The 223218-nt window shown below is 41.4% G+C and overlaps 2 protein-coding genes and 3 long non-coding RNA genes across 10 annotated transcripts; 2 read left to right on the top strand and 3 right to left on the bottom strand.

Moving 5' to 3' along the window:
• The first annotated feature begins 9868 nt into the window (after positions 1 to 9868).
• Positions 9869 to 20706, top strand: CACNG1 (calcium voltage-gated channel auxiliary subunit gamma 1). The gene is made up of 4 exons (XM_045814462.2): positions 9869 to 10232; positions 18748 to 18822; positions 19773 to 19910; positions 20209 to 20706. Exons 1-4 carry the CDS (start codon positions 9998 to 10000, stop codon positions 20433 to 20435), a joined length of 675 nt encoding a protein of 224 aa, XP_045670418.1. The 5' UTR covers positions 9869 to 9997; the 3' UTR covers positions 20436 to 20706.
• Positions 20707 to 35983: 15277 nt separating this feature from the next.
• HELZ (helicase with zinc finger) lies at positions 35984 to 191672 on the bottom strand. 6 transcript variants are annotated; one of them, XM_045814236.2, is made up of 35 exons: positions 191602 to 191672; positions 190219 to 190274; positions 189185 to 189277; positions 185648 to 185704; positions 185380 to 185448; positions 164817 to 165044; positions 162234 to 162270; positions 151700 to 151824; positions 149194 to 149250; positions 144031 to 144082; positions 142586 to 142661; positions 140308 to 140506; positions 139756 to 139863; positions 138399 to 138696; positions 129437 to 129704; positions 118607 to 118940; positions 117614 to 117744; positions 112028 to 112207; positions 111403 to 111507; positions 105307 to 105485; positions 102394 to 102512; positions 101096 to 101241; positions 99674 to 99821; positions 96416 to 96599; positions 91498 to 91726; positions 84491 to 84695; positions 78096 to 78147; positions 77139 to 77329; positions 75207 to 75414; positions 69210 to 69289; positions 63718 to 64288; positions 63054 to 63294; positions 61290 to 61806; positions 44508 to 44760; positions 35984 to 39247 (listed from the first exon to the last, which is right to left on the bottom strand). In XM_045814236.2, exons 6-35 carry the CDS (start codon positions 165024 to 165026, stop codon positions 38913 to 38915), a joined length of 5838 nt encoding a protein of 1945 aa, XP_045670192.1. In that variant the 5' UTR covers positions 165027 to 165044; positions 185380 to 185448; positions 185648 to 185704; positions 189185 to 189277; positions 190219 to 190274; positions 191602 to 191672; the 3' UTR covers positions 35984 to 38912. The 6 variants fall into 6 exon arrangements, with proteins under 6 accessions (XP_045670192.1, XP_045670195.1, XP_045670191.1 ...); XM_045814239.2 differs by lacking the exon at positions 185380 to 185448 and having other exon boundaries at positions 111403 to 111504; XM_045814235.2 differs by lacking the exon at positions 185380 to 185448.
• Positions 191673 to 192033: 361 nt separating this feature from the next.
• Positions 192034 to 198164, top strand: LOC123803134 (uncharacterized). Its single transcript, XR_006782762.2, has 3 exons — positions 192034 to 192494; positions 195607 to 195793; positions 196942 to 198164. It is a non-coding gene; the product is annotated as an uncharacterized LOC123803134 (long non-coding RNA).
• On the bottom strand, positions 194522 to 209524 carry LOC148107930 (uncharacterized). The gene is made up of 3 exons (XR_015721259.1): positions 209419 to 209524; positions 206250 to 206542; positions 194522 to 195938 (listed from the first exon to the last, which is right to left on the bottom strand). It is a non-coding gene; the product is annotated as an uncharacterized LOC148107930 (long non-coding RNA).
• A 7770-nt stretch (positions 209525 to 217294) lies between these two features.
• On the bottom strand, positions 217295 to 221136 carry LOC123803054 (uncharacterized). Its single transcript, XR_006782737.2, has 5 exons — positions 220886 to 221136; positions 220494 to 220663; positions 218606 to 219093; positions 217541 to 217667; positions 217295 to 217444 (listed from the first exon to the last, which is right to left on the bottom strand). It is a non-coding gene; the product is annotated as an uncharacterized LOC123803054 (long non-coding RNA).
• Between the last annotated feature and the right edge of the window lie 2082 nt (positions 221137 to 223218).

Raw genomic sequence — 223218 nt, forward strand, 5'->3', positions numbered from 1 at the left:
ACCACTCCCAGCGCATCTGAACTTTCAACCCTGGCTTTTTGATGGGTTTTCCTCCTGCCTGAGATGGGTATGTGGGGAAACTGAGGTCCCGGACAGGCTGAGCCACCAGGTACCGGGGCCAGGGGAGTTCAGCCCCCTACCCCCACCAACTGAGCCCCTGCCAAGCTCCAGGCCGACGGCTCTGCCAGCCTGAGCCAATGCCGCCCAGCACGAGCCCCATGTGCCAAAACTTCCCTGCCTCCTACTTATTCTTAGCTCTCAGGAAACTCTGGCTCAGCACGAGCTTTGCAGTCGTTCTGGTGGAATCCCACGGCGGTCTCTGAACGCCGTAGCAGGGTAGGGCCAACAACGTGGGGCTCATGTGGTCACAAGTTCCTGCCAACTAAAAACTCTGCCACCCTAGTTTGCAGCATCAGAGCCAGAAACGTGGCCCCGCATTCTTCCCTTCGCTTGCAGCACTGAGAGCCGGCTACGAGTGTAACCAAACCCTCCACTCGTAGAATGGCTTCACGCACCAGAAACTGCCTTCTCACTCGCGTCAAGTCCAACCAACAGGGCGGGTGGGGCGTGCTGTGCTCCACACGGTCATTCAGAGGGAAAGGCTCCTTCATCTTCGACAGAGGCTTCCGATGTTGCCCTGGCATCAACATCCAGCAGCCAAAGGAGAAGACAGTGGGCAGGTGATCTTGGGAATAGGGGAGTCTTGTGGGGAAGTTTAATGGACCAGGAAGCTGTGACGTCCCCCCTGCGCAGGTGCCGTTGGCCAGAACTCAATAACAAAGTCACATCTCTAAGGGCCAGGGAAGATGGGAGATGTAGTCCAGCCCCCGGGGGAAAGGAAGCCGGGTAGGGGAACAGCTGGCCAGTCTCAGCTCCCTGGTCTGTGCCCTTCAGTACCTCCCTCTTTTGCCTCCCCCACCACCAATCTTTGGGGGAATGCCCCCTCGACACTGACACTTCCTCTGGGACTGCATCCACCTCCATGTGACCTGGGCCCTCCTTCAGCCCAGGTGGGATGTCCGGCCTCTTCTCTGCCCCGGATGCCCCATCTGTAAAATGGACTCAGGCTCCCTCCTCCCAAGGTTTGGAGGAATAGGCTTGCGCTTGGGCCTTGACCCAAACAAGAACCACAGTCACTGGACATCACGCCCGGCAGGAAAGGTAGGTACTTTAGGAATCATCTCATCTGATGTAGTCATCCGAGAAGAGGAAATAAGCCCAAAGAGGGAGGAGGGATCAAGGAAGAATAAAAAGAAGGAAGGAAATCCTTTTTGAGGATGTTCACAATGACCATGAAAGGGAGATGCCACTAGCCCAGTGGTTCTCAAGCAGGGGTGATTTTGTTCTCCGAGGGACACCTGCCAGTGCCTAGAGACATTCTTGGCTGTCACACCTAGGAAGGGGGGGGTGCTCCTGGCATCTAGTGCGTGGAGGCTGGGGGTGTTACTCAACATACTACGCCTACACCCCACCTACCAGGAATGATCTGGTCCAAAATGTCCATAATGCCAAAAACCGTGCACTGGCCTGATTCTACAGCGAGGGAGACTAAGGCACTAAGGGTGAGTGAGGGGGAGGTCCCTGGCGCAGGATCGCATGGTATTTGCATGGACGCTGTGGACATACTAGGAAAACTCATTTATTTCCAGGATTTCCTTTCCCTGTGACACTCTCTGATCTTTGCCTTTTTCCTCTTTGCTTCTGAGCCAGCAGTTCGGGTAACAGATAGGTTGTAGCAGAAGGAAATGGGGAAACGGCCACCTGTCCTGGGTGGGAGTGGGGGCGCCTGGGTTTGGGGGCAAAAGGCTGACTGAATCCAACCACAGAGACCACCAGAGAACAAGCCCAGAAACCCAGCCCAGCTCGAGGCTGGGACGGAACAGCTGCGGAGCCCTCCCCTGCCCACACCCACCAGACAGCTGCAGGGATGGGGCCCGGAGCCAGAAAGACCGACTCACCGGCAGGCAGCACTGGGCAGGGCCCCCAACATCTCAGGGCCCCCCCACCCCATTCCCTCCTCCTGGAGGTGGCCTTCCCTCCCGGGGTTATTGGGAGAATGAATAAAACTGAAACAAGGAAACATACCCCATAAATACCCCAGCTCAGCAATGAGCATTAAGAGTGAGCTTTCAGGGGTGTTTGTTGACTGACAACACACAAGGAGTTTCTCCAGATGGACTGTTCTAGAACAGCCCTAAGTGGTGGTACTCTGAAAGCCAGGCCCGTAGGGCGCCGTGCCCACGGCACTTTGGCTTGGGAGACACCCGTCAGCCAGCCGATCCAATACGGGGCAGCGCCCCCCACAGCTCCTGCCCAGCTGCTTCTCTGGCTGAAGCCCGTTCGTTTCTCCCCCAGTGCTCTCTGGGCCACCAAGTGGTAGTGGTCACAGCTGCCGCGGGACTCTGCCTCCGGCCCCCAAACCTTACCGGGGCCTTCCCAGTTCCTCCCAGGCCATGTAGGCTGCAAGAGCCCAGCCCTGACCACTGGGAGCCGGGCTGCACGAGAAGGTCTGGGGCCCTTGTGTGAGGCTGGCACAGAGGAGAGGCTTGGGTTGGGGGGAGGGGGAGGGGCAAGTGGGTGAGGGGAGGCCTCCCTGCAGGGAGCTCAGAGCCAGCACGTGACTTCAGCTCCCTGCACCGGTTCCTAATATAGCACCCTGGCTGCCCAGCCCTAGACAGGAGGGGTGGGGTGAGGGACTGAAGGTAGGAGAGGCGCTCAGGGACCTTAGAATCCAAAGAGGGAGATGGGGCCCATACACCTGATACAGATATTTTTAAACTTGCAGCTTCCAACAAAACCACTGGTACAACCTCAGGAACAGAAGTCTGCCGCGGAAGTCTTGCCGTGGTTACGAGTGCTTTTCCTTGTGCTTACAACTGCAGGACGGGGACCTTGGAAGGACCTGCTTCCTGACCTTTGTCCCCTGATAAGTTTTCTCCGTGATACATTAAACCCTGTGGGAGCTTCAGGATCCACAAATTAAATTGCAAAGAATTAGGTCCTTTTTAAAACAAATACTATGTTTTCCTAATCCTAAGACTATTCGCTTTTACCTTTAAAAATCTGAAAAATACAGAGAAATTGAAGAAAACAATTATCAGCCAAAATCCCACTACCCAAGACATAAACACAGGTATAACCTTTCAGTGCACCCCAGTGCATGTTGGGGTGTGGCTTAATACGCTGCCTCTGGTCACTGTTTTTCGTCAGGGGAATCTTCCCAGGTCTTTTTTTTTTTTTTTTAAGATTTGTTTATTTTAGAGAGAGCGAGAGCGAGCACGCATGTGTGCAAGTGGGGGGGAGGGGCAGAGGGAGAGAGAGAATCTCAAGCAGACGCCCCACTGAGCAAGGAACCTGACCAAGGCTCCACACAGGGCTCCATCTCACAACCCTGAGATCATGACTTGAGCCGAAATCAAGAGTCAGATGCTTAACCCACTGAGCCACTCAGGTGCCCCTTCCTGTGTCTTTAAATACTCCTTGAAACCACCATCTTTAATGGCTGCACAAAACAGAGATGTTGCTATTTATCTGACTCGTGTCCTATTGTTGGACATGGCTCATTTGCTCCCTAGATCTTAAATGGTGTCTGAATGGGACCAAAGTGCTGGGATTCTCAGGAGGCATTTGGTTAAGATCCGGTGACTTCTCACTATGAACTTCTGGCTTAGCTTTGTCCTAGAGGCTGATGAAAAGATCAGACTCCTCGTCCACCCCGAAATACACTCAGGATCTTGTCTACACACACACACCTGGGTGTCTGGGCTGGGGGGATAACAGCCTGCCCTCCCCAGTAGCTGGCATGCAGCTTCATGCCAAGTTTCTCTTGGAAGGCTGGGCTGCTTCGTTCCTCCAGGCCTCACATTCAGCCATCCTTGGCCAGGCCAACTGTAATTCCTTCCTCTCTTTCCGAGCGTATCAGTTAGTAGGGCCGTGTAACAAATTTCACCAGAACTTAGTGGCATTAAACAACCATTAAACATGGTCATGGATTCTTATCTCTGCTTGACAGAGAGTATCAGGATGGCTTATTTCTGCTCTGCCATGTCTGAGGCCTTGGCTGGAAGACTCGATGGTTGGGGGCTGGAAACATCTTGAAGCTTATTTGCTCATGTGTCTGGCACTTGACGCTGGCTATTGGCAAAGACTTTAGCTGCTGTTTTCAGCCTGAATGTCTACACATGGCTTCTCTTTGTGGCTGGAGGTCCCTCACAACATAGTGACTGGGTCCAAGGGCCAGTGTCCCCAGAGCGAGAGAGAAAGGTAGGAGTCTCAGAAGTCACTTCCACTGCACTTTAAGGGTGAAGACAGTCAAAAGTCTGCTTGAGTTGAAGGAGAGGAAATAGTCTATACTTTTGATGAGGAGTGACAAGGTTCTGGAAGAACATGTGGGCTCAGATATACTTCTGTGGTCATTTTTGGAAGATGCAATCTCCCCTCCCCTACCCCCGTCTCTCTAGTACCCTGCTGGCTCTAGGCTTCTTCTCCATGCACCAGTCCTCCCTTCCATTCTCTGCCTCCACTGTGCATTCTGGAACTCCCTGCAGCTCCACCTCCATGGACACATGAAACCATCCTCTCTCCTAAGAACATGACTCCCCCAACACACACCGTCCTCCTGGTGAAAGCTGTCCCTTCTTCTGCTGGGGTTCCCTGCCCACGTTCCCAACATGACGTTCCTGGCTGCTCAGCCCCATACTCAGTCCCGAGAGATGTGGGGCTGCAAAGGCAGAAAGGGAATCCAAGGGACCTCAGGGTCCAGAGGAAGATGGGCTCAGACACCTGATACAGATATTTTTAAACTTGCAGCTTCCAACAAAACTGCCAGTACAACCTCAGGAACAGAAGTCTGTGGTCAGAGAAGGCTATGAACTCATGTTCTTGGACTCGTAATAGCAAGAGAGGGAAGTGAGGGGGCCTTCTCTGAAGGCCTGGGGTAGACCACCCCGAGCCACTTCTCATCACTGTCATCTCTCAAACACCTTCCTGGCCACTCCTTCACATTCATCAGAGGTTTCACCTCTGCACCCCATGTCCTGCCACCATCAACATCCATGGGGCCAACCACCCCAACTCCCTGGTCTCACAGTTCTCCTTCTTTCTCACCTCCAATGACCTTTGTCTCCAACCTGGATCTTGGCAGCACGCCTTACTGTCCTCCTGCCCCCTGGAATCTTCTGGGATACTGTCCTCCTCTCTGACCACAGCTGCCAATGCTCCACTCCTCCTCTCCCTTACCACCACTCTACCTGTTCTCCAACCTCCCTTGCAGGGCCATCAAGAGACATCATTTAAACTCATCCTTGCCAGTGCCCTCCATTCCCTTGGCCCTTTTCCTTCTAGCTTTTCCCTCCTGGAAGACCCCAACCCTCCTAATCTCACCTTCCATCTTCTCCTGCACCCGAGCTGCAAGGTGATGCCAGAGAAAATCAAGCAAATTGTAAATCAACACGCGTGTAGGCAGATAGTGGCCTCCAAGGCCTCCAAGGATGTCCAAGTCCTAATCCCTGGAACCTGCAAGTATGTCAGTTTATGTGGCAAAAGGGACTTTGCAGATGTGACTAAAGTAAGGATCTTGAGAAGGGGAGCTGTTCCTGGGTTATCTGAGTGGGCCCAGTGTCATCATAACGTCCATCTAAGGGAAAGAGGGAGGCAGCCGAGTCAGAGGAGGAGACATGATGACAGTAGCAGAGGTCAGCGTGGCACCATCGTGAGCCTCAAAGATGGAAGAGTTCCTGATCCCCTGGGCTCGCAGGACGGAATTGGGGGCAGCAAGCCCGATGCAACAGAGGGTCTGAGTTGAACAGTGCAGGGGGCGGATGAAGTGGTGTAAAGAGGTTGGACCAACCGGGTGGCACCGTGCTTTTTTATGGTATCTTAAGATCAAACGCCCAAGGCCATGGCTCAGCCTAATTAAGGCTGAGCTCAAAATTAGATCAGCAGGTTGCCGAGGAAGACTTCCTCAGCCCCTCCCAGGTGTGCCCTGGTCCCAGCTCCGAACGAGGTCCACCCCTGGGAGATGTTTTCCTTCCTTCCCCTAGTTATGTCTGGTCCTTCTTGGGAAAAGAGCAGTCATTTGGGACAAATGAAAACTAGTTCATCTGGAGGAGTAAAATACAGACAATTCCTGCTTAGCCGAGTGTGGCATATCTAAAGATTGTAGAAAATGTTGGCTCTCAGGAGGCTGCTTCCTTTTGAACTTGACCACAGAGGTAACAATGATGCCCTCCTGGAGTGTCCCTCAGCACCTCGAGGCAAATTAGCCATTGGTCCAAGCCGTCCCAGATCTGCCCCAACTGCCATTTCTAATGTCCCTATGTCCTCAAACCACATAAAAAGGTCCTTAGGATCATCTGGTGGGGTAAATTATTTGAGTTTCTGTCCCCTTTTTTAATCCATCTGTCCACCCAGCCATCCATCAGTCATTCAACAAACATCTATGGAGATCCCACCCTGGGCACAGAACTGGGGGTGTTCTCAGAGGGCACCCAGAACGAGTATGTGATACAGACTCATTGTCTCTACCCTCCAGAAGCTTACCACCCATCAGAGAAAGCCGATCCATCTGTGGTCTGTAAGTAATAATAATATCACTAGCCATCCTGGGTATGACTGCCTGTTAGCTCAGATAACGAAATACCATAGACTGAAACAACAGAAATGTACTTTCTCATGGTTCTGGAGGCTGGAAGTCTTAGATCAGGGTGCCAGCGCCATTGGGTTCCGGTAAGAGCCCTCTTCCTGGGTTTCACCTCACTGAGTCCTCACGTGGCAGAGACAAAGAGAGAACAAGCTGTCCGGTATCTCTTCCTGTAAGGACACTAATCCCATCATGGGGTCCCATTCTCCTGACCTCGGCTAAACTAATCACCTCCCAAAGACCCCCTACCTCCAAATACCATCACATTGGGGTCTGGGCTTCAACGTCTGAATTGAGGGGGGACAGAATTCTGTCCACAACACCTACACGGGCTAAGCAGGTAACGAGCATTGTCCCTGATGCCCGCCAGCAGACCGGCCAGCGTCTCCGCCCTCATTTAAGATGCAGGAGGGCAGCTGAGAGAGGCTCCATGGCTGGCCGCTCCTTCCCTAGCAGGCTGGTTCCCCAGGACACCCTCCTTCCCCCTGCCCTGCAAAGGGGAGGCCCCGGCCGCAGGTGCACATATCTCCCAGCCCGGCTCCCGGCTCCCGGCAAACGCTGGCATCCACGGAGCCCCTTCCCCGGCCCCGCGAGGTTCTGGAGAGCTGCGCAGGAGGCCTGGCAGGGGCCCCCATGAGCAGAAAAGGTCTGTTTGGAGGAGTTTTAGGAAACGGGGCTGGGGCAGGGCTGGGGGTGGGAGATGACTCACCTGCAGCCCCTGGAGTTGCCCACATGGGGCAGATTTACGCAAAGACGACTTCAAAAGGAAGAGGCCATCCATCTTTAAGGCTCGGCTCCCTGGGGTGGAGGACTTAGGACCGCCCCCCCCCATGCTGCACAAGCCTGCCCCCCACTGAGGCAGGAGGTTTGGGGCAGGGAGAGAAGCAGAGCGGAGATGAGGAAGGTTGAGGGAGGAGCTCTCGGCAGATTTACCACCTGGATGGGGAGGCTGGTTTGCAACACGAAGGGTGAGCGGTAACTGGCCTCAGCTGGCCTGTGGCTGCAGACGAGAGGCCTCAGCTCAGCGCTGGTGCTTGGTCCCTGCACAGGCCTGGCTCGGCACATCCTCTCTCTAGGCTGCAGCTTCCTTTTCTTGGTCACGACAGGGTGCAGGGCACATTACTCCAAACTATGGCACCTTGGCATACTGAATAGTTTCGGTGGAAGGAGTTCGAGGAACGGCAGCTGCCAGGCCCCCTGCCCCGCCCGTCTGCCCTGAAGCAGGCCCCGAGACCCTCGGGTGGGAGGTTCCTCCCTGTACCAGAGGAAAGGAGCTCCTGCATCTGCAGGACCCCAAGAGGGATCTAAACCGACCTCGCTGTTTCCCCAGTTCATGCACTTAGTTCACGGCCTCTTGTTTTCCAATATTTTTCACCAACTTTCCATTCTTCATCCCACTATGCATCCCAGTGCATAAAAACACTCAGATTGAACCTTTCCTTTAGGTCTTCGTTTCCCGTGCCAAGGCTCTCATGTCATGGAAAACTTAGAGCGAATAAATGTGTATGCCTTTCTCTTGTGACGGGAGCCTGAGATGAGAACTTAGAAGGGTAGAGGAAAAGGATAGTTTTGCCCCCCTATGCAATAGATCCTGACCTCTCCTCCCAGCTCCAACCACTGCTTCAGAGTGTGGGCTCTGGGTTCTGAAACCTGGCTTCACCATTTCCCTGCTGTGTGACCTTGGACAAGTTGCTCGGTGTCTCTGAGCCTCTGTATCCTTATCTGTAAAAAGGATGTCATAGTCGCACTCACCTCATGGGTTGGTGTGAAGTTTCAGGGCAATGAAGTGGAAAGGCTTAGTACAGCAAATGATATATTACAGTAAACACTCAAGATGTTATCATTATTATGAACAGTCTGTGGTTCCAAGGCTGGACACCTGAGTGTGCTTCCGCACACAGGAAGAGTATTTCTGGAAGCTGTGGCAACCCGAGGCCAGGATCTTGAAGCTCAAAACCCTGCCCAGCTCGGGGGTCTATTCCTGGGGACACATCAGCCTCTTGGACAGATCCCCAAAAAGGCAACTGGTCAACTGATAAGGAAGAGATGCAAAGTGCGGGAGGGGTGCAGGGGCTCGAGCCCCGGGGCCCACAGGCAGGCAGGACTCTCTGGGGTCCGTCCCAAACGGTCTTCTCTCCTCTGCTGTGTCCACATACCATCAGCCTCTTCATAGTCCCCTGCAGATCAACCCACTTCCGTTCTTTTTTACTTAAATATATTTTGTAAATGAAAAGATAACTGGCAAATCTTGAACAGAAGTAAAACTGAAGCAGTAAAATGAAACCAGAACGACAGTCAGGTCCAGCTGGATTCCTTGTCCTCTCCAGGCTATTCTTTGATTTGCAAGCATTGGAAACGTTTCCAAGACTTACTAACCCCACACGGAGCTTTCCTTCCAGACCCTGTTGGAGGGATGGGGGGAGAATTGAAAAGGAAAAAGCAGGGGCGCCTGGGGGGCTCAGTGGGTTAAGTGTCTGCCTTCGGCTCAGGTCATGATCTCGGGGTCCTGGGATTGAGCCTGGGGCATTGTGGGGGGGGGTCCCTGCTCAGCAGGAAGTCTGCTTCTCCCTCTCGCTCTGCCTCTCCAAATCCCCCTTGAGCTCTCTCAAATAAATAAATAAAATTAAATTAAAAAAGAAAACAAGGAAGGAGGAAAAGAAAAATGCCTTCCCACACCAGGCACAGTGCTGGGTAATGCCAGGCCCAGGAACCACCGGAAATCTTCCTGCAGTTTGGGGACAGGCTAGGGCTGCAGAGGTTCTGGAAGGGGGAATCCCCAAGATATCCCTAGGCAGGATCCTGAGTCCCCCAAACCTCCGGGACAAGGACCCACTCACACCTGCCCCACTCGTGACTGGCCTATGGCACCTGTGTCCTCCAGGGTCCCCTGCCCCCACCCAGCAGTGCCCCTTTCTCCCGCAGCCCAGAGCAAGCAGATTCCCACACACCTAGAGTCCCTGGGGCCTACCCCTCGGTGCCTCCAACCACTGAGCTGCCACTCGTGGGGATCTCAAGCCACCATCTAGAGCCTTCTGTCCTGGCCCCTCCTTGAGGTATTTCAGGTCCCAAGAGGAAAAGAAAGCCCTGAAACCTGAGGAGAAGCTATCCTTGGTGACACGCCTGAGATGTGCATTAATAGAAGCCTCCCTCAGGCCCCTGACACGTCTGGGCAGCTGCTCAGCCCCGTCTGGTGTCCCTCAGCCCCGAGGCCAGCCCCCTCTGGCTCAGCTGGACACACTAAACTTAGCTTCCACCCCCAGCTCGATCACCGCCGCCACCTCCCCAGCCTGGCGGCCACCTGCCCCAGACACACTGCCACAGGACCGTGCCCAGGGCACCCACTCCTCCGCCACCGCCATGTCCCAGACCAAAGCGCCGAAGGTTCGCGTGACCCTCTTCTGCATCCTGGTGGGCGTCGTGCTGGCCCTGGTGGCCGTGGTGACCGACCACTGGGCCGTGCTGAGCCCCGAGCTGGACCACCACAACGCCACCTGCGAGGCGGCCCACTTCGGCCTCTGGCGGATTTGCACCAAGCGTATTGTCATGACTGACAGCAAGGACAAGACCTGCGGACCCATCACCCTGCCCGGGGGTAACGTACCCGCTCCTTGATCCCGTCCCCGCCTCCTGCCCGTCCTCATTCCCCCCGGAAAAGGGGCCCGTGGGAAAGAGGGCAGGTGTCCCTGCCTCAGAACAGAAATACCGCCCAGCCCTCTGTGCCCGGGGAAGAGGATCCGAATTGCAGGTGTCACACCGGAGGCTGGAGCCGCCTGGTAAACTGAGGGCGTTTGTCTCTCACTATTTCTGTCCTGCTGAGGCTTCCAGCTTTTCACCCCGAGCACAGGGCCGCACAGGTGGGACCAGAGGCTCGGGAAAGAATCCAAGGCTCTCCCAGACGAGAGGCTTCTGGCCCCCGCGGGCGCCACTCTTCCGCTCTCTCCCCGCACGGACGGGCTCGGCGGCCCCAAGTGCTCAGGCTGCAGGGACACGTGTGGCAGGCACGCTCCCTCCAGGGCCTCCCGGCTGGGCGTGAGACAGGATGGGCCCCCAAATTCATATGGCCTAGTGCAAAACGGAAACGCAGGGCTCCTTGTGATTTTTTACACGAGTTTCAAGGTGGCAACAGGGAAGCCCGGAGCCAAGCGTGGGGCCCTTCTGTGTGCGGGGGGCCTTGACAGCCGGCGGAGGCCACACACCTGGGAAGCAGGACCTGGTTGTAGTCGAGCCACCTGCTTTTTGTCAGACCATCACTCCTGTCCGAACTGTGGCCTCTTGGCTCAGACCCCTTCAGAGCTGGGAAGCATGTCCTCCTGCTCAGATTTAAGTGTGTGCCTCGATTCCGTCCCGTGGGACAGAAGCACACATCAAAGGTGAGCTCCTGTCGAGAACACCCGGTATGAGGGTGACCAGTTTATTCTGCAGATGGGGAGCCTTCCACATTTGTAGCAGACAGAGCCCACGCTGAGGAAAGAGCATGGAGAGTCATAGGTCTGGGCTCCGTCATGCGTTGCCCACGACCCCCGCCGTGACTCTGGGGTCCACAAAACCCACTGCAGCCTCTGCTTCCTCCGGTAAAACACAGTGCTTGGGCTCGGCAACACCGAGTCCCTTGCAGAGCTCACCAATGTCACTGTAAGTTGTCAGTGGACCAGGGTGAGTACAGTCACCTGCCTGATTTTCAGAATCACTCCCTCTGTGGTCAGACGGGGTGTTCCTTGAACCCTGCCTTTCAAGGAAGTCAGTGCTAAGTCCCCAGAGATCTTGCAGTCTGTGGGTGGCACAAGGGAGCCCAAACCCCATGCCTCCACTTCTCTTTTTCCTCCTCCTTTCCCTCCTGCTGGCTCTAGAAAACCCCTGCCTTGCTCATTGCCCTCTAGATACCCGGAAGACTCAGAAATACCCAGCTGTCTTAGAAACACTGAGTCCCGGGGCTGAGGGTTTTAACAGACGTGGACATGTGCTTTGGAAGGGTATCGCATAGCTCACATGCCCACGCTCCTCAGCCGCGGCCCAGCACACCCGTAAACAGACGCATCATCCAGCCAGTTCCCATGGGCAGGGCAGGGGCAGGGTAAGGCGGACTCCCTCCGGACCGCGCAGGGAATGCACTCTCATGCTCCCGTCCACCTGTCCTCAGAAGCACCTACCTTTTAAAGCCTGCTGAGTTTATAGAGCAGATGCACAGGGAGGCGAGGCAAGTCCATACAAGGAAGAGACAGACAAGCAGGACGTTAGCTGCAGACGACCAGCCGGCATGGGTTGGCCTTAAGCCTGACCAGAGTCTAGCTCTATGCCTTCTTGCACTGGTCCAGAGTGAATCCTCCCTCCCACACTTGTGAGCCCTGCCCTACTCCCGACAAGCTTCTGAAGTGCGTTCCTACCTTCTCCCCTCTCCTTTCTCTGCAGATGGACACCTTTTCCCTTCCCCACCCACCTTTCTTGTGCTCTGTGGGATTACCCTTTGCCGGAGGGGGGAAGAGAGTTCATATAGGCGCTCTCGTGTATTATTAATAGCAGTAATAACCACAACACAAATCTAGCACCATCTGCTGAATATTGTTTTCAGTGCCTTCCATATTTTAACTTCGAATGACATCAGAAGAAATGGCAGAGTAAGACTCTCCGTAAAAACAATGAGAACTCTGACAACAATGGTCAGAGTAAACTTTTTCAGGACGCTGGAAATTAACCAGTCTTGCAGCAGTCCAGCAGGGGCTTATTCAAGAAAAATAGGTGAATCTCAGTAAGAATGGTGAGTTTTGAGGTGTTTGAACTTGGTCTATTCCTGTTTCCCACTCCCCAACTCTGTCATAGCCTTGAAAACCAACAGCCTGAAAACAGTGAAAATTTAGCAGGCTGGCATCCCCAAAGGGGACAGATGGGGCCGGATCTCTTTCAAAGCCTCATTCCCAGAGAACTGTCATTATTTGATCGGTCCGGTGGTTCCCTGGAAGTCCCCCCTTGCAAGGCTGTCTTTATTTGACCTGACGTTCAGCTCACTCAGTGGAAACAGTCTTTTTCCCAGGGGGCATTTGTCAAAAACAATTAGAAACAATTGTTTAATAGCATAGCTTCCAGAGGCTGTAGGCAACAGTTAGGGCAAACCACAGGCTAACCAAAAAAGCTAGAGAATGAGATGTCCATAGGTGGCTTTGGAAAGCTCCAACACATTCTGGAGAATTTAGAAGGCCTTGTGCACACAGAGTGCTGTATGGCACACAGGAAAGCCCTGAAAAGGCCCTAAGCTCTCACCTTGGGCTGATCTTGAGGCTGTGGGCAAGCAGAAAGTGAAGGCTAAGGCAGAAATGTAGGCTGCTAGGTGGAGTGCTTAGCTCTCTGCTTAGCACAGAGCCCTCAGTAAAGACTGGGAGACGTATTCTTTCCAAGCATTTTACAAAATGTGATCTGATTACCAAACTGAGCAGAGACTGGTGGTCCCACATGACAAAGGAAACAAGACTTTCCAAAATTCATTAAGTCACTTGAGCAACAAGATCAAACCCTAGGGAAGGATGGGACTCTGATTTCCAGAGTTGCTCACTATATTGTTTAAATATTCCAACTTTAAATTTAAATTTTAAGTTAAAAAAATCAGAAGACATGCAAAGAAGTAAAACAGTATGGCCCACACATAAGGGGGATAAAACCAACCAATAGATCCTTAAGAAGGCCCAGCTATTGGACTTACAGACTTTAAATCAGCTATTTTAGATACATTCAAAGAACTAAAAAAAGTCTAAACAACTAAATATGAGAATGATGTCTCATGAAATACAGATTATCAACAAAGAGATAGAAATTTTTATAAAAGGACCTAATAGCGTGAGTTCAAGCCCCGTGTTGCGCTCTGCGCTGGCATGGAGCCACTTTAAAAAAACAACAACTTTGGGGTGCCTGGGTGGTGCAGCTGGTTAACTGTCCAACTCTTGGTTTTGGCTCAGGTCATGATCTCAGGTCATGAGATCAAGCCCCACGTCTGGCTCCACACTCAGCACAGAGTCTGCTGGAGATTCTCTCTCCATCTCCCTCTGCCCCTCCCACTCATGCTCTCTCTCTCTGTCTCTCTCTCTCAAATAAGTAAATAAATCTTTAAAAAGAACACACACACACACACACACACACACACACACAAGAAAATAAACAAAAGTACCTAACAGAAATTCTGGAATTGAGGACTACAATAATTGAAATGGAAAATTCACTAGAAGGGTTCAACAGCAGATCTGAGCAGGTGCAAAAAAGAATAAGTTAACTTGAAGACAGAACAATTGAGATTAGCTAGTGTGAGGAATAGACGGGAAAAAAAAAAAAGAAGAAAAATGAAGAGAGCCTCAGAGGCCTGTGGGATAGCATCAAATGTACAATATACACAGAATGGTGGTCCCAGAAGGACAGGAGAGAGAAAGGAGCAGGAAGCAGAAAAGCAGAAAAATAATGGCTGAAAAGTTTCCAAATTTGATGAAAAATATTAATCTACAAATCCATGGAGCTTGATGAACTCTAGTAGGATAAATCCACACCTAGATGCATCATGATCAAAACTGTTGAAAGATAAAGACACAGAATCTTGGAAGCAGCAGGAAATGACTCATCACATACAGGGGAATCTTACTAACATAAGATTTACAGCTGATATTTTTCCAGAAACCACAGAGGCCAGAAGGCTGTGGGATGACAAATAGAAATATATATACACTCATCTAATCCTCATAAAGTCCTCTATGAGGTCCACACTGGCATCATCATCCCATCTCACAGATAAACAAAATGAGGCACAGAGAGGTTGAGTAACTTGACCGTGGCGGAGCAGCGAGGTTTCATACCCCTAAAATTTACCGTCTTTGTCACTATGCTACACTCCTTTACAACCACCCAGTAAGGAGGCTCTCGTTCTTCAGGTGGTTCTCATTCTCCATGTGGGAAAACTGGGGCTCAGAGTGGCCTTCCGAAAGCTAACCTTCTCACAAGTGCAACACCCAAGTCTCAAATCCAGAGCCCCTTTTCTCTCCAGCCCACTCCCATACAATACCCCCCACTGTACGTACAAACACAACTCCTAAAAGCTGGTAAGAGGCCAACTTTTGACATGACATGGTTTTAGAAGAAGCTCGACCAGGAGCTGGTTCAATAGAGGAGACTTTTCAAGGTTCCACTCAGCCATAGAACGCTGGAGGCTCTAACTACATGAATTGTCTAATTTCGTTTTTCGCACTGACCCAAAGAGTTTTGGAAGATCAACATCTGAGGTCAATTCTAATGCCCTCCAAATAAGAGTAGGGTCTTCCCCCATTGTCAGGAAAGGCTGTCTGTCTGAAAGCCCAAGTGAATCACCCCAGAGGGGGCATCCCCTGCCCTTGGGTTGGGCGGAATGTTATTGCTCTCAGGCTCTGTCTCTCTAGGCTAAGGCAACAGACTGCCCCAGTAACCCACTTCCTGTATGGCCCATCCTCTCTTCCAGTACCTGGTGCAGGAACTGGAGCCATATGAAAGAACATCATGTTATGGACCCCAAGAATTTCAGGGTCTCCCTTTCCCATCCACATGAGCCCATGCTAGAGACCCATGCCATAACTAAACTGCCCCCCCCGCCCGCCCCATAGAACAGCAACTATCAGAGAAAACCTGCATTAACTCAAGTTCAGGTTGGACTTAAACATGCCTTCTGCTGTAGTTCTTTGAAACCGGCACAATTAGATATAGTTCTGTGCAGTCATTCCCTTAACCAGACTACTTGGTTAACCAGAATACTCCAACTCCAGTCAAGCTCAATGGCCGAGTCCCCCATATTATTTTTAAAGATTTATTTTTGTTTATTAGAGAGAGCAGAGGGGAGGGGCAGAGGGAGAGGGAGAGTCTTAAGCAGACTCCACGGTGAGTGCCGAGCCGGACGTGGGGCTCAGTCTCACGACCCCAAGATCATGACCTGAGCTGAAACGAGAGCTGGATGCTCAACTGACTGAGCCACCCAGATGCCCTGAGTTCACCATATTTTTAAAGAAATAATCCACTTAAGTTTTCAGACCACTGAGTCTTATGACTGCTTATGACAGACATTTCTGAAAAAAAAAAAAAAAAAAACAGAAAAACAAATATTAGACTCACCATGAGCCATTTGCAGAGACAAGGGAGGCTGGAGGAACTTCCAACTTCCTGATGATTGGTCCCCGGTCGGCACCCTGACGTTGGTATCTCCACTGACTTGATCCAAAGCACCTGCCTCTTCTGCCCTGTGAAGGGGCTATAATCCATCAAGACCAAGCTCTAAGCCCTGAGCTCTGTGCAGCTGTGATGGAAGCCAGGGAAAGGCATGGAAGGACATCAGAAAGGCAGAGGCAGGAAGGCTCAGAGTCTACACAGTTGTCACAGAGTTGTCACGGCCTCTCTCCTCCAAGCCCCTCACCTGCGATGATGTGGCCCACACCCGGCCCATCTCTGATGTCCTTCAAGTTGCTCTTGATGCTCAGTGTACCCAGAACCCCCCAGACAAAGGGGCAGAAGTGGGGTCTGCCCGCCTCAACAGGACCCTGGGCAATCTTGAGTGACACAGGCAGACGTCTGGCTTGATTTTTCCTGAATAAGCATCTTGTTGGTGCTGGACATGTCCGGAATGACGCCTGGGTCTGATGTGCCCCCACCCCTGCTGGGGTCATCAGGGACCACAAAGGGGCTTGTGGTCTTCCATGGGCAGCCATGGGGTCCTAGAGCAGATGTTACCCCCCAGGTTCAGGGCAAAAGACGCTGGCCTTGCTCATGTGCCAAGTTCAAAAGAGGGGACGGAGTTGGCCCATCTATTCTCAGGGCCCAGGTCCAGCCACATCAGAGAGAAGCTGAGGCTTCCAGATGCCCTGTGTGGGAAGCCCACCCACTGGGTGACCCCCATCCCACAGAAGGTGACATCATTTAATAGGGGAGGAGAGGGAGTAGGACAGTGTCCCTGCGTCACCGAAGGGGAAAATCTCCCCCAGAAAATCCACAGGCTGGCTTCCCCAGACAGGCAGCATCCCAGTACGGTCTGAGCTAAGACGGTTTTGATGCACGCGGCGGTCTGTCGGGATGGAGCCTGCCGCTGATCTGGTCGGGCTGACAACACAAACACAATCTGTGTGAGAGCCGCTCGGCTGCCGAATCGCTGTGCTCTGGCCAGGCTCTGCGGGGCCTTTATCTCAGGCCCTCTGCCCCGAAGGCTTTGAACTCACGGCTTGCGAGTCATCAGGGAGGCAGCTGACCGTGAATATACTTGAATCCGGTCAATTCTTTTCAGAGCGTTTTCATGACAACTGAAATTGGCCCTTAAAGAATGAAACAGAAATGTTCCTTTGTCCAGAGGGAGACACACACGGAGACTTACGACATAGCGTGAGCCATTCGGAAGCGGTGACTCAAGAGAATGTATAGCTAATAATCTAACAGAAGAGGGTTGCATGATGCTTTAAAATAGCACCGGAAGCCGGGAGAGAGAAAAGAGCAGCATTAATTCTGACATCACCGCCCGGCAGTCAGACACCCCAGGTAACTCTGCTCAGAAGGAAAGTAATTTAAATACAGAAGCTCAAAGAGAAGGCTGTTTACCTCGCAGAACATTCACTGCTGCTTAACCAGGCTCGGTTCCAGGGGTCCTTTCTGTCTCCATCATGCCAGCAGCAGCAACCCTGACGTGGGGGGAGGGGAAAAGAGTGGGAGGCCACAGGCTTAAGTGGCAATAAGAGGATTTAGGTCAGATAGAAGAAAGCTGGCAACCCAGTGAAAGCTAGGACTTGGGACACACCTCCGGTGCCTTTCCAAAGGAAGCCAGGCGTCCATAATCATGATAATGTAAATACAGCCTGCAAGCGAAGAAATGAACGCACGACCTAGATGCCAGCTAAACTAGGGGTGGGGGTGTCTTCTACTGAGGGTCATGGACTCACAGGAAGAAGAAAGCAATGGAGGGCCTCACCCAAATACAAAGCAACCCAATTTAATTTTTTTTAAAGAAACATAAAATAATATATATTTTTAAAAAACCATTCGCCTACTTCCTAAAAATGGAGTAAAGTACATTAAACTGTAGTCAATAAGCAGTAAGAACATCCTCCGATTTTAAAGTATGTCAAGTTACAAGAGAAATTAAAGGAGAAAACTGGAAGAGGAATTACGCCTGAAATTGTGTTTAAAATCAGCATGACTTTCTTTATTCTTAGTCCTTCCTCTGCGCCCCATCAAATCCAGATTTTTGGTCCTCCTGTTCCCAGACCTTCTGTGGCTTTTTTGACACCAGTCTGCTAGAACAAGCAGCAGGCCAGGGCAGGTTTTTCTGGCCACAGATGTCAAGGGTCTGATGAGATGAAGTGATGGTCACTCACATTTGGCCTTTGAATGGAAGTTCTCTACCCTGCACGCAAATCCAGGCATTTGGCCCACTCAGAAAAGCTCTCTGTGGGGGCATTTTAAGGGACCTGGAGCAGGACTTCCCAAACTGGGTGAATCATCTGAAAAGCTTTTGAAACACATCACTTGCTTCCCACTCACACCCAGTGCATCAGGATGGGCCCGGATACTGATAGGAAACACAGCCCTAGATTTTGGTGCAACCGGGCTTTCTCAACCTCAGCCCTATTGCTCTGCTGGGGCCGGATAATTCTATGTCGTGTGGGGCTGTCCTGTAGTTGTAGATGGTTAGCGGGAGTCCTGGCCTCTATCCACTAGACGTCAGTTACCCTGCCAAGTTGTGACACCAAACGTGTCTCCAGACCTTGCCCACCAAGCCCCAGGTGAGAGCCACCGTCTGGCCCTTTGTGGACGGTGTTCCCTGCACCCCCTGCCAAACGAGTTGCTGAGCCTCAGTTACCCCATCTGCCTAATGGGCTCAGTACCCTCAATACTCTGTGCCCTCTCGACTGAGTCAGCCTTTGCCTCCCGAAGACCTCCTAGCCTCTTAGGAAACCCCCTCATCCTACTGAAATTTTGGTCCTAGGGTCAGAGAAAGATGTTTGTTTTAGCCCAGATTCGGGGTTTAGAGAGAAGAGGGCCAGTCCAGGGGGCTGTCACACCCACCTTGTCTTGGTGGAGCCTCTGACGGGGCTGCAGGCCCTCTGGCTCAACTCACAGGCTGTCTCCCTCCTTTGCAGAGAAAAATTGTTCCTACTTCAGGCATTTTAACCCAGGCGAGACCTCGGAGATCTTCCATGTCACTACTCAGAAAGGTGAGCCGGTGGGGGAAAGCAGGGGAGGGTGAGGAAGAGTGCCTCCTGGCCAGGCTGCTGAGCCGGAAAATCACTTGGCACAAAAGCCCTGACTTGCCTGCTTGCGATGAAAAGCAGCTCCGGCGTCACACCCTGCGCTCTGAGGCCACAGCCCTGGGTGGCCAGCCGTCCTGAGAGTCCATCAGGGCTTGAGAGAGCCTGTAACGAGAAGTTTCCTGGCAGGCCCCGCAACTGCAGAGGGAATCCTCTTCTTCCCGAGCCCAAGGGAGGCCGGAGTGATGGGGAACCCTCCTCAAACCCCTGTGTGGTTTCCAGGGCTGCTGGGTCAGAGTGGACAGGGAACTGATTCCCTCCGTCGCCTATCAGTCACCCCAGCCCCGGGGGGCGGGGGGGGGGGCCAGGGGAGCCGCCCAGGGGTCTGCGAGCATCTGTGCCCCGGTGAGCCTTCCGGGAAGCACCTGGGCCGGGGTGGGGACCCTGTACAGGGTGTGGGCGCGCACGCGCACACGCCCGCTCGGAGAGCGCCTCATGTGCCAGTGCACACATGAGCACGCTCACTCTGGCAGTCGCTACACGTGTGGCGCATGGGCGCGCGCACACACGATCACGCGCGGGGCCCTGAAACAAACCACGGTTGTAGCGGCTGCTCGGCGTCCCAGGACAGACCACCCTCCGCCCCAGCCCGCCCTTGGCCCCCTGGCTCGCAGGAAGCTTTCTGTTCCAGAAAGGTGTGCAGCCACGTGGTGGCTCAGGGCTGCTGCCAGGCCTCTGCCCCCGGGAGTGGGGAGAGGGTCTTGTTGCCATCCTCCCCCCCCCCCCCCCGCTGTGTGACTGTGAGTGAGGGGCTTCATCTCGGACCCTCAGTGTGCTCCCCAGGGCCGTGGGCACAAGGACGCGCGGCACTGGCCCTGGGGCCGCCGCTGAGCCGCGCGCACCCTCCTGTCCCGCAGAGTACAGCATCTCGGCTGCCGCCATCGCCATCTTCAGCCTCGGCTTCATCATCATGGGGACCACCTGCGCGCTTCTGTCCTTCCCGAAGAAGCGGGACTACCTGCTGAGGCCCGCGTCCATGTTCTACGCCTTCGCAGGTGGCGCGGGGGGCTCCTGCCCGTGCGGCGGGGCTGGGGGGAGGGGGTACCGCGGCACCCCGCTCTGCCGCGACCTGGGGATGGGGGGCCGGCCGGGTCAGGTTCGCAGCCCCCCGGGGACGCGCGGCGGGGCAGAGCCGGGCAGGCTGTGCATTTCGCGCGGGGATCTGGGGGCGCAGGGAGCCGGGCTGGTCGCTCCCACCGAGAGGGAGGCAAGAGACCCGGCTAGCGCGCGGGGTGGGCGGCGGGCAGGGCCGGGGCTCTCGGAGAGGCCCTGAAGGTCCCGCTCGGCCCGCAGGCCTGTGCATCTTCGTGTCGGTGGAGGTGACGCGGCAGTCGGTGAAGCGCATGATCGACAGCGAGCACACCGTGTGGATCGAGTACAACTACTCCTGGTCCTTCGCCTGCGCCTGCGCCGCCTTCGTCCTCCTCTTCCTCGGCGGCCTGGCTCTCCTACTCTTCTCCCTGCCTCGAATGCCCCAGAACCCCTGGGAGTCCTGCATGGACGCCGAGCCCGAGCACTAGAACTCCCGGAGCCCCAGCCCCCCTCGGGGCTTTCCCCTCAGGAAGCCGAGCCTGGCCCAGAACGTTCTAGAGAGGAGGAGGGAGCTCTACCTGTCCCCGGTCCCACCTACCCCATGACAGCCGCTGCTGCTTCCCTCTCTGAGCCCTTCTCTGGGCTGTGACCGGCTTCCCTGGGAATCCAGCAAGTGGACACGATCCACAGCAGCCCAGGGTGGGAGGGAGACGGCAGGGCCAGCAGGTGCGCAGGCGTCTGGGGAGGACCGACCCTCCGCGGAGGACCGACCCTCCGCGGGAGCTCCAAGTGGTCCTCGCTGAGCCAGGTGTCCTCTGTGAGCCCTACAGGGACGGCCTGTGCTCCTTAACCAGTTCTGGGTGTTGCCTGTGTAAATAGCCAACCCCTCCCTCCTTCTCTGGGACAAGATACACCCTTTCCAGTGAACTGAACGGTCCCTCCTTGGTTTCCAAGACACCTGAGGAGCATTTTTTAACTGGGTAGAATCTGTGTTTGAAATAAAAGTTCTTTGAAAAACGTACTTTTTCCTTACACCTTGCACACAAATTGCTCGGATTCCTGACTTCGCCCTGCCCAGGGGCCCCATGACCCTGAAGGAGAAAGAAAACCATATCCTCCTGGCTTGTGTTGCGGACTTTGGGGGGGGTGGTGAGGGGGTAACGGGGTCTTGCTTACCAATAAGACTTAGAGGTTCTGAATTCCAGCTTGGATCGCCGGCCCTGGGATTTTCTTTGGGAGAAACCAGAGACGATCTGCCCAGGCAAGGGTGTTAAAAATAAGGAGGGGTTATTTCCAGAGCCCCACATGCTGGCCTCCAAGTGGTAACACAGCACTCAAGCAGCAGCGCCACACGGGTCTGATTTCAGATGCAGGATTTTTGTTGCAAGGAACACCAGGAAGCAGGGCTTAGCAGTCCGACACTTAGGGCCACCCGGAGTGTCGTGAGATACACCTTCTACCTTCTGAAACCCCATCCTATTCACCTAGCCCTCAGAAATGGTAAGTCAGACACAGGTGACAGAGGGGATCCCCATGCTCCTTGCCCGGAACACGGGCCACCAGTCCTGGGTAGCACCCATTCCTCTATAGCCCGGGTTGCAAACTACAGCCCGTAGGTCCAACCTGGCCCACCACCAGCTGTGATACAGTCCACAAGCTAAGAATGGCTTTTGCAATTTTAAATGGTTTTTAAAAATGGAAAGAAGAATATTTTATGATATTTGAAACGTATGTCCATTTCAGTGTCTGTAAATAAAGTTTTATTGGAGCTGTCAATGAAAAACAGTCACTCAAGGGGTAAGGGCAGATTGTAATCAGTAATATACTCTTGCCATAGGGAAAAATCCAGTATAAACTGTGACAGGCCGTCTGGCTCGCACTGCCTGGCCCTTAATGGAAAAAGCTTGCTGACCCCTGTTCTGGAGAAACCATACAGTCTTCAGTCCGCTAATTCACCCATCGCTGTTCCCATTGGTGACGGGAGAGAAAAGAGACGCATTCGTTCTGTTCAGAACAATTTAAAAGGAAGGAGCATGAGTCTGGGGGCATCTGGGTGGGGGTCGTGGTGGGGCTTGTCCGGATGTGATCTCAGGCGTTTGGCCTGGGTTTGCAGGGGTAGCTGAGGGGTGTGGGGGACAGAGAGCACAGCCCAGCCTGCTTTCCAGGCAGGGGTGGTGCAAATGGCTGGCACATGATTGTGAAAGCAGGAGGGTCCCAGAGAGCAGGGTGAGAGAAATGTCAGGAAGCCGAAGCCGGGAGCTGCAGGGAAGGGAGGGGGCAGGTGAGTCCTGGAGGAGGCTACACAGCCCCACGGGGTGCTACAGCCACCGGTGGGCCACTGTCCCAAAGAGACAGACACAGAACCCGAGAGCAAACGTTCTCCAGGTAAGAGAATGGGACAAGGAATATCTGGGCCAGCCAGGGTGCTGGGGCCACAGTTTAGGAATAGGAAGAAAGACAGATGACTTCATCCCACAATCTCCATTTTGGAAGCCACTGTCATCATTTTTATTATTATGACTAATTTACCAGAATTAGGCCAGTATGCATTATATATTCCTACACGGGTGCCCGTGTTTTCAGCACCCACGACCCCTTCTGAGTGGATTACCAGCCGAATAGAATACGTGTGGTTTCCCAGAACTTGAACTCTGTCGAGAGAGTCCCAGGTGCGCCCAAAACTGCTTTGCACACTAACGCATCTGAGGGTAGCTGCCAGGGAGCGACGCGTTTTCACATCTGCTCCAGCTTCTGCCATGGAAAAAAAATGCCACAATAAAGCAAAACAGAGCCTGATGCCAAAAAAGAAACAGATCTCCCAAACCAAGGAAGGAAAAGATGCTTTTCTCCCCAGCCCACTGACCTGTGCTTGTCGGGAAGGATGTCCAGAAGGGGCTGTTGGTCCATCTTGCTCCGGTTGGGTCTGGGTCAGGATGCAGGGTGTCCACTGGACCTCAGGGCAGGGTTCAGCCAGGCCTCGCTCTGAGGGCCCCAAAGCGAAGCAACCACGCACGGCTTCCAACCCCTCGCTCGGGTGTGTGTGAATTTCACGGCTATCAGATCAAGGTCTCACACACCTTCACTCCCTCAGCTCCTCAGAATTCACTGGATTCCATGAGGAGCTGGGACTAGCAATTCAGTTATCAAGATAAATATTTGAGTGTGAGATTTTTTTTTAATGTGGCAAAATATACATAGCCTAAAATGTACCATCTTAACCATTTTTTTTTTGAAGATTCTTTTATTTATTTGAGAGAGAGAGAGTAGTGGGGAGGCTTAGAAGGAGGGAGAGAATCTCAAGCAGACTCCATGCTGAGCGAGGAGCCTGACACAGGGCTCCATCTCACACCCCTGAGATCATGACCTGAGCTGAAGTCAAGAGTCAGACGCTCAACCAACTGAGCCACCCTGGTGTCCCCCCATCTTAACCATCTTTCAGTGTGCAGGTCAATAATGTTAAGTACATTCACATTGTCATGCAATGCACCTCCAGAACTCTTCCTCATCCCAAAGTGAAACTCTGCCCCCACTAAGCAACTCCCCACACCCCTGCCCAAGCCCTTGGCAACCACCGTTCTCCTTTCTGTCTCTATGAATTTGGCTACTCTAGGGACCTCATAGAAGTGGAATCATACAGTATTTATCTTTTTTGTGTGTGGTTCATCTCACTTAGCATAAATAATGTCCTCAAGGTTCATCCATGTGGTAGCCTGTGTCAAAATCTCCTTCCTCTTGAAGGCTGAGTAATATTCCATTGTATGACTGACTCTACCACCGGATTCATCCCTTGATGGACACTTGGGTGGCTGCCACCTTCTGGCTCTTGTGAATAATGCTGTTATGAACATGGGTGTTCAAGTATGTCTTTGTGACTCTGTTTGCAATTCTTTTGGATATCTACCAAGTGTGACATTTTTTAAATCAAAACAATTGCAAAAGATCCATGACGAACACGGTATCAAGACTTTACGTGAAGACAGGATCCAGATTATTGATTTTTCCTATTGTTATGCTCCTGTGGCTTGGCCTAGCTGTGGAACATAGCCACAACCGTCCCCATGGACACAGAAGAAAACTGAAGCAAGGCTGCTGCTTTTCCATTGTCTAACCAGCGCCCTTTACCAGTCAGTCCTCACCTGACCTCTGTCCAGTAACTGGAGGGTGGGGGGGTGGGGGGCCAAAGAGACATCTCACCCTCTCTTTGGCTAACACATAGAAAGTCCTGACCAAGCAGTTTGGTTCTTACTAATCCATCCTTGAGACTAAAACTTTCAAGGACCTGTGTGTACCTCTATATTTCCCAGCTGCCCAATAAAGATAGATTTTAATCACATCCTACAGCAATATTTCCCCTGCCAATGTGGCCTGTCCCATTTTGATCAAATATTTTATTTACAAAGTCATTTCTAATTTATACCCTGCCCACTTTCAGAAAAGATCTGAAGTAGAGACAGGGACTAATGAACCTGTGAGGCGGAACATATCTATTACACCAATGGCTGCTGTTCAAATTGGGATGCAGCTGCCCACAGCCCCCTCTCACCCACATTTCATGGTGTCAGTCGTTTGCAGCCACTGAGGCCATAAGTTCACCCCACACAAGGCATGGCTCCTGCACGGTGAAGAAAGTTAATTGAGGTCATTGCCATTACAAGGGGTGACGCTCTCTCCTTTGGCCGGAACATGAAAGACCTGACCTGTTGGAAATTGTTGATTTGGGTCTAGGCTTGCCTCTCTCGTCACTCACAGAGTGGTCCTGGTAAACCCATGAAGAAATGGAGGAGGGGGATTTGCAACCACTACCTGAGAGTTCTGGGCTCTGAGCTTAGGGAGCTCAGACACCAATTCCCAAGTCACTGCTTTACGTTGTGGACGCCCTTCCCAGCCCACTCCACCAGGATGATAAACGCTGCATTTCCCAGGACCTTTCGGGCCACCAAGCGCCTGTCTCAAAGCCCTGCTGAGGCTAATGAACACAAGAATGCGGTCTTCCTAGAAATGTCCAGGAGGTAGGGAGGTGGCGATGTGTACTCCTCTCTAATGGGGAGGAAAATGAGCGAGCAAAGGGAAACACAACCACCAAGGCCAGCCCCACCTCAGTGAGGGGCCACCGGGAACCATGATAAATGAGGCCGAAGGCGAGACAGGAGGAACAGCCGGCAGTTGTCACAAGAGATGGTAGCTGTGACAGAAGCTGAGAGGCTCATGTGCCAGCCCCCCCAAGTTCAGACAGCAAACTCTTAGCCGCCGAGAAATGGCTCCAGGAGCTCCAAAGAGCCACCATTGTGTGGGGTTCACAGAAGTGACATTTACCGCTGCAGGAGGGCGCATTAAGTCTGGCTGAAAGAAGCTTCTCCTCCTGCTCGCCTTCTTCAGAGAGACAGAGGCTCCCTGGAGACCAGGGCGTCTGGCCATGTCATGTGGGTTCAATCTTGCTGGGTGGTGGGTTTCTGGAGAGACCAGTCGTTCTCGAAGGTTCCTCATGAGCTGTCCAGAGATACTGGACTCCAGTTTTTCCAACTGGAACAGAAACCAACATGCAATGTTATGTGCATCATTTTAACTCCGAAGAGTTAAAATTAGGCTGTAACTTTCTCCTAGGGAGACCTTAAAACCGAGTTTCTTCAGATAGTTCTCTGCATACACTCCAATTCTTCTCTGCATTTCAGGGATTAGGATTTGTTCTGCCTCCATCTTCGTATAACTCAGGCCCGTGCAAGTCTGCTCACATCAAATGGTACAAGCACATAGACCACTGTCTATCTTCATAAATCACAATGGTTGCTCCTGTGGTCTGACTGAAAAATAGGGTTGTACTGAGATATCAGACTGTATCTTCCATAAAATCTATCAAATCCTTGTGTTTTTCAGAATGTCATAACGGGGCCATTATAAATTATATTCACTAAACGAATTTATAAAAGTAAAATGCCTATTTTACATATTATATATCCAGGCCTTATATATTTCAATTCTAGTAGTAGAGACTGTTACAGAAAAGGATTCTGTTGCTTAAAATGTTTGGAAACCTGGGGCTCCCGGGTGGCTCAGTTGGTTAGGCATCTGCCTTCAGCTCGGGTCATGATCTCAGGGTCCTGGCATCGAGCTCTGCATCGGACTCCCTGCTGAGCGGGGGAGTCTGCTTCTCCCTCTCCTTCCACCCCTCCCCTCACACATGCTCTCTCTCAAATAAATAGATAAAATCTTTTAAAAATTTAAATAAAATGTTTGGAACCCTTCATTAGATGATCTTTAAGATTCCTTCTAGCTACACTTGGTGAAGCAAATCCTGCATTTGGAACGAGGACAAGTTCAAGGAAGAAAGAGAGTTAGCATTGCTTTTCTTATGCATGGCCAAGGGAAGGATTTCGAGGAAGGAAGTGGTACGATGAAGGCAAACAGAGGTGCAGATTGGGGGCTGGGGGCAGAGACAGCGGGCGGGGAGAGCAGCCAGAAAGCGTTAGGACAGTAAGCGCCCCTCCTTCTGGATCTACCACCCCACCTTCTGCGTCCTATCAGCTTACACGTGTCCCAGAATAACTCTTCGCCACCCCTGACTTACTTTGCACCCCCTTCTGCAGCCACGCAGTCTGTCTTCGACCCTCTCTGCCACCAGAACCGCTCCCCTGGAGGCCACCAATGGCCTTGCCATTGCCAACCATATTCTAATAGACCTTTCAGTCGCATTTTGAACTTCGGGCCTCTGTTCCTTCTACAAATCCCTGCGTTTTCTCTTTGTCCTCTTTCTCTTTACAGGGTTCCCGTTTTTCCCACCTGCCCCTTAAGCTTGGCTGTTTCCAAGTCTCCCATCTTCGGCCTCCTCATCCCATGTCACTGTTGCTGAGAAATGTCCCTCTTTCCCAGGCTCTCCACTCCCTGGGAGCCCACCCCAGCCTGAGTCTCCACCCCCGTCCCCACCTGCACCCCAGATGCTTCAGAGCACCCCAGACACATACGTCCAGACCCAACCTCTGACGTCTTACCCAAACCTACCCTTCCTGTTTTGTTCCTCCAGGGATGGTACCTTCCCTACCCATTCGCCCAAGCCGCAAACTGCTGCCGTTCCTTGGACGGCCACCTGACTTGCTCACTAAGCCACGCTTCGCAGATGCTCCTTCTGAATAACTCCCAAATCCACACCCTTGCCTTGCTCCCCTGCACCGCCTGAGGCCAGGCTCTGCGACCCTGTGTCCTGAGCACTGGCCGCCAAGAGAGAGTTTTCCAGACACACCAAGCCCGTCCCCATCTCTCATACAAGGGATGTCCTTCACTTTAAACGACTGTGTGCTTACTGAGTATGTGTATTTCCTTTTGACGCTGTAGCAAATCACACGAACTCCGTGGCTAAAAATAACACAAATTTATTCTCTTACAGATCTGGGGGTCAGAAGTCTGAAATGATTCTTACACGGCTAAAATCGAGCTGCTGGCAGGGATGCCTCCTTCCGGTGGCTCCGGGTGGGAACTTCCAGCTCCTAGAGGCTGCCTACCTTCCCTGGTTTGCACGTCATTCTGACTCCTGCTTCTGCCATCACAGCTGCTCCTCTGACTTGGGCCCCTCTGCCTGCCTCTTGGTAGGACCTTCGTGATTGCCCTGGGCCCGTCCAGATAATCCAAGATAATCTCCCCATTTCAAGATCCTTAACTTAATCATATTGGTAAAGTCCCCTTTTTCTACAAAAAGTCACAGGTCCAGGGATCAGGAGGTGGGCATGGGTCACAGGTTGTGACGACTCGGGTGTGGACATCTTTGGGAGACCACAATCCCGTCTACACCACTGAATATCAACACTGCGTCCCAGGCACTGTGTTAAAGCAGGGCATAACGAGGGATCGGTTAGGGTCCTGTCCTTCAGGAGTGGACGGTTCTGTGTTGGAGGATTTAAAACTGAAGTGCCATGGGGTTTGGGCGGGTCTCGGCAGCACAGAGGGGCACGGGGCCTGCCCCTTTTCTGAACCTGCCAACGGCCTACTTATCCCGCAGGGCCCAGCTCAGACATCACAAGGTGACATGTTCTCCAACCCCTCATGCAAAATTCATGCTTCCCTCCTTCTTGTGCCCTTGACGCTGTGCTCACCATCCCACTACTTACCCCATTCTGAGCAATTTGTTGTGTCTGCATGCCTTGCCGGGTTAATAACTCTTGGAAGGGCAGGGCTGTATTTTCTTCAGAATGATCCCAGCAGCTAGAACCTTCCCCACACCAGTCCTTCTTCCAAACCCTCCGCGCAGCCCTCCGCAGATGGTGCCCTCAGGCCACGCTGGTGAACAGGAGTGTGAGCTGGAAGCCCGTGCAGGAAGACGGGCAGCGACGAATCAGGGAGTGCAGTAAGAAGGGCCCTCGAGGTGAGACAGGGGCTTGAAGGAGCTCTGGTTCCCTGGCCGTGGGGTCCGCAGCCAGAGCGGCCTGGCCCCGCGCTCCGCCCCGGTGGGGTTAATGAGACCCAGGCAGCTGGGCCGCCGCACCCCAGCGCAGGGCTGCGTGCATGTCGGGGCGAGAGCGCACCGGCCGACAGCCCGGGAGAACGGACAGGCTTCCAGAAGCGTTTTGCTGAAAGGCTCAAAACTACTTTTAATTAGGCTGGATCACACATTATTTTCAAAATAGTTTTCTCTTCCACCCTGTTGGCAGAAGTAGGAATGGTGTGGGTCCTCAGAGGCTCCAGGGTCATCCGGGGGAGGAGGTTTGATTCCTCGGATCAAGCCCGTTGGCTTACCCACCTTCCACCGGTTCCTTGTTCCTTTTGTCTTGGGTTATGTAACCGGCTTTCAGCCTGGGCAGGAAGCTGAAAGGATTGAATCCTCAAAACTTTCTCTTAGAAGAGCCTCAGCCGAGAGCACCCACTTCTGTGCAGCTTTGTAAAAACACGGACACGTCTGGATTCCAAACGGATGAAAGCGCTGACCAGCAGGTGGGTCAGAAGCGCAGGCACAGAGCCACCCACTCGCAGACGTCAGCCCCTCCCCCCGTGGCTCCCTTGTGTCTTTTGTCCACAAAGGGGCAAAACCCTCGAGACTAATTAGAACATTGCCGAGTTCCCCTTGCAAGGTCTCCAGACTGCCAGGCACTCCGCTCCTTTCTAGAGGGCTCGTCATCAGATGCCTCAGATCTACATTTCTGTTCAAGGAGTGAGCAGACCACGTCGCACCACCTTCTCCTCCGGTCTCCTTTGCGGGGGAGCCCAGGGCCCGCCAGCCACGCCCACCTTCCAGAGACCTTTGCTGGCTCCTCTGAGCACCTCACCAGAGCCACGTTCTTCTCGGGGATTAGCAGCTCGGGCTCCCGAAACAGGGGTCCAAACCAATGTGCAGAGCACCGTTTTAATGAGCTAAGAGTGGGATAACACCACGGACTTTGCAAGCTGCAGCTTCGCTTCAATTTAATTACCTCCCTCTGGGGCTTTACAGTCAACCAGAGCTGGCTTCCGACAAAAGGGCATGTCATCGCTTTCCCCAAACTCACATGGCAGGTATATGCCTGCAGACGGGGACATGCAAAAGTGGGCAGCATCGATCAAAGTCGACATAGCATGGTGAAGCTGTCAAACCGAGGGTTCCAACAGGGTAGCTGGTAAGACGCCACAGACTGGTGAATGCTAATGCTCTGTCACCGCTCCGGGAACTGTTTGGAGTGGGTGGGGACGTCAGTGCCCAAGACAGCTCACTCTTCCCAGGCCATCCCTCCGGCCCAGTGGTCACCTGGTCGTGCTGCATTGGCAAAGGACATCAGCAGGGAGGGGACAGGGTCTTGAAGTTCTTGAATCTAAGTCCGTGAGCCGGCCAGCTCAGTGAGCGTTCGAGGGCCTGCCGTGCAAAAGGCGTAGGGCCCATAGGCTGAGAGGTTATAGGGTACGATCTCTGCCCCCCACAAACTCACAAACCCCTGCCTGTGAAACACAAACTATGAGAGCAGAGGTAGAAGGCTCAATCGCATGCAGAGAGAAAAGGGGCTAATTCCAACTGCTGGAGTTTACAGAGCCTTGAACACCAAGTAGAGCTCCCCAAAGGGGTTGGAGGTAGGAGTGCTGAAGGCATCTCCAAAGTAAAGAGGCAGGAAAGTCAGGGGCTCATGGCTGGGGGCGGGGGGGGGCATGGCAAGTGGTCTGATTTAGTCTGCTACATGCGATGCTTGGGAACAAAACCTGGGGACGGGATGGGGGCGGGGGGGGTGCCTCCAAAGTCCAGTTAAGAAATTCAGGATGTGAAGGGAAACCGCCGGGGGTTTCTCAGAAAAAGAGGGGCACGGAGAGATCTGTTTCAGAAAAGTAACTCTGGCCGCGGTTGGCAGGATGCACTGGGGCCGTGCGGTCGGGACGGGTTCTTCAAGCCGCGAGGACTTCCTCCCACCAGGGAGTTGGTTTGTTTGGACAACAGTGTGTGAGGCGAGCAGCAAAGGCCATTTCAGACTGGGGGGGACCCTCGGCTGCTTAAAAGCACGCACGCGGGGGTTTGGATGCTGCAGTTCAACCAAGTTAAGTGCAAACGACTCTCCATTCCAGCACCGAGCCTCCACCAGCCCAACCTCGCTTCCATCTTTGTGCTTGACCTGCTCTCCGCGCGCCACGCTCCCACCTTGCCGTTCCGACGAAACTGTCTTTTCCCACTACCTTTCACACTAACATCATTCTCAGAAAAATGCTGCAAAGAGCACCGAAGTGACACGGGGATTAACACCTGAGCGTGTCTTTGCATTTTCCCACTGAAGATGGGGCCCGGCTTTCTTCATGTGGGCAGACAGCCACTCAGGGAGTCCTCCAGATCCATCCGATTTGTATGTAAAGAAGGGTTTCTCTTTCCCAAATCCAGAGATGATTTATGTCACATCACATCAGTTCAACTCAAAGAAAGCAAGAGACCTAGCTTAAAAACTGATTCGCTGCAATGAGTAAGGATTATAAATTGTCCTTAGGAAAGGCTGAGGGTCCTATCCACTTAGTTTACAAACTTCAAGCACAGTGTATTCAAGTTAGATTTATGGGGCCAAGCTAATTGGATGGTGAAAATAAAATAGCTACAGCACACAGAGCGTTCTGTGACCCACTAATGCTTCTCAAAACCGCATCATGGCAGATCCGAAGAATTATTCCCCCAACAAAAAGAAGACCCTGACTCAGTGATTTTCTGCACAGCCAGCATTTGGGGGTTTGGGGGATAGTTGAATTAACGCTTGTCACACCACTGTGTTGTGTCTTATTAATACCCCCATACGGTATATTGACATAAACTAGGTCTGCGGGTTCTGAAATTAATTCTGGGCGCACAAACGCAGCATTAAGTGGCTTTGGTGACTTTCCCCCATTCTTCAGGTCTGTGTGGAATGGCAACTTCTCTGAGATGGGTACATCTTCTCGCTGCCCACTTAAAGGTCCCAGCTTAAGCCTTCCTAAAGAAAGGCCTTTGCTACCGCTGAGGTTCAGAGATTTAAGTCGAGTCAGAAATTTCCAGAAACTAGTTAGAATTTTACAAATGAACACTGAGTTGCTCTGGGTAGTTTCACGGCTGGTATCATGAATAAAAGTCAAGGTGCGTGCCTAACTTCTGTCAGACCTTGGGTCATGAAAGTAAAAGGAAACAGAGAATTGTGGTTCACACATAATAAACCAATCTCCAAATTATTAAAAAGGCATTTTATTATAAATACATTTTAGTCGTAGCAGTAAAATACATTTTGTGTTACCATGAATCTCTTAAGACAAAAGAACTTCACTGAGACAATGATCACAACGTAAGAACTGCAGACCCTGCCCCCCGCCAATGGAAAAGTTGTTCGTAGGAACCAAAGCAGCTGAAGTAATTCCGAAACCTGGTTAAAAAAAGAAAGCGACCCCCAAAAAAGGAAGAAAATAAAGACCCTGGAGAGTGGCTTTGGGGTTATTTTATGGTACAAAGTCATTTTTATTTTGAGGGATAAACTCCTTAGGTATTAGAACCTCTCAGATGAGGTATCATTCACCGCAAAGAAAAAAGTAATTGTTATAATTTTGCCAGAAATTAAGATTCTTAGATGGCTGCGCAACTGGCCCAGAAGAGGTGGAGACAGACCATCTCAGTTTTATGAAGCCTCCCTTTGGAAGACTTGCCAAAATGAGATCCCGTATGGATTTGCTAAGTAACTGATTGTATGAAGTTAGCTGAACAAGTTTAGATAAGAACTGTATTTCTGAAGCATTAAAAAAAAAAAAAAACCACACACACACACACATACACACACACACACTCACAAAAACCTGTCACTAATAACAGGACCCATTCCAAAATGCAAAACCCATTACCTTTATAATTTAGAGGAGAGGTATTTTCATCACCGTGTTTACCTAGGATACAACCACTACATATAACCAGTACCTTCATGGGTTCCAAAGAGTCAGGTCAGATGGTGGGCACAGAAAAAGCGGATACAGTACAGTGTCATACACATGGATTGACGGGAAGCAGGCATGGTCTGGACGGGAGGGGGGACTGAGAAACATTCTCAGGTGGAATCCACACGTTGGGACATCGACCTGGACAACAGAGCCCCCTGACGCACTGAAAGACAGCAAGAGGTCTCTGTACACAAGGCATCGTGCAAAGCCAAATGTTAATCAACCGAAGCTCCCTGTGGGTTGGCCATGGACAGAGGAACCCGTGCTGAACTTGGAGACAATCCCCACAGAAGGGTAATCAAGCCTTTCAAGGAGGAAGTGCTGTGTTTGAAGAATTGCAAAGCTGTGCATTCTCTGATGCTTATCATGGGTACTTCTACACCTAAGTCATTCTAGAATCTATTGCCTGCAAAAGATTCTCTTTCTAATATCTCAGTAAATTCAAAGCCAAACTAAAAACCAGAGGCAGACCCCAATACCCCTCAAGCTGCAGTCTGGGGGAAACATTACCAACAACGACAGTAATATATAAATTTTAAAATATCCGAAGACTTTCTCAGTTTCCTTCTCAAAAATACCTTGCTCATACATGTGCACCTATGGTTTACGAATAACTCATGCTGCGTAGATGGTGGATTCCCCTAGACTGTTTCTGCAAACATATATAAAGTAGGAAAGTAATCAGAGACAATTACCCATTTTCTGCCATATACAACACCTCAGGCTCCCCTAACATTTGCCGGCATGGCAGAGAATCCAACGTAACTTTGTTAACCTGAGAAACGCACCATTTGAAAAGCAAATCCTCTGCCTTCATCCCCACCGCCCACCCCACCCCCCAAAAAAGCTGTAAAAACTACGAACACGTTATTTGGGGATTCCCTATTGTTTTCAAAGCTCCGTGTCACTGCCGTCTTAGGACCCGGCCTCCTGTACTTAATGCGAAGTGCATTCTCGTGACATTCCGATGGCTCCCTTTCCCAATTCTCATCACCACTTGTAGGGACCAAGACCAACTCTAAGCACACCGAACAAATGCACAGCTTCCAGAACAAAGCCCAGGCTGCAGCGTACACAAAACCGACCTCGTCCTAGAAATGAATGAGCTCCTGCACCCTAAGGTGGGAGAGTAGCACAGACCTTAACGGGGGTGGGCAATGGGGCTGGGCGGCAGCCAATCCGGAGGCTCTCGTCACTCCGTAGAGATCTTTCTCCATGAATGTTCCGTAACTGTTGGAAAGACCTTTGGACTTTCTCTAGACCAGCAGTTCTCGAAGTGTGGTTCCTGGACCAGCAGCATCAGCATCACCTGAGAACTTGTTGCAAAATGCAAATGGTCAAGCTTCAGCCTGGGATCAGAAACTTCAGGGCGGGGGTCCAGCGGTCTGTGTTTCAACAAGACCACCAGATAATTCCGATGCTGGCTAAAGTTTGAGAACCACTGCTCTAACCTGATGCTCAAACTTCTAAAATCTTAAAATAGGGCAGATTTTAAAACAGATACTACTGGGTGACTTCTGTGTTCAAGATATGTAAGTTGCTACCCCTCCCTTCCCCGTTACTTCTCAAACACCAAAAAAGTTAATATTAATGAAAAATTTTATTTGAAAAAACCAAATATTTTTAAAAGTAAAATTGATTTCCCCTCGTAGACATAGTTCTAAGGCAGGCAGTCACATGCTAGTATGCAAAATAAAATACAGAAGAGGCCCCCTATATGAGGTGTAGAAATAGCTAAAAAGACACCCCAAGAACATAATGAAAGTTTCATAATATCAATGAACTCATAGAATTATATAAAACTTACTATGCTTTATGCTTAATATTTGTATCAAAATAAAATTTCTCTGTTGAACAAATTGCAAATAAAGTCTGGTCTAATACTGATTACTGAAACAATATGTGTATGAATGTCTCTGGGTTTCCTTCACGCTCCAGTTCTAGAAGCTTTAGACAACTGTATCACTGGGTTTAGGACTTAACCACAGCTCACATTACGAAGTCTAGATTCTCCTATCAGGTACCTCCCTTCAAAAAAATTTAGAAACTCCTGTGACTGTTTCCTTAAAGTTTATTCCAAAGTAGATATTTTCCATCATTTCAAAAATTTCAAATGTTACATTAAAAATGTCTTATTTTTAATGTTTGATATTCTAGTTTAAAGTAGTAACAATACATTTTCTGAATGTGTCTTATAAGAAGGTTAAACGTTAGATAGATTCACTCCTTTTAACAATGGTCTTGCAATTGCTAATTAAACAGATGTATGAAAGTAGTAAGTGTGAATTTAGCGGCTTTACAGTAAAATCTCAGCAAATAAATATCCAACTTCAAGTAGAAGGGAAATGCGAGACGCCTAATAAAAGGAGAATTCTGAACACCAGCATGCCACTTACTCTTTCGTGACGGCATCTTTATGACGGACATCGGTACGTGATATTTTGAACAAGAAATCATAGAACATTATCCATTATTTCTAACTGCTGGGTAGTTTGTGGATCAGATGGCAAAGAGGGGAAAGCAAAATCAGATTGACACATTTACTTCCGAGATTTAGGAAGACACATAGGGTGGTGGTAGAAATTAAGGGTTTTTGTATGTTGGGGGGACAGCTCGCAAGCAATAATGTCTCGTAAATCATAAAGGACAAATTACCACCTTTGTGGAGCTAGAAGAAGAAAACAAAAATGGATGGTAGCCTAAATTACATTTTAAGGCAGCAATCTGTATCTTTCAATATATTTAAAGTTTTAATCTTGTATTTTTATACTTTTTCTGGGATTCCCTTTTTAGAGACAACTCCGATATGAAACAATGCTATCTAACAGGTGTCTCTTCTTAAATGACTAGTTCAGTCAATCTAATGTTCTTAATAACAATAGCTGAAACCTAAAATTTCACTTGAAATTGTTTCTTCACGCCCCTGGCTCTTAGGCAAGGGTGGCTCTCTCTAGCCAAGGTAGCTAGAGATACAGTCCTCTATGTGTAGAGTTTTGCTCTTGAGATGTATACACATGAAAAATATTAAACATGTCAGGTAACTACAACAGAGCAAGATAATACTATATATGAATGATCTCAAAGTGAGGAAATTCAGTTAGCTTTCTCAGCAATTTCAATGCCTCCATAAACAAGGAAACTATTTTCGCAAATAGGTCTTGGAGATTGCTATGTTTAATTAGGTAATGCTTATTCAGTGGGAATTCTGCTTGTTTTACTTATTCTGCAATTCTTTGAACTGAGAAGACCAATTGATGTTTACACTGAACCTGAACTTATTCTAGAATCTCTCATGAAAAAAAACCACACAAAGCAGCTTGTTATTTCAAATATACAAGATGACCTGGATAGAGAGCCTACCTGTCTGAGGAAAGGAAAATTAAGGTCATGTTAGTTTAAATGGTCAATAATTAACTACTGATTAATCAAAAACAAAGCTCTGCTATGACAATTTGGCAAAGTGTGTGCCAAAAGGGCAGCCAAAACCCCTTTTAAAAACACACCAGAAAATATTCCACGTTACACTGAATGAGGTTCTTCAAATCTTAACAAGAATTCATTTTTAGATCAGGAGAAAAACCTTAGCATAGATACTCTACAAATGTTATCACCCAGAAGAATTTAAGGTAAAAAAAGAAAATCTCAAGTAGCCCTGAAATGAAAAAGTGAGATGAATTAAAAAAAAAAAATCAAACAGTTCTGGCAAGAAAAAGGAAAAACCTCAGAGTGATACGAAGAACAAAGAAGTAGAAAGACATCATGTGAACAATTAACTTCACTTAAAAGAAATCTATTCTGGAAGAAAAGGAAGCTGGTAATACTTGGTATCATCCAAGAGCTAACATTAAGGTTTCTTTGAAAAAAAAAAAAAAAAAGGACAAAAAAAAAAAGTTCCGTCTCAACTCTAAGGTTGAACCCAGCATGTAAATTGTTTGCTAAGTCCGCTTTGTGGGTACTTGCTAATACTACCCGAGTAATACCCAGACAGCACGAACGTCCTCAGAAGCCATGTCCCATTTCAAGAGAAACGTACAGTGATTCCTGCTGTAAGACTCGCTCAGAACCATTATTTATGGTTGGAAAGACAGCATTAAGTAATGCTGAGGAAGAGTAAGTGTGTTAGAACACGCATTCAACGAAAACAATGTCCGAATCCTTGACCAGCTGCAGGAAGAGTAGGGAAATGAGGGACACGTGGGCGCAGCAGAGCAGGGGACTGGTAAGTAGCTATTATTTCTAGTTATTTGGAAATAACTGCTGAGAACACGGGTGTCACAACAACTTAGCAGCTTCCTTATCCAAAGCTTCCAGCATCGGTTATATTTATATAAAAAGTGGTGGGGTGTGCACTTGACCCCTAAAATATAAATACAAATAATTTCAAACTGTTTTTTTAAAGGTTCAAGTGCGGAAAACAGAAAATTAGGCAATCACTCCACGACAAGGGATTAACTGAAAGCCCTGACAGGCCAGGTCTGCCTTCCTGTTCTCAAATGCTCTTGAACATTTGTGTTGTGGGGGAGGAGAATCAACACTGGTGAAAAACTATTTTTCACAGACACCCTCACATCAGGGAGCTCTAACTTACATTTGGGCTCTGTCTTGAGTTTCGTCACAGAGTCAGAATACATAGCTATGTGGCAAAAAATTTTCTTCTTTTCTTGTGACTAAAGTTATGCCCAGCAAAATCTGACCTAGTTAAATGTGGTGGTCTGACATCATGCAGAGAAAACGTGGTGCTGGAACTTGCTGGCTCTGTCTTCCACCTGTGATTTATACTAACCATGAGCGCGTCTGCAGTCGACAGGTCTCCATCTGCGGCCTCACATGGAGACACGCGGCCCCTAACGGAAAGCCACAGGCAAACGACGGGCACCCACTCTGAGCAGAAAGACAGAACGGAAGAATAGAGGTGCTCTTTCTTTGTCCTGCAGGCTCGCTAACCTTGAACTAAAGGCATTCTCTTCTCCTAAGTTGTCTGAGGATGATGGGGGGGGCGGGGGTCGTAGCTGGCCAACAGCAACTAAACTCGGGTCACAGAAGAGCTGTAAGGAGCTTTCTTTAGCCCTGCTTCTTTTCAACCCCACTGTAAAAATGTACTGTGATACGGGATGGCCTATTCAAAAGCAGTCCTCTGAAAAACTATTTTTGAATGGATCATTAGGATCCATTGGCTCATCAGCCATGTTTTCCAACCTTATCTTATTAAAAAAAAAAAAAGTTATATTGTAAGCTTCAAGGTATCTCTGAAGTATAAAAGTAGTACTACCAAATCAGGAAAACAATAAGGACATGCATTGTTTCAAATGTGTTACAAGACCACAAGTTTTAAGAGGGTAAATGTTTTCCTTTGGATTTTACCAAAGTTCATTCAAAAACAATTTTTAGACTGTAGAATATTTTAAGATAGCTATTTAAATTTTATATTTTTATACAAGTTCAGTGGGGTTATTTTATAAGAATCAAAAGACATGAAAAACAAGGGTAGTTTTTTGCCCCAGGTTTTGATGAATTTTGATATATCTTGGACAAACATTTTTAATGATGTTCCTCAAACAAAACAGTTAGCAAAATATCTGAATTGCCATATATAATGTCACATTTTAATGTAAACATCAAATAAGGTACCAAAATTTTTACTGGAGGGGGGAAAAAAACAAACCTTAAAGCGGCACAATTCTTTATACCACTGGAGAGGGGGGGAAAGCCAGATTACAAACATTTACACATGCATAGTGAGAAAAAAAGGATTTTACTAAATTCACGCATTTTTAAAATAGTTATCAAGTCTACTAAGCACCAACAATCCTAAAAATTTTTCAGCTTCATGATTTGTTTAAAAAAAAACACACACACTATCAAATTAACGTTAAAAACAAGCTTGAAGTATAGCTTGTCCAAAAAATAACTAAATATGCCAATGTTTTTTCATGTTACAAAAAACAGTGGCATACAAAATACACCTGCAAAGAATGCCTTTAACTCTATCCTACAGTGGATGGAGATTACAACAGCACATCTTACATAGTCTAAAACTATAAAAGTTTTAGAATGCAGCATCTTGTCACAAAAAAAAAAAAAAAGCTGATAAAACTTAAAGTATTTAGAAGATGCTGCCCCTTTATTTTAAAAAATTTTAAATGAATTTAAGCAAAAATAACATACATTTGTACATCAACTGGCCATTTCTGGTACAGAAACCCAGCATATGGTAATATTATTGAATAAATGTAAATGCTACTTACAATTTTTTTTCTTTTTAAATACATTTTAGACAAAGTTTTTTTCTCTTTTTTTTTATAGTTGCACAATTAACCTCTTAGCTGCTAGCTTGATGCAAACATATGTAACAATACACAAATTTAAAAATATTTTTTATTCTACATAAAAGCTGTCAAAAGACTCACGTCAAAAATGCAAAATAATGGAATATACTTTTAAAAAATTAGTTGCAAGTCTAGCAGCAAAGCAATTAAGTGAGAACATATTTAATATTAAAACAAAGGGAACTGTGCATCTATAGATGAAGTCCGACTATCTTAATTCTACTGATACAAACAGAAATTAAAACATTCTCCCTTGAGGGGAAAAAAAAGTGATTATTTAAAATAGGAGTAAAAGCCATTGCTGCCTGATGAGCTCCCCAGGCTCAGTTCCTGGAACAGAGACAGAGGGTCGCTACTCTTCTTGGCCTGCTCAGGCTGGGGCCTGGGCTTGGGAGGGGCCCGCAAAGCGCTGGCATAGGACATGGCGGGCTTGCTGCCCCCAGAGCTCTGCTGGCTACTGCTGTTGGCTGACTCCACGATCTGCTTGTTGGGCATGAGAGGGGGGAACTGGCCGAGATGCTGCAGCACATTATAGTTGAAGGAACTGGACACCTCGAGGTTCTCAGACTTCAGTTGATCCTCAGGGGGTTTGACGGTCTTGGGTGGAACTAAAAAGCAGAGAACAGTAATACGGATTTAAGGGCACACCCAGCAATATCTATGCATCTCATCAGCTCACGGTGTCACAACTGGTTCTCATCTCCAGGAACTCAGGGACAGGAGAGCCACGAGGACGGACCACTTCTGCCACAGAATGTTGAAATCACAACACATCTAATCAAACATCTCAATCTCATTAATAACACTTGCAAAAGAATTAACTGTGTAATCTGAACAGCTAACATATAAAACCTAGGGGTCAAAGCCAAAGGTTTGCTTCAAAAAGCTAATTTTACATGTATACACTGCGGTATTTATTATATTAACTGCTCAACTTTGAAAATGGGAACCTACATGTTCTCTCTTAAATAGAAAGGAGCTTTATATGCGGACTTCTGGTCAGACAGCTCTTATGATTAACCTAAATAATAGTAACATTGGATTCCTTCTTAAAAATGCTCCTTTTGTAACATATAAGTAAACACAGAATGTGGTGGAGGAAAAACGGCTGTAAATTTTTCTTCACATTTCCTACATGTAATTTGCCTGATTCTTAACAACATCCTTTAAGATTCGACTCCACTCTTCCTAAAAATTTTATTGTCCACTAAACCATGACTTGTTTTCAAACACTGTTTTCAACCTTTTAAATGTTTAACTAAAGTGGGGGGAGGAAAAATAATTCTCCTTCTCCTCTTGTAGGTTCTTGGCTGAGACACTCCCTATAGTAAGACAAATTAATAGGAGAAAAACAAACAAAAGTTTAACAAACATGTATACCTTCTGTATACATGAGGGAGGAAACCTGGATAACTCCCCGAAATGGCCCAAGCCACCAACTAAAATAACATCTCCAGCTAAAGGCAAAAGAAGATGTTGGGGGTGAGGGCAGTTATGCAAGGTTACCAGGAAAAGCACAGTGAACAAGGGTAAGGTTGTCATGCAGGGTTAAGTTAACTTAAGGATAAATTGTTGTCTTCTCCACATATGGTTTCCAGAAATTTAGAATCATCCTCCTCTTGCTGGTACAGAGAGGGAGATACTCTTACAGAGATTTCCCTTGTAAATGTAAATCTCTCTTACAAAAGGGTAACTTTCACCCAGTTTTCAGAGCTTCTGTGTCTATAGTTTCTTAAAAATAATCAGCCTAAAATAATCTTTATGCAAAAAAGCCTATTTGACGGTGGCAAATTCTGCTCCCCTTCACTAACATTCTATTGGAATATAATCATAATATATATTCATTGAGAATAATTTGGAAATTACAGAAAAGGTCCAAGAGGAAAATAAGTCATTCACATTCTCATATACCAGAGATCAGCATTAACTTTTTGGTGGGCTTCTTCCTAAAGAAATCATATAACACGGATACTTCATAAGTTATTTAAATAACCTCTCATTTTTAGAAATTTGGATTATAATCAATTTTTCACCTTTAAATACTGTGATAAATGTTATTATAGACAAATATTTTTAAATATGCACGACTGCTTCCTTACAATAAACGCCTAGAAGTATAATGCCTGAGTCCTAAGGCAGATACACAATTAAAGCTTTCCGTAACTACAGCCAAACTTCCCTGCGGACAGATACTACCTACATACGCTCTGCCAAAACGCTTGCCCATTTCCCTACCCAATCACAACACTGGTGTTTCTCCCCTCCTCAGCCTTAGCCTATTTTATAAATAAATATCTTGTAGCTCTAATTTGCATGTCTTTGATTACTGGTGTTTATGGATTTTTTCCCCCATGTTTATTATCTATTTGTGCACTGGGATGTTAAAATGCAAATATTTCGTTTTTTAGTCTTTGCATTTCATTGATTCAATATGCTAACTTCATAATACTATTTTAAAACCTTAAAAATTCATAAAATTGTTCAGGGGTGCCTGTGTGGCTCAATTGGTTAAGCATCTGACTCTTGATTTCAGCTCAGGTCATGATCTGAGTGGTAGGATCGAGCCCCACATTGGGCTCTGTGCTCAGTTCGAGTCTGCTTTAGATTCTCTCTCTCCCTTTCCCTCTGCCCCTCCCCCTGCTCACGAGCTTGCTTGCTCTCTCTCTCTCTCTCTTTAAAAATAAATAAAAGCTTTTATTAAAAATTCATTAAATTGTTCAAAATTAGTTTAGTGGCACCTGGGTGGCTCAGTCAGTTAAGCGTCTGCCTTCGGCCCAGGTCATGATCTCAGGGTCCTGGGATTGAGCCCCACATCAGGCTCCCTGCTCAGCAGGGAAATCGGCTTCTCCCTCTCCTTCCACCGCTCATGCTCTCTCTCGCCCTCTCCCCACCAAATAAATAAATAACATCTTTTAAAAAATTAGTATAAACCACCTAACATATTTTTAGAACATTTCTCACTGTCCATCTAGATGTCACTGATTTTACAAAACAATTACTTTTAAAAGCATTAGTTTAACAAACATTTCATGACGAATCACTAAATTCTACTCCTGAAACGAGTATTAATTACACTGTATGTTAACTAATGAGAATTTAAATAAAAACCTGAAACATAAAAAAAAACCCAAACATTTCAATATGTAACAGTGGCCTGTACTACCCAATATAACACATAAACATTTTACTCGTTGTTCAAAAACTTACTGCTTTTATTTACTTTACTAAGATTTATTATTTAACCATGCTCTCATTTTCATGACAATATAATCAGAGTTTAAAATATTTTCAACTAAACAATCAATACTACAAACAACTCCAGAGGCAGTTTAACCTAATGCCTACATTCTTACTGAACCACAAATTCGAAATCTCTATTAATGTGACTTACCACATATTCTCCAGATAAGAGAAACTATCCTTTAAAACTATTACTAATTTGATACCCAGTGATCTTTTTCAAAGTGTGTATCTCTACCTAATCTTAAATTTTCATCCGTGCATTACTGGAGAGTGTCTGATGAAGTACATGTCGTCACCAGTGGTCATCACCAGGCTGAGCAGTGTGACTGGACTGCCCACCCGCCCCCTCACGCACGGGACCTATCTGCATTATCTTCTTACTCAGCAGTCATTCCCCAAGAGCTTGAAGTGTGATCAGTGACAACACAGGAAATTCAAAGTTCAAAAAGACACAATTCTCTGCTCTCAGGCTTTCAATTGTAGAGAAAATAGGACCACATCAGACGCAATGACCACTTTTAAATTCCAAACCAGTATGATACAAACAGTTTTCTTCAACTCAAGAAGCCTCAAACTTCAGAAAGAAGTTTCCCATGTGGTGACTATTTTCCTTCTGATTCCCACTGGCAATGGCTGCATTCCTCTATAACTAACTAACTAAATACATACATACTAATGGACAGGAAGTTGTGCTTCAGGATACTCGTGGCCTTGAGTTCATTTTTTTTTTAACACTTAACTGTTACTTTCAACTAAAGAATACTACAATTTGTCTGCTAGTAATGACAAAATAATAACTGTATTTGTGGAAAAGATACCATAAAATGACATGTGTTTTGGACAGTTATTTAGAAACTTTCTGCCTTATCAGCTCAAGTCAGGTTTTTACTGATTTGGGCCAAAAGTTATCCTAAAATTTAAGGTGGGGAAAAAAAAGAGAGAAAGGATGTTGTTTCTTTAAAATAAATTATAATAATTACTCAGCCATCAAAAAGATTGAAATCTTGCCATTTACAACGACATGGATAAAACTAGAGGGTATTATGGTAAGAGAAATAAGTCAGTCAGAGAAAGACAAATACCATATGATTTCACTCATATATGGAATTTAAGAAACAAAACAGATGATCATAGGGGAAGGGAAGGAAAAATAAGAGAAAAACAGAGAGGGAGGTAAACCCTAAGAGACTCTTACCTCTAGGAAACAAACTGAGGGTTGCTGGGGGCGGGGGGGATGGGTAACTGGGTGATGGGCATTAGGGAGGGCATGTGATGTAATGAGCACTGGGTGTTCTATGCCACTGATGAATCACTGAATTCTATCCCTGAAACTAATAATACAGTAGATGTTAACTAAATTGAATTTAAATTTAAAAAATTTTTAAATAAAAATAAATTTAAAAATAAAAGATGAATTGTAATTAAAAATAAAATAAATTATAATAAACAAAACAACTAAAAATTAACAAATCCTTATCACTGATTTGTAATTGAGATGTTTCTCAAGAAATTGAGGTATGACAATGTAAGTGTATGTATGTCAGACCTTTAAAATGACAAAGCAACCCCAGGAAAAATGCAGCAGATCATACACCGTAGGTATTAAGGAATGTTTAAAAATTAAAATGACAATGTCTCTTGCCAGGAAATAAAAGCAAAATATTTTTAATGCTTTTGTCCTACTATGTCTATTGTTCTAAAAATACGCTTACCTGGCACATATTCAAAAATGGGCCAGTTACAGAAACAATAGATTCACATTCTAAAGATGAACAAAATTAAATCCAAATACAAAGGTTGATGCCACCAGGGCAGAAATTCATCCAACAAAGATCACAGGCGTGTTGACAAAGATCAATGTCTACAGCCTACAAAGAGAAAGCTACAGGTTGGAGAACTCAAATAGTATCATTTGTTTCCTTACATTTAATATATATTAAAAAAAAAAAAAAAAGAGGGAACAGAGGCAAGATAAAAGTGCATTTTTTTGCACTGAACGCTAAAGATTTTAGACTTCCTTTAACAATACAGTATAGGGCCTTGTCCATTCGAATGCCTTCCTGTGCCTTTTTTTTTTTTTTTCCTCTTTAGCCTTAGATTTCTGAGCTCATTAGAATATAAGGAATAAACACAGGATTTTTAAATCTCAAAATGTTGGACTTTATTATTAGTTTCTCTCCTGGCCAAACTCTATTGTGTAGCCAACTGTCAACAACTTTATTGACAATAAATCCTTGAAAACCGATGCTGACCCAACCAATTCCTCCCACCCCTAATCCTGGGGAATCAAAAGCCAGAAAACAAACTTTTCCCAAGCAAAGGTGATTCTAATTAGAAATACACTTCAAATTCCCCTACTTCTCTCATTCATTCACAGGTCAAAATGATCAAATTGATGAGCTCCCAGAACAGACAGATCTACATCCCTTCCAGACCATAAATATGGACTCAATATAGTCCTAAATTAACACTGTATGCCTGAGACACACGTACGAGCTATGAGCATTAAATATTATTAGAAGACAATAATGTAAACGGGGGCCCGGGGAGTAGGAGAAAAACTTCAATATCCAGGAGCTGAGTCGTTAAAATTGCAATTTTAACAACCCACTGACTCTGTCTTACCTATCAACTCTCTGGGCTGAGCTGTCCTGCTGGATCCATTACACGGAATGTTCTGATAGGGGGTAGATGAGGTGGTGTTTACCCAGGACTCCGGGGATGCAAAGTTGAAAGAAGATTGGTTATTATGGTCCTGAAGCTCTTTACACTGAGCAAGACTGTCTTGAGGAGTGCTTACTTCTTCAGAACAAGGCTGGACTGAGCTAGATGAGATTCTTCTTTGGTACAAGGGCCGACCAGGTCCTCTGGGTTCATACTACACAAAGAAAAAGGACATCTCATCAATCAATGAAACTTACATCCCCCCCCTTTGGTACACAGCAATCTCATTGTATTAAACAGCAATTCTCAAAATACTCTCCTCTGTGACCATGACCCCTCCCCACCACCTGGCCCCAAAAAGCAGCCTGAGCTCTGGACACAGTGTTCAGCAGAGCTGGGTTCAAAACTCAGTTCTGGCCCTTAGCAGGCAGCCCTATGACAACACACATCTAATTTCTGATTCTGTTTTCTTGTCTGTAAGATATGGAGCTGAAAACTACCTGTCTTTGGTTCTAAAACTCTATTGCCATCTTAGGTAACATTAGATTAAGAATGAAGAAACGTATCCGCTCAAAATTAAATGGAGGAAATTACAGTCGCAGTCAATTGAACCACAGCCACCTTGAACAGTAACCCACTCTAGACTTCTCTCTTGTGCCGAATCTTCACAGCCTCCCTATTTATTATTCCTTAGACTTGATGGCAAGACATGACTTGCTCAGTGGGGAGTCTGCTTCTCCCTCTCCCTCTGCCCCTCTCCTCTGCTCATGTGTGCTCTCTCTCTCTCTCAAATGAATAAATATAATTTTTAAAAACAAATCATTTAGGGCGCCTGGGTGGCTCAGTCAGTTAAACATCTGACTCTTGGTTTCGGCTCAGGTCGTCATCTCAGGGTCGTGAGATCAAGCCCCGCACTGGGTGAGAGAATCTCTTTCTCTTGTCCCCCACTTGTGTTCTTATGCTCTCAAAAAAAAACCATCCTTTATACATTTGAAACCCAACTAATTTACTCCTTGTATTTTCTCCTCCCTAAACTACACACCCCAGATCCCTTTAACCCTCACAACAAGAGCCATCAACCAGCTATTTCAAGATTTTCTACTGCTCCCCACATACTCTCCATTTCTTCCCACCTGACCGCTGTGACCAATACTCAGTCTCCCTTTTGGTGGCAAGGCAGTACGCATAGCAGTTGGGTATGCAGCCTCAGTCTAGAGCCAGACTATCCAGGTTAGACTTCAGGCTGTCTTTACCAGCCAGCAGTGTCACCTGGGCAACTGGCCTAATAACCTCCTGGAAGCTTCATCTCTAAATGCAGCTTCATCACCCACAGGACCTGCCTCTTAGGACTGTGGCAAAAATTAAATGAGTTCAGCATGTACAACCTTCAGAACTCTTCCTGGCACAGAGGAAGGGTTTGTTGTCATACAAGTGTTATAATACAAAATACAAAGATAAGATTCCATGCAGATCTTACACGATGGAATGAGATGGACTTTTTATGGCACCCCTCCCCTCCCCCCCAATAGTAATACGTTGACTCTTCAGTTTGTGATCATTAGGATTCTGAGGAAGCTTTCTTTTGCCATCGCTGTTAGCAATAATTGGAAATCAAGAACTGGAGATCAGATTACAAAGAAGAGAGAGAGATGAATTAGCACAGTAATAGCAGGATGTTGGCTGGGAATATAAAACAGCACAAACCGATATTCTCAGGCCAATTGAACAGAAGAAACTGTGGATATAAGCACTGTGAGGATGAAGTCATCCCAGATGAACCACTAGGTTGTAAAGCAGGGGAGGGAATGGGTCTGGACTGCATGCCCTTGCACAGAAAGGCAGGAAAGGATAGGAGGCAAGCAATTTTCTCACTATTAAATAATGAGTGTCCCGGTCATTTCTTCATTTCCAAACTTTAGTTACTGGATGAAGAAGGCAAGTGATAATACTTCCATCTGGCTAGTTCTTTTTTTCATATATTTTTATTGCTCTTCTGTCTCTAAGTATAATATCGAAATTCACCTTTAATTTTGCTCTGCTTTAAAAGAATGTTTTCAGTGATCAAAATCATTCTGAATTTGATTCTGGTTTTCTAGAATATAACTGTCAACTGTGAATTTAATCAGCACGTTTGAAAATTCTTTGTCAAGGTCATTAAATTATGGTGTTCAGTAGAATAACCAACCCTCCTAAACTGCTTCATGTTCTCTAGGGCTAGGCAACCCCTGAATGACTGATGACAATAGCTTGTGCAGTGTGTCTTTTTTATCAAGGTTTGTTATGAAGATCATCAGCTCCCAGAATCAAAATGAAGTGTTTCTTTTTATTATCATGCCTGAGTGTTTAGTAATAAGCCCAGCCACAATCTGTGAGGGAATCACATTCTAAAGTCTTTACATGTGAATATGAAAATACAAAACCAACATCTGTTAAGGCCTCAGAAAGAACGGGTTATGATAAGCAAATCCCCTGGTGATACAGAACACTAAATATACTCATATAAATTTCAGGCGTTAGCTTTGTAAGCCTTTTTTCATTAAATACTAAGCATACGTACGCTGGTAGTATAAACAAATACCTTTTTACAATGAAGAGATATCTAAACCACAAAGTTTAAATGAGGGAAACTAAAAATCAGAAAGTGACGGAAAGCTGAGATGAAGGACACAATATTCAATTAAGCTTTTTAGAAAATGTGTATCATTTTTATCATTCATCTGAAATCCAAAAAAATCACACAGTTGACATGCATAGCAGGAACTGTGGAAGTATTGTGTAACATATTTATTATAACAGTTCCTAAGCAGCTATTGACAAACATGAATGTGCAGAGGAAATATGAAATTCAATTTCAAACCACATCATAAATATGATTGATCCTTTATGTCAGAAAAGGAACCAAAACTTGAAATTGTTTTTAAAAAGTCTATTTAATACAACATAGATGAAGGTAATCCATGAAAATATGATTTGCTACTTCGGAATCTGTCCTCAAAGGAATTTAAGTAAAGGCAGAGAAATCTTAATGACAGCTGAAAAAAATGGTTCATATTACCAAACAAACCACATTTTAGCAATTCTATAGTATCAGCAATTCTATAGCAATTCTGTTTCAGCATACAGATCTGTACAGTTTTTGCTCGATTTATACCTCTATTTCATTTTTCTTTGAGCTCTTGTAAATGGTATTGACTTGTACATTTGGTTTCCAATAATACATTGCTGGTATATAGAAATGAGATTGATCTGTAAGTGTTGACCTTACATCCTGAAACCTTGCTATATTCTTATTAGTCATAGGGGTTTTGTTGGTTTGTTTTCTGGATAGATTCTTTGGGCTTTCCTACATTGATAATCATGTCATCTTTGATTAGGAAGAGTTTTATGTCTTCCTTTCCAATCCCTACGCCTTCAATTTCTTTTTCTTGCCATACTGCTTTGGCTAAGATTGCGAGTACAATGTTGAAAAGGAGTGTTGAGAGTGGATATTTTACCTTGTTCCTAGTCTTAGAGAGAAAGCATTCAGTCTCTGCCATTAAATATGATGGTAGCTATGGGATTTTTATAGGTGCTCTTTAACAGGCTGAGGAATTTCCTTTTTATTTCTAGCTTGCTAGGAGCTTTTATACGTCACACATATTGTATTATAACAGATGTATGCGGCTTTGTGGGGTTTTTTGGGGGGGTATATCTCTTGATACAATCTTGTGATTTTTCTCTTTAGACAGTATGGTGGATTACAGTGTTTTAGTTTCAAATACCGAACCAGCTTTGCATTCTGTGGCCTCCACACTCCCTGACTGGTGACTGGTGTGCATGTTCAGTAGGTGCCACATGCCGACAGGCCCAGAGCTGGAGTAAGACCTGACATAGTCATAGTGTATTACTCTTTTCTATATATTGCTGAATTCAATTTGCTAAAGTTTTGTTGAGGATATTTACATTAATGTTCACAAATATCAGTCTACAGTTTTCCCCTTTCTGTACTGTCTTTGTCTAGTTTTGGTATCAAAGTAATGCTGGCCATATACAATAAGCTGAAAAGTGTTCCCCTCTCTTCCATTTTCTTGAAGAGATTGTGTAAATTGGTGGTATTTCTTTTTTAACATGTTTGGAGGAATTCAGTAGCGAACTACTTGGGCCTGAAGATTTCTTCTTGGGAAGGTTTTTAAACTACAAACTCAGTTTCTTTGACAGTCAATAAATATTTAACAAAAGAATTAAAATGTTGAAGGTTGGATACAATATTTTCTATTTAATTTTCTCAAGATTTTAAGAAGAAATTTGTGACTATAAAGCACTCTTGGTCTCTACTAACTTATTTCAATTTAGCTGCTCATAAGGTTATCGTATTGTGTTTTAAGCAATGTGCTGTAATTTCGTAGAGAGGAACAGAGTAACTGAGAGAGAAAGAAACTAGAAAGGAGGGAAGAGAGGAGTATCCCTGTTAGATTAAAAACAATCAATATTAGCAAGCTAGGCAAATGTGATGGATAAACTATAGTTTGCAACAATAATGTCTATGGGTTCATGTGATATAATCTACTGAAAAGTACTTGATAAATTATAAAACAGTATTTTTTTAAAAAGCATAATTCCCAGTTAGTGGTGGAGACTGGCCCAAGACTCCACTAAAATAATAATAAATAAATACAAAAGATCCACAACAATCAAGACCTATGACCAGCCATTAATAAAGGACACGTTCCTGGAATATACGGAGACTCAATGGAGGAATAGTGTCTGTGAAAGAAGTCTGACATTAGGGCCACAAACTAAGATGGGAACCAATCCACCCTGCAGAATTCCAAGAGGCTCAAGCCTCAGAAACACCATCTACCATGACAAGTGAAGGGATAAAACGGGGTGGGGGGGGGGCGTCAAATGAAAGTCTCCGCAGGGAACAGCTGGTCTCACTCTGCATTCTCCCCAACAACCAGAGGAATTCAAGCATTAAAAGATCCCCAGGGAAAAAGCCTCCTAGGCATAAGTCCTGAGACATATACAAAACTCCCAACTTTAGTGACATAAACAGTTAAAGGTTACTAGACATTTAAGGGGAGTTTCCAGCATAAAAGATGGTCATAGATAAACAGAAGAAAAGGGAGGCCCAGGAAAAAAAAGTGACAATGTTTTAAAAATATTTTTTAAATATTATTTTAGTTCTTACTAAAATTCTAAAACAAGACAACAACAAACGCTCAACTGGCTTCCTCGAAAAAGGCATTACATTTATAAAACAAAAATAAGATGTTATGAAAAAGGAAAAAATTGAGAATAAAGAACTCCTGGAAATTAAAACATCTGTGGGCTCGAATACAAAATGCAATAGAAGGGTTTGCAGATAAAATTTTTAAAAAACCTTTCAGAAAGTAGCAAAAAATACAAAGATATCAAAATATGACAGGACCAAAAAAGATATGGAGAATCCAGGAGGTCTAACAAAAGCTTTAGAAAGAGAGAGAAACAGAGAAAAGAGATGGTAGAACATTATCAAAAAAATAATGTAAGACAGTTTCAAAGAGCTGAAGGGGATGAATCTTTCTCTAGAGCAATGCTGTCTGAAAGAATTTTCTGTGATGACAGAGAAGTTCTGTAGCTTCGCTGTTCAATAAGGTGACCCCTAGCCACATGTGGCTACCGAACAATTGAAATGTGGCTAGTGGAAATAAGAAACGGATTATTTTATTTCATTTCATCTTAAATAATACCTAACCCATCAGGAACTCCTGTAGGTTTTAACTACAAATAGATCTTGACTTTATTTACGTCTCACCATGCCCACTGCTACATCATAGTCCAAGCCACCATTGTTCTCTTGTCCAGAAAACTATGACACTCTTCACTATTTCTTTTATACCATTTTAAAGGAATTATTTTAAAAATAAAATTCATTATCTTAGCAGAACTTTAAAAACAACTTTAATGTCAACATTAGGTTCATAAGATTCAATCATAACAACAGAAGCAAAATTTATCTTAATTTCTAAAACTGTGGTACATTTATCTCTGGGTTTTGTTACTGTTTTTCTTAAAAGAAAGGTATACTGAAATGAATATGACTTAGTAGCAAAGTGCATTAAAATCAATTTAGTCCTAAATAAAGAAAAATACCATCTGAAGCAGCTCACAGGCAAGGGTGCTTACAATTTGCAAATAGTGTCTTCCCACCAAGCAATATTATTTTCCTACATCCAAACACAAGGCAATGAGGAGCTATTAGAATGAATGCAATATTACACCTGAGAGAGAAATGTCAGATTCGCTGTTGTGACATTTTGAGCTACCTTAAATCTATCTGGCTCTTGTTTACTCTTCTTGAATATGAAACAGTCAAGTTATCCATTATAGACAACGACGCCTCTTACCATGAGAAAATGTCAGTTAGGGTAGGAAGTAAATATTACCCAGAAGTTTGCCTTCAACTCGTTAACTATTTGCATTTTCTCTGAAGAATCATAATTATCATAATTAAATAAATTTCCCAGCTTTAAAAAACAAGGCAATGCCAGAGAATTTTTGTTTTATATTTAAAGAACGTTGAGAAATGGGGACACATGGGTGGCTCAGTCAGTTAAGCATTCAACTCTGGATTTCAGCTCAGGTCGTGACCTCAGGGTCATGGGATCGAGCCCCATGTCAGGCTCTGCACTCAGCGCAAAGTCCCCTTGTCCCTCTCCCTCCTCCCGCGGCTCGCTCTCTCTCTCAAATAAATAAAGTCTAAAAATTCTCACTCTCTCTCTTTGCCCCTCCCCTCCCCATCTCTCCCGCTCTTTAAAAAAAAAAAAAAAAAAGAACATTGAGAAGTGAAGTACTTCCTTATAGTTAATTTTCTGGTATTTGAGATTTCTGAATTAATCATTTGAACAGTCAAACATTTAGCAGCTGGAACCAGACAGCTTTTAAGAATCAAGAATTCTTTAAAAGAAAAAAAATCAAGAATTCTAAAATGAACCATTCCTCCTCCCACCCTCCCAACCAAAAAGGAAAACTTTATACATCTGAAGATTTAATTCTTTGGTCCCAGGAACATAATTTGGTATCCCCCACCCCCACCCCCATATCTACTTCATGTAATTGTAGTCACTTCTTATTTTCCAGGCAGAAACCTTACTCATGGCATAAAAAGCTGAAGAACAGTGTGAAACAGAGTAGGACGGGGAGTCCAGAGTCTCAGATCCGCTTTAATTAGTGAAACTGCTTAAGCTGCAAGTCCCTGAACACCTTGGTGCCTCAGGCTCCTTTAAAAAGGAGGAGTGAGAATAAATGATCTTCGAGGCCTCAACTACTTGCCAAGTTCTGTTTTTTAAAAGAGTCTTTGATAAATCAGAGTCTTTCTCAATGAAAATATATTTAAAATTTTTTTAAGTAGGCTCCACACCCAGCACGAAGCCCAATGTGGGGCTTGAACTCACAACCCAGGCGCCCCTTAACTCTTTTTTTATTAAAATCTCCAAAGATAATCCATTAACAACTTTAACAATCATCAAAAATTTGCTCTACCTGCTAAAATAATTCAAATGTGATACCACATACAAGCCTATTTAAGTTATTTAAATTCAAAAACTATAAGTATGCTAATTTACTACAATAAATTGCATTCTGGGCAATGAGTTTAAAATTTCAATTTTTTCCCCACAAAGGGAAATTTCTAGGAAATTTACATTGAAAGACAAGGGCCCACAGCTATAAATTTCAGAGAAAGCTTCCTTGTCTTAAAAAAAAAAAAATTTCCGACAGAGAATGCCTTTTGTATTTCCCCCTCTACTTCAGCCCCATGGGCTAATTAAAAATATAAACCATACTTTTCTTCCCATTTTTGACCATGTTTTGTTTCCTGTTGTTCTGCACAGTTCTCAGTTTCTTTCATGAAGAGACTCTTCCTTCTACATCTATCTCCTGCCAATCAGAGTGTTCCTTTACTTTTAGACAGCAGCCCAATCAATGTCCAACACTCCAGTTTCATTTTAGAGTCCTCGGGTCTAAAATAATTTCATTATTTATTGCTTAAAGGCTCATTTTACTCCGTCAGAGATCCTTACTTCTAGGTTCAGGACCAACTCCATGTACGTCTGTGTTTATAAATATTCTTTATGCTAAGCTGTGAAACTGTTATGTTGCTAAACATATATATGATCCTCATTTTCTAATAAGGCTAGTGCTAATATAGATCTTTCTAAATATCAAAATATAATGCTAAAATCTCAAAAGTATGCGTATAATAAATAACTGGGGGAAAGGTCACAACTAAGTTAATTAGGGCTCTATTTATAATTACACTATCAAAGCTAATCACTAAGGAAGAGCTAAATGCTCTAGTGAAAATTCCAAGTGTCATTAACTATGGTGCCAGAAACGTTCATTAAAATAGAACATCTCATTTAAATGATTGGCTTTGATAATTTAAGCATGACTAGAGGTCTAATTTATTAATCTGTTGATCCCTGTCTCTGTTATGGGCATCAGATGGTTTATTAGATACCACACATTAATGATCCCTCTGAGAAGACTGCATTATTACCACCTGGTTACACAACGTAAGTCACAAGCTATCCTCGCCACTTCTAAAGTCAGAACAGGCAGGATATGTCAATCAGCCAAGAATATAATCTTCAAGCCACATTTGTACAAGGCTTTGCGCCACAGAAGGGAATGTGGGGGGATGTGGAGTAATCAGACAACACTAAAATCGAAACTACCAACTAACTTCAAAACCAGAGTTCTTTGAAGGAAAAAATGAAACTAATAGATGAGTCAGAGTGTCTTTGTTCAAAAACCAACACATAAGATGAGAGATTTCAAAGCAGATTCATCCCAGAGGCATACACGTCACCTCTAAGATGGCATCGGTGATTGTGACTGACTGAAAGCTGGTCAAGGTGAGTGACCTATAAGCATCCGTTCTCATCGGAAGGCCATCGCAACAATACCACCGCTGCAACACAAAAGTGTGCAGTTTCAAATGCTGAGACTCTTCCAGTGAAGCTTTTAAAAAAGAATTTGCCACACGTTACTCACAAGCACTTTTAATCAAACTATTTCATGGTGAAGCCCACCCTACCTGGCAACATTGGCCGGTTCGATGTTAAACGAAAGTTTTTAATGTGGTAAAACGATGCCCGCTTAGGAAGAATGAGGATTTGTCCCTCAAGATAAAGTAACTAGAAAGTATAATGGGGGGGGAAAGGCTCCATTCATAATAAAGAACAAGGAGCAATCAACATAAATTTAACCAGTAATGAAGCTGCTTCAGAATTTTACAGAGGAATATTCAGAAAATAAAAAAGAAAGGGAGGGAAAGAGGTGGTGTGTGTGGGGGGGGGGGGGGGAATTACAATACTGAAGATTATACCAATTCCTAAATGAGAGGCTTAAGAAATTTGGAAAAACAAAATTTCCCCTAATTTAAGCTACACATTTGATGTAATTAAAACAAAAAACTAAAAACAACCCAAGAAAGGTTTTTCTTTGTGTGTGGGGCGGGGGGAAGCTCTATGGGAGGAGGAAGAGTTCACAAAGGTATTCTATACTTATGGTAGAAAAGCCAACAGATAACTCTCTGCTATTCTGCACACCCTTGGGAGGAAAAAAAAACAGTGAGAGACTTTACACTATCATATTAGAATACTACAAAGCCTCAAAAATTAAAACAGTGCAATTCTGGTACAGAAACATAAATATAGCTAGATGAGAAAAAATCTCAAGTCTGGAAACAGATCTGAGTGTATACTGAAGAACAGTGTCTTACTCAGAAGTTAAATTATAAAGTTGTTATACAAAGTGGAAAATCTCGTACAGAAAAAATTACCCTTGAAAAATTGTGAATCATGCCCAAATTACTAGAAACTGAACCCTTGGAAGCTCCGAAGCCAAAAATTAACTTCTATTGTTTCTCTTTACATTTCATCTCTCCCCGCCGCCACAACGGTTACCTGAAATGCAAGTATGATACAGTGCTATTATAAAAGAATTAGCATTTGATAAGAAAGCTACTATTCTATTTAGTGAGAATGCAATAATTTAACAAGTATGAAGACAACTGGCTAAATATTTAGAGAAATATTAAATCATAATCCCAAGCTTACACTGACATTTGAAATCAAACTGGAGCAACTGATCACTCTATTTCTAATCAGTTATGGTCTATAACCTGGCCCAGGGTATGGGTGGCACCTTTGCCCTCTGCTCCCCTCCTTATCCCATCATCAGAAAGAACTAGAAGCGGGAGAGGGTGTTGGCACCAATGCCAGACCACAGTGTCCCGGCCTCATCCCAGCAGCCAAGGGCCAGGGCTTTGGCCGCATTTAAGCTAGGTAAGAAAACCCACGGACTGAAGTCTTGAACATCGAAATGAGAATACTCTAAAAATTTTAAATAGCAAAAAATGTTACCGAATAAGATCAGGATCCCATTTAGGCACCTCGACCTGGTGAAAGAAAGGCTTGGATGGGTTGATAAAACTGAGCACAGAAACTAAGGGGAAAAAAAGTTTCTTCAAGTCTTCCCAACAGCAAGTAATCAACCAAATGTTCACATATACGAATGCTATGAAATCACATGTTCATCTCTATGAATGCTATGAAAAGCCAAATGTTACAGTAGCTATCTTTGTGTAGTGAAATTAGAAGTAATATCTCAAGCTGCTACATTTTCCATGCTGACCACGTACTTCATTTGTCAAAAGAAAACTGAAATTATAAAAAAGAAAATACTAATGAAATAGAATATGAAAAACCACCTCCGTTCAAGTTAACTGTTAAGCTAACATCTAGGTGTTTTCATCCCATTAAGATTAATCTAAGGTTTCTAGCAATAAAAGAATTCACAGTACAGAAGGAAATGAGACATTTTTCTACACTGTTACTGTTAGAGAAATTATTTTAAAAGGCTGGAAATAAACACCAAACACATAAGCTATTCATTCTGTGAGATGATTCATGCAAAATCATTTTGTACCACACAACACACAAAAGTTATCCCAATGCACTTGAAAACGTCAAAATCCGCAATGTGGCAAAAATAATCTTTTCCTTGTCACGGTACTTTTTCAGTGTTGCAAGTTAGTCATCATTAGAGAATCTTGTGCATCAAAATAAAGGTGACCAAGTATTTCCACAAAAGTAATTTCACTCTAAGGACCCAGTGACAATTGAGGGTACATATTCACACACAGCTAAACAGTAATATCGAATGTTAAGAGCTTGAAGGTACAAAGAACTTAAATTCCAAAATTAAGAAATATTTAAATACATCAAAGATTAAAGTACATAAATCAGTACTGAATATTATTTAGTGAAGTACAATAAAGTACATTAATCAGTACTGAATATTATTTAGTGAAGTACAAATCTTTATAGGACCCTATAAAGCTTTTGGCACATTGTTTCCTCCACATATTATGAACTCATTTGGCAGGTTAAATAAAAAACATCACAAGAGGGGCGCCTGGTGGCTCAGTAGGTTAAGTGTCTGCCTTTGGCTTAGATCATGATCCCAGAGTCCTGGGATGGAGCCCTGTGTCTGTCCATCGGGGGGGGGGGGGGGGTCCCTGCTCAGTGGGAGGGCGGGGGGGTCTGCTTCTTCCTCTCCCTCTGCCCCTCCCCACTGCTTGTGTGTGTGTGTGTGTGCTCTCTCTCTCTCATAAATAAATAAAAATCTTTTTAAAAAAATCACAAGAGATATCAGTACATATGGTGGAGGTAAGTAACTAAAGTCCATCGCTCCATAAAAGCAATGAAAAAATTGGCAAAATTGTCACCATCAACCTTCTTGAAATTCGATAAATTAAAGCTTGCAGCAACCAAGGGAGCATTTCATCGAGAAAAACTGGGAAAATTCAATAAGAATAGTGAGCATCTAGTCCCAACCCCTGCTCTCCAGCTCAATGATGGCCTTGAATATAAGCAAGACCTTGCATTTCCAGCACCAGGACTGGAGGGAGCACAGCAGGCCTCATTCTCAAAGACCTGTAATTATTTGTTGTGACACCTGTCTGGTCATCCCTGGAAGACTGGCTCAAAAACAAACAAACAAAACACTTGCCCTATCTTGCCTAACTGAGAACTCAACCCGTGCTACTAGGGCCGTATCAAAAACATTTATAGGCAGACGTTTTAGTCACTGCTCCTGAGGCAATGGTTAACAGTTGGACCAAAGAGCAGACTAACCAAAAGCTTTGGAGGAAAGGCTGAGGAATGAGATGCTTTAGGGAATAAGGGCTTTGAAGAGCTCTGACGCATTTCCTGGGAATCTAAAAGACCGCACACATGCTGGGCACGTGCTCAGAAAAGACCTGAAAAGTTCCTACCTCTGGCTGATCTGGAGGCTCTACAGAAGCAGGAAGTTAGGGCTAAGGCAGAGACGTAAACTGCCTGGCTGAGTGTGGAAGGTGAGCCCAAAGGCACATTTGGATGCCTCTGCAAAAACTGGGCTATGTTCTCAGTTCTGGGCATTTAAGGAAATCTCTGTGCAATGATTAGTTGACCATTAAGCTAACAGCATAAAGACTTCAGAGATGACACATGACAACCACCGAATTTTAAAAAGTAGTTCACAATTTCTAATTAACTTAAAATTATTTTTAATTAGATCAGAAAAGTCACTAAACAAATGATAACAAAACCACAAAGCAAAAGAAAGAGAAAAGAGATCCCATGCAAACTGAAACAAAAAGAGAGCTGTGGTGGCTACACAAACGTCAGAAAAAAACATACTCAAGACAAAATTATTTTAAGAGAGAAAGGACATCATATAACGATAAAAATGTCAATCTATCGAGAAGATGTAACAATTATAAATATATATAAACCTAACCACAGAGCCCCAATATACATGAAGCATAAACTGACAGAACTGAAAGGGAGAAACAGAAGATTCAACATTAAAGGCTGAGAGATTTCAATACCTTCAGTATTCAGTAATAGATATAAAACCTTCAGTAATAGTATATAAAACCCAGACAGAGAGCCAAAAGAAACAGAAAATTTGAACAATATAAACCAAATAGGCCTAACGTAAGTACACAACACTCCAGCCAACAAGAACAAAATACCCATTCTTCTCCAGTGTACCTGAAACGTTCTCCAGGAAAGACCGTATGTTGGGCCACAAAACAGGTCACAATAAATTTTATACAAAGTATATTCTCTAACCACAATGGAATGAAATCAGAAATCAAAAACACAAGGAAATTTGAAAAAACTCACCCTGGATATACTTGCTTTTCTCTAATTTACCAAATATGTGCCTTAAACATTATACTACAGGTTCTGGCCAGGGAAATTAGGCAAGAAAAAGAAATAAAATGCAGCAAGATAAGAAAGGAAGAACAAAAATATATTTGCAGACCACATTTTCTTCTATATAAAACAAAAATCCCAAGGTATCCACAAAAAATCTATTAGAGCTAGTTAACAGTTCAGCAAATTTGCAGATACATAAAAATAAATATATAATTAATTGCATTTCTACACACTAGTAATGAACAATGCAAAAATGAAATTAAGAAAACAATTCTGTTTACAACAGTAGGAAAAAGAATAAAATACTTAAGGATAAATTTAACAAAAGTGTGAGACTTACACTTGGCAAATTACAAAATGCTGTTAAAGAAAAATTTCAAAGGATCTAAATAAATGTAAGGATATCCACGTTCAGGTACCAGAAGGCGTAATATTGTTAAGATGACAACAGTCCTCAACTTAATCTACAGATTTAAAGCAATCTCTTAAAATCCCAGCTGGTTTTTTTGTTTGTTTTTTGTGGAAATTGGCAAACTGATCCTAAATTTCATGTGGAAATTCAAGAGATCCAGAATAGCCAAAACAATCTTGAAAAAGAACAAGTACAAAACTCATACTTACAAATGTAAGACTCAGTACAAAGATATAGTATCCAAGACAGTGTGGTAGAGCAGAAGGACATAGACAATAATGAACAGAATTGAAAGCCTACAAGTAATCCCATGCATCTATGGTCAACTGATTTTTGACAAGGTTGCCAAGACCATTCAATGGACCTTTAAAGAAGTCTTTTCAACTGGTGCTGAGAAAACTGGATAACCAACAATGCAAAATAATGAATTTGACACCATCTCATATAATACACAAAAATTGACTCAAAATGGATCAAAGAACTCAATGTAAAAACAAAAACTATATTGGGGCGCCTGGGTGGCACAGCGGTTAAGCGTCTGCCTTCGGCTCAGGGCATGATCCCGGCGTTATGAGGATCGAGCCCCGCATCAGGCTCCTCCGCTATGAGCCTGCTTCTTCCTCTCCCACTCCCCCTGCTTGTGCTCCCTCTCTCGCTGGCTGTCTCTATCTCTGTCAAATAAATAAATAAAATCTTTAAAAAAAACAAAAAACAAAAACCAAAAACTATAAAACTGAGGAGGGCAGACATGCATCTCCATGACCTTGGATTAGGCAACAGTTTCTCAGGTATGACATCAAAAGCATAGTAACAAGAATAGCAACAATGACAAAGAACAGATAAATTGGACTTTTTCCAAGTTAAAAACTTTTGTGCATCAAAGGACACTATTAAGAAGGTGAAAAGACAACACACTGAAGGAGAAAATACGGCAAATCATTCATGTGTTAAGAATCTAGTACCCAGAATGTATTTAAAATCTCTTACTGCTCCACAACAAAAAGGCAACCAACCATTTTTTAAAATGGGCAAAGGATCTGAATGGACATTTCACCAAAGAAGATACACAAATGGCCAATAGCCACCTGAAGCGACGCACAGCATCATTGGTCATTAGAGAAATGCATATCGAAACCACAAAGAGATACCACTATACACCCACTATAATTTTTTTTTTAAAAAAGGAGACCTTGGAACTCTCATACATCACTACAGGAAAGGTAAAATGGTACAACTGTGGAAAGCACTGTGGAAAACAGCTTGGCAGCTCCTCAAAAAGTCAAACATAGAGTTACCAGATGACCCAGAAATTCCAGGTACATAATTCGACAAGAGCACAGAAAATATGCTTTCACATAAAAACCTGTTCAGCAGCATTACTCGTAATAGCAAAATAATGGAAACAACCCAAATATCCATCAATGGATGAAGAGAGAAACACACTGTGGTATCGCCATATGGTGGAATATTACTCACCTATAAAAAGGAAAGAAGTACTGACACATGCTACAAACTGCAGGAGCTTCAACAACACGCTAAAGGAAAGAAGCCAGACTTAAAAGGCCACAATTTGTATGACTCCAGTTATATGAAATGTCTCTACAGAGACAGAAAGTAGATTATTAGTTGCTAGGGACTGGAGGCAGGGAGGATGAGGGAGCAACTACTTAACGGTTATGGTTTCTCTCAGGGTGACAACAATGCTCTGGAATTAGAGAGCAGTGCTACACTATATATATATATATATATATATATATATATATATATATATATATATGTTAAAATCCACTAAATAGTACTTTAAAATGGTCGAAGTGGTGAAGTTTTTGTTATATGAATTTTATCAGAAATATATACATAGGTAAATACAGAAAACATCACTTAACTGAAAATTACATATAGCTGTTAGGCCCTTCCACTATAACTTGAAATAATGTCAGATATGTGTCAAATCTTTAAAAGTATGGTTCCAAATTTCTAGATCCCCATGATACATATATACAGATACCAATTCAACTTATGCTTATAATTTATATTAGGAGCCTAAGATGGCAATTAAGTTGTTTTCATGATGGTTATTATACGAGATGAGCCAAACAACGTCTACTGGAACAACTTGAACAAATTACCTCTAAAACTCTACAAACAAGATACAGAACCTATAAAACCTGACTTTTTAATCAGCATGTACAGCAGAAAATTTGCAAAACACGTGAATTATTTTTAAAGCCTTTAGAAATCAACGAGGAACTGCCAAAATGAAGCTAATGTCAAAAAGACATCTTTCACGTATCAAAATTTTAAATGTTTATCCTGTTTTAGTAAGAAGACATCTGCGACTGATAATGACCACAACCAGCTTTCCACATTCTCATCTTTAATCACCGCAAGCTTAAGGGGACCAGCTAGACAACATGTTTGTAGTCGACACCAACGGTACCATTTTGGAAGTCTGATAACCTGGAATTACTAAGATTTTCATATTAGTGAAGGTCCACAGAGATGCTCTTTAGAAATTAAATAAAAATCCAGTTTACCTTAAAATGTCTAGTTGAGCAGAGTCAATTCCATGTTAAATACACTGCCCATTCTGACGCTCAGTAGTCAGTATTGCTGCGTACCAACTGACCCAGGCTAAGAAAGCACCAGCATGAGTGCCAGGGAAAAGCACAGCACTAGGGATTCACCACTGGCTGAGAAAGCCAACATCTACGGAAAACTTCATTAACACATTTATAACTGACAAATGTAACTTAAGTAAAAAGACAAATCACTAGAAACCATTTGCCCGGATTAGACGGAAGAAAAAGTTACTTGAAGGAAGAGCCTCCTCAGATCAGTCAGATATTGTATGTTCTAAAACAGCAATAAAAGACTCTAAGGGGCATGTTTCAACAATAATGACCATTCTACAAAGCCTAAAATACCACAATAAGAGGGGAAATTAAAATAAATTCCAAGAAAAGATTATTTTCATAAGACTATTAAATTCAGTAAGATCTGTCCACTGTTCTCATCAAATCAATAAATACTAGTACTTTTCACAAAAATTTAATCCCAAAAGGAAACAAGGAAAAGAAAGACATTTACCTCTTCTAAGCTAGGGAGCGAAGAAGAAGATACTGTTCGAGATGACAATGGGTGAAATGGCTCTTGACCAATAGCATGTTGATGATTCTGTATTTGTACAAAAGGGTTTTGCGGTGGCCTGTGAGGCAATGGAGGTAGGCCATAGGGAAAACCCGGCCCCATCAGGTGATTCTGTTGTAAGTTAGCAAAAGTCCATGCTCCATCAGGTGCCAGGTATTTCAAGGGAGGAGGGGCAAGGTGTTCAGATGGCAACGAGAAAGGCGAGCTGAATATCTGGGGCGGTAGGCGCTGTGGAAATGCTGGGTTGTTGGCTACTTCAATGTCTCTGCTGTTGTCATTAAAGTTAGAAAAGTGGCTACTGTGGTCTGTGCTGGATGGGGGAGATGGGACTGCTGGTGGGCTCCTAGTCTGAATTTGTCTATATTGCAAAAGTCTTGATTGAGGTGGTGGCATTTCAGCTAGTTCCCGTGTTTCACTTTGATCACGATTAGATAGTTCTCTGATTAAGTCTTGAAACCTACATAAAGACGATGAAATATGAGGAAAAGAAAACAAAAGAAAAGCTCCGTCACATCAAGGAGAGCTTTAGTCAACTACATTCTTAATTTTTACAGACAAAATCAGAATACTTCATTAGAACTAACATTAATTCATCTCAAAAGTGAGCATTAAGGGGCACCTAGGTGGCTCATTTGGTTGGGCATCCAACCCTCGGTTTTGGCTCGGGATCTCAGGGTCGAGAGATTGAGCCCCACAGCCGACTCCGCACTCAGTGTGGAGTCTGCTTGTCCCTCTCCCTCTCCTTCTTCCCCTGCTTGTACGTGTGGGCTCTCTCTCTCTCTTTCAAATAAATAAATAAAATCTTCAAAAAACAGTGAGCATTAACACTCAATAGATGCTGAGTTGAAGACACTAAATATGCCCAAGTACCTGATTTCTTACTTTTCCCTTGACATTAAAAACTGTCCTTGTCTCTACATAGCTTTGATAACTGGTCGTTATAAAAAGTCACCATCATGGTGGGCCTTGTTCAGAGGGATTAGGAAACACTTCATTGCATTCACAATGACAATGGCCATAAAAACAAGTTTAGAATAAGGACTGAACACTCATAAACATTTGTAGTTAGAAGAAGATAGAATTCTGGGGTGCCTGGGGTGGCTCAGTCGTTAAGCGTCTGCCTTTGGCTCAGGGCGTGATTCCAGGGTCCTGGGATTGAGCCCCGTATCGGGCTCCCTACTTGTTGGGAGCCTGCTTCTTCCTCTCCCACTCCCCCTGCTTATGTTCCCTCTCTCGCTGTCTCTCTCTAATAAATAAATATTAAAAAAAAAAAAAAAAAAGGATAGAATTCTGTGCAGGTTGGGGAAAAAAACTGATGATAAATTTCAAATTTTTAACTTTCAATCACTAATTTACTTCTGTGTCCATTCATGTCTTGTATTACTACTGAGTATGAAAAAAAAATGCTCACAGTGATGGTACATTTCTTTTTCAGGAGAGCCACAAAGCAAGGGGCCACATTAACTTTCAGTCCACAACAGATTGTCCGTGCCCAGATTTGTACCAGTTACTTCTAAACGGATTCTCTATATTTTAGAGTCAATCAACAGAACTGTGTAACATGTGCCTAGAAGGCCAGCATCCCGTTTCTTTGGGACAATATTCCAACTTGAGGCTAAAAGGACGACATCCAAGAAAGAAAAGTGTGTGTGGGGAGGAGAAGGGGGTCATGTTTCAGAGGCTACTTTTACTCTGCAGAAATACCTCGAGTCTGTTGTTTCTGCTTCCTCTTCGGCACTGCTGGGGAGCTTCCAGTCCGCTCTCACTGGTGGCTGATGCAATCCGACGGGCGGCTGAGGAAGATGCTGGAGGTGAGGGTGAGGATGGTGATGGTGTGGGTATGGAATACTGCCCTGACTGAGATAGGCGTGATGCTCATTCCACTGCTGTAACCGAACTTGCTGCTGCCTTAGTGTTTCTAGAGCTACACTCCCGTGCATACGATCTGCAAAATATTTGGGAAGAGTTTAAATTTTCATGCATTTGGGGTTTCCGGTTAATTTGGGGTTTCAAGTGACTCAAGAGTTTTTGCAACCAGATTTTCTTCCCAGAGACAAAGAACTGCCTAGAATTTGGGTTTTGGAGAAAGCAGTATTTCTTAAATTTGCTAGTAACTAAAGTCATGGTGATGGTGATGGTGATTCTTCCTTACCTACGTCATAATCACGTAAAGTGGCATCTCCTGGATGCTTAATATTTTATAGCATTCGGAACAAGATTCTGACTGTCACACTAAGCAACTGATTTTTGCTGCCATTATTTGAAGAAATGGATCAATCCTGACCCAAATTAACACTGCACAGTACATTGTCAATTTAAGGAAATAATCTCTGAATTTGTCACATCCAGCAGTGGCAGGAGAACTTACCTAGAGCCTCCCCTATAGGCAATCCTGGGGGGTTCTCATCAGTGAAGTTATTCAGATGTGAAGGAAGGAGGGGGCCAGGCTGCGCGATGGCTCGCAGAGGACTGGGGCCTTCTTGCAGCATGGGAGGGGGCTGCTGCTCAGGAATCACCGCCTCTGCAGGAGGGGACTGTGGTCGGTGAGAAACTGCACTATTAAAGAAAGCGCTGTTGGGTCCTGCCTGATAGGCAGGAGAAAGTTGAGGAGGTGGCTGCTGAGTCAGCTGGTTCAACGGGTTCTGTGGCGGGACTACCTGATTTGGTTGGGGTGGCATCTGATTTGGTGGCTCAGGCAAATTACTCTGCTGCTGATTCAACAAGGCGTGCTGCTGCGGAATCGGAAACGGTGGTCTGGGTAGCTGGGGGAGGGGATGAAAATGACGACTGGGGATTGCATACTGTGCATGGGGAGCAGGGAGAGGAAGATTTATGTGTCTCGGATTGAGATTATCTTTGCGATGAAATTTGGTATTGGGATAAACAACACCAGGACGCGACTCAGGACTTCTGTTCTGTGGATTTGATTCCAAATCAATCTAGAAAAAAATAAGAAGTCTTTCTTAACTACGGAAGATCTCGGTCCTGTGGCTCTCCACCTTTTCCCACCCCTAGCACATCTACAGGGTAGGACAGATTCTTATCAGTCACAGCTGAGTGCTAGGTACCCAGGCAATCACTTTCTGACAGTCAAGTTAGAAAAGATAAAACAGAAAAAAAGCATATTAAATTTTAGTCATAAGAGGAGCTATTGCCATCTTATTAACATACCCACTTTAACTCCTTTAAAAACATTTTTAATTTCACACTTTCTTCCTTAGAAGGATAACCATTTATTTCCTTCTAATACAAATCATTAAAATGTGTCCTTTCCTTCCGATTTTGTTTGTATACATCTCTTTCTTCAAATATATCTATATTAATTTTAAAAACACTTGTCTCAATTTAAACAAGTGAGCAAATAAATAAGTAGTTGATCACCTCTGTATAACCAGTTTGGTTGTCAATTCTTGCCATTAGGTACTGACACTTACTCTTTCAACAAACTTTTACGGAGAATCTACCGAGGGCACTGCATCTTGCGCTGGCGCTTAAGAAGGCCTAAGAAGACTTAGTCGGTACCCTCAAGCGCTGAGAGTGAGGGTTGGTAAACGATGGTCCCCAGGCCATTTTCAGCCCGCCAAATTTTTGCAGCTAAATTTTTCCTGGAACACAGCCACCCCCATTCACTGCCACACTGTCTATGGCTGACTTCTCACCGCAGTGGCAGTGCTGAGTGACTGCCACAGGAACCATAAGGCCACAAAGCCTGAAGATGCACTATCCGGCCTCTTGCGGGAAAAGTTTGCAAAGCCCAGGCTTGGAGTCCAGTGAATACCAACGAGTAAACACAAAATTAGAGGTGTTAACAAAAGGATGTGATAGGAGATCCTAGACAGTGAGAGGACAGCCTGAGACAGTGAGAGGTGACTCCACAGAGGCTATGGCATTTGAACTGAATCTTGCACAACGAGCTGGCATTTACCAGTGAGGGAAGGACACTCTAGGTAAAGGTAACAGCTTAACCAAGGAGGGGGGAAAGGAGAAAAACCTGGCAGATTTGAGGAGCATGAGAAGCTTTGTGTACACAGAGCTACAACCTCACTTGTTTGGATGTTAGTTTTCCCCTTCCTGACATCAGATAAAACTGCGAGAGTCCAATTATTGAATGATTCAACACTGAGAATAAACATTTTTAATCCTGTATGTAAACTGTGGTAAGCTACCAACGATTTGTAAGCTAGGGAGTGCTATCATTCTTCCACAATCCAAGTTTGATCCTAAGTGGTGACAATGTGAAAACTGAAATATAAGGTGAAAAGAAGCAATTTTTCTTTCCCATCTCTGTCAAACCACTCAGTGAGCTGCTTTGGTATATCAATCTCCTTGTAAGTTTCAATGTGGAAAGAGTCACTGAGGACTACAGAGTACTTGCCTCACCAAAGGCTCTCAAGAGCTGAACACGGAACTGCCTGCTCTCGAGAACCCAGAACAAGCAGCTTGCTCCTGAATTGCAGCTGAGGTACTCCTGGCAACCAAGCCATCACAACAGTGGCTGCGATGTGCCAATCGTGCCTCCAGTGCATTTTCATCTCTCATCACTAGTTCACATGGAATGCCACGGAATTTGGCCAATAGGGCCTTAAGATTACTGGGTGTATATAAATTGTCCAGAAAATGAAATGAGAAGAATGACAACTTCACCCCAGTCGTCCCAAATAGCTGTAATGCCTGCTCTCTGAATGTCTCAGAGCCTATTACCCACAACGGCATTATAAGTAAAGAGCATCTCCAATAATGAGTTGTCACTAACCGTCTACAACGAGCCAAGATTTAAGCTTTATATATTAAATCATAAACTTAATCTGCAAAATTTTTTTTAAAGTTTCAGAACCTACTTAAGGTTCTTTATAAACAAACGTTGTCCCCCACAAATCTTCATCTTTTTGATGATTAATGCTACATTCAGCTGCAATACATATTTTTCCATAAGATACCGTTGAAAAGCATACTCAGATCACATGAGGGAGGCCGTGATTAGATGTGAAGGTTGTTTGTGGATAAGCTGCCTCCTTCACTTCTGACCTTGACATGGACAAGCAGCTAGGCCAGTCATAGAAACTTAGTCAAGACTGTGCTACTCGACGGGGTGCCTGGGTGGCTCAGTCGGTTAAGCAGCCAAATCTTGATTTCAGTTCAGGCCATGATCTCAGGGTCCTGGGATCCAGCCCCTCCTTAGGCTCCCCGCTCATCCAGGAGTCTGCTTGTCCCTCTCCCTTTGCCCCTCCCCCCACTTCTCTCTAAAATAAATAAATAAATTTTTAAAAACAAAAAAAAGACTGTGCTACTCAGGGCACCTGAGTCGCTCAATCAGATGGCTGGGCATCTGACTCTTGCTTTCGGCTCAGGTCATAATCTCAAGTCATGGGATCAAGCCCCACTCTGCTGAGCACAGAGCCCGCTTGTCCCTCTCCCTCTGCTCTTCCCCCTGTGTGCTCTCTCTCTCCCTCTCTCCCTCTAATGAACAAAATCTTTAATAAATAAATAAATACTCTGCTACTCTATGATACTACAATGGGCTAAGCAGCATAGAGGACTGTAATGTCTAAAGGTGCCTGAGAATTAGATTATTACCAGAATTAGATTATCCTCCATCACTTTCCTCTTAATACTGAGGCACTGAGTCAAGCAGAGCTAGGAACTGGCTTGCCCCGAGGCCCTAGGACAAAGCATCAGGGTGGAAAGAAAATGAAACATGTCTATCAGGTTGCCTAGTTCCTAAACAGGGAAAGATCATAAAAGAAATTTTAAAACAGGGACACGAGAGACACTTGGCTATCTCGGCTTCGGCTGCTCTCATAGCATCCAAGGCTCTTGTGGTAGGTTGTGCCCTACGCTGCCTCTGACTACAAGGGCTGCCACAGCATCCTCACTGCCGCCTGTTCTCTCCCCTCATCCCTTTCCACACACACAGAACCCCCACTTGCACGGCAGCTCCCTCTTGCCACTGGCTGCCTCACTTGTACTCCTCCAGTAGGTACTAAGTCCTCTCAGTGGTAGAAACTGTGAGTCAGAGCTGCTTATGGGACGTAAGTCACTGAATATAGAGAACAGTTGCTTAAAGCAAGCTGGAGTTGGAAATACAGATTTGGAAGTCATCATCATGCAGCAGAGATTTAAAACCATGGAACTGACCTAGTTTACAGTGAAAATCATAGAATGCAGAGAGGTGTAGGACAGTGACAGAACCCTGGGAAACCCCAACATAAGGACCAGGGACAGATGGGAAGGGGGTGGGCAGGAACTTATAAAAGAGACAGGTCATGTTAGAGTTGTGGAAAGTAGAAATGTATGTCAAAGAAACCAAAAGAAACAAGATGGTCAAGAAGAAGGAAGTAGAAAATAGTAACAAATACCAGAAAAAAGACAAATAGGACTACAACTGAAGTGGGTTCATAAGAGTTGGTTGCTTGAGGGGCCCCTGGGTGGCTCAGTCGGTTAAGCATCTCCTTCAGCTCAGGTCATGATCCCAGAGTCCTGGGATTGAAACCCACATCACGCTTCTCCCTCTGCCCCTCACCCAGCTCGTGATCTTTCTCTCTCACTCTCACTTTCTCTCAAATAAATAAAAATAAAATTTAAAAAAAAAAAGGGTCGGTCACATAAAGCTCAATAGTTTCAGTGAAATGTCAAAATCTAATACAAGACTGGTTAAGGGGCAAAGAAAAGATGAGGTAGAAAGGTGAACTTAGAGAGTAGCTATAAAGGAGATGAAGGTCATATAAAGTGGGGGTTTTGTTTGTTTGTCTTTAAAACGGTCTACCAATCAATTTACTTACCGGCTGAGGAGGAAGGACTAGTAGCTAGAAAGAATCTAAAGACAATTGAGGAACAAGGACAAAGTCTATGAGGTGATCAGAAGAAGAGAGACTAGTCTTAAACGAAACTGTCTGAGACTGAAACTCTTCTATCAGACTCTTACCTGGGTGTTCAAGGATATAGAAAAAGTGATTAAGTCTAAGGCCTTAAATTAACAGTGCGACATCCTGATGTGGTGACTCTAAGGCAAGGTCATCTCCTGATCATAAGGATAATAGAAGATGGAAGGTATCAGGCATGAGAAGAGCTGCTGAGAAATCGGGCAAAAGGAGCTAGGTCCACGTAAAAGAAATGCAGAGAAGCCCCTGAGGTTCCCTGAGATTAGAAAGTATTAATTTCTAGTGGCACTAATTCAACAATGATTTGATTTTCCCTAAATGGTTCATAAGCACAGAAGCAAGGAGAGTAGATGAATGGTAGATAAGGAGTTTAGGATTAGTGATGACATGAATAAGTCGTGGGGATAAAAGGTACAGCATACGGAATGCAATCAATGGTATTGTAATAGCGCTGTACAGTGACAGATGGTAATTACACTGTGGTGAGCAAGCATAACGTATAGACTCAGTGAATCACTATGTTGTACACCTGAAATTAATGTAACATTATGTGTCAACTATACTTCAATTTAAAAAGTTAAGGATTTATACAGTAGATGTAATGAGAGAACAAGGTAAGCTAAAGCAACTTAAGGAAGTTAAATCTTCCTTCTTCACTATACCACCTCTGCATTCTGAGATTATTCAATGACACATCTACAGCTGTGTCTTCACTTAGTACTTTATCACGGAAAGGCTCTAAATTCAAGTCTATCACTGAATAACACAAATTGAGAAAATATACGAATAAACCAGATAATGTAGCCACAAAGAAAAAGTGAAGGGAGAGAGGATAACACAACCCACCAGATCCTCATGAAACAATAAACATAAAAGACATACTTAAAAAGATAGAAAATTTTCTTTAAAACGTCAAGATTCCAAGATATCAATCAGACTAAATCCATCAGGACAATGCATTCACCAAATGTAAGCTGCATACCTGTTTTGATTCTGTAGGCTTTTTCTCTGGTGTTCGAATCTTATTAATTTCAGGTCCAGGATTATTTGTATCACTTTTACCTAAGAAAATATTTAAAAATTCTTATAAATTGTCTCCAATGGATATTACATTTCCAATGACTAACGATTACTGGGCAGAAGCAGAATATTTTGAACATTTTTCACCCTTTACATTAATTTATACTACTGGATTTGCTTTTTCTAAAGTTTCAGAGTTACAGTTTCCCTGCAAGAAAGAAAATTTATACTTAAACCTCATTGTCAAAACAAAAGCTTAATAAAGGAATAACCTTAAATCATGAAATAATTTCAAAGATAATTGCCCATTCTTCAGGAATTTGTAGCCTCGTTTTCTTAAACTAGATGCACAAAAGGCATTGGCATTCTTGCCTATTTATAAAGGCTCAATGCTTTGGCCATTCACAAATTCAATTAAGCAAAAATCCAAATAATACGCCAGACCAATTTAAAGAAGGAACCTAAACAGAATAGATATTCTGAAAGGAATGTAGTTATACTACTTAAAAGTAATAGATAGCAAACTAAATATAAGTGGATGATAAATAGCAAAGGAAGCAAAATTAAGATTTTTTTAAAATCACAATTAAAATAGAATTAAATAATGCTATTCCACACATGTGAAAGGATCTTATTCTTCTTTTTTTAAAATTTTATTTATTTACTTGAGACAGAGAGAGAGAGAGCCAGGGGGAGGGGCAGAGGGAGAGGATCTCAAGCAGACTCTGAGCTGAGCATGGAGCTTGACTCCGGGCTCAATCTCACAACCCTGAGATCATAACTTGAGCCAAAATCAAGAGTCGGATGCTTAACCAACAGCCACCCAGGCGCCCCACACATTTGAAAGGATTTTAATCTGTAAGAGTTAACTGCTAGATATTTTAAATTCCTTGAAAAAATCCCTGATTTGGGCTCTTGTTTAAAAAACACTCTCTTATGGGGCACCTGGGTGGCTCAGCCAGTTAAGCACCCAACTCTTGATATCAGTTCAGGTCTTGATCTCAGGGTCATGAGTTCAAGCCCTGCATTGGCCTCCACGCTGGGTATGGAGCCTATTTATAAATAAATAAATACATATATACATACATACATCCCTCTTTTAGGAAAGCTACTGGAAAATTGCAATATGAATTTTTATGCCAGAACATGCTTACCACTAAACTTCAAGAAATGAAAACTACAATGTCTGAGATGAAAAATACACTGGATAGTTATATGCAAGTAATGAATCATGGAACTTTACATCAAGAACTAGGGATGTACTGTATGGTGACTAACATAATAAAAAATTATTATAAAAAAAAAGAGAAGAAAAATACACTAGATAGAACTAGCAGATTAAACACTGTAGAATAAAAACTTAGTGAACTTGAGGCATAGCAACAGAAACTACACAAAATGAAACACAAAAAGAGAAAGAGAAAAAAAAAAGGAAAGTGCATCCATGAACTATGGGGAAACTTTAATCAGCCTAATATTTGGGTAGCTGGAATTCCTGAAGAAGCCAAGAGGAGGTGAGACAAAAATATCTTTAGAAATGAAGGTCAAAAGTTTCCAAACTTGATGAAAACTATAAATCCACAGATCCAAGAAGCTCAACAAAACCCCAAACACAAGAGGCATGAAGAAAACTACACCAAGGTATATCATAAGCAATCTCCCAAAACCAGTAGAAAAAGAAACTCTTAAAAGGAGTCAGAGAAAAAAAGCCACATTATATATAGAAAAACAAAGGTAGGATGACATCAGATTTCTCACTAGAAACAATTCAACACAAGAAAACAGCAGAGTAACATCATTAAAGTACTTAAAGATTGAAAACTGTCAACCAAGAATTCTATACCCTGCAAAAATATCTTTCAAAAATGAAAGTAAAACAAAAATATTTTCAGGCATACAGATACTGAAAGAATTCATCACCAGTAGAGTCACATTACAAAGAATGTTAAGAAAAGTCCTTCAGGCAAAAGGAAAACTCTATCAAATGAAAACATGAATAGAAAGAAAGAAAAGAAAAGAAAAGAAGAGAAAAAAAAGAAAAGAAAAGAAAAGAAAGACTGATTACCAGAAATGCTACCTACATGGATAGATACAAAAAATTATTGTTCTTATTTAAAACTCTTTAAAAAGATACTTGGCTGTTTAGACAAAAATAATGTAAAAGTAAAATGCATGACAGTAATATCATAAAAGCCAAGAGAGGAAAAATTGAAATTTTAGAAGGTTCTTTTACTGTACATGAAGTGGTAAAATATAAATTAGAAAGTAGACTGTGAGATGTTAAGATGTATACTATAAACTCTAAAGCAAATACTAAAATAATAAAGCATTATAGCTAATAACCAAAAAAAGGAGATAAAAAGGAATCATAAAAAATTTTCAACTAATCCAAAAGAAGGCAGGAAAAAAGTCAAGGAGAAACAAAAACAGACTGGACAAATTAAAGAGAGCAAGATGATAAAATCAAGCCTAACTATATAACCACATTAAGTATAAATGGTCTAAACACCCCAATTAAAAGGCAGAGATTGTCACATTGACAAAAACAAAAATCAAGAACCAACCATATGCCATCTAAAATACTTGCACTGTAGGGACACCTGGGTGGCTCAGTTGGTTGAGCACTCAACTCTTGGTTTTGGCTCAGGTCATTAACTCAGGATCTCAGGATCATGGGATTGAGCCACACACAGGGCTCCATGCTCAGCAGGGAGTCTGCTTAGGATTTTCACTCTCTTTCTATCTATCCCTGCCCATCCGCCAAACCTCTCTAAATAAATCTTTTAAAAAATAAATTCAATAAATGCACTTTAAAGATTTTATGCATTAGAGACAAAGAGCATACATGAGAGAAGAGGCAAATGGAGAAGGAGAAAGAGAATCTCAAACACAGCCCGAAGCAGGGCTCGATCCCATGATCCTGAGATCATGACCTGAGCCAAAATCGAGAGTCAGATGTTTAACTGACTGAGCCACCCAGCTGCCCCAAGAAATGCACTTTAAATATAAAGACACAAAGAGATTAAAAGTAATAGGTAAAAAAAAAAGAAAGAAAAGAGGAAAGGGTCAAAAAAGATACACCATGCCACCACTAGTCAAAAGAAAGCTAAAGCGATTACATTAGATATTAATGTAAGTGATTAGATTAGATATTAAGCAAAGTAGATCACAGAGCAAAGACTATTACCAGGGATAAAGGAAGTCACTCCAAAATCACAAGAATTAATTAATCAAGAGCACATAATCCTAAATGTTGATGCTCCTAATAACAGAACTTCAAAATTAATCAAGCAAAACTTAAAGGAAAAATAGACAAATGCCAATTGTACTTGGACATTTCAATATTGTCCTCGCAATACATTTTTTTTAAAAGTAGACAGAAAATCAGCAAGAATATAGTAGACCTAAGTAACATTTATAGAGCACTTCATTCTTCTCAAGTGAACATGGAACACTTGCAAAGATACACCATATTCTGGGCCATAAAATAAATCTCAATAAATTCAAAGGAGTTAGAGTCATACAAAACATGCTTTCTTACCACAATGGAATTAATGCAGAAATCAGTGACATAAAAATTCTTAGAAGACCCCTAATAACTGGAAACTAAAACTCCCCTTTCTAAATATTCTATCGACCTAATTTCAAGTGAAATTAGAACGTGTACTCAACTGAATGAAATGAAAATACAGCATCAGAATTTGTGGGATGCACTACTGAGGAGGAAAATAGTAACACTAAATATTTATATTAATTTAAGCTTTCACTCTAACAAAATATGTGTAAGAGTCATATACTGAAAACTTAAAAAAAAAAAAAAAAGGCCGAAAGAAGTTAAAGATCTTTAAAAAGAGAGAAACAGAGATATTCTGTTCATGTATCAGAAGACTCAATACTGTTAAGATGTCAATCCTCCCTAAATTGACCTACAGACCAACACAATCCCAATCAAAGCCCCAGGAGGGTTTTTTGTAGAAACCGAGAAGCTGGTTCTAAAATGTATGTGGAAATGCAAAGGACCTGGAATAGACACTTTTGAAAAAGAACAAAGTTGGAAAACTCAAAGTACCTGATGTCAAGACTTTATATAAAGCTACAGGAATCAAGACAGCACATTTGGCATACACATCAACATGTGCATCAAAGGAACAGAACGAAGACTTCATATATGTGGTCAACTGACCTTCAACAAAGGCACTACGTTTAATAGAGGAAGGACAGTGTTTTCAACAAATGGTACTAGAACAAATTAAAACAAAAAAACAAAAACAAAAACAAAACCCTCAATTCTTACCTCATACCACATATAAAACTCAACTCAAAATGGACCTAATGTAAGAGCTAAAACTATGAAACTTCTAGGGGAAAAAAAAAGATCTTTGTGATCTTGGGTCAGTCGAAAAACTTCATACACCACACCAAAAACATGACTCAGAGAAGAAAAAAAAAAAACTGGATAAACTGAATTTTATCAAAAGGAGAAACTTCTACTCTTTGAAAGATACTGTTAATGGAAAGGCAAGCCATATCCTGGGAGAAAATATTTTCAAAACATGTATCTACTTAAAGATTTGTATCCAGAATATATACAGAACTCTTATAACTTCATAAAACAAACTAATAAAAAAGTGGGCAAAAATACAAAGAGACACTTCATGAAAGATATACAGAGGGCAAATAAGCCCAATGAAAAAATATTCAACATTACTAGTCATTAGGAACATGCAAACTAATATTATGATCAGCTATTATCAGATACCCACTAGCAAGGGTAAAATTAAAAAGACTGACAACACTAAGTGCTGATGGGAATGTGGAACAGCTGGAAATCTCATACATTACTAGCTGAAATGAAAAGCGTATCAGCCACTGTTGGAAAACAGCATGGCAGTTTCTTATAAAGTCACCTATATATTTACAATATGCCTGTCAATCTTACTCCTGGGCATACACCCAAGAGAAATGAAAACATATGTTCACACATATGTTCATAGCAGCTTTATTCATAAGAGACAAAAATTAGAAATAACTAAGGTGCCCATCAATTGATGGGTAGATAAAAACATTGTGATGCATCCGTATAATAGAATACTAATCAACAGTAAAAGGAACAAACTACTGACACAGACAACATGAATGAATCTCAAAAGCATTAAGTTAAGTGCATGAAGCTGGACACACAAAACTATATACTCCCCAATTCCATTTACATGACACACTAAACACAAAAGAACAGAGACAAAAGTCTGATCGGTGGTTGCCCGAGGCTGGGGGTTGGAGACAAGGCAGACTACAAAGGGATATGAGGGAACATTTTGAGTTATGTAAATATCCTGTATCTTGATTCTGGTGGCAGTTAACAACTCTCCGTATTTGTCAAAACACATCAACTGTACATTTTAAAAGTGAATTTTACTGTCTATAAATTATACCTCAATAAACCTGACTTTAAAAAACAGACTGGGTAATTTTCCCTTATTTATAATTCAAGTAGACAGGAGATTGTGACTTACATAAGAACTACTTTAAATCAAGAGTAGCACTCATGTTTAGTACAGCACAAAAATAAATTTGGGTCAGTAAAAATGTTTTAACAGGAGAGGATTTTGTCTCAATTTTAAATAACTATCATTTAAAACACTCTAAATATTGGGCACCTGGGTGGCTCAGTCAGCTGAGCGTCCGACTCTTGGTTTCAGCTAAGGTTTGTGGTCTCAGTGCCGTGAGATCAAGCCCCATGTTGGGCTTCGTGCTCAGCGGGGAGTCTGCTTGAGATTCTCTCCCTCTCCCTTTGCCCCTCCCCATGCGCTCTCTCTCTCTCTCTCTCTCTCTCAATAAATACATAAATAAATAAATAAAATCTTTCAAAAAAATAATCATACTGTTAAAAGAACTTTACATGTTGATACGAACAGGCATATCACCAATTGAGGAACGTGAGAATCGTGAAGCAGCTCACCATTTCGACTTGGCTCATGTTGCTCCTTCTCCTGATGCTGGTTTTGTGGCTGCCCTATGCTGACAGGTGGGTGGTGCCCAAGGCCATACGGTATGGGAGACCCCCGTCCGTGTGTCTGTAAGAGGTTCATATTGTAGGCCATCGCTGCCTGGTGTGTAAGGATCCGAGGATCGACTGCAAATCTGCCCTGGTACCCTGTCCATGGTACCTAGGTTATTAGAAGGAATAAAATAACTGCATTAAGAACATTTCGAAAGGCAAGCTGCTATAGCGCTGCTGATTAGGAAAAAGCAAACACACACAGAGATGTTAATCTTATTAAAATGAATAACTACAAAGTCAAACAATTGGCAGAATTACTGCTACATCTTAGCTGGTCAAACACTGGCTTCCTTAAAAAAAAAAATTGGCTTCCTGAATCTTTAGTGTGTAGGGAAAATTGATCATTTTTCAGGTTTGGAAGAAAATGAAGACTTAAAATTGATAATTATCCCCTGACACATTAAATCATTTTATAATCTTGAATCATTTCCCCTCAATATGAATGTATACATGTCACAGATTACCAAGAAAATTAACTTTTAAATTATAACGGCATAGTTATGTAGTTTAATAGACCAAATGAGAGAACAGGGGGAAAATTAAGAAGGAATTTAGGCTAAGGAGTCTCGACACAAAATATACATAACCAACTTCACATGAATAACCCAATCATTTCATGTTCATTTACTGTAGGCAAAATTCAAACAGGCTATTAGTTTAATTAATGCTTTTGATTAATTCAACTCTTCCCTTAAACCACTGAAATAGAACATTTCTTTAGGTGTATCTAAACATATAATCTCTGCATACTAACATAAAAGGATAAATACAATGACATCTAAGCTACTGCCCCTTTCTTACTGTAATATAACCGTTAAATGCAGACTCCTAAAAAAAATCTTACATAATAAAAGCCTCTTTGACCTAGTAAAATGAAATATAAATCCTAAGGGACTTACTATTTAAAGCAAATGATGTATAATGTTGCCAGGCTGTATGGGAAGAAATAAGGGGTCAGCTAAAATTGAACATCTATGGGGAGTGGGCATGAATTACATATTTCTTACTGACACTTATTCTCATTGGCTGCTGTAATTATAAACAATTGTGATCAATATGGCTGAGAAAGGTTTATAGCTAGGCATTTTTCCATTTTGGTGGTGTGGGGTGCCAAAAATCCTCAGCAATAATCACATCTGCCTGAAATTACAATACTTGCCTTAAGTGAAAGATGTGTTTTCTAGACTAAAATTTCTGAATTTGGAAATATTATTATATCAGCAAATTAACAAAATTACCAAAATATTAAAGAATCTTAAAGGAATAAAAATGGGTTTTACACAAGATGGAAGCCCTCTAAATATCTATTGTCTTAGAAAGGATTTAATAATCTTTTTAAGTACCAGTAAGATTTCATAAGGAGTGAAATTTTTCAGATAAATACAGATCCAGAGAGCTAGACTAATCCAAGCTTCTTTGTCTCCTCCAAAAAACTATATTTCCTAGGAAGGGTTAGTGAATTATGAAGAATAAAAAAGTAAAAGATAAAATAAAACATCACTTTATAAAACAAGAGACCAATTTACCAGCTCTGTTAACTTTTGGCTCAATTTTCCCAGTAAAAATATTTTAAAAGAATACAAAGGCTTCTCAATCAAAACACCCAATTTACAGATTGCTTCATCGTCATTGACAATCTAGTAACAAATTGTAAGCAACAACTCATATTTCTTTGGTCATTTCGAAATTTGAAGGTTAAAGAAAGAGCTGCTTTAAAAGTTTATAGGCATTGAAAAAAAATTTTTTTAAAGGTAGAACACTATTTGGGATAGTTACTGATTTAGTGAAGCCTATTTTATTCAACAGAAAGTATCTCAAATGTCCACTTACAGGTAAAGGCACCGACATAACTACATTCCCTCCATAGACAGCAGGTACATAAAGAATACTTGTCCCAGTGTGAGGATCTATTCTTTGAACAGGGCTTGGAGATTTCCCCAAATTTGGGTGAGGTCCAAGAGGGGGTGGAGGAGTATATGCTCTAATAGGATTGCCAATAAGTACAGAAGGATTGGGCTGAACTGAAAAATAAACAGAGAGAAGATGCACTCAGTAGTTGTACACATTCCTCTAGACAAGAACAATTTAAATCACCAACAGCAAAATACATTTCCCAGGTTTGTCATAAGGTATCTTATAATCAAAGAAATACCAATGTGGAAGAGTAAAGCATATTAAAAAAAAAATAACCATTTTACAATGTTCCCTAAAATTAGCTTGACATATACAAAGTATTCCTTTTGTAAACCAGAATAATTGTAAATGTCTTCCAAGAAGCTAGAGGTGTGTCTTTCAAGAGAGAAAACCATACACACTCAGTAAACATTCTTCTAAGATTAGGAAAATATATACAATCCTTCACAATAAAGTTTTGGCTTGCACCTGTAATACAGCCACAAACAAAATGAAGGTTAAGCAATTATTATTTTAAAAGCACAATTCTGTAATACTTTAAATCGTTTAAGTACTCTTCATCTTGAAATTTCAATGACCCAACATTTGTAGGATGTAAGTATGTTCCAAAAACTTTTGTTGCATAGGCTTAAATGTTTTTCCTCAAAACTTCTAAATATAAATCACCTGTTTTCAGAACCAGCATAACAAAGAATTCACAAGACTGGATGTGTTAAGAAAAGAGTTAAGTGAGTTCCAAGGTGTATGTGTTTGTGTGTGTGTGCGTGTGTGTGTCCATCCCTCTCCCCATCCTCGTCTTTCCAGTGATGAAGTTTGGGGGTAAATCTCTTATATAATAAAAGCAAGCTATCACAGGACTAATTTTCCACTTACCAATTCCATCATTCTGGAAATGATCATTCTGGGTATGATGGAGGCTTTTCCCCTTTACAGAAAAAAACAGAAGTATAATAATTTAAACACATTTAATATTAGGAGAACAACAACTACTTTCCCAATCCTATGCAAATTAAATATATACATCAACAACTAAAATTCAAAGACTGCGAGTTTGTAATTAATAACCATTGGACGGCTTTGAGTCAACTTTTTAAATATTAAGTCGTTGTGGGTAGGTGCCTGGGTGGCGCAGTCACACATCTGCCTTCGGCTCAGGTCATGATCTCAGGATCCTGGGCTTGAGCTCCATGAAGGGCTCCCTGCTCAGTGGGGAGTCTGCTTCTCCCTCTCCCTCTGCCCCCCTTCCTGCTCATACTCTCACAAATAAATAAATAATACCTTTTAAAAAATGAATAAATAAATAAATATTAAGTCCTGTTGTTACGCCTCTAGTTTTCTCAGCTTCAAAGGGTATCTAAAATTCTTTGTTTAAATGATTTCTTAAATAAAAAGAAATAAGCAATCAATGTGATTGAAACCTAAATTCTATTCCTTTGCAGCTTCTCTACAAATTTTCTATTAATTAAGTGATGAAATGAAAAGTTGTTTTTTTAAGGTAAAAACATCAGTCTTCAACTTCTGAGGATGAAAACCTTTAAAACAACCATGTGAACATAAACATGGTTTGGGACTTTCGGTATTTCGAGCATGATTCATGGCATCTTAAAGTGTAAAATTTACTGAAGGAACAGGAAAAGACACTGACACAATCTGCTTAAGAGAATGTACAAATGTTCTAGAAAGCAATTTGGCAATATTACCAGAAGCACCAAAAATGTACACACACTTTAACCCAATAAGTGCACTCTGAGGAATTTATCCAAATGAAATAATACTGGATTTGGGCACAGATGTTCATCACAGCATTGTTTATATGTGTGTTAAATGTTAACAACCAAAATGTCCATCAACTGAAGATTTGTTAAACAAGCAACACTAGATTCATATACCACTAAAGGGGATGACTTTAGGCAGAAACAATATTTGAAGACACAATGGTTCTGAATTTCTGGACTTTAAAAAATGTCCTTCTCGTTCTATTAGCTAAATGTGACTTCAAAGCCATGATACAACCCAAGTAGCACATTATACAACTTACCCTTAGACACACACAAATCTGTTACTTGTACATAACATCTGAAAACTAAAGGCTCCCGGGGAGGGGGTGGGGGGCATGGGATAGATAACATCTACAGCAGGAAGAAAAATTTACTCCTGACCAAAGCAAAAGTACAGTGACGCTTCATTTATCTCCCTATCTGTCAGCAATGTTAATTATTCAGGTCAGCACTAAACATCAAAGGCGTGCGGTCAGGTAGGTTAGTTATGTGTGGACAAGGGCAACGAAGCTCCAACTCTTGGAGAGTCAAAAAGAAACACTCAAAAAAGAATCACAGTCAGTCCATAAATCTGGAGAATGTTCCCAGAGATTGGCACTAGCTATAAAAAAACAAACTTCTGAGGAATAGAGGAGCAGTAAGAAAAGCAGGGCAGAAGAAAGAAGAAACCATGAAAAGGTGAGCGTGGCAGGCAGCGGAGATGGTAGAGGTAGGCGGGAAGATCCGAAGCAGAAGCAATCAGAGGTGACATCAAGAGCAGTCGGGGCACATACACTGATGGAAGAAAGGGGATAAGACTGTTCCAAAAGGGTAGCAAACCAGTTAGATTTCTTAGCCTCTAATGAACCATCAAGCAGGGGTGATCGTGCAGCATGCAGAGAAAACAGTGATGTAGTCAGAATGTACGAACAGCCCCCCAGAGATGTCCACACCCTGATCCCCGGAATCCATGACCACACCATGTTAGGTGGCAAAAGGGACTCTGCAGATACAATTAAGTGGTGTATTTGAAGTAAGTAGATTATCCCAGATTATCTGGGTGGACCCACTCAATCACATGAGCCCTAAAAGCAGAAAAGTTTCCCCAGGTGGAGTCAGACAGATGTGGCAGAAGAGGAAGTCAGAGATTCCAAGGGAGAGAAGGATTTAACACACTGCTGGGGACTCTGAGACAACACAAGGGCGAAATGCAAGAATGGGAGGGAAGCCTCCAGAAGCTAAGAACGCTCCAGCAGGCAAGGAAACAAGGACCTGGGTCCTGCAACCACAAGCTCGTGCATTCTGCATGAACTCTGAAGCAGATTCTTCCCAGAGTCTCCGGATAAGAGGCCAGTCAGCCAACAGCTGGATCCTGCCGTTGTGAGACCCAACACCGAGAAACCAACCATGGCAACACGGACAGTGACCCAAAGAAATGTGAGATAACACATTTGTGTTGTTTTAAGTCACTAGGTTTGGGCTAATTTGTTGCAGCAACAATAGGAAACCAATACAAAGAATACCCACAGTCTAGATTAATCCTATCCTGTAAAGCTGGAAGCAGGCCAGACAATATACACCAACACTCTGGGTGGTGGGACACACTAAATTAAAAAGCAACTTGGGGCCTATCAGGTAAAATGACAGGCATCTCTACAAGTACAACTCAGCACTCTGTACGGTTCAGTGCAGGAAAAACTTTCCTTGGATTCTTCGACTTAGCATGCAGCTGTAGGGCAGTAAGTGTACTTGGTCCATAGAAGAACCAGATGGTGTTTGGTAGCTTATAAACAAAATAATAATGTAGCAGTAGCGTTAGCACTATGTGTAAAAGTCATTCCACAGTGATAATTCCAGAAGTTTGCTAATAAATCTCAGAAAGTATGTGTACCTTTAATAGAATGTCAGGATTTTTATAAGCGTATGTTGTACATGTCAACACAGTTTGTAAGGACTGTTTACTCCACCATTTGTTTATTCAAATAATATTTTTTCGCATTGTTTGCCATTTCCGCATTCAACAAATGTTAACGAGGCCCACCACATGTTCCCCCCGGCTGGGCACTGAAGCTACTGAAGTACACAGACTGACATGTCTTCTGATGTCTGGACAGTGAGACACAACCTAAGCAGCTAGAGACAGAGGATGAAAACAACTCACAACTAGAATCTATAAAATAATGCTATGGTCTTTTCAGAGAATCCATTTCTGAGTATTATCTATGCTCTGACCGGTTTTTAGAGTGTGTGCAAATGAATCTGTTTCATTTTAGCAAAGCTTCCAAATGCTGCTCCCAGCAAATGCCCGAGGAGTAAGTGGAATGAAAACAGGCAAATTGCTTTTCTCTGTGCTAATTCTGCGGGCACCCATGAAACACGCACTTGGTAATAAATGATGCCTGCAGAGAGGGAGCCAATAAAGGGCCAGCTCGGACAACCGGCTCCTAGGGCCCTAACATCCCATACCTTCGCTAACACCATCACAGACCAGACCTCTCAGCCTAAAGTGATGTGACTGCTGCCGAACACAGCGCTGGCGAGTAGATCCTGGCCAGGCTTCTGATGATGGCATTCACATGAAATCAGACTGGGATTTAAATCGTAGTCTAACATCAACAATACTAATTTTTAATATATCTTATGCACAGAACTATGTTAAAAGTTGAACATCAAGGAAACCTTAAGGGGAAATTGTATGGTTTAGTATCATGTTTTCAGAAATAGCATCCTTTTCTAGCAATGAAGTAAATCCTCATTCATCAAAAGACTCTAGCACGTGAAATAAAATATCTGGGATTTGTTTCAGAATTTTCCAGTGTGTAATTGGGGGGGGGGGTCTGTAGATGAGACAAGATTAAGTTGGTAATTAATAAACCTAAATGACAGGGGACCGCCCAGGTGGCTCAGTCAGTTAAGCGTCTGACTCTTGGTTTTGGCTCAGGTCATGACCTTAGGGTCCTGGGCCTGAGCCCCGAGTTGGTCTCCGTCCTTAGCGGGAAGTCTCCTTTTCCCGCTGCCCCTCCCCCCCATTAGTCTGACTCTTGGTTTTGGCTCAGGTCATGACCTTAGGGTCCTGGGCCTGAGCCCCGAGTTGGGCTCCGTCCTTAGCGGGAAGTCTCCTTTTCCCGCTGCCCCTCCCCCCCATTAGACTCTCGCATGTGCTAATAAATAAAATCATTTAAAAAAAAAAAAAACCTTAGATGACAGGGAATTCATTACACTATTCTACTTATGAATATGTCTGAAACTTCCTACAACAGAAAGTTAAATAAAACAAGACTCTAGTCCAAACTCAAACCTCAAAACAATTTAATGGAAGTAAAATAAAATACTGGGGAGAGAAAGGAGATAAAGTGACAAAAATAACCTCTTGCTCACTATACCTCAGTTATTTAAAAGAATTATTCTCATACATGCTATAAATAATAATTTTAAATAGCCAGGTGTATAAATAATTTGATGAACCACTGTGCAATAGACGTTATCTGTTGCATCAGTGAAGAGTATTTTCTAAAAGGAAAAAAGAATTCGGGGCAATGGCTACTTTGGCCTTTAACTACACAATCCTCTTATTAAAAGCGAAAAGCCACACCCAAAAGTAAAAAAGAGAGAGGGAGAGGGAGAGAAAAGGCACGCTACACTCTACTGGATGCATCATAACCATTGTTCACTTATCAAATATTTACCGAGCACCCACTACATGCAAAGAGCGGGGCGAGGCGCTAGGGGCCATAAAAAAGTATATAGAACAGGATTTTTGTCTTTTGGGAGTTTATGGTTTTAGAAAAGCAAGTGGATTGAACATCTATTTACTTCACCTTTAAAACGAAAACAAAAAGCAAACTGCAGGACCCTGCTTAGGGTCAGTCCACATTTGGTACCATGGCTGGAATCTAGCTGCAGCTGTAGCACATGAACTGATGCTTACGTTCTCAAGTCGGTAACAAGGGTTTCCTCTGTTGTAGTTAGGGACGTGCAACAGGTATATTGATTTTACATTTTAATTAAAAAAACAGTAAAATATAAAAATTTCTACCTGGATTCCCTACTCCCCCCACACCCTAAACTCCCTGCTGGTCCCTGCAGAGCCTATTCTCTCACACCTCTGGCCTTTTGTATACGCTCTTTCTTAAGCTTCATTCACTCATCTAAAAAATACTTTTAGGCACCTATGATGAGCCAAGTGTTGTTCCAGGCACAGAGCCTAGCGCAGTAAATAATACAGCCAAAAATCTCTGTCCTAATGGAGCTTTTATATTCTAGTTTCTGATATGTCTCCTCAGTCTAGCACTATCCCCATCCACTCCGTGGACTCCTAGACAAGAGCTCTGTGGTGGAAACTGCCTTGACTCCACCCACTCCCTGTGACCACCCTCCAACACGTGCCGTCAAGGACTCAGGGGGCCTACTTTGCTCATCTCTGCTTCTCTAGCACCTACCACAGCAGCTGGCACACAGAAGAAACTTAGCTGATAAGTTGATTATCAATTTATTAATAGTTTAAGCTTTAGAAATCTAGAAGATTCATTTATACAAGATACTTAATCCCCTGGAAATCCCAAATCACTAAAACATTACCACACATTCGGTCCATTTTTATTAAACTAATAATACACGACAGTATTATTAACATAGAAGTAGTTCTCTTCTCAGCATAATACCTATTTAGCTTAAAGATTTTCAAGATATTAAACCATTATTACTGTTTACACATCAGGTTTCACATTTTTAAAATGAAGACCCAAACTGACATGTTCTTTTACTTCATTCATGTCAATAGATTTAATACCATACTGATGACTCTGAACACACCAAAAAAACCAGAACAAATACTAAACATGCCATTCTCATAACTTTCTTTTCTAGATGCTAAGTGCAAACACATTTTTTTCAGGCACTGTAGCAAATACACCAGCTGTCCCTGCCCAAAATAACCATGGTTCAAAAGTAGACATGGCCCTGACTGACCCACCTCCACTCCTGATTGGACTACTTCTTCAACAACAAATATAGGCCAAATCAATTAAAGTAATCTTCAAGAAGTCAACCAAATTTTCCGTGTCAAATATTACTTGAAATGAATTGGTCATCAACACAGGATTAGAACGATCTATTTTCTACAAACACTATTATATAATTTTATTCCTCGTAATAATATGCTCTAAGGGCATGCTTTTAATGAGTGTTGATAGTCTTTTAAATTGCTTTGTTTTATTCACATCTTGCTAAATAAAAGCCTATCAGTAGAGAGGTCAGGGGGGTATTATACAAAGGACACCAGAAGCAATCAGGTACTTGAAAACTTTTTTGAGGATGATTATGACATTGAGCATGGCTACACACCACACTGTATTCTCACTTACAGGTCCGAACTAGACAAGCTCCTTGCAGAAACTGCTTGCCGTAACCTTCATTTCCAATACTTAAAGTAACTTGCAGCCCAATGAACCTTGGACCCTTCTGTGCTGTTCTCTCCCTCTACCCTTCTTCGATTGCATCAGCAGGCTTTACCTTGGGGGGTGACTGCTGCAGTTTGTTGGTATTTCCTGAATGCTGCAGTCTTAGAGCCCGGGGGATAAATTCAGGAGCCAGTGGATTCAACACATACGTCTTCTTGAGTTCTAAAGCCTCTAGCTGAGCTTTGATCTGTTCAAAAGTGATTCCGTGTAGGCTATTATTTTCATGACACAGGGCAATAAACCGTTCCCAAAATTTCCTACAGAAAAGATTTAGAAGATCAGTTTACAATTTCAGTGGATAAGATCACAGAAATGAACATAAGCAACTAAAGAGAGTTTTGAATTCCCTCTTCCCACCCCAAATCCTCAGATCCATCCTTCACCTGACTGTGATTCAGGTATAACTTTTCCACAAGAGCACAAGACTCCAGAAGTTTGATTCTGAAACTACTGTCATGTATAATATTGTGGAAAATACAAATTATGCTCTCAATTAATTTTGGCTGACCAATGCAAGTAATGTCGTCCATGCTCAATGAGTCACGCTAACCTAGAATGACAGTTTTATTATCCACATAATAAGTAAGGATTTCAGAACCGATGTTACCTCATTTTACAGATGATTTGTACTTCTAGACATACTCACATATACATTATATACACACACAAATGCAGACACATGTATAAATCAGACTAATTTGAATTATGGGGCCAAAGGAGCCTGGTGCTAGATGACTAAGAAAAGCCAGCTCAGGACATAAATCTGAGCCACAAAGTAGACAACGATCAGGGAAGATTCCTAAGAAATAACTAGCTATTCCTATATTTTTCTCTTACTTAACAGATGCTTCTCACAAACACAACTTATAACATTAATTGACTAAGTTAAGAGAGTTAAATTAATTATGAAAAATACAGGAAGCTGGAAAGCTAGTTTTAATGCTGATTATTCATTTCCTAATTAAATTAATAAATAGTAAAGGAAAAAATACATTCAAAAACTTGTTGCAGTTGGATAGCTGTTTTCCTACAGGTTTGAAAACTGATCTCCAAATATTAAAAATATTAAATACATATTATAAAAAACACAAAAATTTTTTAATGTTAGATGACTATTATAAATATGCATACCTATCTTTAATATGAGGTTCAAATAATGTTTTATTATACTATAAAAGACATATGATACGGTTTCTTCTCAAGTTGGTATCCTTGTGTCCAGGTGGACAAGAAGTAATCAAGATGGCTTTAAGAAGCATAAATGAAAAGGTTTATATTATAAAAATTAGTATATGAACGGGAATTGGGTTATTAATCTATTCATAAAACTTTGCAGGGTTTAATTCTGAACTATATTTCTCTTACATATGTCTACTTTTTTAAAGATAAGTTTAAGAAATGGGTCCAAAAGAAATGTCAGGCCTGTATGTCAACAATAGGAAAAGTACTACAAAATATTAAATATGCATTTCTGACAATAAGACATAAAGGCTACCAAGATAGTCATTCAGTTACAGGAAGTACATGTTGCTAAGAAATGCACACTAATACCCCTTATTTTTATTAAGAACCCTTCTGGAAGTGCCTGGGTGGCTCAGTTAGTTAAGCGTCTGACTCTTGGTTTCAGCTCAGGTCAAGATCTCAGGGTCATGATCTCAGGGTCATGAGATGGAGCCCCACGATAAGCTCCATGCTCAGTGCAGAGACTGTTTGTCTCTCTCCCTCCCCCTCCGCCCCTCCCTGCTCTCTCTCTCTCATAAATAAGTAAAATCTTAGGGGGAAAAAGAACCCTTCTGAAGGAATCAAGGCTTTTCTTCTCACAGTCTGATAGCTAAGGAAGAATTATTATTTTTTTAATTTTTTATTTATTTGAAAGAGGGTGTGTGAGAGAGAAAGCACAAGCAGGAGGAGCTGCAGAGGGAGATGGAGAAGCAGGCTCCCCACTGAGCAGGGAGATGGACGCGACCTCGATCCCCGGACCCTGGGATCACGACCTGAGCCGAAGGCAGACGCTTAACTGACTGAGCCACCCCGGCTCCCCAAATTATCTTTAATATAGCACTTAGGAGCTAAAATCCATAAACTTTCCTGCCCTTCTGATTTAAAAAGCCACAGTATTCAACTGTACGAATATTTATCAACATGATTCTACATGCTATATTCAGAAGAAGTATCTTTGGTCTAACTGATAAAGCATCAATTTCATAAAATGGCATTTCATATTTGGGTTGAAATTCAAGACACAGAAAAACAAGGAGAGAATGGATGGGCTTCTACTCAGTTTTAATACCAATTTTTTATCACATATTTTCATTTCCAGCACAGAACTTGTTCTATGCTCACAAACTCCTTTTTAAACCTCATACTCAGTTCCTATACCACCTTCGCTGACCTCAGCTACACTGAACAAGAGCTGAAGTAACGCGGAGTTAAGCAGAACCTTCAATTAACCCCACAGTTCAGGAGAAGCTAGTTACAGTCTTTGTCTACAACAGGCTTAGAGCTAAAGGACACAATTCCAGAACAGTAAACACTTACAATAACTTAATCAAGTTAAATGAGTTCTGAAAGTAACCTGAAATCTCCATTTTAAATCTCACTTATCCTTTGCCCCACTGGTACGGTGAAGTGGTCAAGCACATGGATTCCAGAACTACACTCTGGGGTTTTGGTCCTGGCTCTGTCATTCAGCTGTGTAACTTCAGGCAATTCAGTAACGTAATCTCTCTTTGTAGCTCAATTTCCTCATGTGTAAAATAAGGCACCAACAGTATTAATATTATACTTTCTCACTTTTAAACTTTATGTATTTTTTCCTTCAAAAATTCTTGAAGTTAATTTTTTTTCCTTTTCTCTCTTTGTGAAGGCTCTTTCAAAGACTACTCACACAGCCCTTGAACTCCCCAATACTTGAAATAAAATACTATGTATGGCATTATGAGGCAATTCTGAACACATAGTTGAGAACTCCAACTATACTCAGAATGAGAATTAGACTTCACCACTATGGTTATTTATAGCCTGCACTAATTCTCAGGCTCACCCCTAAAATTTTCACATATTATTATGATAACAATTTGGGCTAGAGAAACCAAGTATGTTTCTACATTGTAATATAATTACAACCATTTCAAAGAAGATAACCTTACTTTTAATCACCGCATGAACAAAGTTTGATTTTGTTTTTATGCTAACCTTGCTTCTAGGATCACTGATAAAACACTGAAAAATCACTTGGCATCCTTAAGTGATAGGGAGTGTGTATGTATACACGCATGTATACATACATCTCTACACACATATGAAATATGATTGTATCTCACTGAGTAAATGGAATTTGCTAACGAAGAAATTCATTTCAAAGGAAGACCTCCTCCAAACACACTGGTTTGGAGAAATGTATGACTCTTCTCTGGCTCTCCCCATTCAGTGTAGATTTATACAAGCGTATTCATCACTTCCTGGGAAAGGCAGGGTAACCAAGAGAGAAGAACTTGGGTTTTGAAGTCAATGTGACATCTGTTTGAGTGAACCATTTAATAGGTATATGACCTTGGGCAGTAACTTAAACTCTTTGAACCAGGCAGTCCATTTAAAATGCAAATAAAATTCCCACATTGCAGGGTTGTTGGGATGACTGAATAAGGCTAAGTGTGCAAAGCACTTAACCAAGCACCTGGCAAGAGAAAGCTGTCAGTAAACAGCAGCTACTATATTAATATAGTTGGTTTGGCGAGCTGGGGAGGGGGAAGTTCACTACATTCACTTCAGGTTAATAGATAAATTCTATTTAAAAATACAATAAAAAAGATTATATAATGGTTGCCTTCTAAAGTGTTATACTATACACAATAATTATTCCTTAAAAATTTAATATTTGGAAATATCATATTAGTTTTTCATAAATACTGAATGGGACACGGGGGTGGGAGGGATTAACTCAAACTACAAAGAATTCATTCCTCTGTTATTATAGTGCCTAAGAATCATAGATGTCAGGGCCCCTGGGTGGCTCAGTCGGTTGGGCGTCTGCCTTCGGCTTGGGTCATGATGCTGGAGTCCCGGGATGGAGCCCGGCGTTGGGCTCCCTGCTCAGCGGGAGGTCAGCTTCTCCCTCTGCCCTTCACCCCGCTCTCATGCTCTCTCACTCTCTCTCTCTTAAATAAATAAAATCTTTAAAAAAAATAAAGGCCATATACAACAAGTCCACAGTTAACATCATACTTAACGGCGAAAAGCTGAAAGCTTTAAAAAAAAAAAAATTATGTATGTCCCTCAAGTTTACTTGTCTTATGAGATTAAATTAATTTCTAATAAAATGAGAAAGATTAAACACAAATACCCATACACTTCAACTCTCAGCTCTTGAATTAAAGCCATGATTAAACTGTCCAAATAACACAGATAATCAGCATTCCAAATTAGCTATAAGTCACATGATTTTTTTCTCCCTACATAATACAGATAACCTCTCTGAAACTATTTTGCCAGCTTATAAATTAATTTGCAGTCCTTAATACACTCCAGCTGAGTAGTAAGAAATAAGCAACCAACAGACCTGGCTACAAGTTAAAAATTAGCCCTAGATAATTCTGACAGCATGGCCTCAGAAAGAATTATTCACCTATTTGCTCTGAGAAAATAACAATTTATGTCAGAGAAGGGGTGAAAAACGCTGATCTCATGGAATTCACAGCATAATACAACTCTACAGAAAGGGATAATGGTTTTTAAAAAAATAATATTTATATTGATAAATGTTTGATGTTATTTATAAAAAGAGTCCAAAACAAGTTTGGCTCAAGACTATTGTTATACCCACTTACTCCTGACAATTTCTAATTTGTCTTTTTTTTTCCCCTAGTTTTTTTCAGTAAATTGTCCTATTTTCTATGTGTCTTAACCCACTAAATTCTTTTTTTTTTTTTAAGATTTTATTTATTTATTTGACACAGAGACAGCCAGTGAGAGAGAGAGACAAGCAGGGGGAGTGGGAGAGGAAGAAGCAGGCTCCCAGCAGAGGAACCTGATGTGGGGCTTGATCCCAGAACGCTGGGCTCACGCCCTGAGCCGAAGGCAGACGCTTAACGACTGCGCCGCCCAGGCACCCCTAACCCACTAAATTCTAATCAAACTGTATGTATTCTCACATTTTTCAAATGATAAATATAAACAAAAATGGTAAAATATCACAGCAATATTCTAACCAAATATACTTTCAATGAATTATAAAGTAACTAAAGTAAAATTCTTAGGAGAAAAGCCAAATAATTATTCCTAGTTTTATTCATTTGTAACTTGGAATTAATATAGTCCCTTTCCCAACTTTCTGTCATTAGTGGCTAAAAATGAACAGAAATCTACCTTTTAAATATGAAATTAAAGATATTTTGGGGGACCTGGGTGGCTCAGTCAGCTAAGTGTCTGCCTTCGGCCCAGGTCATGATCTTGGGGTCCTGGGATCAGGGCCCGTGTCGGGCTCCCTGCTCAGTGGGGAGTCTGCTTCTCCCTCTGCCTCTCTCTCTCTCAAATAAATTATACAATTTAAAAAAAAAGATATTTTACAACAGGACTGTTTAGCTATGCATAAATAAGTCTTGGACCACTCAAGTTTTGTGGATTTTTTTTTTTAAGTAAAAGGTCACTTTTCATAACCTAACCATAAATTAAAACTACTTGATTCCTTTGTTAATGGCTTTCCCCTATAAAGTATATTAATTTCTTCTAGAGTCTTAAACTCTAATACATGCAGATTATTATTAAAGGTCCCAGCTGTCTCCCTTCCCATAGAATTCTTCTCCCTGCTGAAACAGAAAACAGACAATAAAATGCTGCCATATCTATATTGCAATAGAAAACCTGGTTTAGGCCACTTCCTAACAGCTCTGTCTACTTTAATTCTAACATATCGAAAAGAGGTAATTACCCAAGGCATGTTCGGGACTGTCTACATCACTTTCTACTATCTGAATTCACTTTGACAGGTCCTAGAATCCTTCCACAACTTTAAAGTCATTCCTAGTGTATTTCTTTTCCATAAAAGAATATAGATCATAAATTTCTGTTCAACTGTTTTTTGTTAATGGTAACATAATTTTCAACACTATAAAGACCAAGTCTTATATTATTGGCTTCAAACAGTTAAATTCCTATTACCTGGTATCAATCATAGGTGTATAGAGAGTAATTTTTTATTTTGATATTTTAACTATATTTTAGCAGAAATACTTCCTTATGACTACAATCTAAGGAATACCAGCAACACTATCCCAAGACAACTAATAACCACTCCTAACCTCCATTATTTTAAGACCCTTAGATTAACCAAACATGAAGAATCATTTACACTGAGAAGCCCTGAGAGAAAGTAAGTAGAGAAGGAAATTCATCAAAAACAAGCTGACACAATAATGAAGGGGAAAAAATGAAATAATATCAATATAAAATTCACTCTCCATCAAAGATACACATATACACAAAACCACCTCAGGACTCTCGCACAAGCTGTTCCCTCTTCCTGGAGCACTTTTACCCCAGATTTCGGCAGAGCTCACTCCCTCGCTTCAAAGTCAGCTTCTCAGTGAGGGATGCTCTGACCATACTCCATAAATCACAAACCAGACCACTGCACCCCCATCACTCCTAATTCCCCTTAATGTTGTATTTCTCTTCCATTGAACTTACCACGTACAAGACTACAGGGTATCTTATTTTGTTTATTCTCAGTCTTCCTCTCCTCCCCAATAAAATGTAAAGCCCACAAAGGCAGAGATTTTTATTCATTTTTGTTCACTGATATATTCTTAGTGGCTAGAATAGTGCTTAGGACATAGTAGGCACTCGGGAAATATCTGTTGAGTGATAACTAAATGAAAGAATCCATAATTATGAACATAATGAATAGACCCAAAGCAATATATTTTTGTGTTCCCACTGGATATCAGGTGACTGAACCTGACTTTAATTAGCCAAGAGGTCATATAAATAAGTATATACATAGGGATGCAAATTACTCTACATTTTCCCCCTTTACCATCTTAATCAGTAACACATAATTACCTGCATCTTCCAATAGAGCACAGAGCAATGGGATCACCCACCACAGCAACCAGGGACTGTGCTCTTGTGATGGCAGTATTGAGAAGTTTGTAGTTAGATAAAAAACCATAATCTAAATCCTCTGTGGAATCTTCCAGCAGTTGCTCTTTCTTTTTAATTGGTGTCTGTTTATGTTTACAAGTATGCCTTGTACGTACTGTGCTAAGAAACAAAACTCTGAACTGTTTTCCTATAAAAAAATAAATAAAAGACTTAAGATTGTTATTTTGAACCAGTGATATAATAAAAGCATTTCACTTTTTAAACGTTACTGCTAAATACCAAGTGTCAGTGAGGATGTGGAGAAACGAAAACTCCTGTGTCCTGCAGGTGGGAATGTCAAATGGTATGTAAAACACTCTGGAAAGTAGTGTGGCAGCTCCTAAAACAATTAAACATAAAACTAAAACACAGAATTAAAATTAAGCACAGAAAGAACACAGGATCCAGCAAATTCCACCTCTGGGCATTTACCCAAAAGAACTGAAAGTAGGATCTCAAACAGATATTTACATACCCATGTTCTTAACAGCATTAGTCACAGGGTTTGCAAAAGGTAGACACAAGCCCAGTGTCCACTGACAGATGAATGGATGAACAAAATGTGGTGTATACGTACCATGGAATATCACTCAGCCTTAAAAAGGAAGGGCATTCTGACACACACTATGACATGGATGAACTCTGAAGACGTTACGCTAAATAAAATAAGCCAGTCACAAAAGAACAAATACCACGGGACCACACTTATATAAAGTACCCAGAGTAGTCAAATTCACAGAGAGAAAGCAGAATGGTGGTTGCCAGGGACTGGGGGGAGGAGGGAAATAGAACAGGGAGTTACTGTTTAATGGGTACAGAGTTTCAGCTTCACAAGATGAAAAGAGTTCTGGAGCCAGAGGGTGGTGATGGTTGCACAACAATGTGAATGTCCTTAATGCCACTGAACTGTGGCGTTTTATGTATTATTGAACTGGAGAGACACTTTCAGAACGAACACATAAAAACGGTTAAAATGACAACTTTTATTAAAATTTTAAAAATATTATTGCTGGAACCAGCCTTAATGATTATCTCATCTAAGGTCCCACTCAATACAAGGACCATTCCTTGAAGCAGGGTCATCTAGCCTCTCACTAACCAAGACAGACACAGCTGACTCCAGAAGGAAGGCTTACTGAGACTCTAATTTGCACATTTTTTCTTATGCTCTTTCTTATAGCAACACATCAATTCCCTCATTCTGTGACAAATCTACAAATTTCTGAATATAGTTTTAATATCAATCTCCAGTCTTCTCTAGCCAAACAACCCAGGTTCTTTCAATCATTTCTGACTCCCGCCATGTGGCAGTTTTTAGACCATTACCTGTCCTAGGTCTCCTTTGGGTGCTTCCTACCTTACTGGTAATATTCCTTGTAAATGCATGCCCAAATGGCCACTCTCACCATTACTATTTAACATAGTACTAAAGTCTTAGCCTCAGTCAGTCAACAAAAAGAGGAAAAAGGGGGGGTATCCAAATCGGCAAGGACAAAGTCAAACTTTCACTACTTGCAGATAACATGATAGTCTATGTAGAAAACCTGAAAGACACCACCAAAAAATTGCTAGAACTAACACATAAATTCAGCAAAGTCACAGGACACAAAATCAAAGTGCAGAAATCTGTTGCATTTTTACATACCAAAAAAGCAGCAGCAGATAAGAATCAAAAATTGATCCCACTTGCAATCACAGCAAAAGCCATAAGATACCTGGGAAGATACCTAACTAAAGAGGTAAAAGATCTGTACTCTAAACACCACAGAATCCTTATGAAATACATTGAAGAGGACACGAAGAAATGGAAAAGCATTCCATGCTCATGGATTGGAAGAACAAACATTGTCAAAATGTCTATACTACCCAAAACATCTACACATTTAATGCAATCCCTATCAAAATGCTACCAACATTTTTCACAGACCTAGAACAAATAATCCTAAAATTTGTATGGAACCACAAAAGACCCCGAATAGCCAAAGCAATTCTGAAAAAGAAAAACAAAACTGGAGGCATCACAATTCTGGATTTCAAGCTACATTACAAAGCTGTAGTCATTAAGATAGTATGGTCCTGGCACAAAAACAGACACAAAGATCCATGGAACAGAAAAAACGGACCCAAAACTACATGGTCAACTAATCTTTGACAAAGCAGGAAAGAATATCCGATGGAAGAAAGACAGTCTCTTCAACAAATGGTGTTGGGAAATCTGGACAGCAACATGCAAAAGAATGAAACTGGAGACCACTTTCTTATACCATACACAAAAATAAATCCAAAATGGATGAAAGACCTAAATGTGAGACAAGAAACCATCAAAATTCTACAGGAGAACACAGGCAGCAACCTCTTTGACCTCCACTGTAGCAACTTCTTACTAGACACCCCACCCGAGGCAAGAGAAACAAAAGCAAAAATGAACTAGTGGGACTTCATCAAGATAAAAAGCTCTTGCACAATAAAGGAAACAATCAATAAAACTCAAAGGCAACCTATGGAATGGGAGAAGTTATTTCATACTGCATATCTGATAAAGGGTTAGTATGCACTATCTATAAAGAGCTCGTCAAACTCAACACCCAAAAAAACAAATAATCCAGCTAAGAAATGAGCAGAAGACATGAATAGACACTTTCCCAAAGAAGACATCCAGATGGCTAACAGACACATGAAAAGATGCTCATCATCACTCATCATCAAGGAAATACAAATCAAAAACCACAATGATGGGGCACCGGGGTGGCTCGGTCGGTTAAATGTCCTACTCTTGGTTTCAGCTCAGGTCATGACCTCAGGGTCATGGGACTGAGCCCCACACTGGGCTCTGTACTCAGCACAGAGTCTGTCTGAGATTCTCTGCCTTTCCCTCTCCTTCCCACTCTCTCTTTCCCACTCTTGTGTGTACGCTCTCTCTCTAAAATAGATAAATAAAATCTTTAAAAAAAAAAAGAAAAAAGATCAAAACCATTTACCTCACACCTGTCAGAATGACTAAAATTAACAACACAAGAAACAACAGGTATCGGCGAGGATGTGGAGAAAGGGGAACACTCCTGAACTGCTGGTTGGGAATGCAAACTGGGGCAGCCACCCTGGAGAACAGTACGGAGGTTCCTCAAAAAAATAAAATTGAATTACCTTACAACCCAGCAATTGCACTACTAGGTATTTACCCAAAGGATACAAAAATACAAAAAAGGATTCAAAGGGGTATATGCACCCCGATGTTTACAGTAGTATTATCAACAACAGCCAAACTACAGAGAGAGCCCAAAAGCCCATCAACTGATGAATGGATAAAGAAGATGTGGTGTATACACACACACACACACACACACACACACACACACACACACACACACCCCTACATGTGGAATATTACTCAGCCATCCAAGAGAATGAAATCTTGCCATTTGCAATGACGTGGATGGAACCAGAATGTATTATGCTAAGGGAAATAAGTCAATCACAGAAAGACAAATACCATATGATTTCACTCATATGTGGAATTTAAGAAACAAAACAGGTGAACATATGGGAAGGGCAGGAGAGGAGAAACAAACCATAAGAGACTCTTAACGACAGAGAACAACTGAGGGTTGGTGGAGGGAGGTGGGTGGGGGATGGGCTAGATAGGTGATGGGTATTAAGGAGGGCACTTGTTGTGAGAAGCATTGGGTGTAGTATATTAAGTGATGAATCACTGAATTTTACTCCTGAAACCAGCATTACACTATATGCTAACTAAAGTGTAAATAAATTTGGAAACAAATGCCCAAATTTTGAGGGATCTGCACAACACATGGTATAGTGAAATTATTTTGTCCCCATAATCTACAACTTCATTACTCTTACTATTGTATATTCCCAGGAAACCTAAAACTGAACTTTTCCAGCACTCACATGATAATGCTGCTTCATATATTTAAAGGCACAAACTCAGGGCGCCTGGGTGGCTCAGTCAGTTAAGCGTCTGAATTCAGCTCAGGTCATGATCTCAGATCCTGGGACTGAGACCCTCACTGGTCTCCACACTCAGCAGGGAGTCTGCTGTCCCTCTCCCTCTCCCTCCACCCCTGCCCACCCCTTCTAATAAACAGAATCTTTTTTAAAAATTATAAAAAATAAACATAAAAAAATAAAAGCACAAACTCTATAGCAACTAACTACATGAAGGCAACTTAAATGAGCTGCTGGTAACTATGCGCTTAGGAACGTCTAGACATAAAACACAAACTGTGCCTTGAAAAATGCATTTAAACACAATATGCTTGACAGTTACAAGTTTTTTAAAAATCCTTATGAACCAATCAGTCTTCAGATAGGGTATACCGACAGTAGGCGTTGTACAGTACTGTGGTTATAACTACTGCATACAGATGTAGTGTGTGGCTTTCACACCATCATGGTCACTGAAAAAATCCATTTGTTCCTACTTCTTTCATTTGGATATAAAAATTTAATAAACATGTAAATGAGCTTGACCTTTAACTGCCAAATTTCCATTAAAGAACTTGGTATAAGAATATATAAGAATAAATCATCGAGCCTTACATCGAAAACCGGGGATGTACTGTATGGTGACTAACATAATATAATAAAAAATCATTATTAATAAAAAAAAATAATAATAAAAATAAAAAAAATAAAAATAAAAATCTGTTTCCTCATTTGGTAAAAAAAAAAAAAAAAAAAAAAAAAAAGAATATATAAGAATAAGAATACATAATTGCTTGTCCAGAAAAAAGGCCTTGAGAATTAAAAATCAAACATGCACACCCTTTAAGATTTAACCATCTGAATAACTTAATTCATTTCAATTAATACTTACCTTGAACATTTAGCACCCTTTCTACATTAACATCAGATAATCTCTTTTTTCGAAGTTCAGCACGTATCCTAAACACTTGATCAGCATATGGAGTTACCACACCGATACTGCCATCATCCAACTTCCCCCACGCTACTGGCCACTTCCGTCTCAACTCTTCCACACGTTCCACCACTTCGAATACCTTTAAACAAACACACACATGCATATTAAAGATATGGTAACTGAAACAGATGTATAAAGGATGCCATTTTAGCAAACGTCATTTAAAAACTATCTCTAAATAGGAGTAATGCTTTGCTGATATGAACACAGGGAGAAAAATTTTATGTACATTTCAAACAGTAAAATTCTACCCAAGTAAAATGCACCCAGTGAAAACATGAATATCAGAGACAACATAATGGGCAACTGGCCCTCACCCTTCATCCAGCCTCCATTCTTAAATGAGGACAGGTTCAAATTCCCATGTAGGGAGGAGGACAGGGATAGGACCATGAAACTGGTAACCCCATCCAGGGAGTCAGGGAAGCAATTCCCCACCTTCCCAGGATTTCTCAGTCCACTCACTCCCTGTCAGGCCAGTGAAATGAACAGCCAACGGAAAGATTCCTAGAGTCAGTGTCACTATTAAGTCTCAGCAGTACAAGATCTAGCACTGTCACCTTCCCCCACTGATAGAACTGAGCAAAGCAGCCAACAGAGAACACCAAACCACAGCTGGGACTAAGACAAATCTGGACTGGAGAGACACTTCCACAATTCACGGTCTTGTAGTAGTACAAGTTTGCCCAAGCCATTTCATTAACCTTAAAATAAAGTAACACCATATTCTGCCCAACTGAATTTATTCAATCTATTTTAATACAATGAAATGATCGAAGTTTCAATGTTTGGCACAGTGGGGGACACAACGATCAATAAAACATGCTCCTTGTCTGCTGAGAGACTGCTGTATATTTAGAAAACAGACTCCACATATAGGTATATTCCATACATATGGAAACAGCAAGCTCAACAGAGGGTCAGGCAAGACACTAGGGGCATACAGAAGAAAGTTGTTTTGTTTTTTAAGATTTCATTTATTTACTTATTTGAGAGAGCGCGCGCATGCGCATGCAAGCAGGGGGAGAAGCAGACAGGAAGGGGAAGGAGGAGGAAAGGATTTCAAGCAGACGATGCGCAGAGTGCACAGCCCGATGTGGGGCTCAATCTCACAACCCTGAGATCAAGCCCTGAGTTGAAACCAAAAGTCAGAAGCTCAACAAACTGAGCCACCGAGGTGCCCTGAGAATGAAGTTTTTTAAATGTATTTTAAATAACATTATTTAGTATTTGTTAATAATACGTACTTATATTTACAATGTTAAATATACTTAATAAAATTTGACAGTATTTTTATTCCTTTCAAGAACTTGAGGATTATCAGGTAGGATTCTGTTCTCACTGCCAAATAGAAACTCAATGAATGACAGAGGTATAGACTACAGTCTCCCTATTGTTACGATGATTTAAGTGCTTCAGATATACAGACTGTCCAAGGGTTCTGAAGAGTGAACTGAACTGAAGACATGGCGCTCTCACTACAAGGAACAAGAAAGGTGGCCCTGAGTCTACTGCAATAACGAATAAGAAAAACCTATCTTCACCCATTTGGTTAAATATGGGGGTAGATGAAAGATGGGGAGAGACCTCTACTGCCCACCCCACCCAAACGCACACACACAGAGTTCCTACCACTAAGCAATACACAACCATTTCTCCACCTCATCCCTCTGTGAAGGGATGCCTAAAACTGAAGTCAAAATACACAGAGTTGGAATGGTGATATAAGGAGCTTGGGGAAACTTCTCTCCCAGACAGACATCTACTACACTGGTCAAAATTAGCAGACAATCATTCAAAGTCTCTGGAGATTGATCAAAGACTTTATAAGAAATTGAGAAGGATTTATTCAACAAAGTATACAGAAACTTAGTAAGAAGAGGGAGGCCAGGGCATTCAAGCTAGGGACTGCACCCATCCGCACACAGCTCTTACAGAAAGGCTATCTCAGCAGTTGAGAGACAGTTCCCATCTCCCCTAGCTCCCTGGGTTGAAAGAGTTACTCCAGGCAGTTTTGGCAGCTGGTGAGCATCGGATCCCATTTTCCACAGCTCCATGCTGCAGAAGACCTACATTGAACAGTTAACAGCAGTTGATTTTCTTTTACTGCCTTCTAACTATAGACCTCTGATCAATTTTTAAAAGGAAAGATGAATTACTGTTACATAATAAGACCCATTTCTTTGTAAATAAAACGAGTAACGCGTGGGACTCAAGAGAAGAAAGGGAAATGGAGATCACAGACCAAGACTCATTCCTCTAACGACCAACCAAGCATACCCCCTCCTCTGGGTTTCCTGAAGTCCAGAAATCCACTCCCTTGCGACAGCCAGAACGCAACCTCAGAGTCTCTGGCCTGCTGGCCCTTAAAGACTTCACCAGGTTTTTGTCTGCTGCCTGATGTGACCACATTACCCACATTCTCTCTAAACTTAAAAAGTCAGAAACTGTAAGAGAACCATACATGTTATAGCACATACTGCCCTAGCAACACTGTCATTCAGGCCTGTGTAATCTCTCTGGAGCACAGGATTCTGCAATTCAGGTCTTACTCATTTAAAATAAGTCATCTGGGTATGTACTATGAAATATAATCATAGTCTATTTTAGTTAGCTAACAATAATAATTATATGAAAATAATACTGGCTTTTCTTTTAAACAAAGTCATGTATTTTGTATTTTGTCGTAAGAAATGTAAATCAAGGGGCGCCTGGGTGTCTCAGTTGATTAAGCATCTGCCTTCAGCTAAGGCCATGATCCCAGGGTCCTGGGGTCGAGCCCCACGTCAGACTCTCTGCTAAGTGGGAAGCCTGCTTCTCCCTTTGCCTCTGCCTGCTGCTCTGCCTACTTGTATGCACGTGCACGCGCGCTCTCTCTCGCGTGCACACTCTCTGTCAAATAAATAAAGAAAGAAAATCTTTAAAAAAAAAAAAAAAAGAAATGTAAATCAAATGTAATCATAATGTCAATCAGTTGTTTCCCGTAGGAGATTCATCTTCACAAATCAATGTTATACAAAAAGAATACATTTTACATGCTATTTTCATGTAAATGAATACAATAGGATGTCAACCCAAAATCGTAAATAAACACTCAACAAGAACAGACCACGTGACTGTGAAAAATAACAATCTCCAAAAGAATTAAGGTACCTCTGCATTATTATAAAAAGCTGTGCTATTTTTTTCTTGTACATCTTCCCCTCGTGCTGTAAAAAAAGTTAGTGGGTAGAAATCCTTGTGTGCTGGTTGCTTTCCACTGGCCATCAGTTTGCCTTCATAGAAGAGCTCAGAGGTGTAACTGCCAAAAAAGACCAAAATAAATAAATAAATAGATAGATAGTAATTTATCATCAAAATTAACTTCACCCATAAGGAAAAAAAATTATCAGTCAATTCTAATAATGCTACTTTCTGTCCTTGATTAATTTTAATTCAAACATCCAACACCTATGAAGGCAAGATTTTCCCCAAAATTAACCACAGCAATAACAACAGAGTAGGCTCCTGGAATACCACTGCTAAATGAATTAATCTGGTCAGGTATGAAGCCAGAGTATAGAAAGAAAAGGAAAAAATGACAATAGTTCAATACCAGATGAGAATCTTGCTCTATGAGGAAACTGCTAGCTATTTTCTTGGTTAATACATATTTTGATTAATATGGATCATTTACTTACACATGCAAACACAAAGATATACAGACACTGAAACACACACAACTGAAGGACAAACAAGTCTTCAGCTACAAAAAAGAATACTTTTTACTGATGAAAATACTAAGTACTTGATCCATTATTGGCTGCAGCAAATGACTGGCAACTAATAAAGAGGATCACTTTTTAAGAGATGATAAAAGCCACAGTTAAATCTAAATTTATTTTTATATCTATCTTCCTGTTTTCAAAGAAACCTAAAAACGGTTTTCACTGACTAACATAATCAATATTATTAAATTTTACTAAACTTTCAAAAACTGTAAGTTTTTGGCAGGGTAGTGACTGGAAAGGGGCTTTCCAGAGTGCTGCTAATGTTCTGTTTCTTAATCTGGATGCAGGGTTACATAGATACATTCAATTTGTGACTGTTCACGGAGCTGTCATTTATGATATTTTTACTTTTAGAGATGCATACTATATTTAATAGAAATCTTTAAAAACTTCATGACTAAGTTTCATGGTTTTTCCTTCCTTGCTTGCTTCCTTTTTTCTTTCCTTACTTTTAAAACAGATTCCTTGTATAACACAGCCAGACATCTAAGAAACTGTGTGTTCTGTCAATATATCTGTTTATTACATCATGTAGTTTTACATATATATTATATATTTAGTCACAGAAAAACATCATAACTGGTAGAACCTAAAATTTTAGTTTCCAGGATTGCCCTATTTTGTGAAAAATTACAGCTGACCTTTGAGGTACTCTTTTTCAGAAATAAAATTTAACATAATTTACAATGCCAGGGACACCATATAATTGTGCAGGGAACAGCCTGTTCCTCTTACCACTGCCATACTGAGTTCCCTCCCACCAGACTGCAGAAAGTGGGATACAGAAGGGGCAGTTCACACCTACTTGATGATAGCTTCATGGGAGCGGTAGTTCTCACATAGGAGGATCCTACATGGAAATTCGGCAGGGTAATGCTCATAGAGTCGATCAAGTAATGAAACATGAAGGTTTCTCTCCCTGGCAAACTCGCTGTAAACAAAAGGACTGAGCTGTAACAGACAAACATACAGAGAAAATTTAACTAAATATGCAAGTAGTACTTTTTTAACCTGCTTATAAAAAACTCCACTATGCTGAAACCTCTGATGTACTAAATCTCAACATGCTGAATGCTGGAATAAGCAGAATCAAGAATACTTTCTCTGAACCACTTTGCCACTATAAAGAACTAGGCAAAAATTTCTAACTTTTCATTTCAGTATATCCACAGTAGCATAGAGTTTCTACACATAGGTTAACAAAGGGCTCCTCCAAGATAATAATAAATAGCTATTACTTCAGTAACTTCAGGGATGCAACCCATTGCATCGTTGGGGGAGCTAACCAGTTATTGCACTAAAACTGATCAACTATTTAAAAGGGTGAGCTGGAAGGATATATAGCCTATGATGAAAAAATTTGTTTTTAATAATCAGCAAAATAATGCTTTGTATCTCATAAAGTAGAAGGAGACATTCTTCATCATACCTCTGACCACTAAAGAACAAAATTAAACTACTTTTGGAAAAGAAACAAAAACAGAATTTCTTCCTCTACATTCAACTCTTTCCTGGATGTTGTCACAGCTATAATATTACATAGGTTCAATCTCGACTTCAGCAGAAGAGAAAGAACTTCAAACTGCAACTTTATAAAACAAAGATTAATAGAAAAATTCTATTTCTCTTTCCTTATGTAGGTACTGAAATACATAGAATCAGAAATGTTCTTTGAGATGTGGGCTATTAATCTGAATTAAGTGTACTCTGTTTCCTACGATGGCAAAAAAAATCAACCCTTCCTGAAAACAAATGTTAGGGACAAGAGTTGGGGAACTGTGGGAAGGATAACTTAAATTTATTTTCTAAAGAAAAGTAAAAATCAAATATTCACACTCCAGAAAGCTGATCTTCAAATTAAAAACATGAAAACTGTAACACTGACAGATTCATTCATTCCACTCTCTATCCAAAGGAAAAAAACACTAGGATAGTAATTTTCCTTCAGAAAAAGCAGTATTTTTCATTATTAGTGCAGATATATTTAAAGTACTTAAACTGTAATACATGCCAGAGTTTCATAGAACGTTTTAGAAAATCGAATATTAAACATCAAAATATAATTAGTAGTTCCTTGAATATGATGGCTCAGAGGGTGCATACCTGCATGTGGTCACCAGCCAAGACAATCCGAGTGTTCTTAGTTGCTAATGCTAGAGGCATAATGGTTTCACACTCCATGGCCTGGGCGGCTTCATCTAACAGAATGTGTGTAAAAAACCCTACAAAGTACAGTATAAACACAGTAAAGCATCTCACAGCAGCAATAAAGGTAGCAGTACTTCTTTCCTTTTCTGCTACGGAAAGAGTTCAGTGTCCTGATTTCCAAGCAATCCTCAATTTAGAAAATCATTAATTTAAATGATTATTTAAAGAACAGAGATGAAAAGAAATACCTATTTTACCCAATAATAGATTCGAAATCGCATCTGGTGCTAAGGGCCCCAAGACGAACAGCTGACTGACATATAAAAAAGATGTTTGAAGTACAAGATAGCAGCTTTTCACCAAAAAGAAGGGCTGGCAACTAAACACTGATAGTCCTTTCACTATTTATGTGGTGAAATAGCGAAAATAAAACGATGGTAGTTTACAAGTAACTTTAGCTTTATCATGCATATTAAACATTAAAGAAAATCATAGCTGAAATCTAATGTAAGGGAGAAAGTTATAATCAACCTTGACTGAAACAAAGGGGCTATCGATGAGCAGATTTACTAATTTGATTATTTAGGGGTTTGCGTGTGCGTGTGTGTACGTGCGTGTAAAATTATTTAGTCTAAGAGCCTACGCTGGCTGGAAAACAAAATCACCAGTGTGCAAAAAATGACAGACAGATGCCAACCATTTTTAGTAGGCGGCGTCCCACATCTTGAGTGCTACTGCCGCTCACACTGGGGCACAGAATGCTGTGTACAGAAGGGAGGAGAAAGCCCCTTCCCCTTAATGGGGGGGGAAGAGGCAAAAATCTCACGGTCTCCATGTGGAGAAGGAAAAAGATCTCCCCTACTGCCAACACACCGAGGTAGGAAGAAGGGGGCCTTCTTTTTACTAGCAGAGCAAAGGAACAAAACAGCTTCTCAACAGAATGACAAAGTTCTAAAACTCTCTGGATTAATTAGCCTCCTGTGAGGAGGGCCCAAGAACCAAATCTCTATTTCTATCCCTATTTCCATGACTATCAGAAAGTTCCAAACCATTTTTTATGCAACTTTCTAATGCAACTTGTTTTTAGGTTGGGAACCTTCTAAATCTTACTGACGGACAGTAATAACCACCATCAGCATCCATTCATACAAATGGTTATGGCTGATAGCATAAGTATCAATAACTGTTGTGTATTTCCCCAACAGTGGCCTAATCATGATAGAGGCTTGTGCATTCTTCTCCCTGTTAAGGAGACTTTGTGCTTTTTGTTTTACAAAACTAATTACTTGAAAACTACTGTTTTCATTAGATAACGTTTTAATTAAATAGAGCTAGGCTTCAATCAGGAACTGGATATATCATGTATATTTAAGCTACTGCTTAAGCTAGTAAAGGTACCTTGAATTAATCCAACTGATTTAGCCTGAGCCTTGGTTTTCGTATCTGTAAAAGAACCCTTCCTCCATAGGGCTGATATGAGAATTAAATGAAATCAAGTATAAACAACGCCCAGAACAAAGCACATGGGCAACTTCTAAGTATTCTTCTATATTCTTGCTCTTCAAAGCCATTCTTTACTTTCCCACAAAACTATACTGTTCAGGTTTGGGCATTTCATCTAAGTGGAAAATAGGTGGAGTATAACCATAAAGTAATGAGACTGATCGTTAAATAAACACACCAAAATTTACATTTCAAATAAGTGTTGTTCCGTTCAAAGAAGTCATTTGGGAGGAAACAGAACTCACTCCAATGATGCAGTCACTGTTCAAAACATTTTTGAAACTCTGCTTTTGTAACTGCCCTTACCAGCCAGCTATGAGCCGTACGCACAAGAAAATAAGTCTCATTACATGAGAGGCACGTCTGTCTCTTTTTTTTTTTTTTACCCCTAATGGTTTTGCTCAGTTTGATCACCTACCTTATTTACCAGACATGTCTCAGAAAGATTTTGAAGCTTTTCTAAAATTAAATCTACCCTCAAAAAAGAAAGTTTGGCCACCATTCATTCATTTAAGATAAACAGAAGTTTATCAAGGGCCTCCAGGTGTTTATACCCGGGCCAGGTGCCAGGAATTCAAGGTGAAGAGAACAGTATCTACCTTCCAGGGACGTGAATGTTCAAAAGAATCTGTCACTGGCTCTGAAAGCAATTCCAAAAGGAGAGAGCAAAAAAGTGTTGAGGAATGTGAACCATTATAATATGGCAGTAATAAATGAATATTCTTCCAAAGCAAATACCTTAAAGTGGTACCACTTTTTGATGGTTAAGATCTGCCATACTTACAGAATTACTTGTCACCTTATACTATACTTCGTATTAGTTTGGTTTTACAGATTCCTGTACTTAAATAATTTTAATAGTATGTCTAAAAAACCTATCATGATTGCTGTCTCTACATACTGTATAACACAAAAGCATTTTAAAACAAAAACTTGAGAAAATTGTAAAAACAAACAAACATCAACCCTATCCAGCTGGAATTTTTCACACGAACAATAGTAAGTATATACCATCTGACAAGAGAACAAACAGAAAAGTGGTTACTCAAATGTCTAAACTAGGGGTTGACTTTTTTTTTTTTTTTTTTGGTAAAGGGCCAAACAGTATATATTTTAGGTTTTGTTGGCCATACAATCTCTGTTGCATCTACTCAACTCAGCTACTGTGGCACAAAGGCACCCATACATAATAAATAGGTAAATAAATGGGCATGGCTGTGTTCCATCCAATAAAACTTTATTTACAAAAACAGACAACAGGCCAGATTTGGCCCAAAGGCTATAATCTGCCAACCCCTGGTCTAAACTGAATGCAGAAGCCCTATGCATTCAGAAACACCCTATCTGTGTCTTGAGTCAGCATACCAGGTTCAAGGTCCAACTGACAGAGGTACTGGGAAGTATTCAATGTAACAACCACCACTCGGTGTTTAAGAATATCTTCTTTCTGTGGCATCTGAAAGGTGGAATGTGCGCTTGAGATCAAACAGTACTGATGCACAACTGGGTGGACAGTCTTTACCCAGCGATTTCTGAAATATACCCTATAAAAGAAGATAACATTTCCTATTTATATTTATTAACATCTTAACAGCATAATCAAAAAATTAACATTATTACGTTAAGACTACCATATCTAGAAATTAACAAATAAATCTGATAACCATTAACACTCTACTGAATTAGAATTTACACACAACTGTGACTATGCCCTACCAAAAAAGGATTCAAACAGAAAGCATATGCACTATCATAAAATAAATATCTAATTATTTTTAAGTGTTCAGATTAATCTTACAACAGAATCGACACACAGTTTCATAAGCACCATAGTTTTTTAAGTTCAAAACATTCCCGTTTGGGAATTATATTTTTTCTAGAATATTCTTACAAAAATAAACTTAATTCATATTGTAGTTATCTATGCTAGTAAAAAACAATGAGTTGCACACCTACGACAGAAACATAAAAGTTATCTGCATTTCACTTCAGGATATATTCTTACACCCATGTTTAAATCTAAAGGAGGTTTATCTAAATTATCTACAGCAGATTTAAAACTAAATTCAAATTTTGGACAATCAGAAAAATCTTAAGAGCGAGCATCTCTTCCATTAATTTCAAAAGAAAAACATTAATAGGCCTCATGCACTAGACTACACAAATGGTACAGAAACAACTCCTCCATCCATCCACCCACCCACCCATCTCTCACCCACTCACATGTAACAACGATCTACTGGGTGTCTACTACGCTCCAGCACAGAGACAAATCACAGGGTTTCGAAGCTTTCATAAAGGCTTTGATTTACTCTGATTTTAATGGAAAGCCATCAGAGAGTTCGGACAGGGCAGTCACATGATCTGACTTATTTTGCTAAAGGACCACTCTGTTTCTCTGGACAGAATATATAGTTTGGGAAGGTGGACAGGGGGAGGGCTGGACAGTCGTGTGCTGGTAAATGTTAAACAACCAGTTTGGAGGGGAGGGGTGGAGCTGATCTGTAATGTTTGCTGACTTCTGTGGTATAAACTCCACTACCATGGCCAATTTCAAGCTACCAACATGATGTCACCAAACGCGAATTTGGGAAGACACGTACATGACTGGGTCTCACAAGCCACCACAAGCTAGCTGCACTATGCGCCTGACTGGAACAGAGGCAGGGGCAGAGGGGAGAGAGGCAGGGAGACCAGTTCGGAGGTTGTTATGAGGATCTAGACAAGAAAAAAATGACAGCTTGGACCAGGGTGGCAACAGTAAACACGTGAAAATGGTTGGATTCGCTACACATTTTGAGAGTAATGCTGACAGGATTTAGTGAACCAGATGTGCAATTTAAGAGAAAGGATGATTCTGCGTCTTTGAAACTAGATGAATGACAGCGGTATTTACAAAGATAGTGAAACCGAGGAACAGATTTGAATTGCGAACAGAATTCAGCTGTGGACAAATTCAGTAGCCGACATCCATGTGGGGATATTCAATAAGCAGGGGGATATATAAGTCTGAAGTTCAGGAGAATGTCTGGGACAAGAAATATACAATTGGGATAATATTTAAGCCTTGGGACTAGATGAGATCAGCTAGAGAGGAAGTGCAGATAAAAAAGAAACTAGCTGGGAGAATGATTGATGGTTACCCCAACATTTAGAGGCAGGGAAAAGAAGAGGGAAACAGTAAAGGAAACAGGCAAAAAGTAGTCAAAGAAGTAAAAAAGAACTCAAAAGAGAGCATGGGGTCCAACCAAGGGATACAGACGTCCATGTTACTGAATCTTTTGGAAATTCTCCAGGCCCATCGCAGGACTTGACTGTTAGCAGCATCCAGCTCTGTGGCTGGTCCCTCCCTGCAACACTCTCTGACCTCAGCCTCCATGACTCAACCTCTCCCTGCCTTCACTCTTCCTCTCTAGGTTAGGGTTCTCCCCGGCTTACTCAACACACACTCATCTTCTGTCCATCTCACCAGGCCCATGGCTTCCATCACCACCAGTACTCCAGTGACTCGTACATTTTTCTCTCTCCAGCCAAGACCTCATCTCCAGGATGCATATCAACTTTTTATTTAACATTTGTCTACTGTAGGATATCTCAAAGGCAGCTCAAATGTAATATGCACAAAACCTAATCTCACGATCTTTTAAAATGTGTTCTCACCTTTCATGAAACATTTAAAACTGGTTATTACTTTTTAAGCACAGGGAAAAAAAAGTATTTAATAAATATAAATTAGAAAAATAAAGAAATATATTTTTAAAACACTACTCTGATAGGAAGGGCAGTAACCTTGGTAAAAGCAACCAGTATCACTTCTAAAAGATGCAAAAATGGGTGCGCCTGGGTGGCTCAGTCAGTTAAGCGTCTGCCTTGGGCATGGGTCACAATCCCGGGGGCCTGATCCCAGGGGCCGCATCGGGCTCCCTACTCAGTGGAGAGCATGCTTCTTCCTCTCCCCCTACCACTCCCCCTGCTCGTACACTCTCTCTCTCAAATAAGCAAAATCTTTTAAATAAAGAAATAAATAATAAAAGATATAAAAATGTTAAACAACATGTTTTAGGTTTTAATAAAAAATGTTTAATCAGATCAGTGAAACGGAATTTACTTTTAAAAAAATGAAAAATCACATTTTACAAATTATCTGAAAAAATCATTTATACATTTTGATTCCATTAATATTAACTAAAATAATGTGCATTTAAACATAGAAATTAATAGGAACTAAACTCCAAAATGTTAAAAGTATTTATCTCTGTGTGTTGATTATACATAATTTTACTTTCTTTCTTGTTCTTCTCTATATTTTCCATACTTTCCTAAATGAACATTTCATTGTAAGACTGGAAAAATGGTTTTCCAATTGCTCATCAATACTGATGCCAAGCACCACTTATCCCTCTAAGGAAAAACAAAAATTGAAGTTCTAAGTCTCACTACTGACTTTTTTTGCAATTACCTTGGAAAGCCACCTCAAGCTGAAGCTAGTAAGAAGACAGTTTGATCGTTAAGTCTATATTTCCTTAAAGGTACAATATTCTATGCGGACTTAAAAAGATTTAAGTACTTTCTTGGTCTTTCATTTTGTGCAACATTTAAGGTGCACACTCTCTATAAGATTATTTAAAACACACCCAACATTTTTCAAAACTGGAGAACAATGACAAGTGACACCTTAAAGCTGATAGTATGAAATGTGACACCAATTAAGTAATTTATATATTTCTAGGAACAAACCATCCACAGATCCCACATGAATTATGATTGTTAAAGTAGGAGATTGTCTGGTAATACGTAGTTTTAATTCACTGAAATTTTATTTGTGTATTGAATTCATATACAATAAACAACCCCCCAAAATGTTATTACACAAGATACTACAGAATGAGAAAGACCTGATCCCAGAATAAAATCTATTACTCTGAAGATCTGTATAAAACAAATACCATCTATCTGCCCAGAAAGCAATAAATATACACTCTCTCCATAGATAACCTCCATCTACTAAGTAATAAGTCTGCCGGAACCAGATACCGATCTTCAGAACCATACACAGAAACTGTGTTTTCCTCTCTAGTCCATCTTAAGATCTACTAATGCTAATGAAGTAAGAAGCAAAAACCAAAATGAAATATAATCTAAAATGGTTTCTAAAACCTCCATCCCCAAATAGTTTAAGCTCAACTCCTGGCAAGTAATAGAATTTTATACATTTCAACCATAAGTGTGTATTATTTAAACATATGTACTGTACTAAACTATTTAATGTTTAGGATCATTTTCACACTTGATGGCATTTGCCACGGCCCATTCTAGACTACACGAAGCAGAAGGCAAACTCTTCAACCATCTTACACCACAGAGACAGCACATCTTCAAAGTCACACACAGACACTTAGTGCCCCCTTGTGTTCTTTCCCCTGTATCCTGGGACAGATAAAGTTAATCTCCCTAGAGTGCTCAGCCATGCTAATTTCCTCTATCCCATCTCCCATACCTCTCATGTTTGTTGTCCATCAGGATAATTACAAATTAATCTGAGTTAATGTAATAACAGATGTTACTAGTAAGTTTTAATAATTCAATGCACTATCCTCCTAGGTAACACATTCACAAGTTAACACCATTCCCAAAGAGAAAAACCATGGTGAAAATATAGGACCACAAAAAGAAAAGATTTAGGAAAAACCAAGCCTTTTCTTACTTTATTCCATTTACTAAATGAAATAACTCAAAAGTTATATTTAAATACTTTTCCAGCTTTTTGCCTGAACCACTCTTGAGACTTATGGAGAGGTGACATTTTCAGCTAAAGAGCAAGCTTCTGTATCTGTATCCAGCTTTTTGCCTGACCCACTCTTGGGACTTAACGGAAAAGTGAGATTTTCCGCTAAAGAGCAAGTTTCTGTATCTGGGCCCCTATAACTACACATATATTCAATTGAGACGTAACTTCTTATTCTACACTTTTCGATGCACAACCTATTGGATTATAACCTTCAATACATAATTTTCACGTGGGAAAAGTTAAACATAATGCTAGTCACATGGCAGACGTTAATGTTTACTAACAACTCTTCAGCCCCAACTATCAAATGACCTATCCTAGGTCAATCAAGATATGATGGGGCTTTACTCCATTGCTTCCAAGCCCAAGTACACCACGATAATTGAGGTTGTCACAGTTCCTACCTAACACATACATACACAAACATAAACACACACACCAACAATAAAAGCAAACGAAACACCTCCATTAAAGTAAGAACACTCATAGCAAAACTGCTACTAGCTACCAGCTACTGAGTTTTTACTTATGACTAAAAAAGATTAGAATCTGAAGCAAACTTACATACAAAGTTACTGATGAACTTATCCAGTGATAAATACCACATTTTCATTGACAGTGATTGTATATATGTGGTATTTTCTTATTAAATACAACTGGATTCTACTCAAAATAATTATTTCTGCTCTAATTTATCTTCCAGAGTGAAAACAAAGTACGGTATAAAAACCTGTGTTAGCAGGCCACACCACCTTTTCTCTTTTGTTCTTTTTTAATGCAATCGTAAAATCATTCAAATGGCTTTGGTTGTGGTTATTAAGAATTAAATAGCATAATGTCATTTTTCCACGCCTGGTCTCAACTAGAAATAAAAAGTTAGTGGATTATGATTCAAAAGTGTGGTTAGAAATTAATTTATAAGCAATAATTATATTCGAACAACACAGGGCATGACATATTAGTTTGTAAAATGGCAAAACTAAACATTAATTCATATAACAATGAAAGCAAATGGTGTATAAACAACCATTTAATGATTCTTTATTGTTTTCTGAAGAAAAGGATTTTATTCCCCCACAATCCATATTTAAGTACATTTCATATCTATATACATTCAAGACGACCTTTCTATATCAATGTAAACTTTTCTTTGACACTTTGTCTCTTAAATGATAGCAAAAAATTGTAAATACCAGTCAATTACACTTCATTGCAGAAATCATTTCAATATTTCATGCTTCTCTAAAATGTAGCTTCTACAATATTACCTGCATGATCACAGTCAAAATTTTGTATCTACTGCATGACTACTCTGCCATGCAAAATATGCTGGAATTTTAATTAAATTTGTTTTAAATAACTCATATTTATATTATTTCATCATGATAGCTTTTAGAGGTACACATCAAAATTTGCTCAGATTGTAACAACATTTTTACATACAAAGCTTAAAAAAGGATGTCTTTCTCTTTACTTAATGTTTAAGAAATGAATGGTGGAAGACTTTTAAATTTTTCCTTAATTTTAAATGACTGCTTCAAAAGGCATCACTTCCAAATGCCAATATACAGTTAAAAGATTTTGTGTTCTCCAAGTTACTAAAATCTTTACAGACACCTTTTCTTAAGAATAATAAAGTATGATACAGATACATAATAAGCCTTAAAAAATACCTGAGAGGTCTTGCCTGGGGATTGCCTGCTTCTACATATGGATGTAAATAATCCTTTATGTAGAGGTCAGCAGCACTATTAGAATGGGTGCAAATGAGGATCCTGCTGAAATAAATGGTGCAAATAAAAAGAATGATAAAACACAAAACTACTCAAGCAGTATAATACCAAACAAAAGCAGTGGCCATCTTAATAGCATACATTTCCCTCAACCTATTCAGCAATCTCCAACACATTATTCAATGATGTTTTCAGGAAACTATTATTCTTTAAGGTGAAAGGAAAACAAGTTCCACCAAATTATTTTTAAATCTATCACACAGAACTTTTATGCGCCCAACTCTTTCGGCTCTACCATGTATCATGATTCCTTAGCAGACTTGGGAGTTTTGATGGCTATTTGAAAGCTATCATTCTCTACGTTGCCCATTTTTAAAAACAGTATGTTTCAAAAGAATTCAAATTTTAGTCCTTTGGGGTTTTGGAGTGGGTCTTCTTTTTTTTTTTTTTTTTAATTTTTTCAAGCTGAATTAAAATGGTCTTGCTAGCCTTAGCTTTGTACTCACAGTAAGGACAGAGGCTGTGCCCTAATGATGAAATCAGAGCGCACATACCACCATCTCACCTCGTCTCCTGCTGCTGGAGTATGTGCTTGACGGCCTGAGCTAGAGTGAACGTTTTGCCTGTCCCATAGGGTCCAATGATGAGAACAGGAGGCAGCTGTATTGACAGGGGGGTTGTAATGGCCAGAACAGCCTCTTTCTGTTTTGCGTTCAGCCGAGGATCCAACTGCTCATCCCATTGTCTACAGAAAATAAGAGTTTATTTTAAACACACGCATCTTATAAATAAACAAAACGCAAGAGAATCCTAAATTTTACTGAACCGGTAAAAATACTGAAGAACCAGAGCATCTACAAAAACAAATGCTTATTCTAAAACTTTTTTTTTTTTTTTTAAAGATTTTATTTATTTATGTGACAGAGAGACAGTCAGCGAGAGAGGGAACACAGCAGGGGGAGTGGGAGAGGAAGAAGCAGGCTCCCAGCGGAGGAGCCTGATGTGGGACTCGATCCCGGAATGCCGGGATCACGCCCTGAGCCGAAGGCAGACGCTTTAACGACTGCGCTACCCAGGCGCCCCTATTCTAAAACTTCTTTTCAGAAAATTACCCAACAGAGTCAGTGCAGGGTACTTCACTACGTTGATCGAACTCACTTTAGTTACTTTGTCCTATTCCAAGTGCAAAAAGATTTTGATAACTAAAGAAATACACACACTTCTAGCCTAGCTGCTACCAAGTCTATAAATAGTAATGGCAATGTCTCAAAATTTTAATTTCCCTCTGTTACATAAAAGGATCAGAAAACTTTTTTTTCTGGAAATAAAGAAGTGTTAGTTTCTTTGCACAGCAAGTAAAATGCAAAAGGAAGACAAACCGAATTTCAAATTCTAGTCCACTGAAAGCTCTCTTTAGTGAAGTTTAAAACAAGAGGGAAAAAAAATGTGTATGTTCCTGGTTAAGAGATATTAAACATTTACAATGTTCTTAATTCAGAAAATAGCAGTTTTGTTTCTTTTTTAAAAGGTATCAAAGAGGGGTGGGTGCCTGCGTGGCTCAGTCGGATAAGCATCTGCCTTCAGCTCAGGTCCCGATCCCAGGGTCCTAGGATCGAGCCCCATGGAAGGTTTCCTGCTCAGTGGGGAGCCCGCTTCTCCCTCTCCTCCCCCTTCGTGCTCTATGTCTGTTGCTATCTCTGTCTCTCTCTCTCTCTCTCTCTCTCTCAAATCAATCTTTAAAAAAAAAAAGTATCAAAGGCCAAACAATATGAAATGTTTTCTAATATTTTCCCCCATACACATAATGTACATATGTCCTATTTTTCAGGGTAGAGAACACCTGTCACAGCAGCACAAATGGTCGCTGTAATGGGATCTATCTTACGAGTGTCCTTTCTATGACTTGGCTGGGTTTCCAAGATTTAAATGGACAGCAGATGCTAAAAGGGATCAAACCAAGTGGAGAATCAACGGCATTCTTTCCCACAACGACAATTAAAATACTAAATATTGCAACAACTATGGTAAAAATGATAGGGATGTGAACCAAAATAGGAAGGGTGTGTAAAGAGATGCTTAGAAAATTTACATTCAAAGTGCCTACAAAATAATCCTGCAAGACGAGAACGTGGTTTAGACGGGAAAATTCCTTCTCTCAGAGGCTGTACTCTACAGCAATCAGAAACTAGTTATTCATGGGAAATCTTAATACTTTCAGTTTTTAAAAATTGTAACTAATGCTATATTCGGACAGATAATTTCAAACAAACGAAAGTCTCAGGGGAAATGTAAAACTTTAGAAAATAAACTTCGACTATATAAACATGCCATTACTTATTTTTTTGAAACTCAAAATTTTTAAGTAAAAAACAAAAGAACTCTGACCAGTGGCACTAGATTTCCTGGAAACCATTCACTAAAGCTCAAGCTTTTTACTTCAAAGAATCTCTCATCATTAAACAGCTTATTTACTCATAATTCTGCCAGCACCCAGCAATGTTCCATTTTCTGTAAAAGAGGAAATTACTTTAGGTAATCACTAAATCCAGATCTAGTATCTGTGGAGAACTGTGGATCGGTTACCTCAAACCATTCATGGCATCTCCTCTGCTTTCCTCTACTACTGAGCCCAGAACGCTAAAACACTCCATTTCTCACCCTCCTCTGCCAGAGCTCCAACTCTGGTCAATGAGCTTAGAGGAAGAGGTCCCTCAGAAGGGCTTCTGCTACTCAATAAAAGACAAACAAAGCCTCACTAGGAGAAAGCCCTTCTTGCTCCTCTGCCTTCCTCTCTCACCTGGCTGGAATGGGATCCTGATAAACAAAACTACAGCCACCATCTTATAATCAAGAGGTAACAGACATCAAGGAAAACCAGCATGCTCTATGGTGGAGAGGAGGGGAGACCTCAGTTCTGCATGGTCCGGTGGAGCCCTTCCAAGTCCTAGACTGCCTGCCTCTGGGCTTCTATCTCTACTTGTTTAAGCCACAGTTAGTTCAGTAAACTGTTACTTGCATCCATACCTGACCCCAATGGCTCCTTTATCTATACATGGAGATAATGACATGTGCATCAGATGGGCATTCTAAGATCAAATGAGATAATACACACAAGCTGTTTAGAAAAATAATTGAGCATATAATAAGTGCTCGAATAACGTTAGTTTCTATTACTACGTTCAGTGAGGATTCAGAAAAATGACATATTACTTGACCAATACACGCTTCCAAAAACAAATAAATGAACGTTTTAAAAATACCCTAATTCTTCAAATTTGGTGACTTCAATGAACTTATAAATGAAACAAATTAGTAAGTTATATACAAAAGCATAAATCTAAGACATTCATGATGCATTTATAGGTATAGCTCTAAATTACACAATCTATTTATATAACCCACTCTACTTAGCAACTGCTTCACTGTAAATAAATGCTTCAGAGCAGATCAGAAACCATCAATGTTGGTCACCTCTGCAGTTTCTGGTCATGAATGAGGAAGGCCAATGAGCACAAGTTGTCTTTAGTGTCCCACCTGCTCAATAAAGGGAGGAGGACTTGCAATACACATGCCGGTAAGACCCATCTCGATTTTCAGTTTAAAATAATAAAGTCTCTACAAGCTCATTCTGAATAAAAATTATTTAAACCCTGAACCACATTAATTCAAAGTCCTTTTTTCCCCTGGTCTAATGCATTTTTATAATTAATTTACAGACCACATGCTCGAGAATAATTTCGCAACTTCATTTATCTATCTATATCCCCCTTATCCCAGAGAAGATTTTAAATGCCTAATGGTTTCTCAGTATACTCCTCCACTCAGACACCTTTTAGTTACTATTTAAATTACAGTGGTATGCAATCTCTTCCTGCTCAGAAGTTTCCTGATACTTGACATTTTCTTAGTTACTGTTGTAGTTAACACTTGCAGTCAGTGGTATTTGAATATACTGTTCTATATGAAATAATTTTCAGAAGTAAACATATCAAGTACATGCCTAAAAGCTTACTGGTGTGCTCTCACATCTGAAACCCTAATCTCCTTCTTTAAACCTGAAACTCTTAGTAACTTAAAAATGTCACACATCAATAATGTGTAAGGCCCTGTTGAGGATTTACAGATAAATGAGACGTGGTCCCTTCCTTCAAAGAGCTCAGAGTATAATGAAAACAGGAGAAATGTACACAAGTGACAAAAATTAATTTGAGAGAAATTGTGCCTAAAAGCACAAAACTGACTGAATCTAGCAAACAGCAGGTACTCGAGAAATTTTTGTTGCAATAATGAAAATGCAAGGGTCAGGTTCATCTCCTTGAAGGAGAAAGCACTTGAGCTGAACTAAATCTTAAAGGACAACAGATGGATCAATAGATCAATACATCAATATTGGGCAAAGATTATTTCAGGGAGAGAAAATCATTTACAGATAAATTGGTGGAGGGGGAAACTCTGAGTTTAATGGGTATAAAGTCTCAGTTTTGCAAGATGAGAAGGGTCAGGAGAGACTGACTGCATGACAATGTGAATATACTTAACACTACTAAACTATATACTTAAAAACAGTTTAGAGGGTAAGTTTTGTGTTATGTAAATTTTACCACAACTTTTTTTTAAAATTTGTAAGAAATTAAGTGTAGGGCCAACTAAAGAAACTTCACGATAATTCAATATGGCTAGAGCATGGGGATTTAGAGGGAAAGGGGGGGGGTGTCAAGTAGAAAAAAATAAAAAATCTGAATCTATTGTTGGAGCAACCTGTCAATGGAACCACATAATAAAAGGTTGGTGTTCAGCTGCTCAGACTATCCACGTATCAAGGACACACCTTCAGAGATTTGTAACCACTGAAATGAAATGATTGTTTTAGCAAACTAACTGTGGAAGAAATATGTGGACTGGACCAGAGAACAGAGACCAGACTGCAGGACAGAAGACTGACAAGAAGGCTACTTACATAGTCCAGCTCTAAATTACACACTGGCTGTAAGAACAGAAGGAGGGGGAAGGGTGCAAAGAAGGTAAATCAAATGGCAACTGAGAAGACTGGAGTTTTACAACTAGTAGATCACTGATTACGTTCAGAAGAGTGAAGAAGTGGAAAACAGAGATCACAGGATGAGTATAAAGAAGTGTGGAAGTACATAAACTACTCCTGCTCGAGAATTTTGGCAGTAAAAAGAAGAATGGGAAAAAAATAGTAAGGGTAAGCGAAACAAGGGAGAAATGATTTGGTTTTTCTGTTGTAAGGCGTCTTGTGCTTTGTTCTGTTTTTAGAACTGAAAGAAATGGAATGTGGGGAAGAGCTATATGCCACTTCTAGGCCTGGCCCATAAAAATTTCCTACGTGATCCCCTGTGCTCATTCTTGCCCTGCCTGCCAGCTGGATGTCAACATGCAGGGAGAAACCGTGGAAACCACTCACTGAAGATACCAGGGCCTCCATCAGTGGTGAAGCAGGGCCACCCAACCATGACTGGATTGACACGTGATAAATATAGAACCTTCCATTGTGTACAGCCACTGAGATTAAAAAAGAAAGGAAGAAAGAAAAGGTGGAATGAGCAGGGCAGCAGCAGGCGCCAAGAAGATAAAAACTCAGGGAAAAGGATGAGAAGAAAGATGCCATCTCACAGCTGTCACAGTCTGCAAACAAATCAGAAGTACCCTTACAAAGACACTTATGAAGATGTGCCAAAGTGAGTTTAAGCAGGAAAATATTTATACAACCATTAACCTGAGAGCAGTTTCTGAAATACTATCTTCTATCATACTTTTCTATTTTCTTAAATTATAAAAATGTCTTTTACATTCAAAAATCATTTTAAATTAACTGTTTGAACTACTTTAAAAGGTCCTAATTTCCCCATTCAACTTATACTCAGAAATATTCCTGAATTGCTTGGCATTCTATCAAATTAAGGCTGTTAAGAAAAGCAACAGAACTCTTAAACTGAGGAAAAGTAAAGAAAGTACATGATGAACTTCAAATGTTTCTTTTAAGGGCTCTTTCACTCTCCTTTCTCCACTAAAACACGGCTCCTGGAGAATATGGCAAATTTGCTTATAAAACTATATTGGCGTTATTTGATACAGAGATTCAATTCACAGTAACATAACTTCCTTTAGTGAGACATCTCCTTTACCGTACCTGTTGGGACTCCAAGGTATGGTTGGAGTCATAGTGGTGTCTGGAAACAAAACCCCATTGTCCTTGATTCTGTCTAGCGCATAATGCATTTCACAGAGGGGTAATCGATTTAATTGAAACTGAAGTTCAACCTGAAACACAAAATAAAATTTTTTTTTAAATGCATGCATGCAAACATCAGTGCTTTACAGCTTGCTAAAAATTTTTGTGATGATAACCTTTGAGGGAAGCCAAGTTTAGAGACTTTTTTTAAGTGCAATCCTATTTTAATAAGAATTATTATGGCTAATATTTACTTTGTTCATTTTACATAAATTATCTCATTTACTAGTACCAATGATGTATAGATCATTATTAACCTCATTTTATATCTAAAGAAAATGAAGTACTTGTGAATCACTTCATATCTAAATAAAGGTTATCTGGTTCCACCATATTTCTATGAATAATATACTTGATAAAATCAGTAGAACATTGTGAAATATCATCCTCTTGAGTGATAAAAACCAGGCCTAGGATACTGCATCAATTTACTATGAATAAATAATAATCACCAAATTTTATGTTTAAAAAGAAGAAAGAAAAATAAATAAAATTTTAAAGATTGGCTTTCCAGTTAAATATGGCAGAGTAAACACACAGTTCACTTAAGAAACCATAAAGAGAGGAGAACACAAGCAGATACAATCTCAGATGAGAAATGTCCCTGGATGTGGCTTAGTTTCCTTTAATCTGTTCTTCTATTGCTGATTTAAAATTCTAATCAGAAAGTTTGGCCTTGTATAAGACTGGAACATTGTAGATGTTATATAATTATTGAATTGGTTTCCTCTGAGAGTTACCAGAGATCTAATTCTCTATTCTCCTCTATAACACTTCCAAATCAACTGCACTTCTGGTTACAGCAGAAGATGGAAAACCAAACCGGAACTGTATCAGCTGACAAGGATACTACAGACAACCATAATTCAGTTGCCTCCCTTCAAAACACACCTGTGTGTCATAATCAGGCCGAAGATTAAGTTCTTCACAGCATTCCCTGGATATCCTTAAAAATATATATTCTTTTGTTTTTTCTTCAATAGTAGCTTCATAAACCTTCTCTTTGGTTCCCTGGGTCTGTACTAACTTCTCTTTAGGGACTGGTAATAAATAAACAGCATTGACTTTGGTCATCACCAGCCGTCCAGCCAAAGTATCTTCAGAAAGTGTTTCAGTAAGCTTAAAGCGACCAAATAGTTGTCCATTCTGAGCATACTTTGCGCCTCCAGAAACTCCAGTGAGCATGAAACTTGCTAGAATCTGCAACTGCACCTTAAGGTTGAACCTAAATCAGAAGCAGAAAAGGAGTCTGAATGTTTTACATCAAAAACAAAAAACTAGAAGAGCAGAATTAAATCAGTCAATTTAAACATACAAAAAATTAACACTTCATCATTAATTTCACTCCATTGAGCTACAAACCATATATTACCTTTCTGTCATGAATCCAAGCTGGAAACAACAAAACTTTTTAAGTCAATAAACTCTGACCTAAGTTACATAAAGACATATGCTTAGTTGAGTTGAAGAAGACGAGTATTTTTTTTTTACAGATTTTATTTATTCATTTGAGAGAGACTGAGCAAGAGCACGAGAGGGAGAAGGGTCAGAGGGAGAAGCAGACTCCCCACTGAGTAGGGAGCCCGACGCGGGACTCCATCCCAGGACTCCAGGATCACGACCTGAGCCAAAGGCAGTCGCTCAACCAACTGAGCTACCCAGGCACCCCGAACACGAACATTTTTAAAACCTGAACATTTAAGGGGCACCTGGGTGGCTCAGTCGGTTAAAGTGTCTACCTTCGGCCCGGGTCATGATCCCAGGGTCCTGGGATCGAGTCCTGCCTGGGGGCTCCCTGCTCAGTGAGGAGTCAAGCCTCTCCCCTCAGCTTGTGCTCTCTCTCTCTCTCTCGGTCACTCTCTCTCTCAAATAAATAAAAATCTTGAAAAAATAAAAACTGAACATTTAAAATAAAGCTAAGTATAGTATTTTAATAAAATGAAATATTACTACATGTTAAGTAATACAGAAGTCGGCTTGAACACACCCTGGGACCATTAAAACTTTAAAATCTCCTAAAGCCAGAAGGAAACGCAGTGTTGAAACTTCAACGGACCTTCATTAAACTGAGGCTTCTCAAGCAGATCTTACCAAAAGATTCAAACTGTGAAATTTTTCTTTCAATGCTGTTAACGAATAACAAATAACATCCAGAATAAACTTTTGTTCATGACTGCACTGAGTAGATCCCATTCAGGAATTACAAAGAGAAGAGCAGCCTGTCAACGGCGGGCACACTCACTCGCACTCCCATGCGTGCCCGTTAGTGGGAGAAAGGTGTGTGTCGAACAAGGACGGAGAATCAAGATCTACATGGTCAAGAAATAGGAGGTGGAAGAAAGATTTAAACTAATGGACATCCCTCTCCTTTGCCATTCTGAAACGGGGCTGTCAGAAGACAAAGCAGTAAAAGAGAAAAGGGAACATTTTCTACTTTTTCTCTGGAAGATTTAAAATTATGTGAATGAAAAAAATTAAGCTGTTTTAAAATCTAAATACTCATTTGTGGAAAGGGCTACTTTTTAGTGGTTCTACTAAACTGTCTTCAAATCTTCTTTTGTATACATGATGCTAAGAGTATCTTATAAATTCTTTTTAAAAACACTGTACATTTCCTTAATGGAAACATCTGCTTACAATATTAGGAAAACAAATCTAATTAAAACACCATATTAAAGGGTGCCTGGGTAGCTCAGTTGGTTAAGCGTCTGCCTTTGGTTCAGGTCATGATCTCAGGGTCCTGGGATAGAGTTCTGCATTGGCAATCCCTGCTCAGCAGGGAGTCTGCTTCTCCCTCTCCCTCTGCCTCTCCCCCCATCCTCATTCTCTAATGAATAAATAAAATCCTAAAAAAAACACACACACCATATTAAGATGCTGAAATGTCCATTTTATATACTTTTAGTTAGAAAAGTAAAAAATAAATAATAAAGTTAGAAAAGTATAAGGATAGAGAAATATCGTTACAGAAATCTTTAAGGAATATAACATCTGAATAGCTACTTACGCATGTAATAAATAAGTTGTTCACAAGTTCCATTAGTAACCTAAAAAAAGAACACTTAAACTCCAAAAACATGTATAAATACATACTAAAGTTAATAGTTAATGATCTGACTCAAATGAAGATTAAATGAATTCCAGCAGTATTAGCCATGTGTACGGAATTTTTAAAAATCACGTTATATTCTTCTCATTCTCTATGCATATTTTACTAGATCCAAAATGGAAAAGTAGGATTATAATTTAAAGAACTACAGTTTGTATGTTATCTAGTTACATTTGACTCTTTAAAGACTGAACGTGCAGTAAGATTCACATAAAAATCAGTCATGAAATGAAAATAAAAGTATACTACACTCCCCAGTTTACATATAATCTATGTTCACCTGGGTTTTTTTTCTTTTTTTGTAATAAAATACATGCTTTAAAAAAGAAGGAACCCATGGCTTATCTATGCTTTTTCAAATACAGTTAAATTTTTACTTTCCTTTACTCCACACATATGAGATTTAGGGTCATTAAAAGTTTTCTGAGAGAAAAGAAATTTCTTATAGTGCATTCTTCATTCAGAAATGGTCTCTTTGGGGGCGCCTGGGTGGCTTAGTTGGTTAAACATCTGCCTTTGATTCAGGTCATGATCCCAGGGTCCTGGGATGGAGCCCCGAGTCAAGCTCCCCACTTGGCGGGGAGTCTACTTCTCCCTCTCCCTCTGCCCCTCCCCCTGCTCGTTCGCGCTCTCCCTCTCTCTCAAGTGAATAAAATCTTAAAAAAAAAAAAAAAAGGTCCCTTTGTTGCTAAAGTTGATACGTGGTTTTCTGATTTTTTTTTTTAAACTTTGCAACCACTTTCCACTTTTTTGAAACTCCCTTTTCTACTGACTTCAAGAAAGTCATACTCTCCTAGTTTTCTTCTTACCTTTCTAGCAGCTCCTCCATTTTCCACCCAAGCACCGGCTACCTGCTAAAAGTTCACCCTGTCCTCTTCTCACTCTGTAGGTTCTCATCAAGTGAGGTCGCCCTCTCCTAGATCTCTCAGCTCCGGGCTGGAAACCCAACTGTCAAACAGACACCTTCGCTTCTACGCTCTCAAACTCAGTACAAGCAAAACACAATCACCAGCCGATGTCCCCTCCTGTCACCCCGAACCAATCTTTCCATGTATTATACATCTCAGGCAATAGCACTCTCACCAACCTAGGTGTCCAAGACAGAAACCAGGTTACCCCTGACCTTGTATCCGTCACCATCCTTCAATCCCCATCGTACATTCACCAAGCCCTGTTGGTTCCTCTTCCTCCTATTTCATCTGCATCTTAACATTCTGAACTTGGATAACTATAACAAACTCCTAATATGACTTCTTTTCTTTTTTTTTTTTTTTAAGATTTTATTTATTTATTCGACAGAGAGAGAGACAGCCAGAGAGAGAGGGAACACAAGCAGGGGGAGTGGGAGAGGAAGAAGCAGGCTACTAGTGGAGGAGCCTGTGTGGGGCTCGATCCCATAACGCTGGGATCACGCCCTAAGCCGAAGGCAGACGCTTAAACGACTGAGCCACCCAGGTGCCCCCTAACATGACTTCTTGTTTCAAATCTATACTCCAAACCACCACCAGAGAATCTTTACAAAATATAAGTCTGATGATAAGTAGCTTCCTCTGGCTCTAAAGGTAAGGTTTAAACAGCTTTCCCTCTCACTGCCCCACCCAACCCAATACGAGCCCTCCATTACAGCTATGATGACCAACTTGCAAATTTCTCCCAAAATTCTATGCTATTATTCTCATATCCTGTTCCAACTAAATACCTTTGTCCTATTTCTTCATCTGACAATTTTACCTGTTGCTTTTTTTTTAAATTCAGCTTCAAGAGGCACCTAGGTTGCTCAGTCGGTTAAAGGTCTGACTCTTGGTTTCGGCCCTGGTCATGAATTCATGGCTCATAGGGTAGAGCCCCACAGTGGGCTCTCTGCTCAGCAGGGAGTCTGCTTGACATTCTCTCCCTCTGCCCATCCCCCAATATGCACACACATATACACACTCTCTCTAAAGTAAATAAAATCTTTTTAAAAATTCAGTTTAAACACCATCTGATTCCCAAAAGCCGACGTGATTCCTTCCTTGACTTGACTATCCTCCTTCTCCCCACTAATGTGGGGTAGATGCTCTCCTGTGGAGCCCTTGTATGTTTCTCTATTGTGGTGCAAATTACACTGTATTATTACTCTATATTTAAAGGTCTGTCTCCCCTTTTTTCTAAGTTTTTATTTTAATTCCAGTTAATTAACATACAGTGTTATATTAGTTTCATGGATTACAAACTTTTGAGGAAGAAAGAAACTGTGTTTGCCTTAGAATCAGCAGTGGCTAGTCTACAACCTAACACTTTGAATACTCAATAAATTTTGTCCATTGAATTAATTTTACATTTTTGTAATAATCTGATTGTTTCCAGGCAACATATTTCCATTTCAACTACTTTATACTATTCCCCAACAAATTCTAGAAATTGTGTAGTATTTTCTCAACTAAGGCAATATATTAAAATTTTACTATTACATCTACTTTAGAACCTGCCATCCCAAAACACCTGATCACAATTTAGCAAGCATGAAAAATTCACCTCAGTCTTAAAACAATAAGAGAATCCTCTTACGACATTTAGTTATGCCTCACAACAAAACTCTTGAGGTAGAGACACTAGAAAATAAAAGTACTAAGAAATATAACTTCCCCCAGAAGATATGTCATATGTTCAAGATACAGACATAACAGACTTTCTGGTAGAAGTTACAACTCGTAATATTTAATTTTCTAAAAGATTAACAGCCTAGGGGCTCCTGGGTGGCTCAGTCGTTGAGCATCTGTCTTCAGCTCAGGGCGTGATCCCGACATTCTGGGATGGAGCCCCACGTCAGGCTCCTACGCTGGGAGCCTGCTTCTTCCTCTCCCACTCCCCCTGCTTGTGTTCCCTCTCTCACTGGCTGTCTCTCTCTCTCTGTCAAATAAATATTAAAAAAAAAAAAAAAGATTAACAGCCTAAAACTAAATTACATTAGTAAGATTTCAAGTATACAAAACAACATAGGTACTTTTAAGATTTAAGAACTCAGAAACACCTAGAATACAAAATATATCCTACAATTAGCAAAGCTATTTCTTAATAAAAAGAAAAACCATCTTTCTATTATTGCTTGCCACATTTCGAAATCCGCCTTAAAGCTTACATAATTCCTAACCTTTTGGGAAATAGCAGAATAGCAGCCAAGCAAATTTTGACCAATTTAATATCATACTTAGCTGGAAGAAATATGGCTCTATCAATCTTAGCAATAGCTATATCTCTTGAGTGTAACTTTAAAGGAATTTTAAAGCTGTATAGAGAATTTCACTTCATACAATTTCTGGCTAAATGAATGATAACAAAAACCAACCAAGGTGATGAGCCAATACGTGGGTTTACTGAGGCAGAGTAACAGAGGCCTCGCCTCGCCCATCGCAGTGATGAAATGTGCATCCACACACCAGGCCCGTCGTGCCAGCTGTCAGCACTGAGAAGCCCAACAACCTGATTAGGCATGCCACTACACAGTTTAATGGACACAATAGCTTCAGCCAAAGTCAATTTCTTTTGAAAATGTGCATCGAGGAATCAAATAGATTTCGCTTCAAGGTAGAGTCATAATTGAATGCATATCAACATGCAGCTGAAGACAAGAGAAATACTTTTTTAAAAGTCTTAAAAGAACTCAGAAGCATTTTCTAAAACTTAAATGAAATGCAGTATTATCTTTAACACCCCCACACACCTCATACTAAAACTTAACATAAAAAAGAAATCTTAATTTGTGGACCGCTTTCAAAAATCATCCCTTTCTTTAAAGTAAAGAAATAAAAAGATAAACTTGATTACTATATCCAAACTCACGCCAAAATATATCTTGTCTAATCTTGAGAGGCTTCATTCAATCCCATTTTCAAGGAAGGAATGCTAAGGTGACCATGTAAAAACAGAATCCAAACCTTACAATTAAGATGTAAGAACCTTGATGTTACTTCCATGATTAGCAATATTCTGCTTAAATTGTCAAAGTGCTAGGGCGCCTGGGTGGCTCAGTCACTTAAACGTCTGCCTTCGGCTCAGGTCACCATCCCAGGGTCCTGGGATCAAGCCCTGAGTTCGGCTCTCTGCTCAGCAAGGGAGCCTGTTTCTCCCTCTCTCTCTGCCTCTGCCCCTCTACCCCCACCCAGCTCATGCTCTCTCTGTCAAATCAATACAATCTTTTTTTCCCCCTAAATTGTCAAAGTTCACAAATGACCAATACATCTCTTGATCTTAGGAAATATTCTATTAATCATGGGTAAGTCTGACTACATCTCAAAAAGGCACATTCCAGTGCACACAGAATACATTATTACTGTCAATACACATCCAGGTCATTAGAGGGACGACTCTGTTTACCCAAACGTTCTTCACCATTCTAATGGTGACTTGGGTTTGCTTTGATGACTGGTACTGACTGAACAGACAAGTAAAATGATTCAATCAAACACACTAGAGCATGGCCCAAGGATCAAATCCAACCCTCAGCCGGTTTTGTATAGCTCTTAACTAAGAGTGGTTTTTACAAAAACAAAAAATAAAACAAGAAGACAAAACAAAGAAGCTATGCAACAAAGCCTGTATCAAGTCCACAGAGCCTTTAATATTTACTTGCTGGACCTTTACAGAAAAAGTTTGCTGATACCTACACTACAGCAGAGTTTAGTAGCTGCATACAGAGCCCCTCAACTCCATTTTTTAAATATATCTTTCATCTTATTTGTGTTTAAAGAATTAACAATCAAGTGTGAATTAAATTCAAGGCAACAATAAAATACATACAAATATTAAGTTTAAAAGGGAAAGAAAGAAAAAACAGAAAATACAATTTTTTTAAGTAGTATATAAAACTTTGTCAAAAATTTTTCAAAATCCTTCAGTTTGTCTGTTATTTGTCCCTTGTCCATCAGCTTACAGACACCCTCTGACAACTCCATCTAATAACTAAGAGGATTTGCTTCTTGGTATGTGCACAAACTCTATGCTGTACTTCCCAAAATTTTACAAGCCTGTCAAATCTGAAGTGTAATTTACCAGCCTGCACATCCAGGGGGTAACCTTTGGGTGAGAGAATCACTGAAAATTTTCAGAATTTGCTGACACAATAACTATCTACTTGTCACATCAGACATGTAGCAATAAATTCTCATTTCTGTCTTTAAGATCCTTCAAACTCCTGTGTACTTAGCATAAATAACACATAACAAGTGATCCTACAGACTTATATTCAATTTGTGAACATCCCTATTTGAGTCAATAACTATTCTAAAGATCTAATTTTAAAGATTAAAAAAAGAGAAAGCTCAGATGTTCCTACTATACAATCTTACTACAATCTTTCTTTTAATCTCTAAGGGCAATTTTACACCTGGATCATCAAGTGCTGCAACTGATAATGTCCTAACTTCCTTTCTATTTCTTTGTTTGCTTTTTCTTATTAAAAGAATAATATGTGGTCATTGTACAACATTTCAAAAATAGAGAAAACCACATTAGAACATAAAAAATCAGGAACGCCTGGGTGGCTCAGTCAGTTAAGCATCTGCCTTCGGCTCAGGGCATGATCCCAGGGTCCTGGAATCAAGTGCTGCATCAGGCTCCATGCTCCGCAGGGAGTCTACTTCTCCCTCTCCCTCTGCCCTTCCCCCCTGCTTGTGCGCTTGTGCGTGCTCTCTCACTCTCTCTCTGACAAATACATAAAATCTTTAAAAACATTTAAAAAATTACTCATAATTTCACCAACCAGAACACGTAATGCTTTAACCATTTCCAACATTTTTATACACAAATATATTCATGTATGTGGGTATACATACACACATACAAAATTAGAACTGCACTGGATATTTTCCCCTTTACATTATATCATCATCATCTTTACTGTTTTGAAAATTCTTCAAGAACATAATTTCAATATAGTAGTCCCCCCTTATCTGCATGGGATATAATCCAAGACCCCCAGCGACTGCACTGTGGATAATGCCAAACCCTATATATATTATATTTTTTCTTAAGCATACACACCTGTGATAACATTTTACACATTAGGCGCAGTAAGAGATTAACAAAAATAATAAAATAAAAATTATAACAATATGCTGTAAAAAACACTATGTGAAGGTGGGGTGTTTCTCTCAAAACATCTTACTTCCTGTACTGTACTCACACTTTTTCTTGTGATGATATAAGATAGTAAGATGCTTGGGTGATGAGATGAGTGAGGTAAATGACATTAGTTCAGTGACGTAGCATTAAGTTATCACTGCCCTTCTGATGACAGATCTCAAGAAGGATCATTTGCTTCTGGACCACAGTTGATCTCAGGTAATTGAAACCACAGAAAGTGAAACCCCAGATAAGGGGGCACAACTGTGGTTATATAACACGGGATTATATGGCTACATCATAATTTACTTAAGTCGTTCTTCACTACTCTTTGAAAGACATTTGTTTACAGGCATCTTTAACTTCACCTCTGGTTCTTTCTTCAGGATGATTCCTCGTATGTAGAATTACTACACCAAAAGGTCCAAACCTTCTAAAGACCTTTAATACAAACTGCCAAACAACCTACCTTCAGAAATATACCAACTTAGTCTGCCACCAGTGTTCATTTCATGTTGCAGGTATTTTCAAGCCCCTCTTATATGGGCTCTTTTTTTTTTTAAGATTTTATTTATTTGAGAGCGAGTGAGCGAGCAGGGTGAGGGGCAGAGGGAGAGGGAGGACTCAAGCAGTCTCCGCACTCAGCACAGAACTTGACGCAGGGCTCAACCCAACAACCCTGAGACCACCACCCAAGACGAAACCAAGAGTCAAGGCTCAACCGGACTGAGCCACCTAGGTGCCCCTTATATGGGCTTTAAAAAGCCCTTGCAAGGTGCTCTTGGAGTGAACTTTCACCCACTTAGTTTCTTGATCAGAATCTGACCTCCGCAATTTTGTAGGGTTCATTCTTTTATCTATTAAAATTTCTCTTTTTTTAAGAAAGGGAAAGAAAGAGTGAGAATCTCTAGGAGACTCCACGACACGGGGCTCAATCTCACCACCCTGAGATCATGACCTGAGCCAAAATCAAGAGTCCCAATGCTTAACCCAATGCTTAAGCCATCCAAACACCCCAAATTTCCATTTTTTAAAAATTATTTTTATTTTAATAATCCATAAGCTTATTGATCTTTAGTTATAAGTTCTGAGGCAATGTATATGGAATGATTTTTAAACCTGAACAAACAATATTTATTTGTTATATTTAAACAAATGTAAGTTAATATATAATTTTTTCTGAATTTCTATTATGGTACTCCAAAATAGTCTCTTAAGATTCTGGTAGGCTTTTAAACTATTTCATCTTAATATTTATGATTTATCAATGTTTTCTTTACTAAGAAAAAGGAACCTATGATCATGTAAATAACATATATGCATATTAATATCGTGAATATACATGATACAAGCCACTGTCCTTGTTATTTTTTTTTTCAAAGTTTACTGAGCGATACCAAAGTGATAGATAGTACAAAGATCCCAAGGAGGGAGGGGACCCGAGAGGGTTGCCTTGTCCTTGTTATTTAATAAGTGACTATTTCATTAGAACTGTATATGGACACGGTTAATAAAAGTCTTGTAAGAGACCATCAACAGCCATAATTTGAAGTCTTAAGAGTAATGAAAAATATATTCTAGCTAATTTTGTAAATTTTACAAGCACTTAATTTGAAATTAGATATGTTCCAAAAGCTACATCATATTTAATCCATAAATAGAGTAACACAAGGTATGTTTAAATTTTTACTTTTCTTTTTCTGAATATATCCCTTAATGACTGTTCAGTATCTATTAATAATATTAATGATAAGGTACCAATAAGGCACCTTAGGAAAAATATAGGTTGGTTAGGCTATGTTTAAAGGGAAAACTACTTATAAAAATGTATTTATGTCTCATAATTATGGTTCAGTATTTAAGGCTTCTGGATTTTATCTAAAAAGTAGAATGCTACTACCAAATATAACAATGATTTCATTAATATCTTCCTTCACTCAAACTTTCGTTTCTTCTTTTTAATCTTTTCTTATTTATTTGAGAGAGAGAGAGAGAAAGAGCATGCGTGCGCACAAGAGGCGGGGAGGGGCAGAGGGAAAGGATCTCAAGCAGACTCCACACCAAGTACAGAGCCCAATGAGGGCTTGATCTCACAACCCTGAGATCATAATCAGAGCCAAAATCAAGAGTCAGACACTTAACCAACTAAGCCACCCAGGCATCCCAAGTCATTTCATTCTTAAAATTATATTCCAAAATATGTGGTCTCTTTCAGTTTGTCTGCATTTATTCAACAAATATTTACTGAGCACTCACTCTAACTACCATTAACAGAAACCTCCTATACAGCAGGGACCACATGTTTACACACCTAGCACGTGGCAGTCTTATGGAAATGAATTATATACCATGCACCCAGGAGGCCGACATGAACAGAACACAGCACTGAACAACAGCTATTCAGTAACAACCTATATTACCTATCTTCACTTAGGCACACCTCCATTTTAAAAATAAAAAATACCATTGAAAGGGGAGTTTTTTTAAAACAAAGTGTTTCTAAAGTAACTTACTTGCTGACTTCTTTATACTGGGCTATCTCCTCAATATAAAGAAGGTCATGCAGCCGTGACTGATAGTTGGTCTTGGTCAATGATTTGTCTAAAACGGACTGGGTAAACAGCTGGTCAGCAGAGAGAGGAATTTGGTATCTGATAAGAAGGCTCTTCTCCAAATCAGTAGTTTCATTAGGTTCAAAATCTATAATAGTCTTAGAAGAAGAATCCCAACGCTTAGCTGTGGTTACTAGCTGTTGTTTTGCATGCATCAGGTATTCAAGATCTAAATGGAAACAAAAAACACATTTATAAAGGAATACAACATTAAAATTCTCAAATAATACATTACACATTTTGGTAGAAGCATTTCATATGCTAGAGCTAATAATTCTTAAAAACAAAACAGTACAAAAACCCATTTGACAGAGACTCTTCCCCATATCAGAAATCTTTTGTCTGGCTTAACAAAATAACATAAATAGGAACCCATGCAAAAAACACCTTTTTTTTAAACATCAGGATAGAACAGAAGTAGTTATTAACATATTGAAAATACAGATTAACATTTAGAATTTAACTCTCAGTCAAAAGAAATCTGAACTGCAGGATAAGTTCCTCATAGGTAAAATCTATCAGGTGATAATCACTTTTCTCCTACTACTACCAATATCTGCCCATTATAGAAACAGAAAATCAGAAAACTATGTTTTTTCTTGTGTAGTAAAGCACAGTGAAACTCTCTGAAAGTCAACTTACAACTAACCAAAATCTTTTAGAAAATACTCATGTAAAAACACTGCTAATTCTTCATTAAAATGTGATAAGATGTACCATTAAAATGCCATTCCAGAAAAATCCAGTTTAGCCTCAGCTAAATTATACTGTAAGTAGGGCACAATGTCAAAATGAATGACTGTTCAAGTTCTGACATCTCTGGGAAAAAAATGTAGCATAGGACCAGCACAAGGTGAAATATATCGTAACATAAATTCTGAGCACTGGGTGGGCTGTTTCCACAGTGCGTATTACTTTCCTTTTGGGCGGAGCATACATATACCTATAAATATGAAGCTTAACCAAAAGGGGGGGGGGGTCTTGCTTGACTGAGATCCAGTTTTAATGTAACGTAATTGAAAAGATGGCTTCACAACTCAGGTTACAATTTGGGAAGAAGTCTAAGAAGTTTAAATAGAGATCAGCTAGTCTTCAAAACACAAAAATAAGTTACCCTGTACTATATTTGCAATGAGAGAATAATGCCTAATTGCCATGTACTGCTTAGTGAGAGATTTTCCTACATTTAAATGTTATATATAAATTACAAACATATAAGTATAGTCATCCAAAAGATATTTCTCAATACTAGAAAACAGTTTACCCTAATACCTTACTAAAGATTCAAATGTAAAGGACCTAATTTCTTGCCTTTGCTCCTTGAAAAGGTATTTCTACATAACAGTTTTATTATTTCCCAAATGGTAAAATAAATACAACTATAATCATCAAGCCATAAGGATGGCCTGCATTCTTAGAATACTCTGGATGAAGCAAGGATGGTCTGTTTTTACAATAGCTTCAAAAGACGTCTCATAAAGTAAACTAATCACATTTTCTTCCTAAATCATCCTAAAATTGGGCCCTGCCCTTTCATTCCTTAAATCGTAACTACAAAAAATATTTAAATAACACAAATGCCAATATTCCTAGAAGAGAGTATACCACCACTAAAAATCAAATGATACTCATTATCAAAATAATAAAGATGTACATAAAAATTTTCCTTAATTCAGAAATCAAGAGAAACAGTAACAGTACAGTGACAAACCAAATAACCAGCTCTGTAAAAATAAAAACTAAACTCTACATACTATCAAAGAGTCACTGTCGTATGTAATAAAAGGATGTCTATTATTTGGAGTTAGGGCAATTATATTTCATAATTTTATTTTAAATAAGAAATTGAATCAGACTATGCCTAGATCAATATTATGTTCACATTCTTTAAAAAGTCATTAATTATTTCTAACTGATATTCAAGTAACTAGGATTAACAAGAAACCTAAAACAATAGAGCTTTCCTTTTAATAAGATTTTTGTATTACCTATTTAATATGCAAAGCAATTTATACAGACAGTCATTCTACTCTGGACTACAAGTATTCAGGCTTTCCAGGAAAAGTGGCATGAGAAACAGTTTTTGTTTTTCTCATCTTATCTAGACAGTGCCATGATTCCAACCCCTATTTTATGAAATTATTAAAATTAGTGTCTTCAGCAGGCCGCACGACTTCAAAACAATTTCCAAACAATGTTAAATTTTATTCTGTTTATTTTTTAAATGACTATAAACATACTACAGGAGAGGGGAGAGTTCAGGGAACAGTAAAAAGAATCTTGAAAAACATCCCTATGTGCCAACATCAAAAAAGTCTGCAAATTACTATCTCAGTCATTAACTCGGACATCAAAAAGGAATTGTGGCCAGTGACTACTAAGGACATATTTTGCCAAAGCTACTTCTTTTTCCCTACTTCATGTGAACTTGAGATAAGCTTCTGCCTCCAATCCTCTCATTTATAAGCAGCGGCTTACTAAGCCTATTCAAACACGTAACTTACAGTCCTCAAAGGTTGTTAGGTCTTAAGAGGCCCTGTTCAAAAGTTTTTTTCTTGCAGATTTATTTATTTTAGAGAGAGAGAGAGAAAGGGAAAAGAAAAGAGAGAGAGAATAGGGGAAGGAGCTGAGGGAGAACAAGAAACTCAAGCAGACTTCCCAGCTGAGTGCAGAGCCCAACGCGGGGCTCAATCACACAATCCTGAGATCCTGACCTGAGCTGAAAAAAAGAGCTGGATGCTCAACTGACTAAACCACCCAGGCGCCCCTTACGAGTCCCTTTTCAAATAGAGGAGGGAGAGGAGGTTCCCCATGGGGAACATGACTACTACAGGCCTCATTTCAGTCGCACCTCCAGCACGTGGTAGCAGCTGCTAACGTCTAAACCACACATACGTGCTACTCGGGGCAGCTGAGCCAGTTCATCCTTGGCAAGCACTTTTCTTCAACCTAGATTAGGCTAAAATGAAAATCACTCTGCCCAGATGAAAAGTGAACAGGTTAAGGATCAACACTCAAAAAAACCATATAGGGAGAACTTAACACTGACTTAGTAACCAACTCCTACAATAATAAATCGCAAAGCAAATCTGACAGGAATGATAAACCTGTAGGATCTATTACCCTGAGATGTGGTAGGCAGAAGCTATAAATATATTTTAAGAGAAATTCACAAGAAAAAGTTAATTAGCATATACCTAATTTTTTGAAGATAACATAAAGGAAGAGCTGCTATTGCCACAAAGAGAATTCAAGGTTGGAATGACCAGTGGACACAAGATATGCTTCCCAACTTCCCTGGGCCTGCTGACTGAGAACAGCAATGCCCTCCTTGTTCAGCCACATAGTTACTATTCTAACGAAGCAGCCAAAGGGTTGGTTTGTTTTATCCTGAAGAATATAATATAGCAGACTTGAAAATTATCCTTAACAGAACCTAGAGAGTAGATAAGAAAAAGTAAGGAGAAAAAAAAATTCGAGTGTTCTATGCGTCTAGCATAAGGGTGGACGTAGAAGAACCATGCAATAAATAAATGCATGCTAAACCCACAGCTCTTCTCATCTAGGACTTAAAGAGAATGAGAGTCTCAACTCCAAAATCAAAGGCAAACACTCTTCCTTAGGAAACATTATGGTTCTGCCTTTACAAGTCTAGACTGCCCAAAGTAACAATAAAATTACAAATCTGAAAGCACTCCCAAACCATCATTTCAGCTCTCCATTTCAATATCATTCCTTTCCCAAAAATTGCTACACAGAAACAAGATTAGCATCTCTTAGCTTACCCATATTGTCTGTCCCCATTTTTCATCTCTTAAAGAAACCAACAAAAAGTTAAAACAGCAAAATAACAGCATCAGAGTACCTCATTACTTTTTACATGCTTCTACTCAACAATATTTATCTTCTATTGACAAATATTTTTTAAATCATTTTTCTATGACTTTTCATACTATCAGTATCTATATCGATGTTGGTATAGATACATTTATATATAACCGGCCCTTAATTTACCAACAACTTTGGCATTTGGAGATAATTTTTTTTTTAAAGATTTTATTTATTTAACAGAGATAGAGACAGACAGTGAGAGAGGCAACACAAGCAGGGGAGTGGGAGAGGAAGAAGCAGGCTCATAGCAGAGAAGCTTGATGTGGGGCTCGAACCCAAAACGCCGGGATCACGCCCTGAGCCGAAGGCAGACGCTTAACCGCTGTGCCACCCAGGCGCCCTATTTGGAGATAATTTTTAAGTCATACTACATTTTAATGTAAATGTTAACATACACTGCTAGATTCAAAGTAAGAAATGTGTACTATCAAGTTTTCAAATTTAAATATCATAATTAATTTTCAACACGTCACTTCCAGATATTCAAAGCATAATTCCAAATCAGTTTGCCAAGCAAAAATGTTCCATTACTCAAAGTTGTGGGATAAAGTTGTATAATGCAGTTTGTTTTCTAAGCAAGGGGACAACCCACTTTCTTCTTTTGTAAATGGTATTTTGCCACACATTTTTGAGAGGCACATCTTTAATCCAAAACAATTTTTTCAGTGCATACAGTGTCTCTTGCTGAACCTAAATCTCACCAACAAGGGAAAAGCACTGAAAAAAGCCAAGTTAAAGTTATATCTATTGCCTGAACAGTCCGCAGAATTGCCATTTACAACTAGAAGAAAAAAAATTCACTCATGGCCTGCAAATAGAAAGGTTTGAATGCTTTAGATAGCATGAAAATAGGGGTGCCTGGCTGGCTCAGTCACTAGAGCGTGCGATATTAATCTCAGGATTGTGAGTTCAAGCCCCACCCACAGTGGGTGTGGAACCTACTTAAAAGTAAAGAAATAGATTACCATGAAAATAATATTTTAAAAAATGGGGCGCCTGGGTGGCTCAGTCAGTTAAGCATCCAACTCTTGGGTTTTGGCTCAGATCCTGATCTCAGGGTTGTGAGATGGAGCCCCCACTGGGCTCCACCTTTGCAGGGAGTCAGCTTGAGATTCCCTCTCCCTCCACCCCTCCCCCACTCATGCTTGTGCTCTAGATTGCACTCTCTCTAGCTAAAATAAATAAATGTTAAAAAAAAAAAAAAGAGCAGGGAAAATACCAAAAAACTACAAATTACCACAACAGGTCAGCTAATGTCAGTAATGGCCAAAAACAGTCAGCCAAATGTAACCTAGCTTGCCTAACCTAAATTTAAGTTTTTCTGTTTATAATTATTCAAAATATCCTATCAAAAAATACATTTTATACACTCTATATATTGCTCTATTGTAATACTTATTTTTCCTGGCCTTGAAAAACAAATTTCACTACGTGAAACTGTTTTGTTTTCAAATTCATTCAAGAAAACGCTTGGGGCGCCTGGGTGGCACAGCGGTTAAGCGTCTGTCTTCGGCTCAGGGCGTGATCCCGGCGTTATGGGATCGAGCCCCACATCAGGCTCCTCCGCTATGAGCCTGCTTCTTCCTCTCCCACTCCCCCTGCTTGTGTTCCCTCTCTCGCTGGCTGTCTCTATCTCTGTCAAATAAATAAATAAAATCTTTAAAAAAAAAGAAAAGAAAAGAAAAGAAAATGCTTAATTTGGGGGCGCCTGGGTGGCGCGGTCGTTAAGTGTCTGCCTTCGGCTCGGGGCGTGATCCCAGCGTTCTGGGATCGAGTCCCACATCAGGCTCCTCCACTAGGAGCCTGCTTCTTCCTCTCCCACTCCCCCTGCTTGTGTTCCCTCTCTCACTGGCTGTCTCTGTCAAATAAATAAATAAAATCTATTAAAAAAAAAAAGAAAATGCTTAATTTTTTTTCAATTATTTTCTACGACATAACTACTTAGAAGTAAAACCTTGTTTGAAGAAAAATAAGCAAAGATAACAAACTGCAAAGTGGTCAGTAAAAAAGGATATAAAGTATCACAAAAAGGGTGTAAGGCATCATATCAGTTCCAAATGGGAGGATATCCTTGACTATATTAATACCTTCCACCAAATTGAATGAAATATAAAATTCATTATATTTTCTTTTTTTTTTAATATTTTATTTATTTGAGAGAGAGAGCGCACGAGAGAGAGCAGAGAGCACAAGCAGGGAGGTAGGGAGAGGGGCAGAGAGAGGGACAGAAGCACACTCCCAGCTGAGCAGAGAGCCCGATGCAGGACTCAATCCCAGGTCCCCAGGATCATAACCCGTGCAGAAGGCAGATGCTTAACCGACTGAGCCACCCAGGCGCCCCAAATTCATCATATTTTCAAGCTGATATATTAGAAACCTAAGAAATGAAACTCTATTTTCCAGTCACCACACTCAAAACGTGGGTCATCTTGGACAACTTCTCTTCCACCAACTTCTCTTGCCTTCTCTTGCCAAGATCCACAGGTGCCATGGTTTTAATGGCTTGGGTCCTTAGGCTTCTCAGCCCCTCTCCTCTGCATGCACCCTAGTCCCAGGCCTCCCTTTTCTAAAAAATTCTCCTTCTCTCTTCCTACTTTCTTCGTTCTATCTGAAGCCAGGAATTATCCTAATCATGGCTCATGATAAAACCAACAGCTACCATTTACTGAATGCCTAACGGGTGCCAGATACCACACAAAGCTTATCTTCGGTCTCACAATGATCCTCTAAGATAGATAACTGTAGCCCCACTTTACAGAAATTTCCACATGAAGTTCAGGAATGTCAAGTACCCTGCCCAGGGTCCCACAGGTAACGAGAAAATCAAGATTCAAATCCAATTCTATTTGACTCTGGAGTCTGTTCAATGCTCTTTTTCTCCAACTAGAAAAGTACCACATACCTAAGGCAAAATACCCTTAATCTCTGAAGCCCATGGGGGTGCCCTGAAATCCTCATTATCACATCCTCCCCTCATCTGTCTTAGCAGTATCATTTTCTCTTAATTTTTAATGCAGACATGTAACATTTTCTATTATTAACTAAATAGGTTTTCATTAACAAGATACAGATTGTTAACAACACAAACTTCTATGAGAAAATGAATCATGAGTTTCAAATCACCAATCTAAAAGCGAACTTTTATCATATAACCCACATGTAAGCCAAGAACATCCTATGAGAATTACACGGGAAAAGCGAAAATACGTGTTGGTCTCTCTCCGTGATTTAAAAACGGTGCTTCCTGTCAAGTAAATAAATAAAATCTTTAAAAAATAAATAAACAAATAAATAAATAAAAATAAAAACGGTGCTTCCTAGTAGTTCTCAAGTTTAGTCTCTAAAAGCGACTTATTAACACAGGGGGAGGCAAACCACAGCATGCAAGGTAACTCCAGCCCACCCTCGTTTTGAAAATAAAGTTTTATTGGGGGGCGCCTGGGTAGCGCAGTGGTTAAAGCCTCTGCCTTCGGCTCAGGGCGTGATCCCGGCGTACCGGGATCGAGTCCCACATCGGGCTCCTCCGCTGTGAGCCTGCTTCTTCCTCTCCCACTCCCCCTGCTTGTGTTCCCTCTCTCGCTGGCTGTCTCTCTGTCACATAAATAAATAAAATCTTTAAAAAAAAAAAAAAAAAAAGAAAATAAAGTTTTATTGGAACACTGTCACGCCCATTTGCTTACATATTTTCTATAGGTGCTTTATCATTACAGTGCAGAGCAGAATAACTGCAACAGATACCATCTGCCAGGCAACATCTAAAAGACTATCTGGCTCTTTGCAGAAAAAAATTGCCAAAGAACTCCTATACTAACAAATATAAATTAAATATTCTTATTTTGTCAACTATATCTATTTGGCTATAGGAATTAACATATTCTGATTCCAAAGAGTACTGAGAATATGAAAAAACAGAATACAACAGAATAAAAACAGGGATAAGGTATCAAAGTAAGAAATAAGGTTTAAGTGAGGTTTCAATAAGTGTGGGTAATAGTAGCACACATACTAGAAGGTAAGGCCTAATTGTTCAATCTGGGCCCAAATGTTGCTTTAACTTTACCAGCAGCTGAGGTAAAGGGGACAGAACCAGTTCCGCCTGTTCATTGTGTCCAAAAAATAAAATCCTCACATTTGCTCATGAACAAAACTTCTAGGTTCTCATAAATGGGACACAGTGGTACCTAGTGAAAAATCCTCCACAACATGGTTATAATCAATCCAATAGCAAGTTCACATGAGTGTTTGTTAAATAAATATTTAGTGTTCTTTAAAAAGAATAAAGCACCTATAATCCAACCAAGAGCCAAAGAACAGGGAAATGTGTCCTTCCCTTGTCCTGCTGGATATTGGCATAAAACTGAGGAACAGGCAGTAATGTAACAAGGAACAAAGTAATTATCATCTTCTGCAGGTGCTTACACGGTAAAAGCAGGGACCTCTTCCCAGGAACACAGAGCACATCCTAGTAAAGGCACCATGGTCTCCTTCACTAGTGAATGTACAAAACCAACTTACGAAATCTTATATTCAGGGCTTTTCATTCAAAGAGAACGTACTAATGTCAGCAAAATTAACTGGAGACTCAGTCAGACATGGAAATAGACATTGGAGGTGTACTCACGATTACCACTGAAATGACAGTCTACCCAAATTAATACTGAAAGGTTTTACTGTGCTAAAATCACCTTCCTTTAAAAACAAAGCTAGTAGACCAAAACAGACCTCATCATCTACTCAGACAAGTTTGAGGAGGCTCAAAGCAAGTCTGCCTGATGACGATATAAAGAGAACAGGGCATAATGTGAACCATTCTAATCCCATTACACAGTAAATGAGTCGATGGCTTTGGATTTTTTTCCTTATTATTCCCTCTCTATCCATGGAATATTTAGGGGCCAATACATATCTTTTAATGCTTCCATTATAGTGCCTTTTAATACATCGTATCAGGGGAAAAAAGTCTAAATATTACCTTCTGTAGAAGCTGCATCAATCATTACTCTTTGCATGAGTACTGGTTCCAATCCAAAGTCGAAAACTATGGTTTGGCGAAAAGTTCCAAATATTTCTGTGTTAAATGCTATCCCGACTTTATACACGTAATGATCTAATCCATTTTGGGCCATCTTTCCTCCTATCCATTCTTGACAGTTTTCTGGGACTTCTTGTGATACCTGGGTAGTACTATCTCCGGCAGATATTGCAATGATACTAAAATGAGGACGATGAGCATCATAAAGCAATGCTACACGATACAGCATTCTTGCAGGCTACAAGGAAGTTAAAATAATTCATTGAGTACAAGGGGGTGAAAAATCCAATTGTAATTGGGCTCTTCAATGAAAATATTCCCATAAGGGACTTTTACTTTCCCATGCTTCTAAGAGACTATGTTAAAAACACAAATTGTGCTCATAAGCCATTTAAGAAAAAATGAGAATGGTTAAAAAAAAATCAGCTGTTAAAATTATATATTTATGATGTCATTTGTAACTCAGTAAAGCTGAAATTTTAAAAAATGATATATTTATACTACATTTCTAGCCTCCCTTCTTTTTCTAGGATATGCTCATCTTTCTTTGTGGCAAAAGCTCTATCACCCTGTTAGATCACTGACCTCCAAATTTCCATACCTTTGGCCTAAAAAAAGTTTTATCTAGCTTCGAGTAGGAAGTCTTCATAGGAGGGCAGTTACCTCTGAAGGCACTGGACTGGGTTCAAGGCCGAAGCTAAATGTTCCCAGATTTTTCATCCCAAGATGCAGATGGTACAGTGGAAGAAATGCCACCAAAAAGTACACAAAACTTTTCCACTGCACGTATTCACAGAAAAGTTTGACTCTGCTTCATTCTTAAACTTTGAATATTATATTCAAGATGGGAAGCACTGCAGAAAATGTCTCATATTAAAAACCCATTATTACAGAATCTGTGATTTCAACAAATCAAATATAAAAATAAAGCTGTTACTTGTTTAAGTATCTTAGAACTGCCAGATTAAACAATTCAATTTTTAAATAGTTAATTATAAGCCATGAACCCCATCCTATGTTCCAACTTCGGAAGACAATATATCAAAGACCTCTTTATCAAATTAATAAATTAACAAACATCTAAATATCTACAAAGACTTTCTATCTCAAAATCTAAAAATATTATACCTTTAATGAACAAAATACAGAAATACACTGTAGCACAATATAGAACCTACTTTAGAGGTACTTAGATTAAAACATTTGCAGTGCTCTAACACAGAGATTTAAAGGTCAAAAGAAGCCTTAAGAAAATCGAAAAAAAAATTACATTCTTTAATTAGCACAAAATTCATACCTTACAAGTAAGAGCAAAGGTCCATGTCTGGTGAGATTTTTTGGTGTTGACAGTAACCGACAGATCAGGATTATGCTCTACTTTTACTCCTTCTATACATTCACTAAGCTGAAAATAGAGAGCAATTAACATTGTATTTTTACTCCCAAAAGCACAAACAAAAACTTCTGGCATGGTAAATAAATATCAACGGTAAAGATGCTGATGGAACTGTTTACAAAGCAAGATACTTTTTATACATTAATTTTATAAGAACAAAATATAATAAAGCTTAGACAAGACATAAGAAAATTAACAACAACAAAATGGCAGTAAACACTCTCTGAATGAAGATTAATGTAATACCTGCAAATCTTCAAACAAATGGCTTAGTTCTGCTCTTTATTTTAGCAAAAGGGTCTACTTTTGCTACAAAAACACTTTATCAAGAATCAAGTTCTTCATATAGAGGATAAGGAAATAAACCAAAATAGCACAAAATAAAGTCAAGACTCAAACAAGGTCATCGTTTAAAACAAACAAACAAAAAAAAATGCAGTTTATTTTCCTCACCACTTTCTCAGGAGATAATGAATTCATCCACTTTTCTATCAAGGTTTCCATGTAACTGCCTGAGAGCTGTTTATTCTCATTTTGCTGTTTCAATTTTATCAAGCGTGAAGCATATCTTTTCTGCCATTCTGCTAGTTCTTCCTGGGAATGTGCTGAAGTACACTGCGCACCATACCTACAGATTCCTTGCTCTAAAAATCTAAGTAGAATAGGAAAGACTGTTTTATCATATACTTTGTTGGACCATTTAAAAGATAAACTTCCAGCATTTGCCCTCCGACTCTTCAATAACAAAAACAAAACTTCACCTCCTGAAAGGCCATATTTATCACACTGACTTGCACAGAGGAGGAGGAAGAGGTTTCCAGAACATTTGTAACAGTTAATCACTACAGCAACTTTTCATACTCAGTGACTTCTTTTTTGGAATAAGGGAATGATAAAGCAAAGCATAATCAATCATAACCACCCCTCACCCACAAAACCGACATTGAAAAGGTAGCCTCCTTCAGGATGTAACAACTCTATTTAGACAATTCTTCTTAGAGCAGAATTTTCCTAAAGCAACACTGACATCAAGTGGATCGGTGCATCAAACACAGGTGTGCCCTACTTCTCAAAATGGTACGACCTAAAGACAATTCTCCACACACTAGGAATTTCATTCTGAAGAAAAATGTTACTATATCATTAAATTATCACCTTAAGGCTTCTACTTTTCACCTTCCAATGTAATGTCTTCAACTCTTCTCTATATTACTATTACCTATATTTCACTGAAAATACTGGACTATATTCATTTGCTTCAAGTTTCAAATAAATTAAGAATAAAGTTTTATATTAGAATCACAATTAATTCAATAGTCAGATTAAAATCTTCAATGGTAAATTCCTAAATGTTCATTTTAAAGGACAGAGTTAATGGTTTCTCAGTGTTTATGACTCAGAAAATTCAACTTAACAAATTACTGGTCAAAACAGATAAAAATGCAAAACTATTAATTTTTTTAAGTTTTAAACATCCTACAAAATTATGGGTCTAGCCAGTTTTTAAACAACTGAAACATCAAAAAATTAATAGAAGATCTTCTGAGAGAAAAAATGAAAATTTATAAGTAGCAAAATAGAGATGAGAGGTGTTATAATATGGATAATTTCTCAACTGAAAAAACATGGACAGTGAGAAATATAAAACGAACCACAGCACAACGTGAATTACCACGTGGCTCACCCTATTTGAAAAGATGACTGTATTTAAAGCTTTTCTTAATGATACAAAGTGCTCGAACTTAAATTATACTACTTATTAAGTTCTCTTATGCTTTGTAAGACACATTTAAAAAATCATGCATTTGTTTCTCTTAAGTATGTCTTAATGAGCCAAATATTTCTTTGTCTTTCTATTGCTTTAAATTATTTCTTTAAATACTAAAGGTTTGGTATCTTCTCTGGCCTGTAAATCTTCTCACATCTCCTCCGCATAGGACTGTGTTCTGTCTCTACTCCAACATGATGCCACCAGGATTTTCGAATCTTATTACTTAGTTTCTTTATTTCTACTATAAAATCACATCTGATCTTGACCATTCAATCACCAAAACTCCATATCCAATTTCTTTCATTACCAAAAACAATCTATAGTAATGAGACTTTATACCTAAAATCCCTCTAGTCACTAGTTCTTATAAAAAGAACTGGAGTTCACCTTTCAAAATGTGACTTTAATAATTCTTTCCAGCTTAATAACGACTTAATTTTGAAAGGTTAGCCCTTCAAATAGAAATTGCTCATAAATTATATATAAAGATAACATGAAGGTAACAGATTTTCTTTTTTTAGAAAAGTTATTAAAATAGTTTAACATTTCTTCATCTATTTTATGCTCTACATCAGTTTATATAATCTCAATTAAATCACCATAAGTCAGAGGTACATTTCACATAAATAAGAGACCAGAATTAAATTCAGTCATAATAATCCAACTGGTATTATAAAAGACTTCTACACAAAGTCTTGGCAATCCCAATTTAGATCACTGTTGTTTGTAATTAAAAGAAGGCTCACTGATATGGCCTTGACTTTTATTATTTAATGATAATGACCATGAATTATGGCTTCTGTTTCAAGTCGAAAATAAACCATTTTACTCCATCATTATACGTCTTCCTTCATATATTATCTTCTTTAAATTGGAATTACTACTTTTCGAAAGTGAAGGAAAATTATCTATCCGTTGAATAAAGACATGTCAGTGGTTTAAAAAAAAAATTCACTTTACCTTTTACACAAAGTATATTCCTCGCTGCTTGTGATTCCCCTAGGTGGTGGGCGGAAATGCCAACCATTACAAGATCCTAGAGAGTAATCAGGATATAGTCTTATCATTTGAGGCTTGCTAATAATTCTGATATTTTAATGTGTAAGAAATACTATAAACCCTCCACACACATCATCCTAGATGATGTAAAAAGGACATGACATACTTGCCTCTATCAAAAAAGGAATCTACCAAAGGAGTTAAATTCAATTAAACACAGGAAACTTCGACATCACTGAAGTAGTTACCCAGCAGCTAAGTCAGGTCAATGACCCTGACTCTATCCTAGCAACTGGTGGACGTATTTCCAATGCAGTCTCTTCCCTAACAACTAAAGGGGGAATGTTGGCATGCTTGTCATTTCTTAAGTATAAGATGTATCTCTATTAGGAATTATTTCAGGAATGCGAAAATTATCATATCCTGGAAGGAAATTTTATAGAACAAATTCAATACTGTATATTGAGTGAAAAGTTCCACATTATCAACCATGTTCCTTAGGATTGTCTGGCACATGTCACTGTATCAAGTAATCCTTTTTTACAATTGAAATAAAGTTCAAAAAGTTGCATTCTGAGGTGGGAGCTAAAAAGTAACATTTTTTCATTTCTGAATACAATGAGCTTTGATTCATTTAGGTAAAAGGTTCCAAATAAACCAAGGAAAACAAGGCTTAAGAAAGAAAAGGCTAGAACAACAGAGGCTGAGCAGCACCACGTTTGCAAGAACCTCACAGCCATTCTCTATCTCCTCACAAATCATGTGCTACCACCTCCCTCCCCTGCAAAAAAAAGATATTCAGCCAGGTTGAGGTTAAAGCCGTGTCTCATCCCTTTCCAGCTGTGTAACTGGAAAAGCTACTGAACCTTAGTAAGCATCAGCTTCATCATCTATCAAAAAGACGGAGAAGACAACACATGTGTTTGTGAAAGCCGCTACCACGGTACACAGTATCCAGCAAGCACTCAATCAATATTGGTCCCTCTTCCCTTTCCTCTGACAAGAGGAGGTCATGGATTTTAATTGAGGCAGGAACAACTTAGCTTACAGATCAGGACTTCCAAAAAGGAGTAACCGGACTAGCCTGGGACAGATAAAGAGAAAGACTCCCCTCTACAATGTAGAATGTGGCAACCTGACATTGCTAACAATGAGGTTTACACTCAGAGCTACATGGAGGCAAGAAAATGATACTTCCTACCTCCATGACTCCATTATCCTACAAAAAGAGGCCAGTGAAAAAAAATGCTTTTGTCCACACCTACTTCTTAAAATTAAATTTGTGTATTTTCTCCTATACCTCCACTTACATGTACTGTAACTCAGTATATGTCCTCCCAATAATCAATAACAAAGCGATGCCTACAGTTACAGCTACCAGAAGTAACAAAGAATTTGGTACTTACCCCCTTCCAAGTCTTCCACGTGATATCCAGAGAGGACGTTACTAGTTGCTGTCTGAAATTTTTCAAATGAAAATGTTTTTATAATAAGAAATAACCAGTTGATGCTGAATTATACTCGGACATTTTCAACATTTTTTTAAAGCGTTGAGTTTGAATACTTAGACATTTTAATAAACATTAATACTGCAAACAGTATTTTTTGCATCCATCTCTGCTCTATGTTAAACTTGGTTCAAATAAAGAAAAGAGGTAACTATGTGGCCCTCATTAAGGAAACTGATAGAGATTCCCTATATAAAAATTACCTGGTAGCAAACGAAAAAGTCCATGGAGTAGCGCCTCCATCCATTTATTCATTTCACTCTCCTCTTCCTAACACCTAGAAAATGACCAGCTAGAGAACTGCCTTTTCTACTGCATTGAGTGCAACGCCACCACTGTGGGGCCTGGAGCACATCCTGCCAGGTCCCCCTCACTCTGGGATGAGCCCTTCTCCCATGATGGAGCTGAGGACCCACTCACTCTGACTTCCTGGTTTTCTTGACTCAACTCCCTTGGTGCACATAAATCTGCTCTTTTGGCTCTAATTTTATTCTAAACTCTACACAACCCATTTCAACTGAGCGCCAGCCATAGCACTTTTTCTTTTTTTTCTTAACTACTGATAGCATTTTACGTGCCAGATCACTGTCAGCCATGTACAGATCCACTGCCAACAGCCTGACTGCTTTTCTACATTCCCACAGCTCACAGAGGAACAGGCACATAATGGGTGCCCAGTAAATGCATCCAGGATGGGATGGGTGGATGGACAGATAATCAACCAAGCACTTCAAACAAATATGTCCAAAATTAAATTCATCATCTTTGTCCCAAATCTCATCCTCCTTCAGTTGCTCCTTATCTCAAGTTAATGGGTTCATGCTCCCAAAGAGAGCAAGACCAAAATTCTGAAAGCCATCTTGAACCCTCCCTCTTCTGTCCTGCTCTGAGTATTCTCCAAATCTTGCCCAAAAAGGTCTAAAATGTCCCTCATATCTGTCTCATACTCTTTACTCCCACTGCCACTACCCTGGGCAAGGCCTCATCTGCCCCTGAACCAAATGACCAGTAATGTTACTGTGTACCAAGTCACCTCTGGGTCTTTACCTAGCACCCCCATCCTTCAATCTCCCGCCTTCCTGGTCTCCCCACAGACTGTTAATCTCTCCTCTCTCTGCTTGTACTTCCACTACAGCACGTACTGACCACAGGCAGCCTGCCCCATGCGTACATTAGCTTTACGCATCTCTGACCAGCCCACCAGATTGTTTTTCACAGATATCTCAGCTTGCCAAAATCCAGAGAACCTTGAACAGCACAGGAACTCAGTAAATGTTGAACTGAATCAGAGAAAATGGTATCCCAGCATGAAATCTGGAATGTCTTGCACTGCAGAAAGAATGTCTAAATGCTAACTGGATATAACTAAAACAATAATATCACTATAATTTATATGTCATTAATTAAATTGGACTTTTCAGGTTCAGTTGGAACTAAATCACTATAATACTGTTTCTATAGGAAGATGCCTTCTGATTCTCAAACTATTTACTAAACATTTTTAAAGACAACCCATTCTTTCTGTAAAATGAGGACTGAATATAAGAATATATATGCTAAATCAAGAGTTAACTGTTTACATTACAAGGATTCTACGCTGACAAAAAAGATAGATTTAAAAAATCTCTTTAAATTCTACAAGCACGATCTAAGTGCCATAGTCCCACACTAGTATGATCTCAGGGGCACCTGGGTGGCGCAGTCAGTTAAGCGTTCAACCCTTGGTTTCGGCTCAGGTCATGATCTCAGGGTCATGAGACTGAGCCCCACATCAGACTCCACGCTCAGCACAGAGTCTGCTTAAGTTTTTCTCTCCCTCTCCTCTGCTCCTGCCCCCCTCCTCCACATGCTAATAAATAAATCTTTAAAAAATATATATTTCATCTTCAAAATTTATAAACATAATAGCTAAAAGCTCACTTCATGTGTGAATTTAAAGTACCTCCTCTAAAAAATTTACCAAAATAGGGGCACCTGGCTCAGTCGATGGAACATGCGGCTCTGGATCTCGTCGTGAGTTTGAGCCCCACGTTAGGTGCAGAGATTACTTAAATAAACTTTAAAAAAAAAAATCTTTAAGAAGTTCACCAAAATAAATTTACAGATACGCAAGAAAAAATGGGAATATAATGTTTCAGTCCTATAATAAAGCTGAAAGCATTTCTAATTGTTAGAAGGGAAAAATACATCATGTGTTTCACAAGTAAGCATCTGCAACGATGTACAAACGAGCGGGCACGCCTGTGCTGACGCTGCAGCTCTCAGGCCCGCAGGGTCCGGAGAACAGCACATCCGCACCAGAAGGCCTCGTAAAAATGAGAAGCTCAGCCTGGGCTTAGGATTTGGCCACCACTGCTTTTAAGTTCTAAGGTATTGTGTTTTGGGTGTTTTTTTTTAAGTACCTTTTTATATGGTGAGACCCTAAGACAGAAGGGCAATATCAATTAGTTTATGATCCATCTTTAGTTTGTACTGACACCTTCAGGAAAAGCAGCCAAATTTCATACTGCTAAAATGTCTATAAATTTACAATCAAATCTATTAATATGATATTTTAAATCTTTATATTCTAATTTTGTTTCTATTAATCAGCCTTGAGTTCCACGTCTTTATCTTATCCACTACCACTTAAAGACTAGCTCAGTTAATCTTTAAAACAAATTGTTTCTATTTCTTAATACGTCATGTGCAATAATAAATAAGGGTATCATTGTTTATTAGCTTTTTCTAGACGGATTTTTTTTTTTAATAATATCAGTTCACTAGCTAAAAAAAATACTACTTTGGTTACAGAGAAAAGTTAATTATGAACAAAACTTAAGTCACTTCTCCTAAAAGTACAGTCACAAGATAGGAGTCAAGTGATACTTGTAGCCTTACGTGTGACAGCATTATAAATATTAAAAATAAAAATTCGTGGGGTGCCTGGGTGGCACAGCGGTTAAGCGTCTGCCTTCGGCTCAGGGCGTGATCCCAGCGTTATGGGATCAAGCCCCACATCAGGCTCCTCCGCTATGAGCCTGCTTCTTCCTCTCCCACTCCCCCTGCTTGTGTTCCCTCTCTCGCTGGCTGTCTCTATCTCTGTCAAATAAATGAATAAAATCTTTAAAAAAAAAAAATTCGTATATATAAATACATAATATATATATCTGTGTGTGATTATCAGATGTAAAGCTGATAATTAAATTAAGGCAATAAAAAAGAAGCAAGCCAAAAATTTTAATAAAATGAAAGGTCATCTTATTTTACATTCCATATTAAAAGTCTAAAACATTTATAATTGTCTTCCTTTAATCCTTAGAAATTAAAAAGACTACATATATACAAGAAAGGAAATGGCTCTGAAGTTAACTAGAACTTACTGATATTCGGTTAATTCACAGTAAGACAAAGAAAACATTTTTTGTAAAGCCTATATAATTGCAGCAAAACAAATAGTATCTTTATCCAGCTCACGCAATTCACAATGACTATCCTCTTTGCTTCATGTTTGCCAGTATGTGTGACATGTTACTAGATTTAGAACGGGAAAGTAATCCACGGGAGGTCACAGTTTACGCCTGGGCCTCTGCTCTTTCTCTCCACCCATGTGGAGCACCCTCCATCTCACTCACCTGGGAACTGGCACCTTCTTAACCCTAGCTCTCTGCTTAGCTATCTCAGCCTTTGACCACCCAATCCAGTTATTTCTTCCATCACAGAAAGCTTACCTTTTCCCCTCATACCACTTTCCTCAATGTGAATTATACCTATAGTTGTCTAACTAATTTGTTTGTTTGCTGTCTGCCTCTTCCCCAAGACTTTAACCTCCCAGACTGTGGGTATCTTGTAGGTGCCATAGTAGCACATAGTAGGTGCCAATTTTCTTAATAAATAAGCTAATCAGAGGCGCCTGGGTGGCTCAGCGGGTTAAGCATCCGACTCTTGGTTTTGGCTCAGGTCATGATCTCAGAGTTGTGAGATCAAGCCCCGTGTCGAGCTCTGCACTCAGAGGGAAGGCTACTTGAAGATTCTCTCCCTCTGCCCTTCCCCTCCCTCATACACATCCATGTACCAGCCCCCTCAAATAAATAAATAAATCTTAAAAAAAAAAAAAAGATTCTCTCTCTCTCCCTCTCTGCCCCTCATCCGACCGCCATTGCACTCTCTCTCAAAAAAAAAAAAAAGAAAAAAGAAAAGAAATAAACACAACAATCACTTTACATGGCTTCCGTTTGTAAAAGCTGACAAAAATGGCTGTTTTTAAAATGAGACATCTAAATAAAAATACATTTATATGCCTGTATGAGGAACAGAAATTTGAAACTTACAAAGCTACGGGCCTGTTCCATGCCACTGCTGTCCCCTGGCCTTCCATGTGCCCTTCAAGTGCTGCGCCAGAGCGTGTTTCTGGTAACCAGTTACCCTGATACACATTATTTCCATCTCCTAAACTCCATTCCTTAAAAACAGTACTTGAATCACAGACCTCTTTCAGTTGCTTTAAAAAGAAGGCTTGAGGGGTATCTCATTTTTAATGACAGTATTTTCTTTTTTCTTTTTTTTTTAAAGATTTTATTTATTTATTTATTTGACAGAGAGAGACAGCCAGGGAGAGAGGGAACACAAGCAGGGGGAGTGGGAAAGGAAGAAGCAGGCTCATAGCGGAGGAGCCTGATGTGGGGCTTGATCCCAGAACTCTGGGATCACGCCCTGAGCCGAAGGCAGACGCTTAACGACTGCGCCACCCAGGCGCCCCAAATGACAGTATTTTCTAACAGCCAGATGTAGTTAAACACTAAAATCTCCCAATCATCTTTCCACCTGTTGGCCAGAGACTGCTAATAAGAATCAGGAACAGAACAGAAGACCTGGGGTGCAGGGGAGACGTGAGAAGAAGCAAGATTCCTGGAATGGAACCAAGATGGGTTAGAAAAGAAGGCCAGGAAGCTCCACTACCCCACCTGAACAGCCTTGCTTTCTTGGCTGATGCCCGAAGATTTTCCAACTTTAATACAGAACACTTACTATAGCCAGATTGAGTTAAACTCTTTCCAAAGAGATCCACTGAAATAGTCTTACCTCTGTTTCTGTGAGAAGTGTTTTTAGTCTTGTCAAATCTTTTGTTACCATCCCATTCTGAAAAGGGTGGATGAAAAAGGCAAAAAGCAGTTAGTATATTAGTTCTTTGCCAGGAGGACATAACTCAATTCCTCCACTGTTTCTAAGGCTTATCTGTAAAAAGACAATGCTACCTTCATCTTCCATCCCACTACTATTAATGGTGATAATAAAGCTGCCCATCTGTAAGAAAAGCTAAAAAAGTTAACAGGACAAAATATACAGTGTGGCCTAAAACGCTTTATTCACCTTGTTATAAGAGTTTAAAATCAATTCAATAAAATATTCATAACGGGTGTCACTGAAAAGCAAGACAGGATATGCAAGGAGAAAAATAAACCTACACTTTTTTTGAGCTTCCCCCCCCAAAACAAATGGGCTTATATTTACAAAACGGTGAACTCAATCAGTTACCCATGATTCAGATTCACATAAAATGATCACTGCACTGTAAAGTAGCTCGGTAATAAGGCAGTTGAAGGAAAAGAGGAAAAATATTCATTCGCTCTTCTGAAATTCAAATTTCACTTGAGATTTAAAAGCAAATGCTTCCTCCTAGTTTTAAATTCAAAACCCAACAGGTAAAACTGTGTCATATGCTTAACTTATACTGAAAACTTCCTTAAGGATAGAATTATCTTTATAATAAAGACGAGACAGATTCTTTATCATCTATTTAGAACTAAATATTAGATATCCAATTTTGCTATATTAGTAACACAGTTTAGCTTTATATTCACTTGTAAATTTGGTGAAATCAAAAACCAACATTAAACCAGGGCATCTGGGTGGCACAGTCAGGTAAGCATCTGACTCTTGGTTTCGGCTGGGTCACGATCTCAGGGTTGGGAGACGGAGCCCTACAGGAAGCACCTCTGCACTCAGTGGGGAGTCTGCTTGAGAATCTCTCTTTCCTCTCCCTCTGCCCCTCCCCCTGCTTTCTCTCACTCTCTCTAAAATAAATAAATCTTAAAAAAAGACACAATGTTAAACCAATTAAATAATTCCCTGTATAGTAATCCCTCAGAAAATAACTAAATTACTCTCTAAGGTGGGTCATTACATTCTACTTAGCAGTATACCAAGTACTTTCCTAATTTCTTTTTTTCTCCTAACCAAATATATTATTTGCAGTGAAAACACAACTTTGTTCCAGATTTTCACAGTTTACATCGATTCAGAAGACTAAGTGAGGTGCAGGGAATTCAAGCTGTAGAGCAAAGTATACAAATACTTTCTGGCTTTTCCTGTTTTCCACTGATTCCTCACAAATATCCACAAATTTAACAGTAACCAACTGGTGAAAAAAAAGTTTTAACATCTTTTTCTTCCCATTTCTATAGACTGCCAACTCTAAAGTTCCAAAATGTAGTCCCTCAATTATCTCAACCAAAAAGAAAACAAACAAAAACAAAAACAAAAAAAACCCTCTAGCAAATTAAATGCTACATACAAAATTATCCCAAAGTCTGAATAGAATTAGGTCATTCCATCAGAGTGGTCAGAGTGGAATATTAATTCACACACATAACATCTTCAGAAACAGAAGTAATTATTACTTAGTTTAGATAACTTTAAACATTTTATAAAATAAATGACAGGACTTAAAAACCCTATATACAATCGTACGTCCACAGGAGCATTTTAAAACCCAAACGCCTGGGTGGCTCAGTCAGTTAAGTATCTGCCTTCGGCTCAGGTCATGATCCCAGGGTCCTGGGATCGAGCCCCCCCACACACTGCTTCTCCCTCTGCTCCTCCCTACTCCCCGGCCCTCCGCCGCCATCCCCCCCCCCACCCCCACTCCTGCTCTCTTGCACCCATTTGCTCTCTCTCGCACTCGCTTGCTCTCTCTAATAAATAAATAAATAAATGATTGATAAATAATAAATAAATAAATAAACAAACAAACAAACCCCCCCAAAAAGGAATGCACCTGGCTGGCACCTGGCTGGCTCAGTTGGTAGAGCACACAACTCTTGACTTCAGGGTTGTGAGTTCAAGCCCCACACCGGGCCTAGAGCTTGCTTAAAAAAATTAATTAAATAGGGCAACCATGTCGGGACCTCTCTCACTCTTGAAAGCTTTTTCTGTATCTTCACTTAACAAACTTCTACCGCTTTACTCACAAAAAAAATTAACTGATTAATTAAAACCCAAAAATATTCCCAGGTTCTATTAAATGACATCTTTAAAGAAATTAATCATTTAGTTATCCTAAACTCTTAAAGTTTTAAAAAGGACCTGCTACTCATATATACTTTCACAAACCATAAGAACCCAGTGATTAAACATCAGTTTGTTGAAGAGAAATGTGTATCTAAAGATACTCATGAACTTTGATTTCTAACAGAAGGAAATAAGAGGAAAAATGCAAACTTAATTACTCCCCCCCCCACAATATGCTTAAGGAGTCAAATGAATAAATCCATTTTCACACATTCAGAATCAGAGCTCATCAACGTACCAGAGACTCTCCCGTCAGCGACTTGGCAAGAATGTTGGATACCAGTTGAAGCTTTCCTTTCAGTTGCATGCAGCAAAGCACTGCCTGAAAGGCACCATCTCCCTTGGCCAGGCCCTCTCCCAGCACTGTCCGGAAAGAAGAGCCAGCATTAACCATGTAACATTCAATGCACATTTTTTCTTGATTATAGCATTAGCACACACTCCCAAAGATGAATTCTTATACGCCAAAAGAATTAACTTCAAGTACTAGTGAAAGCAGTGATATTTCAGTCCTGTCGAAGAGATGCATGAAGACAAGAAAAAACATGGGGCAATCCATGTATCTAACCCACTACAGCCTAAAACCAGGAAGGATCACACCAAAGTCACAGGAAGAAGAGTTCACCTTAAAGCTCTCTCTCCAGTGAAAAATACCATTCAGCCTGATTCCTGGGTAAATGAGGGCTATTAAACCGCAAAGATAGTCTCTGAATAAAGTTTCCACATTTCTAACAGTGACACAAGAGACTCAGTGCCATTAAAATGCGTAAGAAAGAATAGAAACTGCAAATCTCAACATGTGGTATTCCCAAGCAGCTAAGAATTAGCTTTTATCAAAACCAGCAAGATTAACTAAGAACCTAATTGTCACATGGCCAAAGAAAAGGCTAACCTAATTGTTCGCAAGTGTTTACAGATTTAATACAATCACAGGAGCACATATTTCTAATACAGAATATACTCATTTTTATGCCATGTCATCCGAGATGATTTCTCACAGCAATTGCTAATGGCTCAACTAGTAAAACAATCTGTATCTTTCTCTTCACTGCTAAGTCCAAGATTCTATTTTTAGTTTGTAAGCACTTTAGCTTCCTTTGCAAGAAAATAATTTGCTGAAAGAAAATATTTTGGAAATTGCATTTTTTTTTCTAATTATTTCCAAGGAAATGTTTAAGTATCAGTATAATATACTACACATTTGAAGTCTACTGGGTCTGTTCATAATGTATTTATTTTGGTTGTACGGCACATATCCTTTCACTATGTTGTTCAATTTTTCCATTACACAAATAACATTACAAGAACACTAATAAAATTCTACATAAAAATTCCCCATAAGTTCAGCACTCAACTAAACAGACTGTCTTCACTTATTCATGTTATCTTCCAATTTTTATCAATATTTACATAATTTTTACATGATTGTAACTGATATAAATATAATAGTTTGTATTCTGCTTTATTTTCCCTCGGCACATTCAGGATCTTCCATGGTTCTCAGAATGTTTATGTTTATCATATTATTGCCCACATGGTGTCCCATCAATTTATTTACTCTCTGGCTCCAGAACAATCCCAATTTTTAACTATTGAAACTAACAATGCAATAAATATCTTTATGTATATATCTTTTATTGAAGCAGATTACTAAATTGAAAGTTATAGTCTCTCTGTATTTAAGGTTTTATTCAATTACTTTTCGTTTGTGCCAACCTGTTGTCTCACTCCATCCACATTACAGAGCTACTCAACTGTCCCCAGATAATTCCAGTAAGTGACTAACTCCAATAGAGTATCATTAGGAATGTCTTGAACATCTTATAAAATTCCCCAGTAAGCCCACCTCTCCCTCAGCTCTTACTATTCCTAAAACTATTCAAATATGACCTTTGGCAAATCACTTTATCTCTCTGGCCCTCAGTGTGGTCATCTGTAAAATAGAAATATATATAAATTTGTTGTAAGGATCGAATAATAAAATGCTTTGAAGAAGAAATGATGGTCCTACTAAGGGCTGGACTACGTACATTCACTAAGCCTGCTTGCTCCCCTGTAAAATGGAGGTGACGGAAGCTACCTAATAAGGTTGTGGTAGAGATTAATTGTGTTAATTATGTAAAATATCTAGCACAGTCTCCTCATAAGAGTTCCCTAGATGTTACCTTCCTCTTCTAAAAATTATACAGCAGTACTGAGAACTGCTAAGGAAATATCCTAATTCCTCTGCAGTAATTGGAATATTAAGAAACTAGTTGTTGAGCATTAAAGAATATTTCAGGGAAACAAAAAAAATCTAAGAATATTTCAACCTCAGGTCATGATGTCGTGTTTAAAGAGTATTAAATCACATGATAGTTTACAAACACCTTTCACAGATCTTTGGTTTTGTACAAGGTATCTGCCAAATTTTATTTTCAAAAGTTCTTGCATTACATTGATGTTTGAAGGCCTCAATATTTGTCAAGGTGATGCGTACTTTTTCTCTCTCTCTCCCTTTAGGCAAGAATCAGTACTGATGTACTTTTTGCCAACTGTTGCCCCAAAATGCAATTCAGTTTGTCTTACAGGATCCCATGTGAAGAACTATCGCAAAAAAATCGTCAACAATTATAGATAAAAAGCTCTCCTGCTATTGCATCCTATAACAAAATTAAACTGCGACATTGCCAACCTGGTCCCTTATTATCTATAATACCTTGAAAAAGCTTGAAAGAAAATAAAGTACTGCCTTATGCATTATTAAACTTGCCTTAGCTATAATAATGAACTTGCCAAAAGAGAGGACATTAAAAATATAATCTAATCTTGAGCATTGTAAAAATGTTACAACGCCTTGCAGAAAAATTCTCTTCCCACCAACTATCTGTGAGATTTTACTGTGAGCACACAACTATTCCCAAACTGAACTTCTCCTTCCCGTCTACTGGGAGTTATTAAGGAGGAGACCTAACCCCTTACCTCTGTTGCTATATTCAGGTCTCTGTCCCCTCTCATTCTTCAGTTTTTGTAGTATGTCTTACTTGAAATGTTTTAGACTAGAAACTAATAATAAAGGCATATTCATTCAACTATTTCAACAAAATAGCCTCTCTTAGGGGATGATAGCCTCTGGTTATCAAAAGGAGATAATCAACAATTAAAATGGAAAGGAGAAAGGTGGTTTAAAATAAGCCTTAAATACAGTAAATGTTGAGTATAACTATTTTTTCCATCGTATCACTATATTAGGTTATTTCTTTCATCAACTCCTTAGGTATCTCTAAAATCTTTCATTGAAAAGCTAAGCTGGAACGGACTGAGTGGCTCGGTCGGTTGGGTATATAACTCTTGGTTTTGGCTCAGATCATGATCTCAGGGTCCTGAGATCGAACCCTGAATCAGGCTCTGTGCTCAGCAAGGAGTCTACTTGCGGATTCTCTCCCCCTGCCCCTACCCCCCCCCACTTTCTACCTCTCTCTAAACTTAAAAATCTTAAAAAAAAAAAAAAAAAAAAAAGGAAAGAAAGAAAAGCTAAGCCTAATCAAGATACTTTTCCAAAATTTTCAATCTACAACAAAAGATGCAAGAATATACAATGGGGGTGGGGAGGCGCCTAGGTGGCTCAGTCGTTAAGCGTCTGCCTTCAGCTCAGGTCATGATCCCAGGGTCCTGGGATGGAGCCCTGCATCGGGCTCCCTGCTCAGCAGGAAGCCTGCTTCTCCATCTCCCACTCCCCCTGCTTGTGTTCCCTCTCTCGCTGTCTCTCTGTCAAATAAATAAATAAAATCTTAAAAAAAAAAAAAGAATATACAATGGGGGAAAACACAGTCTCTTCAATAAATGGTGTTGGGAAAACTAGACAGCTACATGTGAAAGAATGGAACTGGACCACTTCTTACACCATGAACAAAAATAAACTCAAAACAGAATAAATATCTAAATATAAGAACTGAAACCATAAAACTCTTGGAAGAAAACACAGGCAGTAATCTCTTTGACATCGGTCTTAGCAACATTTTTCTAGACATGTCTCCTCAAGCAAGAGAAACAAAAGCAAAAATAAACTAGGACAACACCAAAACAAAAACCTTTTGCACAGTAAGGGAAACCATCAACAAAACAAAAAGGCAAACTACAATGGGAGAAGATATTTGCAAATAATACATCCAAACAGGGATTGATAGCCAAAATATAAAAAGAACTTACACAACTCAACACCAAAAAAATAAACAATCTGATTAAAAAATGGGCAGAGGACCTGAACAGACATTTTTCCAAAGAAGACATAAAGATGGGGAGCGGACACAAGAAAAGAAGTTCAACATCACTAATCATCAGGGAAATGCAAATCAAAACTGCTGTGAAATATCACCTCATACCTGTCAGAATGGCTGCAATCAAAAAGACAAAAAACAGTAAGTGTTGGTGAGGATGTGGAGAAAAAGGAACCCTTGTGCACTGTTGGTAGAAATGCAAATTAGTGCAGCCACTGTGAGAACCAGTGCGGAGGTTACTCGAAAAACTAAGAAATACCATACAATCCAGTAATTCCACTTACTGGCTATTTACCCAAAGAAAACGAAAACACTAATTTGAGAAAATATATGCACTCCTGTGTTTACTGCAGCATTATGTACAATAGCCAAGATATGCAAGCAACCTAAGCATGTCCACTGATGGATGAATAGATTAAGTAGATGTAGGGGTGGCTGGGTGGCTCAGTGGGTTAAGAATCTGCCCTCAGCTCAGGTCATGATCTCAGGGTCCTAAGAATGAGCCCTGCATCGGGCTCCCTGGGCAGTGAGGAGTCTGCTTCTCCCTCTCCCTCCGCCTGCCATTCCCCCTGCTTGTGCTCCTTCTATCAAATAAATAAAATCTTAAAAAAAAAAAAAAAGATTAAGAAGATGCAGTACAGGGCGCCTGGGTGCTCAGCTGGTTGGGCGTCTGGCTTTGGCTCGGGTCATGATCTCAGGGTCCTGGGATTGAGCCCCATGTTGGACTCCCTGCTCAGTGGGGGGCCTGCTTCTCTCTCTTTCCCTCTGCCTCTCTCCCCTTCACTTGCTCTCTCTCTCAAATATATAAATGAAATCTTTAAAAAAAAAAAAAAAAAAAGAAGACGAGGATGACAACGATGCAGTACAAGGGCTCCGAGATGGCTCAGTCAGTTAAGTGTCTGACTCTTGATTTCAGCTCAGGTCCTGATTTCAGGGTCGTGAGATCAAGCCCCACATTGGGATTCTTTCCCTCTTTCTCCGCCTCGGCCCCCCTCTCGCTCACATGCACTCTCTCACTCTAAAATAAATAAATAAAATCTTTGCCCCCCCCCAAAAAAAAAGATGCAGCGCGCACACACACGTGCGCACACATGCACACCCTCTGGAATATTACTCAGCCATGAAAAAGAATGAGATCTTGCCATTTGCGACAACATGGATGGACCTAGACGATATTATGCTAAGTGAAATAAATCAGAGAAAGACAAATACCATATGATTTCACTTGTATGTGGAATCTAAAAAAACAAAACAAAACAAAACGAACAAAAGCAGAAACAGACCCATAAATACAGAGCACAAACTGATGGTAGCCAGAAGGTCGAGGGGAGGAGGAGGAGGGGGTCGGCCAAAACAGGTGAAGGGTTATAGGAGCTACACTACAGCTTTCTAGTTATGGAATGAATAAGTCACAGGGATGAAAGGTACAGTATAGGGAATACAGTCAATGGAACTATAATAGCGTTGTATGGTGACAGATGGTGGCTACACTTGTGGTGAGCAGAGCATAAGGTACAGACTTGTTGAATCACTATGCTATATATACCTGAAACTAACGTAACACTGTGTGTCAACTATACATCAATTAAAAAAAAATTAATGACCTGGCACCTGGCTAGCTCAGTCGGTACTGCATGCAAATCTTGATCTCAGGGTTGTCAGTTTAAGCCTCACATTGGGTATAGAGAGTACTTAAAAATAATAATAATAATAATGACATTCTCAGATAGGGTCTAAAAATCTGGCAGCCTTATGAAAAATATTCACTGATGTTTATGATGACTGAGTTTGATGTACATATTACATGTAGCACAATACTCCTTTAGTTGATAATATTTTCTTTTGATTTCACTCTTGCCATTTATCTCATTCTATTTTGTTTAAGTCTTAATTTTAATTCCAGTTCATTAAAATACAGTGTTATTCTATTTTGTTGATATAAAAACTGTAAGTTTCCTGTATAATCAATATTTCAAAGGCAGAAAAAAAATAATTATTTCATGAACATTTTCCTGCTATGCCAAATACAACTTATGTTCAGACAATGAAAACAGACTTGCCCACCTCATTTATCCAGTGCTCAGGAGTGCGGCCACTCTCACTATCCACAGCACAACACCAAACTCAGAACGAAGGTCCATGAACTTAAAGCTTATGTGGTTAATTTTTAAGATGCCCTCAAGTCCTTACTCAGAGTCTACTTACTCTTTTTGAAGTAAAATTCTGACTTTAAGTTTTTTCTAATTAGTTCCTAGCTTGAAAAAAATCAGCCATAAAAAACATTTTGGGGACAACCAAGTAAATCTGATTACAGTCTGGGTTTTAGGTAACATTAGGGAATCACTGTCAATTATTTTGGTTAATGGGGCGCCTGGGTGGCACAGCGGTTAAGCGTCTGCCTTCGGCTCAGGGCGTGATCCCAGCGTTATGGGATCGAGCCCCACAACAGGCTCCTCCGCTATGAGCCTGCTTCTTCCTCTCCCATTCCCCCTGCTTGTGTTCCCTCTCTCGCTGGCTGTCTCTATCTCTGTCAAATAAATAAATAAAATCTTTAAAAAAAAAATTATTTTGGTTAATAATAAAATTGTGATCAAGCAATTATGGCCTTATTTTTGGAGATGCGTACTAACGTATCAAGGGGTAAATACCATGATGTCTATCCTTATTTTCAAATATATCAGAAAAAAATGAATACGGTAAAATCTTACAATCTAAGTTTTGAGAATATGAATGTTTATTAAAACATCTATTTTCCTACAGGAAAATATTTTAACTTCTTCATAATAAAAAACAACTTTTAATGTTCCTAATTCTGTAACAAAGTTTGCCTGATTTCCCAACCCTGCCTGAGAAAGTGAGATCAGAAAGTCAGAAGCAGCAAATAGAAAATGGGAAAAGGTAGTTACAATGAGGCATGTTGAGAGTTGCAAGGAATGCAAACTGACAGCCTGACAGCAAGGGAACAGACGTCAAAACAATACGGTATAGAAAAGGCAAACATAAGGTTGGGGCCAGTAGGACAGGAGCTATTCCACAGCTCTCCAGCATTACAAAGCAGTATAATATTTAACAGACTGAGATTCTTGACTTGCTTTTTATTACTAACTCACTGCCTAACCATGGTATTTTCTCTTAAATGAGATTACCAAAAGTTGAAAAGAAAAAAAAAATTCACCTAATAGCAGAACTCTACAACTAGCAATACATACATATAAACTTGGCCAATATCCCCAAATATCTATTTCAAATAAACAACCATACACACTGCTTTTGCAGTTAAGTAAGCATTTTCCATGTTCTTCTATATCACATAAATGGTAACAAGGAATGCACAGAATTTAAAGAAGTCCTCCCTTACTGGAAACTAACCGATTTTTCACTTTTACACACAGCACTGCAATGAACACCATTCCACATACAATTTCTTCCTTCTTCTGGATTATTTACTTGGGACAGCATCCCAGAAATGAGATTAGTAGGTCAAAGGGTATAAACATATTACCAAGCTGCATTCTCCTTCACACTCCACCAACACAAGAGTATGCTTATTTCATTACAACGTTATCCTAGACGTTGGTTAAACTTTTCCCCCCCAACATTACAGAGGTATAATTGGTATACAAAACACTACATATAATTAGTGTATAAATTTGGTAAGTTTGCACATATGTATACAACCATGTTACTATCATCATGATACAGGTAATAAACATATCCGCCACCCCCAAAAGCTTCCTGGTTAAACATTTATTTTAGAAATTCAGTAGTTGTAAAATAGAATCTAACTTTAAAATGCTAAGTAAAACAACAGAAAAATGCAGCATTTTCCATATGCTCCTTCGCTAACAGCATTTACTCTTCTGTGATTTTTCATAAGTCATTTAACCTTCTGGGACGTTGTATGTTTCCAAAATGAGAAAACTGTACCAACCTCACTACTACTCGAGGGAGTGAAAATTAAAGAAAGAGGGTCCGTTTCTCACACATGAGATTGGCAAAATGTCAAGAATGACAGGTTCCAGTGTTACTGAGATTATGGGGCACAGGCATCTCATGTATTGCTGCTGGGTATCTGCATCAGAAACAAACCTAACAATGTCTGTTAAAACTACAAGCATGTATTGGGGCGTCTGGGTGGCTCAGTCAGTTAAGCATCTGCCTTTGGCTCAGGTCATGATCCCAGGGTCTTGGGATCGAGCCCCACGTTGGGCTCCTTGCTCAGTAGGGAGCCTGCTTCTCCCTCTCCCTCTGTTGCTCCCTCTGCTTGTGCGTACACGCACGTTTTCTCTCTCTTGCTGTCACATAAATAAATAAAACCTTAAAAAAAAAAAGCTGTAAGTGTATAGGGATGCCTGGGCGGCTCAGTCGGTTAAGTGTCTGCCTTGGGCTCAGGTCATGATCCCAGGGTCCTGAGATCAAGCCCCGCACTGTGCTCCCTGCTCCACAGGGAGCCTGATTCTCCCTCTCCCTCTGCCTGCCTCTCCCCCTCCTTGTGCACACACGCTCTGTCAAATAAGTAAATAAAATCTTTGGAAAAAAAAAAAAAGACTATAAACAACATTTTAACCCAGATATCCAACTTTTAAAACTCCTTCACCCAGGAGCACCTGGGTGGCAAATTCGGTTAAGTGTCCGGCTCTTGATTTCGGCTCAGGTCATGACCTCAGGAACAGCTCCGTGCTCAAGAGGGAGTCTACTTGAGATTCCCTCTCTCTCTCCGTCTTCCTCTGCCCCAGCCCCTACCCACCCTGCTCTCCCTCTCTCCCTCTCTCTAAAAACAAATGTCTTTTTTTCCCAAAGGTTTTTGATTTATCTACTTGACAGAGAGAAAGAGAGCATAAGCAGGGGGAGCAGCAGGCAGAGGAAGAGGGAGAAGCAGGCTCCCCACTGAACAGAGAGCCCAATGCGGGGCTCAATCCCAGGACCCTGGGATCATGACCTGAGCCAAAGGCAGACACTTAACTAAGCCACCTGAGCACCCCTAAATACGTCTTTAAAAAAAAAAAAAAAAACAAAACAAAACTCCTCCACCCATTCATCCAACTTTTAAGACTATCCTACAAAAACAAACAACAGTAAGAAAGAATATATTTTTATTACAGAATGGATTATAATGAACAAACTAGAAAACTAGAACCACCTGAATGCCCACCAATGGGAGAATTTTTGAGTAAATATGAAATATTTATAGCCTGGAATATTAAGCAGTAATTGGAACAGGTGGAACTTAGAAAGATACCCATGATCTGTTGGTATGTAAGAAATATGCTTTGTATTGATCACAGAAATCCTTTTTAATTTTTAAAGGAAAACCTCTACCTACATTATTATAAACATTTGTTTGTCGCTACGGAGAAAGGTACTAAAGATACAGCAAACTAGTAACAATGATTTCTTCAGATGGGGTAAAAAGGGGCAATGATTCCCTTCTTCATATTCCTCTATATCATTTGACTTCTTATTTGGCTTGGTCGTAACTTTAAATGCCCACAGGGAGTAAAGATTTTATTAAAGGACGTTCACATTCTTCAATGAATGGTTAAATTATGTCCAATATGCCACAGGAGTAAGATAGTTTTATAAGATTTACAACAAAAACAGTTAATACTTATTAAAAGTTCTGGGGCACCTGGGTGGCTCAGTCAGTCAAGCATCTGCCTTCGGCTCAGGTCATGATCCCAAGGTCCTGGGATGGAGCTCTGAGTCGGGCTCCCTGCTCAGGGGGAAGTCTGCTTTTCCCCCTGCCCCTCTCCCTGCTCGTGCGCAGGCACATGCACGTGCGCTCTCGCTCTCTCTCAAATAAATAAATAAAATCTTGCAAAAAAAAGTTCTGATACAGTTCTGATACAAAAACGCAATAAAAAGCTTAACTTCTGTTTAACACCTCAGCACCCCTCCCCCAAATTCCGAATAAATGAAACATTACATTACTCAAACCACTGAGCTGTGCAAAAACTCCCACGAAGGGTGTGTGAGAATGCACACTGAACCCCTTCTCCCATTCACTCCTCAATTCATTCCCGTGACGAAGAAAAGGATTCCTATTCTGTGAGTACCAAAGAGCAAGAATCTTTTTAATTAATTTCTTGCCCAAAGAAAACAGGAAAAAGCACCAAGAAGCACCCTAGTCAGCCTCTGCTAAGGGTAATCTTCTACTGAAGGGGGAAAAAAAACATTTTAGGAGGGACAGGCAAGCATTTCAATTTATCCAAGCTTAACATTCAGTCAATGTGTGTTACAGTTCTTAAAATTTGGCTCTGACTGACTGAAAATACACACACTTGAAAAGGACACTACCAGTGTTCCCACTTGCGACTGAACAGTGAGTGTACCCCCATCAGGGCACGGCAAAATTGTCATCCACAACAGTTACTGGTCACCACAGGAAGGTGGAGTGTTTAAAATATTATAATCTCTCTTGAAATTAGCGTACAAAAAAAATCAAATCTTAAACACTACTCAATTTAAATAACTCAACATTTTCAAAGCAGAAAACAGTCCCATTTTTAAACATACCATGCCTACAATCTTCATCAGCTTGCCCATAGTTTTTCTGTAAAATAAAAGATACAAGATAAAATTAAGTAGTTCAAGGGCTGCTTAACACAGAGTTTATCCAAAAAAAGCTCAGCTTTGTTTCAAAGTTTAATTATTAATGTTTCAAATGTAATAGTCACAGAACAAAACCAACTTATGTGCTCTCTGAGGATGACACAGTACTCTACAAATAAACATTATAATGTACTTCCCTGTCCATTTACTCACTCCGACTTCTCACTTTCTCTAGCTCCAAATTACCAGAACCTTCTCCTTCTTGATTACCCTCAGTTAATGACTTCACTGAGAAAACCAAAACCATGAGAAGAGAATTTCTGTGGACTGTCACACCAAGTCTACCTGCTTCCCAGCACACTTTCTGCCTTCCACCTGTCACCAGACGAGCCATCCAGGTCCCTCTTCTAAAGCCTATCATCCCACTTGCGCAGTCCTGCTCTATGGCCGACTCAAGAACATCACTCTAGCAAGCTGCCTCTATTTCTCCTGTATCACTGACTTTTTTGTTTTCTATTGGTTCAGTCCTATAAACAAACACGCTGCTACTTCAACCCATCTTTTAAAAAAATCATTCTCTTGACTTCACTTCTGCCATCAGCTACCACTCCCACTTTTTTGTGCTTCTTTGGGACAAAACTCAAGAACTGTCTTATTCACGTATTTCAATTCCTTCCCCGACTCTGTCTTAAACTCTCTTTAGTCAGATGTCCACCCATCACTCCATGGAAGCTGCTCTCACGGAGGTCTCCGGTGAGCTGTCCTGTATCCAGTTAGACACACACTACATTCCATGTTCCCAGTCAGACACACTGACACATCCCGGTCGACTCTCTACTCTCGCTACTCGGTCCACGGCAACTGACACTGCTCGACACTCCCTCACTTGGATCCACCTTCCTCACCTGGCTACTGTACACCACCCTCCCTTAGCTTTCCGTTCCATCAAGGGTTACTCTTCAGGCTGCCCTGCTGCTCCCTCCTCTTCTCCCAGTCTCCTAACACGGTAGTGCCATAAACTAAGTCCTCGGTCCTCTCCTCTTCTCTATGTACACTCATTCCCTTGGTGATCTGACGCAGGCTCAAGGCTTTACATATATTTCACCTACAGGCCACCAACTCTTGAGTCAGCATCTTTGACCTAGACCTCTCTCCCAAACTCCACACCTGCATATCTGACTGCTTACTCACCATCTCCAGCTGGGTCTCTAAACGACGTCTCAGACTCGGTATGTCCAAAACTGAACTCCTCCCATCTTCCCCCACAAAACTTGCTCCCTGTCGACAGCCTTGTCATCTCAGCTGAAAGAAACTCCACTTTCCAATTGCTCAGACAAAACAACACTGAAGTAAGGAATCTGTGACTGCCCCCTCTCTCTCACTCCCTGCATTCACGTATTAAGAAATCTTACTGGTTCTATCTTCAACTTAGAACCAAAACCAAAGCACTTCTCACTCTCCCCACCGCCACCATTTTGTCTGAGCCACTATCATCTCTGGCCTGGATTATTCCAACAGCCTTCAAACTAGTTCGCCTGCCTCTACACTTACCTCTCTATAGCCTATTCTCAACACAAAAGCCAAGGAATTCCTGCCAAATCAGATCATACCACTCCTCTGCTCAAAACCCCAAAAGACGGATGCCTGGGTGGCTCAGTCAGTTAAGCATCTGCCTTCGACTCAGGTCCTGATCCCAGGGCCCTGGGATCGAGTTCCGCATCAGGCTCCTTGCTCAGCGAGCAGCCTGCTTCTCCTTCTGCCTGCCACTCTCCCTGCTTGTATTCCTCTCTCCCCGACAAATAAAATCTACAAACAAATCAAAACAAAACCACAAGAGCTCCCCCCACCTTAAGCAGAAGAAAAACAGGTCCTTATAGGGACCTGGAGGACCCCGCAGGATCTAGCTCTGTTAACCTCTCTCTGTCACATACTTTCTCCAGCACACTGGCCTCCTAGCTACTTCTCAAACATACCAGGCAAGCTTCTGCCTCAGGATCTTTGCACTGACTGTTTCCTCTGCCTGTAATGCTCTTCCTCCAGATTTTGACATGGCTCACTCCCTTACCTCCTTCTTATCACCTGATCAGTGAAGCCGACCTTGACCACTCAATTTAAAACTGCAACCGCATCCCTAACCCTGGTATCCCCAATCTCCCTTGCCCTGTCTGTCTTTTTTTTTTCATGCAGACTGCTTACCTTCTAACAATCTAAAGTGTCTACCTATGTATAATATCTATTGCTTATTGTCTGTCCCCCTAATAGAAAAAACACCATGACGATCCTTTTCTTTTTCACCAATGCATACCAAGTACCTAAACAAGTGGCCAGCACACAGCATACACTCAATAAGTATTTGCTGAAGGAGTGAATAACCCAAAATGTTCTACGTCAGTACGATTTTCAAGGCTTAAAAATTGTTGCTGCAATTAAACATATTCAGCAATCACTCATCTCCTCAGCCCAGAATTAGACCAACAACTGTCCCCACTCAATGAAAAAGTCCCTTTTGCATGGTTCGGCACTGGCTTATCAACCGTGTTTACTCACCAGTTGCAAAAATGAGGCAATTCTGTAAAGAAGACTCTCAATTTTGATGCTTTCTATCTCCAGTGGACATGGCCCTGCGAAGTCGGCCATCGAGTACTGGCCAAGGGAAAGGAGGGCCTCTGTGCAGTGCTTGAGGGTCATTTCATAGTCCTGCCTCTTAAGAGATTCACACGCTTGTTCACATGACTTCTCAGCTCTTCTGTCTTCCATGACTCAGGGACAAAAATCCTAGAGACAGGAAGAAAGAACAAGTCAGAGGTGGTTTTAAAATCTTACTAAATTGTAGCCTCCTTCCTACCTCAGCTGGTTTAATTATCTATCTGATGAGCTGCTCTCAAGCAGCCTTCTGATCAAGCCGCAGCTGAGCGGTGGCGACTGATGCTACAAAATCTATACTTCTCTTTTAGACTTTATGAAGTCTTTACTGAAATCCGAGCAAAATGTCAACCGTAAGTCAGTATCATACAAACAACACATCGCATGTATAAATGAGGCAAATGTATAAACGAGACATGACTTTGAATATTGCAGAGAACACCAAACCATGAAGGCTTCTTTTTTTTTAAACCAGAAGGTACAGAAATGTTTCATATCCAAACCCCTCCAATGGACCAAGAAAGATTCAAATTCAATTTCAGTCTTGTAATTCTGTGACTGTGATTGCAGAGAATCGGAATCTATACCATGCAGGATTTTTCCCACCAACATAAAAAAGTGGCTAAAATCCAAGTCTGAACTGCTTATTAATTCAATTCAACAAAGATTTCCCGAGGCCAAGCCCTGTGCTGGCAGCACTGAAGTCAAAGATGGAACATGGCATTGCTGCTTTCAAGAAACTCGGATTCTAGCAAAAGAAGCAAAGCACAAATGAACAATTATAAGAAAGACTTATTCCATCTGCCGAAAGGCATGAGCTGGCTTCAAAAGGTGAACAGAAGTTCACCACGCAGAAATGATAGGGAGAGCATATGTGGGCTTTTCAGAGAGAAGATTTCAAGCGAAATGACAAGAGGAGAAACTATGTGCCTTAAACTCCAGCTGTGTCAGGGAAACAGGAGGAAAGACAATGACCTCACGTGCCACAAGAAGTGAGAGCTTTATTCCACAGGCGATGGGGCATGATAGATTTTAAATAAGGGAGGAATCTGGGGCACCTGGGTGGCACAGTGGGTTAGGCGTCCAACTCTGGGTTTCGACTCAAGTTGTGATCTCAGGGTCTTGAGATCAAGCCCCAAATCAGGCTCCACGCTCAGTGCAGAGACTGCTTAAGACTCTCTCTCCCTCTTTCTCTGCCCAATAAATAAATCTTTAAAAATGGAAATAAAAATAATTAAATAAGGAAGGACTACTCTGGTATAGAAGTCCTGTGAGAACTGGTGAGAGGCAGGCCCTGCCATTAATAAGAGACCACTACGATAGTCCAAGGAAGAGATACTGAGAATCCAAGCACAACCTCGCCCTAGCTGCATCACTCACATAGCAAGAGCACAAAACCTAGGCACAGAAGACCTAAAATCCTTTGACCTTACAATCACAATACTGCTTCAGAGGATCACTCTTGCTGACCTGTGTCTCCAGCTCCATCAAGCATGGAGACTGTTTTTCTTGCCTGCTCCCTCCTTACACATGTACACTCCCACCTGGCCTCTCCAGCTTTGATGACAACCTGGCCCCATGCTCTCCCAGATGTTCTTCAGAGGGGAGACACCTGTGGATGGGCACCCAGAACACAGCGGCAGTGAGTGAGGCACGACAGACATCAGCAGAGGTCCGGTAACCTTCAACTTCAAGAGACTTGTACGTCAAAAAATGTAGAAATTTCTAAGGAATGGACCAAGAAAGATTCAAAAAGGACTTCAGCCTTTGTTAGCATTTATTAAAATGGCTGGTATGCACATGGAATACAATATTCTCTACTTTTCTCAGTTTGAAATTTTTAATTAAAAAAATACCAAAACACATTTTTGTGTGTTTTTTTAAGATTTTGTTCATTTATTTAACAGACAGAGACAGCGAGAGAGGGAACACAAGCAGGGGGGGAAGAAGGGAGAAGCAGGCTTCCCGCTGAGCAGGGAGCCCGACACGGGGTCCAATCCCAGGACTCTGGGATCATGACCTGAGCCAAAGGCAGACACCTAATGACCGAGCCACCCAGGCACCCCCAAAACATGGTTTTAAAATTACAGGATATTTCAAATATTTACATTTAGCAAATTAACTTTTAACAAGAACCACAAAAACAAAAAGAAATCTGTGTTATTCACAAGATAATCCAAAAAATAGGGGCAGCTGGGTGGCTCGGTGGATTGAGTGTCTGACTCTTGATTTCAGCTCAGGTTGTAATCTTATCATCATGAGATCAAGCCCCATGTCCGGCTCTATGCTCAGCAGGGAATCTGCTTGAGGATCCCCTCTCTCCCTCTCCCACCCTCTCTCTAAAATAAATAAATAAATCTTTAAATAAATAAATAATCCAACAAATACTTGGAGTACAGTGTCCTCAGTCTCTACATGGTCCCCCTTTCAACTTCCTCAGCTCTCCCTCAATGGGCCACAAGACCCAGTTTGACTTAGGGGAGCTTAAATATGTGAAGTATGGTTGCTATTCATGTCCCTTATACAAACATGCATCAATTTGGATGAAATCAATTACCAAACAAAAATCAAAACTAATGGTTTCTCTATTACTACAGTGACTTTGCCCCTTAAACATAAGAATGGCATTACAAGATAATCACTAACTTATTATACAGACCTCAGCTGATGCTATGGACATTATGGGCCCAATAGTTCTTTGCTTTGGAAGGCTGTCCTGTGCTTTGTAAGATGTGTAACAGCATCTCTGGCCTCTACCCACCAGATACCAGTAGTATCTCCCAACCTGTGACAACTAAAAGGGTCTCCAGACATGAGCAAATGTACCCTGGGGGGTAAAATCATTCCTGACTGAGAACTACTGATACAAACAAGCCTACAGAGTTTGCTTGCCAGATAACAGCAACAATAGATAGATAAATCCACCGATACCAAACACCCCAGAATGAGCAAATCTTTCCTATAAAACTCTCAGCCCACATCTAGAAAATATTACAAACAGAAGTAAAAAGAAAAGAAAAACTAAGACCGCACAAGCTAAAATCTTTCTTAGGGACAGAATGCAGCACAGTGATCCACAGCATAGGCTCAGAGACAGAGGACTTACATTCAAAACTCACCAGCCCACCCCCCCACTACCACCAACCCCTTCACTCACCATCAGCCCTGTCACTCAGACACTGGCCAGCTGCATGGCCTGGGGCAAGTGACTTAACCTCCTGTATCTCAACTTACCTCTAAAATGGCAAGACAACTAATGCCTACCTCCTATGGTTAATGCAGGATTAAGGTAAAACAGTATGTGGAGAACACTTATATGAATGCCTGGCACACAGTAAGTGCTCAGTTGAGTGTTAGCTATTGTTATTTCCCTAAAATTCCAAATTTTCAATTTATATAAAGTAGAATCACTGCACTGATCTCAACATACAATACTGTACTTACAGAAAACAAAACAGCACTCTACATAACTACTTTACTTAGTTAACAGAGGAATTATTTTCATCTATTTTATCCATCTCAATAATAATAATAATGATTATGGAAGAACAGCCATTGGAGAAATAAGTACATTTGTATGTCACTGATCTAGACGAGATAACCCCTAAAAGTGGCTACAAAGGGAAATCACAAACACTCCTGTCAACATTAGCCACCAAACACATTCTCCAGGGAAATCTCAATAACATTAACATATAAGTAGAGATTAGAGGCAGAACTATTAACATCAGGAGCTTTGTGGGTAAATGACTTAGAGAGTTAACATCTGATTCATTAGGTTCAAGCGCCTACCTCAGAAGAGGATGTGAAAGCTTCTACCACAATTACCTTCGTTAATCAGGTCCTGATAATTAGTTTCTATCTAAGTCCTACCTGAACCTCACTAGGGGTACGTTGCTGTAGTGTGGATCTCAGTACACAGCAGGTCTTATTCAACTGTTTTCTCTGGTTTTTCAGAAAACATCATGACCTTGCTACACATACCCCTGAAGAGGTTAAAGTGCCTTCTCAAACGTAAAATAAAAACTGCCAAAGTGAGATAATGCCACAGGCCATGCTAAAATGGACTACACGGGGCGCCTGGGTGGCACAGCGGTTAAGCGTCTGCCTTCGGCTCAGGGCATGATCCCGGTGTTATGGGATCGAGCCCCACGTCAGGCTCCTCCGCTATGAGCCTGCTTCTTCCTCTCCCACTCCCCCTGCTTGTGTTCCCTCTCTCGCTGGCTGTCTCTGTCTCTGTCGAATAAAAAAAAAAAAAAAAAAACTTAAAAAAATAAAATAAAATAAAATAAAATAAAATAAAATAAAATGGACTACAGAACATACGCAGTAAGAGATCTAGAACTACTTCTCCTAGAAGAGGCCACCACCCACATACACCTCACTGTGGGGCTGACAGACACTCTTGTCTAGGATACAGATACAGCTATATCAATAGCATACAATCCCCATGCCTGGGCAGAACAGCCTGATCCATGGGGAGAGGGAGGTCCAGGGAAAGGAGCTGAGTCACATGAATCACATCAGTATAGGAAGAAGCACCATGGGGCACCTGGGTGGCTCAGTCCTTAAGCCTCTGCCTTTGGCTCAGGGCATGATCCCAGTGTTCTGGGATCGAGCCCCACATCGGGCTCCCTGCTCAGCGGGAAGCCTGCTTCTCCCTCTCCCACTCTCCCTGCTTGTGTTCCCTCTCTCTCTGCCTCTCTCTCTGTCAAATAAATAAATAAAATCATAAAAAAAAAAAAAAGGAAGAAGCACCATATCCGCCTATTGTGAGATCTACCCTCTATCAGCCTTGATTCTTTTCTCTTCCTGTTAAAAACATTCAACTTGCATAAAAAGAATATAAAACACTGTAACTTTCTACAAACTCTGACCCCTGTGGGCAACATGGGCTTGGGAGTGTGTAACTTCACAGGCAAGAAAGCGGGAATCAGAAACCAAGATTCCAATCCAAATCCATGAACTCCTACAATCTGCTGCTGACCTATAAAAGAGACTAATATCATTAGTTGTTTGGCCACCCAGTATCCATTCCTCTTCCTGGTAATAAAAGCCCATACTTTGGGGCGCCTGGGTGGCTCAGTCGTTAAGTGTCTGCCTTCGGCTCAGGGCGTGATCCCGGCGTTCCGGGATCGAGTCCCACATCGGGCTCCTCTGCTGGGAGCCTGCTTCTTCCTCTTCCACTCCCCCTGCTTGTGTTCCCTCTCTCGCTGGCTGTCTCTCTGTCACATAAATAAATAAAATCTTAAAAAAAAAAATAAATAAAAATAAAAGCCCATACTTTGCCTTTGAGAATTCACCTTGCCCCTACTCTCAGGCCATGTGGTTCCTGAAGAGCTGACTGCACCAGAGAAGCCAAGGCTGCCATGTGACCACAACCAAACAATCCAAGCCTCACAACCCAGAACACAAAGACTGGCTCAGGTTGAGACATGTGACCCGATAAGAACCAATGAGACATAAGACTTTTGCTGAGGCTTCTGGGAAAGAGACAGGTATTCTTTCCTACTAAATCTAAAATCTGAGAGGCTCCAAGGGTTGAATGTGCTGAGGCCATCTTTCTAACATACACTGCCTACAACTGAAGTCTATACATCAAAAGGCAGAGTTGATTCATGGGGAGAAACTGAGTCCTGATGTCACTACTTGAGCCCTGACTCCAGCTAGCTATGCCTGGACTTTGTAGTTAGGTGAGCCAAGAAATTTCTTTCTAGTTTAAGACAGTTCAAGTTGATGTTTCAGGCAGCTGGAACTAATTGACATATATGTATATCTAATTAGCACCTCGGAAGAAGTGAAAAACCGAAGGAGCTGATGATTGCCTTATAAAACAGTATCTACACACGATTGCTAATAACACTGACCACAGTTATTGATCACTAATAACAATAAGTATCAAGAGGGGAAAAAGTGCAGTATTTGGTTATTCTGCCTGTTGAAAATATAATTCTAAAACACTTGTTTAAATGACTTCACCATAAAGCTACTTCAGCAATAATAAGAACCATTTACTGAATGCTTACTGTGTGCCGGATGTTGTTGAAAATACTCTATGTAATCTAATTTAATCCCCATAATGACCTTATAAGGTGGATATTATTTTTTCCATTCCCATTTACAGAGAAGGAAACTGAAGCACAGAAAAGTTACTTACCCACAGTTATACTGTAAACAACAGAGGCAGGATTCAAATCCAGACAGTATGACCCAGTTCATGCTTTTAGCCATGACACTGACTCTGAATCCACAATGGAGGTTCCAATGCTGTTCCAAAAGAAGGAACTCAAACCCAGGCACTTCCAAAAGCATCAAATGTGAATTTTAACTCTAAAACAGTCTTAATGACTGATTTCCTACAGTTCTACATTATAAAAGTTTCTGTATGTTAGCCATGCTAGAGATTACCATTAAAGTGGGAAAATCCTCCCAAATCTAAGCCAATCATCTCTTTTGGTTAAGCAAAAGTCCTAGGTGTCCCTAAGACTAAGGAGTATTTTAGTTACCACCACCTTTCCATAAAATGATAATATTTGCATCTTCCACAAAAGTCAACTTTATGAGAACATTCCTATCACTAAGTTAGTTTTCACTACTTTTACAGGAAAGAAACTTGTTTTTAAATCTATTCATCTTAGTACAATCCAAAAAAAGGAAAAAAATGATAAATTAGATCTAATCAAAATTAAACATTTTTGCTCTCTGAAAGACATCATTAAAGGAAGGAAGAGAAAGCCAAAGACTAAGAGAAAATTATTTGCAAATCACATATCTAAAAAAGGATTTGTATCTGGACACAGAACTCCCAAATTCAGTAAGAAAATAACCAAATTTTTTTAAAAAATTAAAAGCTGGATAAAAGATTTCCACACACACTCCACAGAAGATATGATGATAGCAAATTAGCACATGAAAAGATGTTCAATGGCTTTAGTCATCAGAGAAATGCAAATTAAAGCCACGATCAGACACTACAACATACATATTAGAATGGCTACATTACAAATATTGATAATATCAGTGATATGGAATAACCAGAACTCTCATACATTGCTAGTGGGAATATAACATGGTATAGCCACTCCAGAAAAAGCTAAACATATACTCAATATATGACCCAGCAATCCCCTCTCCCCACAGACAGCTACCCTGGAGAACTGAAAACGTATGTTCACACAAAAATCTGTACACGGATGCTTACAGAAGCTCTATTCATAACTGCTAAAAACTGGAAACAATCCAAATGTCCTTTAATGAGTGATGAAGGAAAACTACTCAGCAATAAAAAAAAGAATAAATTTGCAATATATGTAATACCTTAGATGAATCTTAAAGACAGAGTAAAAGAGCCCAGTCTCAAAAGCTTAATATTGTATGATTCCATCTGCATTATATTCTCAAAAGGCCAAAACTATAGGAATGGAAAAAGGCCAGTGGTTGCAGGGGTTATGGGATGGGGTGGGCAACTATACATGGAGAACATGAGGGAGTTTTTTGGGATGATGATAGGGTATCCCGACTGTGGTGATGGCTGCACATACTATACACGTATTAAGTTGAAAAAAAATTTCTTACCAAAAGAAAAAAGCCACTTTTACAGCATGAAAATTTAGAAGTAACATTTTTAAATTACTTTTAAAATATGAATCGCAATGTCACAATTAACATGTTTTTTAAAAATCGAAAAGAGATATGGAAGGATAAGTGTTGTTAATAAATGGAAAACCTATGCATTTCCCTTTCCATGTGTGGACGTTTTAGGGGCAAGAATGGACGTTCAGAAAGAATGTCTCCAAACAGAGCAATCACTGAGTTCACTTGACACAAAATATAGGATACTTCTGAAGAATTCCATCATCGCTAGGTAATTTGTCCAGAACGAAAAGTAAATATTGGAAGAAAAATGAAATCAATAGTGCACCACAAAGGTGGTGGGTAGACAGGCCTGGACTAAGACATTTTCAGTAACAGATGATAAAAGGGAAGGTGATTTTTAAAAGCATCATTCTTTTCCCACTATGGACTTCTTTCTGTAACAGTATAAGAATAACCACCAGACCACCATGAAATCAAGTCATGAAATGTATTTTATCGTTAAAAAAAAAAATTGGTTATCTTCCCTAAATTAACTTTTCTTGTTAATGTAGTTATGTTCCTCCTTTATTTCAAAAGAGCTAAACCTTATTTGATTACAGACAAAGAACAAAGAACAAAAATAAACTGTGAACAAACAGCAGGAGCCAAAAGTAGTAAATAAAATTTCTCCAATCTAAATTGAAGATGATTTCTGTATCTCTTATACATTTGTTTCCATCAGAAACAATAAAATTATCTTCCTCATACTTAACCTGGGTGGAATGAATCGGACTGCATTTGTCCAGGTTTGAGAAGACTGATGAGTTGTGCTGAACATTACAACTATCCACTCTGACAGGAATCACTAACAGCCATAACCGGGTCTCGATTAGATTCCACATTGTCCTTAATTATTATGCTATATAAACAGTAAAACCATAGGAAAACTTAAAAGATGCATACAATAAAGTACATAAGTTTCTTTACATGACTAACAAAACAAAAATTTAAACAAAGGAAGAATTGCTAGGAAAAAAATTAGAGAGTCACTTTTTTTACTAAGTCAATAATTTGCCTTTAATCTGCCCCATGCATTGTTATTTTCCCTGTGGAAACTCTACTATTCTGAAAACAAGACTCTACTGGAAAGTAAATGTATTGCGACAAAAGAAGAAAATCCAGATTGATACATTATTAAAATAACCCCTATGACTTAGCCCAGTGGATTAAGGAAAGCATATCAGAGCATGCCCCCTTCTCCAGACTAAGCAGCACTGCTGTGGGGAGACAGTGATGCCAGTAGAAGTGTGTCATGCTTCCTCAGGAAAACAAAAGTTAAGAACCATTACTCCAGAGGTGGCACGGTGGTTCTGAAATGCCTATAAAATAATGTCCAGGCTCACTACTAGATGCCCAGGCCACCCACAGCCTGGCTACAGCCTAACTTTCTCACCACTCCCAAAGGACAGTCAGGCTTCTGAGTCTCTGACAATGCCCTTCCCACTGCCCGAATGTCCTTTCCCTCCTCTCTCTGAACCTAACTCCTACTCAGCTTTAAATGAATGCTCCCAGACTTCACTTTCCTAAAATGTTCTCCCCCTCAAACCAGCACTACTTCCTATGGAGTGATTGGGCCTCTTAATCATCTATTATTTTGAATTAAATATATAAGATGCTTTATCTGCCCACACAACCATCTTACAAAAAGGGGTCATATTTTATATCATTTATATCCCCAAGACAACCATTCAGTTCACTAAAGCCATTCAATAAATACTTTAATTCAATTTCCCAAAGAGATAGCCTAAAATAACCTGAATGCCAAGCATTCCAAGAACTGTCCTGTACCAAATTCAGTTCTCATTAGAATTCCAAGTCATAAAGAGGAATGTTGTGTTATCTTAAAATTTATCTGCTTTTATCCAAAACTGGAATCTGTCATGGTTCTATGGGACACATAGGCAAAATATGCTACAAACTAAAGAAAGTTTTATTCATTGTACTGTATTTAATATTCACCCAGACTCGCATTTTTCTCTAAAACTCTTATAAAAGCTCTGAGCACGCAAGAAGCATTAGAAGAGAGACTAAGCCTATTGAGAAGAAAACTAGAAACTAAGATCATCAATCATATTCCATTTTGAATAATCGCTTTCATAAAGAGGTAAATTCTCCTAATTTCCAGAATGAATGGAATTCAATAAAGCAAAATAAAATGTTTTAAATACATAAAAGAAATATCCTAATGAACCTTCTACCATCTGTCTTAGTAACTAAAATGATAAAAACAAGAAAAACTAAATTTTAAAAGTTGTATCAACAGCTAAAATTGAGGGGTTTTTTTCCATCTATTAGTTTGACTTTTCCTGACCCATATTTTAGAACTGCCAGCAATTCTGGAGACAGTCTTCTTCACCTAACATGCCTACTTATCAATTAAAATATTTATATTTAAAAACCCATATTTATGAAGCAAACAAATTACACTAACAGACTTTCTAGAAAAGGTTGCTGTTTGCCAAGAAAATTTTATTACTAAAAAACATTTTCTATTCTTTTTATTTCTTTATTTTCCCTTTTAGATTATCTGTGGAGACTTGTAAACACATCATAATCTCAAACAGTTGAGCTTTTTAAATAAAACATAAATCAATTTAAAAAAGCCAACTGCATAATGAAAACAAAATGGTACCACCACCACCACCACCACCACCACCATCCTTCCTAAAAGCTGTCTTTAATTTACCAACAGTCTATGTTCTAAAACTGTATTTTCAAATCAGTGTTTGAAACTCAGTACAGAGTTTCCTACTCCCATATATAAGTAAAAACGAGTTTTGGTAAGTAAAAAAAAGATTATAAAATAATACGGTAATATAATCCTATTTTGTAAAACATATATGTATTGAGTATGTTACATAAAAAGCCAAGATATGAAACAAAATATTAAAAGTGAATATCTCCTTCCCTAAAACCCATACCTCCAGTCTAATCATGAGGAAAACATCAGACAAACCCAAACGAAGGAAAACTCTATGAAATAACCGATCAGGGGTGCCTGGGGGGCTAACTCAGTTAAGTGTCCAACTCTTGGGTTTGGCTCAGGTACTGATCTCAGGGTCATGAGACGGAACCCTGCAAAGGGCGCTACGCTCAGCATGCCGTCTGAAGGAAGGAAGAGAGGAGAGAAAAAAGGAACGAAAGAGAAATACCTGACCAGGACTCTTCAAAATTGTCACAAAAGCAATTAAACTCTGAAAAACGGTCATAGTCCAGGAAACATGAAAACTACATTCAACATGGATCCTGAATGGATCTTTGAACAGAGAAAGGGCTTTAGTGGAAAAACTAGGAAAATACAAATAAAATTTGGATATTAGTTAACACTAATGTTCCAATGAAGGATTCTTAGATTTGACAAATGTACCATAGAAATGTAAGGTATTAACAATGGGGAACTACTTCTTGAGAAAATTTTGACTTGCAAAAGAGAGGGGACAGGTATGGTGACTGTGAATTAGAATATTTACCCTGCTTTTAGATAAGCTGCATAAATCAATCTCTGCTCAAGTATAAACTAAAAAAACAACAACAATAAAAAAACCAATGACGAAAACTGGGTGAAGAGTACATGAGAACTCTGGCCTATATTTACATTTACAACTCTTCTGTAAATCTAAAATTATTCCAAAATTAAAAGTTTATTTAAAAAATTAAAGTGGAGGGGCGCCTGGGTGGCACAGCGGTTAAGCGTCTGCCTTCGGCTCAGGGCGTGATCCCGGCGTTACGGGATCGAGCCCCACATCAGGCTCTTCCACTATGAGCCTGCTTCTTCCTCTCCCACTCCCCCTGCTTGTGTTCCCTCTCTCGCTGGCTATCTCTATCCTGTCGAATAAATAAATAAAATCTTTAAAAAAAAAAAAATTAAAGTGGATATCTCTGAGTGGTGGATTATGGATTTTTTTTATTCATCTGCATTTTTCCACAGACAACATGCTTCACGGTCATGGAAGGCAGCTATGCTCACCACTATAATCACCAACACTGTACAATGCTTCACTGTCATGAAAAACAAAAAGGGGAGGGGTAACTATTCTAGATTTTTAAAAAACTAAGCAGGGGCGCCTGGGTGGCTTGGTCAGTTACGTGTCTCACTCTTGGTTTCAGCTCAGGTCATGATCTCAGGGTCCTGGATCGAGCCCTAGAACAGGCTCTGAGCTCTGCTTGGGATTCTCACTCCCTGTGTCTCTCTCTCTCGCTCTCTGCCTCTCCCCCAAATCTCACACACTCTCTCAAATAAATAAATAAAAACTAAAAAAAACTAAAGAGATATAATAACCTAAAGAAATAAAATACATTTTGGGGACAATGGGGAAACTTACTGAGACTTGATATTTGATAGTATAACCATTAGTATTACTGAATTCTTAAGTATGATACTGGTATTATGTTTATGAAGAAAACTGTCCGAATACGTAGGAGATACAGTTGACCCTTCCAGTGCTGAACCCCATGAAGTGAAAAATCTGTGTATAACTGACTCCCCATAAACTTAACTATAACCTACTGTTGACCAGAAGCCTTACCACTAACAGTCAATTAACACATACTTTGTATGTATCTTATATAAAGTATTCTTAGAATTCAGGAAACTATAGAAAAGAGAATGTTATTAAAAGAATCACAAGAGGGACACCCGGCTGGCTCAGTCAGTAAAGCATGCAACTCTTGATCTCGACCTCCACATTGGGTGTAGAGATTACTTAAATAAATAAATCTTTAAAAAAGAAGAAGAAGGAATCACAAGGAACAGAAAACACATTTACTGTACTGTAAAAACTCCATGTATGAATGGACCCTCACAATTCAAACCCATATGAATGAAGTACCATCTAATATGTCTGCCACTAACTTTCAACTGGCTCTAAAAAAAAAAAAAAAAACTCTATTTAGACAAAGAGAGAAAGCAAATTATGGCAAATGTTAACAACTGAGTGTTGATACTAGTCTTTCAACTTTCCTATAGGCATAAATATTTTCATAATATAAATTAAACTAATGGTTTTCTGGGGGCGCCTGGGTGGCTCAGTCGTTAAGCGTCTGCCTTGGGCTCAGGGCATGATCCCAGGGTCCTGGGATCGAGCCCCACATCGGGCTCCCTGATCTACTGGGAGCCTGCTTCTTCCTCTCCTACTCTCCCTGCTTGTGTTCCCTCTCTCACTGGCTGTCTCTCTCTCTCTGTCGAATAAATAAATAAAATCTTTTAATAAATAAATAAATAACCAATGATTTTCTTTAACTTAAAAAAGTGACTTGAAACCCAAACTAATCCAGGGGCGCCTGGGTGCCTCGGTTGGTTAAACAACCGACTCTTCGTTTCAGCTCAGGAAATGATCTCGGGGTCCTGAGATCGACCACGTTGGGTGCTGGGCTTGGAGCCTGCTTGAGGTTCTCCCTCTCCCTCTACCCCTCCCCACCGCTACCGCTCTCACTCGCACGTGCACTCTTGCTCTCTCTCTCTCTCTCTCAAAAAAAAAAAAAAAAAAAAGCCCAGAAAACAACAAGTGTTGGTGAGGATGTAGAGAAATACACTGCTAGTGGGACATAAAATGGTGCCACTACTATGGAAAACAGTATGGTGATTCCTCAAAAAATTAAACATAGAATTACCACAGGATCCAGCAATTCCACTTCTGGGTTAATATCCAAAAGAACTAAAAGCAGGGACTCAAAACACATACTTGTATACCCATGTTTGTAGCAGCATTATTCACATCAGCCAAAAGGTGGAAGTAACCCCAGTGTCTATTAACAGATGAATGGAGGGGCGCCTGGGTGGTTCAGTGGGTTAAGGGTCTGCCTTAAGGTGGTGATCCAGGGTCTAGGGATGGAGCCCCATGATGGGCTTCTTGCTCAGCAGGGAGCCTGCTTCTCCCTCTCCCCTGCTCATGTGTGCACGCACTCTAAATAAATAAATAAATAAATAAATAAATAAATAAATAAAATCTTTAAAAAAACAAACAGATGAATGGATTAAAAATGTGGTGTTACATACAATGGCATATTATTTAGCCTTAAAAAGGAAGGAAATGCTGACATATGCTATAATATAGGTGAAACTTGAAGACATTATGCTAAGTGAAAAAAACCAGGCACAAAAGGACAATGTACGATTGTACTTATATGAGGGACCTAGAATAGCCAAATTCATAGAGACAGAAAGAAGAATGCTGGTTGCCAGGGGCTTGAGGGAGGGGTAAATGGAGAGTTATTGTTTAATGGGTACAGTTTCAGTTTGGGGCAATGAAAGAGTTTTGGAGACAGATGGCGGGGACAGTCCCACAAAAATGTGAATGTACCTACTGCCACTGAACTGTGTGGATAAAATGATACTTTTATGTTATGTCTATTTAACCAAAATTTCTAAAAAAAACAAATACACAAGCCTTGATACTCTCCTTATAAGCAGTGAGGCCCATGTCCTAATCCAGATGCAAACTTAAGAACTCCTTATTGCTTATTTCCCAGTATGCCCTACAGCTGAAGAAGAACTGAGAGCTCGCAAAGCCAAAGCCAGAGCCAGTGCCAAAGGTGGAAAATTAGTCCCACTAAATAAATTTAGAAAAGCCAATGCACAAGGCCAAGTCCAGAGTAGTTGGCGAGAGGCAGGCTAAGGAAGAAAAGGCAAGGGCAGAAAGCAGAGACTCTCTCAGGACAGGGGCAGCTGATGAGCCTGGTAAGGACAGCACAGTGGTGAGAACGGGGAAGGAAGAACAGAGAAGAACAGAAAGTAGGAGAGATCAGAGAAGGGAATTCCCCTGGGATAAGGGAGGGGACATGGAGGAAAAGGTAAGAGAGAATTTTAAGAAGGGGATTCACTCAAGAAGAGATTCTGCCCAAGGGTCAGCAGAAAAATGACCTCCTTCCATTGAGGCAGTCATTTGCATCCAAACAAACCGAGAAAATTGATAAAGCCTAAGAAAAGTTAGGAGGAAAAATATTTTCCTATGAAAGACTACTACTATGTTGCCATCTCCAGAAAACTAATGACTTTTTTTTATTGGTTTGTTTTTTTACAAGAAGAAAACACTTATTTGTTTACAAATAATTTCAACATGGGCCCACCTTTTTTTCTTTTTAAGATTTATTTATTTGAGAGAGAGGGAGAGCACATGCAGACGCACGTGCAGGGGAGGGGTAGAGGGAGAGAGAGAATCCCAAGCGTATTCCACACTGAGTGTGGAGCCCCGATACAGGGCTCGATCCCACAACCCTGAGATCATGACCTGAGCTGAAGTCAAAAGTTAGACGCTTAACCGACTGAGTCACCCAGGCGCCCCTGGGCCTACCTTTTTATTTGTATCAAACACCAATAAGCCATGAATGAGTTTTAAATGTTCTGTGGGATAGTGGTTAAGAGTATACAGGCTTGAGGGCGCCTGGGTGGCACAGCGGTTAAGCGCCTGCCTTCAGCTCAGGGCGTGATCCTGGCGTTATGGGATCGAGCCCCACATCAGGCTCTTCTGCTATGAGCCTGCTTCTTCCTCTCCCACTCCCCCTGCTTGTGTTCCCTCTCTCACTGGCTGTCTCTATCTCTGTTGAATAAATAAATAAAATCTTTAAAAAAAAAAAAAAAAAAAAAGAGTATACAGGCTTGAAACCAGATCTGCCTGAATTTCAATCCTGGCATTGCAACCTGAGACAATCTACATAAAAATTTGCCTCGATCTCCAAATCTGTAAAATAGGGATAATAACAGTATCAACCTCACAGCACTCTTGCGAGAATTAAACAGGTTAAATTATAAAAGTACTTAGAACAGTACCTGGCCCACTGTTATAGAAGCATTAGCTCACTATTATCCTCCAAATCTAAAATATGAGCTCCATGGGAGCTGGGATTTTGTCTGTTTTGTTCACTGTTGAAGCCCCAGGTTCCTGACATAAGTATGTGCTGAAAAATACAAAGTTGTTGAATAAGATAAACTTCAAGACAGCAACACAGAATCCCAAAGTTGAATAGCACTCTAAAATCTACATCACAGTTTAGCCTCAAAGTTTAGAGTTCACAGAAGGTTTTTACCTGTCTTGTCTCAAATGATTCTGCAAAGGTGATATCATTTATCTCCATCTCACAAACTAAGACCCAAAGACTTAAGTGATTTGCCCAAAACACAAAGTCTGAGGCAGAACAGGATTCTGGCAGTTAAATCTACTTCTCTTCCCTCTAGACCATACCCAGATAGCTCAAAACATACCCTATTAAACTGTTCAAATCCTCCCTACCTGCAAATGCCCCAAGTTTAAGGTCACCAACACACTTCATCTTCACATTTGCTTTAAAGCATCTGATGGGGAGGGAAGAAACAGATGACACAACACAAACAACTGTTCGAGTTGGACAATGGGTACAGAGGGACTGATGATACTCTTTGTCCACTTCCCGTATGTTTGAAAGTTTCCATAATAAAAAATTTTAACTCAGCGGTGCCTGGGTGGCTCAGTCAGTTGCATCTGCCTTTGGCTCAGGTCAGGATTCCCGAGTCCCGGGATCAAGCCCAGTGTCCGGCTCCATGCTCGGCCAAGAGTCTGCTGCTCCCTCTCCCTCTGCTCCTCCCCGCCCCCGCACGCTCGCACGCTCGCTCGCTCTCTCTCTCTCACATAAATAAGTAAAAGCTTTTTAAAAAAAAATTTTTAGGGGTGCCTGGGTGGCACAGTCGTTAAGCGTCTGCCTTCAGCTCAGGGAGTGATCCCGGTGTTGTGGGATCGAGCCCCACATCAGGCTCATCCGCTATGAGCCTGCTTCTTCCTCTCCCACTTCCCCTGCTTGTGTTCCCTCTCTCGCTGGCTGTCTCTATCTCTGTCAAATAAATAAATAAAATCTTAAAAAATTTTTTTAGGGGTGCCTGGGTGGCACAGTCGTTAAGCGTCTGCCTTCGGCTCAGGGCGTGATCCCAGCGTTCTGGGATCGAGCCCCACATCACACTTCTCCGCTAGGAGCCTGCTTCTTCTTCTCCCATTCCCCTGCTTGTGTTCCCTCTCTCGCTGGCTGTCTCTCTCTCTCTGTCAAATAAACAAATAAAATCTTTAAATAAATAGATAAATAAAGAAATAGATAAATAAATAAAAATTTTTAATTAAAAATAAAGTCCTCATTCCCCAACATAAACTCTGCCACTTTCAGCCTTCTACTGAGCACACCACCTGGGTGTGAGGAAAACATCCCAGATGAGAACCTTCAGCACTTTGCAGTGAGAGGCAGGGAAGAGAACACTGGACTGGGAATCAGGAAGCTTCATCTGTGCTCGGCTTTACTAAGTATGAGACCTCACTGGTTCCTCTATCACCTCTAGGCCCCAAACTTCCACCTCTGTTTCTTCGAAGATTAAAATTCTGATTTCACCTTTCTACTCACTCCCTGAACTCAACAAACAAAACCAAATTCATCTTTCCTCTATTCCAAACCCCTAAGGCCTGTTCTTCCTCCTGACTTCCCTATTCTTGATGCCTATTCTGCCAGCCACTCAAGCCTGAAAACCGCAACATCACCTCTGACTTGAGACACAGAACTAACTGTTCCCTTCCCCTCCGACCTAATCAGTCACCACGTCTCTCTGCTCAACCTCCAAAATATCTCCTGAATGCACTGCCCGCCTCCTCTTCATTGCCAAGGCCATCGATTCAATTCAGGCCCTCCTCATCATCCCTCACTTGGGACTACTACCATGAATGCAACTAAAGTCCCTCTCTCGCGCGCCCGGGTGGCTCAGTCGCTTAAGCATCTGCCTTTGCCTCAGGTCATGATCCTGGAGTCCCAGAATCCAGCCGCATCTTGCTCCCTGCTCAGCGGGGAGTCTGCTTCTCCCTCTGACCCTCCGCCCACTCATTCTCTCAAATAAATAAAATCTTTAAAAAAAAAAAAAAAGGAAAGAAAGAAAAGCCCCTCTCTCTGTTTCTCCTCACTACCAATCCATCCTCAGTCTGGCATTTAAGACCCTTCAACACCCAGTCCTGACCTCTCAGCAGCCTCACCTTCCACTATGCTCCTTTATGTCTCCCAGGGTCCAAGTGGTTTGGACATGCGGTTTCCTGATGTCCACCTCATTTGTGACACCACTCCCCCACCTCTGCCCAAGCTATTCTTCCCTCTAGAATGCCCTCTTCTTTCCATTGCTTCTCATCTTCATGGTAGTGCCATTTAAATACCACTTCTTCAGTTGAAGTGTTCCCTGATATCCCCAAGGGGGCAGTATCACACCCTCCACTTAACCACTAAGCACCTCGGCTGAACCTCTTTTACAGCACCTAAGAAACTCCTATTACTCCTTTCATTTTCTGGTGCCCCTAATCTTCCTACCAGATAATTCGTTCCTTGTCAGTAGGAAATATGCCTTATTCATCTTTGTATTCCTCAGAACAGAGCTTCCCAAAGACTGCCAACGGTATAGTGGCATGCAATGAATGAGTTAAAGATGTTACAGTGATCCCCACAGTCCTCCAAGCGGTCACAAAGGGACTTCAGCAGCCAGACTCCCCACTGGTCAAGTCTCAAGCATTCTCAACTACCTGCTCCTTCAACCAGGCAGACACGGCGATAACTCGGAGGCGCTCAAAGAAAGCAAAGCGGCACACTGGACACAGTGATGCCCAATAAACATCTGCGGAACTAAATCTGACAATAATCCACCTGTTCCCCTTCAACCACTATCTCCAAGATCACTCAGCACCTAGGCCTCTTTGAACATTTCCGCTGAATATGTTCTGGTTATCTTTTTAATAATCACCAGCTTATTAGCTGGCTACACTTGCCTTACCATCCAAAGCTCACATCAACACTGTATTGCATAAAATAGCAGAGGATACGCACAAACAATTCACCGTGAAGAGACTCAAAGAGTAAAATTCAACATTATAGAACAAAGAAGTGCAAATGCCACTTTATACTACTAAATAAGCAGAAACTTGTAAGGAAAATATGTATTTCTGTCCAGCTACGGTAAAACAGGTATATCCATTTAACTGTTAGAAGTACCAACTGGTACAACATTCCTAAACAGCTGTATGGCAATACATACAAAAACACTCATTCCATTTTACACAATACACCCAGAAATATACCCTAAAAATACAATCAGTCAAAAACATAATACCAATAGTATCTACAATAATGTAAAGTATTAAGTGAAAACCAGGGAGCAGCATAAATACCTAACATTGAAAGATTTACGTGAATTACGGGAGCATTACTTGAAGAAATATTTCGCAGCCTTTCAAAATGTAAGCATACAGGAGCGCCTGGGTGACTCAGTTGTTTGACTGTTGGACTCTTATTTTGGCTCAAGTCATGACCCCGGGTTGTGAGATGGAGCCCCACGTCAGGCTCCACGGATCAGTGGGAGTCTGCTTCTCTCCCTCTTCCTCTGCCCCTCCCCTCACTCACATGCGTGCACACGCTCTCTCTCTCAAATAAATAAATCTTTTTAAAAAAGCATATAAACTAAAATTGTGACACCTATAACATGGAAATGTTCCATGACCTAATAAATAGAAAACATTCAAACTGCATACACCATAATTAACCATGAGTAAAAAATATATACATGTGTATATGCACATATATATATATACACACATGTTTACGTATAAAAATACATTTTTTTAATGGAACACCAAAACAAAACCAACTATTTTGGGGTGACAATCTAAATATTTAACAATTTATTTATTATCAATTCTTCTGAACTTAAAAAAGAAAAGTTCCACCATACTGAGGAAACAAAGGGGTTCCAGGATACAAGCTTGACAGAGCCTCAAGAGCCTCAAAAAGAGGTCCACCCCTCCCTTCCACTGCTCATTTTGGCCTTAACTGAGAACTCTCATGCATTCCTTATCACAATGACCCCTATATGACACCCCCAGACCCCCGCTTTCCAAGGCCAACAAGCCACCTCAACTGTTTTGAACTCCCCAATCATGCAGAACAAACATAAAGTCTAAAACAAAGAATGTCTACAGCTGTGTGTTACTTTAGCAATGAGCAAATAGCCAAGCCCAAATTCAATTATAAGCCCTGGAGTATGTAGTACTGTCACATTCAAGTTTCTGGGATTCTCAAAGCCAACTTGCTGACTCAGTAGCGGACTGTACCACAGCTAAAAAGCGGTATGGAATCGTGGACAAATCAAAGAACCAAGGGCCAGGTACAAAGAACTGAAAACTAAAAACTCCAGCCTAAAGCAGATGGGTAAAAAGTAGCTGGCCATGTCTTACAAATCTCACCCAGCCAGAGTCCGTAAGGCAGGATGGCAAGTCATTTTATTAACAGATTAAGCTTTCTTGAGCTGCTGAGGTCTAACAAAAGACTAGTATTGAAAATATATCAAAACATAATTTTCAGCACTGATGCCCCACAAGGATAATATTAAAGCAGTCTTCTAATTGTTCTTTCTGTAGTATCACCATTGTCTAAGTTTAATAATGAAAGACCAAGATACAATAATGGAACCAAAAAAATCAGTTATTGTGAATCAGAAATAATAAAGACTAAATTGCCTTTCTTAGAAGGGCATTTCAGCAAAAGATAAATTGAAGGACTAATAAATAAACATAACCACTAGGAAAAAAGTTTAACCTTTTGTTTCTATTGCTGTGTTCTCAGTATCTAGACTCTCAGAAATGCGGATATATACAATCATTCATGACAATCCATACACAGCAGATACCAGGATAAACAAACTATTCAATACTTAACCAAGTTCATCAGAGCACAGGGCGATTACCACTCCAGAATGCTGACACAAAAACTGAAGGGCCTCTCAAGCTCCAATCATATGCAGATAGGATGAGCCCCTGTGCGGTTACTCATTCAGAACATGAGTGGAAGATTAACCTACCCTCACTTCTCTTCAAACAAACTCCGACAAAGCGGCAAGCAGTCTCTTCAGAGGATGTTCATCGTCATCCTGTTACAGAAGGAGCCAGTTCAGCCTGGACCTGCATCTTCAGGATTCCACGGTCTTACTACTGCCCAACATCACTCCACCCGGTCCCACTTTACTCTTCCTGGATGGACTGGCCCTCTAGATTAAGCCTCTCCTGTCGCCTTCTCAGGCATTACCAAGCTCTTGTTTTCTAAGCAAAGCTCTCCTAAACCTTACTCACCTGCAGTTCACTGCACTGGGGATCACCCAAATAGCCCATCAGAGCTCTTTATAATTTCTGAAAGAGAGAAAAGGAAGCTTTTAAATACATAGTAGAAAACCCCATTGCTGATGTATCAGTTCTGAAGCATTTGTATCCAGTATTCACAGCATATGTTCTTTTGGTCCATAGTATTTCAGTAAAATGTAGCATACCCAGGCAGGACCAAAAGTCCTGAGATAAGAGACCAGAGATAAAACTTTGGTTTATTGTTGCTATTACTTAGCTGTGTGACCTTGGGCAAGTCACTTGACTTCTGCAGGCCTAAATTTCCTCATCTGGAAAATAAAACACACTAGATAGAAGTAGCAGAGCACATTACAATGGAAAGAGCACAGGCTCTCCAAGACAGAACACCAGCACCACAACTTACCAGTCTTATGACATTTGTTAGCTAGTTCACATTTGGCCTAAATTTCCTCCTCTGCAAAACGGAAATAACAACTATCTTAGGGTTGTTATGAGAATTAAAGGAGAGATAATGAGTTGTAAAAAGCCTATAGTAAACATACTGTGCGGTTTATCATAAAATTCTATAGATGGTAATTACCATCATTACCCCCAGCCCTAAGGTTATAAGAATTCAATTCACAAATATTTATTTCCTTAAAAGATCAACAAATCAAAACTGTACCAACCTGACAAAAGAATTAACTGTTTCACTAACAATTCATTACAGTTCCCTTAAACTAATGGTAGTTAAGATTATCAATATTACTTGACATCACAGGAAATAGAATAGTCCCTGTGTAACATCCAAACTGGGTTCAGTGCTCATGCCTTCCCTGACTTCTCCCTCTGCTTTCACTAGTCCTAGTGTACCCCAGCAACAGCGAGGTCTTCCAAAAGCCAAATGACACCAACTGTTTTTAATGGTCAGCTGACAGGAACACAACTAAAGATGGAGAAAGGGGAACAAAGTCTTATTATTATTATTATTATTTTTTAATCTTTTTTAGTGGGCACCTGGGTGGCTCAGCCAGTTAAGCATCTGCCTTTGGCTCAGGTCATGATCCCAGGGTCCTGGGATCGAGTCCCGCATCTGCATCTCTGCTCAATGGGGAGTCTGCTTCTCGCTCTCCCTCTGCCTGCCACTCCCCCTGCTTGTGCTCGCTGGCTCTCTCTCTCTCTCAAATAAATTAATTAAATCTTAAAAAAAAAATAAAAATAAATCTTTTTAACTTTATATACTTAAGTACTGTTCAATTTTGTTTACCATAGCATGCATCAGTTTTTGCATAAAAACAACTGTTTAAGGGGCGCCTGGGGGGGCTCAGTAGGTTGAGTGTCTGCCTTCGGGCTCAGGTCAGGATCTCGGGGTCCTGGGATCAAGCCCTGCATTGGGCTCCCTACTCAGCGGGGAGTCTGCTTCCCCCCTCTCCCTCTGTGATCTCTCTAGCTCTCTCTCAAATAAGGAAATAAAATCTTTAAAAATAAAAAAACAACTGTTTAGAACTATATTAAATATACATATTGCCTAGTGACAGGAAGCTCGCCTTACAGGAATATTTTCACTGCAAGGAGAATTTCCACAGAAGAAAGCAAAAAGGCAAATTCAGATGTGCTGAGAACACCTAAAATATGGCACAGAAATAACAAAAATCACAAACATTCACACTTCAGAATGGTTCAGTCAAAAAATATGCCATGCATTCTTTGAAAATCTAATGATGAATCTGGGGGTTTTTGGTTCAAAAGCAAGATGAATATACAAACTCTGGTTTTACCAGACAACTTCCTGCTCTTAGAGAAAATGACCCAGTACAATTTATACAAGTAAACAAGTTGGTATGACTATCTGGCAGTATGCTGAAAAACTTTCAATTTGTTTTAGACAATTGATAGCTTTTAAAAAGTATATTATACATACTTATATATTTAATATATATAAATTAAAAGTCTTCATGTTACATCTACAGTATTATTATATTATACATACTTATATATTTAATATATATAAATTAAAAGTCTTCATGTTACATCTACAGTATTATTTTTTAAAAAGGAATATTAACTCTATTAAATTCAGTATTACTCAAAAGTATTATCTCGGCCACTCCTGAAGTGACAAACCACTGTGTTTTATGTTGCTTCTAGCCAATGCTACATAAATCCTGACTACACCCACCAATTTAAAGGAACTGTAAGCTGGTGTGGCCACATTCTCCACACATAACATAGTTCTTTCCCAGAAAACAGTTCAAAATATTACTTAGAAATCAAATTATATTTGAATGTACACTTAATCTAAGTTTATGAAAACAAACAACCAGACAATTTGCTTATAATTTTTAAGTAGCTCCTCGCCCTATCTTGTTTATCAACAAGTTGATAAACTTGACCCAAAATCCTCTATGCATTTGAAACAATAGGCAAAGGACGGTATTTCTTGTGCTGAGCCAGTATTTGGATCTTAAATATAGCCTGACAATTATAAACTAACTTTTATTTAATATTAATGCCAAGCCTACCTCTTTAACAGGGAATAAAAATGCATGTATAAGATCCGGTCTACTTATTTGTAGGTCCCTCTGCAATATTCTTAGCCTCTCATGAATATGCTGTGTATTTTTAAACTACACAAGGCCCTCTGAAGTAGGAATGATCTCTCCTGTTGTTTTGGCATCACTCCCCTCCCCAGTAAAAACACTGGACAGTCCATAAATGTATACAAACTTTATAATGTGGACTGAATATTTTTGATATTAGAAAATGAAAAACCTTCCTAACAGTGGCAAAAGTCAAAGTTTACCACCTGATGGAGAGGTACTTAATGACTCCCCAAAACGACAGCCTTACCTAAAAATAGTGTCCTAGCTTCCCAGCCAAAAGGATAGACTAAAAAAGCTATGTCTTTATTCAGCTACAAGACACCGTCTTCAACTTAGCACCAACCTTTAATACTGTGGTATTTCCTATTTTATAATACTCTGTGTAACAACCTGTTTGATAACCAACCACTAACTTTGTTTTGAAGTGAATACTAATGCTTCACATGGTCTAAAGGTGTGAATATTGTGGAAAATGTTCTGACACAATTCAGGCCAAACAACACTAGCCACAAGAGATTACCAATTTCTGAATATTCAATTTTTTTAAGTTTTTATTTTATTTTTATTTTTTATTTTTTTAGTATTCTCTACACCCAAGATGGAGCTCAAACTCACAATCCAGAGATCAAGAATCTCATGCTTTTCCAACTGAGCCAGTCAGATGCCCCTTAAGTATTTCATTTTCAGACTACAAATGAATATCTCCATCGGCTAAGAAGCAGTGCACTGGTTCCTTTCCACAAAGTAATCTGTCAATTTAAATAGATAAATAAAAAGAAAAGATTCTGATTGGAAGGTCTAAGGCATGAATATGCCTCCATCTGTAAGCTGAAAATAAATAAATTTTAAAATCCACATTTGCTCTGCCAAGAATAAAAATAAAACAATATATCATACACACAAGCACTGAGTTTCAAACACAAGCAAATGCGGCATATGCACTTACAAAAGGATCTTGATTTACGTCCGCCTTCCTCTCCCAAGTTTTGTTTTGTTTTTTGTTTTTTTGTAAGGCAAAATGTCAACAGAATGCCTCAATCTGGAAAAAAATAAAGCACAGCTTATTTTTCTTGATCAGATGTTCTTATAGATAGGAAAAGTTTGTGAGAGGATTTCAAAATCCAAAGGCTACCCATATGTGTTGGGGAAAACACACACACACACACACACACACACACACACAAATCTACAATGGGCCCTAATAACTTTACATTTTCTCAATAAACCATAATAAGATATTTTTAATGAGAAAATTGCTTGTGAAAAACATAAAATTAGCAAACTTCTCTCCTCCTCCCCATTATAGAATACTAACTGTTCACTAACATTTTATCAATAATGTCCTTTAAATCCAAAGCATTAGAAGTTAAAGCAGCACTTCCAATTCATACACCACGTGACCAGAAAATAATGACAAACCAGTCTTATCCCCTAAAAAACTAAATAAAACTCAACACTATCGTTTTTATTACAAAATAACTATGGGAGAGACAAATACTATTCCATTTTTCAGAAAATAAAAGGAGTGACTGATGCCTAAAATCAATCTTTCCAATGTTAAGGGTGTTCCTGACAAGAGTCCCAGTAACTTGGACACACAAAATCCACATAAACAATCACTAACACTCAATGTAGAGTATGTGACAGACATCAATACACATATGAAATTAAGACATCCAATTAAAGTTACACAAGGAAATTTACATATAATTACCCCTGGTGAAGATACTGATCAAGGATAACTGCAAATAACATTTGGCTCTGTATAAACTCCACTGTGGTTGCAACAACTTACAAGTTTGGTACATTTGACACATTTTTCCTTTCTAAAGCTAGCCCTGCCTACACACCCATTTGACTGACTGAGCTATTTGGAAAATAAAGATGGTCCCATCAAATTACTTAGTTTCAGCCTCATCCTTATGCATTAATTAAAATAAAGAAGGGAAAATGGTAAATCATTCTTAACTGCAATCTCACCTTACACATCTCACCAGCACTGTAGTTCTTTAGTGATCAATTACTTCATCCAATTCCTGAGGCAAACAGAAAAGTAAAATGTGTCTGTACACCAATAACAGACGTGATCAGTAGCAAATACTTCATCAGCCCCAAGTGAGAGGGCTTCTAAATTTCAAATGGAAAAAGTTACCAAAATGGTACAGTATGCAGTTCTGTAAATGATTGTTTTGCTTTCAAATAAAAACATTTCCTTTCTGTGTGATGGAAGAGTAGACTATAAAACGCTTTTAAGATCCAAAACGTAAAACACACACACACACAAACCCCATCTCTTTCAGCACTGATTGATCTTACTTTCAAAAAAAGAAGAAAAAAAGAAATGAAGGACAAGAAACCTCATTAATATAAGTTTAAGAGAGGGCAAAATTAAGAACAAACTAGCCAGGACAACTCCTCCCCCCACAACCCCACACCCCCACCCACACCCGGCATCCACTGTCTCTAGAGTTATACATATTATATTAACGATTTGCCTGAAAAGTCGAAGTTGTGAGGGAGAAGAAATAACAATTTTGAGTTTCAAACAAAACCTGAGGATCTCAATCCAAGAACCACCCTAAGACCCTGGCTTCCAGCCCTGTCTGAAGGATCCTCAGCGAAGGAGAGGGTGCAGAAAGCCCAAATAATCTGGGGTAGAAGAACCAAAGTTCCCTAAATAAAACTGCAGTCCCTTAGCCCTGGAGAAGGGGAGTCTTAAAAGAATCTCCCAGGAAAAGCTAGTCTGTTTTTATTTTTGTTGATGTGCTTGTGGGCCAATGAGAATTTCCGAGGAGGGGGCGGAGAGAGGGGGGAAAAAAGTGAAGCTCAGGCAACAGCCCCCGGCGGGGGAGGGAGGGGGCGCACCCCTGACCCACTTTTGCCCACGCCCACCCTCGGCCCCCGCCCCACAGCCGCAAGTCCAAGCCCTGAGGGGGCGATCAAGCGGGGCGTGGGAGGCCCGCACCCTCCCCACCCCCAGCCGCGACCCGGAGGAGGGGAGCGTGCTAGGCGGCTCGACCCCCCCCCCCCGCGAGTGCCCGCGGCTGCAAAAACCTCCCGCAGGCTCGCGGCCCGGGTCTGCAAAGCCCCCTCCACCGCCTGGGCCCCGGGCGCCGCGGCCCCCAGCGGAGGGGAAGGGGACCGAGGAGGGGAAGAAGCTGTAAACAGCCCCAGCGTCCGGGCCTCGCCTCGAAGAGCCCCGCTTCCCAGGCCCCGCCGCGGGCCGCCTGGGTCCCCAGCCCGTCCGAGGGCCGCCCCTCCCGGGGCCCCGGGGACCGGAGGGGAGTCAGGTCTCCTCCCCAGAGGGCTCCGGCAGCTCGCAGAGCGGTCCCAGCAGCAGAGAACGGGGAAGTCAGGACTTACCTGTCATTACTTTCTACGCCATCTTGGATCCACTTGTCAACGTCCCCACAAAGCATTATGGGTAAGAAAGAGCCTTTAAAGTGACTCCCCCCCTCGGCCCCCGACTCCCGCCTCCCGCCGCCGGCGCCGCCCCTCCGGCCGCACCTCCCGCCCGGAAAGTTGCCCCGGCTGGCGGGCCGGCCCGGGCGCCGGCGGGCCGGCCCCCTCCCCTCCTCCGGGCTGTTTGCATTTAAAATTCACCCCCATTTTAAAAAGGTGGCTTTGGGTTTTCCTCTTGGCTCCTGCCCCTGGGTTCCCTTTCCCCCCACCCCTCGCCTCCGCGACTGTTCCCTTTGCCCCGCCGCCCTCCTGCCCTGGCAGACACCCCACGTCTGCATTTAATCAGCCCGAGGTTTCCCTGCTGCTGGCAGCAGAGAGCTGCTCATTGATTTATTTATGCGCATTTATGCGTCTGTTACTGCTCTACACCCTCGGTGCCCGGCGGCGGGCTTCTGCGGCCGGCTCCCTGCCCCGGGGCAGCCGGGGGTCGCCTGCAGGGCCCGGGAGCCCGGCAGCACCGCAGACCCGTCGGCACTCTCACTCCCGCATCCGCGGGCGGAAAGGTGCCTCTATCCTGGCAAAGCGTTCCGGGGCCGTCGGGCTCCAGGACCTGGGCGGACACTGTCCCCGAGTCAACCGGCGTCAACGCGCGTTTGGGGGTTGGGGGAGAAGTAACAAGCTAAATGCAACTTTTATCCATTTGATCTCCCTCCTGCTGTCTCCTCCCCTCGACCGGTAACGTGATCCGCGACCCTCTAGGTGGGGACCCCTCCCCTAGGAATGTGGCATTGGGCACTGCCGAGTCCACCCTTTCGCATTCCAGGCAGAATGCGGACTGTGACTTCCCGGGGCAGGTAATTCGGGGGGCTCAGGCTGCGGGATCCGACACGGACAGGAGGCGCGCCAGGGCTCTGAGACAGAGTCAGCAAGAGGAGAGGGTCCGGGGCTGGGAGGAAGGTGCACCCACCTGGGTCCACCTGCCGGATCCCAGCGGGGAGGCGAGCCCTACAGGCTGGGCAAGGGGAGGATTTACCCGCGCCACTCCCGCCTGGGATTTGGGGGGGGGGGACACCCGGAGTCGCCCATCTGCGACGGGGTGCGCTGTTAAGTAGGGGGCCCAGAGACCACGCGGGGCGGGCAACTCCGCAGCCCACGCACGCCTCCCGGGCCTCTGCCCCCGCCTGCGGGCTGTTTGCAAGGCGCGGAGCTCTCCCCGGTACCCGCCGCGGGCTTTTCGGCTGAGCGGAGCAAGCAGAGTACTCTCCCGCACCCTTGCGCGGTGGTCCCATGCCCCCCGAAGCCGCTTGGTCTGCCCCAGCTCTCTCCCTTCCCAGGGACTCTGGTACTCTGCTTTGCAGACTTTGGGAGCCTGCTCTGGTTGCTTTTTTTTACAAAGAGGTGTCCAAGGGAAAATCCTCTAGGACATCAATGCTTGCGAAATTGTGTTCGGTACTAAATGTTGAAAGGTTCTGAAATTAAAAGAATGCCCGGGTATTAAGCCCCACTCTTCGGGTGCCTAGGGCCTGGGGTCTATCCTTGGGCTTTGCTCCCCGCCCCAGACCCTACGACAACTTCTCTCTCACCGCCTTTCTCTCCTGGAACCTGGATAGTTGCTGACACGAGCCCTGCCCCCAGGGAGCAAAAAAAAAAAAAAAAGGCAAAAAAAAACCCTCCACCAGGCAATTGTCCCGGCCAGATGAGTAGAGTGAGGTGTAGACTCATTAAGGGATTGGCCCGGGGTCAGCCATGAGGGAGGGAACAAGGTAATGAGTCACTCCCAGCCGGCACAGAACGGGGCGTGCTGGGGAGGGACCTCCCCTGAGTCACCCGCTTCTCCGAGCTTGGGAAACTGAAGCCTGGAGCCAGGTTCTTAGCTGTTCCAGCACAGGCAGCCACGCCGGACGTGTGGACCAGAGGGAGGGGACTCAGGACCTTCTGCTGCTGTCCTCTGAAAAGTGGGCTGCCCCTCCCATCTAAAGAAGGCACCAAAGTCTTCTTTTCACAGAGTACCCTAATTGTTCCTTTTCTAGTTCCCCTTGTGCACATGGTTAGACACTCCTATGTACTTATTTACTGGTTGCTTTGTGTTTTCATGGCACTTTAGGTGTGTGGTCTGAGTTAATGGGGGCAGGAGGGAGCAGCCAAGAACTATGCCTCCCAAAGGCTTCCTTAGTAGGTACCTTTCATTGCCTTGCATAGGCCTTGTTTCGGAGAAGTGGCACACTTTATCTGTGACCGCCAGCGCATTCATCTGCTCCAGTGTGCATCCTGGTTCAACCTTGTCCGAGACACCACCTGTTGCCTGAGCTAAATGGCCTCCTCACTCTTCTCCCTGCTTCCACTCTGCCCCCTGCAGTCCATTCTCCATCTGACCAGCCCTGTGACATGCTTGAAATGTTCATGCCTGAGTCCTCTGCTTAACCCCATCAGTGGTGGCCCGTTCACAACTGGAGGAAAATCCAAATTCCTCACTATGGCCTACAAGCTCTTGTGTGAGGCAGGACGAGCTGCCTTCTCCCTCGCCATGACCCGCACGCTGGCCTTGTCTTGCCCTACAGCACCCCGAACTTCCCTACAGTGAGAACCTGGTTGCCCCACCTCTGATGAGCATCACCTTTGCGGCTCTCAGCTCAAATGTCACCTCCTCCAAGAGAACGTACCCGATCCTCTTAACCAAAAGAGGTTACTCACTATTCTCTTACCTTGCATTAGAAATGATCATGTCTGTCTATTATGGGCCCCACCCCATTAGTGCGTAAGCTACACAAGGACACAGGCCTATCTGGCTTGTCCCCTCAGTGCCAAGACTAGGGCCTGGCACAGACAGAGACACTCGGCAAAGTATCTGTTGAAGGCAGGACCACACATTTTTTCTTTAAGATTTTCTTTTTCTTTTTTTTTTTTTTAAGTAATCTCTGCCCCCAGAATGGGGCTCGAACTTACGACCCCAAGACCGAGTCACATGCTCTACTAACTGAGCCAGCCAGGTGCCCTTGAACGAGCAGACATTTATCAGAGCAGGGTGGTGGTGGTGAAAGTGCCCGAGCATGGAATGAGGGGCCGAGGGCCGTGCCTTCCATCTCTTAAGGCCACTGTGACCATACACAGCTAGAGATGGGCCATTGGGAATGGAATTGGGGAGGGGGGGACAGGCTCCTTCGCCAATAATAATGGCGCTCCATAAACACACTGCCTCATGTAAGTCCCCAACCACTCCCTGACCCCTTCCCCCCGCCATCCCTCCTGGCCAATCCTTCTTTTCAACCCCAAGACTCTGTCCTTCGATCTGTCTTCTTCAGCTACAAATTTGCTCCTCCACGGTCTTCCCCGGCTCCATTCTTGGCAACTCTATCCTTGAAGTTACTCAGACCACAGTCCCTCCTGTCTTTCTCTCAAACTCCACCTTCAATCCATCTGCAAATCCTGCTTTGCCTTTAAAATGTATCCTGAATCCTATCGTTTCTCATCACTACCATCACGGCCACTCTGGTCCACACCACTGTCGTCTTCTCCCCCTTCCCGCCTTCCAGTGCCTTCTCAGGGTAGCTGCCACACCTGGTCTGGATAAAATGCAAATCAGATCGTCTCTCTTGTGCACGTGACCCTCTGATTTCCACTCCTCTCATTCAGAAGAGAAGCCCCAGTCCCACACAGTTGGCCTCCTCTCCTTTCCTTGACCTAATCCCCCCACCTCTCTCACCCTGTTCCGCCTTAGCCTTGATGGCCTCCTTTTTGAGTGTTCCCTCCTTCAGTAATACATGCACATGGCCTATTCCCTCACCTGCTTCAAGGCCTTGCTCCCTCCAGGGAGTCTGCTTCTTACCGTCCTACTGCAAATTTCAATATTCCTCAAACACAGACTCTGTATTTCTTTCCCTGCTTTTCTTCCACGGCATTTATCACCTTCTAACATGATAGGTAATTTGCTTAGTTATTCAGTTTCTTGTCTATCTCTCTCCATGTGAGGACTCAGCTTGCTGATCACCAAAGACATCTGTCTGCTGCTGAGAACCACATTCCCCAGCCGTGTCCTTGAAGCTGGCTGCAGCCCTGCGACGACTTCTTACAGATGGAATCAGAGCAAAAGTATGACTGTGGAAATCTGCCTGATCAAACGCACATGCATCATGGGGCACCTGGGTGCCTCAGTCGGGTAAGCGTCCGACGCTTGGTTTCAACTCAGGTCATGATCTCAGGGTCCTGGGATCCAGCCCCGTGTTGGGCTCCATGCTCAGCGGGGAGTCTACTTCTCCCTCCTCCTTTGCCTGCCGCTCTGTCTTCTTGTGTGTGCGCTCTCTCTGTCAAATAAATAAAATATTTTTTAAAATAATATAAAAAGGGGGCACCTGGGTGGCTCAGTTGGTTAAGCATCTGCCTTCAGCTCAGGTCATGATTCCAGGGTTCAGGGATATGAGCAGGGTGTCTGCTTCTCCCTCTGCCCCTTCCCCCACTCGCTCACTGTCTCTATTTCTCTCTCTCAAATAAATAAAATCTTATAAAAATAAATAAAATAAAAAGATTCTCCCTATCCCTCTCCCTCTGCCCCTACCCCTTCCTTGCTTACTCACACTCTCGCACTCCCTAAAAAAAAAAAAAAAATGCATCCAACACTAAGCTGAACAGACAATAGACCTTTATGACAGTAATCCACTGACAAGTTGTTCTCTATTTGCTGTAACATCTAGCATCTTAATGTCTACACCGCAGTTCCTATAGCCCGCTCGTGTGCAAGTTCAATGAAGGCAAGGATTTACCTATGTTTTGTTCATTTGTATGTTTATCCTTAGTGCCCACAACAAGACTTAGCATACAGTAAGTACTTAATAACTACTTGTTGGGTGAATGAATTCCCTTTTCCACAACCAATCATGAAAATTAGTGAATGGTTGACAAAGAAAGGACAATAGGGGGGGCGCCTGGGTGGCACAGCAGTTAAGCATCTGCCTTCAGCTCAGGGCGTGATCCCGGCGTTATAGGATCGAGCCCCACATCAGGCTCCTCCGCTATGAGCCTGCTTCTTCCTCTCCCACTCCCCCTGCTTGTGTTCCCTCTCTCGCTGGCTGTCTCTATCTCTGTCGAATAAATAAATAAAAAATCTTTAAAAGAAAAAGAAAGGACAATAGGAAAGACATTTTAGCTTGTTTTGCTAAAGAAGCAGAAACGGTGGGTCGCGGGAGAATGGCTATAAGGCTTTGGTAAAACCACAAAGAGTTCCCTTTCATGTTGTTCCCTGTTTTCACTTTTTTCTTCTCCTTTTCTTCCTCCTACTTTTCCACCTCCTCCATCTCTATACCACCCAAGTCTTCCTTCATCCTCCCCCTCTCCTTTCTCTTTCATGAATTTCCTTCTTTCTCTTCCCACCTAATCTAGCAAGAATTTCCTACCTATTCTGAAACTTTGAAAGTCCTAGAAAAGAGCACAAGCAGGAATCTCTCTGACATCAGCCATAGCAACATTTTTCTGATATGTCTCCTGATGCAAGGGAAATAAAAGCAAAAATAAACTATTGGGATGATATCAAAATTAAAATCTTCTGCACAGCAAAGGAAACAATCAACAAAGCTAAAAGACAACCTACTGAAGAGGAGAAAATATTTGCAAATGACATATCCAGTATAGGGATAGTATCTAAACCTTATAAAGAACTGATACAACTCAATACCAAAAAAACACAACATTCAATTTAAAACATTCAATTTAAAAACGGGCAGAAGTGGGGCCCCTGGGTGGCTTGGTCGGTTAAGCACCTGACTCTTGATTTGGGCTCAGGTCATGGTCTCAGGATTGTGGGATCAAGTTCCCACATTGGGCTCCAAGCTTTGCAGAAAGTCTGCTTGAGGTTCTTCCCCTCTCCCTCTCCTTCTACCCCTCCTCCCACTCTCTCTCTCTCTAATAAATAAATCTTAAAAGACAAATGGGCAGAAGATAGGAACAGATGTTTCTCCAAAGAAGACACAGAGGTGGCCAAGAGACATGAGAAGGTGCTCAACATCACTCATCATCAGGAAAATGCCGATCAGACCGCAGTAAGATACTACCTCACACCTGTGAATGACTAAAATAAAATTAAAAAAAAAAATAAGACACCAGAAACAACAAGTGCTGGGGAGGATATGGAGAAAAAGGAACCCTCGTGCACTGTTGGTGGGAATGCAAACTGGTGCAGCCACTGTGGAAAACAGTATTGAAGTTCCTCAAAAAAATTGCACTACTGGGTATTTACTCAAAAATTACAAGAACACTAATTCAAAGGGACATGTTTATTGCAGCGTCATTTACCACAGTCAAATGATGAAGCAGCCCAAGTGTCCGCCAATAGATAAATGTATAAAGAAGAGATGGAACTATAGAGAACACGCTGACGGTTACCAGAGTGGGGGGGATGTGGGAAATAAGGTGATGCGGATTAAGAGCACATTTAACGTGATGAGCACTGAATGACGTATAGGATTGTTGAATCACTATATTGTACACCCGGAACTAATATAACATTGCATGTTAATTATACTGAAATTAAAATTAAAAACTTCATTTAAAAAAAATAGTTTACTGTCTTTTGATTTGACCAGTGAGTGCTCAACTAGGATGTCTGTCACTTAAAATAGAGATGTGGGAGGGGTCCCTGGGTGGCTCAGTCTATTAAGCATCCAATTCTAGATTTCAGCTCAGGTCATGGTCTCAGGGTTGGGAGATCAAGCCGCAAGCTGGGCTCCACACGCACCACAGAGTCTGCTTAAGACTCCCTCTCCCTCTGCCCCTCCCTCCTTTCTCTAAAATAAATAAATCTTTACAAATAAATATGGAGAGAGAGAAGTGAGAGGTGATTTGGAGTAAAAAAATAAATAGTAAATCCAGGGTGCCCTGGGAGGCTCATTTGATTCAGCAGCTGACTTGACTTCAGCTCAAGTCATGATCTCAAGGTCCTGGGTTTGAGTCCTGTGTGTCAGGCTCTGCACTCAGCCGAGAGTCTGCATGATGATTTCTTTCTAAATAAAAACAAATTTAAGGGGCACCTGGGTGGCTCAGTCTGTTAAACTGCTGCCTTCGGCTCAGGTCATGATCCCAGGGTCCTGGAATCAAGCCCCACATCGGGCTCCCTGCTCAGCGGGGAGTCTGCTTCTGCCTCTCCCCTCCACCAGCTTGTTCTCTCTTTCTCTCTCAAATAAATAAATAGAATCTTTTTAAATAAATAAATAAAATAAAAACAAATTTAAAAAGACAAACCATGCAAAAACTAACCAAAGGAAAGTAGGCTTTATGGAAAGAAAGCATTACTAGAGGGACTCCTTGGTGGCTCAGTCGTTAAGTGTCTGCCTTCGGCTCAGGTCACGATCCCAGCGTTCTGGGATCCAGCCCCGCATCAGGCTCCCTGCTTAGCGGGAAGCCTGCTTCTCCCTCTCCCACTCCCCCTGCTTGTGTTCCCTCTCTCGCTGCCTCTCTCTGTCAAATAAATAAGTAAAATCTTTAAAAATAAAAAATTTTTTAAAAAAGCATTACTAGAAATCTTTCTGAGGGACAACTCATAATGGTGATATGGTTAATTCACCAAGAAAATATATACCAATTGTAAATTTCTGTGAGCCCAATACACGTATCCTCAAAATATATAAAGCAAAAGCATGGACAGAATTGCAGGAAAATAGAGACAAAGCTACAATTCTAGCAGAAGATCGGTGTATAAGCAACTGTTAGAACACAGAGATCAGAAGTAGTAAGAAATAGATTTGGACAACTGGGTAAGCAAACTTCACCTAACAGATATATATAGAATACTGTACTCGCAACTGCAGATCGCAAATCCTTTTTAAGTGAACATGGAATGTTTATGAAAATGCCAGGCAATATAGCAAGTCTCAACAAATTTCAAATGCTCTAAATTATACAGAGTACATTCTCAGACAATGATGCAATTAAGCTAGAAAATGAGAAGAAAAAAGGTAAGTAAAAAAAAAAAAACCCTACATGTTTGAAAACTGTATGCTCCTGAGTAACTTGTAGATTTTTAAAAAATCACAGTGGGAATTAGAAAGTATCTTAAACTGAAAGGTTTTTAAAATACTACATCCTAAAGATGTAGTGAAAGCTATGCTAACGTGGAAAGTTATATTTTTTTAATGCATGTAATAGTAAGACAAGAATAAGCAGGATTTTTTGTGAGAAATTAGAAAAAACAGCTAATTAGACACAATGAAAGTGCAAATAAATGGAAACATAGTCAAAAGTTAATTCTTTGGGAAGACTAATAAAAGTAATAAACCCCTGGTGAGACTAATTTTAAAAAGCACAAATAATGCCAAGAAATTTAAAAAGGAACTTTTCCACAGATTTTTTAATCATTAAAAAGATAATGAGACAATACTGAGCAGCTTTATGCCAATAAGTCTAAAAATTTGATTAAAATGGACAAATTACTTAAAAACACAGTTTACCAAACTGGCACAGTAAGACACATAAAAGCTGAATAGTCCTATATCTACTGTTTAAAATTAAGCCTATAATTTAAAATCTTCAGGGGCGCCTGGCTGGCTCAGTCAGTCCGTAGAGGATGTGACACTTGATCTCAGGGTTGTGAGTTTGAGCCCCACATTGGGTACAGAGATGACTTTTAAATTAAAAAAAAAAAAAATCTTAAAAAAAAAAAGGAAAGAAAGAAATGGCACCAATCTTAGACAAACTCCTTCAGAGAATAGGAAAAGAAAAGAAAATAATCCTTAACTCATTCTGAGGCCAACAAAACCTTGATACCAAAAACTAAAAAAGACCAAAAAAGACCAAAAAAAAAAAAAAAAGGAAAATAGGCTAATCTCACGCATAAACTTTGATGCAAAACTCCCGAACAATCAGCAAAGCGAATCCAGCAATATATAAAGATAATACCGGCTAGTCAACGTGGGTGTATTGTAGGAATGTTAGTTGGCTTACCATGTCCAAAATCGTCCAGTGTAATTCACCATATTACTGGACTAAAAGGGAAGAATTTTATGATCACCTTAATAGATGTAAAAATAGATTTTTTTTTAGATTTTATTTATTTATTTGACAGAGAGGCGGGGGGAGAGAGAGAGCACGAGCAGGGGGAGCAGCAGGCAGAGGGAGAAGCAGGCTCCCCACTGAGCAGGGAGCCAGACACGGGGCTCCATCCCAGGACCCTGGGATCATGACCTGAGCCAAAGACAGTCGCTTAACTGACTGAGCCACCCAGGAGCCCCCAATTTTTTTTAAGTATGCTCTACACGAAACGTGGCACTTGAACTCACAACCCCGAGATCAAGAGTGACACGCTGCACTGACTGAGCCAGCCAGGCGTCCCTGCTTTGAGCACTCCTGTCCAGCATCATCATGAAGGACCAAGCCAGTGCAGTAAGTAGTACAAGAAAAAAGTAAATAGTGTAACTCTGAAAAGGAAGAACTATCTTTTTTCACAAGATGACCTGATTATGTATGCAGAAAACCCACAAATACATAATCAGAATTAATAAGTGAGTTTAGGAAGGTTGCTAATATCAATATTAAAATGTATTTCTACATAATAGCATATACTATTTAAAGCAATAATCCGGTGAACCATATAAAGCTTAAAAAGATATCACAGGAGGCACCTGGGGGGCTCAGTCCGTGAAGTGTCTGCCTTCAGCTCAGGTCATGATCCTGGGGTCCTGGGATTGAGCCCTGCATCGGGCTCCCTACTCAGTGGGGAGCCTGCTTCTCCCACTCCCTCTGTCCCTACCCGCCCCCCACATGCTCCCTCTTGCACATGCGTGCTCTCTCTCTCAAATAAATCAATAAATAAAATTTTTAAAAATAAAATAAAAAGATACCACAGTGTCAAATTATACTGCATACATAGGAATAGATCTAATGAAACATATGCCAGACCTCTGTGAAAAACCAACCATTGTTGAAAGAAATAAAGGAAAGTCTTAATAAATTGGAGTACATGATGTGTGGCAGCCATGGAAATGTCACCTAGATGCCCTCAGGAAGGAACTTTCTGCTCAGATGTGGTCCACACACAGCCTCCAGCTTCCAGCTCCTTCAGGACCTGCCTCAGCTGCACGGCCGCTTGCCTGAGGGCACCCGGGCCCCAGAGCAGCACACATCCAGTGACCGAAGGAGACAGGCACATAAAAGCGCCATTACGACCTCATGTGGGACACGCCAAAGCCCTTGGCACTGAAGGCAATGCTGCCACATTAGCGACTGAAGCTTTGTTGGGCTGGCATCACTCTTCTGCCTGCTTCCTCTGCCTGGTCTTGCTGCCTCCCCTTCCTTCCACAAGTATCGATACCTATGAACATCTCGCACCCCACACTCTGTCTCTGGCTCTGCCTCCGGAGAATGTAACCCATGACAGCTGACGCCAGTAGTTTGCGAGAGCAGGCGACAAGACGGATTTGGAACAGGCTAGTGAGGAGGTCCCCATCACTGGTGTGAAGTCGGTGGGTCTCAAGACAGCCCTTGGCACAAGATGCTGGTTCTGTTGCTCACGGCCTTCCTATTGGTACGTGAGGAGAAGTGTGTCCAGGTGAAGCGAAAGCCCTAGCAGGTGTCAATCAGGCCCTTGGGACTTTGGAGGAGATAGCTGCTACAGAGAACACAGATTTGGATGCTGACTGATAAGCATCGTGAATGTTCTACAAGAAAACAATGAACGGTGGAGGGTAACAGGCAGTGCAAAGCCAGGTGTGAAAACCAGCCCCCTCGGCTGCATGTAAGAAATTCTCACTGCCGGGGCGAGGCAGAGAAAGCTAAGGACCAAGCCAGAGATCGTTAAACACCCAACGAAGGCCAAGTCTGTTATGTCAGGACTCGAGAGGGGATAGAGACCGACAGACGATGGCTCTGAAGATTTTGACTCTCTAGACTCGTGTGAACGTTCTGATCCTGCCGAAGTGGCCCGTCATCCCCACACCTCCCAGGAAGAGCTAGCGCTCCTACTTGCTGGAACCCCACCCTGCGAACAGCACCGCCCCCTGAGAATCGCCGCCGCTCGGCCGCTTTGCCTGTAACCAGCTGAACACAGCCTATGCTGGCCAGAGACATGCGAAGGGGCCATACCCACAAAAGGGGGGCAAGACCTCACCAGTGACACTGGCAGCAGCCAGGGACTGCATTCCGAGAGTGCTTGGTCAAAGGAGCCAGAATATAAAATTGGATAAAGAGGAGTCTGTTGACTTGAGAGAGGATGTAATGTTCCGTTAAGGATCCAGAATTGCCATGTTAGAAGGTGAAGTGAATCAAAAGATTTCGGGCGGCAGGAACACTGAACAGCAAGACTCACCAGAGGTTTGTTGTGTTTCCCAGAAAGGCTCACAAGACCCACGATTTACCAGGCCATAAGCAACGTGCTGGTTAGAAGGGCACCAGCTCCACCAAGAAGTTCAATAGGGCAGGTTGTTAGAGAACCAAGAGACTGATTTTTTTTTTCATTTTATTTCATTTCAAGTAAGTCTCATTTCAATAGCCACAAGTGGCTACCATATGAGATAATTCAGAACCAGAAGATAATCCCAAGGGGCGCCCGGGTGGCTCAGCCGTTAAGCCCAAGGTCCTGGGATCAAGCCCCACATCAGGCTCCCTGCTCAGCGGGGAGCCTGCTTCTCCCTCTCCCACCCCCCATGCTTGTGTTCCCTCTCTCGGTGTGTCTCTCTCTGTCAAATAAATAAATAAAATCTTAAAAAAAAAAAAAAGATAATCCCCAAAACTCTCTTACAACTCAAGGGTAAGAAGGACTTCTTAAACAGGACACAAAAAAACACTAACCAAAAGGAAAACACTAAATTTAACTACATTAAAATTAAGAATTTATGTACATTTTAATATATATATTTAAGATTTTATTTATTTATTTGTGAGAGAGCATGAGTGGGGGGTGCAGGGTAGAGTGAGAGGGAAAAGCAGGCTCCCCAGGAAGCAGGGGACTTGATGTGGGGCTGGGATCATGACCTGAGCCGAAGGCAGATGCTTAACGACTAAGCCACCCAGGTGCCCTTAAAATTTATGTACATTTGAAGATATCATTAAAGGGGTGCCTGGGTGGCTCAGTCATTGAGCGTCTGCCTTTGGCTCAGGGCGTGATCCCAGGGTCCTGGGATCAAGCCCCACATCCGGCCCCCTCCTCCGCTGGGAGCCTGCTTCTTCCTCTCCCACTCCCCCTGCTTGTGTTCCCTCTCTCACTGGCTGTCTCTCTCCCTCTGTCAAATAAATAAATAAAATCTTTTAAAAAAATAAAAAATAAAAAAATAAAGATATCATTAAAAAAGCACAGAGGCAAGGCACAAGTGGAAAGAGATACTTGCAACACATATAAAAAAGGGCTCATATCCAGAATATATAAACAACCATAGATCAATTAAAAAAAAAAAAAACCACAAACCCAAAAGAAAAGTAAATAAAAGACTTCAACAGGCAGGTCACCAGAAAGGATATCCAAGTGACCAATAAACATGTTTAAAAGTGTTCAACCAATGGCTTCCAGGTTGGAAGAGCATGAGACTCTTAATATTGGGGTCGTGAGTTCAAATCCCACATAGGGTATAGAAATTACTAAAAATAAATAAACTTTAAAAAAAAGCTGGTTGGAGCACCTCCACACTCAGCCCAGAGTCTGCTTTCCCCTCTCCCTCTGCTCCTCACCTTGCTCATTCTCTATCTCAAAGAAATAAAATCTTAAAAAAAAAAAAAAAAAGGCGTTCAACCTCACTCTAGCCAGGGACATATAAATGAAAATCATAATGAGACATCACCACACACCCAGCAGTACGACTAAAATCTGAAAGACTGACAGTGCAGATAGCAGTGAGAACGTGGGACAGAATCTCAAACAGAGTCGGGTGGGAGTTTAAATTGGTATGACCACTCTGAAAAACGGGCAGTATCTACTGAATTTGCCCATGCCCTATAACCCGGCAATCTCGCTTCAGGAATACGCCCAACAGAAATAAGTGAACTTGTGTATCAAAAGACATATGCAAGAGCGTTCATAGCAGCCTTATTTACAATTGCCAAAAGTTGAATAAAACCTGTAAGGTGGCTCAGTAAGTGGAACGTGCAACTCTTGATCTTGGCGTTGTAAATTCAAGCCCCATAGTGGGTGTAGAGATCATTTAAAAATAAAATCCTTAGGGGCACCTGGGTGGCTCAGTCGGTGAAGCGTCTGCCTTCGGCTCAGGTCATGATCCCAGGGTCCTGGGATCGAGCCCCACATAGCATCGGGCTCCCTCTCCACAGGGAGTCGTCTTCTCCCTCTCCCTCTGCCTCTCATCCTGCTTGTGCGCTCGCTCTCTCTCTCGCTATCTCTGTCTCTCTCGCAAATAACTAAATCTGTAAAAAAATTAAAAATAAATAAATAAAATCTTTTTTTTTAAAGTTAAAAAAAATAAAATCTTTTAACGAAATGTTTGGGGCACCTGGGGGGCTCACTGGGTTAAATGGCCAACTCTTGGTTTTGGCTTGGGTCATGATCTCTGGGTCTGGGATTAAACCTCATGTCAGGATCTGCTCTCAGCCCGGGGTCTGCTGGAGATTCTCTCCCTCCCTCTGCCTGTCCCCCTGTTTGTGTGCTCTCTCTCTCTCTAAAATAAATAAATACATCTTATAAACAAATAAATAGATAAATAAATAAATATTTAAAAATGGTTAATCTTATGTGAATTTTATCACAATTTTAAAATTTAAAAAAATGTAAAACTCAGGGGACATACTTAACAAACAAGCAAAAGACTGTATTTTTCCTTTGGAATAAAGGCAGAACATTCTTTCTAAAAGGAAATAAATAGACTTCTAACGTTTCTGGCAACCCTGCTGGCTCACTCAGAAGAGCATGCAACGCTTGATCTCAGGGTCACAAATTTGAGCCCCACGTTGGGTGTAGAGATTACTTAAAAATAAAATCTTAGGGACGCCTGGGTGGCTCTGTCACTTAAGCGTCTGCCTTCAGCTCAGGTCATGATCCCAGGGTCCTGGGATCAAGTCCTGCATCAGGTTCCTTGACTGCTGCTCCCCCTGCTTGTGCTCTCTCTCCCTCGCTCACTCTCTGATAAATAAATAAAATCTTTCAAAAAAATATAGAAGTTTTTAAAAAATAAATAAATAAGTAAATAAAATCTTAAAAAATAATAAATAAGTAAATAAAAATAAAGTTATTGGCATCCCTAAACCTACCAATCAAGTTGCTTTTTCTTTTAACGTTGTACAAGGTGATTTTTTTAAAGTGTCCACTGCGACGATTTAAAATATGTATACGTTATGAAAGGAATATCATAATTAAGTTAATTAATACACCCACCACCTTACTTAGTTACCTTTTTTTGGAGGGATGGTGGTGGTGAGGACACTTAAGATCCACTCTGTTAGCAAATTTCAAGTCTACACCCGAGTCTTAGTAACTCTAGCCACACCATACAGCAGACCCCCAGATCTAGTCATCTTAGGAAACTGAGGAAAGTTTAGGTCCTTTGACAAATATCTCCCCGCTTCCCCCCACCCTGGCTGCAGTCCCTGGCAACGACCATTCCACTCTGGTTCTAGAAGTTTGACTTTTTTTAGATTCCATATTTAAAGGAGGTCACGCAGTATCCATCTTTCTGTGTCTGGCTCCTTTCACTTACGGTCATGTCCTCCAGGCTCACCCATGTTGTTTTTGCTTTTCAGTCTTGCATCCACCACCTTTCCTTCCCTCCGCCCGGCAGGGACGTTCGGCGTGTTTGTGTGAACGTGCACGGGCTCCTCCGTGGGTCTGCGTCCGCCCCGAGTTCTCTGACCTTTCGCAGCCTCTCCCGTGGCGAGCGCCGCTCTGCTGAGTGTGCATTTCTGCAGGCCGTCCTCGAACTGACCGTGACAGGAAGCCTGGCTTCCTGGGGTCCTGGATCAGCCAAGCAGGAAGGAAATAAAGGCCACAGAGCTGTCGAAGAGGAAGAAGACAACTTGAAGGCAGAATCCATACCTCTGAGGATAGGTCGGAGAAGAACAAACTGTATTATGCCTGGAGTCCCCTCATCCGGGAAGAGAGAAACACCAAGGCTCCAGCAGCGCTATTTCCTATGATCAGATGATCCTGGGCAAGCCCTCTGCCTTTCTCGGCTGTAGTTTCCCCATCTGTAAAATGGGAATGATGAAGAAGCCTTTCCCACTGATGGTTGTGAGGGTAATGGGCATCGCAAACCAGAGCTCAATTAGAGTAAGTTTGTAACAAGGTTACCTCTTACTACTTTCAAAGGTTTAATTTTCTTTTCTTTTTTTTAAGATTTTTAATTTATTTTTAGGAGAGAGCACGCACGATGGTGGGGAGAGGGGCAGAGGGAGAAGCACCTCCCCACTGAGCAGGGAGCCCCATGTAAACTCCATCCCAGGACACTGGCATCATGACGTGAGCCGAAGGCAGACACTTAAGTGACCGAGCCCCCAAGGGGCTCAAAGTAAGGAATTTGAAAATACCCAGTTATTTTCTTCCTGCCTTTCATCTCTCCTGTTCCAGTTAATAATTAATATCAAATGAGCAAACAAACGAAACAAACCAGAAAAACCCTGCTGGCCTATTTTTGGCACTTGTGATGGAACCAAGATTTCTTCGATAGGAAAAGGGCACCCGAATAGGGTGAGGTCTGAGGACATTCTCATCCTCGATCCTATTACAACCGGGATTGAGGGTCACAAGCCCAAGTCCCATATTCCAGTGGTTGGTTATTCAGTTGGAGCCTGTCCTTCAGCCGGCAAGAAATGGACAGTTCAGGGGCGCCTGGGGGGCTCGGTGGGTTAAGCAGCTGCCTTTGGCTCAGGTCATGATCTTAGGGTCCTGGGATCGAGCCCCATGTCAGACTCTCTGCTCAGTGGGGAGCCTGCTTCTCCCCCTCCCTCTGCCCCCAACTCATGTTCACGGACTTTCTGTCTCTCTGTCTCAAATAAATAAAATCTTTAAAGGAAGGAAGGAAGGAAGGAAGGAAGGAAGGAAGGAAGGAAGGAAGGAAGGAAGGAGAAAGAAAGAAAAAGAAAGAAAGAAAGAAAGAAAGAAAGAAAGAAAGAAAGAAAGAAAGAAAGAACAGGTGTGATATGAATCCTACCTGGCAAGCCTGGTCTCTAGAAGTGTTAGGAGGTTCTGGGAAAAGTATAGACTCAGGGAGGGATGGCTTAGATCTTGAGAGGCTGTGAGACCTTGGGCTGATTACTCATTTCCCTGGGCCTTTCTGCCCATCAAATTGGGGTGTTGGAGGGGTGCCTGGCTGGCTCAGTCAGTGGAGCATGTGACTCTTGATCTCGGGGCTGTGAGTTCGAGCCCCACATGTGGTGTGGTGTTTACATAAATTAAAAAAGTTTTTTTAATTGGGGTGTTGGACTAATTGATTTTTAGGTCAATGATTAAGGATCCCACTCTTCTAATTCCTCCAACAACAACAACAACAAAAAAGAATAAAGAAAGTAGTCATGAAGGTTTTGGCTGAGAACCAACTGGAAAGAAAAGAAATAGGCCCCTAAGGTCTTTAAAAAAAAAAACACAGTGTGTTTTAATTATAACTCAAACTTCACTTTAAGGGAAAAAACAACCCTTAGGCTTTTTCTGTTCTAGTTAATTGTAATCTTTCTCTCCAGCAGGTAACTCTTCAGGAGAAAGGTTCAAGTTTGCTCACACTTTTTATCTAAGGCCAGTTATCTACAAAAGGCTCCCTGGAAGCTGACTTCCCATTTTTACATAAAGTCGCTGCAAAGAAAGCAAGCTCCGCGTTCCGATGTCCTAAGTAAATTTCTTCTGCCATTTCTGATGCTACAGGGTTAATCCAGTGTGAAGAGAGTGACAAAGTGCAGAGATTTTTTTTTATGGATTCCACATTCATAACCAAGTACTTGGCAACCTGCCCTCTCATATGTTGCGAAACAAATATGTGTTGCCTTCAGTGTGTTTTTAACAGGCCAAGCAGTTTATTTGATCACAATGCTTGGGTCTAGACTCAGAGACACCAGAACTTTCCCACTGTGCTGTCACTGCTTTGGTTAGTATCTTGGTTTCCCTCTGCCTTTCTAAAGAACCATTTGGGGGACTCCGGAGAGTGATGTCCTCGGGCCCTTGACCACAACCTAAACTCTTCAAAGGACTTTGCTTCCAGCCTTGCAAAATATTTTGCAAACCTTGCAAAAATTCACCAGTTTTAGATTTTGAAATTACTGGCACAGGCAAGTGTCTACGATCGTGAAATTCTCATGAGTGGGGCAGAGCAAATTTCTATAAACAAAGCAATCTCCAATCTCTGCAGCCTTTTTTTTTTTCCTGCAGCCTTTTGTAGAAATATTTATACCCAAAGAAAAGGGCCCCTTTCAGCTCTAGGATGCTATAACATAAACATTTACTATAAATGAAGTGCCTTGTGAACGCACTTGCCCAATCCCTCGGAAACTTCAAGAACCTAATTTTACCTAAACACCTCTTATTGCCCCACAGGTTTGGCTGTAAATATCCCTTGTGATTCTTCTCACAAGAAAGGAAGCACATGTATATTGGATGTAAGACAGTTTTTTGTTTTGTTTTGTTTTAAAGGGGCCTTAAAAAAACAAAACAAAACTTATGGATCCAAAAGCCCTATGACCAGCTTTCAGGGTACTCAGCTGACCTCCAAGGAGCCACAACCATGGGCCCTCCCATAACAGCCAGCCCTGGGGTCCCAGAAGACAGCAGCCGGGCCATGGGCTGATTTCTCAGTCATTATTAAAATTCCTGCTTGCACACAGTTGGATTTCTTTTCAGTGCGGTCTAATCTTTTTTTTCCTGACCCTTGTACCAAGTCCACTCACCTGATTTAGTTCTATAAAGGCTTGATGTGAAGTCCGGAGTCTCCAGCACCACAAATGACCATTGGAAGTAGATAGTGGTTCACTGCACCAAGTAAAGCTGTTCTTGCTGGAACTCTCTGTACAGACAGGTCAGAGGCCACAGCCCCAGAGACCAAGGAGCCAGCCTCAGGCCGACTAGAGCAGCTGAACTTTCTCCCCTGTTACTCCTGACCTCTCTCCCTTGGTTGGCCCCTGTCATCCTTTCTTGCTTGCCGCTTGCCCCTTCCCTTTTCCTGTTTTCCTTCTCCCCCTTCCTCCCCGTGCGGCCGGAGTCTTACTCCCTTACACCACAGCTCCTAACCAGAGGTCTTAGCTGTCCTTCATCCCACTTTCAGAGCATCCTTAGGGTTGTTCCCATTTTCTGCTCCTCTTTCCAAGCATCTCCTGTCTTCCCTTACGTGTCCCCATCCGCCCACCCCCAGACCTAATACCCTTTATGCCGCCAGGCGGTGCCCTAGACGACCCCTTGAGTCAGAATTGTTAGATTTTCCTTAGTGATTACTTTCTTCTTGCTTTGGAATGCAGGTTCTCAGGCACCCCGAGATCCATTCTCCTCCTCCTTGAATTTGAGTGGAACATGCCTGCCCAGACTGCGATTCGCAGCCTCTCTTGCAGCTAGAAGTTGCCCTGAACAAAGAGGTGTGGAATGTCCAGAAAACATCCTCAAGGGGTGGCATGGGGCACCCTTCTTTGCTCCTTCCTGCCTACTGACTAGAATAGGAGTGTCTTGTCCAGAGCCTGAGTAGCTTGGATCACGAGGCAGCTCGCCAAGAATCAGGGTGGTAAGACTGGGCGGGGGGGGGGGGGGGTGGTCTTCGGTCTCCGTTGACTAGCGGGGCCTCCGTACCAGCCCTGGACTGACGGCCGAGTTCTAGAACTCAGGGAGAAGCTAAACTTCCATCGCATGTAAGCCACCATTATTTTTGAAAGGCACGTGGAGCCCAGTGAGCGTCCCAACATGTGGAATATGTACGAAGTCATATCGCGTACAAATCAAATTGACTTAGACCCACGCAAACGGATGGGCCTTGCAGAGAGAACAGAAATGAAGGTAAGAAATTGTAATGACTCAACATCCTTTTCACCAGTTTTCACAGGTTTATCCCTCAGTGCCACGAATGATATGCGATGATAGCATGGCCTCTGTGTCCAGAGGCAGAAGATATTTTAACATTCTGTAACTTTCCCCGGGGGGGGGGGTGTGCATAATTGCAGGCATAGCAACAAATTGCAAGAATAGTACAAGGAAGGACACCTGTACTGGCTCTGTCAGGAGAGCAAGAGTCTCTTGAGTTCAAGGTCATGAGTTTATTTATTTAGTTTTTTAAAGATTTTATTTATTTATTTATTTATTTATTTATTTATTATTTATTTATTTGACAGAGAGAGAGAGAGCGCGCGCACAAGCAGGGGGAGTGGGAGTGGGAGAGGAAGAAGCAGGCTCCCCACTGAGCAGGGAGCCCGACCTGACCTGGGATCATGACCTGAGCCAAAGGCAGAGGCTTAACTAACTGCATTCCCCTGCGTTCCGGGGGTCATGAGTGTAAGCCCACGTTGGGCGTGGAGCCTTTATAAATAAATAAATACGCAAACAAACAGTACAAGGAATTACCATACGACCTATACCCACGTTCCTCAAATGTTAATGTTAAAAAAAGAAAAAAAGGAAGTTAACGTTTTACTGCATTCACTTTCTCATTCTCTGGGTATCAATTTTTTTCTCGAAATATTTGAGAGTAAGTTACAGACACACTGTCCCTTTACCAGTAAATACATTAAGTGTGTTGGGATGCCTGGGTGGCTCGGTCAGTTAAGCATCTGCCTTTGGCTCATGTCATGGGATCGAGGCCCGTATCAGGCTCCTTGTTTGGCGGGGATCCTGCTTCTCCCTCTGTCTGCCATTCCCCTTGATTGTGGTTTCTCTCTCTGACAAATAAGTGAAATCTTTAGGAAAAAAAATAATACTTTAAGTGTGTATTTCCTAAAAATGGACTTATGTGACAACATAACCACAGAAGGATTATCAAAATCAAAAAATTAACTCTCGTGCAACACTATTACCGAACCAATAGACTTTTCTCGGCTCTTACTAGTTGCCCAGATAAAGTCTTATATGACAAAAGATAATCCCAAATCCCAGGTGGCAGTCTGTTGTGTGTCTTTTTATTCCTCTTCAGTCTGGAAAAAATTGTCTTACCCTGCCTTTCATAGCCTTGACATTTTCGAAGAGTCGGTTACTTTGTAAAATGTCCCCCTCAGATTGAATACCTCCAACGCTTTTCTTAACATTAGGTTCCGTTTGTGAGTTTTGGGCCGGAATCCTCCAGAACTAACGCTCTGTGCATCATTGTCAGGAGGCCTATGGTAGCAATTTGTCCTGTTACTGGTGATGTGAAGATTGACCATTGGTTGGTGTTGTGTCTGCCAAATTTCTCCACTGCAAAGTTATTATATTCTCTTTGAAAAAATAATCTCGTGCAGAGATACTTTGAGACTGTGTAACTATCCTGCTAATCCTCCAGCCTTTCCCCACTAAGTTTAGCATCCATTGACGATTCTCGTATGCATCAGTCATTGCTCTGATGGTTGCCTGGTAGTAATTTTTTAAGTTTTTCTTTTCAAGGAGGATCCAAAAATTTTTTATTTTATTTATTTGCTTTTGAACCCACTTGATTTATGTATAAGAACTGAAATTTAGAACATGAAAGCAAAAATCCAGGCAGGTGGTGACTGTCTCCACGAACACTGTAAATTAAAATAATTAACCCAGGGGGCGCCTGGGTGGCTCAGTCCGTTAAGCCTCCAACTCTAGATTTCAGCTCAGGTCATGATCTCAGGGTTGTGAGATCAAGCCCCAGGTCGGGCTCCAAGATCAGCATGGGGTCTGCTTAAGATTCTCTCCCTCTTCCTCTGCCCTACCCCCCACTCATTCTCTCTAAAAAAATTAATAATAGTAATAATGATAAGAAGAAGAGGAGGAGGAGGAGGAGAATTTACCCAGGGGCGCCTGACCCGCTCAGTAGGTACAGCATGTGATTCTTGATCTCAGGGTTGTAAGTTTGAGCACCACATTGGGTGTAGAAATTACTTATAAAGAAAATCTTTTTTTTTTTTTTAAGATTTTATTTATTTATTCGACAGAGATAGAGACAGCCAGCGAGAGAGGGAACACAAGCAGGGGGAGTGGGAGAGGAAGAAGCAGGCTCCTAGCGGAGGAGCCCGATGTGGGGCTCGATCCCATAACACCAGGATCACGCCCTGAGCCGTAGGCAGACGCTTAACCGCTGTGCCACCCAGGTGCCCCTAAAGAAAATCTTTTGAAAAATAGGTAAATAATTTGCCCGTTAAGAAATCTCTTTACGCACTCGGAGCATGTGTCTGGCACTGTGTTGAGTCCTGGGATTCAAATGTAAGTGAAACAGATCCAAGTCCTCGGGGAGCACAGCATTTTTAATCGGGGACACAAGTATGAACAGATACCAGCTCTGCAACACAGGAAGGGCCGTTCCAGGGTGACTTAGAACCCAGTGCCCTGTACAGCAGGAGCTGGGGGCCTCTGCTGAGTAGAGTGAAAGGACCCACCTGGTTCTATTGTAAAACTATTTTGCACACACTGATTTCTATGTAGGATAAGGAGATTTGGGGGGGGGCAAAAATTCAAAGGCTGTCTATCATTGGTATGTCTGGGGAACGTGGGTGCCTAGACAGGGGCAAGACTATAGAAAAGAACTACAGAAGCCTTAAGTGAGATCTCACTTTAAGGAAAGAATGAATTGAATATAAAATAAATAAGTAAATAAATAAATAAGTACAAATGTAAATATAAATATAAAAATGAAAGAAAGACTTGGCTGGGTGTCAGTCTCCCCATCCCAAGACCTTCATGGCCCCAGCACCTACCTGGGGAGATCTTACTTGCCATTGTACCAAACATGAAATACACCCACATCCCATAATTACATCAATTGATATGATTTTACATTGGCATTACGTGAGTCAGTTTTCATTGGTTAGTTGGCATAGTTTGCCAATATTTGATTAATTTTCAGTAAGTTTTTACAGTTTCAAGCCAATACGTTTGTTTTCGGTCTCAAATCTTTTTGTAGGCTCTTACACAGCTCGTAGGACTGAGGGATGGCACCTGGAGAACCTAATGAATTTTTGTAAGCTGCAAGAAGTTTTATTTACTTAGAGACAAATGTCCCTGAATGGATCAAACTTACTTAGAAAAAAGAAGAAATTTTATTGAGATATACTTTGTATTACCATAAAATTCACCCATTTAAAGTGTACAATTCGATGGTCCTTCGTACATGTACAGAGTTGTGCAACCAGCAGCACTGTCTAATTTTAGAACATTTCATCACTTCAGAAAGAAACCTTGTGCCCACTTCAGGTCCCTCCCCATCCTTCCCCTAATCCCTGGCAACCTCATAACTACTTTCTGTCTCTATAGATTCGCCTTTTCTAGACATTTCCATAAACGGAATCATATAATAAAAATATATGGTCTTTGTGACTGGGTTCTTTCAGCTTAGCCTAATGTTTTCGGGGTTTATCCATGTTGTAGCAAGTGTCAGCGTTTCTTTATTTTTATTACCGATTAGTATGACAGAGTATGGAGAGAACACATTTCCTTTGCCCATTCACCGGTTGCTGGGCAATTGGGTCGTTTCCACTCTTTGGCTATTGTGAGCAATGCTGCCGTGAACATTTTGTGCAAGTCTTTGTGTGCCGATATATTTTTATTTGTCTAGGAATGGAATTGCTGGGTCACGTGGGAACATTTAGGGAAACTGCCAAACTGTTCTCCACGGCAGTTGAGCCATTGTACATGCCTGCACAGGGAATGAGGGTACCACTTTCTCGACACCCTTACCCACACTTGTTCTCTTTTTTATTCCAGCCAGCCTCGAGGGTATACAGTGGTAGCTCATTGTGGTTTTAATCTGCATTTCCCTAATGACTAATGATGTCAGACATCTTTTCATATGCTTTTGATCATTTGTGTATCTTCTCTGAGGAAGATTTATTCAAATCCTTTGCCCATTTTGAAAAAATATTTTATTTTTGAGGACTCTCTACATCCAATGTGGGGCTCAAATTCACAACCCCAAGATCAACAGTCACTGGCTCCACCGACTGAGCCCACCAAGTGCCCCTGAATTCTTCCTTTTATTGTTTGTACTTTTGGTGTCATCGCTAAGAAATCATCGCCTCACCCAGGACCATGAAGATTTATTCCTATGTTTTATTCTAAGACTTTTATCATTTTACTTCTCACATTTAGGCTTACAATCCAGTTTGAGTTATTGTTTGTGTATAGTGTAAGATAGGAGTCCAACTTAATTCTTTTAAATGTAGATATTCAGTTGTCCTGGCAACATTTGTTGAAAAGACTATTCTTTCCCCCAAAGACTTGTCTTGGCACCTGAATTTTACAATGGTCCTAAAAGTTAAATCTAATGGCAGGATCTGAACACTAGGGCAAAGTGGTTGTTTCCAGGTATGATGCCACTGCTGACACTTGAACCTGACCTGCAGACCTCTCAGACAGTCAGCCTGCGTCTTGCAAGAAGAGTAGTGGCCTTCTGCTTCCCAAGGTGGCAACAAAGATTTCTGGCTTTTTTAGAGTACCAGTGGTATTCCATTTTTCTTGGCATTGTACATATTGGTTTCCAGTTCCATCAACACCCAGGTGGTGGTCATAGCGATGGAATCTAAGAATTACCCACAGAGCAGTACTGTGTATAACTGTCAGGACTTGGAACCATTAGGTCCAAGCTCAGGTAGCCACCACGGCCACCAGAAACCACCGCTGGTTTGTGAAATGTCTAAGCACCCTGGTATTTTCTGAAGTGATTTTGCAAAAGTAGGAGAGGCTACTAGAACAGGTTGAAAAAGTGACAACTCAGAGCAACTGGGATTTGGGCACTTATTTAAATGAGCCCCTCTATGTACTCACAGGCCCTGCCTGTACTTTGTGTAAGTGTACAGTGTGCAGTGGGGGCCCCGGGGACTCTTCCTGGTGACGCAACTTGTCACGACCTAGGATACAAACGGGAGGAAACCAGCTGGGTACACCAAGGTCAGGAATTTGAGCTGGAACTGGAGGCCAAAGAGCGTAGATGGGCCACAGCCAAAACCAGGAGGGAAACAAAGAGATCTATCAGGAGCCAACGGTCAGCATCCAGGAAGGCAGGATAGAACAGAGACATTGAGTGTAGACAACAGTGTAGTAAGAATGAGACACTCGAGGGGCGCCTGGGTGGCACAGCGGTTGAGCGTCTGCCTTCGGCTCAGGGCGTGATCCCGGCGTTATGGGATCGAGCCCCACATCAGGCTCCTCCACTATGAGCCTGCTTCTTCCTCTCGCACTCCCCCTGCTTGTGTTCCCTCTCTCGCTGGCTGTCTCTATCTCTGTCGAATAAATAAATAAAATCTTTAAAAAAAAAAAGAATGAGACACTCGAGACAGAAACCAAGGATAACATCGTGATTGAGAGTCTGGGTGACCTTGTAGTTGGATTTAGAGGAAAATTGGGTGATTTTCCTGCTGACCAGCCTTTTAGAAACTGCAGAGACGCTCGTTTCTGCATCCCAGAAAGGTGGGTTCCTGCCACAGCTGGTCTGAACATTAGTGCTGGTGATAGCTCCTGACTCAAGGCACATGCGTGGTGAATGGAATGCCCGCTACGTGCCTCACGTGGCACCACGTACACTTGGAGATAGAAGCTACTGCCAGAGAATAAGACAAACCCTGCTCTCAGGAAGCTGAGAAGACAACTGGCTTAGACTGTTTCCAGGGTGAGGGCACCTGGCATGCTCATTCGATAGAGCATGAGTTCAAGCCCCATATTGGGTGCAGAGTTTACTTATTTGTTTTTTTAGTATTTTATTTATTTGAGAGAGAGAGTGAGCGAGAGAGCACAGGAGCAGGGGCAGAGGGAAAGGGAGAAGTAGACTCCCCGCTGAGCACAGAGCCCGACAGGGAGCTCGATCCCAGGACCAACCCAGGGGACCATGACCCGAGCCGAAGGCAGATGCTTAAATGATTGAGGCACTCAGGTACCCCAAGTTTACTCTCTTAAAAACTTAATAAAGAGTATTTCCAGGGTGGACACAGGTCCTGGGGCTGTGGAGTCTCCACTCAGATTAAGCACCATGGCAATCAATGTGACCAGCCCTAATTCACAGACACACGTCCAGGGCAACACAGCTAATAAAAGAAAGAGCTAGAATTAAAATGTAAATTTCTTGGGGCGCCTGGGTGGCTTAGTCGTTAAGCGTCTGCCTTCAGCTCGGGGCGTGATCCCGGTGTTCTGGGATCGAGCCCCACATCAGGCTCCTCCTCTGGGAGCCTGCTTCTTCCTCTCCCACTCCCCCTGCTTGTGTTCCCTCTGTCACTGGCTGTCTCTCTGTCAAATAAATAAATAAAATCTTTTTTTAAAATAAATAAATAAATAAAATATAAATTTCTTTATTCTCATACGGGTTTTTTCCTTTCTTCTACACCATGGAAGACTCAGAGGGACGGCAGAAGAGAGAATTAAAAGGACTGAAACTTGATTATTTCTATATGGAAGAATGATAGAGAAGAAAGTTAAAGGGGAAGAGATAATATATGGAGAGGGTCGAAAGGAATGCAAGCAGTGAGAGAGATGGGCAGGTGTTAGGGAGCGTATTGTCATGGTTCTGCAGAGAGACAAAACCAGTAGATTATATACATACGTGTGTGCGTGTATGTGTATATTATATGTAACATACACAATACAGACACATACATATATATACACACTTATAACAAGATTTATCATAAGAAATTGACTCACGCAGGGGGCACCCAGGTGGCTCAGATGGTTAAGTGTCTGCCTTCGACTCAGGTCATGATCCCAGGGTCCTAGGATCCAGCCCCATATGGGGCTCCATGCTTGACGGGGAGCCGGCTTCTCCCTCTCCTACTGCTCCCCTGCTTGTGCTCTCTCACTCTATCAAATAAATAAATAAAATCTTAAAAAAAAAAAAAAGAAAGAAAGAAAGAAAGAAAGAAAGAAAGAAAGAAAGAAAGAAAGAAATTGACTCACACTATTTCCGAGGCTGAGAAATCTCGATCTGTAATCAGCACGCTGGACATCCAAAGAGCCAAGGCTACAGCGCCAGTCCAAGTTGGAAGGCCTGAGATGCCGGAGAGCTGACGGTGCAAGCTTGAGTCTGAGGACAGGAAAGGATCAGTATTCCAGCTCATGCAGTCAGGCAGTTCTTCCATACTCAGCCTTTTTGTTCTACTCAGGTCTTCAACAGATTGGATGAGGCCCACCCACATTAGGGAGGGCAATCTGCTTTACTCAATCTACCAGTTGAAGTGTGAACCTTCCCCAGAGACATTCTCACAGACATGCCCACAGTCATGTTTGACCGCATGTCTAGGCACCCTGTGGCCCAGCACAGCTGACACATAAAATCAACTCTCACTGGGAAGGAAGTATCAATGCGTCACTTTCCAGAGGGTCCCAAAGACCCAGGCAACTGGCCTCACCCCATGTTGGGGAGCTTTGTAGGTAGAGAAGAGATTCTCTAAGAGGGTGGTACTGCTCCCCATGAGACTTTTGAAATCTGTAGGGATGTTTTCTACTTTCATAATCATTGGGGGAATGGTTGGAAAATCATTTAATGATTAGAAACCAGGGATGGTGGACATCCTGCTATACACATGGTAACGTAGGATTTTCAAATATCCCACTGGATATTCACAGAGGCAGAGATGATCATGTGGGTATTAATTATATAAGTTCTATCTCAGCCTAGAACCTGACTGTTTTACATTATAATCTCAGAGTATCTTACCATATTTTCATTAAACATAAAAGTTTGGGGAATCCAGCTGTCATATAAATTCAGGGACAACTGTGCTTGGTTTTGTACGTGTGTCTGAATCCATTTGGGCTGCTATAACAAGATACCATAGGGACGCCTGGCTGGCTCAGTCGGTAGAGCACATGACTCTTGATCTCCAGGCCGTGAGTTTGAGGCCCATGTTGAGTGTGGAGTTTACTTTATTTATTTTTATTTTGGGGGGTGTGGTGTAGAGTTTACTTTTAAAAATTACCATAAACTGGGTGGTTTATAGACAAGAGAAATTTCTTTCTTACAGTTCTGAAGACTCGTAGTCCAAGATCGAGAGGCCTGCCTGGCTGGGTTCTGGTGAAGGCTGCCTCTCAGGTTGCAGACTGCCAACTTCTCCTCGTATCTTCGCGGGATGGAAGGGGCAAGCTAGTTCCGTGGGCTCTCTTAAAGGAGGGCACCGATTCCATTCATGAAGTCTCCAACCATAATGACCTCATTACTTCTCAAAGGCCCCACCTCCTAATACTATCACCTTGGCCATTAGGTCTTCAACATATGAGTGGGCAGAGGGACCCATAAAGTCAGCTAGAGCAACAGGGCTCTCCAAGGGTTATTTACTCTTTCAGAAAGGGTGTCTTCAATGGCCACTTTCCTTGTGATGTATAAGTCGGTAACACCATTCCTCTATACCAACGGACCTTCACGGTGTCTCATCCGTGGTGATTCCATACAGAGATACAAGCATCTGCTTACTTCCTTCTGTCTTCTAATGTAGTCAAGCCCAAGCATTTACCTATTAAGATATTTTAGTTATATAATTTGTAAGTGACCTCAGCACCCAACATGGGGCTCAAACTTACAACCCCGAGATCAAGAGTTGCATGCTCTACTGACTGAGCCAGCCAGGAGCTCCCACTGATATTATTTCATTATAAATTACTTACCATTTATTTCTCCTTTATATTGGGGCTTCTTATCGTGGGGCTTTGTTCTGGGAGTTCTGTATGTAGGTATGTTATTTTATGTATGAATTTCATTTCAGGAGAACAGAGGGCATTACAAAAGATTTGCTTAAAAGGAAGGCTCTGGGTCTGATCCAGTTGAAAATGACTAAGCCAGAGAAGGATATGGTTCCCAGCTACCCACCCTCTCCCATTCAGGGGGACTTGGGTATGTTCCTAAACCCTTCACAAAAGAGGTGCTCCTACACTAATTAGCATTGAATATGTATTTGGTTTAGAGAGGGGCCAGCAAAGTTACCCAGAGCAGGCAAAGGGTAGCTCCTTTGTCCAAGATCCCCTCCAGGCATCAGCAACCCCCCTCTTCATGGATCATTAACAGCAAAGAGCATCCCCCCAAGGGTGAGCACACAACCAGGGAGACCTGCCCGATTACCAGCTCCACAAAGAACAGCTCGAGTCACCATTAGGAATGGAAGAGGACAGAGCCTTGGCGGGGTATGGGGTCCATGAATGCAAATAGACTTTGCCCTCGCCCTTCTCCCTGGGAAGTATCTCACAAGATTCCTTCATTCTTTCAGGCAGCCATTCTGGTTTTCCGAGGGCCACAGCAGGTCCTAGTGTCCCCAGTTCTCATCCTGATTCTTACCCCTTCTGTCCCTTCCTCTCCATAAAATTTCTTGCCTCTGTACATCTTCTTCTGACATTTTCCCAAGCTCATTCTCCCAGGCTCATCTTACCACTCAGGACTGCCAACCCACCCCTTCAAATCCTGGCTTAGGGCGTGATGTTTTCAGTCCAGACTTGCCTCCTACTTTGCTCCTTCCCAAGACGCAACCCCCGTTCCCCTTTGCACCACGAGCCAGAGAACAGGTCTGACCCGGCCCTGCTCAGGACCCAGTTTCACTCTTGTTCCATCGCCCCCCTAACTGCTGACCAAAGACACCCTCCCCCAAGCCCAGTGCTGACTCCCAAGCTCCTGACCTGTGCCAGAATCCAAGGCCCAATTTGTCAGGGAGAGACGGATGAGGGCCTCACCTCTGCCTTTGCAGAGACCTGAGCCACCGACCCCGATCATCTGTCCCCTAGTTGCTACTGCTCTCAGAGGTGAGGATGGGCTCTCCCACCTCCACCACCTTTTTTTCACCTTTGCGAAAGAAATTAAGAACAACTAGCGCCTGGTGTCTATACCCGAGAGCAGCCCTTACTGGAGAAGCCTAAATCGGCTACTCACCCTGCAAAGTTCTCCTCACCATTTCTCTTAGGGCATTTCCGGGGTTTGTGTTGAACCAAGTATTTCCGAGGCTTGCTAGACAACACAAGATTACACCCAAGATGGATGCAGATGATCACGTCTTCCTTACACCTCCAACCCCTGATCACGAACACCTGGCCACTTGCTACCTGTGAAATACACGAAGTCTGTTAGAACCCCAAATATAATTCAGTCTCTTTCTCTTTTTTTTTTTTCTTTTGATAATTCAGAAACAGCATCTTAAGTACTCTGTGATGGAGTAGAGAATTATTTTCTTGCAAATCTTTCCCTTCTCTCTCTTCAGGCAGCCCTTGTCCTTAAACCTCCTCCCCTCCCCGCCCCCTCCTCCACCCTCTTCCCCCATCCGTCACCCTTCCTCGAAGGAAGGCTCAAGCCTCCCTCGGCTCCTTCTCTTTCTGTGTCTTGCAAATTTCACAGGCCTCTGGTGTCAAAAGATGTTGATGGCCTCTCCTCCTCGACCCAGTTCCTGCTGCTTCTGCCGAGCCGCGGGAGGGCTCCGGGAACTCAGTACTTCCCGGCTTTCCCAGGGAGACCGGAAGAGCGGGCTCTGGTTTCAAAGATGCGGGCAGATTACACTCGGAGCTGCGGCCCGTTTCTCCTCCTGTATTCAAAAGCAAACATCTCTTGCCTTGATGAGGATTAATTGTCTCCCCAAACCTTCTCCTGTCTGGACGACATAAGAAACTTGTATCCCTTCTATTAACCCAGCTTTGACTGTTTCCAGTAAACTAATCCCTTAAACCCCAAGCTTCGTGAGCTTGCACAGTTGCTAGCCCACAGTTGCATGACAAAGCATCCTACCTCGGCCAACAATGATTGTCGGCAGGCCCAAATTGCTAGGAAGTTTCTCCCTCCGACCACAGGTCTGGCGCCTTGGGGATGTGGGCAAGATAAAAGTTCAGTTCGCCCAGCCTCATTACAATTACAATTGTTATTCATGCCTCTGCACCCTCCCCACCAGGCTGGGAGAGCCCGGGGAAGGGCTGTTTGCAAATTCTTTAAAAATTGAGTCAGCAAATGTCTGACCTAAATAGTAAATCTCTAATAAATAGAACTCCAATGACAAAAACAACACCAATAAAACAACAACAAATCTATATTTCCAGGCTAGAGAGTGTGATTACCTAGGTTAAGCCAGATATCCAAATTCACTGTACAAATGTTGCTGTGCTGCTTTGGGGACACAGACACACCGTAAACACCCTCTCGTTTCCCATTCCCCACTTTCTTTCTTTAAATTTTTTAAGTAAGCTCCACACCCAACGTAGGGCTTGAACTCAGGACCTTGAGTCGCGTGGTCTTCTGACTGAGTCAGCCAGACGCCCCTCCCAGGTCATCACTTTCAAACCGAAATCAGAACCCCTGTCATGAAAGCCCATGACTGCCCTTTTGACAGGTTGGTAAAATTGAGCAAATGTCCAGGGCTACCAGGCCATTTTAACTAAATCCCATGCGGGGCGCCTGGCGGGCTCAGTCGACAGAGCGTGCAACTCTTGATTTGGGGGTTGTGAGTCCAAGCCCCACGTAAGGTGTAGGGATTACATTTTAAAAAATCTTTTTAAATAGAGAAATCATATGAAATTTTATCTAAAAACCCAATATTTTAAAGGCCATGAAATCTTTCCATTTGGTGATTTCTTCAGCTTATGACAATCAATTGTACTGACGTTTATTTATTCATGTGAGTAATCTCTTAAAATCTTTTAAAAAAATTAAATAAGTCAAAGAGAGACCCCGCTGAAGAAGTCACCTTAAAAAAACAAAGATTTTATTTTTAAGTCATCTCTATCCGCAACATGGGGCTCAAACTCGAAACCCCAAGATCAAGAGTCACAGGCCTTCCGGGGCGCCTGGGTGGCACAGCGACTAAGCGTCTGCCTTCGGCTCAGGGCGTGATCCCGGCGTTAGGGGATCGAGCCCCACATCAGGCTCTTCCGCTAGGAGCCTGCTTCTTCCTCCCCCACTCCCCCTGCTTGTGTTCCCTCTCTCGCTGGCTGTCTCTATCTCTGTCGAATAAATAAATAAAATCTTTAAAAAAAAAAAAAAAAAGAGTCACAGGCCTTCCAACTAAGCCAGCCAGCCACCCCACGAAGTCACCTTTTAAGCCAAGCAGTTTGCTCCGGGATCTTACGGAACTGAGTTTCAGTTTCCCCAGAAGTGTTCATTCAGGTGCCGCAGGTTGTGTTGGCCAAAGCAGAGACATCTCCTTGCTCAGCTAAGAGACGCTCCAGGTCTAGCCCAGGGTGGAGAATGAGTCAGTCTCCGGGTTTTTGCTGGGCCGCTATCATCTTAGCAACCGATTTTGCAATATCTTCACGAGTGAAGGAGAGGCTTCTGATCATAGTCTCATTTATTGCCAATCAGAGAATACGGCCCCGTCAAAGGGAACGAACCTTGAGCCACGAAGGCCTTCTGGTAATTCCTTCTCTCACTCACCAATGTAAAGCCAGGGGCACCCACCAATGAGATGTTGCAGTTCATCTGTGGAGAGCTGAGCGCAGCTGGGTAACCTGAGAGAAATTGCCCAGCTGTGGCCCGGCTGCCACGGCACTCGGAGGCCCGGGGAGAATGGCAAAGAGCACACAGATAAACCGTGTGGGGCACAAATCGCTTTCACTTAGGTGGCCTTATTAATGGATGCATTGGCAGGGATTTTATATTTGTCTATTCAAGCCGGGGGTCA

The sequence above is a fragment of the Ursus americanus genome, chromosome 23, assembly GCF_024610735.1.
Source record: "Ursus americanus isolate L20-20 chromosome 23, mUrsAme1.1.p, whole genome shotgun sequence".
NCBI classification, from domain to species: Eukaryota; Metazoa; Chordata; class Mammalia; order Carnivora; family Ursidae; genus Ursus; species Ursus americanus.

What these genes read in the sequence shown, in the direction of transcription:
- CACNG1 (XM_045814462.2), top strand. Translation starts at nt 9,998, where the DNA reads ATGTCCCAGACCAAAGCGCCGAAGGTTCGCGTGACCCTCTTCTGCATC. An exon ending in ACCCATCACCCTGCCCGGGG is followed by an intron (nt 10,233 to 18,747) that starts GTAACGTACCCG and finishes CCTCCTTTGCAG; the next exon opens with AGAAAAATTGTTCCTACTTC. An exon ending in CATGTTCTACGCCTTCGCAG is followed by an intron (nt 19,911 to 20,208) that starts GTGGCGCGGGGG and finishes CTCGGCCCGCAG; the next exon opens with GCCTGTGCATCTTCGTGTCG.
- HELZ (XM_045814235.2), bottom strand. Translation starts at nt 165,026, where the DNA reads ATGGAAGACAGAAGAGCTGAGAAGTCATGTGAACAAGCGTGTGAATCT. An exon ending in TGATGCAGCTTCTACAGAAG is followed by an intron (nt 129,705 to 138,398) that starts GTAATATTTAGA and finishes GTTTCCATTTAG; the next exon opens with ATCTTGAATACCTGATGCAT. An exon ending in ACATGAGCCAAGTCGAAATG is followed by an intron (nt 69,290 to 75,206) that starts GTGAGCTGCTTC and finishes ATATTTTCTTAG; the next exon opens with GTAAAAGTGATACAAATAAT.